At 38.6% G+C, this 288,358-nt stretch overlaps 1 protein-coding gene across 3 annotated transcripts; it reads left to right on the plus strand.

The window, feature by feature from the left end:
* The first annotated feature begins 16,576 nt into the window (after window positions 1-16,576).
* LOC308536156 (synaptotagmin-like protein 5) lies at window positions 16,577-170,590 on the plus strand. 3 transcript variants are annotated; one of them, XM_081115219.1, is made up of 12 exons: window positions 16,577-17,642; window positions 21,325-21,431; window positions 23,442-23,534; window positions 24,133-24,198; window positions 28,375-28,553; window positions 62,251-62,350; window positions 69,329-69,490; window positions 81,655-81,763; window positions 84,319-84,460; window positions 103,801-104,009; window positions 105,068-105,212; window positions 169,655-170,590. In XM_081115219.1, exons 5-11 carry the CDS (start codon window positions 28,390-28,392, stop codon window positions 105,208-105,210), a joined length of 1,029 nt encoding a protein of 342 aa, XP_080971345.1. In that variant the 5' UTR covers window positions 16,577-17,642; window positions 21,325-21,431; window positions 23,442-23,534; window positions 24,133-24,198; window positions 28,375-28,389; the 3' UTR covers window positions 105,211-105,212; window positions 169,655-170,590. The 3 variants fall into 3 exon arrangements, with proteins under 3 accessions (XP_080971345.1, XP_080971346.1, XP_080971344.1); XM_081115220.1 differs by lacking the exon at window positions 169,655-170,590 and adding an exon at window positions 133,815-135,219; XM_081115218.1 differs by lacking the exon at window positions 169,655-170,590 and adding an exon at window positions 25,606-25,760 and having other exon boundaries at window positions 16,865-17,642; window positions 105,068-106,842.
* Window positions 170,591-288,358: the final 117,768 nt, after the last annotated feature.

Here is a 288,358-nt window from a genome sequence, read left to right on the forward strand (position 1 = left end):
TGTGTTCATCAGGGATATTGTCCTGTAATTTTCTTTCTCTGCAGTATCTTCATCTTGTTTTGGAATTAGGATTATGGTGGCTTCATAAAAAGAGCTTAGAAGTGTTCCTTCCTGTTGAATTTTTTGGAATAGTTAGAAGAGTGTATGTTTTAGTTCTTCTTCAAATGTTTGTTAAAATCACCTTCGAATTGATCTGATCCAGGACTTTGTTTGGTGGATGTTTTTTAATTACTGCTTAAATTTCATCAGTTGTTATTGGACTACTCAGGTTTTCTGATTTTTACTGATTGAGTTTAGAAGATTGTATGTTTCTAAGAATATGTTCATTTTGCCCAGATTGTCCAGTTTTTTGGCATATAGTATTTGCTTACAATCCTTTGTATTTCTGTGGTGACTGTCTATTGTTATATTGACTCTTTTATTTATGATTTTATTTCTTTGGATCTTCTTTCTTTGTTTCTGGTTGAGTCTGGCTAGAGTTTCATCAATCTCGTTTATCTTTACAAAGAATCAGCTCTTGTATTTATTGATCTTTTCTACTGTTCATTTTTTTTGCCTCTATATCATTTATTCCCACTTAGATCTTTATTTTTTTCCTTTATTCTACTTCCTCTGGGCGTTTCTTCCTATTCTCTTTATAGTTTGTTGAGTTGTAGGATTAGATAGTGTATTTGTCCCTTTCTTGCTTTTTGGGGGTAGGCCTGTAATGCTATAACTTGCATCTCAGGATTGCCTTCGCCATATCCCATATGTTTTGGGTCATTGTATGTTCTTTTCATTTGTTTCCAGGAATTTTTTTTTCTTGCTTTATCTCATTGGTAACCCATACATTGTTTAATAGTATGCTATTTAGCCTCCATGTATTTGAGTGTTTGGTTTTTTTAGTGTTTTTTTTTTTTTTTTTTTTTTTTGCAGTTGATTTCTAGCTTCATGCTATTTTGATCTGAGAAGATGCTTGGTATTATATTGATTTTGTATAGACTTGTTTTGTGGCGTAACATGTGGTCTATCTTTGAGAATGTTCCGTGTTAATTTGTTAATAATGTATATTCTGTTGCTTTGGGGTGAAATGTTCTGTAAATATCAGTTAGATCCATTTCATCTAGTGTGTCATTTAAGGCCTTTGTTTCATTGTTCATTTTTTGTCTGGAAGATGAATTGAGTGATGTCAGTGGGGTCTTAATATCCTTTACCATGACTGTATTACTGTCAATCTCTCATTTAAAGTCCATCAATTGTGGGAAGAGCTCAGGAGATTTCTCTCAGTGCAGTGGCAGATGCAATGGCATGATCACACTCCGCCTATACAAGCTTCCTTGGCACACTGGGAAGTGGCAGCGCCCGCCTGAGCAGACCTCCTAGAGCCCCTACATAGTACCCTGATCTTTCCTACTATTGGCTGCCCTAAGGATAGTGTAAACTTCTGATTGGTCTAGAATGTTATATATGTTGCTGCACTTACACAATAAACTTAGATCTGCGTCACTGAACCTGGTCTCCTGAGTAGGGCATACTTCATTAGGGCTCCCTCGGCCTCACCCCTGCGGGACCCCCTGTTTCATTCTGGTGCCTTGAACAGGGACCCCGGCAAGCTTCAGGTTGGGTGAGTGCCCCTCTGTGACCATGGGGAACCTTCCCACCTCAGCCCTAGCCCCTCAGGCTCCGACACTCAATGCGTTGTTACAGAGCAGGCGAGTAAAAGTAACAGAAAAGGAGCTACAAAAGCTCTGGGATATCCTAATAGCATTTAACCCCTGGCTCTCCACCACAAGCAGTGCGGACGGGGGAACAGAAGACCCTTTACCTCCCTATTCCCCTCCAGAGCCCTCTGCCCCCTCAGATTCCTGGGCTGTTTTCAACAAGCCAAAAGTAGTTTCTCAAAGCTCAAGGAAGGCTGATACTGAGACAGGAAAAACCTCAAGCGAGGTGAAAGCAGGGGAGTCTCACCAGGAGGCTTCCTGCCAGAGTCATTTCCTCCTTCCCCTTGCAGAGCGAACAAAAAGTTTAACTGCCCAGTGGCCCCCAAGTAATCCTTTCGTGGGGGACATGGATGATAATCCATGGACGGGGATATATCAATCCTTGTGTAGCCAGAGGGATAGAGCAAAGAAGTCCTTAGGGCTAGAGACCCCTGGACTCTTTCCTGTGATTGTTAACCCCACAGCTGCAGCAAATGCCACCGGATCTGCAACAATATTCCTGATATCCAAATGGTTAATGCAGAGAAAAAAGAAAGAAAGAAAGAAAGAAAGAAAGAAAGAAAGAAAGAAAGAAAGAAAGAAAGAAAAAGAGGCCGTTTCCATGGAGAACAGGGAGAGAGAGTTATTTGTTGGTTTTTGCTTATCTAAGGTATGCAGGTCTCAAGGACAAGCTGCTAGCAAGCAAACTTATCTCTGTCCAGGTTTCTTCTCTTTAACCCTTCCAATACTAAATTAGATTAATACAATATACTTAAGATTACACAAGAAAGGAAGCACCTCCTCTTATTAATCTAAAGAAGTCCTGAATGTTTAACTTGCCAGCTAAGAGTTTAAAGTTCTAGTTAAATTAAATTGGGAAAAATTATAATTGTGATAACTAAATGCCTAAAGTATAAAAAAAAAATCTTGTCAGTTTTAATTTAATTGATATCTCTTAATAATTATAAACAGTACTATAACCAAGGAATGACTTTGAGACATTTCATAGACCCTGAAATGTTTTCAAATTTTATTCTCTCTTCTTAAAGGATTTTTTAATAAAGCCAATTTAATGTGCTTGAAATCACATGGAAAGCTTTATCAAATAAATATTAATAAATATATATCTTGAGTTTTTGCCTCTAAGAAAGGGCAAAACAAGTTATTTTATATAATATTTCTTAAAATACAGCAGTAGAATTTTAAGATATAATTTAAAATAACAAAAGCTCATTAATAATTTTTAATATTTTACAACAGCATATTATACATTTATTCCAAACAAGCTTACAAACTAATTGTTTGCCAGCAATTTAATAAGAAGATGAAAGGATTTAATCCCTTCCACTGTGTGGAAGGCCCCCTGGGAAGGCACTTAAGCATTCTATATTGACCTCTCTTGCCCCTTTTTGCCAAGGGGGTCCCACTTCCAATTGCCCACAGCTGTTGCCTGAGCTCTCTGTTCATGCTGAGGTTGAAGCCTCATAGTGGCTAGTACCATAAATCTATCTCTCGCCCAATGGTGTGAGCTGGACCCTCTCTGGAGAAGAAACCTGGGTTCCCCAAGATATGTGATCAATGCTGGGGCCCCGCCAGCAAGTGCGGGGATCCAAAGGCAGATGCTGAGCATGGAGGCCAGAGGGATATAGAATACCAAGGAGACAGAACTAAACCTCACATCACCCTACTTGGCCCAGAGGATGGCTAGTAGTCAATGACGGGTAAGACACCCTCAGGGAGGGGTGACCTAAGACAGGCACAGCCAGGGGCCAGTAGGAGAGAACTTGGGGTTCAACAGAGGTGTGGCACAGATCCTCACCCCCCCCCAATTGTGCAGGGACTTGAACACTCACCCCTTTTGAGGGAGGTCTCCTGCCCCCATGGCTGCTGCACTTCCCATGCCCAGCTCAGATCGGGACCCAGATAACAGAAAGAGGCTTGGTCCAGCTGAAATCGGTACCCAGATAACAGAGACTTGGCTAACAGCAGCTACCCTATATCTAAATCCAGCCTAAAACCAGGAATGCTCAGGGCCTTCTCAAAGGATGCAAAATAATCCTTTCCATTAATATTTACAGTGTAAACTAAGATTGTTGTTAGAGTATTAAATTTGACAGTAAAATAGTAGTCAAGTTTTCAGATTAATTAAAATTTGCTCAAGAAGTATTAACCAAAATTTTCATTTCATGGAAAAATTGCTTAACATGCAATGAACCTAAAGCAGTCATATTTTTGTGCAAAAAATTAAAATTTAAAGTTCTCTAGACTGCATTATATATTTTCCAAAAAGTCTCCTAATAATTAAATCAAAAAAGAGAGGATAGTGGAAAAAATACCATGTAAAGAAAAATATCCTGTAACTAATTTACATCTAGAAAATTTTTTTTCATTTATAATGCTAACAGCAAGACACCCATGAAAAACCTATGTGGTATCAAAATAAGCCAAAGGAAATTCATTTAAGCAAAAATAAATAGAACCCCAAGTAAAGTTTCCTTTATTAACCTTTGGTCAAGAATACGTTTATATATTTTCAGAAAACAACTCCAAGACCATGTGGATTCCTGCAACAGAGAGAAATTATCAGGAATATTCCAGCCATGAAGACAAGAGAAAAAACAATCCAGAGATAGAGGCAACTAGCTTGCACAAGCTATTTCCTCATTTAACCCTCTCTAGCTGTAAGCATCTCATATGGGCATGCAAAACCTGCAGCCCCCTATTGCCTTTAGGCCCCCTCCAGCCACAAGGGGTCAACCCCCTGAGGCTCCAACCCAATGCCTTATGGCAAGCAGATGTGACCCATATTCTGAGCTTCGGTAGGCTCAAATATGTACATGTAATCATTGACACTTGCTCTGGGGCCATGTATGTTCAGGCTCACACAGGTGAAAAGACTCACCACGCAATAGCAACCCTCAAGGGAGCATTTTTAACATTAGGCTTCCCTTGGGAAATTAAAAGAGATAATGGTCCCTGCTACACTAGCGAGGCTTTTCAGCAATTCCTCACAAAACATAACATCAAACACATTACTGGCATACCCTACAACCCACAGGGACAAGCCATAGTAGAACGACAGAACAAAGAATTAAAAACCCAGATTCAAAAAGAAAAAGAAGGGGGAAATACAGGCATGCCTCAACAACTATTACAACAGGCCTTATTAACTCTCAATTATTTTCATTTTGCCCCTGACGGTGTTCCTCCCATTTTTAAACATTGGGGAGGTCTCAGAGACATACCAACACCTCTCCCCTTGGTCCGGTGGAGAGATCCACTAACTGGGGCTTGGAAGGGCACCGACCCACTCTTAACCCAAGAGAGAGGGTTTGCTTGTATTTTCCAGAAGGTGAAAAAAATCCCGCATGGATTCCTGCCCGCAACATCAAACCCTGCACCACCAACGATGAGCCATAGAACACCACCATCATCACCCCCTGTAGAGGAAATGGAGGACCTGACCATAGAGGACAGCCAACCCCAGCAGCGGAGATGACCAAGACATCGACGAGCCCACAACATTACCGGGGGGGGACATCAAGAACTTACAGGACCAAGCTGCACGCATGGCACCAGAAGGCAATCTGTCAGTAGGGACATTATTCCTATTAATGTGTGCCATCATAATAGCAAACTCTCAGGCGCGAGCACAACATGTATGGGCGGCCATACCTCATCCAGGGGTGCTCATTGCCTGTCAGCGCTGACAGCCCACAATTCCCCACTGTCCAAGTGTCTAACTGTACTGTGGGCTTACCCTGTGACGGAGCGGAACCGGTCTCATTGCCATAGAATGGGATGGTATGGGCTGAGAGCAGTAGCCCTAACCTCCTTAAGTGGACTCTAGATAAGGGGACTGCCCCGGGACAAGGGTGGATATTCCTAGCACCTCATGCAATAATACCCAAGTGAAACCCGTTAAGTCTGGTTTCTTAAGTGATGCCCTCAGCCATCTAACTTCCTGGTTAAACCCAGCCAACCTCCTCATTTGGGGAGTCATGATAGTAGGATTCTTCATAGGAATAGTATTATTTTGCTGTTTATACATGTTCCTTAAGCTAAGTGCCCAGCAAGCCATGATCATACACCTCCAGCAGGCGCTAATAAGAAAAGAAGGGGGAGATGTGGGAAGAGCTCAGGAGATTTATCTCAGTGCAGTGGCAGATGCAATGGCGTGAGCACACTCCACCTATACAAGCTTCCTCGGCACACTGGGAAGTGGCAGCGCCCACCTGAGCAGACCTCCTAGAGCCCTTACATACTACCCTGATCTTTCCTACTATTGGCTGCCCTAAGGATAGTGTAAATTTCTGATTGGTCTAGAATGTTATATATGTTGCTGCACTTACACAATAAACTTAGATCTGCGTCACTGAACCTGGTCTCCTCAGTAGGGCATGCTTCGTTAGGGCTCTGTCGGCCTCACCCCCGCAGTACCCCCTGCTTCAATCAATAGTTTTTTTATGTATGTGGGTGCTTCTATTTTGGATGCACATATGTTTAAAAGGGTTATGCTTTCTTTTTTAGTCATTCCCTTTATTATCATGAAATGGCTTTCTTTGTCTCATATTATGGCCTTTGTTTTGAAGTCTATTTTTTCTGATATGAGTATTGCTACAACAGCTTATTTTTCCTTTCATTTGAATGGAATATATTTTTCCATCCCTTCACTCCCAGTCTGTGTGTAGCTTTGGTTCTGAGGTGGGTCTTTCATATTTGGCATATATATGGGTCATGTTTCCTTATCTATTAAGAAACCATATGTCTTTTGACTGGATCATTTAATCCATTTACATTTAAGTTTATTATTGACTAGGGGCCCGGTGCATGAAATTCGTGCAGTGGGTGTGTGTGTGGTGGGGGAGTGTCCCTCAGCCCAGCCTGCCCCCTCTCACATACTGGGAGCCCTCAGGCGTTGACCCCCATCACCCTCCAATCACTGGATTGGCCCTTTGCCCAGGCCTGACACCTCTGGCCTAGGCGTCCGGCCTGGGCAGCGGGGACCTGCAGTGGCAGCGGGGGGTGGGGGGGGGGCTGTGATTGAGTGGGCTCCGCCCCTGCCTCTGCAGGATGCCTCTGGCTGAGGCGTCCGGCCCAGGCAGCGGGGACCCACAGCTGCAGTGGCCCCGCGATCATGGGCTTCGCTTTAGGCCCAGGCAAAGGGCCCCTAGCTCCTGGGACTGCCAGCTTCGACCGTGCCCAGCTCCCATTGCTGGCTCCAACCCTACTTCCTGCTATCACTGGCCAGGGCTGAAAAGGCACCTGATTCTCCGATCATGGCTGGGGGGCAGGGCAAAGCCGGCCCCAAGGCCGCCTTTGCCCTGCCCCCCAGCTCTTAGCTCCCCCCTGGGTTTCCGATCACTGTCAGTGGCAGGGGGCTTCTTCCTGCTTTCCCTTTCGCCTCCCTGCATTGTGCCTACATATGCAAATTAACCGCCATCTTGTTGGCAGTTAACTGCCAATCTTAGTTGGCAGTTAACTGCCAATCTTAGTTGGCAGTTAATTTGCATATAGCCCTGATTAGCCAATGGAAAGGGTATCATCGTACGCCAATTACCATTTTTCTCTTTTATTAGTGTAGATAGATATTTATTGCCATTGTTATTTTCTTTATTCCTATGATCCCCTTTCTCCTTTTCTTCTCAAAACAGTCCCTGTAACAATTCTTGCATTGCTAATTTGGTGGTAATGTACTCCTTTAACCTTTTTTTTTTTTATAGAAAGCTTTTTATTTCACCTCCAATTTTAAATGATAGCCTTGCTGGATACAGTAGCCTTGGATTTAGGCTGTTACTTTTCATTAATTTGAGTATTTCATGTTACTTCCTCTGGCCTGAAGTCTCTCTATTGAGAAGTCAGCTGACATTCTAATGGGAACTACTTTATAAGTCATAATTTTCTGTCTCTCTCTTGCTGCCTTTAGGATTGTCTTTATTTTTAACATTTGTCATTTTAATTATGATGTGTCTAGGTGTTGTACTCTTTGGGTTCATCTTGATTGGGACTCTCTGTGCCTCCTAAACTTGTGTGACATTTTCCTTCACCAGGTTAGGAAAGTTTTCTGTCATTATTTCTTTAAACTGGTTGTCTGTTCCTTGCTCACCTTCTGCCCCTTCTGGTATGTGGATGTTTCATGTTGTTGCAGAGCTTCCTTAAACTACCTTCCTGCTTTTTAATTTTTTTTTTTCCTATTTGCTCCTCTAATTGGGTATTTATATCTGCCTTGTCTTCCAAATCACTGATTAAATCCTCTGCTTCATCAAATTTACTTTTAATCCCTTCCAGTATATTCTTGATGTCAGATATATCATTCCTCATTTCTTTCAGGTTATTGTTCATGACCTCTGTTACCCTTTACATGATCTTGTAATTTGCACTAAGTTCCTTAAGCATCTTTATAACCATTGCTTTGAACTCTATGTCTGATAGGTTGCTTTCCTTCATTTCATTTAGCCTTTTTCTGGATATTCCTCTTTTCTCTCATCTGGGGGTTGTTGTTTTTTTATTCCCCATTTTAGCTGTCTCTTTGTATTTGTTTCTATGTATTAGATAGAACTGTTATGCCTCCCAGTCTTTGTGGGATAGCCTTATGTAGAAAGTGTTTTGAGTGGTCTTATGGTGCAGTCTTTTTGTTTATCTGAGCTGGATGCTCTAGGAGTGCCGCTTGTGTGTGTTATTTGGGCTCCCCTGTTGTAACTGGGACTTGATTGTTGATGTCCCATTTGTAGGAGGGATCTCCCCTCTTACTTGCTGCCAGGGAGGTTCAACCCCAATTTTGTTTTGCAGATGTTATACAGGTGCTTTGGGTCCACTGTTTGTGGGGCTCACTGGATTTTTTTCTGATGTTACTGAATCTGGTCCCTTGGTGTGTCTATATTGAGCCTCCTGAGAGCTTCTGTATTGCAGGTAAATGTAAGTCACTGTCCCTTTCTGGATCTGGGCGACCTGATTGAGGTCTGAGAGGTTGAATCCCCTAGTACCGTGGTCGGCAATCTGCAGCTCGCAAGCCACATGTGGCTCTTTGGCCCCTTCAGTGTGGCTCTTCCACAAAATACCACATGCGGGTGCGGGCATACAATGCGATTGAAACTTCATGGCCAATGCGCAGAAGTTGGTTTTCAGCCTGGGCGAGTCTATTTTGAAGAAGTACTGTTGATATTTCGCTCTGTTGACTAATGAGTTTGCCGACCACTGCCCTAGTAGTCCAGTGGTTGGGCACTCCTTAGCCCAGAGGCTGGGTTTGCCTTGAGTCTCACACCTTTATTGTCCCTGTTCTGAACTGTATTCCCTTTACCTACAGAGCTGATCCTGCAGATGTCACCTTCAGGTGCTTGCATTCTCTCTGACTTTTGCCTTTCTGTGCAGTCCAGGGTGGTGTCTGCTTGAGGTCCAGCTGGCTGCACCATCTGGGACAGTGGCAGTGGCAGGGACCCAAATGCTATTTCTGAGTAATTAGATCAGGTAAATACTCAAGGCCTCCAGAAACCCACCTCTGCCTGCAGACTGATTGGATTCAGCCTCAAGTAGTCTCAGGTAATTGTCCACACTTGGGGTGAGTGGTTTTCCAACAAGGTGGGGAAATTTCTTTTGCCTGAAGGATAATTGTTATTATCAGTATCTTAATGAGCCTCAGAAACTCCACATGATTAGGCAAGGCCTTTTTCTTTTTTTAATTTAATTTTATTGTTTAAAGTATTACAGATAGTAGTACATATGTCTCCTTTTTTTTTCCTCCCATTGACCTTCCCCCAGGCTCCTTTACCTCCCGGCACATGCCCTCACCCGACCCCCCAGTGTCTTGTGTCCATTGGTTATGCTTATATGCATGCATATAAGTCCTTCGGTTGATCTCTTACCTCCCCCACTAACACTCCCAGCCTTCCCACAGGCCTTTTTCAATAGGGTGGTTCAACTGTCTTCCTTCCAGGCAAAAACTGCCTGGATAGCAAAATTCTGCCTAAGAAAGATGATCTCTGGAGCATGAGGGAATGTCTCAGCACAGGAAGCCAGGGTGTCTGACTTCTGAGCTCTAACCTCTGAGCTCCCAACCCTGGATTATTCTTACACAGCTCCAGTCCACTCTGCCCTCCCTCTGCTTGAGTCCAATGTGAGTGGCTGCACATGAAATTTTGTGTGTTGGCACTTTAAGAGGATGCCTGCATTTCCAGACATCTTCCCCTGACAGCAACACTGATGATTTTTATAGTCATGTGTTTTGTGGGCACCTTTCTCTGTTCTGGGGGGCCCAGCTTTGTGTTTAGACCCCAGAGTTCTCAGTGACAGCCCCCACAGCTGAGGTATCTATCTAGAACTTCAGTGGCTGTGGGAGCTAATTTATAATGGGACTTTTTCAAACCCATTTGGGTTAGAGAGAACCTTCAGCACAGACAAGAGTATAACTATCCACATGTATCCCTTTGGATCATAACTTCTTGGCTCATTTCTGCGAGATTCACTCCTAGCCTTTCTTATTAAAGGAGATTTTACCTAAAATAGTAGGTAGAGAGATTTTTGTGGTAATATTGTTCTGAGAGTACATACCTATAGTCACAACACAGCATTACTAGGTAGGTCTTTAAGTCTCTTTTAAATGGAACTTCTGAGGTGAGTAGAATCGTTTGGAATGGTATGAATATGGTTAACTGTTGTCAAATGTATAAATGTAGCACCTGAGGTAGGAGGGCTCAGGAAAATCACCAACTTATAATTCATTTACTCTATTTAATCACAAAATTTTATTATCTTGTTGTCAGAATCAAAAGACACAATCTTAGACCCCTCCTGAGCAGAGTGCATAGTACTATAATTTATTCAGAGTGCCATATCTAGGAAGACAAAGCCAGAGACTGTTTCTATGTAGTATCAAAGGAATGCCACCAGATAACTTTCATAGTTTTTAAAATCACATTCCAAGACACTAATCCCAGCTTCTGATCTTTCGATTACCTTTTTGTTGATATCTCACTTTATCAGTGTAGAACCTAATTGGTTGTAAAAAGTTGATCCTGGTGAAATGATGAGTAAACAATATGAGAAACTACAAGAGCACAGGCTTAGAGTAAGCAGAAAATTCTCAGTTTTTCTTCTGACTTTGTCATGGACTAACTGTGACAGTGTGGTGGTGGTTGTGGTGTGTGTGTGTGTTGGAGGTGTGTGTGCATGTGTGTGTATGTACTAGTACATTCATACATGCATGCAATAACTGTTCAGCCTCTCCAAGACTTAGTTTCTTCATCTTTAAAATAGGAACATTAATACATTTTTTAAGACAGGGATGCTGCTGAATGGAAAGTGTCTAACATCTAGAAAATACTCAGTAAATGCAGCTGCTATTTGCATAATCATTGAGGGTGGCGGCAGCTGATAGTATCAGTCAGGACATACTTGATTTTGGTGGCTTCTCTGATGCACAGGCTTAAAAAAATTTATCAGCTGTGTTTGACAGCTCTGATGGTCACTGCTAGTTCTTCTGCCAGATTTATCATTTGCTAATGACAAATACACAGTCAGATATTCTTTTGAAAAAAAAATACACTTTCTTTATTCCTATAAATCTCTCCTCTTATTGGCTCAACTATAAGTCCTAATCACTATCACTGCTGCACTTTTACAATAAGAAATTCATTATTATAGGTATACTTATAAATTATTAAAATTTTACTGAAAGATTGAAATACATAAAGCTTATATTTTACCGCAGCATATTTTGTGCTCACTGAGGGTAAATAATAAAGTAAAAACACTCTCTTCTACTCTAATTGTCAAAACTTATATTTACTTATGAATCTCTATCCTATCTAATAATAGACAAACATGGTAATTGACCATACCTTCGCTACACCTACCGTGGGGTAATCAGTGCAATATGCAAATTAACCGCCAACAAAGATGGCGGCTAATTTGCGTACTGCAGGCAGGGCAGAACAGCGCAAGCCACCAGTGTGCCACCATCCAGGGCAGGCCCGCCCCAGAAGCCCCAGCAGCCGCCTGATATGGTAGTAACTCTATCAGTAAGCACTCTGAAAGTCAGTGGCATAAATGCACCAATTAAAAGACAGATTATGAGGGTGAATCAAAAACAAAACTCACTTTAGATATAAAGACACATATAGATGAAAGGTAAATGAATTAAGCTGCAGCCTGTTTTGCTCAGTGGATAGAGCATTAGCCCATGGACTGAAGGGTCCCAGGTTCGATTCCAGTCAAGGGCATGTACCTCAGTTGCTGGCTTGATCCCCAGTCCCTATCAAAGCATGTGCAGGAGGCAACCAATCAATGTGTCTCTCCCTTTCCCTTCACTCTCTCTAAAATTCAATGGAAAAATATCCCTGGGTGAAGATTAACAAAAACAAAGTAAATGGATTAAGTAACATTAAAGAGATTATAAGAAAAATATATTCCAAATTTTGTTAGTTGTATAATGGTTATGTTTAAATTATTAACACCTAAGAAATTGGGTGTAGGGAACATATAATATGCTGTAGTATTTTATAGGTTTTTTACATGTATGAGATTATTTCAAATTAAAATATTAAAAAATTAAAAATTAATAAAATATTAATTGAAATGTATATGCATTACATGAAAAATCTCCTAATTGCTTCTAGCATAATTTATTAAATTGTGCTAAAATTTAAAAGGGTTCAATTAAAAAATATCTTAATTCTAAATGATATAATAGAAAATATATAATAGTCCAGTTATAAGCACTTTTCTGAAAATAAAAATCTAAAGAAGTGAATTTAAAGAAGGGATTAGCCAAAGAAAATATATGCACAACCCATGGACACAGACAACAGTATGGTGATGGCCAGAGAGAAGTGGGGGGCAAGAGCTGGGTAGAGGGGACAAAAGGGGGGAATTACGGACATCCTATATAATAATAATAAAAGGCTAATACGCACATTGACTGAACGGCAGAATGACCAGCTGCTATGATGAGCACTGGCCACCAGGGGGCAGACGCTCAATGCAGGAGCTGCCCCCTGGTGGTCAGTGCACTTACATATGGGGAGTGCCACTCAGTCAGAAGCTGGCTCATGGCTGGCCAGCACAGTGGTGGTGCCAGGAGCCTCTCCCACCTCCGTGGCAGCACTAAGAATGTCCAACTAACAGTTTAGACCTGATCCCTTGGGGGCCTAAGCCTTTAGTCAGACATCCCCCGAGGGCTCCTGGCTGCCAGAAGGATGTCTGACTGCAAGCTTAGGCCTGATCCCCCAGGGAGTGGGCCTAAGTTGACAGGTGGACATTCTCCAAGGGGTCCTGGACTGTGAATGGGCGCAGGCCGGGTTGAGGGATGCCCCCCCCTGAGTGCACAAATTTTTGTGCACTGAGCCTCTAGTTTAATGAGAAAATCTGTGATCACCTTAAGGGCTGTAACTATTTTTTTATTAATCATTATTGAGTGGAATGGAATAACTTAACAAACATGAAATTGAGTCAAGCTTATTTACAGAATGTCATTATTTTCATACCATATTTATTAAATGTGCACCATGAGTCAGTCATTGAATACAGAAAAAAAACATAATTTCCAATCTTTTATTAAATATGTACTGAGGCATTATGAAGGTGCTAGAGGTATTATGGTAAATACATCATGAATTCTGTCCCAAGGCACTCACAGTTGAAAGAGGCACCCAGGCCTATATATGTGGAACAATTAGAAGGCCAAGCAAGGTATTGTGTAGTCAAGTGCTATATAGTTTGGCAAAGACTGTAAGTCACAAGGCCTATGACTGACAGGAAAGTTCTGGTGGGGAAGGCTGGACTTCATATGAGCCTTGAAGAATGGGGAAGATTTGTATGAATGGAGAGGGACAAATAGGGCATTTTCCATCAGGAGAACATGAGCAAAAGCCTTAGAGGTGGAAGAAGCATGATCATGAGCATGGTGAGTTGACAGGATAGTAAGGAACCTAGACTGGCTGAAAGAATGCTGGTGAGCAGTGGAAGATATAGTTGGAAGGGTAGGATGAAACTCAATGACAAAAACTCCAGAGTCAGATAAAGAGGGTTTAACCTAGTGATCCCCTAAAGGTCTTTGAGGAAGAAGGTGCCATGATAGGTGATGATATGGCTCTGGTATATTTCATGTGGTTCCTTATGTCATCATTATTCTTTTAAAAGCTTTTCCATGACTTTGTCTTTGGTTGCTACTCTGTTTCCATGTTAATTCAGAATGTTTGTTCTCATTTAGAAGAAGCACTGGTTCATCAGATCTTAATGACAAGGAAGTTGGTCCTGGGACCCTGAGGAGCAGCCAGAGCAGTGGTATGACCCCAGTCACTCACAGGTCACCAGCCCCAAGCCCATGCAGCATGATCCCAGTCATCAGTAGAGTAAGTACACAAATGTGAAGGGACATCAGTTTTCTGGGAGTTGACCTCACCACCATGACATTACTGGTTCTCAACTCTCTGTATCTCAGTGCATGTTGTTTACAATGATTAATGGTAGAAGCTTCTTTATCAGAACTGAACCTCTTGCATACTTAGCTCCCAACAGAAAGCCTGCAGTAGAAGTAAAGAGAAGGAACAGGTTTAGAGGTGGAATTTGTGTGATGAGGGTTTAAATGGCTATATGGTTTAAACAACATATAAATAATTTTAGAAATCTTTGATTTTGATACTCCGTGCTACTTCTCAAGATGTTGAATGCACTAAAATTTTTGCAAACTGATTTAAATAAGGAAAAGTAGAATCTTGAAATTATTTTCTAGTTTTCTTTTCTATACATCTGTTAAAATAAGGGGTCAATGCATAATGAATGTTTAAATTGCATAATATATGTGTGTATAATATATGTGTGTATATGGAAGCTGCTCTTTTGAATGAATGAACAACACTAGATTTTTTGGATTAAGCAGAAAACCATATATATATACAAACCTTATATAAAAACTATAGCTTTTTTTTAGACAGCCAATATTTAATGAGGGCCTGCTATATGCCAGTCCTGGTCACGCAAATACTTGTAGGATCTGAATGAATTAGCCATGTAGGAGTCTGCAGTAAATAATTCCTCCAGGAAAGAACACCACTTATATTCAGCAGGTACATTACTGGATGGCTGTTCCAATTACTTACGGGCGACCTCCTTGAAAAATCAGTGGCTTTGCTCAACCAATATCTAAAATATGTTTAATGCCCCTGAAGGAACAACCAGTGCATAGATTCTGAGGTGTATGCATGAGTGATATGCACAAGGAAGAGTAAGACAGTCTGTGTGGCTATTGCTGATGAATGAAGGGAGGAGGACAGATGGAACCTTGCAGATCACAGTATGCACTTTGGCATTTACTCTGGATAAGATAGGGATAATTAGATGGTTTGAGCAGAGGAGTGACATGATATGGCTTCTTTTTATGCAGGATCTGGGGAATAAGAGTAGAAGCCAAAATGCCATGTCAGAGACTGGGCTTCAGGAAAGAAAGATAAAAGTGGAGGTTGTGAGTAATCAGATTCTACAGATTTTTTAAAAGGAATAGCCAAAAGGCATTCAGACAGATTTAATAATAATAGATATATTTAAACACTTGTAGTCTAAATTGTACTTGCTGATAATAGAGATGCCATATTTGAAATTTCTTAAATACTTATATTAAGATCAGCAAGCAGTACTATTCAATAGCCAGAAAAATACATGGCTATTTGATAATTATATTCATTTCTTTGGTCACCTAACAAGGAATGAACCTCAAAGTATTTAGGAACTGGTATTGCAGGGAAACTGAACAATCAGAGCAAATACTGGCACAAGTTTAGGGAAATATCTTGGGAGCCCTTATATGCCACACATTACCTGCATTATGGGAAAAACTAGGGTTATGGAGGAGGGAAAGCACAGGGAAGGGAATAGACTGGGAAGGGTGCTATTTATAACTGATACAGAAGTCTTAAAAAATTTAATAGCTGGGCAGCTGTAGCCTTGGGTAGCAGAAGACTATCAGTTTAATGATCAGTAAGCTAGTCAAGTTTGTTCTCAAAACAAGGATTATCTTCTTAAGTACCATTTTTGAGGGGAAAATGTCACCCTTGCCATGTGCTAATACCCTAAAAATTGGCAGCCTCTACATGAATTTTTTTTATTAAACAACATTTAGATTTCCCCAACATAAATTCCCTAGAACTGAGTTGAGTATATGTACATATATTTAGGCAATAGCCTGTGTTGCGCTAACTTTTGCATTCTAGCTGATCTAGCTAGTCTTTTATATGAGACATAAAAAGAAATATTTTCTGTTGAATAAACGTAAGACAGAACAGTACTTTAAGAAGCACACTTCTCTTTCATGATGAATGGAAGAAGTATACAGAATGAGATGATAATCAATATAACTTCTCCCAAATTAGTCCCATTTCTCAACATCTCTTTGTTTTAATATTCTTTTCTTCTTTAGCATGTGAGAAGTAAGTTTTTAAAATGAAAAACTCTTAGAACATCAAAGTCTCTAACCTGACCTCTGCTATAATGTAACTTGTCAACTTTAGGTTTCACAGTCTGAATCTCCAGGGTATGTATTGCATGTTAATGACTGTACAATATTAATGGGGAAATTAGTGTTCAATAGTAATTATCCTCCCAGAGTGACAATTGGAAAATTTCCTGTCAACATAGTTGTTTCTAAGGAAGTTGGTCTTACTTTGTTGGGGGACTCAATGTATGAACAATATTTTGAGGAGTTGGTGAAAACTGACCTAAACTAATTTATCTGTTTGACCGCTGTGACAGTCTTATGATAAATCTAGGTGGTATACAGCAAGTAATTAGGAGCTATATCCTTCCTATTATAGGGAGTATGTGTTAGAAAATAATCAAAGACCAAAAACAGTCTATATTGAAGCTGCAGTGATTAGCATGCTAAGCAAATGAGAGCCACATCTCTCTGGAGTGAGTTCATCAAAATGTCCCTCAGTGTCTAAGGTATGGGCAACAAGGAGGAAATTCCTTCCTGTAGAATTTTTAAAAGCATTTTTTATTGTTATGGAAAAATGAATTTAAAAATTTCTTTTATATTTGATCATTATCACATTGTGGTATCATTTCCATGGACATTTAAACTTGACTCAGTTACTAAAAAGTTCAAAATTATGTTTTTAATGCTCAAGCAATGTTGGAGTGATATAACAGCCAAGCCCTTATGGGCCCAGGGACATTTTGGACAGAGTTTTCTTTTATTATATGTTACAATGAAAGCAAGTCTCAGACTGAATTCTGCAATTTACACAAGCATTTATTAGCAAGACAGTACCCAAAAATCACCGATTCCTCTAAATTAGGGAAGTACCCATTCTTTATCCTTTTATGAACTTTGATAAGCCCCTTTCATGAAAGTTCCATTTCAATAACAATGTAACCAACCAGGTTCTGATCATCTAGCCTGCTAAATGGAAAAGGTGGCATGGTCTTCTGTTAAATGGATGTGGAGTAGGTAAGGGGTGGTTGAGGAGAAAGAATGTTGAAAGGGGAACAAGCATAGGGCCATAGTTTTAAGCCTACTCTGAGGGTATGAAGATTGCCAGATTCTTATACATAATTTATGTAAGTTGGAAGTACCTGTATCACTTACTAACCATATAGTAGAATGCTCCCAGATCTTGTGAATGAAAAATTATTTCCAAAGCCTTCATTAGCATTAATTAGAGAGTAATTATTAATAAGTTTTAGAGTTATATGGACTCCTTATGAGGGTCCTCCAAATATCAACTCTCTTCTAAAGAATACATACTTAAATGTGGCTTTACTGAAGTGTATTTCTGTGGAAGGATTTTAAAGTAAATTATTGTCAGTATAATGTTTTTTTCTGTTAATGTTTACTTTGTGAGAAGGAACATGGTTTTGAAAATTCTTTGGATTTGGCTGCCATTGAAGGCACCTCAGAGGACTTCACAAAGAATCATTGCACAAACACTTCTGGCACACCTTCCATAGCAGTGTCCAGGGCCTCCCTCTCCTCAGGTGGGTATTTACAATATCACTGCTCTGCTGTACAAAATGACTAAATCAGGTGTAGCTTACTCTTTTCATGCCTTAGAAAAAACTTGTCTATTCTTTTGGACCCATGGTGGTAGGCCCACTCCATAAGAACTACTTATAGGTGGTCCCAGGTGATGTTTTGAGCCTCTTACATTTATGCAAAATCTATTTCCTAAGTGTACACTTGGCAGGCATCACTGCCAAGTTTCAGAGCTATCCTATATAATAAAAGGCTACTAGAAATATGCAAATTGGCCGAATGGCAGAGAACTGGTTGCTATGACACGCACTGACCACCTGGGGACAGACATTCAACACAGGAGTTGCCCCCAGGTGGTCAGTGTGTTCCCTCAGGGGGAGGGCCACTCAGCAAGAAGTTGAGCTCATGGCTGATGGGCACAGCAGTGGTGGTGGAAGTCTCTCCTGCCTCCATGGCAGCACTAAGGATGTCCAACTGCTGGCTTAAGCCCTGCGGGGGAATGGGCCTAAGCCATCAATCAGACATCCTCCAAGGCAGCGGTTCTCAACCTGTGGGTCGCGACCCCTTTGGGAGTCGAACAACCCTTTCACAGGGGTCACCTAAGACCATCGGAAAACACATATATAATTACATATTGTTTTTGTGATTAATCACTATCCTTTAATTATGCTCAATTTGTAACAATGAAATTAAGGGTCACCACAACATGAGGAAGTGTATTAAAGAGTCGCAGCATTAGGAAGGTTGAGAACCACTGCTCCAAGGGCTCCTGGACTGTGAGAAGGCACAGGACGCGCTGAGGGAACCCCCTTCCCCCCCTTCCCCCCCCCCCGTGAATGCACAAATTTCATGTACCGGGCCTCTAGTACCAAATATAATTGGCTGATTTGATATGAAAGGCAGGGAGGGACACTTGCCCAGAGCTCAAGGATATTAACTTTAAAAAAATCTTTATTGTTGAAATTATTACACATGTCCCCCTTTTCCCCTATTGACCCTTTCTAGCTTGTACCCACCTTCTGTCCCCATGGAACGGACTATCCAATCTCAGAGGGAAGGCAGGGGTGCATGGGTGGGAAGAATTTAACCCATGGGCATAGACAATAGTGTGATTAAATCAACTTTTTAAAAATTAACCGATTTATTAAAATATAATTTACATACCATAAAATTTATCTGACTTTTGTCAATTTGCATTAATTTTGATTGCCAGTAGGTATGGATTAATTCTACTATCTTACTTTATATATTCCATTCACCTCGCTTTTGTTCTAGGTTTTATTCTTTCTCTACTGCTTTCTTCTAGATCAGTGGTTCTCAACATTCCTAATGCTGCGACCCTTTAATACAGTTCCTCATGTTGTGGTGACCCCCAATTTCATTGTTACAAATTGAACATAATTAAAGCATAGTGATTAACCACAAAAACAATATGTGATTATATATGTGTTTTCCGATGGTCTTAGGTGACCCCTGGTAAAGGGTCGTTCGACCCCCAAAGGGGTTGCGACCCACAGGTTGAGTATTTACAATATGACTGCTCTGTTGTACAAAATGACTAAATCAGGTGTAGCTTACTCTCTTGTGGGCATTAAATGCTGTTCTATATTGATGTCTCCCCACCCTTTCCATTTTTTCCCTTCCTTCTAGTTTAGTATATACACCATTTCTCTTTTAATGATTATCTGAGAGTTTTTAATATGCATGTTTAACTTAAATTCTAATTTCTAACATAAATGTTAATTCTTCTTGATTTGGTGGTCAGCAATGCCCTATATCTAGAAAAAATTAACCATTTTGTGGTTTAAATAAAGAATTATTTGCAAGCAGTATTAAGGTATTAATAATAACCCCTTTCATTTATATGGTACATTCAAATATATAATTTCACTTCATTATCACAATAACCCAGTGTAGCAGATATTATGTTGTAATTTTATTACCTATGAATAAAGAAACTCTTCAGAGAAATTGGTCATAATTATGAAGTTTAGGTCCCATATGTAGAATTAAAATCATGACAAAATTCTCAACATGAAAATGTTACTTGTTACTTAATGATGATATTTGCATAAAGCCTAAATCTGGATTCTGTATGCTGAGTCAGAGTCTCTCCTAGACAGGTAGCTCCCAAAAGGTTTTCTAAATGAGTGTGGTTATTGTTGCATTTTGCTTAGGATTAGAAAATCAGTTCACCTATTAAATGAAACCTTTTAAACTAGGCTAGAAGTGAACTTCCTAAACTAGTGGTTGGCAAACTCATTAGTCAACAGAGCCAAATATCAACAGTACAAGGATTGAAATTTCCTTTGAGAGCCAAATTTTTTAAACTTAAACTATATAGGTAGGTACATTCAACTTTAAATTCACGGTTTTCGTCTTCCGTTTTTCTTGCTTCTTCTTTGTAGCCATCTCAAACAGGGCACCTAAAAAAATGTTTCATTTTATAGTAATATAGCCACCAACACAAAAGAATTATAATTCTTAAATTGATGACAAAAATACCTGTAGGATTTGCAGCTGGTTGGAAAAATACAGGTAACTTTATGCTTCGAGTAGGTACTTTTGTCACCCACGCACGATTTGCAGACGCGACTAGCACTAACCACTGCACAATGAGACTGATGACTGACTGGCTCACTCAACTCGTGCATGAATCGCACGTGCCTCCCTCGCGCTGCGTATCCCTTGGCTCGCCTGCGCCGCATCTCCTGTCGCCCGACCAACCGACACCCCCCCCCCCGCTTCTTCTAACACCACTTCTTCAAAATACACTCGTCCAGGCCGAAAAACGACTTCTGCGCATGGGCCACGAAGTTTCAATAGCACTGTACATGCGCGCCCGCATGTGGTATTTTGTGGAAGAGCCACACTCAAGGGGCCAAAGAGCCACATGTGGCTCACAAGCCGCGGTTTGCCGACCACTGTCCTATAGGCTGCATTTCTACTTCTGAATACTTCCTGTTTATTGAGTATATACTCTGTGTCAGGTGCTATGCTAGATACTTCTACTTTATATCACTTACCATTTCAAACTTATTTACTTGATTGCTCTCTTAAATCTTTCTTATTTCTAAGCAATGATATCTACATCAGCGGGGCTTTGACATAGAACTATTCTGTGGAAATAAACTGTGTCTTGATAAGTTTTCCACAGCATTACTGACTACTGTATAGTTCTTTAACTTATATTTTCAAAAGAAACATATTCTTCTGATTATAAAATGTTCTTGTACCTAAAGAAAATAGAATTTTCTCCCACTTACCTGTAGCCACTCCCTTTTATTTGATTTATAAATTTTAAAATCAAGAATGGTTAATGTTTTATTTTTTCTAAGCTTAAGGGTCCATTCTGAGAGAGTTTTTCAAAATCTATGAGCAAAACAGAAGACTTAAACACCTTAAAATTAGCATTTTGTAATAGAGCATTTAGTTTCCTATGATCAAAGGAGAAATGAATACATCACTGTTGGTAATTCAGTTCAAGGGAATTTCAAAATGTTATTAAAATGAAAGTATGTTAGCATAAACAGCAGGAAGTTACTGAGTCTGACACTTGCTTTCATAACACTATGTCCCATGCCTACAAAGAATTGGAATAAAGATGAAAGATTTACAATGAAAAGTGAAAACTTGTAGAAAATAAGGTGATTCATATTTTTCCTTTTCTCTTCCTTCCCCCAGACCAGAGTCAATCTGAGTTAGATTTGAGTGGGTCATTTAAAGAAGACTTAAAAGATACTGTAAATTTAAGAAGCAAGTATGTCCCTGGGGCTTTAGACAAAGATTTGGTAAGTTGGATACAGAAAAGAGTCCAATGATCATGGGGAAAAGGCATGATATTGTTCAAAACTTGTCCACTTTTACATGAGGATGAGTTGAGGGTAAAGTGAGGATATACAATAATCTCTTCACAACCAGCATACAAAAATAACTAAGGAATGATTTAGTAAAGGTAAGAGGTAATCAGAGGTAATCAGATTAATCTGGAAAGATTATCTTTAAGAAACACCTGTTGGGAATTTCAATTCCTACCTAAAAGCACATTACTGAATGTAAACCTGGGAAATGGGAAATATCAACATTTTCTAAATGAAATAATACTGGATTTAATCTGACTATGTATTTTATATGAACATTTCTACATCTCAAGTTACTCTCAATAAACTACTTTCTTGAATAAGACTAAATTATTGGAAAATTAATTTATAAAATGAGAAAGTTGAATTAGATTATTGGTAATGTTACTTCCATTTCTAATGTTGTGATATTCTGAGTTCTATAATTGCTATAATGCAATTTGAACTCCATGGAAGAAAGATATAACACAAGTATTAAATGACAATAATATAATTTTTCCAAAGCAAAGCAAGAAACTTACAGTTCTAAAACTCAATGTTATTTACTATCTATACTAATTAAAGGGTAATATGCTAATTAGACCGGGAGACCTTCCTGGAGACTGGCCAGGGAGGGCAGTTGGGGGCCATTAGGCCAGCTGGGGAGGGCAGTTGGGGGCCATGAGACCGGCAGGGGAGCACAGTTAGGGGTCATGAGGCCGGCCAGGTAGGGAAGTTTGGGGCCATGAGGCCAGCCGAGGAGGGCTGTTGCGGGCCATGAGGCTGGCCAGGGAGGGCTGTTGAGGGCCATGAGGCCAGCAAGGGAGGGCAGTTGGGGGCAAGAAAGTCAGCAGGGGGGACAGTTGGGGGTGAGCAGGCCAGCAGGCAGAGTCATTAGGGGGGATCAGGCAGGCAAGCAGGCGAGTGATTGGGACCCAGCGGTCTCGGATTGTGAGAGGGATTGGGCATAAACTGGTAATCAGACATCCCTCGAGGGGTTCCAGATTGGAGAGGGTGCAGGCCGGGCTGAGGGACACACCCCCTCGTGCACGAATATTGTGCACTGGGCCACTAGTTGTATAAATAATAACTATCTTAAAATCCACCACCAAAAAAAAAAAAGGAAGCAAACAATGAGATCAAATGGTTTCAAAGTTTACTTGTTCTCAACCTTTACAGAACAGTTAATTCCAATATTATAAAAATGTTTTTGATCTTAAAAACTCTAAAAAATCTTCAAATTCATAGTTTTAAACTATTATAAACTTCACTCACAAACTTGATTTTAAAATAATTTAAAAACTATAAGTAAAACCTAGCAGTGAATGAAAAATATAGCAATAAGGATAACTAAGTTTTATTCTAAGAATGAATGGAAGAATTAATCTATGTAAAAATATGTATTACATAGCTAATATTTCAATATATTAAAGGAGAAAATACAAAACTATTTTTGCTAGATGCTGAAAACTATTGACAAAATTTAACAGTCATACCTAATAAAAATACAAATTTAATAAAACTAATATAAACCATTGAAATATGATTTTAGCCCTGGCTGGTGGCTCAGTTGGTTGGAGTGTCACCTGGAGCACCCATCTTGACAGTATACACACACACACACACACACACACACAAATGCATACATGCACAGATCAAACACTTTTTAATTAAAAAATAATTTAATTGCCCAAAGTAAATCACCTTAGATATCACCTAAGGTCTGTGTGATTCTAAATTTCATTCTCTTTCCATAAAGCTTCCACTAGGAAGGAGGCCCTACTCCTCTGATGATATAATTCAGGTTGAATGGATAGCAAAAGAGAAAAACCTAGAATAGGGTGATTTCTAGATATTTGTATATGATTTTTCAGGTATTTTAAAAAGAAAGTGATTTGGGGAGTGAAATGACTTTCTAGGAAAACAGTAAACCAAACCACTGATATTTTCCCCCTTCCTTAGGACTCCTCGGAAGAAACTGAAGAAAGTATTGATGATGTAGTGTCCTCCAGGTTTTCTGCAAACACCTACAGCCTAGCAAGTGGCCTGTCAAGAGTAAGCAGTTCTCTAATGCACTGGAAGCTTATTCTTTCTTTTGTTGATTTTCTGTTCACTTCCAAAGGGCATATGAATGTTTTTGGGACAATGTCTGTTAGTGAGTTAAGTCATTATAGTCTTCCACTTGTCCTTAGCCCACAGAGTACTTTTTGGTCTAATTTTGTGTAGACTTTTCCTAAGGCTTCTCATTGCTTCCCTCTTCTTCCTTGGTCCTCACATAGGCTTTAAGACCTCTTCAGTCCTTAGTTCAGCTCAAGCCAATAAATTTTCTCAATTCTCTGCTGATACATTTCCCTGCCACCATTCTCTTAACTCCTTAATTGTTCTCCACACTGCTGGCAGACATTCTCCTAAAACAAATATCAAGTCAGGTTTCTCTCCTAGTCAAACAGTGTCCATAGTTTCTCACTGCCAACAGAATGAAAACCCTTCTTACTTTAGTGTTCAGGCTTTCTTTAAGAGGTAGCCTTTAGGAACCCCTGCTACCTTTTACCCATCTATATGTCTGTAACTTTTTTCTTTGCTTCTCTAATTTCTATCTGTTATTTTAATACCTTTTTTTTTTCCTTTTGACCTTCGTGTGACATCCTTAAAGAATTATCAAGCCGGCTCTGACAAGAAATGGACCTACCTAAATGTGCCTGATGTTGACTCAGACACTGTGAGTTTTCAACCTTTCCTTTTCCTTCTTTCCAACCGTACTTCACAAATTTTATGGTACAGGAAATCTAGTTAGGTGGGCAATTTTCCAGCATATAGCTTTTTCTGATTTGTATTCAATTTACCAGAGGTTCTCTTTTAAAAGGTAAATAAAATGATCAGCCCTAACCGGTTTGGCCCAGTGGATAGAGCATCAGCCTGTGGACTCAAGGGTCCCAGGTTCGATTCCGGTCAAGGGCATGTACCTTGGTTGCGGGCACATCCCTAGTAGGGAGTGTGCAGGAGGCAGCTGATGGATGTTTCTCTCTCATCGATGTTGCTAACTCTCTATCCCTCTCCCTTCCTCTCTGTAAAAAATAAATAAAATAAAAAATAAATAAGTAAAAAATTTAAAAATAAATAAATAAATAAATAAATAAATAAAAGGTAAATAAAATTATCAAAATCCAAGTATTCCCCCCCAAAAAACACTCATTAAACATTAGAATATGAGGACTAGTCAAAAGATACATGGTCCAAAATTATTTACCATTGATAAGATACCTTTAGAATAAATACCTATATTTTATTTTTTTAAATTCTTACCCAATGATATTGTTTCATTGCTTTTAGATAGAGTAGAAAGGAGGAAGGGACGGACAGAGGTAGCAAGAGCAAGAGTGAGAGCAAGAGAAAGCTCTATTTTAAATCACAGCATTGGCTTGGTTAAGAGCATAAAGTTTGGTTAGTAGTAAAATTTCCTTAACTGCCTAAATTTCCCCCAAGCTTAAGCATTTGTGAGTTCTTAAATTTTCTTCCATCTATAGGGCCCCTTGCTTACAGAGGAACTTCTTTGAATAGTGGCTACAGAACAATGTGGTGAGCCACGAATTAGTGATACAAGGAACTAGTGTGAGGTATGTTAGGGAAGTCCTCAGACTAAAAATCTGCAGAACGTGTTGTATGTCTTGGCGCTGCCAACAATTTCTGTGAGCCAGAATTTTCTCATATATAACATGAGGAGTTTGGGGCTTATTCTTGAAGGCCTTGAAACTCAAATGATAGTTCATGGACCAGCAACATTGCATTACCTAAAACAGATATTCTAAAACTTTGTCAGTTCAGGGAGCCTACAGTATCTCAGTGGTATGTTCATAGCGCTCCTGGACCAAAAGTAATACCTGAATAGCCAATTTATTAATTATTTGGGTAAAAAATAAATAAAACAATAAGCACTGGTATCCTGACAATTTAGCCCATTGAAAAAATAATATACATAAACTGAGAGAAAAATAATATTTTATACCATTATTAAATAGCCCTTAATATTTACTAATGGGATATGTGTGTCTGTTGGCACTACATGAATTGTTAAATCTTGGAATCTGATTGGACAGCACCACTTTAATTTCATTTTTGTTTTTTTCAGTTCTCACCAGAGGATATTTTTCCATTGGTTTTTAAAGAGAGTAGAAGAGAGAGGGAAAGACAGAGAGAAATATTGATGTGAGAGAAACACATTGATTGGTTGCCTCCTGCATGACCCCTGACAATGGCCCCAGCAGGGAGAAATCTGCAACCGAGGTATGTGCCCTTGATTGGAATTGAACCCTGAACCCTTTGGTCCGCAGGCCAATGCTCTATCCACTGAGCCAAACCAGCTAGGGCTAATTTCTTGTTCTACATTGATTTTTATGCAATATTTGTGTTTTGTGACAGCAACTGCCAAAAACTCAATTTCACACAGATAGGACTTTATAAAGAATAAAATGTAATTTAATGTTGATACTGCAAACTACTGTTTGTAGTTTATATGGTGTCTGATAGATGACACTATGTTTCCCTTGTAAATTTAAAATACCTGTGTGCCCCTGTGAGTTTACTGAGGTGCTGTGGAATTCCTCGACAAACAGTTTGGAAATTGTGGACCTAGTAGAAAAGCAAAATCTCAGACCCAACCTAAGATAGAATAGATCTGAATACTTGTTTTAATAGATCCTCAGGTGATTCATATGCAATTATAGTTTTAAAAGCACTGATAAAAGCCACCCACTATCATGACAATTCTGTTTCTTTATTTTATGAATAGGAAAGACAAATTAGGTCGCTCACTGGCTCTCTTTAAGTTATAATTTCCAAGTATAGTCCTCCCTCGGTATCCACCTGATGTGTAACCTGTGGATATGGCAGGCTGCCTCTAATTCTGGCATCCTTGGTTTTCTCTTGCCCTTGAATTAAGCCTAGAAGAGATACTATCCATATGACCCACATCCTGTTCTTTGAATCATCTTTACTCTTCGTGATTGAAGGAATGTAATGACTTTATATATTTACAGGGTGTAGCTAAAGAAAGTTTACAGTTGTTGTATGGATATTAATACAATAATGAATAAATAATAATACAGGAATAAACTGTTTCCCATACTCATGACTGTAAACCCACTTTTCCCTCACCCTGTGTGTGTGTACATATATACATATAAAAAAGTCAAAAGTGGAACCTCTCTGCATTTACCATGGTCCTTACTTCCCAGTGGTTCACAAACAAGATTTTTGAGACTGTTAAGTCACTCGTGAAAGCCTTTCAGGTGGTATTTTGTGCTAGTCATGTTGCTAAGATAGAGTTTTTGCTTATGGCACTAAAGGATAATTTTGTTAGTTGATTGAAAATATATCTCTCATAATTAGTGACTCATCAGGAACTTCATTCATTCTGGGAGATTTGGACTTTTTAAAACAATTTATGTATTGGTTGATGTGTTACTGTAGTGTTCTATTTTGTGGGTTGATATTTTACAGAGGTTTAGGAAGCCAGGGTCCTACATTACTTAGGTGGCCACACAGCTGCTGAGGGGTGCCTTGTTAATACTGCAGTTATGACTTTCCAGAGGCTAATGAGATGCTCTCTGGGGGTATACCAGGGAGAATTTTGTAGCTCTTACTAGCAAATAGATGAGCTTTTGTTTTTCCTGGTGAACGCATTCTAGATCTTGAAGTATATTGACCTTGAGCCTCCCAATGAGAAAGGAGAAAGCTACAGGGATTTGGAGAGGAGATGGGATTGGAAATGCCTCAATGACTCCATATTCATTAGAAAAGTGAATAAACAAAGGCTATTCACTAATGCAAAAGAGCAATGCTTCGCCTCTCAGCAAGTTGCCTGCCTTCATTACTAATGGTCCTAGATCTTATTATCCTTTCTCAGGCTTGGATTTTATGCAATGAGGAAATTAAGCAAATAAATGATTTTTGCTTTCTTCCATTTCCTTAGATTTCCCTACTGATTATAAAGAACAGGAATTATAATTGAATGAAAGGGGTGGTTTTTGTGAAGAGATCATTAGTATAATACTAGAGGCCCCGTGCATGAATTCATGCATGGATGGGGTCTGGCTGGCTGGCCCAGCCCCAATTGGGGCGGATCGGGACCGGGTCTGTCGGGATGAAGAGGCAGCGGAGGTTAACCAGCCAGCCCGCCCCAATTGGGGCACGATTAGGGCTGGGCTGGCTGGGGGGAAGGGCCATGAGTGATTGGCCAGTAGGACCTGCCCCCGATTGGGGTGGGGGGACTGATTGGGGGCAGGATGAGCCATGGGGAGGGGTTGTGGGTTGTGAGCTAGCTGCCCCCCTTGAATGGGGTGAGGGGGTTGATAGGTGGTAAGCAGCCAGAGGAGGGATCATGGGAGGTTGGCCAGCCAGCTCCACCCTGTTTGGTGTGGTGGGGGCTGATCAGGAATGGAGCTGGCTGGGGAGAGGGGCCGCAGGACCATTGGGGTGGTGGGGGCTGATCAGGGGTGGGGCCAGCTGTGGGAGGGGCTGTGGGTGTTTGGATGGCTGACCCTGCCCCAGAATGGGTTGGGGGGCTGATTGAGGGTGGAGCTGGCTGGGGGGAGGTGCTGTGGGCTGATCGGGGTGGTGGGACCCATCAGGGGTGGGGCCAGCCAGGGGGAAGGGCCACGGGGGGGGGGTGTTGGCTTATCACCCTGTCCTTGATCGGGGTGGGAGTGGCCAATCATGAGTGGGGCCAGCTGGGGAGAGGGGCCGCAGAAGGTTGGTCGGCCAGCGCCACCCCCTGATTGAGCCAGTTCGTTGGCCAAAGTAGGCATCATTGGGACTGGTTGTTCCTGTCATTATGGCATTACGGTCGCTGGCTTTTTATATATATAGATAGGACTCCTTTCTATCTTGTTTATTCTAGGCCAGCCTTAATAGCATGCTGAGTGTTTACAGTGAAACAGGAGACTATGGCAACGTGAAGGTCAGTGGTGAAATCCTTCTCCACATCAGCTACTGCTACAAAACTGGCGGGCTCCATATTTTTGTCAAGAATTGCAAAAATCTGGCCATAGGAGATGAAAAGAAACAGAGGACAGATGCGTAAGCACGTAACATATTCTGCTGTTTATTTCAATTGCTGCATTTTTTTGTCAGTATATGTGTTTCTTTTATAGAATACTAGAGACCTGGTGCATGAAATGCATGCATGGGAGAGGGTCCCTCAGTCCAGCATGCACCCTCTAGCAATCCGGGACACCTCAGGCGATGTCCGACTGTGGGTTTAGGTCCAATTCCATAGGGATCCCTGTGGGATCAGGCCTAAACTGGCAGTCAGACCTCCCTCTTGCAATCGGGCCCACTGGCTCTTAAACTCTTGCCTACCTGCCTGATTACCCCTAACCACCTCTGCCTTGGCCCCTGTCATGGCGGCTTCGTCCAGAAGGACATCGGAATGACATTGGAAGGTTGTTCAGCTGTCCGGTCTAATTAGCATTTTATGCTTTTATTATTATAGATTCTTTTTTAAGCTAATTTATCTTTTTTCAATTAAATTTTTTGGGGTGACATTGGTCAACATGAATTTATAGGTTTAAGATGTGATTTTCTATGTTATAAGATCTGTATATTGCACCATGTGCCCATCACCCAAAGTCAAATCTTCTCCTGTCACCTTATATTAGGATCCTCTTCTCCCCCATACCATTCACCCTGGCAACCACCACACTGCTGTTTGTGTTCACGACTTTCAGTTTTATATCCCATATATGAGTGAAATCATGTAGTTCTTAATGTTTTCTGACTGACTTATTTTACTTAGCATAATATTCTTAAGGACCATCCATGTTGTTGCAAATTTACAAATGGCACTATTTCATCCTTTCTTATGGCTGAGTAGTATTCCATTGTGCATATGCACCACATATTCTTTATCTAGTCCTCTACTGCAAAACACTTTGGTTGTTTCCATCTCTTGGCCACTGTAAATAAAGCTGCAATGAACATAGGGGTACATATATCTTTTTGAACACATGATTTCCAGGTTGTAGAATATGTGATCAGAAGAGGGATTGCTGGCACATATAGTAACTATATTCTTAATTTTTTGAGGTATTGCCAGACTGCTTTCCATAGTGGTTGTCTGCATTTCCACCAGCAGTGAATGAGGATTCTCTTTTTTCCACTTCTCCAATACTTGTTATTGCTTGTCTTGTTGATAAAGGCTGCTCTAAAAGGTGTAAGGTAGTGTCTTATTGTAGTGATTATTTGCATTTCCCTAATTGCCAGTGAGGTTAAACATCTTTTCTTATAACCATTGGCTATTCATATGTCTTCTTGGGATAGCTATATTTTTAGTTCGTCTGCCGACTTTTTTTTTTTATTGCGTTGTTTGTTTGGTGTTGAGTTTTATGAGTTCTTTATATATTTTGGAAATTAAACCTTTTTTAGAGCTACTGTTTGCAAATATCATCTTCTACTTGGTTGGCTGCTTCATTGTTTTGTTGTCACTTTCTGTTGCTCTGCAGAAGCTTTCTAGTTAGATATAGTCCCATTAATTTATTTTTGCTTTTACTTCCCTTGCCTTTGGGGTCAAGTTCATAAAATGTTGTCTATGACCAAGGTCCACAAGATTGGTACCTATATTGTTTTCTGTGTAACTTACTGTTTCAGGTCTTGTATTTAGGTCTTTGATCCATTTTAAATGAATTTTTGTACATGGAGATAAACTGCAATCCAGTTTCATTCATTTGCATGTGACTTTCCAATTTTACCAGCACCATTATGAAGAGACTGTGTTTACTCCATTGTATGTTTCTGGGTCCTTGTCAAAAATTACCTGTCCATATACATGTGGTTTTATAACTGGGATTTCTATTCTGTTCCATTGATCTGTGTGTCTGTTTCTCTGCCAGTACCATGTTATTTTGATTATAACTCTGTAGTATAATTTGAAGTCAAGTTGCTTGATACTTCCAGCTTGGTTCTTTTTTCTCAGGATTGCTTTAGCCATCAGGTATCTTTTGTGGTTCCACACAAATCTGATGATTTCTTGGTCTCTTTATTTTTTAAAAAATGACATTGGGATTTTGATGGGGATTGCATTAAATCTGTATACTGCTTTGGGTAATATGGCTATTTTAACTATGTTGATTATTCCAATCCCTGAACACAGAATATAAATATTTTTTTTCATTTTGATGTGTCTTTTTAAAATCTCTTTTAGTAAGGCTTTATAATTTTCAGTATCTAGGTCTTTTGCATTCTTTGTTAAGTTTATTCCTAGGCATTTTATTCTTTTGTTGCAATTGCAAAAGGAATTTTTTTTTCATTTCTTGTTCTGAGGTTTTTTTGTTAGTATACAGGAAGGCAATGGATTTTTGCACAATAATTTGTATTCTGCAACTTGACTGTATTTGTTTAGTTTTTTAAATAATTTTTATTGTTGAAAGTACTAAATATGTCTCCGTTTCCCCGATTGACTTCCTCCAACCCGCCCCTGTCCCCCCACTCCCCACCCCATGCCTTCAGCACCCTATTGTCTGTGTCTATGGGTTATGAAAATGTGACTACAAGGTCTTTTGTTGATTACCTTTCAACCACCCACCCTCCCCAGCCTTCCCTCTGAGATTCCGCACTCTGTTCCATCCTTCCATGTCTCTGGATCTATACTGTTCATCAGTTTATTTTGTTCATTAGATTCCACATATGAGTGTGATCATGTGATACTTGTCTTTCTCTGACTGACTTATTTCACTTAGCTGATACTCTCCAGGAACCTCCATGCTGTATCAAAGTGTAAGAGATTCTTCTTTTTTTACTGCTGCATAGTATTCCATGGTATAAATGTACCACAGCTTTCTTATCCACCCATCTACTGATGGGCACTTGGGGTGTTTCCCAATCTTAGCTATTGTAAATTGTGCTGCTATGAACATAGGAGTGCATACATTCTTTCTGACTGGTGCTTCAGGTTTCTTAGGATATATTCCTAGAAGTGAGATCACTGGGTCAAATGGCAGTTCCATATATAATTTTTTGAGGAAATGCCATACTGCTTTCCATAATGGTTGCACCAGTCTGCATTCTCCCCAGCAGTGTACTACGGTTCCCTTTTCTCCATATCCTTGTCAGCAGTTGTTATTTATTGATTTGTTGATGATAGACATTCTGGCAGGTGTGAGATGGTACTTCATTGTCTTTTTGATTTGCATCTCTCAGTTGATTAGTGACTTTGAGCATTCTTTCATATGTCTCTTGGCCATCAGTACGTCCTTATTGGAGAAGTGTCTGTTTAGGTCCTTTGCCATTTTTTAATTGGATTGTTTGTCTTCCTTTTGGTAAGTTGTATGAGTTCCTTATATATTTTGGATATTAACCCTTTATCAGATGTATCACTGCCAAATATGGGCTCCAATGCAGTGGGCTCTCTTTTTGTTTTATTGATGGTTTCTTTTACTGTGCGGACGCTTTTCATTTTGATGTAGTTTCATTTGTTTATTTTATCCTTAGTTTCCTTTGCCTTACATATGCCTATACTCCTCAAAATATTTAGGAAAATCCAAGAAGAAGGAATAATTCCAAACTACCTTTATGGGACCTACACTATCTTAATTCCAAAGCCAGAGAAAGACACTACAAAGAAAGAAAATTACAGAACAATATCCCTGATGAACATAGATGCTAAAATCCTCAACAAAATATTAGCAAATCACATTAAGTAATGTATTAAAAAGATCATACACCATGACAAAGTGGGATTTATTCCAGGGATGCAAGACTGGTACAATATCCACTAATCAATAAATGTGATACATCACATAAACAAATTGAAAGACAAAAATCACATGGTCATATCAATAGATGCAGAAAAAGCATTTGACAAAATCCAACACCCAGTTTTCATAAAACTCTCAGCAAAGTGGGAATAGAGGTAGCAGATCTCAAAATGATAAAGGCCATATATGACAAACCTAATGCCAAAATCATACTCAGTGGGTAGAACTAAAACCATTTCCCCTAAGAACAGGAACAAGACAGGGATGTCCACTTTAACCACTCTTATTCAACATAGTACTGGAAGTCCTAGCCACAGTAATCAGACAAGAAGACTGCCTTGGTTTATATGGACATTTTAATGACGTTGATTCTACCAATCCATGAACACGGTATGTTCTTCCATTTCTTTATGTCTTCCTCTATCTCTTTTTAAAATGTCCTGTAGTTTTCTGAGTACATGTCTTTTACTTCTTTAGTTAAATTTATTCCTAGGTATCCTAATTTTTTTTGGTGCAATGGTAAATGGGATTTTTTTCATTTCTCTTTCTGTGAGTTCATTATTGGTGTATAAAGAGTCCATAGATTCCTAGATATTAATTTTGTATCCTGCTACATTGCCGAATTCATTAATTAAGTCTAGTAGTTTTTTGAGGGAGTCCTTGGGTTTTCTATGTATAGTAGCAAGTCATATGCAAATAAGGACAGTTTTACTTCTTCTTTTCCAATTTAGATGCTTTTTATTTCTTCTTCTTGTCTGATCACTATGGCTAGCAATTCCAGTACTATATCGAACAGGAATGTTGAAAGTGGGCATCCCTGTCTTGTTCCTGTTCTTCTTTCTCCAGATTCCTGTGACTACTCAGGGTCTTTTCTTTTTCCAGATGAATTTTTGGAGAGTTCTTTCTAGGTCTGTGAAGTATGCCACTGGTATTTTAATGGGGATTACATTGAATCTAGAAATTGCTTTGTGTAGTATGGACATTTTAATGATGTTGATTCTACCAGTCCATGAACACAGTATGCTGTTTCATCTGTTTATGTCTTTCTCTATCTCTTTTGTAAATGTCCTACAGTTTTCTGAGTACAAGTCTTTTACCTCCTTAGTTAAGTTTATTCCTAGGTATCTTAATTTTTGTGTACAATGGTATATGGAATTGATTTTTCCCCATTGTTATCTGAGAAGATGCTTGGTGTGATTTCTATCTTCCTGAAGTTGAAGAGACTTTGCCTGTTTCTCAATATGTGGTTTATCTTTGAAAATGTCCTATGTGCCCTTGAGAAGAATGTATGTTCTGTGGCTTTGGGGTGAAATGTTCTGAAGATGTCAATTAATTCCATCTAATCTAGTGAGTCATTTGGTATTGATGTTTCTTTGCTGATTTTTTGTTTAGAGGATTTATCCAGTGGTGTCATGGGGTATTAAAGTTCCCTACTCTGATTGTATTGCTGTCTATCTCACCCTTCATATCCTCCAGAAGGTTTTTTATGTATTTTGGTGCTCCTATATTGGGTGCATATATGTTTTCCAGAGTTATATCCCCGTGTTGAATTGCTCTCTTTAGTATTAGGAAGTGTCCTTCCTTATCTCTTGTTCTGGCCTTCACTTTAGGTTCTAGTTTGTCAGATTACTAAGTATTGCTACCCCCAGCTTTTTTTCTCATTTCCATTCACCTGGAAAAAAATATTTCCATTCCTACACTATCAGCTTGTGTGAGTCCTTTGTTCTGAGGTGGGTCTCTTGTAGACAGCAGATATAAGGGTCATGTTTTTTTTTAATATATTTTATTGATTTTTTATAGAGAAGAAGGGAGAGGGATAGAGAGTTAGAAACATTGATGAGAGAGATCGATCAGCTGCCTCCTGCACGCCCCCCACTAGGGATGTGCCCACAACCAGAGTACATGCCCTTGACCGGAATCGAACCCGGGACTCTTGAGTCCGCAGGTCGACACTCTATCCACTGAGCTAAACCGGTTTGGCAAGGGTCATGTTTTTTATCCATTAAGCTACCCTATGTCTTTTGATTGGAACATTTAATCCATTTACACTCAAGGTTATTATTGATAGGTACTTGTTTGTCATATTTTTATTCTTTATGCCTGTGTTCCTTCATCCCTTCCTATTTCTTCTTTTAACAACAGTCCCATTAGCATTTCTTGCATTTCTGGTTTTGTGGTAGTAAACTCTCATAGCCCTTTTTGTCTTTGAAGCTATTGATTTCATCTTCAATTTTGAATGATAACCTTACTGGGTATAGTATTCTTGGATTCTGACCCTTGCTTTGCATTACTTTGTATATTTCATTCCACTCCCTTCTGATCTGATGTGTTTCTGTTGAGAAATCAGTTGATAGTCTAATGGAAGAGCCCTTATAGTTAACTTTCTGTCTCTCTGGCCACCAATTTAATTAGTATGTGTCTTGGTGTCGGTTTTTTTGGTTCATCTTATTTGGGACTCTGAGCTTCTTGGATTTTTGTGATTTTTTTCTTTACAATATCAGGGAAATTTTCTGCCATTATTTCTTCAAACAGGTTTTCTATTCCTTGCTCAGTTTCCTCTTCTTCTGGTACTCCTATTATGTGGAAGTTGTTTCATTTCATCTTGTCACAAAGCTCCCTTAGGCTCTCTTCCTTTTTTAAAAATTTGTTTTCCAGTTGCTGCTTTGCTTGGATGTTTTTTCCTACCTTGTCTTCTAGTTCACTGATGCAGTCCTAAGCTTCTTCTAGTCTGCTGTTAATGTTTTCTATTGTGTTCTTTATTGCAGCTATGTCATTCTTCATTTATTCTTGGATATTCTTCATTTCTTCTTGATTCTTACACGTTATTGAATTTGTCTTTCATCCTTTTGAGCATCCTTATGAAAATTGCTCTGAATTCTTTCTCTGACATATTGCTTGCCTCCATTTTGTTTACTTCTTTTTCCAGTGATTCCTCCTTTTCTTTTGTATGGGGGTTGTTTCTTTGTCTCCCCATATTCACTCCTCTCAGGTTGCCTGCTTATGTGGCTCACTCTCTATTATGTTGACCAAAACACACAAAATACAATTTGATAAGACATGGCACAGAGGGAACAAAACACAAATGTATTCACAACACCAATAACCCCCCCCCAAAAAAAAAAAAATTGACCACCAGATAAGAGAGTATTAGGGGAGAGAAAAGAGTGCAAAAATGATATTGAGAAAAGGATAAAAGGTAAGAGAGAAAAAAAAAGAAGAAAAAAATAAAGGAAAAAGAATTCAATTGTATGAGTAGAAAACTCCACAAAACCAACAACTAATAAAAAATTTCAAACACTCATAAAAAAAGAAGGGGGGGTGAATCTGAAGATGCAGAACTTATTTCCAGAAGGTAAGGTAAAGGAATTGAATGAATGAGGAAATGGCCATGATTCAGTTCAGAGGAAGTAGAAAGAGAATGAGTGTACAAGAAGAAAAGTAAAAAACAAAATACTCAATTAAAAATAATAATAATAATAATGATAATTAAAACTAATAATAATGATGAAAAATATATATTAAATTATATAAATAAAAGAAAATTTATCCTATATAATTAAAGTGAAATATGCAAATTGACCCTAATGGTGGAACAACTGGGAAGGACTGGTCACTGTGATGTGCACTGACCACCAAGGGGAAGATGCTTAATGCAGGAGCTACCTCCTGGTAGTTAGTGAACTTCCACAGGAGGAGGGCCACTCAGCCAGAATCCAACTCAGAGCTGGCCTGCACAGTGGCAGTTGAGGGAGCTTCTCCACTGGAGAGCAGGCCTCAGCTGTCAGTTGGACATCCCCTGAGGGCTCCAAGGCTGCCAGAGGGGTGTCTGACTGCCACCCTAGGCCTGATCCCCCAGGGAGTGGACCTAAGCCAGCAGGTGGACATCCTCCAAGGGCTCTCAGGCCGTCAGAGGAATTTCTTACTGCCAGCTTAGGCTTGATCCACTGTGGAGTGGGCATAAGCCAGCAGGTGGACATCCCCCAAGGGCTCCCTGGCTATGAGAAGGCTTTCTAACTGCCAGCTTAGGCCTGATCCCCTGGGTAGAAGGCCTAAACCATCAGTCAGACATCCCATGAGGGGTCTCACACTGTGAGAGTGTATAGGCTGGGCTGAGCGATGCTCGCCCCCCCCCCCCCCCAAGTGAGTACACACATTTTTGTGCATTGGGCCTCTAATATATATATATATATATATATATTTTTTTTTCCCCTCTCTTTCTCTATATATTCATCTATTTTTGGAAAAGGAGAATAGAGTAGAGAGCAGATAAGCCTGAGTTTGGTAAGTCAAACTAATTGAGCTATTAGTAGAAAAAGAGAACAAATGAGGCGAGGAAAAACAAAGCATAAATTAAAAAAAAAAACAATAAAACAAACAACAACATGAAGAAAGAACAAAATTGGCTAGAGAAGAAAGAGAAAAGAGAAAGTTGCATGGACTTGGAGCAGGGAAGAGGAAATTAGATATAGGAGTAAGCCAACAGAGACTACTATAATAATAATGTGTCGATAAATCAGCTAAAGAAGATCAATTTTTAACAAGGAGTAAAAAGAAAGGAGAGCGAAAACCTAAAGCAGTAACAAGAGAAGACAAACAGGGTGAAAAAAGTAGAAGTGAGAAGGAAAGGGTTGGCATAAAGGAAAAAATGAGATAGAGTAAAATAATGATAAAAAGTAAAAAAAAAACAAACTATTAATGTAGAACACTAATTCAAAAAAAAGAAATAAATGAAAGGATAAATAATAATAACAAATAAAAATAATAAACAAAAAGATAAAATAAAGAGAAAAAATTTAGTTTTTTAAGTAAAAAATAAACAAATAAAATAGTGAAGTAATGAAGTTTGTTCATAGTCAACACTGTGTTGAAGTTCCCAGCAATTCACTGCTCCTCTGTGTCAGACACCACAATCTTGGTTTCAGGCAAGTGGGATCAATTTGCCTACTTTGTTTTTCTGCCTGTTTTCAGTTGTATTTACACAAGCGTCTATTTCTGACATGGACTCTAGATGGCAGTATTTCTGTATTAGTTTCTGGGACCAAATGGCCCCTCAACCCAGTCCCCGAGGGCTCCCTGAGGAAATTTATAATATTTGTTTCCCTGTCGAGCTCAAGATTGGATGCGGCTGCATTGCTAAGAGGGGCCTGGTCTTCAGAACAAAAATGTCTGTTCAGGGTTGGAAGGATTGAACTGTCCCAGAGCTGGCTGCCTGATCATCTCTCTCTATTTTGTTCCCCAACTTCCACCAAAACACCTTCCCCTGCACCGTGGCCTTGGTGAGTGTTTGTAATTAAAAGGTCCTATGCACTGGATTTAGCCAGTAAAAGCAAGGGAATGATAAAGACAGAGAAACCACACCACTGCATGTCTCTCTCCCTGCAGCACTGCATGGCCTGTGCAGAACTTCAGGCTTCCTTTCTGGATGCAGCTTCCCATGTCTGTGGGCTTAGATCTAGAGTCCCCTGCTGCCAGAAGCCCTGTGGACCTGCTCTCATATTCAAGCACTACACTGTCCCCAGGGGACATGGATTTGGTGTAGCACAGTTTCCTTCTGAGACTCTAGTCCCAGCTGCACCTGTTTCTCCCTCCAGCCCAGATCCCTGATCCCACTTCTCTCCAGGTGACCTCTGACCTTTTCATCCATGGATTGTCTCACTAGCTGTATTTAATTCCTCAATTCCAGGTGGATGTTATTCAATTCAGCTGTTTCTTCTATATGCTCCGTGAGAAGGTGCATGGCCCATCTGCCTTTTTGGCCACCATTTTGTCTTCCCCTGGACCAACATTTTAGGAGCCTGCAGCCAGGGAGGCTGGAGTCTTGGTGTTCATGGGTTTTCAACCAAGGCAGCTGGTCCCTGGCCAGTGTGGCCGTAGAGTCCCGGGTGGTGTCTGAGATCTTCCTGGGTGGAGGTGAGGCTGGGCTCCTAATCACAGCCGCTTTCCCCTTCAAGATGGTGTGGTCTCTACAGCAGAGCCAGCTGCCCTGGGACAGATTTCATCAGTTGTAGTCTCCCGGCTAGGGGAGCCTGGTCTGCCAGTCCCCAGCAGTCCTGCAGAATATAACTGCCCCTCACTCACACGTACACACACGCCCCACACATCCACACACTCCTCTTTAGCTCTCTCACTCACTCACACTCTCTTCTTCAATGCTGTCCTGTCAGCTGCCATCATGGATCTCTCTCTTTGCTTCTTGATGACTCTGGATAACGGTTTATCAATTTTGTTTATCCTTCCAAAGAACTGTCGCTTGGTTTCATTTATTTTTTTGTAGTGGTTTTTTTTTAGTCTCTATGTTATTCATTTCTACTCCATCCTTATAATTTCCTTCCTTCTGCTTACTACGGGCTTTTCTTTTTGTTCTATTTCTAGTTCCTTAAGTTGTAGAGTTATATAGTTTATTGCTGATTTTTCTTGATTTTTGAGGTAGGCCTGTAGTGCTAGGAACTTCCCTCTCAGGACTGCTTTTGCTGTGTCCCATAGATTTTGGGTTGTTGGTGTTCATTTTCATTTGTTTCAAGGAATTTTTTTATTTCTTTCTTGACCTCGTTGGTAAACCATTCATTGTTTAATAACATGCTATTTTGCCTCCATGTGTTTAAATATTTTGGGGTGTTTTGCTGTAGTTGCTTTCTAATATTATGTCATTGTGATCTGAGAAGATTCTTGATATGATTTCAATCTTCTTGAACTTGTAGAGACTTGTTTTGTCTCCTAACAAGTGGCCTATCTTTGTGAATGATCCATGTGCACTTGAGAAAAATGTATATTCTGCTGCTTTGGAGTGAAATGTTCAATAAATGTCAATTAAATCCATCTGATCCAGTGTGTCCTTTAGAGTCTCTGTTTCCTTGTTAAGTTTTTGTCTGGAAGATATATCCAGTGAAGTCAGTGGGGTGTTAAAGTTCCCTACTATAACTATATTGTTGTCAATCTCTTCCTTAAATTTCTCCAGAAGTTTTTTATATATTTTGGTGCTCCTATATTGGGTGCATATATGTTTATCAGGGTTATATCCTCTTGTTGGATTGATCACTTTAATATTATGTGGTGACCATTCTTGTCTCTTGTGATAGCCTTCATTTTGTATTCTATTTTGTGGGATATGAGTATTGGTACTCCAGCTTCCCCCCCCCCCCCCATTTCCATGGATATATTTTTCCCATCCATTCACTCTCATCCTGTGTGTCTTTTGCTTTGAGTTGGGTCTCATAGACAGCATGTAGTTTGGTCATGTTTTTTATCCATTCAGCTACCTTATGCCTTTTGATTGGAGCATTTAATTCATTCACATAGGGCTATTATTGATAGGTACTTATTTATTGACATTTTAATTCGGTATGCCTAGGTTTCTATCTCTCTTTCTTCTTCTCATTACAGCAGTCACCTCAGCAATTCTTATAATGTACTCCTTTAGTTTTTTTTTTTCTTTTTTCTGTGAAGCTCTTTATTTGACTATTTACTATGATAGCCTTGGTGGATATAGTAATCTTGGTTTCAGACTCTTGCTTTTCATTACCTTGAGTACTTCATGCCATTCTTTTCTGTCTTATAGAGTTTCTGATGAGAAATTATGTGTCATCCTTATGGAAACACCTTTGTAGATAACAGTATGCTTTTATCTTGTTGCCTTTAAGACTCTATCTTTGTCTTTAATTTTTGGCATTTAAATTATGATGTGCCTGGGCATGGGCCTGTTTGGGTTCTTCTTGCTTGGTTTTCTCTGTGCCTCCCCAACTTGTGTGACTTTTTCCTTTACCAGCTTAGTGGAGTTTTCTGCCATTATTTCTTCAAATATGTTTTCTATCCTTTTCTCCCCTTCTGCCTCTTCTGGCAATCCTGCTATGCTTATATTGTTACTTTTCACATTGTCCTACAGCTTCCATAAGCTGTCCTCTTGTTTTGTAATTGTTTTTTTTGTTGTTGTTTTTTTTTTCTTTTTTCTTTTTGGTTCTCTGATTGTCGTGTGATTTTTTTCAATCCTGACTTCTAAATCACTGATTCAGGTTCAGCTTCCTCTAATATGCTGTATATTCCTTGCAATGTGTTCTTCAGTTGTGTTATGTCATTCTTTATTTCTGACTGTTCTTTTTACATAGTTACTATATCTTTTTTTATGCTGTTTTACATCTTTACCATCATTACTCTGAACTCTGTTTGAGATAAATTTCTTATCTCTGCTTCATTTATCTCTTCTTCTGGATAAATCTCTAATTTTTTCATTTGAGTTTTTTTTTTTCTTTATCTCCTCATTTTGGATGTCTGTTTGAATTTGTGACTATGTTTTAGGTAGATCCTCTACACCTCTCAATTTCTAGTGCAGGACAGTGTCAAAGGATGTGTTTGACTAATTAGATCAGGCAAAGACTCAAAGCCTCCAGAGTCCACCTCTGCCTACAGGCTGATAGGATTCCGATTTGAATTGCCCCCCCAGGCAATGCTCCTCAGTTGTGAGGAGAGATTTTTTTTAACAAAGTAATGCAGTTGCTATTGCCTGGAGGATAATTATTATTTTTAGTCTTTCAAGTGGCTTCAGGGCAAGGTGTTTTCCAATAGGTTGGGTCTTCTGTCTTCCCCCCTAGGCAAGGCAAATGTCTGTGTGGGAAAGATGTCCTCTGTTGTGAGGGGGAATGACTCAGCCCAGGAATCTGGGAGTATCTGCCTTCTGATCTCTAATCCCTGGGTCCCCAATCCTGCCTTCTGCTCACACAGTTCCAGTCCACTCTTCCCTCCTTCTGCTGGAACACCATGTGGGTGGCTCCACAAGGAATTTTGTGCATTGGCTGTTTACAAAGGTGCCTGAATTTTTCAGCCATCACTTCCTGGCAGAGAGCAACCCCGCTACTTTTCACAGTCAGATGTTTTGTGGGTCTCCTTCTCAGTTCTGGTGCTCTCTTCTGGGGGGCCCAACTTGGGGATTAGATCCAAGATCTCTCAGTGGCAAACCCCCACAGCTGAGATATCTCTATGGAACTTCAGTTGCTGTCTGTGGGGCCCTGGCCAGCCCTTTGGCACCTGCACCCCTCCTACCAATCTCTATGTGGTCTCCACCTTTGGTCCTCAGATATCAGGGTTCTCTCCAGCCAATCTTACCTTAAGTATTCAGGAAGTGTTTCTGTATTTTAGTTATAATTCCTGTTTGTTCCTGGGAGCATGTCCATGCAGCATCCACTTAATCTTCTGCCATTTTTAATCTCTTGTATTTGTTTATTGTTTCTAATAATTTTTTAGTGGAGTGTTTAGGGTTCTCTATATACAGTATCTGGTTGTTTGCAAAAGTGACAGTTTAACTTTTTCATTACCTATTTAGATGTCTTCTATTTCTTTCTCTTGCCTTGTTGCTCTGCTAGGACTTCCAGCACTAAGTTGAATGAGAGAGATGAGAATGGACATCCTTGTCTTGTTCCTGATCTTAGAGGAAAAGCTTTCAGTTTTTCACCATTGAGAATGATTTTAGCTGAGGGTTTATCATATATGGCCTTTATTATGTTGAGGTTCTTTCCTTCTATTCCTATTTTACTGATTGTTTTAATCATAAATGGATGTTGTACCTTATCAAATGCTTTTTCTGCATCTACTGATAAGATCATATGATTTTTATCCTTTCTTTTGTTAATGTGATGTATTACATTGATTGATTTGAGAATGTTGAACCATCTTGTGCCCCTGGAATAAACTCCATTTGATCATGATGTGTCATTTTTTGGATGTACTATTGTATTCAATTTGCTAGTATTTTGTTTAGGATATTTGCGTCTGTATTCATCAGGGATATTTGTCTATAGTTTTCTTTTTTGTATTATTTTTGCCAAGTTTTGCTGTCTGGGTTATAGTAGCCTCATAGAATGTGTTAGAGAGTATTGCCTCTTCTAAATTTTTTGGAAGATTTTGAGAAAGATAGGTTTTAAATTTTCTTTGAACATCTTGTAGAATCCACTGATGAAGCCATCTGGTCCTGGAATTTTGGTTTTTGGGAGGATTTTGATTGCTGTTTCAATTTCCTAACTGCTGATCAGCCCATTTAGATTTCCAATTCTTCATTATTTAGCTTAGGAAGGTTATATATTCCTAGGAACTTATCCATTTCTTCTAGGTTATTGAATTTGGTGGCATAAAGTCTTTCATAATATATCTTTGACGTCTGTGGTGACTTCTCTCTCATTTCTGATTTTGTTTATATGGGTCTTTTCCACTTTTTTATTAGTGAGTCTTACCATGGGCTTGTCAATATTATTAATCCTTTCAAAATACCAGCTCTTTGATTTAATAGGTTTTTTGTATAGTCTTTTTGTTCTCTATTTCATTTTATTCTGCTCTAAACTTCTTTCTTCTGTTGACTTTGTGTTGCTTTTGTTCTTCTTTTACAAGTTCTTTAAGATGTACTGTTATGTTGTTTACTTGGGAATTCTCCTGTTTCTTGAGATCAACCTAACAGTGATGGCGAACCTATGACACGCTTGTCAGAGGTGACACCTGAACTCATTTTTTTGGTTGATTTTTCTTTGTTAAATGGCATTTAAATATATAAAATAAACATCAAAATATAAATATTTGTTTTACTATGGTTGCAAATATCAAAAAATTTCTATATGTGACACGGCACCAGAGTTAAGTTAGGGTTTCTCAAAATGCTGACACGCCGAGCTCAAAAGGTTCGCCATCACTGGCCTATAATGATATAGACTTCCCTGTTACTGCTTTCACTGCATCCCAGATTTTTTTTTAAATATTTATTGTTCACATTATTACAGATGTTCCTCTTTTTCCCCCCATAGCTCTTCTCCCCCTGGTTCCCACCCCACTCCATGCCTTCACCCCTCACTGTACTCGTCCATAGGTGTGATTTTTGTCCAATCTCTTCCCACACCCTCCACATCCTCTTCTCACACCCCCCCACCATCTTCCCCCCCCAAGAATTGTCAGCCCACTCCCTTTCCATGCCCCTGATGCTATTACATTCATCACTTTATTCTGTTCATCAGGTATTTTTTATTCATTTGATTTTTAGATTCACTTGTTGATATTTATGTATTTGTTGTCACTTTGTTGTTCATAATTTTTTATCTTTACCTTTTTCTTCTTCTTCTTCTTCTTAAAGAATACCCTTCAGCATTTCATATAATACTGGTTTGATGGTGATGAACTCCTTTAGCTTTTTCTTCTCTGTGAATCTCTTTATGAGGCCTTCAATTCTAAATGATAGCTTTGCTGGGTAGAGTAATCTTGGTTGTAGGTTCTTGCTATTCATCACTCTGAATACTTCTTTCCACTCCCTTCTGGCCTGCATAGTTTCTGTTGAGAAATCAGCTCACAGTCATATGGGTACTCCCTTGTAAGTAACTAACTGTTTTTCTCTTGCTGCTTTTAAGATTCTCTCTCTTTGTCTTTTGCTCTTGGCATTTTAATTATGATGTGTCTTGGTGTGGTCCTCTTTGGATTCCTCTTGTTTGGGGTTCTCTGCATTTCCCAGACTTGTAAGTCTATTTCTTTGACCAGGTAGGGGAAGTTTTCTGTCATTTCTTCAAATAGGTTTTCAATATCTTGCTCTCTCTCTTCTTCTGGAACCCCCATAATTTGGATGTTGATATGCTTGAACTTGTCCCAGAGGCTCCTTACACTATTTTCATGTTTTTGGATTCTTTTTTCTTTTTGCTCTTCTGGCTGGGTATTTTTTGCTTCTTCGTATTTCAAATCTCCGATTTGATTTTTGGGATCCTCTAGTCTACTGTTGAATACCTGTATATTATTCTTTATTTCAGTCAGTGTATGCTTAATTTCTGACTGGTCCTTTTCCATCTTTTTAGCATTCTCACTAATATATTTTAACGTCTCACTAAGTTCCTCAGAGGTTTTTAGAAGCTTCTTGAGTAACTTTATAATTGTGGTTTTGAACTCTATATCCAGTAGTTTGCTTTCCCCCATTTCTGTCATTTGTGACATGTTTCTTTGTCTCCACATTTTGGCTGCTTCCCTGTGTTGATAGAGTGGCCTTGTGTGGTACGTGTCCTATAGGCCCAGTTGCTCAGCCTCCCCAATCACCTGAGATGGATATTCTTAGTGCACCCCTTTGTGGGCTGTGTGCACAGTCTTGTTGTAGTTAAGCCTTGATTGCTGTTGGTGTCACTGGGAGGAATTGACCTCCAGACCAATTGGCTATGAGGACCAGCTATGTCTACAATGGAAGGACTGCTGTACATGAGACACCCTTATGGGGCAGGGCTTGCTTTGACTGGGCTTTGGTGCTCACTGAGTCTGCCCCTTGAGTGCTTATGAATGTGAAGAGTTGTAATCTGGTATGCTCTTACACTGACCACTGGGTACACTGGCTCTTGGATCTCCAAGGAGATGCAAAGTCAGCCACTGCCTGAGGCCACCCAGCAGGAGCTACAGAAAGATACAAACCTCCTTTGTGTATGGGGTTTGGAAGTGCCCAAATGAGGCCCAGCTGTGAAACAAGGCAGGCTGCTGCTGCCTGGCCTTTGGCATTCTTTTGGAAGCTTTGAGGATCTCTGACCCAGCTGCAGTTTGAAAGGCTTTAAGCTGAGAAATGACAGGCCATTCATATGCAAAAGCTGCCCTGCACAGCTTGGGTAGGGTTGTAAATTGGGTGGGGCGGGGTCTCAGGGAATCACCAGGGTGGAGCAAACAGCAATGGCTGCCGGTCAGCCCTGTACTGGAGTTGTCCCCACGTCTCCACGTCCAGCGCCCCTATACAGGAACAATGATCGCTGTAAGCGCCTCTGAGAGAAAGCTGCCCTCACATTCTGGCCTGATGCCAGACAGTCCAGTTTCTCTCCGTATGAGTCTGGTTCCTCAGAGTCTCGCCTGGAACTGGAGTTCAGCACAATCAGGAGCTTGTATCTCCCTCCTGATTGAAGAAAAAACAACAGTGCACCCGGTTGCCAGCCTTTTCCGTGTGCGCCTTCGCATCTCCACACCTCCTACCCATCTCAATGCACTTTTTTCTTTCCTTTTAGTTGTAGAACTTCCACTCAGACAGCTTTCCCACAGTTCTAGATGGTAGTCGTCTTTTCTTTTAGTTGTAGTTTTGATGTGGTTGTGAGAGGCAGCAAGTACAGGTGTTTACCTATGCCGCCATCTTGGTTCTCTCACCCAGATGTTTTTATGTGTTGTATTGTCATTCTCAATTTTTTCTATATATCATCTTATCTATCTTTTATTTATTCTTTGACCCAGTTATTTTTTAGTAGTATGCTGTTTAATATTCACATATTTGTGTGTTTCCTTAATGCATTTGTCTGCATTTTTGCAGTGTACTTCTAATTTCAAGGCATCATGGTCAGAGAATATGCTTTGTATAATTTCAATCTTCATGAATTTGTTGATGTTAGTTTTGTGATACAACATATGGTCTATCCTTGCGAATGTTCCATGTGCACAGGAGAAGAATGTATTATCTGATGTTCTGGGATGATAAGTTCTGTAATATCTGGAGAGAACCAGAATGACAGCCTAGGTAAATGCCGGTACTTGCCGCCTCCCACAGCCACATCAAAATTACAACTAAAAATACTTACCTGGCAGGGGAGATACCATGATCACAAAATTACAACTAAAATACAGAACAACCATCATTCAGAACCGCTGTAAAGCTAGCAGAATGGAATTCCTACAACTAGAGAAGTAAAGAAAAAACACACAGAGAGTGGTAGGAGGGGCAGAAGCATGGAACTGGCTAGTCTGACAGCCACATGTGGCATTATCTTCAACCAGAGGGATATCTTGTCTGCTTAGGTGTTCCATGAGGATCAATGGGTCCCAGACCCACACCAGAGCCCCAGCCCAGCTTTTAAGAGCTAGAAAGAGAAGTCCCCATAACTTTGGACTATAAAAACCAGGAGAGATTGTGGCTGAATAACATGGAGGCTGCTGGAGACCCAGGCAGTTTCTCTCAAAGGCCTGGTACATGAACTTACATGGACTTGCTCCCTCTAAACTCTCAAGTGCAGGGGAAATGGCTTAGGGGAGGCAAGGACATATGAAGAGGAACTGGATTGTCTGCCTTCAGATAAAGAACCCAGGGATGGCTTTCTCCCAGACAGGGGTGCTTGCAGATGTCCTTGTTCCTGTGCTGAGACCTCCCACACTGCAGAGCTGACAGGCAGCCATATATAAGTTTCCATCTTCCTGGCTCACACTGTTCACTCCACTCTGGTGATTCCCTGAAACACTGCCCTATCCAATTTTCAACCCCACTCAATCTGTATGCAGTGGCTTTTCCCTATGAATGGATTGTCCTGACTTAGGCTTTAGACTTTCCTAAAATCTCTCAAGCAAGCAACAACTGGCTCCACTATGCCCCATACCTATCAATAGAGGTCCAAGACAGCTTGGCCTCACCTGGGTACTTCAAGGCCCAACACAAGTGGCTGCAATCTGCAGATCATACTGTGGTTCCTGCGGGGTGGATACAGGCAGTAGCTGACTTTGCACCTCCTGGGAGGCATCAGAGCCAGTGCACCCAGTGGACAACTTCAGACTATACCATGTTACAACTTCACACATCCATGAGTGGCACACCCAAGGGACAGACTCATTAAGCACCTAAGCCCCACTGAAGCTAGTCTTACTCCATAGGGGTGTCTCCTGCACAGCACCTCTGTAGTTATAGCTGGTCCTCACAACCAATCGGCCTGGATGTCAGTTCCTCATAGTGACATCAACAGCAATCAAGCCTCAAATACAATAATACTGGGCACACATCCCACACAGGAGTGCACCTAAAGTGCCCAACTCAGGTGACTGTGGAGGCTGATCCACTGGGCCTTAGAGGACATCTTTTACAGAAAGTCACTCTATCAATTCCAGGTGACACAGCAACTCTATCTAATACATAGAAACAAACTCAGGTTAGCAGTCAAAATGAGGAGACAAAGAAACACATCACAAATGAAAGAACAGAAGAAATTTCCAGAAAAAAAGAACTAAATTATATGGAAGCAAACAAACTACTAGATACAGAGCTCAAAACAATAGTTATTAGGTTGCTCAAGGATCTTAATGAGAGCTTCAAGGGACTTGTGAGACTTTCAAGTATCTTAGTGAGAAGTTCAAAGACATGAAAAAGGACCAGTCAGAAAGTAACCATACACTAAATGAAATAAATATTGATTTACAGGGATTCACCAGTAGGGTATTCCAAGAACCAAGTTAATAATTCATAATATGAGGAAGGAAAACACACCCTATCATAAGAGTGAAACATAAAAAAGAACCCCCATAATATGAAGCCAGTTTTAGGAGCTTCTGGGACAACTTCAAGCTTACCAGCATTCACATTATGGGGATGCCAAAAAGAGAAGAGAGAGCAAGATATTGAAAATCCATTTGAAGAAATAATAACAGAAAACTTCTCCTAACTGATGAAATAAACAGATTTCTAAGTCCAGGGAGTACAGAGTTTTCCAAACAAGAAGTACCCTAAGAGACCCACATCACGATACATCAGAATTAAAATGCCAAAGGTTAAAGACAAAAAGAGAATCTTAAAAGCATCAGGAGAAAAGAAGTTAGTAAGTAGAAGAAGGGGGAAAAGATTAAAAAAAAATAGGAGCACTAAAATGGCAATAAATACATATCTATCAACAATTGAATCTAAAAATCAAAATAAATGAACAAAGAATCTAATGAACAAAATAAACTAATGAATAATATAGAAATAGAAGCATGGGAACATGGATCAGACTGAGGAATCTCAGATGGAAGTGGGGAGGGGTGGAGCAGGAAGAGATTCACCAAAGAACTTAAATATACATTTGCATTATGTATAAATACAGACAATAGGCTGGTGAAGCCTTGGGGAGGAGAGGGAACCAGGAAGAGGGGGGCAATGGGGAGAAAAAGGGACATCTGTATTATTATCAACAATAAACATTTTTTTTTTAAAAAAGGTTCTGTAAATGTCAAAATTATGTCCATTTGGTCTAGTGTTTCATTTGAGACCAATATTTATTTATTGATTTTCTGTTTGGTTGAACTGTCTAGAGCTGTTAATGAAATATTATGTACGGTGTGTTTTGATCTGTTTCCCCCTTTAGTTCTGTGATTAGCTGTTTTATTTAGATCAGTGGTCCTTATTTGGGTGTATACATGTCAGGGCTGACCGGTAGACCCTGAGTGACAGGTGAACAGATTGCTCTAACCCACGTTTCTATGAAAGAGCAGCTAAGGGACTACTTGACTATTGTCACCAAGTGGCCCTGTTCACCTGCCTCCTTTGGCTTTTATTGTCATAACAGCTTGAACTAAAATTAACCTCTAGATACAATTAGCAGTGTAAGTATCCTTGAGAAAGTATATGCTTCTACAAGGTCACGTCTTTAAAATCTAAACATAAAAAAAAAAGAGTATGCCGTGGCCGGTTTTGCTCAGTGGATAGAGTGTCGCCTGCGGACTGGAGGGTCCCGGGTTTGATTCCGGTCGGGGGCATGTGCCTTGGTTGCGGGCACACCTCCCTCCGGTGGGGAGTGTGCAGGAGGCAGCTGATCGATGTTTCTCTCTCATCGATGTTTCTGACTCTCTATCTCTCTCCCTTCCTCTCTGTGAAAAATCAATAAAATATATGGTTTTATTTTTTAAAAAAGACTAAACATAGAGATTCTAGCAAAACACCCCGGAGGATCAGACTTGTTTGGAAAAGTCAAAGTAAGGGCTGCTGCCTTCGGCAAGGTCCCCTCAGAGGCCCCCTACCTTTCAGAGAATCCTCCTTACAGATATTTCAACCAAGTTCTGTGCTTCCCCACACATACACATATTAAGAAGTGTTATGTTTTCTTGATATAGTGTTGCCTTTATCATTATATAGTATCCATCTTTGTCTCTTATTATCATTGCAATCTTGAATTCTTTTTTTGTCAGGTATAAGTATAGCTATACCTGCTTTTCTGTGGATGTTATTTGCTTAGAGAATCATTTTTCACCTTTTACATTGAATCTACCGTTGTCTTTGTAACTTAGATGTGTCTCTTTTAGGTAGCAAATGGATAGGTTTTGTTTCTTTATCCACTCTGCTACTCTGTGCCTCTTTATTGGTGAATTCATAACATTTACATTTAAGGTAAATATTAATGTACTAGAGGCCCAGTGCATGAATTCATGCATGGGTGGGGTCTGGCCAGCCCACCCCAATGGCAGGGCTGGCTGGGGGAAGGGCCACGAGTGGCTGGCCAGTTGACCCCACCCCTGATCAGGCCGGTTGACCAACCACAGTAGGCATCATAGTGACCAGTCGTTCCATTCATTCTTGGATTTGAGGATATAGTTCTTTTCTTACGTTTGGGAAGTTCTCATCCACTATTTGTTTTAATAGACTCTCCATTCCAGCCTCCCTCTCTTCCTCTTCTGCAATGCCTATAATTCTAATGTTGCTTTTTAAAAATGAAGCCAGATAGTTCTTACAGAGCTCTTTCATTTTCTTTTAGTCCTTCACCATCTCCCAGGCCCTCACTGCCCCATTGTCTGTGTCCAAAGGCCATGCATGTATGCATACAAGGTCCTTGGTTGATTACCTCCCACCCACTGACTCTCCCCCAACTTCTCTCCGAGATTCCGCACTCTGTTACATACTTCTATATCTCTGGATCTACTCCATTCATCACTTTATTTTATTACTTAGAAGCCCAGTTCACAAAATTCGTGCACTGGTAGGGTCCCTAGTGGCTGCCAGCTGGGTACTCCCTTCCCCTGGCTGCCTGCCCCCCTCCACTGCTGCTCATTGCTGCCTGTGGGGCTTGATCACCCCACCAATCAGTGCTGAGGGAGCAAATCGACAGCCCCGTCCCCTGCTGCCACCACTGGTCACCCTGTGATTGGATTGGCAAGGTATTGTGCCCCCGCATGGTTCCCTCAGCCTTGAGAGCCCAGTGTCAGCAGGGCAATTGGATTGGCGGGGCAATGGGCCCCTGCCTGGCGACCATTGGCTCGCACCTGCCTTGGCCTGGCATCACTCACATGCTCCACCATCCTGTCCCGGTCCCACTCTCATTGGGGCCCATAGGGGCCTGCAGCACCTCCACTGCCACCTGCTGCCAGCACCGCCTGCCGTGTTCTGTGCCTCCCTCTGGTGGTCAGTGTACATCATAGCAAGTGGTCAACTCCCAGCAGAATTCCTGGTTGAGGGGACAATTTGCATATTAGGCTTTTATTATATAGGATTCCAGATATGATGCTATCATGTGATACTTTTCTTACTCTTACTGACTTATTTCACTTAGCATGATACTCTCCAGGTCTCTCCATGTTATCTCAAAAGGTAAGATATTCTTTTTTACTGCTGCATAGTATTCCATGGTATAAATGTACCACAGCTTTCTTATCCACTCATCTACTAATGGGCATTTGGGCTGTTTACAGATCTTAGCTATTGTAAATTGCACTGCTATGAAAATAGGGGTCCATATTTTCTTTCTGATTGGTATTTCAGGTTTCTTAGGATATATCTCTAGAAGTGAGATCACTGGGACAAATGGTGGCTCTATATTTAATTTTTTTGAGGAAACTCTACTGTTTGCCATAATGGTTGCACCAGTCTGCATTCCCAACAGCAGTGTACTAGGGTTCTCTTTACTCCACATCCTCACCAGCGCTTGTCATTTGTTTATGGTAGCTATTTTGACAGGTGTGAAGTGACACCTCATTGTCATTTTAATTAGCATCTCTCTGATTATCAGTGACTGAGCATTTTTTGATATGTTTCTTGGCCATCTGTATGTCCTCTTTGGAGAAGTGTCTATTTAGGTCTTTTGTACATTTTTTAAATTGGATTGTTTGTCTTTCCTGTTAAGTTGTATGAGTTCCTTATATATTTTGGAAATTAACCCCTTATCAGATATATCATTGGCAACTACATGCACTGGGCTCTCTTTTCATTTTGTTGATAGTTTATTTTTCAGTGCAGAACTTGTTATTTTGATGTAGTCCAGTTAGTTTATTTTTCTCATTAGCTTCCTTTACCCTAGGATATATATCAATAAACATATTGCTCTAAGAGATGTCTGAGATTTTGCTGCCAATGGTTTCCTTTAGGATTTTTATGGTTTCATTATTGACATTTGTTTATCCATTTTGAGCTTATTCTTCTGTATGGTGTGAGTTTGTGGTTTATTTTCATTTTTTAAAGGAACCTATCCAAGTATCCAACACCATTTATTGAAGAGACTGTCTTTACTCCACTGTATGCTCTTGCCTTCTTTGTCAAATATTAATTGAGCATGTTGACTTTGGTTGATTTCTGGGTTCTCTGTTCTGTTTCATTGATCTATATGCCTGTTCTTTTGCTAGTACCTGGCTGTTTTGATTACAGTGGCTTTGTAGTATAACTCGATATCTGATATAGTGATTTCTTCAATTTTTTTTGAGAGTTGCATAAAACTTTATTATAAGAGAGAACATAACACATTTACTCTGTCCCCAATCGATGGACATTTTTTGTTGTTTTCTTTTTTTTTTCTTAATTAAATCTTTATTGTTCAGATTATTACATTTGTTCCTCTTTTTTTCCCCCATAACTCTCCTCCTCCCAGTTCCCGCCCCACCATCCGCCCTCACTCCCCACCCACTGTCCTCATCCATAGGTGCACGATTTTTGTCCAGTCTCTTCCCGCATCTCCCACACCCCTTTCTCCCCAAGAATAGTCAGTCCATTCCCTTTTTATGTCCCTGATTCTATTATGATCATCAGATTATTTATTCACTTAATTCTTAGACTCACTTGTTGATAGATGCATGTTTGTTGTTCATAATTTGTATCTTTACCTTTTTCTTCTTCTTCCTCTTCTTAAAGGATACCTTTCAGCATTTCATATAATACTGGTTTGGTGGTGATGAACTCTTTTAACTTTTCCTTATCTGTGAAGCTCTTTATCTGACCTTCAGTTCTGAATGATAGCTTTGCTGGATAAAGTAATCTTGGTTGTAGGTTCTTGGTATTCATCACTTTGAATATTTCTTGCCATTCCCTTCTGGCCTGCAAAGTTTCTGTTGAGAAATCAGCTGACAGTCGTATGGGTACTCCCTTGTAGGTAACTGAGTTTCTTTCTCTTGCTGCTCTTAAGAGTCTCTCTTTGTCTTTTGCTCTTGGCATTTTAATTAGGATGTGTCTTGGTGTGGTCCTCTTTGGATTCCTTTTGTTTGGGGTTCTCCGTGCTTCCGGGACTTGTAAGTCTATTTCTTTCACCAGGTAGGGGAAGTTTTCTGTCATTATTTCTTCAAATAGGTTTTCAATATCTTGCTCTCTCTCATCTTCTGGCACCCCTATAATTCTGATATTGGTACGCTTGAAGCTGTCCCAGAGGCTCCTTACACTATCTTCATATTTTCAGATTCTTTTTTCATTTTGCTTTTCCGGTTGGGTGTTTTTAGCTTCTTCGCATTTCAAATCTTTGCCTTGATTCTTGCGCTCCTCTGGTCTGCTATTGGGAGTCTGTATAATATTCATTATTTCAGTCCGTGTATGCTTAATTTCTAGTTGGTTCTTTATCATAACATCGAGGGTCTCATTAGATTTGTTGAGGATCTCATTAAGTTTATCAGCGACTTCTAGACAGTTCTTGAGAGACCTTAAAAGTGTGGTTCTGAACTGAATATCCTCCATTGACAGTTTTGCCCTGTTTCTTTGTCTCCGCATTTTTTATGCTTTCTTGGTGCACCCCCTAGTGGTCTTTGTATGCAGTCCTCCTATAGTTAAGCCTTGATTGTTGTAGTTAATACTGGGGGGATTTGACCTCCAGGCCAGCTGGCTGTGAGAATCAGCTGTGTCTGCAGTGGGAAAACTTCTGTCCTCTAGGGAGGTGCTAATCTAGCCTTTGCCTGAGGCTATCTGGCAAATGGCTCTGCGCAGGGCTTGGGCAGGGTGGGTCGCACGGGCTCAGGATCAACAGGGTGGGCCGGAGAGAGCAGTTATGGTGGCTCTCAGTTCCGTCCCTAAAGGCTCTGCCTCACAGAGTCCCAGCAACCGCTGCAAACCTCGGAGAGAAAGCTGCCTTTGAGTTCCGACTGAAGCCAGACAGTCCCGCTTCTCCCGTTTGAGTCTGGGTCCCTAGAGACTCGCCCAGATCTGGAGCTCAGAATCTGAGACTCCTTCCCAATTGAAAGCACCAACCGTGTCCTCCGCTGCCAGCCCGGTCGTGTGCACTCTGCACCTGAGTATTTTACTTCAGCACTGCGCCTCCTCTGAGTCTGGGTATGATATTCTCTTTCCTCCTAGTTGTAGAATTTCCACTCAGCCATCCTTCCTGTGGTTCTGGATGATGTCCGTTCCGTCTTTTAGGTGTGTTTTGATTTGTTTGTTCAAGGCAGCAATCTCTGGCGTTAACCTATGCCGTCATCTTGGTTCTCTTTTTCTGATTTCTTCAATTTTGTTCTTCTTTCTCAAGAAAGATATTCAGGCTACTTTTTTTGGTTCCATATAAATTTTTGAAGTGTTTGTTCTAGTTCTGTGAAATATGTCATTTATTTCTGCTCTGATCTTAATTATTTCATTCCTTCTCCTTTGGGTTTTTATTGCTGTTCTCTTTCTATTTTTTTAAGTTTTAGTTTTTAAAAATTTATTATTAATTATATTTTGTTCTTGTTTTTTGAGGCTATGAATTTCAACGTCGAAAATGCTTTTCCTGTTTCCCATAAATTTTGTGTTGCTGTGTATTCCTTTTCATTTGTTCCCAGGAACTTTTTTATTTCTCCTTGATCTCTTTTGTAACTCATTCCTTGTTTAATAACATGCTCTTTGGCTTCCATGTGTATGCATGTTTTTTAATGTTTTTATTGTAGTTTATTTTTCATTTCATGTCATTGTGATCTGAGAAGATGGTTGATATGTTTTCAATTTTCTTGAATTTGTAGAGACTTACTTTGTGTCCTAAAATTTGGTCTATCTTTGAAACTGTCCCATGTGCACCTGAGAATAATGTATATTGTATAGCTTTGGTGTGAAATGTTCTGAAGATTTCAATTAAGTCCATCTGATCTAGTGAGTTGTTTTAATATATTTGGATGCACTTATGTTGGGTACATATATGTTTGCCAAGGTTATATCTTCTTGTTGTATTGGTCCCTTTACAATCATAAAGTGGCCTTCATCATCTCTCTTTATGGCTTTCACTTTAAAGTCTATTTTGTCAGATATGAGTATTGCTACCCCAACCATTTTTTTTTCATTTCCATTTGCCTAAAATATTTTTCCTATTCCTTAACTTTCATTCTTTATGAATCTTTTGGTCTGAGGTGGGTCTGGTAGACAGTATATATGTGGGTCATGTTTTCTCATCCATTAATCTACCCTATATCTTTTTATTGGAGCATGCAAACCATTTATATTTAAGAATATTATTGATAGGTACATATTTATCACCATTCTTATGCTTTATGCCTGTGTTCTTCTCTCTCTCTTTCTTCTCCTTTCAATAGTCCCTTTAGCATTTCTTGCAGTGTTGGTTTGGTGATAGTTCACAATTTAAGCCTTTTTTGTCTGAAAAGCTCTTTATTTCAACTTTGATTTTGAATGATAGCCTAGCTGGATCAAGTAGTCTTGGGTTCAGTCCCTTGGTTTTCATTACTTTGTATACTTCATGCCATTCCCTCTGGCTTGAAGTGTTTCTATTGAGAAGTCAGCTGTCAGTATAATGGAAGCTCCCTTGTAGTTAACTTTCTGTCTCTATTGCAGCCTTTAATATTCTTCCTTTGTATTTAATATGTGCCATTTTAATTACTATGTGCTTAGGTTTGTGTCTTTTGGAGTTCATATTGATTGGGACTCTCTGTGTTTCCTGAAATTAAGTGACTTATTTCTTCACCATGTTAGGGAAATTTTCTGCCATTAATCTTCAATCTGGTTCTCTATTCCTTTCAGATTCTTCTCCTTCTGGTACCCCTATCATATGAATGTTGTTATGTTTCATGTTGTCCCAAAGCTCCTGCTTTTTAATTTTTTTTTCTATTTGATGCTCTGAATGGGTGTTCTTTCCTGCCTCGTCTTCTAATTAGCTAATTTGGCCCCTGGTTTCTTCTAGTCTATTGTTGAATCCTTCCAGGGTGTTCTTTATTTACCTATGTCATTCCTCATTTGCAATTGATTCTTATTTCTTATTTCAACATTTATTTTCATATTGGTGGAGTTCTCATTAAGTCCTTTATAATTCTCATTAAGTCTTTTGTTGTTCTCACTGATTGCTTGAGCACCCTTATTACCATTACTCTTAAATCTTTATGTGAAAAGTAACTTGTCTCCATTTCATTTCATTCCTTTTCTGGTGATTCTTCCTTTTCTTTCATTTCAGGGGTGTTTTTTTGTTTGTTTGTTTGTTTCCCCATTTTTACTGTCCCTTTGTTTTGTTTTTCTATGTATTAGATCAAACTTCTATGTCTTCCGGACTTTGTGGGGTGCTCTTATGTAGTAGCTCTCTTGTAGGCCCCATTGGTGCAGTCTCTTAAATATCCTGAAATGGGTGCTCTAGGAAATCCCCTTACTGATTTATTTGGGTTATCCTGTTGTAGTTAGGTCTTGACTATCATTGTCCCCTTTGTTGATGGAGTCTTCTCTCAGGATGAATATGTGACTTACCCCCAACCACATTGTGCAAGCTATTGTCAAGGTGCTGACAGACCAGAACAAAATATAACACAACAAAACATGAAACAGAAGAAACAAAACAAAAATATACACAAGACCCACACAGTAACAACAAAAACAACCTCCTGAGAAGAGAAAATTAAGAAAGAGAATATAGAGCAAGAATGATGAAAAAATAAAGAAAATGTATGAGAAGAAAACAAAACAAATCACAAACAAAAAAAACAAAATGCTTTTCCCATGTTTCTCAGTGGTTGAGCATTGACCCAAGAACTAAGAGGCCACTTGTTCGATTCCCAGTCAGAGCACATGCCAGGGTTGTGGGCTTGATCCCCTTTGGGGGTGTTCAGGAGGCAACCAATCGATGATGTTTCTCTCTCATTGATGTTTATATCTCTCTATCCCTCTTGCTTCTTCTCTCTCTAAAAAATCAGTAAAGAGGAGAAACCAAGGTGGCAGCATAGGTAAACACCGGAAATTGCTGCCTCGCACAACCACACCAAAAATACAACTAAAAGACAAAACGGACATCATCCAGAACCACAGGAAGGCTGGCTGAGTGGACATTCTACAACTAGAAGGAAAGAGAAAAGCACGCTGAGACTTAGAGGAGGTACAGAAGTAAAGTGCAGAGTTACGGAGGCACAGGCAGAAAGGGCTGGCAACTGAGGATGCAGTTGTTGTTTTTTTTCAATTGGGCAGGAGTCTCAAGTTCCCAACTGCTCTGAACTCCAGTTCCAGGCGAGTCTCTGGGGACCCAGACACATACGGGGAGAAACTGAACTACCTGGCATCTGGCAGAACTCGAGGGCGGCTTTCTCTCAGAGGTGCTTCCTGTGATCACCAGGACACTGAGACCAGAGGCCTCTTAAGGCAGGGCTGAGGATCAGCCATAGCTGTTTGCTCCAACTTGTTGATTCCCTGAGACCCTGCCCCATCCAAGTTGTGTGCAGAGGCTTTTGCATATGAAAGGGCCTGGCCCTTTGCATTCTAAAATTACCTAACAAACTGCAGCTGGGTCAGAGAGACCCAGAACATCCAAAAGAAGGCCCAAGACCCCACAGCAGCTTGCATTGCTTCACAGCTGAGCCTCATCTGGGCACCTCCAAACCCCAAACAAAGAAGAGAAATCTGCAGATCTCTCCATAGCTCCTGCTGGGTAGTCTCAGGCAGAGGCTAAATTAGCACCTCCTTAGAGATCCAAGAGCCAGTGTACCCAGTAGTCAGAGTGGGACCATCCAGATTACAACTCCTCAGATCCATAAGGGACACACTCAGGGGGCAGACTCAGTGAGCATCAAAGCCCCACTGAAGCAAGTCTTGCCACAGAAGGATATCTCCAGCACAGAAGCTCTCTCACTGAAGACACAGCTGATTCTCACAGCCAATTGTCCTGGAGGTCAATTCCTCCCAGTGATACCTACAACAATCAAGACTTAACTACAACAAGACTGTGAACAAAGCCCATAAAGGGGTGCACCAAGAGTGTCAGCTTATTTCTCAACAGAAACTTTGCAGGCCAGAAGGGAATGGCAAGAAATATTCAAAGTGATGAATAGCAAGAACCTACAACCAAGATTACTTTACCCAGAAAAGCTATCCTTCAGAATTGAAGGTTAGATAAAGAGCTTCACAGACAAGAAAAAGCTAAAGGAGTTCATCACCACCAAACCAGGATTATATGAAATGCTGAAAGGTATCCTTTTAGAAGAGGAAGAAGAAGAAAAAGGTAAAGATACAAATTATGAACAACAAATACACATCTATCAACAAGTGAATCTAAAAATCAAGTGAATAAATAATCTGATGAGCAGAATAAACTGGTGATTATAATAGAATCAGGGGCATAGAAAGGGAGTGGACTGACTATTCTCAGGGGGGAAAGGGGTGTGGAGGATGCGGGAAGAGACTGGACAAAAATTGTACACCTATGGATGAGGACAATGAGGGGATTAGAGCAGAGGGTAGGGTGGGAACCAGGTGGAGGGTAGTTATGGGGGGAAATAAAGAACAACTGTAATAATCTGAACAATAAAGATTTAATTAAAAAATAATAATAAATCAGTAAAGAAATATTTTTTTAAAAAAAAGTGGGGAGGAAGGAATATGTAGATTCAGATCTGAACTAAATAAAATAATATAAAGTATTAGGGGATTCAGGGAAGGAAAATGGTTTAAAATAAAGGAGGAAGGAGAGGTCAAAAAAGAGAGAAAATGGAAAAGGAAAATAGAGGAGAAAGTAGATAGTCCTAAAATAAGAAAAGGGGGTTGGGGAATGAAAAAACTCAAGACAAGAAATGAGAGAAAGAAAAGAAAAAAAAATGAGTAGTGAAGAAAAGAGAAAAAAAATGAGTAAGAAAATGGAAAAAGAAAATTAGATATATGAACAAAACAACAGAGACTAGAATAATAACAAATCAGTAAAGCAGATACATAAAGATTAATTTTAAAAGGGACAAAAAGAAATAAAAGAAAAAAGATACAACAATGCAGGGATCCTGAGGATGGGACAGGCTGAATCATCTAGGATAGTTTTTTTTTTCCTTCCCTGAGGCTACTGGAAGCAGCTAGCTCCTCTCAGGAAAACTGGCTGTTTTGGTTTGAAGGCTTATGACCAAATACTCCTGGCTGCTGCTTTTCCACATCTCCCCACAATGCTTCCCATACTTAGGCACCTTGAGTCTCCATCTCCCTCCCTGCACCAAAGCCTTGGGTGAGTATATGCAAATAAAAACTCCTTTGCTCTGAGTTTAAAAAAACAAAACAACAATAATAAAAACTGCATCTTTCTCTCCAACTGGTTCTGGTTTACTGCCTCCAGACTCACCACAACCAGCAACCCTGTGGCCTTTCAACATAAGCTGCTGGTCTCGATTCTGGTGCTCCATCCTGTGGATCTCAGCCTGTGTTCCAGGCCTCTATCCTCTGAGGGAACTGACCCTCCCATAGCTGGGAGCTCCCTCCTCACTCTTGGCCCATTGGCCTGCCACCTGTGAAAGCTGAGTCAGCTACCCTCATGACCTCACCCTTCCTACCAATCTCCAGGTATTTTCTGTCCTTCCTTGATATGTCTCCTCCTCAGCTGGACCTCAGTTAGTAATTCCAGGTGAATATTGTCCAATTTAGTTGTATTTACAGTCTGGCCCTAGGACGAGGTGCACAATAGTCTGACTATTCAGCCACCATTTTTTCTCCCCCAAGTAGTTCACTCTTAATCTCCTTAATTGCATGCTTCATTTCCAGGATTTCTGATTGGTTCTTTTTTTCTAATATATTTTTATTGATTTCGGAGAGGAAAGAAGAGGGACAGAGATAGAAATATCAATGATACCTCCTGCATGCCCCCTACTGGGGATCAAGCCTGTAACCCGGGCATGTGCCCTTGACTGGAATCTAACCTGGGACACTTCAGTCCACAGGTCAATGCTCGGCCACTGAGCCACTCCAGCTGAACCTGATTGGTTCTTTTTAAAGTTTCAATCTCTTTAATAAAGTACTCATTTTGTTCATTGATTTGTTTTCTGAGTGCACTGAATTGCCCATCTGTATTTTTTTGCATCTCATTGAATATTTTCGGAGCTTCAATCTTGAAATCTTTGTCATTTATATAACATACTTCCATGTGTTCTAACTTGCTTTCTGAGGATTTTTCATTTTCTTTCTGATCATCCTCATTACTGTGGTTATTCATAGTATTTGCTATTCTCCTTTGCCTAGGCATGAATATCTGTCTATATTAATGACCTTCTGTATAGCAGCTTTCTTTGAAGAGGTCTTTCTGCTATTTTCCAGTGGATGGCACTGAATCACAAGATTTTATCTCTGTGATCTTCCAGTCTTGACCTCCACAGCTTCTGTGAAACAGTACAGCCACTCTGATTCGGGGTGGGCTTTGTTTTGCCCTCACTGCAATGGGGATCCATCACAGAGGGAAACAGCAGTTCTACTGCAACAGCTCTTGGTTTACAGATAATATGCTCCTGGACTTGACTCCAAGGTCAATGGGAGGCAAGTTTTGGGAGTCCAAGTGACAGAGGGGCTCTGTGGTTCCATTTCTTTGTCTGAAACACCAGCAACCAGCTCAACATTAGAAACTGCATGGCAGAACCTCATGTTCTGTCAGAAGTCTGCTGACTCAGACACTGTTTGCTTCCTCACTGCTCACTGTACTGGGCTGCTCCCTGCAGCTCTCTGTTCCTCCTAGTTGAAGGAAGTGCCTGCTGTTGCCATATTTCTCCTATTCCCAGCCAGGCCACAAGCTTCTGGCTGCAGGGCTGCATCTATGGGCCATCTGTGCTTTCCTCCCTTTTCCTCTCCCCACTTATTCCAGGTTACCCACCTTTAAATGTTTCAATGCCCAGATTTCTCAGGCATGTGTCAGTGTTGAGCAGGGATTTGTTTGTTGAATTATAGTTGGCTAACTTGTTTAAATTTCAGGAGGAGAAGACAAGGTGCACTATCATGCTGCCATTCCTCTGATGTCACTTTTCAGGAGATTCTTAGCATTCTTCTGAAGGTTGATTGTCACTTTCCTCCAATGTCACACTTCTAAATGTTCAAAGTTCATCTGTAATGCTTTTGTCTATAGTTACCTGATTGTTAAGAAGCTATTACTCAACATGATTTAGGACTGACATATTTATTGTTTAGGCAGAGGCAGCTCTTTGAAATAGTAGGCTGACACATTGGCATACCCCAGGATGCATGAGAGTTAATTTTTGTTCTGGGGCATACTTCAGAGAAAATTACCAAACTGTTAGCCCATTTGAACAAATCAAAGGGGCAATTTTGAAGCTCATGGGATTCCAGGAATCAGTCTTCAAGGGTAGGTGTGGACCACGACACTTTGGAGGGGAGCTGGATATAAAAATGTATCAGGTATTGCAAAGACCACTGCTGTGTTTGATGATTCATTAGGAGGACCCATAGCACTCCATATGTAGTTATAATCAGCAAAGAAAAGAGGTATATGTGATGCAGTTTTGAAGAAACCAGGCTTAAGCTTACAAGTGTTCTCATCCAGTGACTACACAGGATACATTTAATTCCTCTAGCAACAGGTTGTGACATTGGGCAATGTTGTCCGCCAGGGAAGCCCATTTAGAGACTCAACTGGTCACATACCAAAATTGCCAGTTTCCCAGAATAAAAGCAGATGTTCAGCATCAGTCATTGTTTTTATAGCTTAGTCACAGTAACAAAACTATATCTGTTCTGGGACTGATAAGAATCTTTCTGAAATCCAAGTTCCCAGATTCCAGCCAAGCACCAACCTTATAAGCAGGCATTTCTAAGGATAGCACACTCTCAGGCTAGCTATGTGACCCCCCTTTTTATATATTAGGTGACCTAGGTTCAATAAACAATGCAACCAAGCTGTTTCCAAGTATTTTAAGACAGACAAGTCAATGGAAACTGAGTACAAATTGTCCACCTACTTCCTCAGTTCAATATCAGAAGGCTTCAGGACAAATATAATCATTTAGACTAACATGGAAAGGGGTCATCTAAAGCCCCAGTTCATGTGCTTCAGAACTCTGGTAGAATGTTGTACATCTTATACATTTCTGTGTCTGTCATGATGCCCCTGCTTCAGGAGGTTGCTGAGATAGTTCAACACAAGTTGTTGGGTGAATTGCTATTCTGACCTAGGTTGTTATTTTTTATTTCTTCCTTTTCACCATTTTTCTTTATTCACCCATTACCATTGAGAGCACTAATCAGAACTCCTGACATATGAATAGAGGAATATAACCCCATACTATTTTGTGAGACTACTAATCATAATAATAGATTATATTTCTTCTTGAGTTATATAATATGTCAGGTCTTTAAATGTATCAACTGACTTAATCCTCACAAATAATAATATCATAAATTAGATATTGTTATTGTCCCAGTTTTACAGATGAGAAAACTGAGGCACAGAGAGCATTAGTATAATCTTGAGTTCACCAAAACTAATGAGGCAGGGAATGATTTAAACCCAACTGGCATGACTCCAGAGCCCATACTCTTTACCACTTCTCTTTTATTGAAGGCCCAGAGTTGTCTTTACGATAATCTGTTATGTGGACTATATTCTCTTTGGTTCTGTCTCTTATGTTTATTTTCTATATTTTTATTGATTTCGTAGAGAGGAAGGGAGAGGGAGAAAGAGAGAAACATCAATGATGAGAGAGAATCATTGATTGGCTGCCTCCTGCATGCCCCCTACTGGAGATTAAGCCTGAATTCAGGGTATATGCCCTAACCAGGGGTTGAACCACAAACTCCTGGTTCATGGGTCAGCACTCAACCACTGAGCCACAGAGGCCAGGCTGACTCTTATAATTACTGGCCAATTCTCTTTACTTCTTTTATTCACTGAAGTCTCTGAGTATTTTTTTTGCAAAGTAGATTTTTCCCAATAATTACTTTCATCTTTTATCATTTACAGTTATGTCAAGTCATACCTTCTTCCTGACAAGTCTAGAAATAATAAGCGCAAGACTAAAATCAGAACTGGCATCAATCCGGAATTCAATGAAACACTAAAAGTAAGTAAATAGTCTCTCATGGTAACCCTAGTGATACTGTTCACAACCTCATTGGTTTAGAAGTAACTACAGAGAATTTGCATGTATATTTTATAAAAGTAAAATTTGAATAAATTAATATAATATTCTTTGCTTTCCTGACAGCTTTTTGGAAAAGAAACAATGTAAACCACTCTTACTTTATTTCTCTGCTGATGCTAAAGTTGAAGCTTAAGTAGAGAAGATCCAGTAAAATTATATCTTAGCTGGCACAAAAAATCTTGTCCAAAAGATATATTTTACCCTTGGGAAAACTGTTTTTTTCTAGCTCCCCACAAAAAGAAGTTTGTCATTGACTTAGCAGGTCATTTTGAACACACTCATTGTTCTGGTAACATGAATATGTGCTGTTTCTTGTTAAGATTTCAAAATTTGGCTAAATACTAGTACAGGCATGTGGTTAATGAATAATGGAAATACAGAGTTAGATTTGCGGTGTATGAGAGAAAGTGACCTAGATAAGATATGACGCAGGCCTCAATCCTAGAAAAATTACTTTTCCCCATTGGCTTCCATGTAATAACACTGTTTCTCATCCTGGATCAATCTAGACTGGTAAGAAAAATCATGGAGACTAGAATGTAGAGATTATTGTCAGTAACAGGGAAACTTATGCATCTTGTGGATAGAATGATGGATCCAATGTCCAGCATAGCAGGAAGTTGGTAAGCGAGGGCATGTGTCAGTGGGGTCATGTGCAGAAACAGGAAGCAATATCAAGATAAAAATGAGAATGAATAAATATAGGTTGAGGGTTAATACAGTGACCATAATAAGATAGCAGAGCTGAGAGTATAGAGAATAGATAAACAGAGTGATATGGCAAATTCAGGAAGCAGGGAGCCAAGGTTAATCATGTCAGGAACAGCAAGGAATCAGTATAGATGCAAATCCAAGATCAGGAATCAGTTAGTCTGAAGCAAGTCCTAGGTGGTAGTTGAATAAAACAAGCAGAAAGCTTGAGGGTGTATGGACATGCGGCCTTGGATAAATTCTACTGGAAAAGGAAAATCTACCTGAGCAATATTTTCTTTCTGTTCTTTCTATATTTACATTTACATTTTCATCTCTTCACTTAGGCTTGACTTTATGAAGTTTGGTGGTCATAAATGTCTCACTGTCAGTACTTTTCTGGATATGTGAGTTCTCATTATGAATAAAATAAGACAGAGAAGTTGAAGAATTGATATATTAAATTTTAAGCTTATAAAATACATGTCAAAAATAATTAGGCAAATAAAAACCAGGTAAAACTGGAAATGGGACAAACTTCATCCCCTAACACTTTTTTCCCCTTTATTGAATAAGATATTACAAATGTGTCCTTATCCCCCCAATGTCCCCTCATCCCCCCAATCCTGCCCTCACCCTCATGTCCTGTTGTCCACATCCATCACTTATGCTTATATGCATGCATACAAGTCCTTTGGTTGATCTTTCCCCCTCACCCCCACCCTCCCCTGCTTTCCCTCTGAGTTTTCAGCATCTGATCAATGCTTCTCTGTCTCTACATCTGTTTTTGTTCATCGGTTTACATTGTTCATTATAATCCACAAATGAGTGAGAGCATGTGATATTTATCTTTCTCTGACTGACTTATTTCACTTAGCATAATGCTCTCCAGCTCCATCCATGCTGTTGCAAATGGTAGGAGTTCCTTCTTTTTTACAGCAGCGTAGTATTCCATTGTGTAGATGTGCCAAAAGTTTTTTAATCCACTCATCTTCTGATGGGCACTTAGGCTGATTCCAAATCTTAGCGATTGTAAATTGTGCTGCTATGAACATAAGAGTCCATATTTTCTTTCTGATTGGTGTTTCTGGTTTCTTGGGATATATTCCTGGAAGTGGGATCACTAGGTCAAATGGAAGTTCCATTTTTAGTTTTTTGAGGAAACTCCATACTGTTCTGCACAGTGGCTGCATCAGTTTGCATTCCCACCAGCAGTGAACGAGGGTTCCTTTTTCTCTGCATCCTCGCCAGCATTTTTCATTTGTTGATTTGTTGATGACAGCCATTCTGACAGGTGTGAGATGGTACCTCATTGTCGTTTTGATTTACATCTCTCAGATGATTAGTGATTTTGAGCATGTTTTCATAAGTCTCTCAGCCTTATGTATGTCCTCTTTCAAAAAGTGTCTATTTAGGTCCGTTGCCCATTTTTTGATTGGGTTGTTTATCTTCCTTTTGTTAAGTTGTATGAGTTCCCTATAAATGTTGGAGATTAAACCTTTATCGGAGATATCATTGGCAAATATGTTCTCCCATGCAGTAGGTTTTCTTGTTGCTTTGTTGATGGTTTCTTTTGCTGTGCAGAAGCTTTTTATTTTGGTATAGTCCCATTTGTTTATTTTCCCTTTAGTTTCCATTGCCCTGGGAGCTGTGTCAGTGAAGAAATTCCTTTGGCATATATCTGAGATTTTGCTACCTGTGGATTCCTCTAATAATCTTATGGTTTCCTGTCGTACATTTAAATCCTTTATCCATTTTGAGTTTATTTTTGTGTATGGTGTAAGTTGGTGGTCTAGTTTCATTTTTTGCATGTGTCTGACCAAATTTCCCAGGACTATTTATTGAAGAGACTGTCTTGACTCCATTGTATGTTCTTGCCTCCTTTGTCAAATATTAATTGAGCATAGTGGTTTGGGTCAATTTCTGGGTTCTCTATTCTATTCGATTGGTCTATATGTCTGTTCTTGTGCCAGTACAAGGAAGTTTTGAGAACAGTGGCTTTGTAATACATTTTGATATCTGGTATTGAGATCCCTCCTACTTTGTTCTTCTTTCTCAGAATCACAGCAGCTACTCGGTTTTGTTTTTTGTTTTATTCCAGATGAATTTTTGGAGAGTTCTTTCTAGATCTGTGAAATACGCTGTTGGTATTTTAATGGGGAGTGCATTGATTGCTTTGGGTAGTATGGACATTTTGATGATGTTTATTCTACCAATCCATGAACATGATGTGTTCTTTGATCTGTTTGTCTTCCTCTAACTCTTTTCTCAATGTCCTGTCGTTTTCTGGGTAGAGGTCTTTTACCTCCTTGGTTAAGTTTATTCCTAGGTACCTTAATTTTTTTGGTGGAACGGTAAGTGGGTTTGTTTTTTTTAATTTCTCTTTCTGTAAGTTCACTATTGGGGTATAAAAATGCCATAGATTTCTTGGCGTTAATTTTGTATGCTGCTACATTGCCAAATTCATTTATTACATCTAATAAATGAATTTTAATGGAGTCTTTAGGGTTTTCTAAGTACAGTGTCATGTCATTAGCGAATAATAGCAATTTTACTTCTTCCTTTCCAATTTGGATGCCTTTTATTTCTTCTTCTTGTCTGATTGATTTGGCTAGCACTTCCAGTACTATGTCAAACAGGAGTGGTGAGAGGGGGCATCCCTGTCTTTTCCTGTTCTTAAGGGGAATGGTTTCAGTTTTTGCCCATTGAGTATGATGTTGGCTGTAGGTTTTTCATATAAGGCTTTTATTATGTTGAGGTATGATCCCTCTATTCCCACTTTGATGAGTGTTTTTATCAGAAATGGGCTTTGGACTTTGTCAAATGCCTTTTCTGCATCAATCGATATGTGATTTTTGTCTCTCAACTTGTTTATGTGATATATCACGTTTATTGATTTGCGGATATTGTACCAACCTTGCATTCCTGGAATGAATCCCAGTTGGTCATGGTGTATGATCTTTCTAATGTAATGCTGGATCCAGTTTGCTAGAATTTTGTTGAGAATTTTAGCATCTATGTTCATCAGGGATATTGGCCTGTAATTCTCTTTTTTGTGGTGTCTTTATCTGGTTTTGGGATTAGGGTACTGCTGGCTTCATAGAAAGAGCTTGGAAGTGTGCCTTCCTCTTGAATTTTTTGGAATAGTCTGAAAAGGATTGGCTTTAGTTCTTCTTTGAATGTTCGGTAAAACTTCCCTGTGAAGCCATCTGGTCCAGGGCTTTTGTTTGCTGGAAGCTTTTTGATTACTTTTTCAGTTTCATCAGTAGTTGTTGACCTATTCAGGTTTTTTTTATTCTTCCCGGTTGAGTTTTGGAAGCTTGTATTTTTCTAGGAATGTGCCCATTTCGTTGAGGTTGTCCAGTTTGTTGCAGTAGAGTTGTTGTTCGTAGTATTTTTTGATAATCCTTTGTATATCAGTAGGGTCAGTTGTTACTTCACCTCTTACATTTCTGATTTTGTTTACTCGGGTCCTCTCTCTTTGTTTCTTTGTATATTTCATTCCATTCCCTTCTTGCCTGGTGTGTTTCTGTGGAGAAGTCAGCTGATATTCTAATAGGAGATCCCTCGTAGGTAAATTTCTGTCTCTCTCTGGCAGCCTATAAGATTCTTACTTTGTTGTTGGTGTTTGCCAGTTTAATTATGATGTGTCTTGGTGTTGGTCTTTTGGAGTTCACCTTGTTTGGCACTCTATGTGCTTCTTGGACTTGTGTAGTTTTTTTCTTGCCAATATCAGGGAAGTTTTCTGTCATTACTTCTTCAAACAGGTTGTCTATTCCTTGTTTCTACTCCTCTCCTTCTGGCACCCCTATTAAGCGAATGTTGTTCCGTTTTTGCATTGTCCCAAAGCTCCCTTAGGCTCTCCTCTTGCTTTTTAAATTGTTTTTCCAGTTGCTCCTGTGTTTGTTTGTTTTTCCTACCTTGTCTTCTAATTCGCTGATGTGGTCCTCAGCCTCTTCTAGTCTGATGTTTAAGCCTTCCATTGTGTTCTTTATTGCAGCTCTGTCATTCTTCATTTCCTCTTGGTTCCTTTTCATGTTGGTGACATTCTCATTCAGCTCCTTATAATTCTCATTCAGTTGTGTGTGTTTATCATCCAGCTGTTTGACCATCCTTATAACCATTACTCTGAATTCTTTCTCTGATAAGTTAGTAGTCTCAATTTCATTTAACTTCCTTTCTGGTGATTTCTCTTTTTCTTTCCTTTGTGGGTTGCTTTATTGTCTTCCCATGCTTTGCTGTAATGTTTTAACTGTTGCTCAGATTGCTCTGCTACCCAGTTTCTTTAGGGTGTGGTGCTACTGGTGTGACCTCTCAGGTCTCCTGGGCTTGGTAGTCTACTGTAGCTCCTTCCTTGGGCTATTTGGGTCCTCTAGATGTAGGCCTGTGAGCTGGAAAGGCACAACTGAGGTGTTTAGAAGTCAGCAGCCATGGAGGGGGGTGTTCTAATTTTTGCTGTCTTATGCCCTTGGTTGAAATCACGCGTGCCCCACAGGGACTCACAGTGGCGTGCAGGAACCGTCTATTGAGGTGGTGGGGCTCAGGAAGCCTACATTCTGGCAAAGCGTGACTGTGGTGTCCAGAGTTCTGTAGTTGTGGGGTGGGTAGACTCAACTTTTGCTGCTGCCTCCATGGTTGAATACATGAGATTCCAGCGGCTGCTCACAGAGGCACCTGTGGTGTATTTGCCAGAAAGGTGTACTAACACACTCTGAAGGACCTTGGCACTGAAGCCACTGGATTGTAGTGTCTGTGGGCAGGTATCCCAGAAGAGGGAATTCAGCGTTTCTACAGCCCAGAAGTGCACCCGTGTTTGTTTAAGTGCATGACCAGCAGGGCTTGCAATGGGGCCCTAGGGCTGCCTGTGGAGCGGTGGTCTTAGGAGACCTGCACACTGCAAAAGCATGCAACTGTAGTGTCCAGATTTCTGCAGCTGTGGGTTGGGGAAACTCAGATTTTCCTGATGCACCTGTGGTGGATAGGCTTGCATTCCCCGTGGCGGCACACAGGAGCACTCGCAGTGAGTTTGCTAGTGCAGGTGCACTGAAGCACTCTGAAGGGCCCTGGCACGCTTTGGGCAGGTATCCAGGATTGGTGAGTTCAGAATTTCTACTGCCCAGGGGAGTGTGTCCCTATTAGTCCAAGATCAGACCCAGCAGAGACTCACCGCTCCTTCCCCAAAGTGCCCTGTGGATAGATGGGCTCAGGGGGAGTGAGCAACTGTGGCAGTGCAGTTTGCTGGCGCTGAGCTCTGATGCACTCTGAGGGGCCCTGGCGCTGAGGGGCCCTGGCGCTTAAGTTGCGCAGCTGGGTGTGTGTAGGCAGTTATTGAGGCAGAGGGAATTCAGAATTTCTACTGGGGGGCAGTGAGCTTGTGTCTGTACAAAATCACTCCCAGCTGAGGCTCACAGTGACTGCTAAGAGAAGTGTATGCAGTGGTGTGCCTGGGAGACCTGCATGCGGGAGACCTGCTTGCTGGAGATGCACAAAAGTGATGTTGGAGGTCTGCAGATGGGGAGGGGGTGGCTACACTTACTGCTGCAGGCGTGGTGGAGGTCCCAGGGTCTGCGAGTCTGCGGGTGTGGCTGCAGGATTTTGGCTGGAGTGGCTGCCGGGTCTCGGGCAATGTCCAAGGCCTGTCTGGGTGGTGGTGCTGCTGAGTTCCTAGAAGAGGCCGCTCTCCCCTTCAAGATGGCGGGGGCTCCATGCCAGAGTCCAGCAGTCTGGGAGTGCCGCAGAGGTGGTAGTCTCTCTGTGTCCCAGAGAGCCTGGTCTGTCAGCCTCTGCTGCCCCTGCCGGATTTAACTGTCCCTCACTCACTCACTCGCTCACACACACACCACACACATCCACACACTCTCCTTTCATCCCCTCACTCACTCACTTCCTATCCCTCACCTCAGTCCTGCCAGCCGCCATCTTCGATACTCTTTCCCCTAACACTTTTTTATACAATATCTGAAGTTGATTGACTCCCCCCTAAATATTTTGCTGATATATCTTTCAGTGCTAGATCTAACACAAAATGAGCTTATGGAATAGAACCTCAGTTGTAGCGGAAACAAAGAAAAAACTTTTTGCGTTTGTTTGGTTTGTTCATATTACTAATGCATCTGATCTGAAAGATGGTGAAAGTAAATTTCAACCTGTCCTGAAATTGGCCAGAGCCTTTCATATGGAATGTAATGCTGTCAATTTCATTTGCAGTATACTATCAGCCATACCCAACTGGAAACAAGAACACTGCAGCTCTCAGTCTGGCATTATGATCGATTTGGACATAACAGCTTCCTTGGGGAGGTGGAGATTCCTTTTGACTCATGGAACTTTGAAAATTCAAGTGATGAGTGGTTTGTACTTCAGCCCAAGGTAGGAAATGCTTCCAGATTAGTCAAACAATTATACAATGAGTCAAGTTATGAACCACATTGATATCTTCCAATTTTCAAGGGATAATCTGAAAAATTAGTAGTACAACTAATTTTGGAATCATGTAATAAATGTAAATATATTCTTTTGTAAATCTTTATTCAATACAATGCCAACCACATAATCATATATATTATTGCAAACCACATAATCATATATATTATTGCAAACCACATAGTCATATACATTATAATATGCTTTACTAAAAATGTATATCATTTGGAGGTCTCTATTGATAAAATAAATACATGATATGATCCTATTTGAAAGAGAACACATTCATTTTCACATAAACAAAAACAAAGAGAACACATTCATTTTCACATAAACAGAAACAAATCCATAGAGCAAGATCAATGTCAAAACATTCTCTCTATCCCCCATTCTTTATAAGTCAGACATAAGCAGGAGTTGTCTTACCTTGGCTCACATGAGGAAGTGACCAATAGCTAATGTATCTGGTTTTCTACTTTCCTACTTTTGAGATTCATAACCCAGGACTTGAGTTATAGTCACAGAAATAATTTCAAGGCTGGTTCTAGAAATTGATAATATAGTATGTTGTAAACTACCTTGGATTCATTCAATGAAGCTGGAGTCCTTCTACAGGTAGTCAAGAGTAAAGTGGGAAAAAAAAAGATCATGTTTACATAACCAAACATTTTTCTTTATATAGAAAGACAAAAGAAGAAGAAAAAGCATGATAGTAAAGATAATGGACTCAAATGAAAATTCCTGAGTTTAATCCTGGTAGCTTCATGATTGTCTGTGTGAACTTGGGCAAATTCCTTAACTTCCCAGGCTTTGGCATTCTCATTTGTGATATAATAATTTGACATAGCTTATAGGGATGCTGCAAGGTTTGAATATGCATTTTATGTGATGCTCACAGTATTGTGTTGGGCACATTGTAAACTCTCAATAAAGGCTAGGTAATATCTATATTATATCACAGTCCCCTTATTGCAATTGACAGAAATCCCAACCCATACTGCTCAAAAAGGAAAAGGAAATTATTGGTCAGTGATTATCAAGCAGGGCTTGATCTACTTCTCTGTGTTGACCTAATTTTCAAACTTCATACAGTATTTGCCTTCTTCACAAGCTCCAGGTATGTTTCTTTTGGACACTACACAATTTCAAGCCTCCCATCCTAGCACCACACTGTCTAAGAGAAGAGGGAGTTCCTCCTCCTCCAATAGTCTAACCAATACCCTGGGCCTGGTTATCTTAATCCTAGATTATTTGCCCATCCTGAGATGACACTGTGGCCATAGAAGTGAGCTATGTTGACTTGTTTAAGACAATCAGAACACATCCTGGTCCTAAAGGTAGTATTGCCCCAGAGGAAATTCAGGTATAGTAGTACTAAAGGAACGGTGAGTGGATGCTAGACAGGAAAAAGCAACGGGTATCAACAATAACAAATGTTTGGGTATCAACAATAACAAATGTTGATCATCATCAGTAGCAACATTGTTCACATCTAATGGTTACAACAACCATTGTGAGCTAAGTATCATTATCCTCATTTTATATAAGGAGACTGAGACCCAGAAATTAAATACAACTTTCTAGTGGGATTTTATAAATTTTGGTCTCAAACATGGTGGAAATAACTAATAAAAAAAAATATTTAGGAGGTATAATTTGGCTGTGAGTAAAATCGACAACAATATAATAAAAATATTTAAACATAAAATAACTGCAAGCCCATGACTAACATAAATGTGATAGAGATACAAAGTACAATAATAACAACAAATGATTCCACAATAGTATAACAGTCTTCTGACAATATTTATGGAAAATATTTGGTCATTACAGCTTTACATTTCTTGGAATTGAATGAGATGACTCACCATAATGGATGGCACTTAATGTGACCTAACAATCTCCTATCACTTCATTCCTTATGTGTATGGGTGAGCATCATAGAATCATAGATAGAAAATGTCTAAGGCATCATATGATGCATGACATAGATGAAGGATGATTAACATGCATTTTAGTACATAAAATCAACTTCTTTACCATAAATTTAACTTTAAAGCATATTTGGGGTTCTTTGGAAATCAGCTTAGAGTATCCTCTGTGCTCAGGTAACAACTTTTCCAGGTAATTACTTTCACATTGCCATTGAGTGGTTTCACTTTCTAATACCATAAGGAGAAGCATCTCTCTGAGCCTGCTCAAGGTAGAAAAGTTCCGATTGTGTTTAATATCTGTTGAACTCAGTTGGTTCTCTGCCAAATGACTTTGGATTCCTTTCACCAAGTTTGTTAGAATTTTTTCCTCCAACCACCTCCACCTGAAACTCTCTTTAGAAAACTATCCTCGGGTTACTGTGGCTTTTTCCACATGGGCAAAGAGCCAGAAATTCTTTGGAGTTTATGGATCTCCTGCAACAAGGCAACTCTTAACCAACACCTGATAGGTGGGGTGGAGGAAGGGATCTGAAAACTCAATTCCCTTACTTAGTGTTGGAAAAATTTGAAGGTGTTACTTATATTCCAGAGCACTTCTGCTGGATCAGTCTCTGTCTTTGCCTGGATCCCTCTCTTCCCTGACCTGTTTCTCCCACCCTATCACTGGATTATCCTGAGAATACTTCCTTAGTCTCTTGTATAAGAATCCTCATCTCTGAGTTCATTTCTGGGGAACCCAATATTAAGTTAGTGTCACTAATCCATGTCATCTTCCTCTGCCAAGCTTCTTCTTAAACATATGGAGGAAAGGCTGCAGGTTTGCATTACATCCAAAAATGAAGGTGGGGAAAAAAAATGAAGGTGGGTATCCTGCTTGGTATGCTGCGTCTCACTTCATTAGTGGCTCATCCTCAGGCTGAGCTGCGCTCTGTGTGATGATTAATTATCAGAAGTTTCACTTAATTCTCAATCTCTTGGATCAGTCATTTTGATGCAGTAGTCACTTCATTAGCTGCTACTTGAGCAGCCCCAGAGACTTGATATTTCTTGTAGATTATCCAGCTGAGGAGGTGTAATGTGAGCTACTGGAACTAATTTACTTAGTAATAGAGGATCAGAATTGATAGTCCCCAAGCTTTTGGAAAGACAGATATGTTTTCACAGTGGGGAATACTGGAAAGACATAGTCTCTTACTTCTTATTGAGTCTGTGCTAGTGGAAGCCCCTTAACACTTACCTTTGTTTTAGTTAGGTCTTACAGCACTAAGCCAGTCAAGAAGCTATTTCAGACCCAGAAATAATTCAAGATACCAAACATACTATAAAGTAGTTTCACTGTATAATTTCCATTTTACTGCATGATATGGAATTGCTTAGTAGCTATAATTCATTATGTTACTGAAAGACATGTTAGGTAGTTAAACAAGAAGGGCTTGTTAGTATGAATTACCATTCATGTGTTCCCAGAGGCGCTATTATAAATACAAGTACCTTTGAAAATCAACAGCCAGTTTAAGTGGTTTTCCAAGGAAAATTTCTCTGTTCTGCCTTCAGGTAGAGAGTAAATGTAAATTCCTGTGGAATTGATACCTAGCTAAAAGGCTGTTTCTTTATTGGGCAGTTTAGTAAGACATTGGTTTTTAATTTATTATCCCATCTTAGACCTGTAAATGCACTGAGAACTCTGCTTTCTACTCTGATGAAAAGTGGCTCCCTCTTAAAAAACAAACAAACAAACAAAAAAACAACCCAGAAGATAATGGGTATTACTAATTATACTGCACCCCTGCTCAGAGACCCGACCACTTTTAATGTACTTTGAATAAATCCTAACCCTCACCTTGGCACTCAATGCTCTCTTGATATAGGCCAGTCTTTTGAAACAAAGAAGGATGTCGGTGCTCTTCCCATATCCCCATTTCCATGCATACATGGCTGTCCATGGCTTCCACTCCCACCAGCCAACACCTCTCAGTCTTTGTAGGCTGCTGGAGTGGGTTTGATCTGTGGGCATGGGAAACCAGAATAGCCTGGGTATTTAAGTCTCCTGGGGATTGAGGGCAGAAGGAACAATCACTCTCACTCCCTTGCCTCCTATGGGGCCAGCTCTGAGGTGCTCTGTCTTATTTATAGATCTCCCTGTGGGACTGAGCAAAAGTTACTCTTCATGAATTTTTGCCTGATATCACAACCTTGTGAGTCTCACTTCACTTTCTGATCCCACTTCTCCACTACACTTCCTAGTAAAACACTCTAACATAAGTTCATGTCTTAGGGTCTTCTGGGGAACCCAGAGTAGACACTTTGCTTGCATCTTCCTTGCTACCATTTTCCTGTACACACACCTCTAACCACACCTGACGTTATTTTACTTCTTATACACGTTCTACTCAGTTCCCACTGTATTTTGCTCATACTGCTTTCTTGACCTGGACTAACCTTCTTTCCACTCTATCTTCATCTGACATCATCTCTCCTAATCCAATCTAGATTACTCTTTTTCTTCCCACAGTGGTTTATTTGTACTTAATTGGAGCAACTGTCATCATTTGTATGACATTGAGCTTGCTATGTAGTAGAAGCCTAGGAGAAGACTCCCAGAAATCAGAACTAATAGTAGGTTTATTAATAAAGTCACATAACATACACATACAAACACATTTCTAAGGCATTTCTTAAATGTTTATTTTAACTTAAGTAAATGTGCATTTGTTTTCAAGTCTTTTAATATAGGAACAATTCATGTTATTTGAGCATGGTTTCAGTTATTAAAATTCTGTCATATCTTTCTGGAATAAATTCTACAGGTTATAAATCATCATCAACAGCTTCAAGTTTTAATTTCTCCACAGGGAAACAAGAATTTAAGAATACTTTCAAAGCAAAACAAATATAAAATCTTTCTAAATAGTCATATTTTTTCTAATCTTTTATAGCTTTGAGCCCAATAGCTAATTTATTTTAAAATCTTTAGCTTTTCTAAACTATTCAATTTAATTTTCATAGTAACAGTTAACTTTTTGTACTCTTTGGTTTATTAAATTATACAATTAGAACCACAAAGATACCCTCCTGGCATAAAGAGCTTGGGAGACTAATGCAGCTGATACTTTTTTTTTTTTCAATGATAAAGAGAATTTTATTTTTTTAATATATATTTTTTTAATTGCTTAAAGTATTACAAAAAGTATTACATATGTCTCCTTTCCCCCCCCCCCCGCCCTTGACAATCCCCTGGCCTCCCCTACCCCCCAGTGTCTTATGTCCATTGGTTATGCTTATATGCATGCATAAAAGTCCTTTGGTTGATCTCTTACCCACCCTCCTCCTGCCCTCCCACCCTCCCCAGCCTTCCTGCTGTAGTTTGACAGTCTGTTCGAGGCAGCTCTGCCTCTGTATCTATTTTTGTTCATAAGTTTATAATGGTCTTTATTATCCAGAAATGAGTGACATCATGTGGTATTTTTCCTTCATTGACTGGCTTATTTCACTTAGCATAATGCTCTCCAGTTCCATCCATGCTGTTGCAAATGGTAAGAGTTCCTTCTTTTTTATAGCAGCATAGTATTCCATCAAGTAGATGTACCACAGTTTTCTAATCCATTCATCTACAGATGGGCACTTAGGCTGTTTCCAGATCTTAGCTATGGTGAACTGTGCTGCTATGAACATAGGGGTGCATATATCCTTTCTGATTGGTGTTTCTGGTTTCCTGGGATATATTCCTAGAAGTGGGATCACAGGGTCAAATGGGAGTTTCATTTGTAGTTTTTTGAGGAAACTCCATACTGTTCTCCATAGTGGCTGCACCAGTCTGCATTCCCACCAGCAGTGCACAAGTGTTCCTTTTTCTCCACATCCTCTCCAGCACTTGTTGTTTGTTGATTTGTTGATGATAGCCAGTCTGACAGGTGTGAGATGGTACCTCATTGTTGTTTTGATTTGCATCTCTCTGATGATTAGTGACTTTGAGCATGTTTTCATATGTCTCTTGGCTTTCTGAATGTCCTCTTTTGAAAGGTGTCTATTTAGATCCTTTGCCCATTTTCTGATTGGATTTTTTATCTTCCTTTTGTTAAGTTGTATGAGTTCCCTATAAATTTTGGAGATTAGGCCCTTATCAGATATGACATTGGCAAATATGTTTTCTCACACAGTGGGTTTTCTTGTTGTTTTGTTGATGGTTTCTTTTGCTGTGCGGAAGCTTTTTATTTTGATGTAGTCCCATTTGTTTATTTTGTCTTTAGTTTCCAATGCCCTAGGAGCTGTATCGGTGAAGAAATTGCTTCGGCATATGTCTGAGATTTTGTTGCCTTTGGATTCTTCTAGTATTTGTATGGTTTCCCGTCGTATATTTAAGTCCTTTATCCATTTTGAGTTTATTTTTGTGTATGGTGTAAGTTGGTGGTCTAGTTTCATTTTCTTGCATGTATCTGTCCAATTTTCCCAACACCATTTATTGAAGAGACCATCTTGACTCCATTGTATGTTCTTGCCTCCTTTGTCAAATATTAATTGAGCGTATTGGTTGGGGCTGATTTCTGGGCTCTCTATTCTATTCCATTGATCTATATGTCTGTTCTTGTGCCAGTACCAGGCAGTTTTGAGAACAGTGGCTTTGTAATACAGCTTGATATCTGGTATTGAGATCCCACCTACTTTGTTCTTTCTCAGGATCGTGCAGCTGATTCTTGATGAGCATGCAGTTCAACTGATAAGCGCAGACATGCATGGTCTTTGTAGAGAGAAGCCTGCTCTTCATTGGGAATGGAGAGCATTAAATAATCTAATAAATCAGTTAAAAGACAGGATGCCCAGCCAGAGTGGCTCAATGGTTGAACATCGACCTATGAACCAGGAGGTCACAATTCAATTCATGGTCAGGGCACATGCCCAGGTTGTGGGCTCTATCCCCAGTAGGGGTTGTGCAGGAGGCAGCTGATCAATTATTCTCTCTCATCATTGATGTTTCTATCTCACTCTCCCTCTCCCTTCCTCTCTAAAGTAAATAAAAATATGTTTTAAAAAATAAGGACAATGATAGAGCTTCTTCCTGTATGTGTCCTGGATAGAATGAAAACTCATTGAAAGTAGGGTCTGTGTCTTGGTATCCCTCCACCATTTGACAAAATGCCTTAAAAGAATTACTACAAGAAGGCATTTCATATGTGCTGGTTGAATGTAATTCTGCTACTTTTGTCTGAGAATGAATTGTCTGAGAAGGAGAGCATGGTGCCTTAGAATTCCCTTGCAATAATAAAAAAAATAATGCCCCTAAGCATTAGATATGTGCAGAATGCAAGGTGACTCCCCCATCTTGGCTTTCTTTTGTATGTGATTATGAAGCTACAGGACTTCGTATTTCTTGTTCCCTAATTTTACAAGATTTGAAGACTTTATTTATATAAAGTCACCAGTATATTTTAAGCTAAAAACCAATGAAACATTAATAAATCCCAATAATACACATTTTTTAAAAATACATTTGTTTTTATTGATTTGAGAGAGGAAAGGAGAGAGAGTGAGAGATAGAAATATTGATCGAGTGCCTCCTGCACTCCCCTTACTGAGGATCGAGCCCACAATCTAAGCATGTTCCCTGACCAACATTCAAACTAGTGACCTTTTGGTTCGCTGTTGAGCCATACTGTCCAGGCACCAATAAGCAAGTTTTTATCTCTACTAATACATTATATATTAGTATGTGACACTTGCACATATCACTGATTTCTACCAACATATTTTCCCACCCGAAGGTCTCAGCCAAAAGCAAATAGAGCCTGTTCCCACATGTACAAAAATACTACACTAAACCTTAGTGGTGTAAATAATAATTTATTATTATCATTCATCATTCTGTGAGGTAGCTGGGCTCACCTAGGTGGTTCTCATTTAAGGTCTCTCATGTGGTTACAGCCAGATGGGAGAGTAAGACTGAAGTTATCTTAAAGATTGACCAAGTTGGTCAAGTGGCTGTCTCAAACTTGATGTTGGCTGCCAGCTAGGAATTCAGCCCTGACAGTAGGTGCACCTACATGTGGCATGGCCTCTATCATGGGTTTTCAGGGGGAATATCCCAAGAATATCTATTCTAGGAGATAAAGTAGAAGCTGTTAATCTTAAGGCTCAGACCCTAAAATTGGCACATTGTCACTTCTGCTATCTTCTACCAGTCAAAGCAATCACAGAGCCCATTCAGATCCAAAAATAAAGGACAAACACCCGACTTCTCATTAGCTATAGTATCAAAAAAGTAGTGACCTTTTGAATCTGCCATAATATCCATTATAATTTTTCATTTATGACATTCTCATGAACCAAAATTTATTGAAACTTCAAAACAATAAGAAAAGTCCTTTACAAAGCACTCGTTCTAAAATAATCAGATTAAATATTAGATGAAGAGTGTTTCACCATGTAATCTCATTTTTGCCCCTGGTAAGATGGATGAATAAAATACTTAAATGATTTCCCACACTTACTAATAAGTTTTACCACAATCAAGATGAAAGAAAGCCCTAACCGGTTTGGCTCAACAGGTAGAGCATTGGCCTGCAGACTGAAGGGTCCCAGGTTCAATTCCAGTCAAGGGCATGTACCTTGGTTATGGGCACATTCCCAGTAGGGGGTGTGCAGTAGGAAGCTAATTTATGTTTCTCTCTCACTGATGTTCCTTCCTCTCTGTAAAAAAATCAATAATATATATATATATATTAAAAAGGAAAGACAGTCAGACAAGGATTCCTTTTGGTCTTTCTTTCTTTCTTTCTTTCTTTCTTTCTTTCTTTCTTTCTTTCTTCCTTTCTTTCTTTCTTTCTTTCTTTCTTTTTTTTCCTGAGGCTTGAACAGCTTCTGGCTTTGCTGTGAATTTTTAGGTTTCTGAATTTTTTCAGTCTGTCTTCTCTCAGAAGAGAGTAGTTCTCACATTCTTGGCTCAGTACTAAGGAGTCCGATTTCTTAATGAAGATTCTTAGAAAGTACATTACTTTTCTTACCCTAATTATGAAGAATTAAAGTTCAGTTGACTCAGTGGCAAGGGGGAGGCCTACAGAACATATGTTTTTGATTTGCATTTTTTTCATTTAAACTTTTGATTTTAGGATGACTATAGTTCAACATAAAGTTATAATAAGTAATACAGAGAGATCTTATATAGCCATTACCCAGTTTCCCTCAACATCACAGTCACGATACGACATTGATATAACCTATCAATTTTATTCAGATTTCCTCAATTTTCATTTGTGTGTGTGCTTATATATTTATTTCTATGCCAGTTTACCACATGTGTAGCTTTGTGTATCTACCAAACATCCAAGTTACAGAACAGTTCCATCATCACAAAATCCCTAATGTTCTTTTATAATGATACCCACTTCCCTCCTGCCATGCCCACCCCTAACTTCTAGCAACCACTAATCTGTTCTCCATACCTATTATTTTATCATTTTAAGAATGTCATATAAATGAAATTGTATAGTGTGTATCTTTTGAGACTGTCTTTTTGTAACTCAGCATGCTTTTCTAGAGATCTAAGTTGTTGTGTATATCGATAGTCATTCCTTTTTACTGCTGAGTAGTATTCTATGGTATAGATATATCACAGTTAATTTAATCATCCACTTCTTGAAGGACATCTAAGTAGTTTCCAGTGGGTTACTATCTATTTATATAAAAACCCTGGGTGTAACAGCATGACCGAGGCTTGACCAAATGGAAGGAAGTCAGTCCTGCAGGGGTTGTCTTGGAAACAGCTGCACCCTCCCTGAGCTGTTTCCCATGAGGGTGGTGAGGTTTCAGGCAGGAACCCACCCTCAGAGTGTGGACACACTAAGTCCTGGGTTCTCTTAGCCACAGCTGCGCCCTCCCTGAGCTGTTTCTGGTAAGGGAAAGGTTTAAGGCAGGAACCGGCCCTTGGAGCATGGATGCGTACCTTTATAAAGTTTTAATACATTATATTAGAGGTTGTGGTAGTACTGTTTTACCCACAACATCTACAGGAATTGCTGCAAATTTACTTCTCGATGGAAGCACCTTTCATTCCCAATGTAAATTACTCATTCCACTAAATGAAACTTCTATTTCTAGACTCATTATAAACAGTGAAGTTGCTAAAACTATTAAAAAGGCCCAACTTCTCATTATTGATGAATGCACCATGGCACCCAGTCATGCTATAAACACCATAGACAGATTACTAAGAGAAATTTGAATGTTGAATTTGGTGGGAAAGTTCTCCTTCTTGGAGGGGATTTTTGACAATGTCTCAGTATTGTACCACATGCTATATGATCGGCCATAGTACAAACGAGTTTAAAGTACTGCAATGTTTGGGGATGTTTCAGAAAGTTGTCTCTTACAACAAATATGAGATCAGAGGATTCTGCTTATAGTGAATGGTTAGTAAAACTTGGAGATGGCAAATGATAGCAGTTTTCATTTAGGAATGGATATTATTGAAATCTCCTGTGAAATGATTTGTAATGGATCTATTATTGAAGCTATCTTTGGAAGTACTATATCTATAGATAATATTAAAAATATTTCTTAATGTGCAATTCTTTGTCCAAAAAATGAGCATGTTCAAAAAGTAAATGAAGAAATTTTGGATATACTCGATGGAGATTTTCACATATATTTGAGTGATGATTCTTTTGATTCCACAGATGATGCTGAAAAGGAAAATTTTCCCATCGAGTTTCTTAATAGTATTACTCCTTTGGGAATGCTGTGTCATAAATTAAAATTGATAGTGGGTGCAACCATCATACTATTGAGAAATCTTAATAGTAAATGGGGTCTTTGTAATGGTACCAGTTTTATTATCAAAAGATTACAACCTAACATTATCAAAGCTGAAGTATTAACAGGATCTGCAGAGGGAGAGGTTGTTCTGATTCCAATAATTGATTTGGCCCCATCTGACACTGGCCTTCCGTTTAAATTGATTCAAAAACAGTTTTCCGTGATGCCAGCATTTGTGATGACTATTAATAAATCACAAGGACAAACTCTAGACAGAGCAGGCATATTCCTACCTGAACCCGTTTTCGCACATGGTCAGTTATATGCTGCTTTCTCTCGAGTTCAAAGAGCATGTGATGTTAAAGTTAAAGTTCTAAATACTTCAGCACAAGGGAAATTAGTCAAGTACTCTGAAAGTGTTTTCACTCTTATTTTGATGTACAGGGAGATATTAGAATAAGTTTAATCACTTTATCAGTCATTGTTTGCATCACTGTTGTTTTTATATCACGTGTTTTCTTTTTTATATTATACCTCTGTTGTTATATCCTTTTGCTACTGCTTATTTATTAATAAAAATATATATCATTTTCATATACATTTTACCAATTTCCTTTCATCTCTCACACTTCTATTATAGAGAAAGAGCAAACAGCAATATTAATATATTTCTGTTAATTAATTCCCTTTTAATGTGCATGAATTTCATGCACCGGGCTACTAGTTATAAATAAAGATGATACAAATATTTGTGGAGTGGTTTTTATGTGCATATAATCTTTTATTTCTCTAATATAAATGCCCACAAGTGCAATTGCTAGGTTGTATGGCAGTTACATATTTAGTCTTTTAAGAAACTGCCAAACTATTTTCCAGATTGACTACACCATTTTACATTTCCACCAGCAATGTTTTAGTGAATTAGTTTTTCCACATTGAATTTTAGTGATGTGAATTATAAATGGTGGCTGGTAGCCCAGTGTGAATCAAGCATTACTGTTTACTTTCCCCTTCTTAGTCACTTATGAAAGCCTTAGGACATCTAGGACAGACAGGAAGAAGTACCTTATGAGGCTATCTTCAGTGACATCTTTATCCCTGCCTCATACCCCAAACTATATGAATGTTCAGTGATGGTCCAGTCCTCAATGCATCACAGGCACTCAGTATCTATTAACTGACCAAATGTGTGTTACACATCTCCTCTCAAATTCTTTTTAATTTAATGTTAAAAGTTATATGTAAATGCCTTCTTAGAGTTTCCAGCCTCTCTTTTCTCATACATAAGGCATTTCTTAAACCAGTAAGTGATAACATAGTTGAATGGGAATGTATTCTCACATTTAAATCACCAAGTAAATGTTGTACAAACATGGGCTACAAAATAACAAAACAAGCATTTTCACTTTTTATATGTCTTCTCTTGGCCAGATGGAATTATCTACTGATATTGGCCTTCAATACAAAGGAGAGCTGACAGTTGTTCTACGATATATTCCCCCAGATGAATACCTGATGTTCCCACCAGGACAACTTCAAGGTAAAGTAAAAGTAAATGCCTTTAATCAAGAACATTTTGTTCTAGAAGTGTGAGAATAGGGATCAGAGATTCTTTGGACTATGTTACTTTTGCATTACACACATGAAATGTAAAGGGTTAGGTGTCACTGGCTTTTGAGGAGAGTTGAGATGTACTATATATGGAGAATGGTATGGGATTCTAAGTTCATACATAGAAACCAGTCTTAATGGCAACATTTGTTTCTGTGAAGTCCCAGAGATATAGGATCTTCCCGGGGGGGGGGGGGGGTTGTCTGCAGAGAGGGGAGGTATTAGATAGCTGTTGTATGGCTTAATGACATTCACAGCTACCCAGCAAGTCTTGAGGAAGTGCTGATCTAGAACACAGAATGTAAAGGAAAAATCCAGATGGAATCAACTTTTAAATCCCTCTTGCTTTTCTTCCATCAACTCCTATAGGCAGTCTCCTCTATTCTTCCATTCATTATCACCCTCTTCCTTGTGACCCTGTGTAAGTAACTTACTATATCTCGGCCTCAGTTTCCTTACTTTATAAGGACATTGCAAGGATTAAATACAGTGGGGCCTTGACTTATGAGTTTAATTCGTTCCGTGACGGAGCTCATAACTCAAATTACTCATATGTCAAATCAAAAAGTGAACGAGTGAGACACGTGATGCTGGGCTGATGTTGTGGCATTCACTGTGACGTTCGCTGCGCCAACTAGCGGTGGGGTATCTGAAGCTGGCTCATAACCCAAATTTTAGCTCACAACTCCAAGCAAAAAATCGGCCAAGAGACGGCTCCTATCTTGAAAAACTCGTTAGTTGGGACACTCGTAAGTCAAGGCCCCACTGTAGGTTCATTTATGAAACTGCTTAAGACTGTACTAAATAAAGGTGGTGGTGGTTATTATTCATGTTGAGCACATTTCATTATAATAGAAACTAGAGGCCTAGTGCATGAATTCTTGCACCGGTGCGATCCCTTGGTCTGGCTGGTGATTGAGGCCTATTGGGGGGCCGGCCAGGGTGAGGGGCCATGGGAGGTTGGCCAGCTGGGGGGAAGGGCCACAGGAGGTTGGACAGCAAGGGGGAAGGGCCACAGGAGGGGCTGCAAGAGTTTGGCTGGCCAGGAGGAAGGGTCAATAGAGGTTGGCTGACCAGCCCCCAATTCGGGTTCAATCGGAGGGTCAGCCAGCCAGGGGGCTGGGCCATGGGAGGTTGGCTGGCTGGGGGCAGGGGCCATGGGAGGTTGAATGTGGGAGTTCACTGACCACCAGGGGGCAGCTCCTTCATTGAGTGTCTTCCCCCTGGTGGTCAGTACACGTCATAGTGACTGGTCGACCAGTCGTTCCAGTCATTCTGGTCGTTTGGTCTTAACGGTCACTTAGGCTTTAATATATATAGATGGGATGTAGAAAGAGTGTTCTTTCACTCAAAAATATAATTGTGCCTGGGCTATATCCCTTATAAAGAACTGGCCCCGCATGGAGATGACAATTTACAAGACTAAAGTTTCAAAGAAGAGAGTTATGGACTTTTCTCTTTTAGAGTCTTGATGCTTGTGTGTGGTTTTCATTGTAGTTATTTTACAATGAGAGCAGGAATGTGGCTCAGGCAACTCTCAGGATCATTTTCATTTTATTCTTTTATAGTCTGTGAAAAGATACTTTGCAGGGTAGTACTTAAAGTTTTAAATTTATTTGTTTATTTTTCCCAACAAACACAAATGAAAGACCTATCTAGAAGAAATCCAACAGAGTAAAAATAAATTAAATCAATACATGGAAAAATATACATAATATTAAGATATCTGTTCCATACTTAAGTCTGCAATCTGAAATATTATTATTATTAATGTGAAACTGTAGTTTTGGAAAATTCAATATTTGTGGTCACTGTGTCAAAATACAATCCACCTTAGCTTAAATTCATATATAGTTGGAAAGTGATACAGAACCTCAAATGAAGTTTGCCCCCAAAGAAGATCATGTATCTTTCTGGGGGATTTCCTCGCAAACCCTGGAAGGCCTTAGAATCATAGCATAAAATTTATTTCCCCTCCCCAGCATTATGGAGATGTAATTGATAAAAATACTGTCTGACCTCCCTTATATGTGAAATCTAAAAAAAGTCAAACTCATAGGAGCAGAGTGTAAACCAGTGGTAACCCGAGGCTTGGGCAAGGGGAGAATGGGGAGAAGTTGCTCAAAGGGAACACACTTTCACTTTAGGGCAGAATAAGTTCTGGAGATCTAATGTACAGCATGGTATCTATACCTAATGGTATTATATTGTATATTTGAAATTGGCTAAAAGAGTAAATCTTAAGTGTTCTCACCAAACCTAATAAAAAGGTAACTATGTGTTAAGGCCTGATTCAATTAGTAAATGAAATAAATCTTAATATTTTTTAGTAAATTTTTAAATGGAACTCATGATCTATCTCCCCCCTCCTCCTCCCCTTCTTCTTCTTCTTCTTCTTCTTCTTCTTCTTCTTCTTCTTCTTCTTCTTCTTCTTCTTCTTTTCTTCTCCCTCCTTCTCTCTCTCTCTCCCTTTCATTTTGATAGCTCACACAGGAAAGAAGACCTTTAAAAGGGGAAAGAAGAAACCACCTGTACTGTCTGGAGGAATACTAGAAGTGCTCATCAAAGAGGCAAAGAATTTGACAGTGGTGAAGTCAGGAGGCACTTCAGATAGCTTTGTGAAGGGGTAATTTTGTTTTAGGTCATTTTAGATGATACCTCATGGGAAATGAAATTATCTGTGATACATGAGACAGCGATATGTTCTTATTTGAAATGTACTAGGAAAAAGCTACCCTGAAATGCTGACTCTTCTATATAAAACTATATGAGTATAGAGGGAATTACTTTTTCTAGCTTTCAGCCTGCTTCCAGAATATTTCAGGAATTCCCATCACTTTCACTCTCATGACTGGTAAATTTTCATGGGCAATTTATTTTTTGAAGGAGGGGAAAGTATGATTTTCTATGTTTAATATAATTTTATTGTGATTTATTATCATTTTGAGCTGGAAATATGCAACAACAACAAAAATATTAGATGCTTGAGGTGTTGCTCCCTTGGGTAAAATAGTAAAAAGTGGATTTCTCAGAGCATCCTCTCCAGAGATACCCACTGCACAGTGCTTTGGAGAAGATCTGTGATGCCTGCTAGAAATTTGTGCTCGCTTTATGGAGCACAGGGAAGTTTCTTGAGGGAATACAAGCCATGTAAATGGACAGTTTTGCCAATTCTAGGCAACCCAAACAATAAATATCTCTTGATTTTTATATGAGCATTTTTTTCCATATTTAGAGGAACTAGAATCAGAAGGCTAACTTTTATTCATTCAAGCAAGCACTTATATGCACATGTACCAAGAAGTAAGTACTGCAGTATCAGAAATAAGATATGGTCCTTGTATTCATGGAGTGCCATAAAAGACATGAGGCCAAACAGGTTCCCATGAGGTTAATTTTTAAATCATATGGTAGTATTATTCCTCTCCTCAATTCTTCTTTGAAAAGTATAATTTTTCCTACAAGAAAACGAGGCAAACCTTTACCCTCACACCTTCTAACTTTGATGAAACCAATAAAAAGTAAAGTAATAGAACATGATGGCTGGCAGGATGGGAGTGAGGGTGAGAGTGTGAATGAGTAAGGGAGTGAGAGGGGAATGTGTGAATGTACATGGTTTTTGTGTTTGTCTATGAGGGACAGTTAGATTTCACAGGAGTCTCAGGGGCTGGCAGATCGGACTCTCCTGGATAAAGAGCCCCTGTTATTGCCACAGGCACTTCCTGGAAGGCCATGGCGATGGCATGGAAACCATGCCATCTTAAAGGGGGAGAGCAGTGGTGGCTAGGATTACAGCTCCACCACCAACCAGACTGGCATTGGACACTACCCTAGACCCACTGCACCTGTGCAGTGAGCAGCATACCAGCGGGACCTAGAAAGAGACCCTCTCCGTGGGTTCTAGGATCCCCACAGTGAGGCATAGAGTCACTGGCCACCCTGGTGCAGGCTCCAGGACTGTGCAGTGAGTTGCATGCCAGTGGGACCATGCAGGTAACTCTTGCTTTGGGAGCTAGAAACCTGAGCACATACACAACAGCTTGCATGGCAAGGTTGGGGTGAGCCACATAGTCAGACAACCTGTTAGGAGACTCCATCCACAAATGGGACAATAACATTCAAGTCCCAACTGCATCAGGAGAACCCAAATTACTCAAGTAGGGGGATTTCCTAGAACACCCAGCTCAGGAGATAGAGACTGTACCACTGGGTCCCACAAAACACCTACTACATAAGCGTACCTCCAAAAAAGCTGGGTGACATAGCAATTTGATCTAAGACATGGAAACAAATACAAAGGGATAGCAAAAAAAGGGGAGACAAAGAAACAATCCACAAAGGAAAGACATAAGGAGGAATCATAAGAAAAGGAACTAAATGAAATGTAGGCAAATAATTTGTGAGGTAAAGAATTCAAAGTAATGGTTATAAAGATGCTAAAATATCTTTCTGAGAATTACAAGCAACTGAATGAAAATTATAAGGAGCTGAGTGGGAAATACACCAAAATGGATAAGAATCAAGGAGAAATGAAGAATGACATAACTGTAATAAAGGACACCCTGGAACGTTTCATCAGTAGACTATATGAAGCTGAGGAAAAAATCAGTGAGTTAGAAGACAGGGTAGGAAAAAAAACACTCAGAGCAGCAATTGGAAAAAAATTAAAGCAGGAGGAATATAAAAAACTTATACAACCTAACAAATGGAAGACAAACAATCCAATTAAAAAATGGTCAAAGGACCTAAATAGACACTTTTACAAAGTGAACATATAGAGAGCCAAGAGACATATGAAAAAATACTCAAAGTCACTGATCGCCAGAGAAATGCAAATTAAAATGACAATGAGGCATAACCTCACACCTTTCAGGATGGCTACCATCAACAAATGACAAGTGCTAGCAAGAATGTTGGGAAAAGAAGACCCTAGTACACTGCTGGTGGGAAAGCAGACTGGTGCAACCATTATGGAAAACAATGTGGAGTTTCCTCAAAAAATTAAATACAGAACTGTCATCTGACCCAGTGATCCCACTTCTAGAAATATATTCTAAGAAACCCAAAACACCAATCAGAAAGATGTATGCACCCCTATGTATCAAGTATCACACGATCTCACTCACATGTGGAATCTAATGAACAAAATAAACTGATGAATGGAGTGGACCCAAAGACATGCAAACATGGAACAGAGTGCAGAATCTCGAAGGGAAGGTGTGTTGGGGGGGGAGGGGGGAGATTGGTGGTTGGGAGGCAATCAACCAAAGACCTTGTATGCATATATCCATAACCCATGGACACAGACAGTAGGGTGGTGAAAGCCTGGGGCCAGGGGTGGGGGCGGGCTAGAGGGCATCAATGGGGGAAAATAGGACATACATAATACTTTCAACAAAAAGACTTTAAAAAGTAAAAAGAAAAAGGAAGAGGAGAGTTTAAGGAAGCTTCCAGACAACATCAAAGCAACATCTGCATAATAGGGGTCTCAGAAGGAGAAGAAGCTGAGCAAGGAATAGAAAACCTGCTTTAAGAAATAATGACAGAAAATTTTCCTGACTTTGGGAAGAAAAAATTCACACAAGACCAGGAAGCACAGAGTCTCAAACAAGATGAACCCCAAAAGACCCATGGCAAGACACATCATAATTAAATTGGCAAATGTTAAAGACAAAGAAAGAATCTTAAAGGCTGCAAAAGAGAAACAGTAAGTTGCCTACAAGGGATATCCCAGTAGACTATCAACTGATTTCTCAATAGAAATGTATCAGGCCAGAGGGAGTGGCATAAAGTATACAAAGTAATGAGAAGCAAGGGACTGAATCCAAGATTACTTTATCCAACAAGGCTATCATTCAAAATTGAAGGTAAAATCAGGAGCTTCACAGACAAAAAAAGGTTAAAGGAATTTATTATAACCAAGCCAGCAATGCAAGAAATCTTAAAGGCACTATTGTACGAAGAAGAAATAGAGAGGGAGGGACACAGGCATAAAGAATAAAAATGGCTACAAACAAGTACCTACCAATAATAACCTTAAACATAAATGAATTAAGTGTTCCAATCAAAAGACATAGGATAGCTAAATGGATAAGAAAACATGACTCTTGCTGTCTACAAGAGACCCACCTCAGAACAAAGGATTCACACAAATTGAAAGTGAAGGAATGGAAAAGGTTTTTCAGGTGAATGGAAAAAAAAAAAAAGCTGGGGTAGCAATACTTATATATGACAAAATAGACCTCAAAGTGAAGGCTATAATGAGATAATTAAGGCCACTTCATAATACTAAAGGGATCAATACAAGAAAAGGATATAACTCTGATAAACATATGCACCCAATACAGGAGCATCAAAATAAATAAAAAAAAAACTTTTGGAAAATATCAAGGGATTGATTGATGGCAACACAAAATCATAACAGGGGACTTTAATACCTCATTGACATCATTGGATAAATCTAGACAAAATCATCAAGGAAACAGCAATCCTAAATGACTCACTAGATCAGATGAAACTGACAACTTCAGAACATTTCACCTCAAAGCCATGGAATATACATTCTTCTCAAGTGCATATGGGACATTTTCAAAGACAGACTACATGTTAAGACACAGGACAAGTCTGTACAAATTCAAGAAGATTTAAATCGTATCAAGCATCTTCTCAGATCACAATGACATAAAATTAGAATCAACTACAATAAAAAACAATCAAACATATGGAGGCTAAATAGAATGCTATTAAACAATGAATGGGTTGCAAATGAGAACAGAGAAGAAAAAAAAACCTCCTGGGAACAAATAACAATGAAAACACAACAATCCAAAATCTATGAGACACAGTGAAAGCATTGCTGAGATGAAGGTAGGCACTACCTCAAGAAACAAGAAAAACTTGTAGTAAGTTATCTAACCCTACAACATAAAGAATAAGAAAGAGAGTAACAAGAAAAGCCCAGAGTAAGTACAAGGAATAAATTAGAAAGATCATTTTCCTGGCCTGTTTGGCTCAGTGGATAGAGCATTGGACTGTGGACCGAACGGTCCCAGGTTCGATTCTGGTCAAGGGCATGTGCCTCTGTTGCAGGCTCCTCCCTGGCCCAGTCCCTGATCAGGTCTCATGCAGGAGGCAACTAATCATTGTGTTTCTCTCAAATCATTATTTCTCTCTGTCTTTATCTCTTCCACTCTCTCTAAAAATCAATGAAAAAATATGCTTGAGTGAGAATTTAAAATAAGAAATAATAAAGATCAGAGTGGAAATAAATAACATAGAAATAAAAAATGCAAAAGATCAATAAAACCAAGAGGTGGTTCTTCAAAAAGATAAACAAGATTGATGAACCTCTAGCCAGACTCACCAAGAAACAGAGAGGACCCAAATTAACAAAATCAGAAATAAAAGAGGTGAAGTAATAACTGATCCCACAGAAATACAAAGGATTGTAAAAACAAACAAACAAACAAACAAACAACAACAACAAAAAAAACTATGAACAACTCTTCTCCAATAAACTGGACAACCTTGATGAAATGGCCATATTCCTAGAAAAATAAAATCTTCCAAAATTCAATCAAGAAGAATCTGAAAACTTATTCGGCTGATAACTATTGATGACATTGAAGGAGTAATACAAAAATTTCCAGCAAACGAAAGCTCTGGTCTGGACAGCTTCACAGGGGCATTTTACCAAACATGCAAAGAAAAACTAACACCTATCCTCCTCAAACTATTACTAAAATTCAAGAGGAAGGAAGACTTCCAAGCTCGTTCTCTGAGGCCAGCATTATCCTAGCCCCCAAACCAGATAAAGACACGTCAAAGAGCGGGAATTACAGGCCAATATCCCTGATGAACATAGATGCTAAAATCAACAAAATTTTAGCAAATTGCATCCAGCAATACATTAAAAAAGATCATACAACCATGACCAAGTGTGATTTATTCCTGAGAAGCAAGGTTGGTACAATATCTGCAAATCAATAAATTTTTTAAAATATATTTTATTGATTTTTTACAGAGAGGAAGGGAGAGAGATAGAGAGTTAGAAACATCGATGAGAGAGAAACATCGATCAGCTGCCTCCTGCACATCTCCCACTGGGGATATGCCTGCAACCCAGGTACATGCCCTTGACCGGAATCGAACCTGGGACCTTTCAGTCCGCAGGCCGATGCTCTATCCACTGAGCCAAACCAGTTTCGGCTGCAAATCAATAAATTTGATACAGCACATTAAATGCTTGCAGGAAAAAAATCACATGATCACATCATTGATGCTTAAAAAAGCATTTGAGAAAATCTAACACCCTTTCTTTTTCTATTTTTTAAATTAATCTTTATTGTTGAGATTATTACAGATGTCCCTCTTTTGTCCCCCCATAGCTCCCCTCCACCCAGTTTCCACCCCATCCCAGGCCCTTGCCACCCTATTTTCTGTGTCCATAGGTAATGCATACATGCATACAAGATCTTTGTCTAATCTATTCCCACACCCCACCACACACACTCCCTTTCCTTTGAGAATTGTCAGTGTGTTCCATTTCCATGCCCCCGATTCTATTCCATTCACCAGTTTATTCTGTTAATCAGATTTTTTTATTCATTTGATTTTTAGATTCACTTGTTGATAGATATGTAATTGTTGTCACTTTGTTGTTAATAAATTTTTATCTTTATCTTTTTCTTCTTCTTCCTCTTAAAGAATACCCTTCAGCATTTCCTATTATACTGATTTGGTGGTGATGAACGCCTTTAGCTTTTTCTTGTCTGTGAATCTCTTTATGAGACCTTCAATTTTAAATGATAGCTTTGCTGGGTATTCTTGATTGTAGGTTTTTGCTATTCATCACTTTGAATATTTCTTGCCACTCTCTCTGGCCTGCATAGTTTCTGTTGAGAAATCAGCTGACAATCTTATAGGCACTCTCTTGTAGGTAATTAACTTTTTCTCTTGCTGCTTCTAATATTCTCTCCTTGTCTTTTGCCCTTGGCATTTTAATTATGATGTGTCTTGGTGTTGTCCTCTTGGATTCCTCTTGTTTGGAGTTGTCTGTGCTTTCTGGACTTGTAAGTCTATTTCTTTCACCAGGTAGGGGAAGTTTTCAGTCATTATTTCTTCAAATAGGTTTTCAATATCTTGCTCTCTCTCTTCTTCTGGCAACCCCATGATTCCGATGTTGGCATGCTTAAAGTTGTCCCAGCACTCCTTACACTATCTTCATATTTTTGGTTTCTTCTTTTCTTTTTGCTCTTCTGGGTGTTTTATTTCTTTTCTCTTCCTGTATTTCAAATCATTGATTTGATTCTCTGGATCTTCTACTCTGCTCTTGAAGCCCTATAAATTATTCTTTATTTCAGTCAGTGTATGCTTAATTTATGACTGGTCCTTTTCCATTTTTTTTTTTTTTGCATTCTCACTAAGATCCTTGAAAGTCTCACTAAGTTCCTCAGAGGTTTCTAGAAGATTCCTGAGTAACCTTTAAACCATGATTTTGAACTCTATATCCAGTAGTTTGCTTTCTTCCATTTCTTTCATTTGTGACATGTTTCTTTGTCTTCACATTTTGGCTGCTTCCCTATGTTTGTTTTTATGTATTGGGTAGCTGTTAAGTATCCTTGAATTGATAGAGTGGCCTTGTGTAGTAGGTGTCCAATAGGACCCAGGGGATCAGCTTCCCCAATCACCTGAGGTGGACACTCTTGATAACCCCTTTGTGAACTGTGTGCAGTTTTGTTGTAGTTGAGCCTTGATTGCTGTTGGTGTCACTGGGAGGAATTGACCTCCAGGCCAATGGCTGTGAGGACCAGCTGCGACTACAGTGGGAGAGCTGCTGTTCAGGAGATACCCTTATGGGGCAGGACTTGCTTCAGTGGGGCTTTGGTGCTCACTGAGTCTGCTCCTTGAGTGTGTCGCTTATGGATGGGAAGAGTTGTAATTCGGTATGATCCCACACTGACCACTGGTACACTGGCTCATGGGTCTCCAGGGAGGTGCAAAGTCAGCCACTGCCTTGGGCCATCCAGCATGTGCTACAGAGAAATCTGCAGATTCCTCCTCTTTGTATCACATTTGGAAGTGTTCAGACGAGGCCCAGCTGTGAAGCAAGGCAGGCTTGTGCTGGTGCCAGTTTGGGGGTCTTTTATTGATATGTTTGGGGCTCCCTGACCCAGCTGCAGCTTGTTTAACAAAGTTTTAGTCAGAGAAAGGACAGACCATTCATTTGCAAAAGCCCCTGCACACAACTTGGGGGGGGCGGTTATAAATTGGGTAAGGCGGAGTCTCAGGGAATCACCAGGGCAGAGCAAACAGAAATGGCTGCCAGTCAGCACTGCACCAAAGAGGTCTCAGCAGGGAAACAATGACTACTGTGAGTACCTCCATCAGGAAGAAAGCCACCCGGTATTCCTCCCACATTGTCAGACTGTCCAGTTTCTCCTCATATATGTCTGGGTCCCCAAAAGCCTCGCCTGGCACTGGACCTCAAAGGAAGTGGGAGCTTATAAATTCAGTTCATGTTTCTGGCCTTTTAAGAGGAGCAGCTGGGTCTCCAGGAGCCTGTGTCACTCAGCCCCAATCTGCACTGGTTTTTATAGTCCATAGATCTTACTGCACTTAGGGACTTAATTCTCCAGCTCTGGGACCCTGGACTGGGGGTCTATTTGGGGCTGGGATTCCTTGCTCCTCCAGACAGCCTCTGCTAAGGCAATCCCCTTCCTGATTAAAAAAGCAGCACATACAAGTGCTGGGTAGTCCATTCTGCACCTCCACACCACTTATTTGTCTAAATGTGATTTCTTCTTTACCTCTCTAGTTGTAGTACTTCCACTCAGCCAGCTTTCCTGTGGTTCTGGGTGATAGTTGTTCTGTATTTTAGTTGTAATTTTGATGTGGTTGTGGGAGGCAGCAAGTACAGGCATTTACCGCCAACTTGGTCCCTGTCATTACAACTCTCTTTCTTGATAAAAACTCTCAGCAAAGTGGAAATAGAGGGATCATACCTCAACATAATAAAAGCCTCATATGACAAATCTGCATCAAACATCATACTCAATGGGCAAAAAGTAAAACCATTTCCTCTAAAAACAGGAACAAGATAGGTATGCCCATTTTCATCACTCTTGTTTGACATAGTACTGGAAATGCTAGCCATAGCAATCAGACAAGAGGAAGAAATAAAGGGCATCTAAATAGGAAAGGGGGAAGTAAAACTGTTATTATTTGCAGATGACATGATACTGTACATAGAAAACCCTAAAGACTCTATCAAAAAACTACTAGATTTAAAAATGAATTATGTAACAAAGCAGGATACCAAATTAATACCCAGAGATCTATGACATTTTTATACCAATAATGTACTCTCAGAAATAGAAACCAAAACAAACAAATAAACAAAAAACACACACACAACAACAACAATCCCATTTAGCATTGCAACAAAAAAATTAAGAGATTTAGGAATAAACTTAACCAAGGTAACACACCTGTACTTGGAAAACTATGGGACATTGGAAAAAGAGATAAAGGAAGATATGCACAAGTGGAAGAATATATCATGCTCATGTGTTGAGTGTGTTTCCTTCCATGACCCGCGTGGAGTAGAGTTCGGTACCTGAAAGAGGAGCCGCACAACAAATGAGAGAAAAAGACACGAGATAATTTTGCAATATTGGAGGTCCAGGCGGGCAAGTCCAACTCAAGGAGAGGGACTTCCACCCATGCTCAGGCTGCTCCAATCTTTTATTGATCCGGAGTAGCCCTTAGGCAGGCGACCCGCCATTAACAGGCAGACTAGCCCATCAGCAAGGATTTACATAATAACAAATGGGGGAGTAGTTTCAGCTACCACTGTCTGGACAAACAGAGGTGGTGCCTAGCTCCGAGCTTTGCTAGGGCTTCAAAGGCACCCAGCCTTCAGGGGGTTTTGGGGAGTTCTCTGTCTATGCTTATCAGACAGTGAAGGCAATAAACAGTTTCCCACACTCATGTATTGGTAGAATGAACATCAACATGTCCATACTACCCAAAGCAATCTATAGATTCAATGCAATCCTTATTAAAATGCCAACAGCATATTTCACAGACCTAAAACAAACTCTCCAAAAATTTATAAGGAATTTTAAAAGACTCTGAATCATCACAGCAATCTTGAAAAAGAAGAACAAAGTTTAAATGATCACAATACAAGATATCAAGTTATATTACAAATCCACTGTACCCAAAACAGCCTGGTACTGGCACAAGAACTGGCATATAGACCAATGGAAGAGAACAGAGACCCCAGAAATCGACCCAAGCTATTTTGCTAAATTAATATTTGACAAAAGAGGCAAGGTCATACAATAGGATCAAGACAGTCTCTTTAAGAAATGTTTCTGGGAAAATTGGACAGATAACATGCAAAAAAAAATTAAATGAAACCAGCAAGTTACACCATACACAAGAATAAACACAAAATGGAAAGAAGATTTAAATGTAAGACTTGAACCCATAAAATTCCTAGAAGGATCCATAGGCACCAAAATCTCAGATATCCTTCATAGCAATATATTTACAGATACATCCCCTAGGTCCTAGGAAAATGGAAACTAAGGATAAAAAACAAATGGGACTACATCAAAATAAAAAGCTTCTGCACTACAAAAGAAACCATCAACAAAATAACAAGAGAGCCCACTACATGGGAGAACATATTTGCCAATGTTATCTGTGAGAAGGGGTCAATCTCCAAAATATATAGGGAACTCATACAACTTAACAAAAGAAAGACAAAGAATCCAATTAAAAAATGGTCAAAGGTTTTAAATAGACTTCTCCAAAGTGGACATAGAGAAGGCCAAGAGACATATGGAAAATGCTCAAAGTCACTAATCATCCAAGATATGCAAATCAAAATGAAAATGAATGGTTATCATCAACAAATCAATAAACAAGTGCTGGCCAGGATGTGGAGAAAAGGGAACCTTAGTACACTGATGGTGGGAATGCAGACTGGTGCAGCCTCTGTGGAAAACAGTATGGAGTTTTCTCAAAAAATTAAAAATGGAACTTCCATTTGACCCAGTGATCCCACTTCTAGGAATATATCCCAAGAAACCAGAAACACCAATCAGAAAGGAAATATGGACTCTTATGTTCATAGCAGGGAAATTTACAATAGCTAATATTTGGAAACAGCCTAAGTGCCCATCAGCAGATGAGTGGATTAAAAAACTGTGGCACATCTTCACAAGAGAATACTATACAGCTGTAAAAAAGAAAGAACTCTTACCATTGGCAATAGCATGGATGGACCTGGAGAGCATTGTGCTAAGCGAAATAAGCCAATCAGAGAATGATAAGTATCACATGATCTCACTCATAAGTAGAATATAATGAACAACATAAACTGATGAACAAAAATAGATCCAGAGACATAGAAGAATTGAACAGACTGTCAAACCTTAGAGGGAAAGCAGGGGAGGGTGGGTGGGTGGAGATCAACCAATTAACTTGTATGCATATATGCATAACCCATGGACACAGACAATAGGATGGTGAAGGCCTGGTGTGGGGGGCAGGGGAGGGCTAGGAGAGGTTAATGGGGGGGAAACGAGACATAATACTTTCAACAATAAATATTTTTAAAGTAAACTTTTTAAAAGACAAATAATAAGAAGAAGCAGATGTCTGATAAGTGTTCGTGCTTGAATCCTGGTCATACACTCTTTCTCATATTAGTGAGATACTTTATTTGGATCCTGATATTTGCAATTTGCCTCACCAGCACCACCATCCAATTCAGGGTACTTTCTTCTAACTGCCAGATGGGATGTGGGGGATGAGGGGATGGCTCCCTGCCTATGCCTCATTGTGGCCTTGAAGGGGTGACTTAACATCACCTATAATTGTTTTCACTTTATTATGTTGAACATTTATTAAGCAGAGATAACAAAGAACATATATAATTTTTTAAAAGATAGTAACTTTCTAGTAAATTCTTTCCCTAGTTGCACTTCAACATTGAAATGATTTTAAAGCAGGGTTGGGGAATGTCCAGCCGCCACAATCATTTGGTCTGGTCCTGCCAAGGCATTAGGGGTGAGTTAATTAAATGTTTGACCAAATATAGCATGCTAATGTTTAAGTTGATAATTTTGTGTGGCCTGCAAATGATGTTATACATATTCAAATGGTCCTCGGCAGAACAAATGTTCCCCACCCCTGTTTCAAAGGGACCTCAGATTTTTTAAAAAGAGCCTGAAAGAGCAAGAATAGACCCTTCTGTAAAATTAATCATTATAAAACATATTAGTTAATATTATCTCTGTCTGTGAGCCATCATAATAGTGGCTTAAACAAGACATGTTTTTTCTCTTGCATGTAAACAAAGATTAAAGGTAAGGTACCTAGGGCAGGTGTGGAAGCAAAATGATAATCAAGGACCTAGGTTTCTTCTTTGTTGTTATGGTGTCTAACTTATGTAACAAGATAACCAAATTCTATCTGGCAAAACACTTCCCAAAAGTTTCATACAAAACAACTTCTTATATCCTATTAGCCAGAACTTAGTCACATAACTGTATTAGCTGCATAGGAGACTGGGAAATGTAGTGTTTCACTGGGTAATCTTGGGTCTAACTAAAAAAAAAAAAAAAAGACATTCTAAAGAGAAGAATAAGGAAAGAATTAATATTGAGAGATAGGTAGACTCTGCTTGATATGTAAAATGAAATCTTAAGTATAGCAATGTATCTTCTTTTTGTAAGGTCATTTGTTTTGTGGAATTTTTCATGTTTGTTTGATGTACTAATTCCATACCCATAAGCCTTTTTCCCTAAAGCCTGCTCCCTGATTCATTAGGTACCTAGACCCTCATTTTCCATTATGGTCAAACAGTGTTTTCGCCATAGTAGAGAAGGCCTGAGGTACAAGTGTTTATTTGAGAAGGGATTCCAGGAAGTGCGAGTGAGAGGAGAGAAAATGACACAGGGAAGCTAGTAAAAATATGTTAGTAGGCAGTTTACTAATATGGGCAATTTGGGCTCAATTCCACTTGGGAAAGCAACAAGGAACTCTGAATGTACCTTAAGATTGTGCCTTCAAGAGAAAGGTAAGCTGTTGGGACTTGTTCACCAATTTCCAAAACTTATTGAGGGTTGTTCCCAGAGACACTAAATCCTTAATAATCTCAGAATTCCCTGCACATAAGCTGAGCCAGCTCACACCAGAGAAAGTCCTTACTTGGAAAAGCCATGAGACACCGGCTCCTGACGTGGGAACTGCTCATCCTGACTTCAAGTCAACTCAGAAGTGGGCCAAAGAGATAGGAGACAGGACATTAAACAGTGTCTACTACAGGAGGTATTTTCATTTCAAGATGAAGGAAGGACCAAAATAGGATTAGAATAGTGAGTAGCAGGAACCAAGATGGCGGCATAGGTAAATACCAGTACATGCATTCTCCCATAAACACATAAAAATTACATTCTAAAATCTGGCTGAATGGAAGTCCTACAACTAGTGAATTAAAGAAGAAAACACATTGTGACTGGTAGGAGGTGTGGAGGCATGGAAAGGGCTTGTCCAATAACCACAGCTGGCGTGTTTTTTAATTGGGTGGGATATCTTGGCTGGGCAGCAAATGATTCCAACCTACACCAGGTCCCCAGCCCAGGGTTCCAGTGTTGGGAAGAGAAATCTCCATAACTGCAAGCTATAAAAACCAGTGGGAATTGTGGCTGAGTGGCATGGAAGCTGCTGGAGTCCCAGGAGGCTGTAGTTCCTCTTAAAGGGCCTGTGCATAGAATACTCAGCCTCACTCCCATTGAGCTCTAGCACTTGAGTAGCAGCATTAAAGAATCCAGGAACATATGAAGAGGAATTAAATTGTCTGGCATCAGGGAAAGAACTCAGGGATAGTTTTCTCTCAGACAAAAGAGCTAGGACCTCCTCCCTACAGAGCTGAAAGGCTGGTGCCATATCTGAGACTCCATAAACCTGAACCACACTGTTCACCCCACCTGGTGATTTCCTGAGATCCAGCACTACCCAATATGAAGCCTCATCCAAGTTGTTTGCAGTCTCTTTTTTTATGGTCTAAAGTTTTGCATATGTCTCCTTTTTCCCCAATAGATGCCCCCCACCCAAGCCATTCCCATGCTAGGCAAGCCCCCACCATCCCAGTGGCAGAGTCCATTGGTTATGCTCATATGCATGCATACAAGTCCCTTCGTTGCTCTCCAACCTCCCCTACCATTTGTTCCTGGATCTATTCTAGTTCATCAAATTATGTTGATCATTATACCCCACATATGAGTGAGATCGTGTGATATTTATCTTTCTCCAACTGGCTTATTTCGCTTAGCATAATGCTTTCCAGTTCTATCCATGCTGTGGCAAATGGCAAAAGTTCCTTATTTTTTATAGTAGCATAGTATTCCATTGTGTAGATATACCACAGTTTTTTAATCCACTAATCTGCTGATGGACACTTGGGCTATTTCCAAATCTTAGCTATTATAAATTGTGCTGCTATAAACATAGGGGTGCATATATCCTTTCTGATTGCTGTTTCTGGTTTCTTGGGACATAGTCCTAGAAGTGGGATTACTGGGTCAAATGGAAGTTCCATTTTTAATTTTTGAGGAAACTCCATACTGCCTCCCACAGTGGCTTCACCTGTCTGCATTCCCACCAGCAGTGCAGGAGGGTTCCTTTTTCTCCGCATCCTCGCCAGCACTTGTCCATTGTTGATTTGTTGATGATAGCCATTCTGACAGCTATGAGATGGTTCCTCATTGTTGTTTTGGTTTGCATCTCTAGGATGATTAGTAACTTTGAGCATGTTTTCATGTCTCTGGACCTTCTGTATGTCCTCTTTCAAAAAGTGTCTCTTTAGATCTTTTGCCCATTTTTTATTGGATTGTTCATCTTAATTTTGTTAAGTTGTATGAGTTCTTTGTAAATTTTGAAGATTACACTCTTACCTGAAATAGCATTGGCAAATATGTTCTCCCATGCAGTGGGATTTTTTTTTTTTTGCTGTTTTGTTGATGGTTTCTTTGGCTGTACAGAAGCTTTTTATTTTGATGTAGTCCCATTTGTTTATTTTCTCCTTAGTCTCCATTGCACTGGGAGCTATGTCTGTAAAGATATTGCTACAACATATGTCTGCTATTTTGCTATCTATTGAGTCTTGTAGGATTTTTATGGTTTCCCAACTTACATTCAAGTCCTTTAGCCATTTTGAGTTTATTTTTTGTGTATGGTGTACATTGGTGATCTAGTTTCATTTTTTTTGCATGTATCTGTCCAAATTTCCCAGCACCATTTATTAAAGAGACCGTTTTGACTCCATTGTATGCTCTTGCCTCCTTTGTCAAATATTAATTGAGCATAATGGCTTGGGTCAATTTCTTGGTTCTCTGTTTGGTTCCATTGGTCTATATGTCTGTTCTTGTGCCAGTACCAGGCAATTTTGAGAACTGTGGCTTTGTAATATAAATTGATATCTGGTAATGTGATCACTCCAACTTTGTTCTTCTTTTTCAGGATTGCTGTGGCTATTCGGCGTCTTTTTTTTATTCCAGATGAATTTTTGGAGAGTTTGTTTTAGATCTTTGAAATATGTCATTGGTATTTTAATGGAGATTGCATTGAATCTGTAGATTGCTTTGGGTAGTATGGACATTTTAATGATGTTGATTCTACCAATCCATGAACATGCTAAGTTCTCCCATTTGTTTATGTCTTCCTTTATCTCTTTTTCAATGTCCTGTAGTTTTCTGAGTACTGGTCTTTTACTTCCTTAGTTAAGTTTATTCCTAGGTATCTTAATTTTTTTTGGTGCAATGGTAAATGGGATTTTTTTTTTGTTTCTCTTTCCGTGAGGTAATTATTGGTGTATAAAAAGGCCATAGATTTTTTGGGTGGTAATTTTGTATCCTGCTACATTGCCAAATTCATTTACTAAGTCTATTAGTTTCTTGATGGAGTCTTTGGGGTTTTCTATGTATAGTATCATGTCATCTGTGATTAAGGACAGTTTTACATCTTCTTGTCCAATTTGGATGTCCTTTTTATTTCTTCTTCTTGTCTGATGACAATGGCTAGCACTTCCAGTACTATATTGAACAGGAGTGGTGAAAATGGGCATCGCTGTCTTGTTCCTGTTCTTAGGGGAAATGAGTTTAGTTTTTGCCTATTGAGTATGATATTGGCTTGTAGGTTTGTCAAATAAAGCTTTTATTATGTTGAGGTATGACCCCTCTATTCCCATTTTCCTGAGGGTTTTTATCAAGAAAGGATGTTGGATTTTGTCAAATGCTATTTCTGCATCAATTGATATGACTATGTGATTTTTATCTCTCAATTTGTTTATGTGATGTATTACATTTATTGATTTGCAGATATTGTACCATCCTGCATCCCTGGAATAAATCCCACTTGGTCATGGTGTATGATCTTTCTAATGTAATGCTGAAACCTATTTGCTAGAATTTTGTTGAGATTTTAGCATCTATGTTTATCAAGGATATTGGTCTGTAGTTCTTTTTTGTTGTGATGTATTTATCTGGTTTGAGATTAAGGAAATGCTGGCTGCATAGAAAGAACTTGGAAGTGTACCTTCCTATTGAATTTTTTGGGATAATCTGAGGAGGATAGGTTTTAGTTCTTGTTTGAATGCTTGGTAGAATTCCCCTGTAAAGCCGTTCTGACCAGGGCTTTTGTTTGCTGGAAGATTTTTTTATCACTGCTTCAATTTCTTTGGTAGTTATTAGCCTATTCAGGTTTTTTTATTCTTCTTGATTGAGTTTTGGGAGCTTGCATTTTTCTAACAATATGTCCATTTTGTCTAGGTTGTCCATTTTGTTGGAATAGAGCTGTTCATAGTGTTTTTCATAAACATTTGTATTTCTGTGGGATTTGTTGTTACTTCACCTCATTCATTTCTGATTTTGCTTATTTGGGTTCTCTCTATTTGCTTCTTGGTGATCCTGGCTAGAGGTTCATCAATCTTGTTTATCCTTTCAAAGAACCAGCTCTTGGTTTTGTTGATTTTTTGTATTGCTTTTTTGGACTCTATCGTTTATCTCTGCTCTGATCTTTATAATTTCCTTCCTTCTACTTATGCTGGGCTTTACTTGTTGCTCTCTTTCTAACTCTTTGAGTTGTAGGGTTAGATAATTTATTACTATTTTTTTCTTGTTTTTTGAGATAGGCCTGTAGAGCTATGATCTTCCCTCTCAAGATTACTTTCACTGTGTGTGTCCCATAGATTTTTGATTGTTGTGTTTTCATTGCCATTTGTTGCAAGGATGCTTTTTATTTCCTCTTTGATCTAGTTGGCAAACCAATCATTGTTTAATAGCATGCTATTTATCGTCCAGGTGTTTGATTTTGTTTGTTTTTATTGTAGTTGATTTCTAGCTTTATGCCATTGTGATCTGAGAAGATGCTTGATCTAGTGAGTCATTTAGGATTGATGTTTCTTTGCTTCTTTTATGTTTAGAGGATTTGTCCAGTGGTTTTAGTGGGATACTAAAGTCCCCTACAATTATTGTATTACTGTAAACCTCTCCCTTGATATCCTTCAGAAGTTTTTTTATGCATTTTGTTGCTCCTATATTGGGTGCATATATATTTACTAGAGTTATTTCTTCTTGTTGGACTGCTCCCTTTAGTATTATGAAGTGGCCTTCCTTAACTCTTCTTATGGCCTTCATTTTGAGGTCTACTTTGTCAGATATAAGTATTGTTACCCCAGCTTTTTTTTTGCATTTTCATTTGCCTGAAAACCCTTTTTCCACCCTTTCACCATCAGTCTGTGTGAATCCTTTGTTCTGAGATGGGTGTCCTCTAGACAGAAGTTATATGGATAATGTTTTCTTATCCACTCAGCTACCCTATGTCTTTTGATTGGGGCATTTACTCCATTTACATTTAAAGTTATTATTGACAGGTACTTCTTTGTCACCATTTTTATTCTTTACTCCTGTGTTCCTTCTTCCCTTCCTATTTCTTTTTACAGAAGACCCTTTAGCATTTCTTGCATTGTAGGTTTGGTTGTAATAAACTCCATTAGTCCTTTTTTGTCTGTGGAGCTCCTGATTTCACCCTCAATTTTGATTGATAGCCTTGCTGGGTACAGTATTCTTGGATTCAGACCCTCCTTTACAGGAGTTTGTATATTTTATTCCATTCCCTTCTGACCTGTGTTTCTGTTGAGAAATCAGTTGCTAGTCTGATGAGGGATCCTTTGTAGGTAACTTTCTGTCTCTCTCTCTGGCAGTCTTTAAGATTTTTACTTTGTCATTAGTGTTTGCCAATTTAATTATAATGTGTCTTGGTGTCGGTCTTTTGGAGTTCATCTTGTTTGGGACTCTGTGAGTTTCTTGGACTTGTGTGAGTTTTTTCTTCCCTATATCAGGGATGTTTTCTGTCATTATTTCTTCAAACAGGTTTTTTAGTCCTTGCTCAGGTTCCTCTCCTTTTGGTATCCCTATAATGCAGATGTTGTTTCATTTCACTTTGTTCCAAAGTTCCCTTATGCTCTCCTCCTATTTTTTAAAGTTTTTTTCTAGATGCTGCTCTGCTTGCGTATTTTCTCCTACCTGGTCTTCTTGCTCACTGATGCAGTCCTCTACTTCTTCTAGTGTACTGTTGATGCTTTCTATTGAGTTCTTTATTGCATCTATGTCATTTTTTTTTTCATTTCTTCTTGGTTCTTCTTAATTTCCTCTTGGTTCTTACACATATTGTTGAATTTGTCTTCCATCCCTTTCAGTGACCTTATGACTATTGCTCTGAATTCTTTTTCTGACATATTGCTTGCCTCCATTTCATTTACTTCCTCTTCTGGTGATTTTTTTTCCCTTTTTTTTTGTATGCGGGTTGCTTCTTGGTCTCCCCCTGATTAACTCATCTCTGGGTGTCTGGTTATGTAGCTCTCTCTCTCCTTTCTCTAGGTCATATCTGACCTTTCCATCCATGGTTTGCCTCAGCAGCTGTGTTTAATTCACCAATTCCAGTTGGATGTTATTTGATTTAGCTGTTCTTTCTATCTGCTCTGTGAGAAGGTGTACGGCTCATCCGCATATTTGCACCACTTTGTCTGCCTCTTGATAGGCTTTTTAGGTGCCTTCAGTTGGGGATGATGTAGTCCAGGTGTTCATGGGTTTGTAGCTGAGGCAACTGGTCCCTGGTCATTGTGGTTGTAGGGTCCCATGAGGTATCCAAGGTCTCCCCAGTTGAAAGTAAGGCTGGGCTTCAGATCACAGCCACTATACCCTTCAAGATGGTGCAGTCTCTGTGGCAGAGACGGCTTTTCTGGGAGAGATTTCAGCAGCAGTAGAGGCTGCCCAGCCAGGGGAGCCCAGTACGACAGTCCTTTGGAATATAGCTGTCCCTCACTCACAAATACATATACTCCCCAGAAGTCCATACACTTTCCTTTTGTTCTCTCACTCACACACTATCTTGCAGCCTGCCATCTCGTTGGCAGCCATCTTGGATCTCTGCTGTGTCTTTTTTGTATGAATGGCTCAGCCTTCAGAATTTCCTAAAATCTTTCATGCAAGTAGCAGGTGGACTCAGTGTGCCCCATACCTCTGATAAGTGGGCCCACGCCTGGCACTAGCAGCAGCTTGCCAAGATTCACAGCTTGGTCTCTCCTGGGAAACTCTAAGCCCAACACAAGTAGCAGTCATCTGCAGATGACTCTGTAGCTCATGCTTGGTGGCCCCAAGTATCCTAATAAAAAGAAAAAGAGAGTGTGGGAATTTCAATATTGCTCCACCTAAAAGAAATAATAAACCATCCCACTAAGTAAATCCAAATTTAGACATATAAGAATCTGGAAGAGAATATCCAATACACATATCACAAATACACACAGCAGGAATTATGGGAAATATTTCAAGGATGCCATTTTCCGACTACTGTCTCACTGATGGCTTGATTGCATTTTTTTTCCTGCAGCTACCTGCTCCCTGATGATAGAAAAGTCACCAAGCACAAAACTCTGGTAATAAAAAGGAGTGTTAACCCTCAGTGGAATCATACTTTCATGTTCTGTGGCCTGCATCCCCAGGATATAAAGAATGTTTGCCTAGAACTTACCATCTGGGACAAGGAGACCTTTTCTAGCAACATCTTTCTGGGAGGAGTTCGTTTGAATTCTGGAAGTGGTGAGGGACTCGGGGACCCTGATTTGGTCTGTGACTCTGCATGGGGTTTAGGAGTGGTTCCTGAAGGTGTGATATGTAGTAGGTATATATTTAACTTCAGCACAGCTGACTCCTTAATTTCCACAGATGTCCCATGCCTTTAACCAATGATATGTTCATTTTTAAAATAAATATACTACTTCACAACTTTACAGATATGTCCTTCAACTAGAAGTTTGGGATGCATAATTTTTATTTTCATTCTTTTCACAAAGTATAATTTACACTTTAGTCTAAGTGAATTTCAACTGCTTTTGTGGGCCTTACTTCAGGTTTTGCCCAGGAGAGGATCACCAGACAACACAGACTCTGATAGGAGAGAGGATGTCCAAGACCAACTTTATTTCATCCTCTTCTCATCCCTGTCCATAATTTGCAGCCATTACTCACACTAGTTAAAACAAATAATTTTCCCTGAAAACTAACATCTGATGTTTTGCAAACAGACCATGGAAACACACCACAAGACACAAGTATAGGGGGAAAATTATAGTAGTGGAGCACATGCAGACCCCAAACTCAGTATTCTGTAGCTTGGTCCAGACATATGTGTTCTGCATGCACCATGGTCAACATTCCTGTTAAGAATAAACCCACCCCTATGATGATACACTTATTATAGATTAAGGAGAGCCTAGAATATCTATACCAGTAAAGTGAAAACTCCCCAGATCAAAGAACTGGAGTTGTTAGAAAAAAAGAGCACCAGAGCCTTGTTCAGTCTTTTTTTCTGTCATGTAAACTCAATCTAGATGAACTAGCTCTCTGCAAACTACCAAAGTGGGGAAGAAAGGAGCTACAAGTACCCTTTCTATTGTTTCTCATCATCTATGCAGAAGAGAGTAGTGCAGGCTGTAAAAGCTATATTTCACTCAACACCATTCACTAGATATGGTTAGTGAGAACAAGTCAGTGAAGGGCTCTGTAATCAAAAGGCCCCCTCAGAGGCTACTAAATATCTTCCAGAAGACCAAAACATTTAATATGTGAAGAGTAATATTTCTATTTTCCTTTTTAAGGTGTGAGCCATGGGAAGACTGTGGATTGGATGGATTCACAGGGGGAAGAACAACACCTTTGGCAGAAGATGGCCGACAATCCTGGGACTCCTGTAGAGGGTATACTCATGCTTCGTTCCAGCATGGGGAAGCGTCAGCTCTGAAGGTACCATTCTCCAAAATGAGACATCCTGAGACTGTTTGGCTGTCATTTTCTAGCAGTAGCAGGCTTGGGTCCTGAACTTATTCTTCCCTGGCATTTCTCACTTGAGGGCATTAGGACATGAGGGGAGAGATGTCAGAGTGATGAACATGTAGGGTCTTGCTGAAAGTCTAAAAAAGCATGTACCATTATATGTCCGTGGCCCATGGACATATTGATTGGATGATAGAAAGTGTACCACATTGTTCTGTCAACAAGCACATTTTGTAATGATTATAGGCTTTATACCATAAGGGAAATGGTTGGTGCAAGCTTATTTGACACTATAGTTCTCTTGGGAATCCCACACTTTTTCTAGTTATTAGTTACTTTAGGTTTCCTCAAATGGTTTGAGGGAAAATGGGGCTACTCAGAATGTAGATCACTTGAAGAGTAAGAAGAAGGAATACTGACTACCCTTTCCTCATCCTGGGAATCCCCATGATTCAAAGAAGGTGTGTGGGGATGGTTGCTGAGGCCAGGGAGTTGCCCTGTTATTTTAGCAATTATGTGGCTCACCCAGGTAAGTTTTCAAGTTTTTCTGTCGTGACTATATAATTTATAATCTAAATAAACCCACCTTTGATAGTGAAGGAAGCTAAATTAATATACCAGAATGACAGATAAACCAAGATTGACCCGAGGAAATTTGGATATAGGGTCACCCTAGTTATGACCTACCTACAGAGTTCTGTTGCAAACATATATTTTATAAAATGTTCTAAGCCATTATTTGAAAAGGAATAAGAAATAATGTATACTGTGAGCAATGTTTTCATCATATCTATTGATACTCCATTGGTCAAAGGAAGTCACATGGCCCAGCCCAAAATCAAGAGGCAGGGAAATACATTCTGCTCATAATGAAACCTTGGGGAGAGTGAGGATGCAGGAAGGAATGAAGAATCATGGCCAATAGTTCAATCTACCATACTTTCTGTCACCTGGAATTCCAGATGCTTAACCAACCAAACTTAGATGCAAAGGTTGTTAAAGCTGAAAGGTGCCTCAGACCTGATTCCACATTTTGCAGATTCCAAGTCTGAACCCAGAAAACTGAAATGACATGCCCACAATCATATAGAAGCTGTGACTCCTATAGAGGATTAGGACTTAAATCCAGCATGTAACTCCTAGGCCAGTGTTCTTTCCACTGAAGTCCTTGGCATCATCCTATGCTTATCATGGTGGACAGGAACACATAGATGAAGGAAAGTGGAGCAAATTCTGATTATTTGCCTATGAACATACTCCACCTAGTCTTTTTCTGGAGTCATATTTTAGCCCCTCAGCTTATTTTTTCATTTGAATTCATATAAAATCCCTAAGAAGATTGTAACTGATTTTTAGTAATAGGGAAACTAGAATCATCTTCTGGTTTATTCTAGCTCAATTCTCCATATTCTAAATTTTTTCTTGAATATGGAAAGCAGATTCAATAATATATTTAGTATTGTTCTTAGAGAATAAGCAATCCATTTTAAATATTATTTAAAATAGACTATTTCTAAAAAATTGAAGTTAGTGGTCTAGTGAAGCTTAGTACATATAGTATATTTTTTTGAAAAAACTCACACCTATATCTCTGTCACCTTTCTTGAAAACAGAAAACAAAAAATTTAAAATCATCATTTTCTATATTGGAAAAATAGTCATCAAACTTGATGTGATTCATTCTGTCTTCGAAGGCATTTTTAAGGGAGGTGAAAGGGTGATGATGGCAAACTCTGGAGACATCTCTAAAGTAGACAAATAAAGTGGATTTCTTCACTAATAATGAAAGTGGAAAAGTAATATAGTCCACAATTTATATCTTGAACTCAAGACAAGCATGAACATTTTGTTCAAATCTTCACCACATTTAGAGCAATTCACTGTATTTTATAAAAACCAACATCTAACTGGGCATTCCCATGATGCAAAACTCAGGTATACATCAGAAATCTGTTGGTGTTGCTCTCAGAAATAAAAGGTAAGTTAATCTTTAAGTCACACCTTTTTTTTTTTTTTTTTACTAAGTATGGTGTAGAAGTACAAAGAACATTTTTAAATAATGGTAATACATGTGAATGAAAACAAATTCAAATAATTCAAAATTGTGAAAAGTAAGTCGTCCTTTCTCCCCTTGCATATCAGAATATATTGACAGCCTCATTCTTTTTATGGCTACATGGTAGTACATTATAGGGATACATCAGATTTATTTAACCAATCCTATCAAATGTCATTTTAAATATGGTTAGCTAAATTGTCTATGTTTAGTGGCTTTTCTTAGCAGTCTTTTCTTTTCAAAAATAAATACTTTGAAATTAAAATGAGGGGTGTGTGTGTGTACGTGTGTGTGCACAAAATGTAGCAATTTCACTTTGGGTTAGTTATCCTACAGAGATAGATACATATGTGAGAAATTAATATGCATAGGGAATTTATTGCAAAAGACTGGAAGCAACTCCAAAGCCTTTTGTCATACATGTGCCTAATTTTTGTTTTATTAGTTACTCCCTCTCCTTGTCTCTTAAAAATTGTTAAATGTTAAACATTCGATTCTTTGCTGCTTGTTCTTTCTTTTCTCATCACTTTCTATACCCTTTCAGGCATTATTATGTATTGCGCTGTCATGGTTTGATGACCATTTATATGCTTATGACTTCAAACTCACTTCTCCAATCCAGATCTTTTCTCTCAGACCCAGACCCAGATCCAAGATCCAACTGCATGTATGGCATCTCCACCGAGATAATTTATGTTTCCAACATATTCAAAACTGAACAATCTACCCTCTCCCTTGCATCCAGGTTTTTCTGCTCCAGTATATCCTGATTCAGTACCTGGTACCATCATCCACTCAGTTATATTAACTTGGCACTGGGTAGTGATCTTTAATTTATGCCTTGCCATGAGGCAAACTCAATCAGGAAACCAAATTGATTCTACTTCCTAAATATCTCAAAGTCTTGCCCAGTTCTTGCCATCTCTACGCCAGCACACTAGTCCAAGCTACCATCCCCCTTTTCTATGATTATTAAAAGTCTCCTAGCTGCTATCTATGTAGCCACTCTTATTCTCCAGCAATTCATTCTTTGTACTATAGCCAGATTTAACCAACATGTTATTTTTAAAATGTTTAAACATGCAGAAAAGTTGAAATGATTTTACAGTAAACATTCTTATACCTACCAGCTAAATTCAGCTACTACCATTAATTGTATTTGCTTATCATTATCTATCTGTCCATCCACTGAGTGTTCTTTTAAAAATGCAAATTGGATCATGCATAAAACGCCTTCATGACTTTTCATTCCCCTGAGAATAAAATCCAAATTCTTGCCCATGGCCTGCCAGTCCATGCATATGATGGTTGCTGCCTTCTCTCCAACTTGTTGCAAGCCATGCCTCCCTCCCCTTCCCCTTAGTCACACAGTGCACTTATCTGCTTCTCAAATGTGGCAGGTTCTATCCCATCTCATGGCCTTTGCAAAGAATCTTCTTCTCTTTTTTTTGAATAAATAAAATCTACTTTATTGTTAAATAACTTCAGGTAAATGATGTCCTGTCTTCTAAGCCCATTAACTTCAGAAAGTTTAGTCATAACACAAAAATGACAAATAGTGCTGACCACATCTTTGAACTTCCAGTGTGTCAATAACAGCAATATCCCGGCATTTTTTAGGTCAATGGAGTGAATTAAATTTACAAGAGATAAACATTTGCTTCATTGCTGAACTGTCATAATTCTGGATACCTTGACCTAGAAGATGAGGTAATAGAATAAGGAACTGAGCAGGGAGTAGACTATTTTTAAAACCTTGTTCAAAAACATAGTCATATTTCAGACTCACGATACGTGTAATGTGCATGGATATTTCTTGCTGTAATGTGGTCTGATTGGGCATTTCTAGAGAGGGAACACTCAAATAACAGTAGAAGGGCCCAGTACGTTTCAAATTGTTCTCATCATGGACATGTCTTCCTTGCAGTGAGTCGAATTCTGCTTCCTGTAACTATACTCACTGATCCTCATTCTTTCCTCTGACGCTAATTCTAACTATTCATGTGTTTATTTTCACACATGATGTTTACAGATGTATTTAGTGAAAAAAAAGATCTATTGGGATATTATTGAGATCATGACAAGATGATAAGGTTACTTTAGGCACAATGTAGTTATAATGTACCTGTTCTCTTTTTTTAAATTGTTTTATTGCTTAAAGTATTACAAAGAGTATTACATGTCTCCTTTTTTTCCCCGCCCTTGACAATCCCCTGGCCTCCCCTACCCCCAAGTATCTTATGTCCATTGGGTATGCTTATATGCATGCATACAAGTCCTTCGGTTGATCTCTTACCGTGCCCTCCTGTCCCCCAACCCTCCCCGGCCTTCCCGCTGTAGTTTGACAGTCGGTTCGACGCTGCTCTGCCTCTGTATCTATTTTTTTTCCCGTAAGTTTATAATCGTCTTTATTATCCATAAATGAGTGAGATCATGTGGTATTTTTCCTTCATGGACTGTCTTATTTCACTTAGCATAATGCTCTCCAGTTCCATCCATGCCATTGCAAATGGTAAGAATTCCTTCTTTTTTACAGCAGCATAGTATTCCATCAAGTAGATGTTCCACAGTTTTCTAATCCATTCATCTACTGATGGGCACTTAGGCTGTTTCCAGATCTTAGCTATGGTGAACTGTGCTGCTATGAACATATAGGGTGCATATATCCTTTCTGATTGGTGCTTCTGTTTTCTTGGGATCTATTCCTAGAAGTGGGATCACGGGGTCAAATGGGAGTTCCATTTTTAGTTTTTTGAGGACACTCCATACTGTCTTCCATAGTGGCGGCACCAGTCTGCATTCCCACCAGCAATGCAGAGGGGTTCCTTTACTTCACATCCTCTCCAGCACTTGTTGTTTGTTTATTTGCTGATGATAGCCATTCTGACAGGTGTGAGATGGTGATTCACTGTTGTTTTGATTTGCATTTCTGGGATGATTAGTGACTTTGAGCATGTTTTCATATGTCTCTTGGCTTTCTGAATGTCCTCTTTTGAAAAGTGTCTATTTAGGTCCTTTGCCCATTTTTTTTATTGGATTGTTTATCTTCCTTTTGTTAAGTTGTATGAGTTCCCTATAAATTTTGGAGATTAGGCCCTTATCAGATATGACATTGGCAAATATGTTTTCCCACACAGTGGGTTTTCTCATTGTTTTGTTGATGGTTTCTTTTGCTGTGCAGAAGCTTTCTATTTTGGTGTAGTCCCATTTGTTTATTTTCTCTTTAGTTTCCAATGCCCTAGGAGCTGCATTGGTGAAGATATTGCTTCGGCATATGTCTGAGATTTTGTTGCCTTTGGATTCTTCCAGTATTTTTATGGTTTCCTGTCTTTCGTTTAAGTCCTTTATCCATTTTGATTTTATTTTTGTGTATGGTGTAAGTTGGTGGTCTAGTTTCATATTTTTGCATGTATCTGCCCAATTTTCCCAACACCATTTATTGAAGAGACTATCTTGACTCCATTGTATGTTCTTGCCTCCTTTGTCAAATATTAATTGAGCATATTGGTTCAGGTTGATTTCTGGGCTCTCTATTCTATTCCATTGACTATATGTCTGTTCTTGTGCCAGTACCAGGCAGTTTTGAGAACAGTGGCTTTGTAATACAGCTTGATATCTGGTATTGAGATCCCACCTACTTTGTTCTTTCTCAGGAGCACTGCAGCTATGCAGAGTCTTTTTTACTCCAGATGAATTTTTGGAGAGTTCGTTCTAGGTCTGTGAAATATGCCGTTGGTATTTTAATGGGAAGTGCGTTGAATTTATACATTGCTTTGGGTAGTATGGACATTTTAATGATGTTGATTCTACCAATCCAAGAACATGGTATGTTCTTCCATCTGTTTATGTCTTCCTCTATCTCATTTTTCAACGTCCTGTAGTTTTCTGAGTAGAGGTCTTTTACCTCTTTAGTTAAGTTTATTCCTACGTAGCTTAATTTCTTTGGTGTGATTGTAAATGGGATTGTTTTTTCAGTCTCTCTTTCTGTAAGTTCACTATTGGTGTATAGAAATGCCATAGATTTCTTGGCGTTAATTTTGTATCCTGCTTCATTTCCAAATTCATTTATTAAGTCTAATAGTTTTTTGATGGTGTCGTTAAGGTTTTTTATGTATAATATCATCTCATCTGCTAATAAGGACAGTTTTACTTCTTATTTTCCAATTTTGATGCCTTTTATTTCTTCTTCCTGTCTAATTGCAATGGCTAATACTTCCAGTACTATGTTGAGCAGGAGTGGTGAGAGTGGGCATCCCTGTCTTGTTCCTGTTCTTAGGGGAAATGGTGTTAGGTTTTACCCATTGAGTATGATTTTGGCTGAGGGTTTGTCATATATGGCTTTTATTATGTTGAGGTACGATCCTTCTGTTCCACCCTTGCTGAGAGTTTTTATCAAAAATGGGCGTTGGATTTTGTCAAACGCTTTTTCTGCATCAATTGATATGACCTTGTGGTTTTTTTCTTTCAATTTGTTTATGTGATATATCACGTTTATTGATTTGCGGATATTGTACCATCATTGCATCCCTGGGATAAATCCTACTTGGTCATGGTGTATGATCTTTCTGATGTACTGCTGGATCCGATTTACTAAGATTTTGTTGAGGATTTTGGCATCTATGTTCATGAGGGATATTGGCCTGTAATTCTCTTTCATTGTGTTATCTTTACCTGGTTTTGGTATTAGGGTGATGCTGGCTTCATAGAATGAGCTTGGAAATGTTCCTTCCTCTCGAATTTTTTGTAGTAGTCTGAGGAGGATAGGTTTTAGTTCTTCCTTGAATGTTTGGTAAAACTCCCCTGTGAAGCCATCTGGTCCTGGGCTTTTCTTTGCTGGAAGCTTTTTTATATATATAATTTTTAAAAAATATATATTTTATTGATTTTTTACAGAGAGGAAGGGAGAGAGATAGAGAGTCAGAAACATCGATGAGAGCGAAACATCGATCAGCCGCCTCATGCACATCCCCCACTGGGGATGTGCCCGCAACCCAGGTACATGGCCTTGACCGGAATCGAACCTCGGATCTTTTAGTGCACAGGCCGACGCTCTATCCACTGAGCCAAACCGGTTTTGCCTTCCTGGAAGCTTTTTGATGACTGCTTCAATTTCTTCCATAGTTATTGGCCTATTGAGATTTTTAGATTTTTCCTGATTGAGTTTTGGAATGTTGTATTTTTCTAAGAATATGTCCATTTCCTCCAGGTGGTCTAGTTTGTTGGAGTAGAGTTGTCCATAGTATTTTTTAAAAATCATTTGTATTTCTGTGGGATCTGTTGTTATTTCACCGCTATCATTTCTGACTTTGTTTATTTGGGTCCTCTCTCTTTGCTTCTTGGTGAGCCTGGCTAGAGGTTCATCAATCTTGTTTATCCTTTCAAAGAACCACGTCTTGGTTTCATTAATTTTATGTATTGTTTTTTGGTCTCTATGTCATTTATTCTGCTCTAATTTTTATTATCTCCATCCTTATGCTCACTCTGGGCTTTTCTTGTTGCTCTGTTTCTAGTTCTTTGAGATGTAGATTTAGATGATTTACTACCATTTTTTCTTTTTTTTTTTTTTTTGAGATAGGCCTGTAGAGCTATAAACTTCCCTCTCAGGACTGCTTTCATTGTGTCCCATAGGTTTTGGATATTGTGTTTTCATTGTCATTAGTTTCCAGGATGTTTTTAATTTCTTCTTTGATCTCATTGGTAACCCAATCATTATTTAATAACATGCTATTCAGCTTCCAGGGGTTTAGTATTTTGGGTTGCTTTTACTATAGTTTGTTTCTAATATTATGCCATTGGGGTCTGAGAAGATGTTTGGTATAATTTCAATCTTCTTGAATTTGGGGAGACTTTGCTTGTAACCCAATATATGGTCTGTTTTTGAAAATGTCCCATGTGCACTTGAGAAGAACGTATATTCCGTGGCTTTGGGGTGAAATGTTCTGAAGTTATCAATTAACTCCATCAGATCTAGTGAGTCATTTAGGATTGCTGTTTCTTTGCCAATATTTTTTTTCTAAAGGATTTATCCAGTGAAGTTAGTGGTATATTAAAGTCCCCTACTACGATTGTATTGTTGTCGATCTCTCCCTTGATATCTTCCAGGAGTTTTTTTTTTTATGTATTTGGGTGCTCCTGCATTGGGTGCATATATGTATATCAGGGTTATATCCTCATGCTGTATTGTTCCCTTTAGTATTATGAAGTGGACTTCCTTATCTCTTGCTATGGCCTTCACTTTGAGGTCTATTTTGTCCCATATAAGTATTGCTACTCCAGTTTTTGTTTGTTTGTTTTTTTTCATTTCCATTTGCCTGAAAGATATTTTTCCATCCCTTCACTTTCAGCCTGTGTGAGTCCCTTCTTCTGAGGTGGGTCTCTTGTAGACAGTAAATGTATGGGTCATAGTTTTTTATCCATTCAGCCACTTGATGTCTTTTGATTGGAGCATTTAGTCCATTACGTTTAAAGTTATTATTGAAAGGTACTTGTTTGTAGCCATTTCTATTTTTTTTTGCCTGTTTTCTTTCTGAGCTTTTTATTTCTTCTTTTTACACCAGTCCCTTTAGCATTTCTTGCATGATAAACTCCCTTAGCCTTTTTTTGTCTGTGAAGCTTCTTATTTCCCCTTCAAGTTTGAATGATAGTCTTGATGGATAGAGTATTCTTGGATTCATTCCTTTGCTTTGCATCACTTTTTAAATTTCCGTCCATTCTTTTCTGGCCTGATGTGTTTCTGTTGAGAAATCATTTAATAATCTAATGGGAGATCCCTTGTATGTAACTTTCCGTCTCTCTCTTTCAGCCTTTAAGTTTCTCTCTTTGTCCTGAACATTTGCCATGGTAATTATGATGTGTCTTGGTTTAGGTCTTTTGGGGTTCACCTTGTTTGGGATTCTTTGTGCTTGTGTGACTTTTTTCTTCCCCACCTCAGGGAAGTTTTCTGATATTATTTCTTCGAATAGGTTTTCTATCCCTTGTTCCTCTTTCTGTTGTTCTGGCACCCCTATTATTCGTATGTTTTCCCATACCTCCCTTAGGTTCTCCTCCTGTCTTTTAATTTTTTTCTCCAATTGCAGTTCAGTTTGGGTGTGTTTTGCTTCCCTGTCTTCTAATTCGCTAATTCGGTCCTCCGCTTCTCCTAGTCTACTGTTGGAACTTTCAATGGTGTTTTTTATTGCAGCTATATCACTCTTCATTTCTTCTTAGTTCTTACATAATTTATTGATTTTTTCATCCGTTTCTTTTTGATTCATAGATAAGTTGCTGATTTTTTCATCCGTTTCTTCTTGATTCTTGCATAAGTTTTTGATTTTTTCCTCCATCCGGTTTATGCATTCTAGGACCCTTAATCTGAATTCTTTTTCTGTCATGCTGAAGGCCTCTGTTTCACTTAGCTGTTTTTCTGGCGAGTCCTCCTTTTTTTTTCCTTTGGGGTTTCTTTGTCTACCCATGTTTGGTCTCACCAACATACCTATTTGTTGAGTCATTCAGGGGCTGCTCCTTGGGTGGCAGTGGCTTCTTGTGCGGTTGTGGTAGCAGCTGCTCCTTAGTTGGCAGCAGCTCCTCTGGTGGGTGCTTTTCACAGCTGTGATGGCTGCTCTGGCTGACGCAGGGAGGCTTCTCACACAGCTGCTGTTTCTCTGACAGAGGGTGTGCTGATCACGAGGCTGCTGTTCCTTGGATGGGGGCGGGCTACACACGCAGCTGTTACTCCTTGAACTGGGGCGGACTGCTCACTTGGCTGCTGATCCTTGGATGGGGGCTTGCTGCATGCTTCTGTTGTTCCTCTGATGTGGTGGGCTGCTTGTGAGGCTACTGCTCCTAGGACTTGGTCAGTTTGATTGCAAGTCTGCTGCTCCTCGGACGGGGACATGCCACTCATCCAGCTGCTGCTCATCGGACAGGTGCAGGCTGTTGTGGCTCTGCTCTTCAGACCAGTGTGTGCTGTGCAGGGCTGCCGTTCCTCGGACGTGGGTGGTCTGCTCGTGTGGCTGCTGCTCCTCAGACCGGGGTGGGCTGCTGCTGCTCCTCGAATGGGGCCAGGCCGCTCACAGAACTGCTGCTCCTCGGATTGGGCAGGCTACTTGTGCAGCTGCTGCTCCTCAGACTAGTGCAGGGTGTGCGCAGCTGCTGCTTCTCAGATGGGAGCAGGCTGTGCAGGGCTACTGCTCCTCAGAAGTAGGAAGACTGCTCGTGCAGCTGCTGCTCCTCAGACAGTTCGGACTGCTTGCGTGGTTGCTCCTCCTCGGACGGGGAAGCAGGCAGCTCACACAGCTGCTGCTCCTTGGACAGGGGCAGGCCACATGAGGCTCTTAGGTTCGAGGCAGGCTGCTCATGGGGCTGATGCTCCCTGGACAAGAGCACGCCATTCACATGTCTGCTGCTCACGTGGTTGAAAAAATAATGCAAATAGAAGTAGGAAATAAAGGAACAAACAAAAAAAGAGGAGAACAAAGAAAAAAGCAAAAAAAAAGCTAACAAAATAATAATAAAAAAATAAAAATGAAAAATTGAAATGTCATTCCTTTGGCTGGCTTAAGATCCTATTTTTATGGAATGTCTGTGATTTGTTGTTGTTGTTGTTGTCGTTGCTGGGACTGACAGCCCCTCTATAGGTCAGACCCTGTTAACTCCCAGGGACTAATCAGATTATTTTAATCCTTCATCTCATTCAGGGTGGAATCTGGGTGTGGCTGTATTCCTTGCCTGGGGGCTAGAGGGAGGGGTGGGGTTATAATCTTAGGAGAAAATGGCTGCCCAGGTCGTGGGCTCAGGGGTGACTCAGCACTCAATTTGCTGCCACTTCTCCTGGCCTCCTTCTCTCCCTAGCCTCTCTCCAGATTCCACTCATCCGCACCGTCTCCCGCTCTTCAGCACAAGTGAGTGTCTGTATCTGGAATGTCCTATAAACAGGGTTCAGTGAAAACAAACAAACAAACAAACGCCAGCTGCAGAAACGGGGAAGGCTGAGTCTCTGTAAGCTCCTCTCTTACCGGCACTGCATGGTCTGGTCAGCGCTTCAGGCTGCCCCTTTTAGTCTCAGTCCTCCGTAATTACGGAACCCAGATCTCAAATTCCCAGGCACCAACAGTCCCTCGGATCTCTTTTCCACAGTCAGGGGCTGTGCCTGTCCCAAGAGACACGGCTGTGTGCCACTCAGTCTCCCTCTGATCCTCTGGGCTCAGTGGTCTGGCAAACTTTCCTGCCCAGATCCTTGGTTTTTACCTTTCCAGGGGAACTCTGCCCTTCCCGGCTGCAAACTGTCTCACCAGCTGAGTATACTTCGCCAATTCGTGGTGGGTGTTATTAGTTTCAGCTGCTCACTCCATTTGCTCCGGGACAAGCCTGGGGACGAGTCTGATTATTCCGCCGCCATCTTGTCTCCTGCAAAGAATCTTCTCGCTCCTTCTCATCATCCTGCTTTCCATTAATCATCCAGGTCTTAAGTGTTACCTGCTCAGGGAGACTGCCCCTGATCATCCTTTATGTGACTAGGTCACAACAGACTCCCTGTATTGCTCCTTTATGGCACACATCACAATTATAATAAATTATTTGTGTAATGTCATTTAATGCCTCTATTTTTCCCTTGCCACCACGCATTTATTTATGTTTTTTCACAGCTATATTCCCTATGCTTACTACACAGTTGGTAATTTTAAAAAATATTGATGGAATAGTGAAAACCAAAAATAAATAAATAAATAAAAAGATAACAACAGAGAATGTTAGACCAGTAAGCATCTTTAGAGAACAGATCACTGTTTCTAACTTCCAATTAACAGATAAGGAAACTGGAGCCTACACACAGGTCAAGAAAAATCTCTTAATATGCTTACTGATAGGTCTTTTAAAAGAAAGCTTTCTACAGGTACTGTAGTAACAATCCTATACACTTCTCAGAAGAGACCACAACCTTGCCTGGAGATCTCAGTCCTTAATTTCCCCCCAGTTGAATCAGATAAGATGTAACAGAACATGGCCAAGCTTAAAAGCCTGACTTTATCAATTCATTGTGTAAATAATGCCTGTAGGACATGTGGAAGATTCAGTTTATAAGTTCTCATTTCATTTGTTGTTACTATTCCTGGAGTCATCAGAATGTAGACTTTCCAGGTCACAAAAACAAATATATTTTGACTAGAGGCCCGATGCACAAAATTTGTGCAAAAAAAAAAAAAAATTTGCAGCCCTGGCTGCCTTGGCCTCACGGCCCCACCCACTGGTCATTCCAGAAGGTTGTTCTGCCATCTAGTCTAATTAGCATATTAGCTCTTTATTATATAGGATAGGACTTCATATTCTTGGCTTCCTTTTCCTTAAGAAACTTATACTAATATATGCTCTATGATCATCAAGTAATTAAGTAACTAGCAGATGAATTGAGCCCATCTGATTCCTGGTGATATTAGTCTCATTATCACCTGCTCCTTCAAGGTTTATATCTGGTGGGGAAGGAGAAAACAGTGGAATAAATAAAGGGAAACCCCACTTTTAGAAGCAAAGTGGATTGAAATACCTCAGTGTGAAAGCCTATGGTATTTTGGGCTGTGATCAATGTTTTTTTCATCTATGTAGATGTTTCCATTAAACTGAGCATAGCCTTTAGAAGTTGGCAGAAGTGTTTTCCTCCTACAACGGTGTCATTTATGGCTTCTGAAATTAGGAAAAGAAATAGGAAGAGGAAATCTACACAGGCAAAACTATAACAAAAATTGGATCTACAAGATTTAAATAATAATCATGGAAATTAAGCCACCACAAGAATTCCAAAGGAGTATTTGAATCATCTGGAGTGTGAATTTAATACATTGATTCCAGAGCATTGCTCCAAACCTACTAACTAAAATCTTCAGGAATCTCCATGTTTATCGAACATCTCAGGTGATTCTAATTTAAGCGGATCACAGTTTGAGAAACACTGCATTGGAGGACAAATTATATTAACTATATTATTTGGACTAACTCTGTGTCATGATGGCAGATTGGGTTTGACTGACCCGGACATTATTGATTGCAAGGCAACCATGATAAGGTAAAAGGAAGCCTAACCCTGGACTCAGATAACGTTACTAAGTCTTGACTACCAACCATGTGACCTCAGTCAAGTAAATTATCCAATCTAGGCCTTCATCTATTTGCATGTAAAATAAGAATATTTAGGCTTCCTTGAAGTAATTGAAGATATCAAATGAGGTAGTATATGTAAATGTGCTTTGTAAATTTTAAGCCACTATGGAGAAAATGGTCATTATTAATGAGCTAGTTATAGCACTCTGTGGTTAATAATATCTCAGGCCTCTCTTTTCCTGGATGTTTGGTTAGTTGTTAAGCATTCTATGCATAATGGATTGGTCTCTAGTATCCAGCAAAAATACAAAAAAATTTTGTGCTATGTTACCCACTGTGGGTGTTAGTCATTTACTTGTTTTTAGGGTGTAGATCATTTATTTATTTTATTATCTGATTATATAATAAATATTACAAAAAGTAATTAATTTTATGGAAAGAAAAAATATGATCAGTTTTCATTAGCAGGTTGTGGAACCTCCTTCCAGTGTAATGTCCATTTCTTTCTATGACCTATGTCAGGGAGATTAATCTGCTTCCACAAGGGAATGTTGTGCAGAATCATGCTTTTTATCTGCAGAAAGAAATTTAGCAATCTGTCAAATCAGATTCCATAGAAATACAATCTACTGTTGTCATTATGAGGAGTGCAGTGTTTCAGATATTATCAGTTGTACTTTACTTAGCTCACTGGAATCCATCAAAATATTCTGGTAGAGGGTTCCTTTCATACTTGGAAAAGGGGAGTAGAATATATGTGAGTATTGACTATAAATGACAAAACACTCATATAGAGTAGGAAATCCTACTCTTCTCTCCACTTTTTCTGTACAAGAAGATACTTGTCTCTATTTTGCTTTCTTTTTTCTCTTAATGAGGCAGCAATTAATACAGAAAGCAAATAAAATATTATAATAGCTAAAGCAAATGTCTAAATCACTGGCATTTGCATAGGGAAAAATGTCTCCTGAAAGATGGGCTGAAACTAGATATGTTTGACCCCAAATATTTTATTTTTACCCATTTATTACCCATTTATTATTCAATCCACTTACTTTGGGGAAGGAATCTGATTGCTCCTTGCAAGGGTTTTTTTTTTTTCTTTTTTCTTTTTATTTCGGCTTAGCCAATGGTTTATTTGTCTTCAGAAAGTTGAAACTTCTTTGTGCAAATCCATGGAAATTGAGGGGTCCCCACAGTAAAGCTTATTTTTAAATCTTTCTAATTTGGAGACAAGGGAAGTATCTATTCCATTACAAAACATTTTCTGTCAATCATTTATGGTTGAACTACTTTTAGAGTGCTTGATGGGTGGGGATATATTTTATTTTCTATCCTTTCCTAATATTCATTATTCATAAATGGACATTTTTGAAGAGATATCATTAGCTTTCAGATGCTGTGAAGAAAGAAAAATGAAGACTCTCCTGAATCTTCTTGCTTTTGACCTTCCTCACCACTTTCAATTACAGTGAGGCCTTGACTTACTAGTGTCCCGACTAACGAGTTTTTCGAGATAGGAGCCATCTCTAGGCCGATTTTTTTACTTTGAGTTGCGAGCTAAAATTTGGGTTATGAGCCAGCTTCAGATACCCCACCGCTAGTTGGCGCAGCGAACGTCACAGTGAACGCCACAACATCAGCCTAGCATCACGTGTCTCACTCGTTCACTTTTGATTTGACATATGAGTAATTTGAGTTATGAGCTCCATCACGGAATGAATTAAACTCGTAAGTCAAGGCCCCACTGTATTTTGTCATCCTTAATTCCTGACAGATGGGGTGTACACCAGAAACATAAGGTATGCCTTTAATGCTTTTTTCCCACATGGATTAATGGAACTATTACTAATTTTCACTTTTTTCCTATCATCTTCAAAGCCAGCTCTGTTAGAATTATTTGCTTGCAAAGAATCTGAATGCACAGAGCCAGGTTGCAGTTAGGTTTAGGGGGTGCCAAATTATAAAGGGTACTAAACATTCCTGAAAAGTTAAAGAGGTGGATAAGTCCTCCCAAGAAGAGCCTGGTATTAGCATGAATAAATAATGACCACTTGAATAGATAAGTGAGGAGGAGACCCTATGCCTGAAGAGCAATTCATGGTTGATAAATTCTGAGGCATACAGGTCTGGTTAGCAGCAGGCCTGTTTTGTTGAAGAGGTATACAATTTGGGCCAGATGTGAATTGCTAAGTACATAGGAAAAAATGTGGTTTGTCTTCATTGGGGATTTCCTTTGTATCCCTTTTAGCAGGCAGGTGTTTCTCAAAATAAATGTACAGATAAATATTTCAAGGACCTGTGTGAGGCATCACATCATCAGAATAAGAATTGGCCCAATGCTGAATGCACTCTATCTCCATTCCTGGATTGAAAGTAGTTGTCATGAGCAGGCTGTTTATCTCTAGGCCTGAAGATGAGTCCAAGAGTGTAGTGGGCTAAAGAAGAAAAAAACACTTTCAATATCCAAAAAACAGTTAAGAATCACTGATTTCCTAGGACATTAGAATGGGGCTCTCCTGAGAAGAAATAAGAGTAATTTTCCAAACTCTGCCACAGGCTGAGTCACCTACACATCAGTATGTTATTTCTGCTTTGTCCCTGATACCCACCTGCTTTGGATGCCAATTTATTCTTCTGAACTCCTGCTCTGATAGGAAGGTGGTCTCTGTGTTAGATTATTTTTAAATTAATAGACTTTATTTCTTAGAGAAGCATTAGGTTTATGGAAAATTTGAGCAGAAAGTACAGAGTTCCCATATACTACTGCTCTCTCCCCCCACAAGTTTCTCTTATTATTGATATCTTGCTTTGGTGTGCCACATTTATTACAATTGATGAAACAATATTGGCATGTTATTATAAATTAAAGTTCATAGCTTATATCAGTGGTTCTCAACCTTCCTAATGCTGCAACACTTTAATACAATTCCTCATGTTGCGGTGACCCCCAATTTCATTGTTACAAATTGAACATAATTAAAGCATAGTGATTAACCACAAAAACAATATGTAATTATATATGTGTTTTCCGATGGTCTTAGGCGACCCCTGTGAAAGGGTCGTTCGACCCCCAAAGAGATCGCGACCCTCAGGTTGAGAACCGCTGGCTTATATTATGGTTCATTCTTTGTATTTTACAGTTCTATGGCTAATATATAATATCATCTCCACAATTACATTATCATACAGAGTGGTTTCACTGGCAACCATTGATCTTGTGTCTCTATAGTTTTGACTTTCCTCAGAATATCATATTGTTGGAATCATACAGTATGTAGACTTTTCCTACTTGCTTTTTTAAATTATCAATATGCATTTAGTTTCCTCTAATGTCTTTTTGTGACTTGATAGCTCTCTTTATTTTGTTGCTGAGGTAAGAGAAATTAACATAAGATTTACCCTCTTACCAATTTTTTATTAAATTGACATTTTAAGTGTATGATACAGTATCTTTATTTTTAAGCAAAGAGAGAGAAAAGGATGAAAGAACTCTAAAAGACAGTAAGACTATATTTAAACTTCTCTGGAGATGAAGGAAAGTCTGCATTCATTTTGCTAGTTTTCTTGGTTTTATTTTTGGGTGCAAAGGACTGTTTCTATTTAGTTGTCTTATCATGTTTAGTGCAAAAGTAGTAGTGATACTTAAAGTTACCATGCCTACTTCTAAGCTTCTGTATGGAATATATACTCCAGACCAAAACTTGGTGTCACACTGTACTTGCTGCAAAGTGTGATATCTTTTTCATTAAATTCATTTTCCTAATATCTCTAATGTGTTCCAAGTTATTTCTGACTACTTGAAGATTGATTGTATGTCACCTATTCCTCCTGTTTTCATACCTATTTGTCTTTGGAGAAAAGCATATCTGCTAAATTGACATTCAGATTGGATGATTGTCTGGATTCTATTTCCAAGGCTAGAATGATATTGAGCAACTCTTTTTGATACTCAGCTACTGAATGTAACCTCATTTGGGGTTTTTGGTCACTTAATCTTCCTGTAAATGTGAATCCTGATACCATCACTCTCTTTGCCGTCCTCTCAATAAATCATGGGTAGGGACTGGGGAAGGGACCAAAAGTGACATTTATTGAGTACATACTATGCATCAGGTGCTTTGCAAATTGTGACTTAATTTGTTAGCTGAGTTTAAAAAAGACAAAAGCACAAAAAAGACATGAGTCTCAGAGAGGTTAAGTAATTTGCCTAAATTTACCCAACTATTGTGTATTAGAGCCTCACATTTAGCTCCCCAATTCAGATCCCAAAGCCCATGCTTTCTGTACTTCAACAAACTGAACCCCAGATAAAAATTCGGTGTTTTTCATGAGCTAGAGACTTGCTTCTCAAAATGTGATTCATGAACTACCAGCATTATCATTACCTGGAGCTTGTTGAAAATGAATGTTGGGCCACAACCTATATCCACTGAATCTGAGTATTTGTTATAACAAGACCTTAGTTGATCTGCAAGTGCAATAAACTTTAAGAAGCATTGGTGTAGAGAATATTTTAGAATGGGCCTTTAGATTTAAAGTATTTTATCCTTAAGAATTGCCGAAACTGGTTTGGCTCAGTGGATAGAGTGTCGGCCTGCAGACTGAAAGGTCCCAGGTTCGATTCTGGTCAAGGGCATGTACCTTGGTTGCGGGCACATCCCCAGTAGGAGATGTGCAGGAGGCAGCTGATCGATGTTTCTTTCTCTCTCATCGATGTTTCTAACTCTCTATCTCTCTCCCTTCCTCTCTGTAAAAGATCAATAAAATATATTAAAAAAAAAAAAAGAATTGGTACTTGTTAGTTAATGTGACTATTGGCCTAAGACACCCCATTTACCAGTCTCTTCATTTTTTTTCTTTATTTTTTTTTCCATCAACAAGTCTCTTTTTTGGCCACTTTATTCCCTTCACTTTTTATTTCTTCTCTTAAATGCATGTCTGATGACTATCATTCTTTATTTCCTCTGTTCTCCTGTTAGTATCCTAAAGACATTCCCTGGACATGTAGTCTGACCTTGTTTCAGATTACATGCAATGAAGAACTGGATATTTTTGATTCTAGATGAGTTTTCAAACCTTAATCCAATGAGGACCAACTAAATCTAGAAGCAGTCTCCTCTAAACTTGAGAAAATAGAGCCCCTCAAAGCTTTATTATATTATATTAATCAGACATCTTCTATATGATATCTCTTCTATTATTTCCAACCAACTTCACACCATTTATTGCAATTTAGAAGTGAATTCCAAGTGGGGTCAAACACTGTTTTTACAGTGTACTGCAGTGATTTTCAAGTTTTGTCAAACATTGTTCTACAGATTTCTGATGTTGATCAGTGAGTTCCTAGCGTTTCCAAACACCTTAACACCATTTCTTGCCATTTAGAAGCGAAATCCAAGTGGTTTCAAGCACTATTATATAGTGAACTGTTCTATGGCAGTGAGTCCCAAGTTTTGTCAAACACTGTTCTACACTGTTTCCTGATGTTGATCAGTGATTTCCAAGAGTTTTCAAACTCTTTTACACCGTTTCCTGCCATTTAGATATGACTTCCAAGTGGTTTCAAACACTGTTCCACTGTGTACTGCTCTTTAGCAATGATCCCCAAGTTTCATCAAACACTGTTCTACACTGTTTCCTGATATTGATCTGTGATTTCAAAGTGTTTTCTAACATTTTTATACACTTCCTAGTCATGTAGAAGTGAATTCTAAGTGGTTTCAAACACTGTTCTATAGTGTACTGCTCTATAGCTGTGATTTCCAAGATTTGTTTGTTTCTTGATGTTTAACAGTGATTTGCATGAATTTTAAAACACTTGTGTTCCTGCTGATAATCATATAGAGAGAAAATCATTTAGATACCAGCTTGGCTTATACTAGTGAAAAATATGGGACCTGAATCAGGAATACAAAATCAAGTTTTGAAAGAGGGTGATTTGTGATGAAGAATATTTGGTTTGATGGCTTAGAGGCATAGCTTCTACTCCTAGTTCAGCTATTTGCTGTGGATTTTATAAGGGTCTTGAAGTGATATCCAACATCTCCTCATGCTCTAAAGTTCTTGAGAGCTTTGACACCTGACACATGATAGAATCCTTTTACTCTAAGATGCTATTACTTGTAAGATGCAGTATTATTTTATATTAGACTAAAAAAACGCTGCCAATTCTACCTATAAGATAGGTTCTGGATAGTCTACATCTGTACCTGCATATTTTCTCTTTGCACTTCTTCATTCTGTTCTCTGCCCCAAAAGCCAAATATTAATGAACTGCTTCAATGGACCTCTCTTTCCCTGTGGATTTTGGTTGGGTTTGACCAAAGGAAGGTACCAGTAGGAAATTGAATGGTGGGAGAATAGTGAGATTGATAGAGTTATTCCATTGTCTCTTTACTGCTGGGTCACAAAATGACTCTTCTTATGGCTGGCTACAGATCCAGTCAGGTGGCCTTCTCCTGCAGATATAGCTTCAGTAATCACTCCCTCCCTTTCCCCCTTCAGACCTATCAGTATAAAATCTCCCAGCTGTTGTGAGCTTCATTATTCCTTGTTAGTTTCCCTTAATCCTGACCACACCTTTATAAATGTGGAGTCCTTTTATTAATCTTTCCTCAATGCCACAGTCACAGTTTCAGTGTTCAGTTTGTTTCCTACTGAGACCTTAATTGATATAGTAATTTAGAATCAGGAGTTTTCTGAGGAAGTAAGTTCTCAAAATAGAAGTTTAGGTCTGTGTTGCTCACATATTTGAGGAGAATTATCAGCACTTGACAAAGTAATAGATGCTTAGTTTGTTTGAATAAATAGACAAAAATTATCTCCCAATCTGAGTGCCTTTCCTCCCCAGAAAAGAAAAAATCATGTAGCCAGAAATCTAGAGGGATTTTCTTTATAAGTTTCCCAGAATGTGAAAATTTTGTTATTTAAAGATATATGCTGTTACAAAAAGATTCCCTTTGCTCTCAACAGCATGTACCAGTGGTTCTCAACCTTGGCTGTACATTAGAATCACCTGGGAATCTTTTTAATATCCTGATTTCTGGGCCTCATCCTCTGGAAATTCTGTTTCTTTGTTATGGGGTGGGGCCACAACATTAGTAACAAAGAAACAAAATTTCTGGAGGATGAGGCCCAGAAATCAAGATTTTAAAAAGATTCCCAGGTGATTCTAATGTGCAGCCAAGGTTGAGAACCACTGGCATACACTCTTGCTTTTGATTATCTTTGCTGACAGGAATTAAAAAGAAAGTATTTTCCTAGTTAATATCTGAGTCCCAGGTCCTAGGGACTTTATTGCATTTCTCTAGTAAAGATAGCACATCTGGAATAGCAAAATGCCATCAATATGATGAATCAACATGCTATTCCATATATAAAGACAATAAAGCTCTCCCTCTAGAGTACATTATAACAAAGAGCATGACAGATGATGATATTTCTTAGGTAAGAAAGTAAAGAAATTATTCTCTAAAAAAATTAAACTAGACCACCAATTTACATCATACACAAAAATAAACTCAAAATGGATAAAGGATTTAAACGTAAGATGGAAAAACATAAAAATCTTAGAAGAGTCCATAGGCAGCAAAATATCAGACATATATTGTAGCAATATCTTTACTGATACAGCTCCTAGAGTAATGGAAACTAAGGAGAAAATAAACAAATGGAGCTACATCAAAATAAAAAGCTTCTGCACAGCAAAGAAACCATCAACAAAACAACAAGAAAGCCTACTGCTCTCCCCTTGGTGGCCTGATTGCCCCTAACTGCCTCTGCCTGCCTGATCACCCCTAACTGCCCTCCCCTGCCAGCCAATTTGGTTCTGATTGGTCAGTTTTTATGCCAGTCAGCATCTCTGGGCCTATCAACAGGGCCTGATCAGAAAGGTGGGGGTGATCAGCAGCCCTGGTGGAGGCCTGGAGAGAAATGGAGGTTCGGCTGTTGGCCAGGCGGGGAGAGAAAGGGAGGCAAGTTCTGATCAACCGCTGACACAGAGGCTATGGACCAGACCTTGCCTCTCTCTCTGCAAGCCTCTCTCCGGGCCTGATCCGCAGCCCCCTAGGCAGTCAGTGCTGGGTCAAGGTACCCGCAGTGGCCATACTCAGTGCTGGGTCACCAAGGCAACCCAGCACTGACTTCCAGTCTGATCAAGCCTTGGGTCCTTAGGACTCTGGCTCTTTATTATATAGATGAGAGTATTTCTTCCGGTTCCAATTTTCCAAGAAAGAGGTTACTCCTCTCCAAGCCTTTGAGTCCATGCTTAGTCACAGAAGGGATCAGAAGTCTTCTTAGTATCCAGCCCAATAATCACATGCAATTCCACAAAAGTAAGAGATACATTGGAAGATATCATAGAAGCTGGAGGCAGCCTCCTGGAACACCAAGAACCCTAGCCTGACCTCCAGCCCCCCAGCCCTGGGCTCCATGCTGAGCTGGTGTTCCTCCCACCCACACCCACCCAGGCACTGGGACCAGATCTCTAGCTGAGATTTTTAGCTCACCCTAGCCCACCTTCTGAAGTTCCCAAGGGTTCAGGAGGGCACCTCTGTTGGGAATGGGATTTTTCTGGGTAGTGTGGAAAGAGGTGCCCTGCACAACAGGGAAGCCCCTTGAGATGGTGGAAGGGGAAGGGTGGCACCTGTCATCGGTCAGAGGTGTGGGGTTCCCTTAGCATCTTGGGGGCTAACTCCCTCCATAACACTGAGGGTTCATTGACTTCCCCCTGTTTAGGGTTCACCAGGTCCCCAAAGGAGTGCTTCAGACTTCCATCTAGGCACGCAGGGGTAGGAGACAACCCCCTCCTATGGAGGGTACCTTTTGAAAGTCAGGAGACACCTTTCTTTGATTGGGGGCAGCAGACAGGGGACGCCCCACCTGGGTTGGTTCCCAGAATAGCCCTGGGGTTCCCTCAACACACCAAAGGGCAGAGGGGAGATGCAGAGCCATTCCATTTTGCGAGCTTGGGGGATTTGGGACAGTGGGAGTTACTCAGAATGGCAAAAAGGGAGCAAGTGTGTTTGCCAGCTGCAGAGTGGAGCATTTCCAGAGGGACGGCCCCATAAGAGCGGAGGAGTTGGGGGGAGTGTGAAGGAGATAATGGAGAAATCTCATAGGAAAAAGAGACACAGGCACCCTTGATCTGTCCTCTAGGTATGTGGGCTTGTGTAACTGGCAGGCGAGCGGGCGTCCAGAAGCAAAAAAGCTTAGAACACCTGGTATTCCCAGGTGGTTACTGTTAGGTTAGGTGGCTCAGGAGGTGGCGCAAGAAATAGAGTCCAGTGAATCAGAAAAGAAAGGAAAGGAAAAGGTTTATTCTGCGTCCCCGGGAGACCCACGTACCCCAAGGACAGGGCACGTGGATTCACGCCAACAGGGAGGGGGGCGCTTTTTTTATACTGCAGTTGGGTGAGGGGCGGGGACATGAGCTGAGGAATTCTCTGCTGCAGGGAATGGGTAGGGGTATGTGGATTAAGGGAGAAGAAGCCTGTATCTGTGTCTGGCACCTTGATCTGTGAGAAATTCCAGGGGAAGTCCATTATCTCATCACATGTCTGCATGCATCCGAACCTGGGCTCTCTCCAACCTAACATCCCGGCCTTTTGGTGATAACGGACTGCGACTCGTTCTGGTTACTTCCAGCTGGCTAAGGGCGATGGAGGGGGGGGCGTTTAAAGGCCAGGGTTAGGCAGAGGCAGGTCGGAGGGCAGCTGAGCGTAGGGATGGAGCAGGAGCTGATTCACAGTCACCCAGGACATCTCCGTGATCCGGGAGTGGATGAACTTGAGGAGGCAGGGGGCTAGGAGAAAAAAGAACACAGATGAGAATCAGGGGCCCTATCATGGGTAGGACCCAGGTGGCTAAGGGGCTTTGGAAACAGCCGGAAGGAGAGTTGTCTTGGAAGTGTCCTGCATGTAGTTCTTCAGTCAGCTTAATCAGGGTCTGTACGTTTACGTTTTGCTACTCCGGACTCATTGATGTAATAACAGCATTCTTCCCGAAGGAATATACAGGTTCCTCCTTTTTCTGCAGTCAGAAGGTCTGAGGCGAGCTGATTCTGCAGGGCTACTTGGGCTACTGATGTCACTTGTCAATGTAGGGAGGCTAAAAAGAGGCGGTAGTAGACTCCAGGGCTAACCGGAGCTTGTCATTAAAGTCCTGAGCAGTGACCAGACTGTTCCCGAGGGCCCCCCAGTGAGGCCTACCGAGGTGACGATACTCACCTCTAACATGACAGGGAGGAAGGCAGCCCGGCGGGTCCAGGGATGGGATGGAGGGAGCAACCAGTGAGCTCCGACTCTCCATACAAGGTTAGTTGGGGAACTACTGTGACCACGAAGCAAGGCCCGGGGTCAGAGGAGTTCATGCAGTTCCTTAAGGTGCCGTTGCACCAAAAGAAGGTACCTGGGCTGGCCTTGGTGAGACTGGCTGCGGTGTGGTATGACAGTCTCTCCCATGGTAACCCCATAGGTGTTGACATCTTGATTACACCTGTCTGGGTTCCGCTGGTCATAAGCAAAAGAGACATAGGGTCAGCCAATATTGGACACTGACTGGATGTTGACAGCCATCTGGATCTTTGTCTGACATCCGAACTGAGGGCAGTCCTGAAATCCTACCTGCCAGGTGACTTGTTTGCCGTTCTGGTAGTAGGTTTCACGGACCTTGAACCTCCACACATAAGCGGGTGGGGGTGGGTGTAGGTTGCTCAGGGCCGGGAGGAGAAGAAGGAGGAGGGGAGGGCGGCTAAGGCAGACCTTAGTGGGGCCCAACATCTCACATTTATAGATGTCATGCTGCTCCGGGGTCCTCTTGAGTCTGGAGAGGCGGTGCCAGGACAGGTCGTCAAGCTGGAGTCGCCAAGCAGCTTGGCCACAGTGGGGGCTGTGAGGATTACAGTGTGAAGTCCTGTCCACCTAGGCTCCAAGGCTTGTGGTTGTAGGTTCTTAAGGAGGACCGAGTCGCCAGTGTGAAGGGCTGGACTTGGGAGTCCTGGTTGGTCGGCTCTGGCTTGGGCAGAAACCTGTTCTCGTGTTCTTGGAGCAATTGCCTGGTTAAAGACAGATATGGGAGATACGTACCCAGGGGAGGGGGATCAGTAAGAAGATGGTGGTTGAGCAAGAAGAGCCAAAAGGGCTCAAGAAAGTGGGGCTCCTTGGTGTAGCTGGAGTTTGGTCAGGGCCACGGGCAGGAGGTCTAGCCAGGAGCTGCGAATTTCTAGAGAGAGTTTAGTTAGATGGTTCAATAGGTTGGAATTGAGTGGCTATGATGAGGGTTTGACCCAGTGACAGAAATCCAGCAGGATGTAGAGGAGGAGGGACTGATGTCAGAGAGTAGATGGAAAGTTATGTTGATGAGGGTGGGCATAGGAGTAGGTCCAGGGATCGTAAATAGAGAGTGGCATTAGAGGATTTCCCATCCAGACAGTAGAATTGATGATTCCCTCATCATTCCGTGTCCATTTCACCTGAAAATATGAAAAACCTGAGCAAAATTGGAGGGTCCCTTGCCAGGTAAGAGCCTGTAAGGAATGATGGGTCATCTAGTCCTGGATGGTGTCGCCGAATCTTCTTCGGGGATAGTGGGAGGCACTCGGTGAGCCTGAGAGAGGTAGGTATTGCTGTGAAAGTGGGAGAAAATGTTAGAATGCGCTGTTATCCAAGGGAAAATGGAAGGAGCAGTGGAAGCCAGGGACCTGGAGGCTGGAGAAAAGGCGGGGAGGGAGGGAGCAGGTCGCGCAGCCTGTTCCCAGACCTCTAGCCGCTTGGATTTAAAACTGCCGCATTTTTTCCTTTGGGGAGGGTGGAGGGGGATGGGGCGAAGTCAGAGCAGTTTTCAGTTCAGAGGAGGGGACAGTTGTGGCGGAGAGAAGGAGAAAAGGCGTTCATGGTGAAGATTGAGCTCGGCGAAGACTGAGCTAGGCGAAGACTGAGCTAGGCTACTGTGGTCTGGGACAACTGGGCCCCATGACGGGACGCATGGCAGTGGAGGATCGATCGATCGGTGTCCCTGTAAAGGGAGGGGGCCAGGAGTGGAAGGAGCAGGGAAGCTGAAGGGCTCAGAGTGAGCTGCAGAGTGGCCACTAGGATGGTGAGGATGTCTCGTCCTAACAGGGGCATGGGGCATGCTATCATCAAGGAGGCAGGGAAGGGGTCCAGTGGCCAGAGGGCAGGTGGATTTGCCGTCAATACCCATGTCCGAGATCTTGGAAGGATAAAGGGGCCCTAAAAAGGAGGGCAGGACAGAGAAGGCAGCCCCCGTGTCAACCTGGAAGGTGACTTACTACCTTCATTGTGACCCAAGGCTCAGCAAGGGGATTGGAGTCATCCAGGCTGGGCTTCTTCAGTCTTCAGCCAGTTCCAACATGGCCAGCGGATGGGTCCTGGACTGGAAGGGTGGTCTCCCTACACTGAGGCGTAAAGGGCCCGCCACTTTTCCAGGGACAGTCACTCTTCCAGTGACCATTTTGACCTCACGCTGGGCAGGGCTTGGTCGGAGCCCGGGGCTGGGGGCACTGCATTGCCCAGTGGCCTTCATTTCCGCATTTGAAGCATTCTCCGGTGGCTTTCCTTTCGTTGCACCCCCACCGCGCACAGCCCCCTTGGGGCCATGGCGGCTGCCGTCAACCACAGGGCCACAACTAAGGCGTGTCTGCAGGTCTACCTCCTGTGGAAGGCAGGCCTCCCATTCTGACTGTGCCTGCTCCTCCAGGACATTAAGAACCTTCAAGGCCATTTTTCACTCGATCTCGGACCTGGGTCTGAGGACCAATAAAGACCTTAAAGGTCGGGTTAGAGAGTGGGGGGCATAGATTCAGACTATGCCCTCAGTTCCTGACGGGACTATGGCAGGGGTAGAATGGGTGCAGAAATGGAAGAGGCTGTTTTGGAGCTGACGTTCTTAGGATTTGGGCTCTAGGGGAGAAGGAAGCTTCTCGTTAAGAGGGTCTGAAGAGAGCACAGCTGCAACCTCTCGCAAAGGGAACTGGCCGGCCACCTGTGAACTAAAGTGCTGGCAGTCATGGGGGTGGAGCGCACAGAGGAAGGCGGGAGGTTAGACCTTATAGAGGGCACTGCGTGGGGTACGGGTTACTAAGGCAGGCTGTAAGGAGAGGGGAGAGCGTGGGAGACGTGGCCTGGGTGGGCTTGGGAGAGGTATCGGCAGTTGAGTTTAAAAGCCGCAACCTCCCAGGGGCAGAACGGAGGAGGAAGGACAGAAGGAAGGTAGAGCCTACGGACCGTGTGTGCACAGACTGGGAAAGCAGGCATGGGCGGCAGGGGACTTGAGTTTCCCGGTCCAGCAGCGGCTACAGACTACAGCGTTAGCGGCTGGGGCGGTGCGCGGACGGACAGACTGCGACCGACTGGGTAACTGAGACCGACTGCGCAGCGGCGGAGGCGTGCAGGGATGTGGGGTTGTGAAAGGCGGTTTGAGTTTTCGGCAGCGGTGGGGCGGGGGGGGGGGGGAAGAGGGGAGGCGGGGTCAGTGGGTCGACGGAAGGCATGGCTGGAGGAGAGTCTAGCAGGGAGGGAGGAGGGGAGAGTGTGGACGGACAGGGGCACAAGGTCCACGGGAGAGTGGGCGGCTTTCGCTAGGGGAATTCGGGGGAGTTCTCCGGTGGAGGGGGTGAGGGGACGAGGAGACGATGGCAGTGCCGTCGCTGTGTCCCACACCCAGCACATGAACTCACCCCCACATGCACCGCACACATCTGGGGCTCGGCGGTGCAGGGACAGCCCGGAGGGAGGAGGAAGGGCGGAGTGAGGAGAGATGGCATGGCGGAAGGAACTTTGGGGGAGGGAAGGGGAACGCAGAGAGATTGAGAGAGGCTGAGAGAGAGACTGAGAGAGAGACTGAGAGAGAGAGAGAGACTGAGAGAGAGAGACTTGGGCAAATTTCCCAGTTCACTGGCAGAAATTACTGAGGTCAGTGTGATGGTAAAGTCAGGGTCCCGTTTTCATTAGCCAGATCGGCGAGCCGGCACCCTAGAGGTGTGCTCAGGTGGTTGGGAATTTGGATTCCACGTGCGCAATACCCATGGCCTGTAGCGGGGCTAAAGGCTGGCGTCCCAGCGGTTTAACCCACGCTACGGAGGGAAGGGACGGAGGGACCGTGGGCGGAGTAGAGGCATCCCTGCTACCCTCCCAGGTCCAGAGGAGCCTTCCTGGAAGGGTCTGGAGAGGCAATCTCTGACGTGGCCACGTTTTACGGACAGAGATGCCGGCGGGCGGGTGGCCACCTGGGACCGGCACGGGGCGGGGCGGGACTCACCGCTGATGCTGCCAAACTGGGAAAAGTTGCTGAGCTGAAGAGATGAGGTCCTGATGGGTCCAGAGCCACGAGGAGGGAGAGGCGGGCACCCAGAGCCGTGGAGGGACGGCCAAAGGGAGTGCTCGCGCCACCCGGGTTTCAAGGCACCAAATGTTAAGTTAGGTGGCTCAGGATGTGGCGCAAGAAATAGAGTCCAGTGAATCAGAAAAGAAAGGAAAGGAAAAGGTTTATTCTGCGTCCCCGGGAGACCCACGTACCCCAAGGACAGGGCACGTGGATTCACGCCAACAGTGGGGGGGGGGGGCTTTTTTTATACTGCAGTTGGGTGAGGGGCGGGGACATGAGCTGAGGAATTCTCTGCTGCAGGGAATGGGCAGGGGTATGTGGATTAAGGGAGAAGAAGCCTGTATCTGTGTCTGGCACCTTGACCTGTGAGAAATTCCAGGGGAAGTCCATTGTCTCATCACATCTCTGCATGCATCCGAACCTGGGCTCTCTCCGACCTAACAGTTACTAACCAGGCATGACCCTGCTTACCTTGGAGATCAGGCCTGGTTGATATAACCATAGACTCTGGAGGCAGCCTCCTGAACCCTAACAGCCTGAGATTGACCTCCAGATCTGTAAGCCCTTGGCCCCCACAGAGAGCTGGTGCTTCTCCCCTCCCCTGTCCCCTCGCTGGGACCAGATTTCTAGCTGAGACCTTTAGCTACCCCTCACCCACCTTCTGAGTTTCAAAAGGGTGCAGGAGGGCACTTCCTTTGGTGGTGGGATTCCCTGGGTAGCATGGGAGAGGGGCCTTTCCCAACTGGGAGGATGGAGCACCCTAGGGATGGCGGAGGCGAGGGGCACCTGCATTTTGGTCCAGACGGGATTCTCTTCGTAGGAAGGGGGCTACCTCCCTCTGCAGCACCTGGGCTTAATTCAGTTCCCCTTACTTTGGGGTGCCGGGTCTCCAGAGGAGCTCTAGGGGCTTCCACCGGAGTGTGCCAGGGTAAAAGACATGCCCAGCCAACCGAGGGGTACCCTCTGTAAAGGGGGCAACACCTTTTCTGATTGGGGTGACAGTGGAGGGGTGGCTCACTAGACCCAACTTCCAAGAGTAGCCCTGGGGTTCCTTCCACACCCCAAGGGGCAGAGTGGAGATGTGGACCCATTCCTTTTTGCAGGTGGTGTGGAGTTGGTGGGCTGTGGGAGTTTCTCAGAATGGCAGCATTGGAGCGGACATGGTGGCCTGCTACAGCCTGCCTCAGTTCCTGATGAACAGCTTCATGGGAGCAGGGGTCCTTGGAGAAATCCACCTGGAAAGAGACAGGCACCCTGGATCTGCACTCTAGGCATCTGGGCTTGTATTCATGTGGGCTTGTGTGCCTTTGGTGGGTGGCAGGCATCTGGTGGGCAAAAAAGCCTCCAGCACCTGATATTCCCAGGCAGTCCCCCATCCAAGTACTAACCAGGAAGGAACCTGCTTACCAGTAGCTTCAGAGATCAGAGGATACCAGGTATTTTCAGGGTGGTATGGCAGAAGACCCTGGAGGCAGTCTCCTGGAGTCCCAAGAGCCTGAGCCCTTAGCCCCCATGCTAAGACAGTACTCCCCCCACCCCCACTCTCTCACTGAACCCTTTAGCTACCCCTTGCCCAACTTCTGAGCTTCCAAAGAGTGCAGGAGGGCACCTCCTTTGGGGGTGTGGTTCCCTGGATAGTGCAAAAAGGATTGCCCAAGCCATCTGGATAGGACAGAGCCCCAGAGGGATGGCAGAAGACTAGAGGCGGCACTAGCCTTCTGTCTGAGGCACTGGATTCCCTTAGCAGGCCCGTCAGCACTTGGCCTCCATGCTGAGCTGGTTCCAGCACCACTCCCTGCCCCCGCTCTGGGTCCAGATCTCTAGCTGAGCCCTATAGCTGCCCTCAACAACCTTCTGAGCTTCCAAAGGGTTGTGGACAAAAGGGGCTAACCTGACAAGCTCAGGGAAGGCCTGCATGGCAGTCTTGCAAACTCTGAGACCTAAAGTAACCACAAGAGATGGTCTGAAATTAAACTTCAACTAAAAGTAATTATGGTGGGTAGTCACCTCCTAGGCAGGTATCTTCCCTGACAAGGTCAATCTTTACCTTAACTGAGCTTATTGTTTTTTTGCATCTACTATAACATATCATTGAAATGTCTGGGTAACTTGTAACTTCCCTTTCTCCTCCCGCCCCTCCCACCCCTCAACCTCTCAGGGCCCGACCAAATGCCCTGGGGGCCAGGACAGATACCACAAATTCCTTCATTGTTATTGTTATCAGGTTGTTGACTGTTAACTATCCTGTACTCACCTAAATTAAAGAAGTATGTGTGTATCCTTTTATTTTTTATCTAATCCCAGAGGTTTCCCCACTTTGCTTCCTCCTGCCTCTCTAAGGTAGCACCAGTGGATTTCATGTAACCCACCTATGCCTCCTCCTTTGATTGAAATGTATAAAAATAGGTTTAAAAAAACTGCCATTCTCAGGAGCATTATCCCAATCCACTCAGATTTTGCTTCCTGGCAATTGTCAACAGTTTGGCTCAAATAAACTCACAAAAATTATTTACAGGTTTGAATGTTTTTACATTAACAGGGTGCAGGAGAGCACTTCCTTTGTGTGCGTGGGGGGGGGGGGGGATTCCCTGGGTATTGTGCGAAAGAAGCCTGCAGGGATGGTGGAAGGTGAGGGGCGTCACTGGCTTTTGGTCCAGGGGGTTGGGTTCCCTTAGCAGGTTTGAGGCTACCTCCCTGTGCAGCATTGGGGGCTCATTCAGTTCCCCATGTTTTAGGGCACTGGGTCCCCAGAGGAGTGCTGAGCACTTTCACCCAGGTGTGCCAATGTAAGACACAACCCCTCTAATCAAGGGGTGGCCTCTGTTATGCAGGTGACACATTTTTTGATTGGAGGTGGTGATCAGGAACCCATTAAGGCCTGGTTCCCAGAGTAACCCTGGGTTCACTACACAAATCCAAGGGGAGGAGGGCAGAGGCAGGACCACTCATCAGGGTGGGAGTGGGGGGCGGGGGGGCAGGGGAAGTTTCACAGAATGGCAGAACAGGGGCAGGCATGGTGGCCTGCAACAGCCCATCACAGTTTCTGAGGGACAGCCCCATGGGCCAGGGGGCTGGGAGGTGTGGAAATATTCCACGGGAACAAGAGACACAGAAACCCTGGATCCTGCTGATAGCCAGAACGGTGAGCCAAGGTGTTGTTTTCCCTGGGTTGTGTCTTGCAACGCCGAAGAATGAGCTCCAAGGACCAGAAGCTTTAAGCAAAAGTGTGAAAAATGTATTACAAGCATATTTAGATTCCCCACAAGGGGAGGGGGACCCAATAGTGGGCTGCCCTTTAAAGCCTTGTAGTTCAGGGTTATATATTTGCCACAAGCCTGCTCTATGTCTGCCTGTGTCATCATCTGATTGAGTCCCTCAATTGTTTTTGCAAAGCAACGGACCTGAACTTTCCCCATTTCTATGTGTTCTTTCTCTGTCTCTATGCTGAACTTTCTCTGTTTCTATGGGTTCCTACACCTTGTGACTGCAGGCCCTCCCTTGTTTTCCCATGCCTCCTCCTTTGAGTCCAGACACATTTGATTATTTCTGCTTGGATGGTTTCTGTGATTAGGCTTGCTCAAACTGCCATGTCTGCCCCTGCCTATGTTCCACCTGCCTTTGTTTTCCACTGGACCCCTGCCCTATCTGCCTGCGTTTCAAGTTAACCCTCTCATTGCTACCAGTTGTGCTGGCTCATGTGCCTGTGGAGGGCTGGTGGGGGGCCTCTGGGGCAAAAAAGCCTGCAGTGCCGGGTCATAACTCAGTGGTTGAGTGTCGACCTATGAACAAGGAGGTTAGGGCTGGATCCCCATTGTGGGGTGTGCAGGAGGCAACTGATCAATGATTCTCTCTCATCACTGATGATTCTACTTCTCTCTCTCCCTCTCCCTTCCTCTCTGTAATCAATAAAAATATATTTTGTTAAAAAGCCTACAGCACCTGGTATTCCTGGCAATCTTTCATTTCAAGTACTAACTGTTAGCGTCACTGAGGGAGGAAAGCACATGGCCAGAAGGGTGAGGGATTATGAATTTGTTCGGTCATCCGCACACCAGGTGGCTGAGCCCCAAATGGCTCCAGCACCCAGTAACGGGAGTCAGAAGTTTTTAAAGGACTTTTGGTGGGCTTTCTCTGGGTGGAGAATTCTCTGTGTTGGTCTGGAGGGGAGAGATAATGGTCTTAGCAAGTGGAATGTGGTCTCAGCAAGTAAAATATGGTCTCAGCAAAAGGGAATGTCCATTGTGAAATGGCCTGAAAGTCGGCTCCCAGGGGAGGTATACCAATTCAATTGTTCAATCAAACCTAACACTAACCAGGGCTGACCCTGTTTAGCTTCTCAGATCAGAGAATATCCACTTTCTGGGTGGTATGGCCAGAGACTGGAAGCAGCCTCCGGGAGTCCCAAGAGTGTGTACCTGGCCTCTAGGACCCTCAGCCCTTGGCCTCCACACTGAGTTTGATGTTGGGCCAGAACCCTGCCCACTTCCTGGGCCCAGATTTCTAGCTGAGCCCTTTAGCTTCCCCTCACCCACTTTCTGAGCTTCCAAAGAGTGCAGAAGGGCACCTCCTTTGGGATGGAATTCCCAGGGTAGCTAGGGAGGGGTTTCACTCCCCAACTGGCAGGACAGAGCCTCCTGTAGCTATGGTGAAAGGCCAGGGGCAGCAACAGCCTTTGGTAGGGAGCTTGGGATTTCCTTAGCAAGTTGGGAACTACCTCCTTCCATAGCACTGGGGTTTTTTTATGTCCCCCCTCTTTAGGGGTGCCAGGTCCTCTGAAGAGTGCTGGCGGCTTGTACCTGGGAATGCAAGGGTAAGATACACCCCCTCCAATCACAGGCTGTTATCAGTAAAGAGGACAAAACGTTTTCCTAATTGAGGGCAGTGGTTGGGGGGGGGGTGCAGCCCACCAGGCCAGCTTACCAGAGTAGCCCTCAACACCTCCAAGGGGAGGAGGGGAGAGGCTGGGCCACTCACCTGGTTTCAGGTGAGGGTGGGGAGTCAGAGGGTGTTTCACAGAATGGCAGGAAGGGGGCAGTCATGGTGGCCTGCAACAGCACAGCACAGTTCCTGAGAGAGGCTCCCAAAGACCAGGGGAGTGGGAGGCATGGAATAATTCCTTGGGAATAAAAGACACAGGCACCCTGGATCCTGCCGCCAAGCCTGTGGGCTTGTGTACCTGTGGTGGGTGGCCAGCTTTCTCTGGGGCAAAAAAAGCCTACACACTCTGTATTCCCAGGCTGTTTTCCATCTAAGTATTAACCAGACCTGAGCCTGATTAGCTTCCCAGATCAGAGATCTGGTGCATTCATGGTGGTATGGCCAAAGATGCTGGAGGTGGTCTCCGGGAGCCCCAAGAGCCTGCCCCTGGCCTCCAGTCCTCTCAGCCATTGGCCCCCATGCTGAGCTTGTACCCCTCTGATGCCTGCCCACTAGCTGAGCCCTTTAGCTGACTCTGGCCCAACTTTTGAGCTTCTAAAGGGTTCAGGATGGCACCACCTTTGGAGTTGGAATTCTTTGGATAGCACGGGAGGGATTGCCATGCCCAACTGGGCAGGACAGAGCCCCCTAATAATGGTGGAAGGCTAGGGCCAACACTGGCCTTCCATCAGAGGTGTGGTGTTCACTTAGCAGGTTGGAGAATACATTCCTCCACAGCACCTGGGATTCATTCAGTTACCACCGTTTCGAGGCACCTGGTCTGCAAAGGAGTGCTGGGACTTCCACATGGGCATGCCCGGATAAGAGTCAACACCTTTAATCGAGTCATACCCTCAGTAAGGAGTGAGACACATTTTTCTGATTGGGAGCAGTGGGCAGGTGGTGGGCCACCAGGGCCTGGTTACCAGAGTAGGCCTGGGGTTCCCTCCACACCTCCAAAAGGAGGAGGTGAGAAGGCAGGGGTGGGGGGTTAGAGGGGGTTTCACAGAATGGCAGGAGAGGGGAAGGTATGGGCCTGCAACATTGCATCACAGTTCCCCAGGGATAGCCCCACAGGCCAGGGGTGTGAGAGGCATGGAAAAATACCATGGGAACAAGAGAAACAGTCACCCTGGATCCAGCCACCATGCGTATGGGCTTGCATTCCTGTGGTGCGTGGCCAGCCTTCCATGGGGCAAAAAAGCCTATAGCACCAAGTATTCCCAGGTGATCTCCCATTCAAGTATTAACCAGGCCTGTACCTGCTTAGCTTCTCAGATCAGAGGAGATCCAGTGCATTCAGAGTGGTATGGCTGAAGATATTGGAGGTGGCCTCCGGAAGCCCCAAGAGACCATGTCTGGCCTCCAGGCCCCTCAGCCCTTGGCCCCCAGCTCAGCTAGTGCTCCCTGGGTCCCTGCCCTCTCTCTGGGACCAGATCTCTCACTGAGACCTTTAGCTGCACCTCGCCCACCTTATGAGCTTCCAAAGAGTGCAGGAGGGCACCTCCTTTGGGATGGGATTCCATGGTTAGCACAGGAGGGGCCCCCTAGGGATGGTGGAAGGCAATGGTTGGCATAGGTGGTGGTTTGGGCGTGGGTGTGCAGGGTTTTCCTAGCAGGTTGAGGGCTACCTCCCTCCTCAGCACCCAGCATTCATTCAGTTCCCACTGTCTCCAAGCACCGGGTCCCAAGAGGCTCAGTGTGGGCTTCCACCCAGGGGTGCTGGATAAGGGACACCTCCCTCTAATCAAGGAGTGCACTCTGTAAGGTGGGTGACACCTTTCCCTGATTGGGGCCAGGGTTCGGGGGGGGGGTGGCCCACCAGGTCCTAGTTCCAAGAGTAGCCCTGGGGTTCCCTCCATACCTCCAAGGGAAGGAGGGTAGTGGTGGGACCACTCCCCTGGGGGGTGTTGGGTGGGGTGGGGTGGAGTGGGTGGGGAGCAGTGGGAGTTTCACAGATTGGTAGGAAGGGGGCGGGCATGATGGCTGGCCTCAGAGCACCACATTTCTGGAGAGACAGCCCCAAGAGCTTCAGGGTGGTGTGGAAAAATTCCACAAGAACTAGAGGCAGGCACACTGGATCTGGCCGCCAAGCATGTGGGCTTGTGTGCCTATTATGGGCATGTGGACATCTCTGTTGGAAACAGTCTATAGTGCCCAGTATTACCAACAGGTCTCCCATCCAAGTAATTACCAGGCCTGACCCTGCTGAGTTTCCCAGATCAGAGGAGATTGGGTGTGTTTAGTTTGGTATGGCTAAAGATGCTGGAGGCGGCCTCCAGGAGTCCCAAAAACCCATGCTTGGCCTCCAGGATCATCAGCCCTTGGCACTCATGCTGAGCTGGTGCTCCCCCCACACCCCACTCCCTTGCTGGGACATGATCTCTAGCAGAGCACTTGAGCTATACTTTGCCCAAATTCTGAATTTCCAAAGGGTGCAGTAGGGCATCTCCTTTGGAGGTTGGATTCTCTGGGTAGCGCAAGAGGGGGTGCCCTCCCCAAGTGGTCAGGACAGAGCCCTTTGGGATGGTGGAGGGAGAGGGGAAGCACCAGCGTGAGGTCAGTGGCACCAGGTTCCCTTAGCAGGTTGGGAGCTACCTCTCTCCTCAGCCCTGGGAGTTCATTCACCTCTCCCTGTTTCAAAGCACTGCTTCCCAGAAGAGTTCTGGGGACTTCCACCAGGGAGTGCCAGTGAGAGGAGTTAGAGGCAGGTAGGCAGAGGGTGAGGGGAAATAAGAAAGAAGGAAGTTCTAGCAGGTGGCCAAGTCACCAGGGCATAACAGAACACTTAGTTACAATGTTGCTGATGGATGGAACAAGGAGGAATGCTTGGTTACAATGTTGCTGAAGAGAGGGAGGAGGGAGACATAACTAAGACTGTTACTAAGCCAAAGAAGGATAGGAAGACAAATCAGGAGGTAACAGGAAGGAGGAAATGAAGAAGAGGTGACAAATATAAACCCCTAGATAAGAGCTTTTGTGGCATCCCTTTCTTGGGCCCCCTCCCCATGTGGGGAGTCTGTATCTACTTCCAATAAATCCTATGCTTTTTGCTTAAATCTTCTGGTCTGCAATTTTTATTCTTCAACTTCGTGAGACACAATCCTGGGAAGAACCTTGGCTTGCTATTACAGTATCAGCTTTGAGTATCAGCTGTTGAGTATCAGCTTTGGAGGCTTGTCCAGGATCTGAACTATTCGCATCAGATGGTGAGCATACTGATTCTATCACTTCTGTTGTTTCCTTTATAGTTTTGGAGGCATTGCCAGGTGCCCATCAGCCACTTAATTCAGCTGTCATCTCTAATGAGTAATTTTCTTCCACTTTCCCTTTCCCAGATGCAATCTCTGGCCCTTGGACCCTCTGAAGTGGGCATGGGTCAGCCAGTTAAATGCCATTGGGGTGGCTGCCACAAGAAGATCCCCATGCTAGGGTTAACTGGTTGTCAGATCAGGTTAAAAAGCAGTAGGCTTTCCGCCAGTTGCAAGACAAAGTCCAACCAATGAAAGGCACACTATGAAAAAGCACACATAGCCCAACCCTGGCCCATTCCCTTGTTAGGATTTCTACTGCCAGAGATGCACTCAGTCTTTCCTGCCTCTTTCCTCCTCCCACCCAAGGTTGGGGATAGAGGGACGCTGAGTTCTTCAGGTCCAGGTTTTGGTTAGTTGATCTGCTGTTCTTGGTGTCCCCTACCACATAGTAACCCAACCATGCATGAACAGAGGATTCCCTCATCCCCTCAATCTCTCCTTGGACCTAGCCCACAGAGGCCTGACTTCTTCCAACTCCTTGCAGTGACTTTATGGGGATCAGAGGGAATTCAAGTCTTCAATAGAATGTTAGGAGAGCCAAGAGAGGCGTGCCCTTGCCTGAAGGGCACCACTTGCCCCTGGTATTCACACCACGCCATGTGTGGGTGGGTTTTGAAGTCCAATGGAGAGGTAGGGCAGGAGTTTTTCCCTATGTGAAATTTAAGGAGCAACAACCAGGCTGGAGAGTTAGGGGATTTGTATTTGGGGCAGTAGTAGAGGCGCTCCAGCACTTCTTGTACTGCTCTCCTGAGGTCCTTTAAGTTCCATTCCGTAAGCATCTTTTCCACCTGACCAAGCAAATCACCAATGGACATAGGAGCTTGGTCCTGGTTAAAAAGGGATACCATCTTTTTTACATTTTTCCCTCCCTTGTGGTGGATATAGAAAGCCCTATGAGGGAACTGCGAGTTTATGATAAGTTTGAGGCCAAAACGAGGGCCACCACTATTGAGTCCTGATCCTGGACACAATGAAAGTGTTCATCTTTGCAAGAAACTTGCTATTGGTCCCTCCTCTCTATACTGCTCAAAGAGGCCCAGTGGATACTTCAGAAACATTTTAATTTCCTCAGGCACTTCCAAGAAGGTACTCGGGTTACCATAGGCATTCCCAGATGAGGATGAAGGTGCACCCAACCACAGGGCAGGACACACCAGGCCTGGCGAGTAAGCACAACTAAGTCTGGCAGATGCTCATTTGTGGTTGCATGCAACGAGGCACTCATCTCATATCCCTTGTCTAGGAGATGCCCCAGACAGAGAAGGAAGATCACAAAGGGTGCTGGACATGTGTGTTTTCTTACAGATAATACGCACTTCATCCACACCCCCTGCAGATAGCCCTTTGGGCTATATTCTTAAATATTGGGGCACATTCTACCCTCAAACCCTTAAGAAGAAACACCTGATTTTCTTTTGCTCCCAGGCTTGGTCCCAGTACTAGCTAGCAAGGGGGAGACATGGTCCTCTGAGGGAAGCCTGAATTATAACACCATCTTAGAGGGAAAGTGGTCAGAAATCCCTGATGTCCCGGCCTTTTTTGGTTTAAGGGATAAACCAAATCTTTGCAAATACTATTAGACCCCTCTCTACTGGCCATAATAACTCAGAATCCACCAGAGAAAAAGGCTTAGGCCACCCCACAGCCAGTGCTTCCATGTGAGCCTTACTGTCCACAGTACCAGGGACCCCCAGGGGAGGTATCTCCCCGAGCCAGGGGGGCCCACACCCAGTGGAATGCCAAATCCAGCCTCTCCCATGGGTTTGTTCCCCTTAGTTGAGCAAACCAATGGGGAGTTTGGCCCCACCATAGTACAATTTCCCTTCTCATTATAAGATCTGAGATAAATCAAGAGTGATTGCCCTAACTGGTTTGGCTCAGTGAATAGAGCGTTGGCCTGCGGACTGAAAGGTCTCAGGTTCAATTCTGATCAAGGGCATGTACCTGGGTTGTGGGCACATCCCTAGTGGGGGTTGTGTAGGAGTCAGCTGATCAATGTTTCTCTCTCATCGATGTTTCTAACTCTCTATCCCTCTCCCTTCCTCTCTGTAAAAAATTAATAAAATGTATTTTTTTTTTAAAAAAAAGAGTGATATAGGGAAATTTTCCAATGACCCTGATAAATATATTGAGGTCTTCTAAAGCCTTACTCAAATGTTTGATCTCTCCTATGGAGACATCATGTTACTTTTAGGACAGACTGAACACAGACAGACTGTCACACAGACAGACTGTCACACAGACAGACTATTAGAAAATACAAGGGAATTCAGGTACAAGGTCTATCTCACTATAGCTCAAGGAGTACAATATCCTGAGGAAAGAAGAAAGAATTACTTAATGGGATAGGAGGCAGTTCCCCCTATGGATCCCAAATGGAATGCTGACACTAAGGCACTGTCAAGTCTGTGTTATTGAGGGCCTGCTGCATAGCAAAACAAAGCCTGTCAATTACTCTAGGCTGGCCACAATTAATCAAGGGGCTGATGAGAACCCCTCAGCATTTTTAGAAAGGCTCAGGAGGCACTGGCATACCAATATGATCAGATACAACAGAGGGACAACTGATTTTAAAGGACAAATTTATCACCTAGTGGGCTACGGACATCAGGAGAAAGTTATAGAAATTGGCTATCAGTCCCAAAAGTACCTTAGAGAATCTCCTGAAATTTGCTACCTCTGTATTTTATAACAGGGACCAGTAGGAGGAAGAGGGGGAAAACAAGAGAGATCAAGCCAAGGCTACTAAAATGGAGAAGGTCATAGAAGCCCTGCTCCAAGAGGCCAATAAGGGTCTCAAGTCAGGACCCGGAGGTGGACAGTCAGTCCCAGTCACCTTTTAAAACTATGATGGCCAAGCTGGAATATGTGGTGGAGTTGCTCCAAGGGGTGAAGGAAATGACCCCCTAAGCCCTGTCCTATTTGTAAAGGAGACCACTGGAAGTCAGACTGTCCTCAGGGATAGAGATCCCAGGGAGCAGATCCAATAACCCAGCTGGTCAGCAGGACTGATGGGCCCCAGGGCCTCCCAACCCTGCTCCCCATAGGACTGTTATCTCCTCCCAGGAGCCCTGGGTAATCCTGGTGGTCAGGGGCAAGGAAATTAATTTCCTTCTCGACACAGGAGCCACTTTCTCAGTACTTCTCTTGAACCCCAGTCAGCTATCAGAGGCTGTGACTGTTACTGGTGTGTCTGGAAAACTGATAAAAATATCTTTTTCTCAACCTTTAGGGTGTAGCTGGGGTAAGCTGTTCTTTTCCCATGCCTTCCTGATCATGCCTTCCTGGGGCGAAATATCCTAACCCCCTGGGGACAACTATTCATATGTACCCAGAGAAAATTCTGTGTCTTCCACTGATAGAGCCTGAAATTAACCCTGACATTTGGGCCACTCAGGGCAAGATAAGATGAGCCATTACTACTCTCCTGGCTCACATACGCCTTAAGGAGTCTTCCTCTTATCCACAGCAGAGGAAGTATCCCCTTAAATCTGACGCCCTTGTGGGACTCAGGGTCATAATTAACAATCTAAGGGCACAGGACCTTTTGAAGCCATGTGATAGCCCCTGTTATACCCTCATGTTAGGGGTACAGAAGCCCAAAAGAGACTGGAGGCTAGTACAAGATTTGATATTAGTAAATGAGGCACCCAGTAGTTCCTAATCCCTATACTTTACTGGCCCAGACCCCTGAGGACCCCGAATGGTTTACAGTACTAGACCTTCAGGATGCTTTCTTCTGTATACCTCTACACCCAGATTCCCAGATTCTGTTCACCTTTGAGAACCCTAGTTACCAGGGCTCCCAATTAACTTAGACAGTTCTGCCCCAGGGCTTTCGAGATAACCTCATTTATTTGGGCAGGCCTTATCCTGAGACCTTAGCCCAGTGGTTCTCAACCTTCTGGCCCTTTAAATACAGTTCCTCATGTTGTGACCCAACCATAAAATTATTTTCATTGCTACTTCATAACTGTAATGTTGCTACTGTAATGAATTGTAATGTAAATATCTGATATGCAGGATGGTCTTAGGTGACCCCTGTGAAAGGGTCGTTCGACAACCAAAGGGGTCGAACAACCAAAGGGGTCGCGACCCACAGATTAAGAACCGCTGCCTTAGCCAGTTTGAACATCCCCAAACAAAGGTCATCCAATATGTGGATGACATCCTGTTGTTTGCTCCTTTGGAGGACAACTCACAAGAAGGAACTAAGGCTCTAATGAACTTTCTACCTACCCAGCTGGTCTTGAAAGCCAAGACTCAATTGTGCCTGAGGTCCATTAGATATATAGGCCTAAACTTTTCGGAAGGAATTCAGGCCTTAGGAGAAGAAAGAATAAAACCTATCCCCACTTTCCCCTTGCCATGGACCTTGAAACAACTAAGGGATTTCCTGGTCATTACAGGATACCACAGACTGTGGATTCCCAGCTATAGGGAGATAGCTCATCCACTTTACCAACTAATTTAAGGAAGACCAAAAAGATTGTCTCATCACCTTGGTGTGGGAACCTGAAGCAAAATAGGACTTTGTTTTTTTGTTTGTTTGTTTTAGTTTGTTTTTTTTATTATTTAAAGTAACATATATCTCCTTTTTTTCCCCATTGAGCTTCCCCCAGCCTCCCCTACCCCCTGCCGCATGCCCTCATCCAACCCTCCAAGTGTCTTGTGTCCATTGGTTGTGCTTATATGCATGCATACAAGTCCTTTGGTTGATCTCTTTCCTCCTCTCCCCAACATTCCCCAGCCTTCCCGCTGTAATTTGGCAGTCTGTTCGATGCTTTACTGCCTCTGTATCTCTCTTTTTGTTCATCAGGTTATAATGTACTTTATTTTCCATAAATGTGTGAGATCATGTGGTATTTTTCCTTCATTGCCTGGCTTATTTCACTTAGCATAATGCTCTCCAGTTCAATCCATGCTGCTGCAAATGGTAAGAATCCCTTCTTTTTTATAGCAGCAAAGTATTCCATTGTGTAGATGTACCACAGTTTTTTAATCCACTCATCTGCTGATGGGCACTTAGGCTGATTCCAAATCTTAGCTATGGTGAATTGTGCTGCTAAGAACATAGGAGTGCATAAATCCTTTCTGATTGGCATTTCTAGTTTCTTAGTATATATTCCTAGAAGTGGGATTACTGGGTCAAATGGGAGTTCCATTTTTAGTTTTTTGAGGAAACTCCATACTGTTCTCCACAGTGGCTGCACCAGTCTGCATTCCCACCAGCAGTGCACGAGAGTTCCTTTTTCTCCACATCCTCTCCAGCATTTGTTGATGATTGCCATTCTGACAGGTGTGAGATGGTACCTCATTGTCATTTTGATTTGCAACTCTCAGATGATTAGTGGCTTTGAGCATGTCTTCATATGTCTCTTGGCCTTCCTTCTGTCTTCTTTCAAAAAGTATCTATTAATTCCGTTGCCCATTTTTTCAGTGGATCATTTATCTTCCTTTTATTAAGTTGTGTGAGTTCCCTGTCAATGTTGGAGATTAAACCTTTATCAATGATAACATTTGCAAACATGTTCTCCCATACAGTGGACTTTCTTGTTGATTTGTTGATGGTTTCTTTTGCTGTGCAAAAGCTTTTTATTTTGATGTAGTCCCATTTGTTTATTTTCTCTTTAGTTTTCACTGCCCTAGGAGTGGTATCAGTGAAGAAATTGCTTTGGCATATGTCTGAGATTTTACTGCCTGTGGATTCCTCTAGTATTTTTATGGTTTCCCATCTTATGTTTAAGTCTTTTATCCATTTTGAGTTTATTTTTGTGTATGGTGTAAATTGGTAGTCTAGTTTCATTTTTTTTTGCATGAATCTGTCCAATTTTCCCAACACCATTTATTGAAGAGTCTGTCTTGACTCCATTGTATGTTCTTGCCTCCTTTGTCAAATATTAATTGAGCATAGTGGTTTGGGTCAATATTTGGGTTCTCTATTCTATTCCATTGGTCTATATGTCTGTTCTTGTGCCAGTACCAGTCAGTTTTGAGAACAGTGGCTTTGTAATACAGCTTGAAATCTGGTATTGAGATCCCACCTACTTTGTTCTTCTTTCTCAGGATTGCTGTGGCTACTGGGGGCCTTTTTTTATACCAGATAAATTTTTGGAGAGTTCTTTCTAGGTCTGTGAAATATGCCCTTGGTATTTTAATAGGGAGTGCATTGAATATGTAGATTGCTTTGGGTAGTATGGACGTTTTAATGATGTTGATTCTAACAAACCATGAACACAGTATGTTCTTCCATCTGTTTATGTCTTCCTCTATCTCTTTTTTCAGTGTCATGTAGTTTTCCGCATATAGGTATTTTACCTCCTTAGTTAAGTTTATTCCTAGGTATCTTAATTTTTTTGGTGTGATGGTAAGTGGGATTGCTTTTTTAGTCTCTCTTTCTATAAGTTCACTATTGCTGTATAGAAATGCCAAAAATTTCTTGACGTTAATTTTGTATCCTGCTACATTGCCAAATTCATTTATTAAGTCTAATAGTTTTTTGATGGAGTCTTTAGGGTTTTTTTATGTACAATATCATGTCATCTAAAAATAAGGACAGTTTTACTTCTTCTTTTCCAATTTTGATGCCTTTTATTTCTTCTTCTTGTCTAATTGCAATGGCTAATACTTCCAGTACTATGTCGACCAGGAGTGGTGAGAGTGGGCATCCCTGTCTTGTTCCTTTTCTTAGGGGGAATGGTTTTAGTTTTTGTCCATTGAGTATGTAGTTGGTTTTAGGTTTGTTAGATAAAGCTTTTATTATGTTGCAGTATGATACCTCTATTCCCACTTTGTAGAGAGTTTTTATCAGAAAAAGTTGTTGGGCTTTATCAAATGCCTTTTCTGCATCAGTTGATATGATTATTTGATTTTTGTCTCTCAATTTGTTTATGTGATGTATCACACTTATGGATTTGCAGATATTGTACCAGCCTGCATCCCTGGAATAAATCTCACTTGGTCATGGTCTATGATCTTTCTAATGTAATGCTGGATCCAGTTTGCTAGAATTTTGTTGAGGATTTTAGCATCTATGTTCATCAGGGATATTGGCCTGTAATTCTCTTTCATTGTAGTGTCTTTATCTGTTTTTGGGATTAGGGTACTGCTGACTTCATAGACAGAGGTTGGATGTGTGCCTTTCTCTTGAATTTTTTGGAATAGTTGCAGAAGAATTGGTTTTAGTACTTCTTTGAATGTTTGGTAAAGCTTCCCTGTGAAGTCACCTGGTCCAGGGCTTTTGTTTGCTGGAAGCTTTTTAATTACTGTTTCAATTTCATCAGTAGTTATTGGCCTATTCAGGTTTTTTTGATTCTTCCTGATTGTGTTTTGGAAGCTTGTATTTTTCCAGTAATATGTCCATTTCATGGAAGTTGTCCAGTTTGTTGGAGTAGAGTTGTTTGTAGTTTTGTCTTGTTTTTTTTATAACCCTTTGTATATCTGTGGGGTCAGTAGTTACTTCACCTCTTTCATTTCTGCTTTTGTTTATTTGGGTCTTCTCTCTTTGTTTCCTGGTGAGCCTGGATAGATGTTCATCAGTCTAGTTTATCCTTTCAAAGAACCAGCTCTTGGTTTCATTGATCTTTTGTATTGTATTTTATTTTTGTCTCTATATCATTTATTTCTGCTATGATGTTTATTACTTCCTTCTATATGGTTACTCTGGGCTTTTCTTGTTGCTCTCTTTCTAATTTATTAAGTTGTAAGGTTAGATAATTTATTACCATTTTTTCTTGTGGTTTTTTGTTTGTTTGTTTGTTTGTTTTGAGGTAGGCTGTAGACTTATGAACTTCCCTCTTAGGACTGCTTTCATTGTGTCCCATAGATATTGGATTGTTGTGTTTTCATTGTCATTTGTTTCCAGAATGCTTTTTATTTCTTCTTTGATCTCTTTGGTAAGTCAATCATTGTTCAATAGCATGCTATTTAGCCTCCAAGTGTTTGATTTTTTTCATTGTTTTAATTGTAGTTGATTTCTAATTTTATGCCATTATGATCTGAGAAGATGCATGTTATGATTTCTATCAGTGGTTCTCAACCTTCTGGCCCTTTGAATACAGTTCCTCATGTTGTGACCCAACCATAAAATTATTTTTGTTGCTACTTCATAACTGTAATGTTGCTACTGTTATGAAGCAGAATGTAAATATCTGATATGCAGGATGGTCTTAGGTGACCCGTCTGTGAAAGGGTCGTTCAACCTCCAAAGGGGTCGCGAACCACAGGTTGAGAACTGCTGATTTCTATCCTCTTTAATTTGAAGATACTTTGCCTGTATCCTAATATGTGGTCTATCTTTGAAAATGTCCCTTGTGCACTTGAAAAGAATGTATATTCTGTAGCTTTGGGGTGAAATATTCTGAATATGTCAATTAATTCCATTTGATCTAATGAGTCACTTAGGATTGATGTTTATTTGTTGATTTTTTGTTTAGAGTATTTATCCATGGTGCCAATGGAGTATTAAAGTCCCCTACTATGATTTTATTGCTATCAATCTCTCTCTTGATATCTTCCAGAAGTTGTTTATGTATTGTATTGCTCATGTGTTGGGTTAATATATGTTTACCAGAGTTACATCTTCTTGTTGAATTTCTCCCTTTAGTATTATGAAGTGGCCCTCCTTATCTATCATTCTGGCCTTTACTTTGAGGTCCATTTTGTCAGATATAAGTATTGCAACCCCAGCTTTATTTTCATTTCCATTTGCGTGAATAATTTTTCTCCATCCCTTCACTATATGTCTCTGTGAATCCTTCATACTGAAGTGAGTCTCTGGCAGACAGCAAATATATGGGTCATGCTTTCTTATCCATTCAGCTACCCTATGTCTTTTGATTGGAACATTTAATCCTTTTACGTTTAATATTATTATTGGTGAGTACTTGTTTGTCCCCATTTTTATTCCTTACTAGTAGCCCTGCACACGAATTTGTGCACCAGTAAGTCTGCCACACTCCTGTAGCACTCCGCCTGCTGTCCCCTGCTACTATAGCTCCTCCCCATAGCTTGTTGCCCTGCTGTCTCCTGTAGCTCTCTGCCTCCTGCTTGTTTGCTGCCCTGTCCCATCCTGTAGCTCTCTGCCGCCCACTTGTAGCCAGTAGGTCACTTCCACCCTCCTGTAGCTTCCCTGACCCTTTGACCTTCCCTCCCCCCCTCATAGTTTGCTGCCCTGCACCCTCCTATAGCTCTTCACAGCCTGCTTGCACCTCGCTGGCCCGCCCTCCTGCTGATCCATGATCAGGGTGTAATGGCTAATTAGCATATTCCTCTCTTATTATATAGGATTATTATAGAAAATCTGTGCCAATGCCTAGGCACTTTATTTTTTATATATACTTTATTGATTTTAGAGAGAATGTGAAGGAGAGAGACAGAAACATCAGTGATGAGAGAGAATCATTGATTGGCTGCCTCCTGCACGCCCCCTACTGGGGATCAAGCCACAACTCAGGCATGTGCCCTTGGCTGGAATCAAACCTGGGACCCTTCAGTCCACAGGCTGATGCTCTATCCACTAGGCCAAACCAGCTAGGGCTGCCTAGACACTTAAAAAAACTATTTGCTGGTGGACGGGGTTTGTGGGGGAGGGATGATGGAGATACCTTCTTCTTTAATATAAGAGAGATATAGACACAGTAGCGGCCCGGTGCATGACATTCATGCACTCGGTGTGGGGGGTCCCTCAGCCTGGCATGCACCATTTTGCAGTCTGGGAGCCCTCAGGGGATGTCCAACTGATGCGGGGAGCAGGCCTAAGCCACAGTTGGACATCCTAGCACTGCTGCGGAGACAGGCCACTGTGCTTGCCAGCAGTCAGCCTGGCTTTTGCCTGAGTGGTGCTCAAACTGACCACCAGGGGGCAGTTCCTGCATTGAAAATCTTCCCCCTGGTGGTCAGTGCATATGATAGTGAATGGTTGTTCTGCTGTTCACTCAATTTGCATATTACCCTTTTATTATATAGGATGTTTGTGTGCCTTCTTACCTTTCTGTTTCTTCTTTTTACAGCAGTTCCTTTAGCATTTCTTGCATTGCTGGCTTGGTGGTAATAAATTCAGCCCTTTTTTGTCTGTGAAGCTCCTGATTCCACCTTCAATTTTGAATGATAGCCTTGTTCGGTATAGTATTCTTGGATACAGTCCCTTGCTTTGCATCACTTTGTATATTTGATTCTATTCCTTTCTGGACTGGTATGTTTCTGTTTGAGAAATCAGTTGATACTCTAATGGGAGATCCCTTGTAGGTAACTTTCTGTCTCTCTGGAAACCTTTAAGATTCCTCCTTTGTCATTGATGTTTGCCAATTTCATTATGATGTGTCTTGGCGTTGGTCTTTTGGGTTCATCTTGTTAGGGTTTCTCTGTGATTCCTGGACTTGTGTGGATTTTTCTTGCCAACATCAAGGAAGTTTGTTGACATTATTTCTTCAAACAGGTTTTCTGTTCCTTGTTCTTCTTCCTCCCCTTCTGGTATCCCTATTATGTGAATTTTGCTTCTTTTCATGTTGTCCCAAAGCTCCCTTAGGCTCTCCTCCTGCTTTTTAAGTTTTCTTTCCAGTTGCTGCTGGGTTTGTGTGTTTTTTCCTACCTTCTATTCTATTTCATTGATGCAGTTCTCAGCCTCTTCTGGTCTAGTGTTTAATCCTTCCGTTGTGTTCTTTATTGCAGCTAGGTCATTCTTCATTTCTTCTTGATTCCTTTTCTTGTTGGTGACATTCTCATTCAGCTCCTTATAATTTTCATTGAGTTGTGTTTATTTGTTATCCAGACATGTGAGCATCCTTATAACCGTTACTCTGAATTCTTTCTCTGACATGTTACTTGCCTCCATTTCATTTAATTCCCTTTCTGGTGATTATTCTTTTTCTTTTTTAGGGGGGGATTGTTTTTTTTTGTCTCCCCATTTTTTGCTCTAGCATTCTAATTGTTTTTGTCTCTTAGATCCAACTGCTTTGCTATCCAGTTTCTTTTGGGGGTGGTGCTACTGGTGCAGTCTCTCAGGTCTCCTGGGCTTGGTGATCTAGGGGAGCTCCCTACTTGAGCTATTTCAGTTATCTTGATGGAGTTGGATCCTGAATGTTAGTTTATTATTTGTGGATAAAGTCTCATCACAGATTGGCAATGTGACTCACCCCGACTTTGTTGTGTAAGCTGTTTTGAATGAAATCATGGTTCTGGCTCTTATGGAAAAGGTTGCCTGAGGTAGCACTGGTATGTTCTCACTCTGGGTTCCCAGAGTCCATGGCCTGGGGGGAAGGAGTCTTGGGCCTGAGGCTCAGGTACTGTGACTTTGACCAGTGTGGTGTGACTCTTGCTGGATTAGCATCACTCTTTTTTAAAAAAATATATTTTATTGATTTTTTACAGAGGGGAAGGGAGAGAAATAGAGAGTCAGAAACATCGATGAGAGAGAAACATCAATCAGCTGCCTCCTGCAAATCTCCTACTGGGGATGTGCCCGCAACCCAGGTACATGCCCTTGACTGGAATCTAACCCGGGACCTTTCAGTCCATAGGCCGACGCTCTATCCACTGAGCCAAACTGGCTTCAGCTAGCATCACTCTTTATATCACTATGAGGGTGTCGGAACCAAGAACATTGGGGGGGGCGGGTTTCTTGTAGTCTGTGGTTGAGGCAGTGGGACTCTGGCCAAAGCGATTTCCCTCTCTGAATCACAAGGGTGTTTAGGATCCCGCAGCTGGGGATGTGGGCATCTCAGAGACTGTGGCTGAAACAATGTGACTTTGTCCAGGGAGGCAAGTCCTCAGCAATGCACCAAGCTGTCCAGAGGTAGGTAGCCCAGAGAGGGATGTTGTGGATCCTCCTGAGGGAGCTGTGTGCCATTGGTTGGAGAGGCACACGCCCAGTGGCAGCTCACAGAGAGGCCCAGGATCTTTTTGCAAGGTATGTGTGCTTGTGGGGCCCATATGCTGGATCAGAGCGATTGTGTTGTACCACCGGCCCCGTGGAGGGAGAAGTTCCAGTTCCTGCTTCAGGGGATGTGCACCCTAATTTGGATATGCATGCCCAAGGGCTGCTTACATTGGTGCCCAGGAGCTGTCTGCTGGGGCAGTGGGCTCAGGGGACCCATGTACTGGAGTGGCAATACTGCAGGGACTGGATGCCAGCAGTCGGGGTTGTGCCTTGAGGCAGCTCAGAGAAGCACCCAGGGGCCACCCGCTGGGGAAGCGGGCTCAGAGGGCTTACACGCTGGATCGTTGTGACTGCAGAGACCAGAGGTCAGCAGCCAAGGAGAGGGGAAGTCTGAGTTTCTGCTGCTGGGGCCTTGTTCCCTTGGTTGGATATGAGTGCACCTAGTGGCAGCTCACAGATGGACCCATGAGTTGCCTGCTGGGGCAGTGGCCTCAGGAGGCCTATGTGCTGAAATCATGTGACCACAGTGTCTGTGGGTAGGCAGCCCAGAAGGGGGAAGTCCGAATTTCTACTGCTGGGACCGTGTACCCTTGTTTGGAATCGAGCGTGCTCAGTGGGAGCTCAAGGAAGCATCCAGGAGCAGCCTGCAGGGGCAGCGGGCTCAGTAGGCCTGCTTTCTGGAATGGCGCAACTGTGGTGTCCGGAAGTCAGCAGCTGGGGAGGGGGAAGTCCCAACTTTTGCTGCCTTGTACCCTTGCTTGGATATGCACGTGCCCAGCAGGGCCTCACAGAGGCACCTGGCAGCCGCCTATTGGGGTGGTGGGGCTCAGGAGGCCTGCACACTGGAAAGGTGTGACTGCAGTGTCTGGCAGTTGGCAGCTGTGGTGGAGGAAGACTCAGTTTTGTTGCTGAGGCCTTGAGGCCTTGGTTGGATTCATTCAGAGTGCAGCTGCAATGATCAGAGAATTGGGATGGAATGGCTTTCAGACCTATTTTTAAATACTCCCTTCTAAGCAGTTTGGAATTCTGGCACAGCTAACACTTTCAAATTTAAAGTTTGATCTGCAAACCTCATGCAGTTTAAGGCATATCATCTGTTATATGTGGGACATGATGTGTTCTGTGTAATATATTATAAAATACAGAAATTTATTTATTTGTGCCAATGCTTTGAAGTTGATGTTGTGTCTGAACTGCATACTTAGTTTTCCACAATGTGGAATGGTACAGGGTTATTTAAGAAAATTACTTTTTTTTACTTGAAATTTTCTTTTTAATTTGAAATTTTCTACTACTCCAGGTGAATTTCTGTAAATAAAGTGTGAATTTGCCCCCCTTGAAATTGGAGCAAAAAGGTCTGATCTATTTCTGATATACAGTTGCCACACATCCCAAGTTGGAAAGATGGATGTTTCCAGTTATCCTTTATTTGAAAAGATCAGACCCTAAGAAATCAACCAGAACATTGTAAGGCCTAAAAAGAAATATTACACGTGCCCTTATTTTGAATCCTGGGAAGCCAGACTAGTTTTGTCAGCTTTTGCCTCATGTGGGGTTACTGTTCCTATGAACTTTTCCATAGATAAAACTCTTATTTGGCAAACTAATAAATCAAGCTCAGTCTGGATTATAGAAATGTTTAAAATGTAGTTCCTGATTAGTTTTATAACTGTGAGTTATAATTTTAATAAAATCTTCAGAATGTCACATATTAGACCCTATACATTGTGTTTACAATTCAGACAGCCATTTTTATTTTACATACTGAAACTGCCTTTTCCTAGTTTTCTCATTAAAGTACCACAATGTTGGTCTTTCTTAAAAAAAAAAAGTGGCTCACAGAGGCCCCCAGGAGCCTTTTGCCAGGGTGGTGCATTCAGAGAGGCCCTTGCGCTGAAGCCACGTGACTGAGGTGTCTGTGGGCAGGCAGCTGGGATTGGGGGAAGTCCGAATTTCTACTGCTGGGTGTTGTGCCCTTGGTTGGATTTGCGGGTCCCCAGTGGTGGCTGACAGTCACCAGGGGTCCATTTGCCTGGATGGTGCACTCATGCACTCAGAGAAGCCCTGGTGCTGATGCTGCACAACCACAGTGTCTGTGGGCAGGCAGCCGGGAAGGGGGAATTCAGAATGTCTACTGCCAGGGCTGTGTGCTCTTGTTTAGACAAAAGCACACCCAGCAGACACTCATAGCGGCACCCAAGAGCAGCCTGTGGGGCTGTGGGCTCAGGACGTGCCACTGAGTTTTCCAGAGGTGGGCAGCTAGGGAGGGGGAAAGTCACAGTTATTGTTTCGGGTGCCGTGCACCATTTGAGGTGGACTTCAGGTGTGGCAACAGGTCTGCTGGTGGGGCAGAAGGATTTTGGTTATAGTGGTTGCAGGATCACATGCAGTATCCAAGGCCAGTCTGGGTAGTGGTGCTGATGAGTTCCTAGAAAAGGCAGCTCTCCCCTTCAAGATGGCATGGGCTCTGTGCCATAGACCCAAAGCCTGGGGAGTGCCCGCAGCAGTGATAAGTGCTCCCTGTCCAGAAGAGCCTGGTCTTCCAGACCTTGCTACCCCTGCCTGATTTTACTGTCCCTCACTCACTCACATGCCACACACATTCACACACTCTCCTTTCACCCCCTCACTCACTCACAACCTCTCCCTTGCCTCCATCTTGTCAGCTGCCATTTTCTCCCCCCGGATCTGTTCATCAAATTATGTTGATCATTATATACCACATATGAATGAGATCATGTAATATTTATCTTTCACCAAATGGCTTAATTTGCTTAGCATAATGCTCTCCAGTTCAATCCATGCTGTTGCAAATGGCAAAAGTTCTTTCTTTTATAGCTGAGTAGTATTTCATTGTGTAGATGTATCACAGTTTTTTAATCTACTCATCTGCTGATGGGCACTTAGGTTGTTTCCAAATCTGAGTTATTGTAAATTGTGTTGCTATGAACATAGGGGTGCATATATCCTTTCTGATTGGTGTTTCTGGTTTCTTGGGATATAGTCCTAGAAGTGGGATTACTAGGTCAAATGGGAGTTCCATTTTTAACTTTTTGAGGAAACTCCATACTGTCTTCACAGTTGCTGCACCAGTCTGCATTCCCACAAGCAATGCACAAGCATTCCTTTTTCTCCACATCCTCGCCAGAACTTGTTGTTTGTTCATTTGTTGATGATAGCCATTCTGACAGGTGTGAGATGGTACCTCACTGTTGTTTTGATTTGCATCTCTCAGATGATTAGTGACTTTGAGCATGTCTTCATATGTCTCTTGGCCTTCTGTATGTCCTCTTTCAAAAAGTATCTATTTAGGTCCTTTGCCTATTTTTTTATTGGATCATTTATCTTCCTTTTGTTAAGTTGTATGAGTTCTCTGTAAATTTTGGAGATTAAACCCTTATCTAAAATATCATTGGCAAATATGTTCCCCCATGCAGTGGGTTTTCTTGTTGTTTTGTTGCTGGTTTCTTTTGCTGTGCAGAAGATTTATATTTTCATGTATTCCATTTGTTAATTTTCTCCTTAGTCTCCATTGGCCTAGGAGCTATGTCAGTAAAGATATTGCTAAGCCATATGTCTGCTATTTTGCTGCCTATGGAGTCTTGTAGGATTTCTATGGTTTCATGTCTTACATTTAAGTCCTTTAGCCATTTTGAGTTTGTTTTTGTGTATGGTGTAAGTTGGTGATATAGTTTAATTTTTTTTGCATCTATCTGACCAATTTTCTCAGCACCATTGTTTGAAGAGACTGTCTTAACTCCATTGCATGCTCTTGCCTCCTTTGTCAAATATTAATTGAGCATAATGGCTTGGCTCAATTTTTGGGTTGTTTGTTCTGTTCCATTGGTCTATATGTCTGTTCTTGTGCTAGTACCAGACAGTTTTGAGAACCATAGCTTAGTAATATAGCTTGATACCTGGTTTTGTAATCTCTCCAACTTTGTTCTTCTTTCTGAGGATTGCTGTAGCTATTTAGGGTCTTTTTTTAATTTTTTTTTATTCCAGATGCTTTTTTAGAGAGTTTGTTCTAGATCTTTGAAGAATGCCGTTGGTATTTTAATGGGGATTGCATTGAATCTGTAGATTGCTTTGGGTAGTATGGACATTTTAATGATGTTGATTCTACCAATCCATGAACATGTTATGTTCTTCCATTTGTTTATGTCTTCTTCTATCTCTTTTTTCAATGTCCATTAGTTTTCCGAGTACAGGCCTTTTACCTTCTTAGTTAAATTTATTCCTAGGTATCTTAATTTTTTTTTGGTACAATGGTAATTGGGATTTTTTGCTTGTGTTTCTCTTTCTGTGAGTTCACTATTGGTGTATAAAAAAGCCATAGATTTCTGGGTGGTAATTTTGTATCCTGCTACATTGCCGAATTCATTTATTAGTTCTAGTAGTTTTTCGATGGAGTCTTTGGCATTTTCTATGTATACTATCATGTCATCTGCGAATAAGGACAGCTTTACTTCTTTTCCAATTTGGATGCCTTTTATTTCTTATTCTTCTCTGATGGCGATGGCTAGCACTTCCAGTACTATATCAAACAGGAGTGGACAAATTGGGCATCTCTGTCTTTTTCTCATTCTCAGGGGAAATGAGTTTAGTTTTTGCCCATTGAGTATGATGTTGGATATAGGTTTGTCATATAAGGCTTTTATTACATTGAGATATGTTCCTTCTATTCCTACTTTGTTGAGAGTTTATATCAAAAAAGGGTGTTGGGCCCTAGCCGGCTTGGCTCAGTGGATAAAGCGTCAGCCTGTGGACTGAAGAGTCCCAGGTTCGATTCCGGTTAAGGACACATGCCTGGGTTGCGATTCGATCCCCAGTAGGAGGTGTACAGGAAGCAGCTGATCAATGATTCGCTCTCATCACTGATGTTTCTATTTCTCTCTCCTTCTCCCTCTCTGAAATTAATAAGGATATATATATATTTTTTAAAAAAAGGATGTTGGATTTTGTCACATACTTTTTCTGCATCAATTGACATGATTATGTAATTTTTGTCTCTCAATTTGTTTATGTGATGTGTCACACTTATTGATTTGTGAATATTGTACCATCCTTACATCTGCCAAATAAATCCCACTTGGCCATGGTGTATGATCTTTCTAATGTAATGCTAAATCTGATTTGCTAGAATTTTGTTGAGGATTAACATCCATGTTCATCAATGATATTGGCCAGTAGTTTTTTTCTTTTTCTTTTTTTTCTGGTGTCTTTATCTGGTTTTAGAATTAGGGTAATGTTGGTTTCATACGAAGAGCTTGGAATTGTGCCTCTCTATTGAATTTTTGGAAGGATAAGTTTGGAAGGATAATTGTTTGAGAAGGATAAGTTTTAGTTTTTCTTTGAATTATTTGTAGAACTCCCCATAAAGCCATTCAGACCAGGGCTTTTTTTTTTTTTTTCTGGAAGCTTTTTTATTACTGTTTCAATTTCATAATTAGTTATCAGCCCATTCAGGTTTTTTATTCTTCCTGATTGAGTTTTGGAAGCTTGTACTGTTCTAGAAATATGTCCATTTTGTCAAGATTGTCCAGCTTGTTGGAGTAAAGCTGTTTGCAGTATTTTTCTACAATCCTTTGTATGTCTGTGGGGTTGGTTGTTACTTTACGTTTTTCATTTCTCAATTAGTTTATTTGGGTCCTCTCTCTGTTCCTTGATGACCCTGGCTAGAGGTTCATCAATCTTGTTTATCCTTTAAAAGAACCAGCTCTTGGTTTCATTGATTATTTTTTGTTATTATTTTTTGGTCTTATGTCATTTATTTTTGCTCTGATCTTTATTACTTCCTTCCTTCTGCTTACTCTGGGCTTTTATTGTTGCTCTCTTTCTAATTCATTAAGTTGCAAGGTTAGATAATTTGTTAACATTTTTTCTTATTTTTTGAGGTAGACCTGTAGAGCTATGAACTTCTCTTTTAGGACTGCTTTTATTGTGTCCCACAGATTTTGATTGTTGTGTTTTCATTGTCATTTGTTTCCAGGATGCTTTTTATTACTTCTTTGATCTCTCTGGCAACCGAATCATTGTTTATAGCATGCTATTCAGCCTCCAACTGTCTGATCATTTTCATTATTTTTACTGTAGTTGATTTCTAATTTTATGCTATTGTGATATGAGAAGATACTTGTTGTGATTTCTATCTTCTTGAATTTGAAGAGATTTCCCTGTGTCCTAATATGTGGTCTATCTTTGAAAATGTCCCGTGTGCACTTGAGAAGAATGTATATTCTGTAGCTTTGGGGTGAAATGTTCTGAAGATGTCCATTAAGTCCATCTGATCTAGTAAGTCCTTTAGGATTGCTATGTCTTTGATGATTTTTTGTTTAGAGGATTTATCCATGGTTAAAATGGAGCATTAAAGTCCCCTAATATGATTTTATTGTTGCTGATCTCTTCCATAAGTTTTTGATGTATTTGATTGCTCTTTAATGTGTGCGTATATGTCTCCCAGAGTTATGCCCTCTTGTTGAATTTCTCCCTTTAGTATTATGAAGTTGCCCTCCTTATCTCTTGTTATGGCCTTTATTTTGAAGTCTATTTTGTCAGATATAAGTATTGCTACCACAGCTTTTTTCTTATTTTTATTTGCCTTAAAAATATTTTCCATCCCTTTACTATCTGTTTGTGTTAATTCTTTGCTATGAGGTGGGTCTCTTGTAGAAAGAAAATATATTTGTCATGCTTTCTTAGCCATTCAGCTACCCTATGTCTTTTGATTGAAGCATTTAATCCATTTATGTTTAATGTTATTACTGATAAGTAATTGTGTTTTGCCATTTTTATTCTTTATGCCTGTGTTCCATTTACCCTTTGTATTTCTTCTTTTTACAGCAGTCCCTTTAGCATTTCTTGCATTGCTAGTTGATGGTAATAAACTCTCTTATCCCTTTTTTGTTTGTGAAGCTCCTGATTTTACCTTTAGTTTTGAATGGTAGCCTTGCTGGGTATAGTATTCTTGGATTCAGTCCCTTGCTTTGCATCACTTTGTATATTTCATTCCATTCCCTTATGGCCTTATGTGTTCCTGTTGAGAAATAAGTTGATATTCTAATGGGAGATCCCTGTAGGTAACTTTTAGTCTCTCTCTGGCTGCCTTAAAATTCTTTCTTTGTTGTTGATGTTTGCCAATTTCATTATGATGTGTCTTGGTTTCAGTTCTTTGGCTTCATCTTGTTTGGGACTCTATGTGCTTCTTTGACTTACGTGTTTTTATCCTTCCCAACATCAGGGAAGTTTATTGTCATTATTTCTTCAAACAGGTTTTCTGTTCCTTGTTCTTCTTCCTCCCCTTCTGGTATCCCTATTATGTGAATGTTCCTTCTTTTCATGTTATCCCAAAGCTCCCTTAGGCTCTCCTCCTGCGTTTTTATTTTTCTGTCCAGTTGCTGCTGGGTTTGTGTGTTTTTTCCTACTTTCTCTTCTAAGTCACTGATGCAGTTCTCAGCCTCTTCTATTCTACTGTTTAATCCTTCCATTGTGTTCTTTATTGCAGCTAGTTTTTTCTTCATTTCCTCTTGATTCTTTTTCATGTTGATGATATTCTCATTCAGCTCCTTATAATTTTCATTGAGTTGTGTTTATTTGTTATCCAGACATTTGAGCATCCTTATAACCATTACTCTGAATTCTTTCTCTGACATGTTACTTGCCTCCATTTCATTTAATTCCCTTTCTGGTGATTACTCTTTTTTTTGGGGGTGGGGATTGTTTTTTTTTTTGTCTCTCCATTTTTTGCTGTAACATTTTATTGTTTCTACTATGGGCCTGGTGCACAAAATTCGTGCACTGGGTGTGTGTGTGGGGGGGGGGAGTGTGTTCCTCAGCCCAGCCTGTCCCCTCTCACATACTGGGAGCCCTCAGGCGTTGACCCCCATGACCCTCCAATCGCGGGATCTGCCCCTTGCCCAGGCCTGATGCCTCTGAAAGAGGCATCAGGCCTGGGCAGGGGACCCTCATTTCCTCCCATCACTGGTTCTGCCCCCAGACCAGGCCTGATGCCTCTGGCGCAGGCATCAGGCCTGGGCAGGGGACCCCCAGACCCCTCCGATTGCTGGCTCTGCCCCTTGCCCAGGCCTGATGCCTCGGCCAGAGGTGTACACCCCCATCACCCTCCGATCGCCTGATCGGCCCCTTGCCCAGGCCTGACGCCTCCACCAGAGGTGTCAGGCATGGACAGGGGACCACCATCTCCCCCGGATCACTGGCTCTGACCCCCGCCCAGCCCTGAGGCCTCTGGCTCAGAAATCATGCCTGGGCAGGGGAGCCCCATCTCCCTCTGATAGCTTGCTCCACCCCCCGCCCAAGCCTGACGCCTCTGACCCAGGCTTCAGGCCTGGGAAAGGGTACCATCATATCCCTCCAATCCCTGGCTCCGCCCCCCACCCAGGCCTGATGCCTCTGGCCCAGGCATTAGACCTGGGCAGGGGACTACCAGCCCCCTGCCCACACTTATTCCTCAGCCAGAGGAGTTGACCCTCATCACCCTCCGATCACCAATCACTGGATCGGCCCCTTGCCCAGGCCTGAGGCCTCCGGCAGAGGCGTCAGGCCTGGGCAGGGGATCCCCAGCTCCCCGCAGTTGCAGGCTCTGCCCCTGCCCAGGCCAAACACCTCTGGCCGAGGCATCTGGCCCGGGCAGCGGGGACCCACAGCGGCAGCAGCTCCACGATCTCCCGCTCTGCCCCTGCCCAGGCCTAACACCTCTGGCCAAAGCATTAGGCCTGGGCAGGGGACCCCCAACTCCCTACGGTTGCAGGCTCCGCCTCTGCCCAGGCCTAACGCCTCTGGCCTAGGTGTCTGGCCTGGGCAGCGGGGACCTGCAGTGGCAGCAGCCCCGCGATCGTGGGATCCGCTTTAGGCCCAGGCAAGGGACCCCTAGCTTCCGGGACTGCCAGCTTCCACTGTGCCCAGCTCCCATCGCTGGCTCCACCCCTACTTCCTGCTATCACTGGCCAGGGCGGCAAAGGCGCCTTATTCTCCGATCATGGCTGGGGCGCAGGGCAAAGGCGGCCCCAGGGCCGCCTTTGCCCTGTCCCCCCACCTCTTAGCTCCCCCCTGCATTTCTGATCACTGTCAGTGGCAGGGGGCTTCTTCCTGCTTTCCCTTTCGCCTCCCTGCATTGTGCCTACATATGCAAATTAGCCGCCATCTTTGTTGGCAGTTAACTGCCAATCTTAGTTGGCAGTTAATTTGCATATAGCTCTGATTAGCCAATGAAAAGGGTAGCACCATACGCCAATTACCATTTTTCTCTTTTATTAGTGTAGATGTCTTAGATCCAACTGTTTTGCTACTCACGTTCTTTTGGGGGTGGCACTATGTAGTTGGTAATTTTTGGGACCCAGTGGTGTGGTCTTTGAGATCCCCTGGGCATGTTTATCTAGTGGAGCCCCTTACTTGTGCCATTTGGGTTCTCTTTATGCAGTTGGGTGTAGAGGGCCACCTGGGAGGCACCTAGGCATTTTCTTATAATTATTGTCAGATGAACTCAGAGCATAGGCAGAGCCATGCCCTGGGAACATGCTTCCCCAATAAGGTTGTACATGTTAATCAGGGTGGGGCGGAACTAGATATGTAAATCTAGGTCTTTAAAATAAACCTGCTGTGTGGCTCAGCCCATTTTGCTGCCTCTCCATCAGAGAGGATGGTGCCCACCTGGCCCCAGCTTAAAATCTATTTCTGCATCTTGGTCTTTCTTTAATTTCTTAATCCCCAGCTCCTCCACTCAGCTAATGGACTGTTTCCTTTTCCATGCATGACATGGAAAAGAGAGAAACAGCCCCCCACATTTGGTGGCCCAAACAGTGACTGAGTACGGAGGCAAGAGAAGAAAGCGAGGGGGTCACTCCCAGAAGCGTGTGCACACAGATTTAAAGGAATAAGGTAAGGGGAGTGTATTGTTGTGAATTTATATGAAATAGCCAGGTGTAAAACATGGGTAATCCTCAAAAAATGCTTTAAACTATGCTCTGTTAATTGTAGTCAATTTCTCGATTTCTTTCTTAAGCTTTGTTGATGAAACCTGGGAAAAGGTTAGAAAGCAGTTGTGTGACCAATTCTCAGCAAAAAGTCCAGAGAAAATTCCTATCTTAATTGGTGATGGCCTTGATTCAGCACAGGAGAATTTAAGAATGTCTAAGTGGGGTGCAGCCACAGCCTTACAGCCTGGAGTGGAAGTGTGCGAGTCTCTAAGAATACCATCTGCACCTCCTCTGCCTCCACGTGTAAACTACTTGTAACCAAATAGAAAAGGATTAAAGAAATTTCTCAGCAACTGCCAATGATTCTTTATCTTAAAAAATCTTTTCTTTCGTTAAAAAAATAAAAATAAATAAAAATTGAAAAATAAATAAAATAAAAAGAGTAAATGCCAGACCATTACTGAATCTTCCCCCTAAGAAAAAAGGAGGTGGGGGAAGCTCAGGTGGCCATCCAATATGGACGTCACTTCCCAAGAAGGCCACTTCTTCACCTCATCTTCCCATTTTATCCTTTTTTTCCAGCTAATGACTTAAAGTTTTTACAAATTCATAAATGCGTCTAGGATTTCTGTGCACATGTACAGGGAAAAGGCCAGTTTAAAAACGAGTGCACATAGTTTTGAGCTGAACTTGACATTTTTCTGTGTACAGAATAAAAACCTGAGACTGTTTTGGCCTTAAAAATGGCGGAGATAAACATGAGAAAGAAATACAGGCTGGTTTCTCAAGGCAATTTAAAGTAGCTCTTTTGAAATTTCTTGACTTCCCCAGCAGGAAAATTGTGACCGTTTTGAAATTTAGCAGCTATGCCAGGCTTATTGGCTGGAAACTTAAAACTTTTATGTTCAAATCATCTAAAATTATTGAGATTTATAATACTGAAATGTTGATCTGAGTATGCCTAGTATGAAGTCTAGATGAGAGAAGTTAATCTATTAATTGAAAATGCCTTATATTTTATTTGAAATGTATCCTTAAATGTAAAAGTATTGATTTGAAAAATGCTAAGTATTTAATTTGCTACCTAAGATTTAAAGCTCTGAAAGTTTAAGGTCTCTTTTCTTGCCATTAAAAAAGTTTAAACCTACACCCTTTTTTAATGGAGGGAGGGGTATACACGCCCTTCCCCTAGCATGCAGGTAATCCAATTCCCACCAGCAGCCATCTTTAGGAATGTTAATTTGAATTTCAATGGCTACACCTTTTGCTAGCTGACCTTCCCAGAAAAGGTCAAGTGGCCAAAAGGTGGCTCCTTTGAAATCAGCTTTCCACCAGTAGTCATTTTTTAATACCTACAAGTTTGCTTCTCAGTTTCCCCAGGCAGAAAAAACGTGGTTTAAAGTTAATTATTAGATTTTAAAATTTATTCTTAAAAATATAAAAGTGTAGTTAATCAAAGAACTGCTAATATTTGACTGGTAAGCTCTGAAAGTTTAAAGTGCAAATTGAGTTGGGAGAAATTAATTAAATATCTAAATTATAACTTGATTTTGAAAAAATAAAATGTGTTTTCTCTTTTTTTTTAATATTTTTTATTGATTAAGATATTACATATGTGTACCCTCTACCCCCCCTCTCCCCGCTCACCCCCTCACCCCCCCGTTGTCCGTGTCCATTGGTTAGGCCTATATGCTTGCATATAAGTCCTTTGGTTGATCTTTCCCCCTTGCCCCCACCCTCCCCTACCTTCCCTCCAAGGCCCGACAGTCCAATCAATGCCTCTCCGTCTCTGGATCAGTCCTTGTTCATCAGTTTATGTTGTTCATTATATTCCACAAATAAGTGAGATCTTGTGGTATTTATCCGCTCTCCAGTTCCATCCATGCTGTGGCAAATGGTAAGAGTTCCTTTTTCTTCTTCCTCTTCTTAAAGAATACCTTTCAGCTTTTCATATAATGCTGGTTTGGTGGTGATGAACTCCTTTAGCTTATTCTTATCCGTGGAGCTCTTTATCTGACCTTCCATTCTGAATGATAGCTTTGCTGGATAAAGTAATCTTGGTTGCAGGTTCTTGCTATTCATCTCTTTGAATATTTCTTGCCACTCTCTTCTGGCCTGCATGGTTTCTGTTGAGAAATCAGCTGACAGTCGGATGGGTACTCCCTTGTAGGTAACTGAGTTTCTTTCTCTTGCTGCTTTTAAGATTCTCTCTTTATCTTTTGCTCTTGGCATTTTAATTATGATGTGTCTTGGTGTGGTCCTCTTTGGATTCCTTTTGTTTGGGGTTCTCTGCGCTTCCTGGACTTGTAAGTCCATTTCTTTCACCAGGTGCGGGAAGTTTTCTGTCATTATTTCTTCAAAAAGGTTTTCAATATCTTGCCCTCTCTCTCCTTCTGGTACCCCTATAATTCTGATGTTGGTACGCTTGAAGTTGTCCCAGAGGTTCCTTACACTATCTTCATATTTTTTGAATCTCTTTTCTTTTTTCTTTTTCGGTTGGGTATTTTTTGTTTCTTTGCATTTCAAATCTTTGACTTGATTCTTGGGATCCTCTTGTCTGCTGTTGGAGCTCTGTAAAGTATTCTTTATTTCAGTCAGTGTATGCATAATTTCTAATTGGTCCTTTTTCATGACCTCCATGGTCTCACCATACTCCTTGAGGGATTCATTAAATTTATCGGCGGTTTCCATAAAATTCTTGACAAACCTTATAAACGTGGCCTTGAACTCTATATCCAGTCGTCTGTCCTCCTCCGTTTCTGCCAATTGTGACCTGTTTCTTTGTCTCCGCATTTTGGCTGCTTCCCTGTGTTGATAGAGTGGCCTGCGTGCCAGGTGTCCTGTAGGGCCCAGTGGCTCAGCCTCCCCAGTTACCTGGGGTGGACACTCTTGGTGCACTCTTGGTGCCTCGCTTGTTGTAGGATCACTGGGAGGAATTGACCTCCAGGCCAATTGGCTGTGGGAAGCAGCTGTGTCTGAAGTGGGAGAATGGACCCCCTCTGACCACTGGGTACAGTGGCTCCTGGATCTAAGGAGGTGCTAATTCAGCCCCTGCCTGAGGCCACACAGCAGGAACTACGAAGAGGCTCAGCTGTGAAGCAATGCAAGCCGCTGCGGGGCCTTGGGCCTTCTCTTGGAAGTTCCGGGTCTGGCTGGCCCGGCTGCAGTTAGGTAATTATCAGGTTGCAAAGTTCTGGGGCATTCACATGCAAAAGCCTCTGCCCCAGCCCGGGTGGGGCGGGGTCTCAGGGAGTCAAAGGGCTAGAAAGAAGCTATGGCTGATTCTCCACGCCCAGAGTCGCGCGTCTCAGTGTCCCGGCAATGGCTGCAAGCACCTCCAAGGGAAATCTGCCCCCAAGTTCGCCCGCTGCTACCTGAGAGAGCAGCCTCTCCCCGTATGAGACCTGGGTCCCCAGAGACTTCCCGGAACCGGAGATCAGAGCAATTGGGAGCTTGTGATTCAAAAAGACAGCCACGTCCTCAGGTGCCACCCCCTTTTCGCGCGCGCGTGCGCGAGCCGCCACGTACCTCTGCACTCAGCCTCCGCAGCTCCTCTGGCTCTCAGCGTGCTTTTCTTTTCTTCTAGTTGTAGAAATTACACTCAGCCAGCCTTCCTGTTGTTTTGGACGATGTTTGCTCCGTCCTTTGGGCTAATTTTCAATTGTTGTGGGAGGCGACTATTTCCCGGTGTTTATCTATGCCGCCATCTTAGGTTCTCCGTGTTTTCTCTTAATTAATTAGAAATTCAAAATATGTTACTTCTTGGTCTGTTTTTAAAAAGAGGATTAATTTTATGATCTCAACTGAAAATTTTTTAATACAAAAACCAGTTTAAATTTGATTGATATTCTTTAAGATCATTATAAAGGGTATAAACAGCTAATGAGATTTCTGTTTGTCTAAAATATAATGTTGGTCATCTATCTTTTAGGGATTTTGGTTTGCTCTGTCAAAGAACAGTGTAGACAGCCACCATTTTGGGCTGCGTGACTTGGCAGCCGCCATGTCAGCCACATGGCTTGCTGCTCCCCTTGGGGGCTACCATCTAGAAACAGCAAAGACCCCTCCCTCTGATTTAGTCAATCACAGAAGGAATGTCTGCTCACCGAGGCAGGATGGAATTTCAGGGGTAGAGTTTTAAGGTGGAGTTTTACTACAGAAATGCAGATGGGGCAGAAAGTGTGCTTGCCTCTTGGATTTATTTAGTACTATTTTTAAGAAAATATTTTTAATGCTTAATAAAGTTAGCAATCACGGTCTTAATATAATTTAAGTGATATGATAGACCAATGTTTTGAGCAGTTGGCTTTATAAGGGCCAACAATAGAGCTCGTATTCCTTTAAAAGGCTTTCATTTTTCTAATCTCTTAAATCTAGAAAACCCTACTTTCCTTAAACTAAGGACAATTAAAGGTTATATGTTCCCTCCCTAAACAAAAGTTAAATAGCTTATGTCAAAGTATTTAAAAGGGACTGATAGAAGTAATCCAATTTCTGTGATCGCAACCGAAATTTTAAAACCAGTTTAAATTTAATTGATATCTCTTAATAATTATAAGAAATATATAATTTTTAAATCATATATATATATATATATATATATATATATATATATATGAAGTCTTTCAAGTTGGATTTCAAAACTATAACAAAGGAATGACTTTGAGAAATTTCACAGGCCCTGAAATGTTTTCAAAAGTTTATTCTCTCTTTTTAAAGTATTTTTTAATTTAACCAAATTTAATATACTTGAAATCACATGGAAAGCTTTATCAAATAAAAATTAATATATATTTTAAGTTTTTGCCTCTTAAAGGGCAAAACAAGTTATTTTGTTTAATATTTCTTAAAATACAGCAGTGGAATTTTAAGATGTAATTTGAAATAACAAGAGCTCCTTGCTGCTGCATTTTAAAATTAGGCTGGAGGTGGGGCAGTGTTTGCCTCTTGTGAATCAGAAGTTTACTAAATACTAAATTTACTTGGTTTGCTTTGCTTTTTCAAAAATACTTATTTAAATTACTATCTTTGTAAGCAATTGAATCCTAGTAAAAGGAAGATTTTTCCTTTACCTGGGAGGGATGGCATGGCTATCCCAAGGTCAGAGGGCTCCAGTTAACATGTCGGCTCAGTATTCTGGAGACCCAAAATTGTAATCTAGATAAAGTGCCTAAGTTTAACCTAGGTCACCCAAAGATTCGAGACCCAAAGCTGTAATTTAGATAACATGCCTAAGTTTAACCTGGGTTACCCAAGGACTCTAGATAATGTGTTTACCCAAACTAGGTTCCTCATTCCAAACTTCGAGACAGCCAATTTAAAATTGAATTGTCATGACCTAGAGCAGGGGTGGGCAAACTTTTTGACTCAAGGGCCACAATGGGTTCTTAAACTGGACCGGAGGGCCGGAACAAAAGCATGGATGGAGTGTTTGTGTGAACTAATATAAATTCAATGTAAACATCATTACATAAAAGGGTACGATCTTTTCTTTTTTAGTTTTATTCATTTCAAATGGGCCGGATCCAGCCCGCGGGCCGTAGTTTGCCCACGGCTGACCTAGAGCAAAGAATATTCTTACATGGTATTATTCTACAAGTTTCTTTAATAATTGTGATGCTTTAAAACAGTATATTGTACATTTATCCTAAACAAACTTACAAATTAATTCTTTGAATGTTTGGCAGCAATTTAATATTTAAGGACATGAAAGGATTTATTCCCTTCCACTGTGTGGAAGGCCCCCTGGGAAGGCACTTAAGCATTCTGTGTTGACCTCTCTTGACCTTTTTGCCAAGAGGATTTCCTCTTCTCACAATTTAATTGCCTACAGCTGTTGCCTGAGTTCTCTGTTCTTGCTGAAGCCTCATGGTGGCTAGTACCATGGATCTGTCTCTTGCCCAATGGCATAAGTTGGGCCCTCTCTGGAGAAGAAACCTGGGTTCCCTATGATCAGTGCCGGGGCCCCGCCAGCAGGGGAGGGGATCTAAAGGCAGTTGCTGGGCATGGAGGCCAGAGGGACATAGGTTAACAAGGAGACAGAACTGAACCTAACATCACACTACTTGGCCCAGAGGATGGCTGGTAGTCAATGACAGGTAAGATCCCTCAGGGAGGGACGACCTAAGACAGGCACAGTCGGGGGGGCAGTAGGAGAGAACTTAGGGTTCAACTAGGATGGGGTATAGATCCTCACCCTCCCAATTATGCAAGGGCTTGAACACTGGCCCCTTCTAAGGAAGGTCTCCTGCCCCAATGGCTGCTTCTCGCTTCCCATGCCAGGCTCAAATCGGGACCCAGATAAAAAGAGACTTGGCCCAGGTGAGATCGGGAACAGAAAGAGACTTGGTCCAGCTGAAATCAGTACTCAGATAGCGAAGATTTGGCTAACAGCAGCTACCCTATATCTAACTGCAGCCTAACAGAAATGATCAGGGCCTTCCCAAGGATGCAAAATAATCCTTTCCATTAATGTTTACAATGCAAACTAAAATTGATGTTAGAGTATTAAAGTTTTCAGATTAATTAAAATTGGCCTAAGAAGTATTAACCAAAATTTTCATTTCATGGTAAAATTGCTTAACATGCTATGAACCTAAAGCAGTCATATTTTTATGCAAAAAGATGGAATTTAAAGTTATCTAGACTGCATTGTAAGTTTTCCAAAAAGTCTCCTAATAATTAAATCAAAAAGGGGGGATAGTGAAAAAATACCATGTAAAGAAAAATATCCTATAACTAAATTATATTTAGATAAAATTTTTCATTTAATGTTAACAGGAAGACACCCAGGAAAAACACATGATGTCAGGGAAAGCCAGGAGATGATCATTTCAAAGAAAAAAAAACCCAAGTAAAGTTTTCTTTATTAACCTTTGGTCAAGAATACGTTTGTATATTTTCAGAAGAACAGCTCCCAGACCATGTGGATTCCTGCAACAAAAGATCCCAACTGACCAGATTGCTCCAGCCACAAAGACAAGAGAGACAGTTCAGAGATGAAGATAGTGAAGACACCTTGTCATGATAGCAGTCAGAACCTGTGCATTGCTGCAGGTTACCCAGGACAAGAGCAAGGAAGAAGGAGCAATGCAACCAATTCAGGTGCCAGAGCGTTACATCCGTCAGCACAATGGACTCAGACAAGCTCCTGTGTCCATGCACTCAAAAGGACTAAGTACTGCCCTAATGACAGCAAAAAGGTCTTTCTACACAAATTCTGAGCTGTATGAACATGAATTCCTAATATTTGAAAGCAACTTCAAGTGAAAACGCTCCCTAACCTGGCCGGAGTTGTAAATATTGTCTTTTTCTGGTATTTTCCCACTTTTCCACTGCTAATCTCCATGATTGAAAACGGCAGGAAATGTAGTAAGAATCTATTTACTATTATTTCAAGTGTTCCTTACAAGTTTTTAATCATTTCTGGAAACTGTAATAGCGAATTTTAAGAGTTTTACGACAATTAGAGAGTTTTCTTACAAGTATGTACTGGAACCTTCAGGATATTAACTGATTCACATAAAGACGCGAGAGAAATTCGGCCTCAATTGTAAACATAAGTAGTGTAGTCCTCACTTACTGTCTTTCTACACAAATTTGGGCTGTATAAACATGAATTCCTAATATTTGAAAGCAAATTCAAGTGAAAACGCTCCCTAAAGTGGCCGGAGTTGTAAATGTTATCAGTTTTTAGGTCATTTCCCAGCTTTCCACTGGTATTCTCCCTCATTGAAAACGGCAGGAAATTTAGTAAGAATATATGTACTTTTATTTCAAGTGTTTCCTACAAGTTTTTAATCATTTCTGGAAACTAAAATTGCGTATTTTAAGAGTTTTACAACAATTAGAGTGTTTTCTCACAAGTATGTACTCAAACCGTAAGGATATTAACTGATTCACACAAAAGACACCAGAGAAATTGGTCCTCACTTGTAAACATAAGCAGTATAGTCCTCACTTACAGTCTTTCTACACAAATTTGGAGCTGTATAAACATGAATTCCTAATATTTGAAAGCAAATTCAAGTGAAAACGCTCCCTAAATGGCCGGCATTGTAAATATTATCAGTTTTCTCGACATTTCCCAACTTTCCACTGGGAATCACCGTGATGTAAAACGGCAGGAAATCTAGTAAGAATCAATTCACTTCTATTTCAAGAGTTACCTACAAGTTTTTAATTATTTCTCAAAACTCTAATTGCGTATTTTATGAGTGTTACCACAATTAGAGAGTTTTCTCACAAGTATGTACTGAAACCATCAGGATATTTACTGCTTCACACAAAAGAGGCCTGAGAAATTAGTCCTCACTTGTAAAAATAAGCAGTATAGTCCTCACTTACAGTCTTTCTACACAAATTTGGAGCTGTGTAAACATGAATTCCTAATATTTGAAAGCAAATTCAAGTGAAAAAACTCCCTAAAGTGGCCGGAGTTGTCAATGTTATCAGTTTTCTGGTCATTTCCCCACTTCCACTGGTACTCTCTGTGATTTAAATGGGCACGAAATGTAGTTAGAATTTATTTACTTTTATTGGAAGAGGTTCCTATAAGTTTTTAATCATTTCTGGAAACTCTAATTGCGCATATTAAGAGTTTTACCACAATTAGAGAGTTTTCTCACAAATATGTACTGGAACCGTCAGGATATTTAGTGATTCACACAAAAGAGGCCTGAGAAATTAGTCCTCACTTGTAAACATAAGCAGTATAGTCCTCACTTACAGTCTTTCTACACGAATTTGGAGCTGTATAAACATGAATTCCTAATATTTGAAATCAAATTCAAGCGAAAAAGCTCCCTAAAGTGGCCCGAGTTGTAAATGTTATTAGTTTTCTGGTCATTTCCCAGCTTTCCACTGGTAATCTCTCTGATTGACAACGGCAGGAAATGTAGTAAGAATCTATTTACCTGTATTGGAAATGTTTCTTACAAGTTTTTAATCATTTATGGAAACTAAAATTGCGTATTTTATGAGATTCACCACTATTAGAGGCTTTTCTCACAAGTATATACAGGAACTGTGAGGATATTAACTGATTCACACAAAAGACGCCAGAGAAATTAGTCCTCACTTGTAAACATAAGCAGTATAGTCCTCACTTACAGTCTTTCTACACAAATTTGGAGCTGTATAAACATGAATTCCTAATATTTGAAAGCAAATTCAAGTGAAAACGCTCCCTAAAGTGGCCGAAGTTGTAAATGTTATCAGTTTTCTGGTCATTTCCCAGCTTTCCACTGGTATTCTCCCTCATTGAATACGGCTGGAAATTTAGTAAGAATATATGTACTTTTATTTCAAGTGTTTCCTACAAGTTTTTAATCATTTCTGGAAACTAAAATTGCGTATTTTAAGAGTTTTACAACAATTAGAGTGTTTTCTCACAAGTATGTACTCAAACCGTAAGGATATTAAATGATTCACACAAAAGACACCAGAGAAATTAGTCCTCACTTGTAAACATAAGCAGTATAGTCCTCATTTACAGTCTTTCTACACAAATTTGGAGCTGTATAAACATGAATTCCTAATATTTGAAAGCAAATTCAAGTGAAAACGCTCCTTAAATGGCCGGCATTGTAAATATTATCAGTTTTCTCGACATTTCCCAACTTTCCACTGGGAATCACCGTGATGTAAAACGGCAGGAAATCTAGTAAGAATCAATTCACTTCTATTTCAAGAGTTACCTACAAGTTTTTAATTATTTCTCAAAACTCTAATTGCGTATTTTAAGAGTGTTACCACAATTAGAGAGTTTTCTCACAAGTATGTACTAAAACCGTCAGGATATTTACTGATTCACACAAAAGAGGCCTGAGAAATTAGTCCTCACTTGTAAACATAAGCAGTATAGTCCTCACTTACAGTCTTTCTACACGAATTTGGAGCTGTATAAACATGAATTCCTAATATTTGAAAGCAAATTCAAGTGAAAACGCTCCCTAAAGTGGCGGGAGTTGTCAATGTTATCAGTTTTCTGGTCATTTCCCCACTTCCACTGGAACTCTCGGTGATTTAAATTGGCACGAAATGTAGGAAGAATTTATTTATTTTTATTGGAAGAGGTTCCTACAAGTTTTTAATCATTTCTGGAAACTCTAATTGCGCATATTAAGAGTTTTACCACAATTAGAGAGTTTTCTCACAAGTATGTACTGAAACCGTCAGGATATTTACTGATTCACACAAAGACGCCAGAGAAATTAGACCTCAATTGTAAACATAAGCAGTATAATCCTCACTTACAGTCTTTCTACACGAATTTGGAGCTGTATAAACATGAATTCCTAATATTTGAAAGCAAATTCAAGTGAAAACGCTCCCTAAAGTGGCCGGAGTTGTCAATGTTATCAGTTTTCTGGTCATTTCCCCACTTCCACTGGAACTCTCGGTGATTTAAATTGGCACGAAATGTAGTAAGAATTTATTTATTTTTATTGGAAGAGGTTCCTACAAGTTTTTAATCATTTCTGGAAACTCTAATTGCGCATATTAAGAGTTTTACCACAATTAGAGAGTTTTCTCACAAATATGTACTGGAACCGTCAGGATATTAACTGATTCACACAAAAGACGCCAGAGAAATTAGGCCTCAATTATAAACATAAGCAGTATAGTCCTCACTTACAGGCTTTCTACACAAATTTGGGCTGTATAAACACGAATTCCTAATATTTGAAAGCAAATTAATGCGAAAAAGCTCCCTAAAGTGGCCCGAGTTGTAAATGTTATCAGTTTTCTGGTCATTTCCCAGCTTTGCACTGGTAATCTCCCTGATTGACAACTGCAGGAAATGTAGTAAGAATCTATTTACTTTTATTTCAAGTGTTTCTTACATGTTTTTAATCATTTCTGGAAAGTCGAATTGTGTATTTTAAAAGATTCACCACTATTAGAGGGTTTTCTCACAAGTATTTACTGGAACCCTCAGGATATTTACTGATTCACACAAAGAAGACATAGAAATTAGGCCTCAATTGTAAACATAAGCAGTATAGTCCTCACATACAGCCTTTCTACACAAATTTGGAGCTGTATAAACATGAATTCCTAAAATTTGAAAGCAAATTAAGGTGAAAATGCTCCCTAAAGTAGCCGGAGTTGTCAATGTTACCAGTTTTCTGGTCATTTCCGCGCTTCCACTGGTAATCTCCGTGATTTAAAACGGCAGGAAATGTAGTAAGAATTTATTGCAAATGTTTCTTACAAGTTTTTAATCATTTCTGGAAACTAAAATTGCGTATTTTATGAGATTCACCACTATTAGAGGATTTTCTCACAATTATGTACATGAACCCTCAGGATATTAACTAATTCACACAAAAGACACCAGAGAAATTAGTCCTCACTTGTAAACATAAGCAGTATAGTCCTCACTTACAGGCTTTCTACACAAATTTGGGCTGTATAAACATGAATTCCTAATATTTGAAAGCAAATGCAAGTGAAAACGCTCTCTAAAGTGGCCGGAGTTGTCAATGTTATCAGTTTTCTGGTCATTTCCCCACTTCCACTGGTACTCTCCGTGATTTAAATCGGCACGAAATGTAATTAGAATTTATTTACTTTTATTGGAAGAGGTTCCTACACGTTTTTAATCATTTCTGGAAACTCTAATTGCGTATTTTAAGAGTTTTACCACAATTAGAGTGTTTTCTCACAAGTATGTACTCGAACCGTAAGGATATTAACTGATTCACACAAAAGACGCCAGAGGAATTAGTCCTCACTTGTAAACATAAGCAGTATAGTCCTCACTTACAGTCTTTCTACACAAATTTGGAGCTGTGTAAACATGAATTCCTAATATTTGAAAGCAAATTCAAGTGAAAACGCTCCCTAAAGTGGCCAGCATTGTAAATATTATCAGTGTTCTGGACATTTCCCAACTTTCCACTGGGAATCACCATGATGTCAAACGGCAGGAAATCTAGTAAGAATAAATTCACTTCTATTTCAAGAGTTTCCTACAAGTTTTTAATCATTTCTCGAAACTCTAATTGCGTATTTTAAGAGTGTTACCACAATTAGAGAGTTTTCTCACAAGTATGTACTGAAACCGTTAGGATATTTACTGATTCACACAAAAGAGGCCTGAGAAATTAGTCCTCACTTGTAAACATAAGCAGTATAGTCCTCACTTACAGTCTTTCTACACGAATTTGGAGCTGTATAAACATGAATTCCTAATATTTGAAAGCAAATTCAAGTGAAAAAACTCCCTAAAGTGGCCGGAGTTGTCAATGTTATCAGTTTTCTGGTCATTTCCCCACTTCCACTGGTACTCTCCGTGATTTAAATGGGCACGAAATGTAGTTAGAATTTATTTACTTTTATTGGAAGAGGTTCCTACAAGTTTTTAATCATTTCTGGAAACTCTAATTGCGCATATTAAGAGTTTTACCACAATTAGAGAGTTTTCTCACAAATATGTACTGGAACCGTCAGGATATTTAGTGATTCACACAAAAGAGGCCTGAGAAATTAGTCCTCACTTGTAAACATAAGCAGTATAGTCCTCACTTACAGTCTTTCTACACGAATTTGGAGCTGTATAAACATGAATTCCTAATATTTGAAAGCAAATTCAAGTGAAAACACTCCCTAAAGAGGCCCGAGTTGTAAATGTTTTCAGTTTTCTGGTCATTTCCCAGCTTTCCACTGGTAATCTCTCTGATTGACAACGGCAGGAAATGTAGTAAGAATCTATTTACCTGTATTGGAAATGTTTCTTACAAGTTTTTAATCATTTCTGGAAACTAAAATTGCGTATTTTATGGGATTCACCACTATTAGAGGCTTTTCTCACAAGTATGTAGCGGAACTGTGAGGATATTAACTGATTCACACAAAAGACGCCAGAGAAATTAGTCCTCACTTGTAAACATAAGCAGTATAGTCCTCACTTACAGTCTTTCTACACAAATTTGGAGCTGTATAAACATGAATTCCTAATATTTGAAAGCAAATTCAAGTGAAAACACTCCCGAAAGTGGCCGAAGTTGTAAATGTTATCAGTTTTCTGGTCATTTCCCAGCTTTCCACTGGTATTCTCCCTCATTGAATACTGCTGGAAATTTAGTAAGAATATATGTACTTTTATTTCAAGTGTTTCCTACAAGTTTTTAATCATTTCTGGAAACTAAAATTGCGTATTTTAAGAGTTTTACCACAATTGGTGAGTTTTCTCACAAGTATGTACTCAAACCATAAGGATATTAAATGATTCACACAAAAGAGGCCAGAGAAATTAGTCCTCACTTGTAAACATAAGCAGTATAGTCCTCACTTACAGTCTTTCTACACGAATTTGGAGCTGTATAAACATGAATTCCTAATATTTGAAAGCAAATTCAAGTGAAAACGCTCCCTAAAGTGGCGGGAGTTGTCAATGTTATCAGTTTTCTGGTCATTTCCCCACTTCCACTGGAACTCTCGGTGATTTAAATTGGCACGAAATGTAGGAAGAATTTATTTATTTTTATTGGAAGAGGTTCCTACAAGTTTTTAATCATTTCTGGAAACTCTAATTGCGCATATTAAGAGTTTTACCACAATTAGAGAGTTTTCTCACAAATATGTACTGGAACCGTCAGGATATTAACTGATTCACACAAAAGACGCCAGAGAAATTAGGCCTCAATTATAAACATAAGCAGTATAGTTCTCACTTACAGGCTTTCTACACAAATTTGGGCTGTATAAACACGAATTCCTAATATTTGAAAGCAAATTCATGCGAAAAAGCTCCCTAAAGTGGCCCGAGTTATAAATGTTATCAGTTTTCTGGTCATTTCCCAGCTTTCCACCGGTAATCTCCCTGATTGACAACTGCAGGAAATGTAGTAAGAATCTATTTACTTTTATTTCAAGTGTTTCTTACATGTTTTTAATCATTTCTGGAAAGTCGAATTGTGTATTTTAAAAGATTCACCACTATTAGAGGGTTTTCTCACAAGTATGTACTGGAACCCTCAGGATATTTACTGATTCACACAAAGAAGACAGAGAAATTAGGCCTCAATTGTAAACATAAGCAGTATAGTCCTCACATACAGCCTTTCTACACAAATTTGGAGCTGTATAAACATGAATTCCTAAAATTTGAAAGCAAATTAAGGTCAAAACGCTCCCTAAAGTGGCCGGCATTGTAAATATTATCAGTTTTCTGGACATTTCCCAACTTTCCACTGGGAATCACCGTGATGTAAAACGGCAGGAAATCTAGTAAGAATCAATTCACTACTATTTCAAGAGTTTCCTACAAGTTTTTAATTATTTCTCAGAACTCTAATTGCGTATTTTAAGAGTTTTACCACAATTGGTGAGTTTTCTCACAAGTATGTACTGGAACCATCAGGATATTAACTGATTCACACAAAAGAGGCCAGAGAAATTAGTCCTCACTTGTAAACATAAGCAGTATAGTCCTCACTTACAGTCGTTCTACACGAATTTGGAGCTGTATAAACATGAATTCCTAAAATTTGAAAGCAAATTAAGGTGAAAATGCTCCCTAAAGTAGCCGGAGTTGTCAATGTTACCAGTTTTCTGGTCATTTCCGCGCTTCCACTGGTACTCTCCGTGATTTAAATAGGCAGGAAATGTAGTAAGAATTTATTTACTTTTATTGCAAATGTTTCTTACAAGTTTTTAATCATTTCTGGAAACTAAAATTTCGTATTTTATGAGATTCACCACTATTAGAGGGTTTTCTCACAATTATGTACCGGAACCCTCAGGAGATTAACTAATTCACACAAAAGACGCCAGAGAAATTAGTCCTCAATTGTAAACATAAGCAGTATAGTCCTCACTTACAGGCTTTCTACACAAATTTGGAGCTGTATAAACATAAATTCCTAATATTTGAAAGCAAATTCAAGTGAAAACGCTCCCTAAAGTAGCCGGAGTTGTCAATGTTACCAGTTTTCTGGTCATTTCCGCGCTTCCACTGGTAATCTCCGTGATTTAAAACAGCAGGAAATGTAGTAAGAATTTATTTACTTTTACTGCAAATATTTCGTACAAGTTTTTAATCATTTCTGGAAACTAAAATTGCGTATTTTATGAGTTTCACCACTATTAGAGGGTTTTCTCACAAGTATGTACTGGAACCCTCAGGATATTAACTGATTCACACAAAATACGCCAGAGAAATCAGGCCTCAATTATTAACATAAGCAGTATAGTCCTCACTTACAGTCTTTCTACACAAATTTGGAGCTGTGTAAAAATGAATTCCTAAAATTTGAAAGCAAATTAAGGTGAAAATGCTCCCTAAAGTAGCCGGAGTTGTCAATGTTACCAGTTTTCTGGTCATTTCCGCGCTTCCACTGGTAATCTCCGTGATTTAAAACGGCTGGAAATGTAGTAAGAATTTTATATTCTTTTATTGCAAATGTTTCTTACAAGTTTTTAATCATTTCTGGAAACTAAAATTGCGTATTTTATGCGATTCACCACTATTAGAGGGTTTTCTCACAATTATGTACCGGAACCCTCAGGATATTAACTAATTCACACAAAAGACACCAGAGAAATTAGTCCTCACTTGTAAACATAAGCAGTATAGTCCTCACTTACAGGCTTTCTACAAAAATTTGGGCTGTATAAACACGAATTCCTAATATTTGAAAGCAAATTCATGCGAAAAAGCTCCCTAAAGTGGCCCGAGTTGTAAATGTTATCAGTTTTCTGGTCATTTCCCAGCTTTCCACTGGTAATCTCCCTGATTGACAACTGCAGGAAATGTAGTAAGAATCTATTTACTTTTATTTCAAGTGTTTCTTACATGTTTTTAATCATTTCTGGAAAGTCGAATTGTGTATTTTAAAAGATTCACCACTATTAGAGGGTTTTCTCACAAGTATGTACTGGAACCCTCAGGATATTTACTGATTCACACAAAGAAGACAGAGAAATTAGGCCTCAATTGTAAACATAAGCAGTATAGTCCTCACATACAGCCTTTCTACACAAATTTGGAGCTGTATAAACATGAATTCCTAAAATTTGAAAGCAAATTAAGGTGAAAATGCTCCCTAAAGTAGCCGGAGTTGTCAATGTTACCAGTTTTCTGGTCATTTCCGCGCTTCCACTGGTAATCTCCGTGATTTAAAACGGCAGGAAATGTAGTAAGAATTTATTTACTTTTATTGCAAATGTTTCTTACAAGTTTTTAATCATTTCTGGAAACTAAAATTGCGTATTTTATGAGATTCACCACTATTAGAGGATTTTCTCACAATTATGTACCGGAACCCTCAGGATATTAACTAATTCACACAAAAGACACCAGAGAAATTATTCCTCACTTGTAAACATAAGCAGTATAGTCCTCACTTACAGGCTTTCTACACAAATTTGGGCTGTATAAACATGAATTCCTAATATTTGAAAGCAAATGCAAGTGAAAACGCTCCCTAAAGTGGCCGGAGTTGTCAATATTATCAGTTTTCTGGTCATTTCCCCACTTCCACTGGAACTCTCCGTGATTTAAATCGGAACGAAATGTAATTAGAATTTATTTACTTTTATTGGAAGAGGTTCCTACACGTTTTTAATCATTTCTGGAAACTCTAATTGCGCATTTTAAGAGTTTAACCACAATTAGAGAGTTTTCTCACAAGTATGTACCGGAACTGTGAGGATATTAACTGATTCACACAAAAGACGCCAAAGAAATTAGTCCTCACTTGTAAACATAAGCAGTATAGTCCTCACTTACAGTCTTTCTACACAAATTTGGAGCTGTGTAAACATGAATTCCTAATATTTGAAAGCAAATTCAAGTGAAAACGCTCCCTAAAGTGGCCGGCATTATAAATATTATCAGTTTTCTGGACATTTCCCTACTTTCCACTGGGAATCACCGTGATGTCAAACTGCAGGAAATCTAGTAAGAATCAATTCACTTCTATTTCAAGAGTTCCCTACAAGTTTTTAATCATTTCTCGAAACTCTAATTGCGTATTTTAAGAGTTTTACCACAATTAAAGAGTTTTCTCACAAGTATGTACTGGAACCGTTCAGATATTAACTGATTCACACAAAAGACGCCGGAGAAATTAGGCCTCAATTATAAACATAAGCAGTATAGTCCTCACTTACAGGCTTTCTACACAAATTTGGGCTGTATAAACATAAATTCCTAATATTTGAAAGCAAATTCAAGTGAAAAAGCTCCATAACGTGGCCCGAGTTGTAAATATTATCAGTTTTCTGGTCATATCCCAGCTTTCCACTGGTTTTCTCCCTCATTGAAAATGGCAGGAAATTTAGTAAGAATATATTTTCTTTTATTTAGAGTGCTTCCTACAAGTTTTTAATCATTTCTGGAAACTAAAATTGCGTATTTTAAGAGTTTTACCACAATTAGAGAGTTTTCTCACAAGTATGAACTGGAACCGTCAGTGTATTAACTGATTCACACAAAAGACGCCAGAGAAATTAGTTCTCACTTGTAAACATAAGCAGTATAGTCCTCACTTACAGTCTTTCTACACGAATTTGGAGCTGTATAAACATGAATTCCTAATATTTGAATGCAAATTCAAGTGAAAACGCTCCCAAATGTTGCCGAAGTTGTCAATGTTATCAGTTTTCTGGTCATTTTCCCACTTCCACTGGTACTCCACGTGATTTAAATCCGCACGACATGTAGTAAGAATTTATTTACTTTTATTTAAAGAGGTTCCTACAAGTTTTTAATCATTACTGGAAACTCTAATTGCACATTTTAAGAGTTTTACCACAATTAGAGAGTTTTCTCACAAGTATGTACCAGAACTGTGAGGATATTAACTGATTCACTCAAAAGACGCCAGAGAAATAAGTCCTCACTTGTAAACATAAGCAGTATAGTCCTCACTTACAGGCTTTCTACACAAATTTGGGCTGTATAAACATGAATTCCTAATATTTGAAAGCAAATTCAAGTAAAAACGCTCCCTAAAGTGGCCGGAGTTGTAAATGTTATCAGTTTTCTGGACATTTCCCAACTTTCCACTGGGAATCACCGTGATGTAAAATGGCAGGAAATCTAGTAAGAATCAATTCACTACTATTTCAAGAGTTTCCTACAAGTTTTTAATTATTTCTCGAAACTCTAATTGAGTATTTTAAGAGTTTTACCACAATTAGAGTGTTTTCTCACAAGTATGTACTCGAACCGTAAGGATATTAACTGATTTACACAAAAGACGCCAGAGAAATTAGTCCTCACTTGTAAACATAAGCAGTATAGTCCTCACTTACAGTCTTTCTACACAAATTTGGAGCTGTGTAAACATGAATTCCTAATATTTGAAAGCAAATTCAAGTGAAAACGCTCCCTAAAGTGGCCGGCATTGTAAATATTATCAGTTTTCTGGACATTTCCCAACTTTCCGCTGGGAATCACCGTGATGTCAAATGGCAGGAAATCTAGTAAGAATCAATTCACTTCTATTTCAAGAGTTTCCTACAAGTTTTTAATCATTTCTCGAAACTCTAATTGCGTATTTTAAGAGTTTTACCACAATTAGAGAGTTTTCTCACAAGTATGTACTGGAACCGTTAGGATATTAACTGATTCACACAAAAGACGCCGGAGAAATTAGGCCTCAATTATAAACATAAGCAGTATAGTCCTCACTTACAGGCTTTCTACACAAATTTGGGCTGTATAAACATAAATTCCTAATATTTGAAAACAAATTCAAGCGAAAAAGCTCCATAACGTGGCCCGAGTTTTAAATATTATCAGTTTTCTGGTCATTTCCCAACTTTCCACTGGGAATCACCGTGATGTAAAATGGCAGGAAATCTAGTAAGAATCAATTCACTACTATTTCAAGAGTTTCCTACAAGTTTTTAATTATTTCTCGAAACTCTAATTGCGTATTTTAAGAGTTTTACCACAATTAGAGTGTTTTCTCACAAGTATGTCCTCGAACCGTAAGGATATTAACTGATTTACACAAAAGACGCCAGAGAAATTAGTCCTCACTTGTAAACATAAGCAGTATAGTCCTCACTTACAGTCTTTCTACACAAATTTGGAGCTGTGTAAACATGAATTCCTAATATTTGAAAGCAAATTCAAGTGAAAACGCTCCCTAAAGTGGCCGGCAGTGTAAATATTATCAGTTTTCTGGACATTTCCCAACTTTCCGCTGGGAATCACCGTGATGTCAAATGGCAGGAAATCTAGTAAGAATCAATTCACTTCTATTTCAAGAGTTTCCTACAAGTTTTTAATCATTTCTCGAAACTCTAATTGCGTATTTTAAGAGTTTTACCACAATTAGAGAGTTTTCTCACAAGTATGTACTGGAACCGTTAGGATATTAACTGATTCACACAAAAGACGCCGGAGAAATTAGGCATCAATTATAAACATAAGCAGTATAGTCCTCACTTACAGGCTTTCTACACAAATTTGGGCTGTATAAACATAAATTCCTAATATTTGAAAACAAATTCAAGCGAAAAAGCTCCATAACGTGGCCCGAGTTGTAAATATTATCAGTTTTCTGGTCATTTCCCAGCTTTCCACTGGAATTCTCCCTCATTGAAAATGGCAGGAAATTTAGTAAGAATATATTGTCTTTTATTTAGAGTGCTTCCTACAAGTTTTTAATCATTTCTGGAAACTAAAATTGCGTATTTTAAGAGTTTTACCACAATTAGAGAGTTTTCTCACAAGTATGAACTGGAACCGTCAGGATATTAACTGATTCACACAAAAGACGCCAGAGAAATTAGTTCTCACTTGTAAAGATAAGCAGTATAGTCCTCATTTACAGTCTTTCTACACGAATTTGGAGCTGTATAAACATGAATTCCTAATATTTGAATGCAAATTCAAGTGAAAACGCTCCCAAATGTTGCCGAAGTTGTCAATGTTATCAGTTTTCTGGTCATTTTCCCACTTCCACTGGTACTCTCCGTGATTTAAATCCGCACGACATGTAGTAAGAATTTATTTACTTTTATTTAAAGAGGTTCCTACAAGTTTTTAATCATTTCTGGAAACTCTAATTGCACATTTTAAGAGTTTTACCACAATTAGAGTGTTTTCTCACAAGTATGTACCGGAACTGTGAGGATATTAACTGATTCACACAAAAGACGCCAGAGAAATAAGTCCTCACTTGTAAACATAAGCAGTATAGTCCTCACTTACAGGCTTTCTACACAAATTTGGGCTGTATAAACATGAATTCCTAATATTTGAAAGCAAATTCAAGTAAAAACGCTCCCTAAAGTGGCCGGAGTTGTAAATGTTATCAGTTTTCTGGACATTTTCCAACTTTCCAGTGGGAATCACCGTGATGTAAAATGGCAGGAAATCTAGTAAGAATCAATTCACTACTATTTCAAGAGTTTCCTACAAGTTTTTAATTATTTCTCGAAACTCTAATTGCGTATTTTAAGAGTTTTACCACAATTAGAGTGTTTTCTCACAAGTATGTACTCGAACCGTAAGGATATTAAATGATTCACACAAAAGACGCCAGAGAAATTAGTCCTCACTTGTAAACATAAGCAGTATAGTCCTCACTAACAGTCTTTCTACACAAATTTGGAGCTGTGTAAACATGAATTCCTAATATTTGAAAGCAAATTCAAGTGAAAACGCTCCCTAAAGTGGCCGGCAGTGTAAATATTATCAGTTTTCTGGACATTTCCCAACTTTCCGCTGGGAATCACCGTGATGTCAAACGGCAGGAAATCCAGTAAGAATCAATTCACTTCTATTTCAAGAGTTTCCTACAAGTTTTTAATCATTTCTCGAAACTCTAATTGCGTATTTTAAGAGTTTTACCACAATTAGAGAGTTTTCTCACAAGTATGTACTGGAACCGTTAGGATATTAACTGATTCACACAAAAGACGCCGGAGAAATTAGGCCTCAATTATAAACATAAGCAGTATAGTCCTCACTTACAGGCTTTCTACACAAATTTGGGCTGTATAAACATAAATTCCTAATATTTGAAAACAAATTCAAGCGAAAAAGCTCCATAACGTGGCCCGAGTTGTAAATATTATCAGTTTTCTGGTCATTTCCCAGCTTTCCACTGGTAATCTCTCTGATTGACAACGGCAGGAAATGTAGTAAGAATCTATTTACCTGTATTGGAAATGTTTCTTACAAGTTTTTAATCATTTATGGAAACTAAAATTGCGTATTTTATGAGATTCACCACTATTAGAGGCTTTTCTCACAAGTATATACAACTGCAGGAAATGTAGTAAGAATCTATTTACTTTTATTTCAAGTGTTTCTTACATGTTTTTAATCATTTCTGGAAAGTCGAATTGTGTATTTTAAAAGATTCACCACTATTAGAGGGTTTTCTCACAAGTATGTACTGGAACCCTCAGGATATTTACTGATTCACACAAAGAAGACAGAGAAATTAGGCCTCAATTGTAAACATAAGCAGTATAGTCCTCACATACAGCCTTTCTACACAAATTTGGAGCTGTATAAACATGAATTCCTAAAATTTGAAAGCAAATTAAGGTGAAAATGCTCCCTAAAGTAGCCGGAGTTGTCAATGTTACCAGTTTTCTGGTCATTTCCGCGCTTCCACTGGTAATCTCCGTGATTTAAAACGGCAGGAAATGTAGTAAGAATTTATTTACTTTTATTGCAAATGTTTCTTACAAGTTTTTAATCATTTCTGGAAACTAAAATTGCGTATTTTATGAGATTCACCACTATTACAGGATTTTCTCACAATTATGTACTGGAACCCTCAGGATATTAACTAATTCACACAAAAGACACCAGAGAAATTAGTCCTCACTTGTAAACATAAGCAGTATAGTCCTCACTTACAGGCTTTCTACACAAATTTGGGCTGTATAAACATAAATTCCTAATATTTGAAAACAAATTCAAGCGAAAAAGCTCCATAACGTGGCCTGAGTTGTAAGTATTATCAGTTTTCTGGTCATTTCCCAGCTTTCCACTGGTATTCTCCCTCATTGAATATGGCCCGAAATTTAGTAAGAATATATTTTCTTTTATTTAGAGTGTTTCCTACAAGTTTTTAATCATTTCTGGAAACTAAAATTGCGTATTTTAAGAGTTTTACCACAATTAGAGAGTTTTCTCACAAGTATGAACTGGAACCGTCAGGATATTAACTGTGTCACACAAAAGACGCCAGAGAAATTAGTTCTCACTTGTAAACATAAGCAGTATAGTCCTCACTTTCAGTCTTTCTACACGAATTTGGAGCTGTATAAACATGAATTCCTAATATTTGAAAGCAAATTCAAGTGACAACGCTCCCTAATGTGGCCGAAGCTGTCAATGTTATCAGTTTTCTGGTTCTTTCCCCACTTCCACTGGTACTCTCCGTGATTTAAATCCGCACGAAATGTAGTAAGAATTTATTTACTTTTATTTAAAGAGGTTCCTACAAGTTTTTAATCATTTCTGGAAACTCTAATTGCACCTTTTAAGAGTTTTACCACAATTAGAGAATTTTCTCACAAGTATGTACCGGAACTGTGAGGATATTAACTGATTCACACAAAAGACGCCAGAGAAATTAGTCCTCACTTGTAAAGATAAGCAGTAGAGTCCTCACTTACAGGCTTTCTACACAATTTTGGAGCTGTATAAACATGAATTCCTAATATTTGAAAGCAAATTCAAGTGAAAACGCTCCCTAAAGTGGCTGGCATTGTAAATATTATCAGTTTTCTGGACATTTCCCAACTTTCCACTGGGAATAACCGTGATGTCAAACGGCAGGAAATCTAGTAAGAATCAATTCACTTCTATTTCAAGAGATTCTTACAAGTTTTTAATTATTTCTCGAAACTCTAATTGCGTATTTTAAGAGTTTTACCACAATTAGAGTGTTTTCTCACAAGTATGTACTCTAACCGTAAGGATATTAACTGATTCAAACAAAAGACACCAGAGAAATTAGTCCTCACTTGTAAACATAAGCAGTATAGTACTCACTTACAGTCTTTCTACACAAACTTTGAGCTGGGTAAACATGAATTCCTAGTATTTGAAAGCAAATTCAAGTGAAAACGCTCCCTAAAGTGGCCGGAGTTGTCAATGTTATCAGTTTTCTGGTCATTTCCCCACTTCCACTGGAACTCTCGGTGATTTAAATTGGCACGAAATGTAGTAAGAATTTATTTATTTTTATTGGAAGAGGTTCCTACAAGTTTTTAATCATTTCTGGAAACTCTAATTGCGCATATTAAGAGTTTTACCACAATTAGAGAGTTTTCTCACAAGTATGTACCGGAACTGTGAGGATATTAACTGATTCACACAAAAGACGCCAGAGAAATAAGTCCTCACTTGTAAACATAAGCAGTATAGTCCTCACTTACAGGCTTTCTACACAAATTTGGGCTGTATAAACATGAATTCCTAATATTTGAAAGCAAATTCAAGTAAAAACGCTCCCTAAAGTGGCCGGAGTTGTAAATGTTATCAGTTTTCTGGACATTTTCCAACTTTCCAGTGGGAATCACCGTGATGTAAAATGGCAGGAAATCTAGTAAGAATCAATTCACTACTATTTCAAGAGTTTCCGACAAGTTTTTAATTATTTCTCGAAACTCTAATTGCGTATTTTAAGAGTTTTACCACAATTAGAGTGTTTTCTCACAAGTATGTACTCGAACCGTAAGGATATTAAATGATTCACACAAAAGACGCCAGAGAAATTAGTCCTCACTTGTAAACATAAGCAGTATAGTCCTCACTAACAGTCTTTCTACACAAATTTGGAGCTGTGTAAACATGAATTCCTAATATTTGAAAGCAAATTCAAGTGAAAACGCTCCCTAAATTGGCCGGCAGTGTAAATATTATCAGTTTTCTGGACATTTCCCAACTTTCCGCTGGGAATCACCGTGATGTCAAACGGCAGGAAATCCAGTAAGAATCAATTCACTTCTATTTCAAGAGTTTCCTACAAGTTTTTAATCATTTCTCGAAACTCTAATTGCGTATTTTAAGAGTTTTACCACAATTAGAGAGTTTTCTCACAAGTATGTACTGGAACCGTTAGGATATTAACTGATTCACACAAAAGACGCCGGAGAAATTAGGCCTCAATTATAAACATAAGCAGTATAGTCCTCACTTACAGGCTTTCTACACAAATTTGGGCTGTATAAACATAAATTCCTAATATTTGAAAACAAATTCAAGCGAAAAAGCTCCATAACGTGGCCCGAGTTGTAAATATTATCAGTTTTCTGGTCATTTCCCAGCTTTCCACTGGTAATCTCTCTGATTGACAACGGCAGGAAATGTAGTAAGAATCTATTTACCTGTATTGGAAATGTTTCTTACAAGTTTTTAATCATTTATGGAAACTAAAATTGCGTATTTTATGAGATTCACCACTATTAGAGGCTTTTCTCACAAGTATATACAACTGCAGGAAATGTAGTAAGAATCTATTTACTTTTATTTCAAGTGTTTCTTACATGTTTTTAATCATTTCTGGAAAGTCGAATTGTGTATTTTAAAAGATTCACCACTATTAGAGGGTTTTCTCACAAGTATGTACTGGAACCCTCAGGATATTTACTGATTCACACAAAGAAGACAGAGAAATTAGGCCTCAATTGTAAACATAAGCAGTATAGTCCTCACATACAGCCTTTCTACACAAATTTGGAGCTGTATAAACATGAATTCCTAAAATTTGAAAGCAAATTAAGGTGAAAATGCTCCCTAAAGTAGCCGGAGTTGTCAATGTTACCAGTTTTCTGGTCATTTCCGCGCTTCCACTGGTAATCTCCGTGATTTAAAACGGCAGGAAATGTAGTAAGAATTTATTTACTTTTATTGCAAATGTTTCTTACAAGTTTTTAATCATTTCTGGAAACTAAAATTGCGTATTTTATGAGATTCACCACTATTAGAGGATTTTCTCACAATTATGTACTGGAACCCTCAGGATATTAACTAATTCACACAAAAGACACCAGAGAAATTAGTCCTCACTTGTAAACATAAGCAGTATAGTCCTCACTTACAGGCTTTCTACACAAATTTGGGCTGTATAAACATAAATTCCTAATATTTGAAAACAAATTCAAGCGAAAAAGCTCCATAACGTGGCCTGAGTTGTAAGTATTATCAGTTTTCTGGTCATTTCCCAGCTTTCCACTGGTATTCTCCCTCATTGAATATGGCCCGAAATTTAGTAAGAATATATTTTCTTTTATTTAGAGTGTTTCCTACAAGTTTTTAATCATTTCTGGAAACTAAAATTGCGTATTTTAAGAGTTTTACCACAATTAGAGAGTTTTCTCACAAGTATGAACTGGAACCGTCAGGATATTAACTGTTTCACACAAAAGACGCCAGAGAAATTAGTTCTCACTTGTAAACATAAGCAGTATAGTCCTCACTTTCAGTCTTTCTACACGAATTTGGAGCTGTATAAACATGAATTCCTAATATTTGAAAGCAAATTCAAGTGAAAACGCTCCCTAATGTGGCCGAAGTTGTCAATGTTATCAGTTTTCTGGTTCTTTCCCCACTTCCACTGGTACTCTCCGTGATTTAAATCCGCACGAAATGTAGTAAGAATTTATTTACTTTTATTTAAAGAGGTTCCTACAAGTTTTTAATCATTTCTGGAAACTCTAATTGCACCTTTTAAGAGTTTTACCACAATTAGAGAATTTTCTCACAAGTATGTACCGGAACTGTGAGGATATTAACTGATTCACACAAAAGACGCCAGAGAAATTAGTCCTCACTTGTAAAGATAAGCAGTAGTTTCCTCACTTACAGGCTTTCTACACAATTTTGGAGCTGTATAAACATGAATTCCTAATATTTGAAAGCAAATTCAAGTGAAAACGCTCCCTAAAGTGGCTGGCATTGTAAATATTATCAGTTTTCTGGACATTTCCCAACTTTCCACTGGGAATCACCGTGATGTCAAACGGCAGGAAATCTAGTAAGAATCAATTCACTTCTATTTCAAGAGTTTCTTACAAGTTTTTAATTATTTCTCGAAACTCTAATTGCGTATTTTAAGAGTTTTACCACAATTAGAGTGTTTTCTCACAAGTATGTACTCGAACCGTAAGGATATTAACTGATTCAAACAAAAGACACCAGAGAAATTAGTCCTCACTTGTAAACATAAGCAGTATAGTACTCACTTACAGTCTTTCTACACAAACTTTGAGCTGGGTAAACATGAATTCCTAGTATTTGAAAGCAAATTCAAGTGAAAACGCTCCCTAAAGTGGCCGGAGTTGTCAATGTTATCAGTTTTCTGGTCATTTCCCCACTTCCACTGGAACTCTCGGTGATTTAAATTGGCACGAAATGTAGTAAGAATTTATTTATTTTTATTGGAAGAGGTTCCTACAAGTTTTTAATCATTTCTGGAAACTCTAATTGCGCATATTAAGAGTTTTACCACAATTAGAGAGTTTTCTCACAAGTATGTACCGGAACTGTGAGGATATTAACTGATTCACACAAAAGACGCCAGAGAAATAAGTCCTCACTTGTAAACATAAGCAGTATAGTCCTCACTTACAGGCTTTCTACACAAATTTGGGCTGTATAAACATGAATTCCTAATATTTGAAAGCAAATTCAAGTAAAAACGCTCCCTAAAGTGGCCGGAGTTGTAAATGTTATCAGTTTTCTGGACATTTTCCAACTTTCCAGTGGGAATCACCGTGATGTAAAATGGCAGGAAATCTAGTAAGAATCAATTCACTACTATTTCAAGAGTTTCCTACAAGTTTTTAATTATTTCTCGAAACTCTAATTGCGTATTTTAAGAGTTTTACCACAATTAGAGTGTTTTCTCACAAGTATGTACTCGAACCGTAAGGATATTAAATGATTCACACAAAAGACGCCAGAGAAATTAGTCCTCACTTGTAAACATAAGCAGTATAGTCCTCACTAACAGTCTTTCTACACAAATTTGGAGCTGTGTAAACATGAATTCCTAATATTTGAAAGCAAATTCAAGTGAAAACGCTCCCTAAAGTGGCCGGCAGTGTAAATATTATCAGTTTTCTGGACATTTCCCAACTTTCCGCTGGGAATCACCGTGATGTCAAACGGCAGGAAATCCAGTAAGAATCAATTCACTTCTATTTCAAGAGTTTCCTACAAGTTTTTAATCATTTCTCGAAACTCTAATTGCGTATTTTAAGAGTTTTACCACAATTAGAGAGTTTTCTCACAAGTATGTACTGGAACCGTTAGGATATTAACTGATTCACACAAAAGACGCCGGAGAAATTAGGCCTCAATTATAAACATAAGCAGTATAGTCCTCACTTACAGGCTTTCTACACAAATTTGGGCTGTATAAACATAAATTCCTAATATTTGAAAACAAATTCAAGCGAAAAAGCTCCATAACGTGGCCCGAGTTGTAAATATTATCAGTTTTCTGGTCATTTCCCAGCTTTCCACTGGTATTTTCCCTCATTGAAAATGGCAGGAAATTTAGTAAGAATATATTTTCTTTTATTTAGAGTGTTTCCTACAAGTTTTTAATCATTTCTGGAAACTAAAATTGCGTATTTTAAGAGTTTTACCACAATTAGAGAGTTTTCTCACAAGTATGAACTGGAACCTTCAGGATATTAACTGATTCACACAAAAGACGCCAGAGAAATTAGTTCTCACTTGTAAACATAAGCAGTATAGTCCTCACTTTCAGTCTTTCTACACGAATTTGGAGCTGTATAAACATGAGTTCCTAATATTTGAAAGCAAATTCAAGTGAAAACGCTCCCTAATGTGGCCGAAGTTGTCAATGTTATCAGTTTTCTGGTCATTTCCCCACTTCCACTGGTACTCTCCGTGATTTAAATCCGCACGAAATGTAGTAAGAATTTATTTACTTTTATTTAAAGAGTTTCCTACAAGTTTTTAATCATTTCTGGAAACTCTAATTGCACATTTTAAGAGTTTTACCACAATTAGAGAGTTTTCTCACAAGTATGTACCGGAACTGTGAGGATATTAACTGATTCACACAAAAGACGCCAGAGAAATTAGTCCTCACTTGTAAACATAAGCAGTATAGTCCTCACTTACAGGCTTTCTACACAAATTTGGGCTGTATAAACATAAATTCCTAATATTTGAAAACAAATTCAAGCGAAAAAGCTCCATAACGTGGCCCGAGTTGTAAATATTATCAGTTTTCTGGTCATTTCCCAGCTTTCCACTGGTAATCTCTCTGATTGACAACGGCAGGAAATGTAGTAAGAATCTATTTACCTGTATTGGAAATGTTTCTTACAAGTTTTTAATCATTTATGGAAACTAAAATTGCGTATTTTATGAGATTCACCACTATTAGAGGCTTTTCTCACAAGTATATACAACTGCAGGAAATGTAGTAAGAATCTATTTACTTTTATTTCAAGTGTTTCTTACATGTTTTTAATCATTTCTGGAAAGTCGAATTGTGTATTTTAAAAGATTCACCACTATTAGAGGGTTTTCTCACAAGTATGTACTGGAACCCTCAGGATATTTACTGATTCACAAAAAGAAGACAGAGAAATTAGGCCTCAATTGTAAACATAAGCAGTATAGTCCTCACATACAGCCTTTCTACACAAATTTGGAGCTGTATAAACATGAATTCCTAAAATTTGAAAGCAAATTAAGGTGAAAATGCTCCCTAAAGTAGCCGGAGTTGTCAATGTTACCAGTTTTCTGGTCATTTCCGCGCTTCCACTGGTAATCTCCGTGATTTAAAACGGCAGGAAATGTAGTAAGAATTTATTTACTTTTATTGCAAATGTTTCTTACAAGTTTTTAATCATTTCTGGAAACTAAAATTGCGTATTTTATGAGATTCACCACTATTAGAGGATTTTCTCACAATTATGTACTGGAACCCTCAGGATATTAACTAATTCACACAAAAGACACCAGAGAAATTAGTCCTCACTTGTAAACATAAGCAGTATAGTCCTCACTTACAGGCTTTCTACACAAATTTGGGCTGTATAAACATAAATTCCTAATATTTGAAAACAAATTCAAGCGAAAAAGCTCCATAACGTGGCCTGAGTTGTAAGTATTATCAGTTTTCTGGTCATTTCCCAGCTTTCCACTGGTATTCTCCCTCATTGAATATGGCCCGAAATTTAGTAAGAATATATTTTCTTTTATTTAGAGTGTTTCCTACAAGTTTTTAATCATTTCTGGAAACTAAAATTGCGTATTTTAAGAGTTTTACCACAATTAGAGAGTTTTCTCACAAGTATGAACTGGAACCGTCAGGATATTAACTGTTTCACACAAAAGACGCCAGAGAAATTAGTTCTCACTTGTAAACATAAGCAGTATAGTCCTCACTTTCAGTCTTTCTACACGAATTTGGAGCTGTATAAACATGAATTCCTAATATTTGAAAGCAAATTCAAGTGAAAACGCTCCCTAAAGTGGCTGGCATTGTAAATATTATCAGTTTTCTGGACATTTCCCAACTTTCCACTGGGAATCACCGTGATGTCAAACGGCAGGAAATCTAGTAAGAATCAATTCACTTCTATTTCAAGAGTTTCTTACAAGTTTTTAATTATTTCTCGAAACTCTAATTGCGTATTTTAAGAGTTTTACCACAATTAGAGTGTTTTCTCACAAGTATGTACTCGAACCGTAAGGATATTAACTGATTCAAACAAAAGACACCAGAGAAATTAGTCCTCACTTGTAAACATAAGCAGTATAGTACTCACTTACAGTCTTTCTACACAAACTTTGAGCTGGGTAAACATGAATTCCTAGTATTTGAAAGCAAATTCAAGTGAAAACGCTCCCTAAAGTGGCCGGAGTTGTCAATGTTATCAGTTTTCTGGTCATTTCCCCACTTCCACTGGAACTCTCGGTGATTTAAATTGGCACGAAATGTAGTAAGAATTTATTTATTTTTATTGGAAGAGGTTCCTACAAGTTTTTAATCATTTCTGGAAACTCTAATTGCGCATATTAAGAGTTTTACCACAATTAGAGAGTTTTCTCACAAGTATGTACCGGAACTGTGAGGATATTAACTGATTCACACAAAAGACGCCAGAGAAATAAGTCCTCACTTGTAAACATAAGCAGTATAGTCCTCACTTACAGGCTTTCTACACAAATTTGGGCTGTATAAACATGAATTCCTAATATTTGAAAGCAAATTCAAGTAAAAACGCTCCCTAAAGTGGCCGGAGTTGTAAATGTTATCAGTTTTCTGGACATTTTCCAACTTTCCAGTGGGAATCACCGTGATGTAAAATGGCAGGAAATCTAGTAAGAATCAATTCACTACTATTTCAAGAGTTTCCTACAAGTTTTTAATTATTTCTCGAAACTCTAATTGCGTATTTTAAGAGTTTTACCACAATTAGAGTGTTTTCTCACAAGTATGTACTCGAACCGTAAGGATATTAAATGATTCACACAAAAGACGCCAGAGAAATTAGTCCTCACTTGTAAACATAAGCAGTATAGTCCTCACTAACAGTCTTTCTACACAAATTTGGAGCTGTGTAAACATGAATTCCTAATATTTGAAAGCAAATTCAAGTGAAAACGCTCCCTAAAGTGGCCGGCAGTGTAAATATTATCAGTTTTCTGGACATTTCCCAACTTTCCGCTGGGAATCACCGTGATGTCAAACGGCAGGAAATCCAGTAAGAATCAATTCACTTCTATTTCAAGAGTTTCCTACAAGTTTTTAATCATTTCTCGAAACTCTAATTGCGTATTTTAAGAGTTTTACCACAATTAGAGAGTTTTCTCACAAGTATGTACTGGAACCGTTAGGATATTAACTGATTCACACAAAAGACGCCGGAGAAATTAGGCCTCAATTATGAACATAAGCAGTATAGTCCTCACTTACAGGCTTTCTACACAAATTTGGGCTGTATAAACATAAATTCCTAATATTTGAAAACAAATTCAAGCGAAAAAGCTCCATAACGTGGCCCGAGTTGTAAATATTATCAGTTTTCTGGTCATTTCCCAGCTTTCCACTGGTATTTTCCCTCATTGAAAATGGCAGGAAATTTAGTAAGAATATATTTTCTTTTATTTAGAGTGTTTCCTACAAGTTTTTAATCATTTCTGGAAACTAAAATTGCGTATTTTAAGAGTTTTACCACAATTAGAGAGTTTTCTCACAAGTATGAACTGGAACCTTCAGGATATTAACTGATTCACACAAAAGACGCCAGAGAAATTAGTTCTCACTTGTAAACATAAGCAGTATAGTCCTCACTTTCAGTCTTTCTACACGAATTTGGAGCTGTATAAACATGAGTTCCTAATATTTGAAAGCAAATTCAAGTGAAAACGCTCCCTAATGTGGCCGAAGTTGTCAATGTTATCAGTTTTCTGGTCATTTCCCCACTTCCACTGGTACTCTCCGTGATTTAAATCCGCACGAAATGTAGTAAGAATTTATTTACTTTTATTTAAAGAGTTTCCTACAAGTTTTTAATCATTTCTGGAAACTCTAATTGCACATTTTAAGAGTTTTACCACAATTAGAGAGTTTTCTCACAAGTATGTACCGGAACTGTGAGGATATTAACTGATTCACACAAAAGACGCCAGAGAAATTAGTCCTCACTTGTAAACATAAGCAGTATAGTCCTCACTTACAGGCTTTCTACACAAATTTGGGCTGTATAAACATAAATTCCTAATATTTGAAAACAAATTCAAGCGAAAAAGCTCCATAACGTGGCCCGAGTTGTAAATATTATCAGTTTTCTGGTCATTTCCCAGCTTTCCACTGGTAATCTCTCTGATTGACAACGGCAGGAAATGTAGTAAGAATCTATTTACCTGTATTGGAAATGTTTCTTACAAGTTTTTAATCATTTATGGAAACTAAAATTGCGTATTTTATGAGATTCACCACTATTAGAGGCTTTTCTCACAAGTATATACAACTGCAGGAAATGTAGTAAGAATCTATTTACTTTTATTTCAAGTGTTTCTTACATGTTTTTAATCATTTCTGGAAAGTCGAATTGTGTATTTTAAAAGATTCACCACTATTAGAGGGTTTTCTCACAAGTATGTACTGGAACCCTCAGGATATTTACTGATTCACAAAAAGAAGACAGAGAAATTAGGCCTCAATTGTAAACATAAGCAGTATAGTCCTCACATACAGCCTTTCTACACAAATTTGGAGCTGTATAAACATGAATTCCTAAAATTTGAAAGCAAATTAAGGTGAAAATGCTCCCTAAAGTAGCCGGAGTTGTCAATGTTACCAGTTTTCTGGTCATTTCCGCGCTTCCACTGGTAATCTCCGTGATTTAAAACGGCAGGAAATGTAGTAAGAATTTATTTACTTTTATTGCAAATGTTTCTTACAAGTTTTTAATCATTTCTGGAAACTAAAATTGCGTATTTTATGAGATTCACCACTATTAGAGGATTTTCTCACAATTATGTACTGGAACCCTCAGGATATTAACTAATTCACACAAAAGACACCAGAGAAATTAGTCCTCACTTGTAAACATAAGCAGTATAGTCCTCACTTACAGGCTTTCTACACAAATTTGGGCTGTATAAACATAAATTCCTAATATTTGAAAACAAATTCAAGCGAAAAAGCTCCATAACGTGGCCTGAGTTGTAAGTATTATCAGTTTTCTGGTCATTTCCCAGCTTTCCACTGGTATTCTCCCTCATTGAATATGGCCCGAAATTTAGTAAGAATATATTTTCTTTTATTTAGAGTGTTTCCTACAAGTTTTTAATCATTTCTGGAAACTAAAATTGCGTATTTTAAGAGTTTTACCACAATTAGAGAGTTTTCTCACAAGTATGAACTGGAACCGTCAGGATATTAACTGTGTCACACAAAAGACGCCAGAGAAATTAGCTCTCACTTGTAAACATAAGCAGTATAGTCCTCACTTTCAGTCTTTCTACACGAATTTGGAGCTGTATAAACATGAATTCCTAATATTTGAAAGCAAATTCAAGTGAAAACGCTCCCTAATGTGGCCGAAGCTGTCAATGTTATCAGTTTTCTGGTTCTTTCCCCACTTCCACTGGTACTCTCCGTGATTTAAATCCGCACGAAATGTAGTAAGAATTTATTTACTTTTATTTAAAGAGGTTCCTACAAGTTTTTAATCATTTCTGGAAACTCTAATTGCACCTTTTAAGAGTTTTACCACAATTAGAGAATTTTCTCACAAGTATGTACCGGAACTGTGAGGATATTAACTGATTCACACAAAAGACGCCAGAGAAATTAGTCCTCACTTGTAAAGATAAGCAGTAGAGTCCTCACTTACAGGCTTTCTACACAATTTTGGAGCTGTATAAACATGAATTCCTAATATTTGAAAGCAAATTCAAGTGAAAACGCTCCCTAAAGTGGCTGGCATTGTAAATATTATCAGTTTTCTGGACATTTCCCAACTTTCCACTGGGAATCACCGTGATGTCAAACGGCAGGAAATCTAGTAAGAATCAATTCACTTCTATTTCAAGAGTTTCTTACAAGTTTTTAATTATTTCTCGAAACTCTAATTGCGTATTTTAAGAGTTTTACCACAATTAGAGTGTTTTCTCACAAGTATGTACTCGAACCGTAAGGATATTAACTGATTCAAACAAAAGACACCAGAGAAATTAGTCCTCACTTGTAAACATAAGCAGTATAGTACTCACTTACAGTCTTTCTACACAAACTTTGAGCTGGGTAAACATGAATTCCTAGTATTTGAAAGCAAATTCAAGTGAAAACGCTCCCTAAAGTGGCCGGAGTTGTCAATGTTATCAGTTTTCTGGTCATTTCCCCACTTCCACTGGAACTCTCGGTGATTTAAATTGGCACGAAATGTAGTAAGAATTTATTTATTTTTATTGGAAGAGGTTCCTACAAGTTTTTAATCATTTCTGGAAACTCTAATTGCGCATATTAAGAGTTTTACCACAATTAGAGAGTTTTCTCACAAGTATGTACCGGAACTGTGAGGATATTAACTGATTCACACAAAAGACGCCAGAGAAATAAGTCCTCACTTGTAAACATAAGCAGTATAGTCCTCACTTACAGGCTTTCTACACAAATTTGGGCTGTATAAACATGAATTCCTAATATTTGAAAGCAAATTCAAGTAAAAACGCTCCCTAAAGTGGCCGGAGTTGTAAATGTTATCAGTTTTCTGGACATTTTCCAACTTTCCAGTGGGAATCACCGTGATGTAAAATGGCAGGAAATCTAGTAAGAATCAATTCACTACTATTTCAAGAGTTTCCTACAAGTTTTTAATTATTTCTCGAAACTCTAATTGCGTATTTTAAGAGTTTTACCACAATTAGAGTGTTTTCTCACAAGTATGTACTCGAACCGTAAGGATATTAAATGATTCACACAAAAGACGCCAGAGAAATTAGTCCTCACTTGTAAACATAAGCAGTATAGTCCTCACTAACAGTCTTTCTACACAAATTTGGAGCTGTGTAAACATGAATTCCTAATATTTGAAAGCAAATTCAAGTGAAAACGCTCCCTAAAGTGGCCGGCAGTGTAAATATTATCAGTTTTCTGGACATTTCCCAACTTTCCGCTGGGAATCACCGTGATGTCAAACGGCAGGAAATCCAGTAAGAATCAATTCACTTCTATTTCAAGAGTTTCCTACAAGTTTTTAATCATTTCTCGAAACTCTAATTGCGTATTTTAAGAGTTTTACCACAATTAGAGAGTTTTCTCACAAGTATGTACTGGAACCGTTAGGATATTAACTGATTCACACAAAAGACGCCGGAGAAATTAGGCCTCAATTATAAACATAAGCAGTATAGTCCTCACTTACAGGCTTTCTACACAAATTTGGGCTGTATAAACATAAATTCCTAATATTTGAAAACAAATTCAAGCGAAAAAGCTCCATAACGTGGCCCGAGTTGTAAATATTATCAGTTTTCTGGTCATTTCCCAGCTTTCCACTGGTATTTTCCCTCATTGAAAATGGCAGGAAATTTAGTAAGAATATATTTTCTTTTATTTAGAGTGTTTCCTACAAGTTTTTAATCATTTCTGGAAACTAAAATTGCGTATTTTAAGAGTTTTACCACAATTAGAGAGTTTTCTCACAAGTATGAACTGGAACCTTCAGGATATTAACTGATTCACACAAAAGACGCCAGAGAAATTAGTTCTCACTTGTAAACATAAGCAGTATAGTCCTCACTTTCAGTCTTTCTACACGAATTTGGAGCTGTATAAACATGAGTTCCTAATATTTGAAAGCAAATTCAAGTGAAAACGCTCCCTAATGTGGCCGAAGTTGTCAATGTTATCAGTTTTCTGGTCATTTCCCCACTTCCACTGGTACTCTCCGTGATTTAAATCCGCACGAAATGTAGTAAGAATTTATTTACTTTTATTTAAAGAGTTTCCTACAAGTTTTTAATCATTTCTGGAAACTCTAATTGCACATTTTAAGAGTTTTACCACAATTAGAGAGTTTTCTCACAAGTATGTACCGGAACTGTGAGGATATTAACTGATTCACACAAAAGACGCCAGAGAAATTAGTCCTCACTTGTAAACATAAGCAGTATAGTCCTCACTTACAGGCTTTCTACACAAATTTGGGCTGTATAAACATAAATTCCTAATATTTGAAAACAAATTCAAGCGAAAAAGCTCCATAACGTGGCCCGAGTTGTAAATATTATCAGTTTTCTGGTCATTTCCCAGCTTTCCACTGGTAATCTCTCTGATTGACAACGGCAGGAAATGTAGTAAGAATCTATTTACCTGTATTGGAAATGTTTCTTACAAGTTTTTAATCATTTATGGAAACTAAAATTGCGTATTTTATGAGATTCACCACTATTAGAGGCTTTTCTCACAAGTATATACAACTGCAGGAAATGTAGTAAGAATCTATTTACTTTTATTTCAAGTGTTTCTTACATGTTTTTAATCATTTCTGGAAAGTCGAATTGTGTATTTTAAAAGATTCACCACTATTAGAGGGTTTTCTCACAAGTATGTACTGGAACCCTCAGGATATTTACTGATTCACACAAAGAAGACAGAGAAATTAGGCCTCAATTGTAAACATAAGCAGTATAGTCCTCACATACAGCCTTTCTACACAAATTTGGAGCTGTATAAACATGAATTCCTAAAATTTGAAAGCAAATTAAGGTGAAAATGCTCCCTAAAGTAGCCGGAGTTGTCAATGTTACCAGTTTTCTGGTCATTTCCGCGCTTCCACTGGTAATCTCCGTGATTTAAAACGGCAGGAAATGTAGTAAGAATTTATTTACTTTTATTGCAAATGTTTCTTACAAGTTTTTAATCATTTCTGGAAACTAAAATTGCGTATTTTATGAGATTCACCACTATTAGAGGATTTTCTCACAATTATGTACTGGAACCCTCAGGATATTAACTAATTCACACAAAAGACACCAGAGAAATTAGTCCTCACTTGTAAACATAAGCAGTATAGTCCTCACTTACAGGCTTTCTACACAAATTTGGGCTGTATAAACATAAATTCCTAATATTTGAAAACAAATTCAAGCGAAAAAGCTCCATAACGTGGCCTGAGTTGTAAGTATTATCAGTTTTCTGGTCATTTCCCAGCTTTCCACTGGTATTCTCCCTCATTGAATATGGCCCGAAATTTAGTAAGAATATATTTTCTTTTATTTAGAGTGTTTCCTACAAGTTTTTAATCATTTCTGGAAACTAAAATTGCGTATTTTAAGAGTTTTACCACAATTAGAGAGTTTTCTCACAAGTATGAACTGGAACCGTCAGGATATTAACTGTTTCACACAAAAGACGCCAGAGAAATTAGTTCTCACTTGTAAACATAAGCAGTATAGTCCTCACTTTCAGTCTTTCTACACGAATTTGGAGCTGTATAAACATGAATTCCTAATATTTGAAAGCAAATTCAAGTGAAAACGCTCCCTAATGTGGCCGAAGTTGTCAATGTTATCAGTTTTCTGGTCATTTCCCCACTTCCACTGGTACTCTCCGTGATTTAAATCCGCACGAAATGTAGTAAGAATTTATTTACTTTTATTTAAAGAGGTTCCTACAAGTTTTTAATCATTTCTGGAAACTCTAATTGCACCTTTTAAGAGTTTTACCACAATTAGAGAATTTTCTCACAAGTATGTACCGGAACTGTGAGGATATTAACTGATTCACACAAAAGACGCCAGAGAAATTAGTCCTCACTTGTAAAGATAAGCAGTAGAGTCCTCACTTACAGGCTTTCTACACAATTTTGGAGCTGTATAAACATGAATTCCTAATATTTGAAAGCAAATTCAAGTGAAAACGCTCCCTAAAGTGGCTGGCATTGTAAATATTATCAGTTTTCTGGACATTTCCCAACTTTCCACTGGGAATCACCGTGATGTCAAACGGCAGGAAATCTAGTAAGAATCAATTCACTTCTATTTCAAGAGTTTCTTACAAGTTTTTAATTATTTCTCGAAACTCTAATTGCGTATTTTAAGAGTTTTACCACAATTAGAGTGTTTTCTCACAAGTATGTACTCGAACCGTAAGGATATTAACTGATTCAAACAAAAGACACCAGAGAAATTAGTCCTCACTTGTAAACATAAGCAGTATAGTACTCACTTACAGTCTTTCTACACAAACTTTGAGCTGGGTAAACATGAATTCCTAGTATTTGAAAGCAAATTCAAGTGAAAACGCTCCCTAAAGTGGCCGGAGTTGTCAATGTTATCAGTTTTCTGGTCATTTCCCCACTTCCACTGGAACTCTCGGTGATTTAAATTGGCACGAAATGTAGTAAGAATTTATTTATTTTTATTGGAAGAGGTTCCTACAAGTTTTTAATCATTTCTGGAAACTCTAATTGCGCATATTAAGAGTTTTACCACAATTAGAGAGTTTTCTCACAAGTATGTACCGGAACTGTGAGGATATTAACTGATTCACACAAAAGACGCCAGAGAAATAAGTCCTCACTTGTAAACATAAGCAGTATAGTCCTCACTTACAGGCTTTCTACACAAATTTGGGCTGTATAAACATGAATTCCTAATATTTGAAAGCAAATTCAAGTAAAAACGCTCCCTAAAGTGGCCGGAGTTGTAAATGTTATCAGTTTTCTGGACATTTTCCAACTTTCCAGTGGGAATCACCGTGATGTAAAATGGCAGGAAATCTAGTAAGAATCAATTCACTACTATTTCAAGAGTTTCCTACAAGTTTTTAATTATTTCTCGAAACTCTAATTGCGTATTTTAAGAGTTTTACCACAATTAGAGTGTTTTCTCACAAGTATGTACTCGAACCGTAAGGATATTAAATGATTCACACAAAAGACGCCAGAGAAATTAGTCCTCACTTGTAAACATAAGCAGTATAGTCCTCACTAACAGTCTATCTACACAAATTTGGAGCTGTGTAAACATGAATTCCTAATATTTGAAAGCAAATTCAAGTGAAAACGCTCCCTAAAGTGGCCGGCAGTGTAAATATTATCAGTTTTCTGGACATTTCCCAACTTTCCGCTGGGAATCACCGTGATGTCAAACGGCAGGAAATCCAGTAAGAATCAATTCACTTCTATTTCAAGAGTTTCCTACAAGTTTTTAATCATTTCTCGAAACTCTAATTGCGTATTTTAAGAGTTTTACCACAATTAGAGAGTTTTCTCACAAGTATGTACTGGAACCGTTAGGATATTAACTGATTCACACAAAAGACGCCGGAGAAATTAGGCCTCAATTATAAACATAAGCAGTATAGTCCTCACTTACAGGCTTTCTACACAAATTTGGGCTGTATAAACATAAATTCCTAATATTTGAAAACAAATTCAAGCGAAAAAGCTCCATAACGTGGCCCGAGTTGTAAATATTATCAGTTTTCTGGTCATTTCCCAGCTTTCCACTGGTATTTTCCCTCATTGAAAATGGCAGGAAATTTAGTAAGAATATATTTTCTTTTATTTAGAGTGTTTCCTACAAGTTTTTAATCATTTCTGGAAACTAAAATTGCGTATTTTAAGAGTTTTACCACAATTAGAGAGTTTTCTCACAAGTATGAACTGGAACCTTCAGGATATTAACTGATTCACACAAAAGACGCCAGAGAAATTAGTTCTCACTTGTAAACATAAGCAGTATAGTCCTCACTTTCAGTCTTTCTACACGAATTTGGAGCTGTATAAACATGAGTTCCTAATATTTGAAAGCAAATTCAAGTGAAAACGCTCCCTAATGTGGCCGAAGTTGTCAATGTTATCAGTTTTCTGGTCATTTCCCCACTTCCACTGGTACTCTCCGTGATTTAAATCCGCACGAAATGTAGTAAGAATTTATTTACTTTTATTTAAAGAGTTTCCTACAAGTTTTTAATCATTTCTGGAAACTCTAATTGCACATTTTAAGAGTTTTACCACAATTAGAGAGTTTTCTCACAAGTATGTACCGGAACTGTGAGGATATTAACTGATTCACACAAAAGACGCCAGAGAAATTAGTCCTCACTTGTAAACATAAGCAGTATAGTCCTCACTTACAGGCTTTCTACACAAATTTGGGCTGTATAAACATAAATTCCTAATATTTGAAAACAAATTCAAGCGAAAAAGCTCCATAACGTGGCCCGAGTTGTAAATATTATCAGTTTTCTGGTCATTTCCCAGCTTTCCACTGGTAATCTCTCTGATTGACAACGGCAGGAAATGTAGTAAGAATCTATTTACCTGTATTGGAAATGTTTCTTACAAGTTTTTAATCATTTATGGAAACTAAAATTGCGTATTTTATGAGATTCACCACTATTAGAGGCTTTTCTCACAAGTATATACAACTGCAGGAAATGTAGTAAGAATCTATTTACTTTTATTTCAAGTGTTTCTTACATGTTTTTAATCATTTCTGGAAAGTCGAATTGTGTATTTTAAAAGATTCACCACTATTAGAGGGTTTTCTCACAAGTATGTACTGGAACCCTCAGGATATTTACTGATTCACAAAAAGAAGACAGAGAAATTAGGCCTCAATTGTAAACATAAGCAGTATAGTCCTCACATACAGCCTTTCTACACAAATTTGGAGCTGTATAAACATGAATTCCTAAAATTTGAAAGCAAATTAAGGTGAAAATGCTCCCTAAAGTAGCCGGAGTTGTCAATGTTACCAGTTTTCTGGTCATTTCCGCGCTTCCACTGGTAATCTCCGTGATTTAAAACGGCAGGAAATGTAGTAAGAATTTATTTACTTTTATTGCAAATGTTTCTTACAAGTTTTTAATCATTTCTGGAAACTAAAATTGCGTATTTTATGAGATTCACCACTATTAGAGGATTTTCTCACAATTATGTACTGGAACCCTCAGGATATTAACTAATTCACACAAAAGACACCAGAGAAATTAGTCCTCACTTGTAAACATAAGCAGTATAGTCCTCACTTACAGGCTTTCTACACAAATTTGGGCTGTATAAACATAAATTCCTAATATTTGAAAACAAATTCAAGCGAAAAAGCTCCATAACGTGGACTGAGTTGTAAGTATTATCAGTTTTCTGGTCATTTCCCAGCTTTCCACTGGTATTCTCCCTCATTGAATATGGCCCGAAATTTAGTAAGAATATATTTTCTTTTATTTAGAGTGTTTCCTACAAGTTTTTAATCATTTCTGGAAACTAAAATTGCGTATTTTAAGAGTTTTACCACAATTAGAGAGTTTTCTCACAAGTATGAACTGGAACCGTCAGGATATTAACTGTTTCACACAAAAGACGCCAGAGAAATTAGTTCTCACTTGTAAACATAAGCAGTATAGTCCTCACTTTCAGTCTTTCTACACGAATTTGGAGCTGTATAAACATGAATTCCTAATATTTGAAAGCAAATTCAAGTGAAAACGCTCCCTAATGTGGCCGAAGCTGTCAATGTTATCAGTTTTCTGGTTCTTTCCCCACTTCCACTGGTACTCTCCGTGATTTAAATCCGCACGAAATGTAGTAAGAATTTATTTACTTTTATTTAAAGAGGTTCCTACAAGTTTTTAATCATTTCTGGAAACTCTAATTGCACCTTTTAAGAGTTTTACCACAATTAGAGAATTTTCTCACAAGTATGTACCGGAACTGTGAGGATATTAACTGATTCACACAAAAGACGCCAGAGAAATTAGTCCTCACTTGTAAAGATAAGCAGTAGAGTCCTCACTTACAGGCTTTCTACACAATTTTGGAGCTGTATAAACATGAATTCCTAATATTTGAAAGCAAATTCAAGTGAAAACGCTCCCTAAAGTGGCTGGCATTGTAAATATTATCAGTTTTCTGGACATTTCCCAACTTTCCACTGGGAATCACCGTGATGTCAAACGGCAGGAAATCTAGTAAGAATCAATTCACTTCTATTTCAAGAGTTTCTTACAAGTTTTTAATTATTTCTCGAAACTCTAATTGCGTATTTTAAGAGTTTTACCACAATTAGAGTGTTTTCTCACAAGTATGTACTCGAACCGTAAGGATATTAACTGATTCAAACAAAAGACACCAGAGAAATTAGTCCTCACTTGTAAACATAAGCAGTATAGTACTCACTTACAGTCTTTCTACACAAACTTTGAGCTGGGTAAACATGAATTCCTAGTATTTGAAAGCAAATTCAAGTGAAAACGCTCCCTAAAGTGGCCGGAGTTGTCAATGTTATCAGTTTTCTGGTCATTTCCCCACTTCCACTGGAACTCTCGGTGATTTAAATTGGCACGAAATGTAGTAAGAATTTATTTATTTTTATTGGAAGAGGTTCCTACAAGTTTTTAATCATTTCTGGAAACTCTAATTGCGCATATTAAGAGTTTTACCACAATTAGAGAGTTTTCTCACAAGTATGTACCGGAACTGTGAGGATATTAACTGATTCACACAAAAGACGCCAGAGAAATAAGTCCTCACTTGTAAACATAAGCAGTATAGTCCTCACTTACAGGCTTTCTACACAAATTTGGGCTGTATAAACATGAATTCCTAATATTTGAAAGCAAATTCAAGTAAAAACGCTCCCTAAAGTGGCCGGAGTTGTAAATGTTATCAGTTTTCTGGACATTTTCCAACTTTCCAGTGGGAATCACCGTGATGTAAAATGGCAGGAAATCTAGTAAGAATCAATTCACTACTATTTCAAGAGTTTCCTACAAGTTTTTAATTATTTCTCGAAACTCTAATTGCGTATTTTAAGAGTTTTACCACAATTAGAGTGTTTTCTCACAAGTATGTACTCGAACCGTAAGGATATTAAATGATTCACACAAAAGACGCCAGAGAAATTAGTCCTCACTTGTAAACATAAGCAGTATAGTCCTCACTAACAGTCTTTCTACACAAATTTGGAGCTGTGTAAACATGAATTCCTAATATTTGAAAGCAAATTCAAGTGAAAACGCTCCCTAAAGTGGCCGGCAGTGTAAATATTATCAGTTTTCTGGACATTTCCCAACTTTCCGCTGGGAATCACCGTGATGTCAAACGGCAGGAAATCCAGTAAGAATCAATTCACTTCTATTTCAAGAGTTTCCTACAAGTTTTTAATCATTTCTCGAAACTCTAATTGCGTATTTTAAGAGTTTTACCACAATTAGAGAGTTTTCTCACAAGTATGTACTGGAACCGTTAGGATATTAACTGATTCACACAAAAGACGCCGGAGAAATTAGGCCTCAATTATAAACATAAGCAGTATAGTCCTCACTTACAGGCTTTCTACACAAATTTGGGCTGTATAAACATAAATTCCTAATATTTGAAAACAAATTCAAGCGAAAAAGCTCCATAATGTGGCCCGAGTTGTAAATATTATCAGTTTTCTGGTCATTTCCCAGCTTTCCACTGGTATTCTCCCTCATTGAAAATGGCAGGAAATTTAGTAAGAATATATTTTCTTTTATTTAGAGTGTTTCCTACAAGTTTTTAATCATTTCTGGAAACTAAAATTGCGTATTTTAAGAGTTTTACCACAATTAGAGAGTTTTCTCACAAGTATGAACTGGAACCGTCAGGATATTAACTGTTTCACACAAAAGACGCCAGAGAAATTAGTTCTCACTTGTAAACATAAGCAGTATAGTCCTCACTTTCAGTCTTTCTACACGAATTTGGAGCTGTATAAACATGAATTCCTAATATTTGAAAGCAAATTCAAGTGAAAACGCTCCCTAATGTGGCCGAAGTTGTCAATGTTATCAGTTTTCTGGACATTTCCCAACTTTCCACTGGGAATCACCGTGATGTCAAACGGCAGGAAATCTAGTAAGAATCAATTCACTTCTATTTCAAGAGTTTCTTACAAGTTTTTAATTATTTCTCGAAACTCTAATTGCGTATTTTAAGAGTTTTACCACAATTAGAGTGTTTTCTCACAAGTATGTACTCGAACCGTAAGGATATTAACTGATTCAAACAAAAGACGCCAGAGAAATTAGTCCTCACTTGTAAACATAAGCAGTATAGTACTCACTTACAGTCTTTCTACACAAACTTTGAGCTGGGTAAACATGAATTCCTAGTATTTGAAAGCAAATTCAAGTGAAAACGCACCCTAAAGTAGCCGGAGTTGTCAATGTTACCAGTTTTCTGGTCATTTCCGTGCTTCCACTGGTAATCTCCGTGATTTAAAACGGCAGGAAATGCAGTAAGAATTTATTTACTTTTACTGCAAATGTTTCTTACAAGTTTTTAGTCATTTCTGGAAACTAAAATTGCGTATTTTATGAGTTTCACCACTATTAGAGGGTTTTCTCAGAAGTATGTACTGGAACCCTCAGGATATTAACTGATGCACACAAAAGACGCAAGAGAAATTAGTCCTCACTTGTAAACATAAGCAGTATAGTCCTCACTTACAGTTTTTCAACACAAATTTGGAGCTGTGTAAATATGAATTCCTAGTATTTGAAAGCAAATTCAAGTGAAAACGCTCCCTAAATGGCCAGCATTGTAAATATTATCAGTTTTCTGGACATTTCCCAACTTTCCACTGGGAATCACCGTGATGTAAAACGGCAGGAAATCTAGTAAGAATCAATTCACTTCTATTTCAAGAGTTACCTACAAGTTTGTAATTATTTCTCGAAACTCTAATTGCGTATTTTAAGAGTTTTACCACTATTAGAGTGTTTTCTCACAAGTATGTACTCGAACCATAAGGATATTAACTGATTCACACAAAAGACGCCAGAGAAATTAGGCCTCAATTGTAAACATAAGCAGTATAGTCCTCACTTACAGGCTTTCTACACAAATTTGGGCTGTATAAACATGAATTCCTAATATTCGAAAGCAAATGCAAGTGAAAACGCTCCCTAAAGTGGCCGGACTTGTCAATGTTATCAGTTTTCTGGTCATTTCCCAGCTTTCCACTGGTAGTGTCCCTCATTGAAAACGGCAGGAAATTTAGTAAGAATATATTTACTTTTATTTCAAGTGTTTCCTACAAGTTTTTAATCATTTCTGGAAACTAAAATTGTGTATTTTAAGAGTTTTACCACAATTAGAGAGTTTTCTCACAAGTATGTACAGGAACCCTCAGGATATTAACTGATTCACACAAAGACGCCAAAGAAATTAGACCTCAATTGTAACCATAAGCAGTATAATCCTCACTTACAGTCTTTCTACACGAATTTGGAGCTGTATAAACATGAATTCCTAATATTTGAAAGCAAATTCAAGTGAAAACGCTCCCTAAAGTGGCGGGAGTTGTCAATGTTATCAGTTTTCTGGTCATTTCCCCACTTCCACTGGAACTCTCGGTGATTTAAATTGGCACGAAATGTAGGAAGAATTTATTTATTTTTATTGGAAGAGGTTCCTACAAGTTTTTAATCATTTCTGGAAACTCTAATTGCGCATATTAAGAGTTTTACCACAATTAGAGAGTTTTCTCACAAATATGTACTGGAACCGTCAGGATATTAACTGATTCACACAAAAGACGCCAGAGAAATTAGGCCTCAATTATAAACATAAGCAGTATAGTCCTCACTTACAGGCTTTCTACACAAATTTGGGCTGTATAAACACGAATTCCTAATATTTGAAAGCAAATTCATGCGAAAAAGCTCCCTAAAGTGGCCCGAGTTGTAAATGTTATCAGTTTTCTGGTCATTTCCCAGCTTTCCACTGGTAATCTCCCTGATTGACAACTGCAGGAAATGTAGTAAGAATCTATTTACTTTTATTTCAAGTGTTTCTTACATGTTTTTAATCATTTCTGGAAAGTCGAATTGTGTATTTTAAAAGATTCACCACTATTAGAGGGTTTTCTCACAAGTATGTACTGGAACCCTCAGGATATTTACTGATTCACAAAAAGAAGACAGAGAAATTAGGCCTCAATTGTAAACATAAGCAGTATAGTCCTCACATACAGCCTTTCTACACAAATTTGGAGCTGTATAAACATGAATTCCTAAAATTTGAAAGCAAATTAAGGTGAAAATGCTCCCTAAAGTAGCCGGAGTTGTCAATGTTACCAGTTTTCTGGTCATTTCCGCGCTTCCACTGGTAATCTCCGTGATTTAAAACGGCAGGAAATGTAGTAAGAATTTATTTACTTTTATTGCAAATGTTTCTTACAAGTTTTTAATCATTTCTGGAAACTAAAATTGCGTATTTTATGAGATTCACCACTATTAGAGGATTTTCTCACAATTATGTACCGGAACCCTCAGGATATTAACTAATTCACACAAAAGACACCAGAGAAATTAGTCCTCACTTGTAAACATAAGCAGTATAGTCCTCACTTACAGGCTTTCTACACAAATTTGGGCTGTATAAACATGAATTCCTAATATTTGAAAGCAAATGCAAGTGAAAACGCTCCCTAAAGTGGCCGGAGTTGTCAATGTTATCAGTTTTCTGGTCATTTCCCCACTTCCACTGGAACTCTCCGTGATTTAAATCGGCAGGAAATGTAATTAGAATTTATTTACTTTTATTGGAAGAGGTTCCTACACGTTTTTAATCATTTATCGAAACTCTAATTGCACATTTTAAGAGTTTTACCACAATTAGAGAGTTTTCTCACAAGTATGTACCGGAACTGTGAGGATATTAACTGATTCACACAAAAGACGCCAGAGAAATTAGTCCTCACTTGGAAACATAAGCAGTATAGTCCTCACTTACAGTCTTTCTACACAAATTTGGAGCTGTGTAAACATGAATTCCTAATATTTGAAAGCAAATTCAAGTGAAAACGTTCCCTAAAGTGGCCGGCATTATAAATATTATCAGTTTTCTGGACATTTCCCTACTTTCCACTGGGAATCACCGTGATGTCAAACTGCAGGAAATCTAGTAAGAATCAATTCACTTCTATTTCAAGAGTTTCCTACAAGTTTTTAATCATTTCTCGAAACTCTAATTGCGTATTTTAAGAGTTTTACCACAATTAGAGAGTTTTCTCACAAGTATGTACTGGAACCGTTCAGATATTAACTGATTCACACAAAAGACGCCGGAGAAATTAGGCCTCAATTATAAACATAAGCAGTATAGTCCTCACTTACAGGCTTTCTACACAAATTTGGGCTGTATAAACATAAATTCCTAATATTTGAAAGCAAATTCAAGCGAAAAAGCTCCATAACGTGGCCCGAGTTGTAAATATTATCAGTTTTCTGGTCATATCCCGGCTTTCCACTGGTATTCTCCCTCATTGAAAATGGCAGGAAATTTAGTAAGAATATATTTTCTTTTATTTAGAGTGCTTCCTACAAGTTTTTAATCATTTCTGGAAACTAAAATTGCGTATTTTAAGAGTTTTACCACAATTAGAGAGTTTTCTCACAAGTATGAACTGGAACCGTCAGTATATTAACTGATTCACACAAAAGACGCCAGAGAAATTAGTTCTCACTTGTAAACATAAGCAGTATAGTCCTCACTTACAGTCTTTCTACACGAATTTGGAGCTGTATAAACATGAATTCCTAATATTTGAATGCAAATTCAAGTGAAAACGCTCCCAAATGTTGCCGAAGTTGTCAATGTTATCAGTTTTCTGGTCATTTTCCCACTTCCACTGGTACTGTCCGTGATTTAAATCCGCACGACATGTAGTAAGAATTTATTTACTTTTATTTAAAGAGGTTCCTACAAGTTTTTAATCATTTCTGGAAACTCTAATTGCACATTTTAAGAGTTTTACCACAATTAGAGAGTTTTCTCACAAGTATGTACCGGAACTGTGAGGATATTTACTGATTCACACAAAAAACGCCAGAGAAATAAGTCCTCACTTGTAAACATAAGCAGTATAGTCCTCACTTACAGGCTTTCTACACAAATTTGGGCTGTATAAACATGAATTCCTAATATTTGAAAGCAAATTCAAGTAAAAACGCTCCCTAAAGTGGCCGGAGTTGTAAATGTTATCAGTTTTCTGGACATTTCCCAACTTTCCACTGGGAATCACCGTGATGTAAAATGGCAGGAAATCTAGTAAGAATCAATTCACTACTATTTCAAGAGTTTCCTACAAGTTTTTAATTATTTCTCGAAACTCTAATTGCGTATTTTAAGAGTTTTACCAAAATTAGAGTGTTTTCTCACAAGTATGTACTCGAACCGTAAGGATATTAACTGAATCACACAAAAGACGCCAGAGAAATTAGTCCTCACTTGTAAACATAAGCAGTATAGTCCTCACTTACAGTTTTCTACACAAATTTCGAGCTGTGTAAACATGAATTCCTAATATTTGAAAGCAAATTCAAGTGAAAACGCTCCCTAAAGTGGCCGGCATTGTAAATATTATCAGTTTTCTGGACATTTCCCAACTTTCCGCTGGGAATCACCGTGATGTAAAACGGCAGGAAATCTAGTAAGAATCAATTCACTTCTATTTCAAGAGTTACCTACAAGTTTGTAATTATTTCTCGAAACTCTAATTGCGTATTTTAAGAGTTTTACCACTATTAGAGTGTTTTCTCACAAGTATGTACTCGAACCATAAGGATATTAACTGATTCACACAAAAGACGCCAGAGAAATTAGGCCTCAATTGTAAACATAAGCAGTATAGTCCTCACTTACAGGCTTTCTACACAAATTTGGGCTGTATAAACATGAATTCCTAATATTTGAAAGCAAATGCAAGTGAAAACGCTCCCTAAAGTGGCCGGAGTTGTAAATGTAATCAGTTTTCTGGTCATTTCCCAGCTTTCCACTTGTATTGTCCCTCATTGAAAACGGCAGGAAATTTAGTAAGAATATATTTTCTTTTATTTCAAGTGTTTCCTACAAGTTTTTAATCATTTCTGGAAACTAAAATTGTGTATTTTAAGAGTTTTACCACAATTAGAGAGTTTTCTCACAAGTATGTACCGGAACCCTCAGGATATTAACTGATTCACACAAAGACGCCAAAGAAATTAGACCTCAATTGTAACCATAAGCAGTATAATCCTCACTTACAGTCTTTCTACACGAATTTGGAGCTGTATAAACATGAATTCCTAATATTTGAAAGCAAATTCAAGTGAAAACGCTCCCTAAAGTGGCGGGAGTTGTCAATGTTATCAGTTTTCTGGTCATTTCCCCACTTCCACTGGAACTCTCGGTGATTTAAATTGGCACGAAATGTAGGAAGAATTTATTTATTTTTATTGGAAGAGGTTCCTACAAGTTTTTAATCATTTCTGGAAACTCTAATTGCGCATATTAAGAGTTTTACCACAATTAGAGAGTTTTCTCACAAATATGTACTGGAACCGTCAGGATATTAACTGATTCACACAAAAGACGCCAGAGAAATTAGGCCTCAATTATAAATATAAGCAGTATAGTCCTCACTTACAGGCTTTCTACACAAATTTGGGCTGTATAAACACGAATTCCTAATATTTGAAAGCAAATTCATGCGAAAAAGCTCCCTAAAGTGGCCCGAGTTGTAAATGTTATCAGTTTTCTGGTCATTTCCCAGCTTTCCACTGGTAATCTCCCTGATTGACAACTGCAGGAAATGTAGTAAGAATCTATTTACTTTTATTTCAAGTGTTTCTTACATGTTTTTAATCATTTCTGGAAAGTCGAATTGTGTATTTTAAAAGATTCACCACTATTAGAGGGTTTTCTCACAAGTATGTACTGGAACCCTCAGGATATTTACTGATTCACAAAAAGAAGACAGAGAAATTAGGCCTCAATTGTAAACATAAGCAGTATAGTCCTCACATACAGCCTTTCTACACAAATTTGGAGCTGTATAAACATGAATTCCTAAAATTTGAAAGCAAATTAAGGTGAAAATGCTCCCTAAAGTAGCTGGAGTTGTCAATGTTACCAGTTTTCTGGTCATTTCCGCGCTTCCACTGGTAATCTCCGTGATTTAAAACGGCAGGAAATGTAGTAAGAATTTATTTACTTTTATTGCAAATGTTTCTTACAAGTTTTTAATCATTTCTGGAAACTAAAATTGCGTATTTTATGAGATTCACCACTATTAGAGGATTTTCTCACAATTATGTACCGGAACCCTCAGGATATTAACTAATTCACACAAAAGACACCAGAGAAATTAGTCCTCACTTGTAAACATAAGTAGTATAGTCCTCACTTACAGGCTTTCTACACAAATTTGGGCTGTATAAACATGAATTCCTAATATTTGAAAGCAAATGCAAGTGAAAACGCTCCCTAAAGTGGCCGGAGTTGTCAATGTTATCAGTTTTCTGGTCATTTCCCCACTTCCACTGGAACTCTCCGTGATTTAAATCGGCAGGAAATGTAATTAGAATTTATTTACTTTTATTGGAAGAGGTTCCTACACGTTTTTAATCATTTATCGAAACTCTAATTGCACATTTTAAGAGTTTTACCACAATTAGAGAGTTTTCTCACAAGTATGTACCGGAACTGTGAGGATATTAACTGATTCACACAAAAGACGCCAGAGAAATTAGTCCTCACTTGGAAACATAAGCAGTATAGTCCTCACTTACAGTCTTTCTACACAAATTTGGAGCTGTGTAAACATGAATTCCTAATATTTGAAAGCAAATTCAAGTGAAAACGTTCCCTAAAGTGGCCGGCATTATAAATATTATCAGTTTTCTGGACATTTCCCTACTTTCCACTGGGAATCACCGTGATGTCAAACTGCAGGAAATCTAGTAAGAATCAATTCACTTCTATTTCAAGAGTTTCCTACAAGTTTTTAATCATTTCTCGAAACTCTAATTGCGTATTTTAAGAGTTTTACCACAATTAGAGAGTTTTCTCACAAGTATGTACTGGAACCGTTCAGATATTAACTGATTCACACAAAAGACGCCGGAAAAATTAGGCCTCAATTATAAACATAAGCAGTATAGTCCTCACTTACAGGCTTTCTACACAAATTTGGGCTGTATAAACATAAATTCCTAATATTTGAAAGCAAATTCAAGCGAAAAAGCTCCATAACGTGGCCCGAGTTGTAAATATTATCAGTTTTCTGGTCATATCCCGGCTTTCCACTGGTATTCTCCCTCATTGAAAATGGCAGGAAATTTAGTAAGAATATATTTTCTTTTATTTAGAGTGCTTCCTACAAGTTTTTAATCATTTCTGGAAACTAAAATTGCGTATTTTAAGAGTTTTACCACAATTAGAGAGTTTTCTCACAAGTATGAACTGGAACCGTCAGTATATTAACTGATTCACACAAAAGACGCCAGAGAAATTAGTTCTCACTTGTAAACATAAGCAGTATAGTCCTCACTTACAGTCTTTCTACACGAATTTGGAGCTGTATAAACATGAATTCCTAATATTTGAAAGCAAATTCAAGTAAAAACGCTCCCTAAAGTGGCCGGAGTTGTAAATGTTATCAGTTTTCTGGACATTTCCCAACTTTCCACTGGGAATCACCGTGATGTAAAATGGCAGGAAATCTAGTAAGAATCAATTCACTACTATTTCAAGAGTTTCCTACAAGTTTTTAATTATTTCTCGAAACTCTAATTGCGTATTTTAAGAGTTTTACCAAAATTAGAGTGTTTTCTCACAAGTATGTACTCGAACCGTAAGGATATTAACTGAATCACACAAAAGACGCCAGAGAAATTAGTCCTCACTTGTAAACATAAGCAGTATAGTCCTCACTTACAGTTTTCTACACAAATTTCGAGCTGTGTAAACATGAATTCCTAATATTTGAAAGCAAATTCAAGTGAAAACGCTCCCTAAAGTGGCCGGCATTGTAAATATTATCAGTTTTCTGGACATTTCCCAACTTTCCGCTGGGAATCACCGTGATGTAAAACGGCAGGAAATCTAGTAAGAATCAATTCACTTCTATTTCAAGAGTTACCTACAAGTTTGTAATTATTTCTCGAAACTCTAATTGCGTATTTTAAGAGTTTTACCACTATTAGAGTGTTTTCTCACAAGTATGTACTCGAACCATAAGGATATTAACTGATTCACACAAAAGACGCCAGAGAAATTAGGCCTCAATTGTAAACATAAGCAGTATAGTCCTCACTTACAGGCTTTCTACACAAATTTGGGCTGTATAAACATGAATTCCTAATATTTGAAAGCAAATGCAAGTGAAAACGCTCCCTAAAGTGGCCGGAGTTGTAAATGTAATCAGTTTTCTGGTCATTTCCCAGCTTTCCACTTGTATTGTCCCTCATTGAAAACGGCAGGAAATTTAGTAAGAATATATTTTCTTTTATTTCAAGTGTTTCCTACAAGTTTTTAATCATTTCTGGAAACTAAAATTGTGTATTTTAAGAGTTTTACCACAATTAGAGAGTTTTCTCACAAGTATGTACCGGAACCCTCAGGATATTAACTGATTCACACAAAGACGCCAAAGAAATTAGACCTCAATTGTAACCATAAGCAGTATAATCCTCACTTACAGTCTTTCTACACGAATTTGGAGCTGTATAAACATGAATTCCTAATATTTGAAAGCAAATTCAAGTGAAAACGCTCCCTAAAGTGGCGGGAGTTGTCAATGTTATCAGTTTTCTGGTCATTTCCCCACTTCCACTGGAACTCTCGGTGATTTAAATTGGCACGAAATGTAGGAAGAATTTATTTATTTTTATTGGAAGAGGTTCCTACAAGTTTTTAATCATTTCTGGAAACTCTAATTGCGCATATTAAGAGTTTTACCACAATTAGAGAGTTTTCTCACAAATATGTACTGGAACCGTCAGGATATTAACTGATTCACACAAAAGACGCCAGAGAAATTAGGCCTCAATTATAAATATAAGCAGTATAGTCCTCACTTACAGGCTTTCTACACAAATTTGGGCTGTATAAACACGAATTCCTAATATTTGAAAGCAAATTCATGCGAAAAAGCTCCCTAAAGTGGCCCGAGTTGTAAATGTTATCAGTTTTCTGGTCATTTCCCAGCTTTCCACTGGTAATCTCCCTGATTGACAACTGCAGGAAATGTAGTAAGAATCTATTTACTTTTATTTCAAGTGTTTCTTACATGTTTTTAATCATTTCTGGAAAGTCGAATTGTGTATTTTAAAAGATTCACCACTATTAGAGGGTTTTCTCACAAGTATGTACTGGAACCCTCAGGATATTTACTGATTCACAAAAAGAAGACAGAGAAATTAGGCCTCAATTGTAAACATAAGCAGTATAGTCCTCACATACAGCCTTTCTACACAAATTTGGAGCTGTATAAACATGAATTCCTAAAATTTGAAAGCAAATTAAGGTGAAAATGCTCCCTAAAGTAGCTGGAGTTGTCAATGTTACCAGTTTTCTGGTCATTTCCGCGCTTCCACTGGTAATCTCCGTGATTTAAAACGGCAGGAAATGTAGTAAGAATTTATTTACTTTTATTGCAAATGTTTCTTACAAGTTTTTAATCATTTCTGGAAACTAAAATTGCGTATTTTATGAGATTCACCACTATTAGAGGATTTTCTCACAATTATGTACCGGAACCCTCAGGATATTAACTAATTCACACAAAAGACACCAGAGAAATTAGTCCTCACTTGTAAACATAAGTAGTATAGTCCTCACTTACAGGCTTTCTACACAAATTTGGGCTGTATAAACATGAATTCCTAATATTTGAAAGCAAATGCAAGTGAAAACGCTCCCTAAAGTGGCCGGAGTTGTCAATGTTATCAGTTTTCTGGTCATTTCCCCACTTCCACTGGAACTCTCCGTGATTTAAATCGGCAGGAAATGTAATTAGAATTTATTTACTTTTATTGGAAGAGGTTCCTACACGTTTTTAATCATTTATCGAAACTCTAATTGCACATTTTAAGAGTTTTACCACAATTAGAGAGTTTTCTCACAAGTATGTACCGGAACTGTGAGGATATTAACTGATTCACACAAAAGACGCCAGAGAAATTAGTCCTCACTTGGAAACATAAGCAGTATAGTCCTCACTTACAGTCTTTCTACACAAATTTGGAGCTGTGTAAACATGAATTCCTAATATTTGAAAGCAAATTCAAGTGAAAACGTTCCCTAAAGTGGCCGGCATTATAAATATTATCAGTTTTCTGGACATTTCCCTACTTTCCACTGGGAATCACCGTGATGTCAAACTGCAGGAAATCTAGTAAGAATCAATTCACTTCTATTTCAAGAGTTTCCTACAAGTTTTTAATCATTTCTCGAAACTCTAATTGCGTATTTTAAGAGTTTTACCACAATTAGAGAGTTTTCTCACAAGTATGTACTGGAACCGTTCAGATATTAACTGATTCACACAAAAGACGCCGGAAAAATTAGGCCTCAATTATAAACATAAGCAGTATAGTCCTCACTTACAGGCTTTCTACACAAATTTGGGCTGTATAAACATAAATTCCTAATATTTGAAAGCAAATTCAAGCGAAAAAGCTCCATAACGTGGCCCGAGTTGTAAATATTATCAGTTTTCTGGTCATATCCCGGCTTTCCACTGGTATTCTCCCTCATTGAAAATGGCAGGAAATTTAGTAAGAATATATTTTCTTTTATTTAGAGTGCTTCCTACAAGTTTTTAATCATTTCTGGAAACTAAAATTGCGTATTTTAAGAGTTTTACCACAATTAGAGAGTTTTCTCACAAGTATGAACTGGAACCGTCAGTATATTAACTGATTCACACAAAAGACGCCAGAGAAATTAGTTCTCACTTGTAAACATAAGCAGTATAGTCCTCACTTACAGTCTTTCTACACGAATTTGGAGCTGTATAAACATGAATTCCTAATATTTGAATGCAAATTCAAGTGAAAACGCTCCCAAATGTTGCCGAAGTTGTCAATGTTATCAGTTTTCTGGTCATTTTCCCACTTCCACTGGTACTGTCCGTGATTTAAATCCGCACGACATGTAGTAAGAATTTATTTACTTTTATTTAAAGAGGTTCCTACAAGTTTTTAATCATTTCTGGAAACTCTAATTGCACATTTTAAGAGTTTTACCACAATTAGAGAGTTTTCTCACAAGTATGTACCGGAACTGTGAGGATATTTACTGATTCACACAAAAGACGCCAGAGAAATAAGTCCTCACTTGTAAACATAAGCAGTATAGTCCTCACTTACAGGCTTTCTACACAAATTTGGGCTGTATAAACATGAATTCCTAATATTTGAAAGCAAATTCAAGTAAAAACGCTCCCTAAAGTGGCCGGAGTTGTAAATGTTATCAGTTTTCTGGACATTTCCCAACTTTCCACTGGGAATCACCGTGATGTAAAATGGCAGGAAATCTAGTAAGAATCAATTCACTACTATTTCAAGAGTTTCCTACAAGTTTTTAATTATTTCTCGAAACTCTAATTGCGTATTTTAAGAGTTTTACCAAAATTGGAGTGTTTTCTCACAAGTATGTACTCGAACCGTAAGGATATTAACTGAATCACACAAAAGACGCCAGAGAAATTAGTCCTCACTTGTAAACATAAGCAGTATAGTCCTCACTTACAGTTTTCTACACAAATTTCGAGCTGTGTAAACATGAATTCCTAATATTTGAAAGCAAATTCAAGTGAAAACGCTCCCTAAAGTGGCGGGAGTTGTCAATGTTATCAGTTTTCTGGTCATTTCCCCACTTCCACTGGAACTCTCGGTGATTTAAATTGGCACGAAATGTAGGAAGAATTTATTTATTTTTATTGGAAGAGGTTCCTACAAGTTTTTAATCATTTCTGGAAACTCTAATTGCGCATATTAAGAGTTTTACCACAATTAGAGAGTTTTCTCACAAATATGTACTGGAACCGTCAGGATATTAACTGATTCACACAAAAGACGCCAGAGAAATTAGGCCTCAATTATAAATATAAGCAGTATAGTCCTCACTTACAGGATTTCTACACAAATTTGGGCTGTATAAACACGAATTCCTAATATTTGAAAGCAAATTCATGCGAAAAAGCTCCCTAAAGTGGCCCGAGTTGTAAATGTTATCAGTTTTCTGGTCATTTCCCAGCTTTCCACTGGTAATCTCCCTGATTGACAACTGCAGGAAATGTAGTAAGAATCTATTTACTTTTATTTCAAGTGTTTCTTACATGTTTTTAATCATTTCTGGAAAGTCGAATTGTGTATTTTAAAAGATTCACCACTATTAGAGGGTTTTCTCACAAGTATGTACTGGAACCCTCAGGATATTTACTGATTCACAAAAAGAAGACAGAGAAATTAGGCCTCAATTGTAAACATAAGCAGTATAGTCCTCACATACAGCCTTTCTACACAAATTTGGAGCTGTATAAACATGAATTCCTAAAATTTGAAAGCAAATTAAGGTGAAAATGCTCCCTAAAGTAGCCGGAGTTGTCAATGTTACCAGTTTTCTGGTCATTTCTGCGCTTCCACTGGTAATCTCCGTGATTTAAAACGGCAGGAAATGTAGTAAGAATTTATTTACTTTTATTGCAAATGTTTCTTACAAGTTTTTAATCATTTCTGGAAACTAAAATTGCGTATTTTATGAGATTCACCACTATTAGAGGATTTTCTCACAATTATGTACCGGAACCCTCAGGATATTAACTAATTCACACAAAAGACACCAGAGAAATTAGTCCTCACTTGTAAACATAAGTAGTATAGTCCTCACTTACAGGCTTTCTACACAAATTTGGGCTGTATAAACATGAATTCCTAATATTTGAAAGCAAATGCAAGTGAAAACGCTCCCTAAAGTGGCCGGAGTTGTCAATGTTATCAGTTTTCTGGTCATTTCCCCACTTCCACTGGAACTCTCCGTGATTTAAATCGGCAGGAAATGTAATTAGAATTTATTTACTTTTATTGGAAGAGGTTCCTACACGTTTTTAATCATTTATCGAAACTCTAATTGCACATTTTAAGAGTTTTACCACAATTAGAGAGTTTTCTCACAAGTATGTACCGGAACTGTGAGGATATTAACTGATTCACACAAAAGACGCCAGAGAAATTAGTCCTCACTTGGAAACATAAGCAGTATAGTCCTCACTTACAGTCTTTCTACACAAATTTGGAGCTGTGTAAACATGAATTCCTAATATTTGAAAGCAAATTCAAGTGAAAACGTTCCCTAAAGTGGCCGGCATTATAAATATTATCAGTTTTCTGGACATTTCCCTACTTTCCACTGGGAATCACCGTGATGTCAAACTGCAGGAAATCTAGTAAGAATCAATTCACTTCTATTTCAAGAGTTTCCTACAAGTTTTTAATCATTTCTTGAAACTCTAATTGCGTATTTTAAGAGTTTTACCACAATTAGAGAGTTTTCTCACAAGTATGTACTGGAACCGTTCAGATATTAACTGATTCACACAAAAGACGCCGGAAAAATTAGGCCTCAATTATAAACATAAGCAGTATAGTCCTCACTTACAGGCTTTCTACACAAATTTGGGCTGTATAAACATAAATTCCTAATATTTGAAAGCAAATTCAAGCGAAAAAGCTCCATAACGTGGCCCGAGTTGTAAATATTATCAGTTTTCTGGTCATATCCCGGCTTTCCACTGGTATTCTCCCTCATTGAAAATGGCAGGAAATTTAGTAAGAATATATTTTCTTTTATTTAGAGTGCTTCCTACAAGTTTTTAATCATTTCTGGAAACTAAAATTGCGTATTTTAAGAGTTTTACCACAATTAGAGAGTTTTCTCACAAGTATGAACTGGAACCGTCAGTATATTAACTGATTCACACAAAAGACGCCAGAGAAATTAGTTCTCACTTGTAAACATAAGCAGTATAGTCCTCACTTACAGTCTTTCTACACGAATTTGGAGCTGTATAAACATGAATTCCTAATATTTGAATGCAAATTCAAGTGAAAACGCTCCCAAATGTTGCCGAAGTTGTCAATGTTATCAGTTTTCTGGTCATTTTCCCACTTCCACTGGTACTGTCCGTGATTTAAATCCGCACGACATGTAGTAAGAATTTATTTACTTTTATTTAAAGAGGTTCCTACAAGTTTTTAATCATTTCTGGAAACTCTAATTGCACATTTTAAGAGTTTTACCACAATTAGAGAGTTTTCTCACAAGTATGTACCGGAACTGTGAGGATATTTACTGATTCACACAAAAGACGCCAGAGAAATAAGTCCTCACTTGTAAACATAAGCAGTATAGTCCTCACTTACAGGCTTTCTACACAAATTTGGGCTGTATAAACATGAATTCCTAATATTTGAAAGCAAATTCAAGTAAAAACGCTCCCTAAAGTGGCCGGAGTTGTAAATGTTATCAGTTTTCTGGACATTTCCCAACTTTCCACTGGGAATCACCGTGATGTAAAATGGCAGGAAATCTAGTAAGAATCAATTCACTACTATTTCAAGAGTTTCCTACAAGTTTTTAATTATTTCTCGAAACTCTAATTGCGTATTTTAAGAGTTTTACCAAAATTAGAGTGTTTTCTCACAAGTATGTACTCGAACCGTAAGGATATTAACTGAATCACACAAAAGACGCCAGAGAAATTAGTCCTCACTTGTAAACATAAGCAGTATAGTCCTCACTTACAGTTTTCTACACAAATTTCGAGCTGTGTAAACATGAATTCCTAATATTTGAAAGCAAATTCAAGTGAAAACGCTCCCTAAAGTGGCCGGCATTGTAAATATTATCAGTTTTCTGGACATTTCCCAACTTTCCGCTGGGAATCACCGTGATGTAAAACGGCAGGAAATCTAGTAAGAATCAATTCACTTCTATTTCAAGAGTTACCTACAAGTTTGTAATTATTTCTCGAAACTCTAATTGCGTATTTTAAGAGTTTTACCACTATTAGAGTGTTTTCTCACAAGTATGTACTCGAACCATAAGGATATTAACTGATTCACACAAAAGACGCCAGAGAAATTAGGCCTCAATTGTAAACATAAGCAGTATAGTCCTCACTTACAGGCTTTCTACACAAATTTGGGCTGTATAAACATGAATTCCTAATATTTGAAAGCAAATGCAAGTGAAAACGCTCCCTAAAGTGGCCGGAGCTGTAAATGTAATCAGTTTTCTGGTCATTTCCCAGCTTTCCACTTGTATTGTCCCTCATTGAAAACGGCAGGAAATTTAGTAAGAATATATTTACTTTTATTTCAAGTGTTTCCTACAAGTTTTTAATCATTTCTGGAAACTAAAATTGTGTATTTTAAGAGTTTTACCACAATTAGAGAGTTTTCTCACAAGTATGTACCGGAACCCTCAGGATATTAACTGATTCACACAAAGACGCCAAAGAAATTAGACCTCAATTGTAACCATAAGCAGTATAATCCTCACTTACAGTCTTTCTACACGAATTTGGAGCTGTATAAACATGAATTCCTAATATTTGAAAGCAAATTCAAGTGAAAACGCTCCCTAAAGTGGCGGGAGTTGTCAATGTTATCAGTTTTCTGGTCATTTCCCCACTTCCACTGGAACTCTCGGTGATTTAAATTGGCACGAAATGTAGTAAGAATTTATTTATTTTTATTGGAAGAAGTTCCTACAAGTTTTTAATCATTTCTGGAAACTCTAATTGCGCATATTAAGAGTTTTACCACAATTAGAGAGTTTTCTCACAAATATGTACTGGAACCGTCAGGATATTAACTGATTCACACAAAAGATGCCAGAGAAATTAGGCCTCAATTATAAACATAAGCAGTATAGTCCTCACTTACAGGCTTTCTACACAAATTTGGGCTGTATAAACACGAATTCCTAATATTTGAAAGCAAATTCATGCGAAAAAGCTCCCTAAAGTGGCCCGAGTTGTAAATGTTATCAGTTTTCTGGTCATTTCCCAGCTTTCCACTGGTAATCTCCCTGATTGACAACTGCAGGAAATGTAGTAAGAATCTATTTACTTTTATTTCAAGTGTTTCTTACATGTTTTTAATCATTTCTGGAAAGTCGAATTGTGTATTTTAAAAGATTCACCACTATTAGAGGGTTTTCTCACAAGTATGTACTGGAACCCTCAGGATATTTACTGATTCACACAAAGAAGACAGAGAAATTAGGCCTCAATTGTAAACATAAGCAGTATAGTCCTCACATACAGCCTTTCTACACAAATTTGGAGCTGTATAAACATGAATGACTAAAATTTGAAAGCAAATTAAGGTCAAAACGCTCCCTAAAGTGGCCGGCATTGTAAATATTATCAGTTTTCTGGTCATTTCCCAGCTTTCCACTGGTATTCTCCCTCATTGAAAATGGCAGGAAATTTAGTAAGAATATATTTTCTTTTATTTAGAGTGTTTCCTACAAGTTTTTAATCATTTCTGGAAACTAAAATTGCGTATTTTAAGAGTTTTACCACAATTAGAGAGTTTTCTCACAATTATGAACTGGAACCGTCAGGATATTTACTGATTCACACAAAAGACGCCAGAGAAATTAGTCCTCACTTGTAAACATAAGCAGTATAGTCCTCACTTACAGGCTTTCTGCACAAATTTTAAGCCGTATAAAGAAGAATTCCTAATATTTGAAAGCAAATTCAACTGAAAACGCTCCCTAAAGTGCCCGGAGTTGTAAATATTATCAGTTTTCTGGTCATTTCACGGCTTTCCACGGGTAATGTCTGTGATTTAAAAGGGCAGGAAATGTAGTAAGAATCTATTTACTTTTATTTCAAGTGTATCTTCCAAGTTTTTAATCATTTCTAGAAACTCTAATTGCGCATTTTAAGAGTTTTACCACAATTAGAGAGTGTACTTACAAGTCTGTACTAGAACCGTAAGGATTTCACCTGAGTCATACAGAAGACGCCAGAATAATTTGGCCTCAATTGTAAACATAAGCAGTATAGTCCTCACTTACAGGCTAACTACACAACTTTTAAGCCGTATAAACAAGAATTCCTAATATTTGAAAGCAAATTCAAGGTAAAACGCTCCCTAAAGTGCCCGGCGTTGTAAATATTATCAGTTTTCTGGTTATTTCACGGCTTCCCACTGGTAATGTCTGTGATTAAAAACGGCAGGAAATGTAGTAAGAATCTATTTACTTTTATTTCAAGTGTATCTTCCAAGTTTCTAATCGTTTCTGGAAACTCTAATTGCGTATTTTAAGAGTTTTACCACAAGTAGAGAGTGTTCTTACAAGTATGTACTGGAACCATACGTATTTCACCTGAGACATAGGAAAGAAGCCAGAATAATTGGGCCTCAATTGTAAACATAAGCAGTATAGTCCTCACTTACAGGCTTTCTACACAAATTTTAAGCTGTATAAACAAGAATTCCTAATATTTGAAAGCAAATTCAACTGAAAACGCTCCCTAAAGTGCCCGGAGTTGTAAATATTATCAGTTTTCTGGTCATTTTCGGCTTTCCACGTGTAATGTCTGTGATTAAAAACGGCAGGAAATGTAGTAAGAATCTATTTACTTTTATTTCAAGTGTATCTTCCAAGTTTTTAATCATTTCTGGAAACTCAAATTGTGCATTTTAAGAGATTTACCACAATTAGAGAGTGTTCTTACAAGTCTGTTCTAGAACCGTAAGGATTTCACCTGAGTCATACAGAAGACGCCAGAATAATTTGGCCTCAATTGTAAACATAAGCAGTATATTCCTCACTTACAGGCTTTCTACACAAATTTTGAGCTGTATAATCAAGAATTCCTAATATTTGAATTAAATTCAAGTAAAAACGCTTCCTAAAGTGCCCAGAGTTGTAAATATTATCAGTTTAATGGTCATTCCACGGCTTTCCACTGGTAATGTCTGTGATTAAAAACGGCAGGAAATGTAGTAAGAATCTATTTACTTTTATTTCAAGTGTATCTTCCAAGTTAATAATCGTTTCTTGAAACTATAATTGCGTATTTTAAGAGTTTTACCACAAGTAGAGAGTGTTCTTACAAATATGTACTGGAACCGTAAGTATTTCACCTGAGTCATACCAAAGACGCCAGAATAATTCGGCATCAATTGTAAACATAAGCAGTATAGTCCTCACTTACAGGTTTTCTACACAAATTTTAAGCTGTTTAAACCAGAATTCCCAATATTTGAAAGCAAATTCAACTGAAAACGCTCCCTAAAGTGCCCGGAGTTGTAAATATTATCAGTTTTCTGGTGATTCCACGGCTTTCCACTGGTAATGTCTGTGATTAAAAACGGCAGGAAATGTAGTAAGAATCTATTTACTTTTATTTCAAGTGTATCTTCCAAGTTTCTAATCGTTTCTGGAAACTCTAATTGCGTATTTTAAGAGTTTTACCACAAGTAGAGAGTGTTCTTACAAGTATGTACTGGAACCATACGTATTTCACCTGAGACATAGGAAAGAAGCCAGAATAATTTGGCCTCAATTGTAAACATAAGCAGTATAGTCCTCACTTACAGGCTTTCTACACAAATTTTAAGCTGTATAAACAAGAATTCCTAATATTTGAAAGCAAATTCAACTGAAAACGCTCCCTAAAGTGCCCGGAGTTGTAAATATTATCAGTTTTCTGGTCATTTTCGGCTTTCCACGTGTAATGTCTGTGATTAAAAACGGCAGGAAATGTAGTAAGAATCTATTTACTTTTATTTCAAGTGTATCTTCCAAGTTTTTAATCATTTCTGGAAACTCAAATTGCGCATTTTAAGAGATTTACCACAATTAGAGAGTGTTCTTACAAGTCTGTTCTAGAACCGTAAGGATTTCACCTGAGTCATACAGAAGACGCCAGAATAATTTGGCCTCAATTGTAAACATAAGCAGTATATTCCTCACTTACAGGCTTTCTACACAAATTTTGAGCTGTATAATCAAGAATTCCTAATATTTGAAAGGAAATTCAAGTGAAAACGCTCCCTAAAGTGCCTGGCGTTGTAAATATTATCAGTTTTCTGGTTATTTCACGGCTTCCCACTGGTAATGTCTGTGATTAAAAACGGCAGGAAATGTAGTAAGAATCTATTTACTTTTATTTCAAGTGTATCTTCCAAGTTTCTAATCGTTTCTGGAAACTCTAATTGCGTATATTAAGAGTTTTACCACAAGTAGAGAGTGTTCTTACAAGTATGTACTGGAACCATACGCATTTCACCTGAGACATAGGAAAGAAGCCAGAATAATTGGGCCTCAATTGTAAACATAAGCAGTATAGTCCTCACTTACAGGCTTTCTACACAAATTTTAAGCCGTATAAACAAGAATTCCTAATATTTGAAAGCAAATTCAACTGAAAACGCTCCCTAAAGTGCCCGGAGTTGTAAATATTATCAGTTTTCTGATCATTTTCGGCTTTCCACGGGTAATGTCTGTGATTAAAAACGGCAGGAAATGTAGTAAGAATCTATTTACTTTTATTTCAAGTGTATCTTCCAAGTTTTTAATCATTTCTGGAAACTCAAATTGCGCATTTTAAGAGATTTACCACAATTAGAGAGTGTTCTTACAAGTCTGTTCTAGAACCGTAAGGATTTCACCTGAGTCACACAGAAGACGCCAGAATAATTTGGCCTCAATTGTAAACATAAGCAGTATAGTCCTCACTTACAGGCTAACTACACAACTTTTAAGCCGTATAAACAAGAATTTATAATATTTGAAAGCAAATTCAAGTGAAAACGCTCCCTAAAGTGCCTGGCGTTGTAAATATTATCAGTTTTCTGGTTATTTCACGGCTTCCCACTGGTAATGTCTGTGATTAAAAACGGCAGGAAATGTAGTAAGAATCTATTTACTTTTATTTCAAGTGTATCTTCCAAGTTTCTAATCGTTTCTGGAAACTCTAATTGCGTATTTTAAGAGTTTTACCACAAGTAGAGAGTGTTCTTACAAGTATGTACTGGAACCGTAATTATTTCACCTGAGTCATATGATAGACGCCAGAATAATTCGGCCTCAATTGTAAACATAAGCAGAATAGTCCTCACTTACAGGCTTTCTGCACAAATTTTAAGCCATATAAACAAGAATTCCTAATATTTGAAAGAAAATTCAAGTGAAAACGCTCCCTAAAGTGCGCAGACTTTTAAATATTATCAGTTTTCTGGTCATTTTCGGCTTTCCACGGGTAATGTCTGTGATTAAAAACGGCAGGAAATGTAGTAAGAATCTATTTACTTTTATTTCAAGTGTATCTTCCAAGTTTCTAATCATTTCTGGAAACTCTAATTGCGTATTTTAAGTGTTTTACCACAATTAGAGAGTGTTCTTACAAGTAAGTACTAGAACCGTAAGGATTTCACCTGAGTCATACAGAAGACGCCAGAATAATTTGGCCTCAATTGTAAACATAAGCAGTATAGTCCTCACTTACAGGCTTTCTACACAAATTTTGAGCTGTATAATCAAGAATTCCTAATATTTGAAAGGAAATTCAAGTGAAAACGCTCCCTAAAGTGCCAGGCGTTGTAAATATTATCAGTTTTCTGGTTATTTCACGGCTTCCCACTGGTAATGTCTGTGATTAAAAACGGCAGGAAATGTAGTAAGAATCTATTTACTTTTATTTCAAGTGTATCTTCCAAGTTTCTAATCGTTTCTGGAAACTCTAATTGCGTATATTAAGAGTTTTACCACAAGTAGAGAGTGTTCTTACAAGTATGTACTGGAACCATACGTATTTCACCTGAGACATAGGAAAGAAGCCAGAATAATTGGGCCTCAATTGTAAACATAAGCAGTATAGTCCTCACTTACAGGCTTTCTACACAAATTTTAAGCTGTATAAACAAGAATTCCTAATATTTGAAAGCAAATTCAACTGAAAACGCTCCCTAAAGTGCCCGGAGTTGTAAATATTATCAGTTTTCTGGTCATTTTCGGCTTTCCACGGGTAATGTCTGTCATTAAAAACGGCAGGAAATGTAGTAAGAATCTATTTACTTTTATTTCAAGTGTATCTTCCAAGTTTTTAATCATTTCTGGAAACTCAAATTGCGCATTTTAAGAGATTTACGACAATTAGAGAGTGTTCTTACAAGTCTGTTCTAGAACCGTAAGGACTTCACCTGAGTCATACAGAAGACGCCAGAATAATTTGGCCTCAATTGTAAACATAAGCAGTATATTCCTCACTTACAGGCTTTCTACACAAATTTTGAGCTGTATAATCAAGAATTCCTAATATTGGAAAAAAATTCAAGTAAAAACGCTTCCTAAAGTGCCCAGAGTTGTAAATATTATCAGTTTACTGGTCATTCCACGGCTTTCCACTGGTAATGTCTGTGATTAAAAACGGCAGGAAATGTAGTAAGAATCTATTTACTTTTATTTCAAGTGTATCTTCCAAGTTAATAATCGTTTCTTGAAACTATAATTGCGTATTTTAAGAGTTTTACCACAAGTAGAGAGTGTTCTTACAAATATGTACTGGAACCATAAGTATTTCACCTGTGTCAGACCAAAGACGCAAGAATAATTCGGCATCAATTGTAAACATAAGCAGTATAGTCCTCACTTACAGGTTTTCTACACAAATTTTAAGCTGTTTAAACCAGAATTCCCAATATTTGAAAGCAAATTCAACTGAAAACGCTCCCTAAAGTGCCCGGAGTTGTAAATATTATCAGTTATCTGGTGATTCCACGGCTTTCCACTGGTAATGTCTGTGATTAAAAACGGCAGGAAATGTAGTAAGAATTTATTTACTTTTATTTCAAGTGCATCTTCCAAGTTTTGAATCGTTTCTGGAAACTCTAATTGCGTATTTTAAGAGTTTTACCACAAGTAGAGAGTGTTCTTACAAGTATGTACTGGAACCGTAATTATTTCACCTGAGTCATACGATAGACGCCAGAATAATTCGGCCTCAATTATAAACATAAGCAGTATAGTCCTCACTTACAGGCTTTCGACACAAATTTTGAGCTGTATAATCAAGAATTCCTAATATTTGAAAGCAAATTCAAGTGAAAACGCTCCCTAAAGTGCCCGGCGTTGTAAATATTATCAGTTTTCTGGTTATTTCACGGCTTCCCACTGGTAATGTCTGTGATTAAAAACGGCAGGAAATGTAGTAAGAATCTATTTACTTTTATTTCAAGTGTATCTTCCAAGTTTCTAATCATTTCTGGAAACTCTAATTGCGCATTTTAAGAGTTTTACCACAATTAGAGAGTGTTCTTACAAGTAAGTACTAGAACCGTAAGGATTTCACCTGAGTCATACAGAAGACGCCAGAATAATTTGGCCTCAATTGTAAACATAAGCAGTATAGTCCTCACTTACAGGCTTTCGACACAAATTTTGAGCTGTATAATCAAGAATTCCTAATATTTGAAAGCAAATTCAAGTGAAAACGCTCCCTAAAGTGCCCGGCGTTGTAAATATTATCAGTTTTCTGGTTATTTCACGGCTTCCCACTGGTAATGTCTGTGATTAAAAACGGCAGGAAATGTAGTAAGAATCTATTTACTTTTATTTCAAGTGTATCTTCCAAGTTTCTAATCGTTTCTGGAAACTCTAATTGCGTATTTTAAGAGTTTTACCACAAGTAGAGAGAGTTCTTACAAGTATGTACTGGAACCGTACGTATTTCACCTGAGACATAGGAAAGAAGCCAGAATAATTGGGCCTCAATTGTAAACATAAGCAGTATAGTCCTCACTTACAGGGTTTCTACACAAATTTTAAGCTGTTTAAACCAGAATTCCCAATATTTGAAAGCAAATTCAACTGAAAACGCTCCCTAAAGTGCCCGGAGTTGTAAATATTATCAGTTTTCTGGTCATTCCACGGCTTTCCACTGGTAATGTCTGTGATTAAAAACGGCAGGAAATGTAGTAAGAATCTATTTACTTTTATTTCAAGTGCATCTTCCAAGTTTCTAATCGTTTCTGGAAACTCTAATTGCGTATTTTAAGAGTTTTACCACAAGTAGAGAGTGTTCTTACAAGTATGTACTGGAACCTTACGAATTTCACCTGAGACATAGGAAAGAAGCCAGAATAATTGGGCCTCAATTGTAAACATAAGCAGTATAGTCCTCACTTACAGGCTTTCTAAACAAATTTTAAGCTGTATAAACAAGAATTCCTAATATTTGAAAGCAAATTCAACTGAAAACCCTCCCTAAAGTGCCCGGAGTTGTAAATATTATCAGTTTTCTGGTCATTTTCGGCTTTCCACGGGTAATGTCTGTGATTAAAAACGGCAGGAAATGTAGTAAGAATCTATTTACTTTTATTTCAAGTGCATCTTCCAAGTTTCTAATCGTTTCTGGAAACTCTAATTGCGTATTTTAAGAGTTTTACCACAATTAGAGAGTGTTCTTACAAGTAAGTACTCTAACCGTAAGGATTTCACTTGAGTCATACAGAAGACGCCAGAATAATTTGGCCTCAATTGTAAACATAAGCAGTATAGTCCTCACTTACAGGCTTTCTACACAAATTTTGAGCTGTATAATCAAGAATTCCTAATATTTGAAAGGAAATTCAAGTGAAAACGCTCCCTAAAGTGCCCGGCGTTGTAAATATTATCAGTTTTCTGGTTATTTCACGGCTTCCCACTGGTAATGTCTGTGATTAAAAACGGCAGGAAATGTAGTAAGAATCTATTTACTTTTATTTCAAGTGTATCTTCCAAGTTTCTAATCGTTTCTGGAAACTCTAATTGCGTATATTAAGAGTTTTACCACAAGTAGAGAGTGTTCTTACAAGTATGTACTGGAACCATACGCATTTCACCTGAGACATAGGAAAGAAGCCAGAATAATTGGGCCTCAATTGTAAACATAAGCAGTATAGTCCTCACTTACAGGCTTTCTACACAAATTTTAAGCTGTATAAACAAGAATTCCTAATATTTGAAAGCAAATTCAACTGAAAACGCTCCCTAAAGTGCCCGGAGTTGTAAATATTATCAGTTTTCTGATCATTTTCGGCTTTCCACGGGTAATGTCTGTGATTAAAAACGGCAGGAAATGTAGTAAGAATCTATTTACTTTTATTTCAAGTGTATCTTCCAAGTTTTTAATCATTTCTGGAAACTCAAATTGCGCATTTTAAGAGATTTACCACAATTAGAGAGTGTTCTTACAAGTCTGTTCTAGAACCGTAAGGATTTCACCTGAGTCACACAGAAGACGCCAGAATAATTTGGCCTCAATTGTAAACATAAGCAGTATATTCCTCACTTACAGGCTTTCTACACAAATTTTGAGCTGTATAATCAAGAATTCCTAATATTTGAATAAAATTCAAGTAAAAACGCTTCCTAAAGTGCCCAGAGTTGTAAATATTATCAGTTTACTGGTCATTCCACGGCTTTCCACTGGTAATGTCTGTGATTAAAAACGGCAGGAAATGTAGTAAGAATCTATTTACTTTTATTTCAAGTGTATCTTCCAAGTTAATAATCGTTTCTTGAAACTATAATTGCGTATTTTAAGAGTTTTACCACAAGTAGAGAGTGTTCTTACAAATATGTACTGGAACCGTAAGTATTTCACCTGAGTCATACCAAAGACGCCAGAATAATTCGGCATCAATTGTAAACATAAGCAGTATAGTCCTCACTTACAGGTTTTCTACACAAATTTTAAGCTGTTTAAACAAGAATTCCCAATATTTGAAAGCAAATTCAACTGAAAACGCTCCCTAAAGTGCCCGGAGTTGTAAATATTATCAGTTTTCTGGTGATTCCACGGCTTTCCACTGGTAATGTCTGTGATTAAAAACGGCAGGAAATGTAGTAAGAATCTATTTACTTTTATTTCAAGTGCATCTTCCAAGTTTTTAATCGTTTCTGGAAACTCTAATTGCGTATTTTAAGAGTTTTACCACAAGTAGAGAGTGTTCTTACAAGTATGTACTGGAACCGTAATTATTTCACCTGAGTCATACGATAGACGCCAGAATAATTCGGCCTCAATTGTAAACATAAGCAGTATATTCCTCACTTACAGGCTTTCTGCACAAATTTTAAGCCGTATAAAGAAGAATTCCTAATATTTGAAAGCAAATTCAACTGAAAACGCTCCCTAAAGTGCCCGGCGTTGTAAATATTATCAGTTTTCTGGTTATTTCACGGCTTCCCACTGGTAATGTCTGTGATTAAAAACGGCAGGAAATGTAGTAAGAATCTATTTACTTTTATTTCAAGTGTATCTTCCAAGTTTCTAATCGTTTCTGGAAACTCTAATTGCGTATATTAAGAGTTTTACCACAAGTAGAGAGTGTTCTTACAAGTATGTACTGGAACCATACGTATTTCACCTGAGACATAGGAAAGAAGCCAGAATAATTGGGCCTCAATTGTAAACATAAGCAGTATAGTCCTCACTTACAGGCTTTCTACACAAATTTTAAGCTGTATAAACAAGAATTCCTAATATTTGAAAGCAAATTCAACTGAAAACGCTCCCTAAAGTGCCCGGAGTTGTAAATATTATCAGTTTTCTGGTCATTTTCGGCTTTCCACGTGTAATGTCTGTGATTAAAAACGGCAGGAAATGTAGTAAGAATCTATTTACTTTTATTTCAAGTGTATCTTCCAAGTTTTTAATCATTTCTGGAAACTCAAATTGCGCATTTTAAGAGATTTACGACAATTAGAGAGTGTTCTTACAAGTCTGTTCTAGAACCGTAAGGATTTCACCTGAGTCATACAGAAGACGCCAGAATAATTTGGCCTCAATTGTAAACATAAGCAGTATATTCCTCACTTACAGGCTTTCTACACAAATTTTGAGCTGTATAATCAAGAATTCCTAATATTTGAATAAAATTCAAGTAAAAACGCTTCCTAAAGTGCCCAGAGTTGTAAATATTATCAGTTTACTGGTCATTCCACGGCTTTCCACTGGTAATGTCTGTGATTAAAAACGGCAGGAAATGTAGTAAGAATCTATTTACTTTTATTTCAAGTGTATCTTCCAAGTTAATAATCGTTTCTTGAAACTATAATTGCGTATTTTAAGAGTTTTACCACAAGTAGAGAGTGTTCTTACAAGTACGTACTGGAACCGTAATTATTTCACCTGAGTCATACGATAGACGCCAGAATAATTCGGCCTCAATTGAAAACATAAGCAGTATAGTCCTCACTTACAGGCTTTCTGCACAAATTTTAAGCCATATAAACAAGAATTCCTAATATTTGAAAGAAAATTCAAGTGAAAACGCTCCCTAAAGTGCCCAGACTTTTAAATATTATCAGTTTTCTGGTCATTTCACGGCTTTCCACGGGTAATGTCTGTGATTAAAAACGGCAGGAAATGTAGTAAGAATCTATTTACTTTTATTTCAAGTGTATCTTCCAAGTTTCTAATCATTTCTGGAAACTCTAATTGCGTATTTTAAGAGTTTTACCACAATTAGAGAGTGTTCTTACAAGTAAGTACTCTAACCGTAAGGATTTCACTTGAGTCATACAGAAGACGCCAGAATAATTTGGCCTCAATTGTAAACATAAGCAGTATAGTCCTCACTTACAGGCTTTCTACACAAATTTTGAGCTGTATAATCAAGAATTCCTAATATTTGAAAGGAAATTCAAGTGAAAACGCTCCCTAAAGTGCCCGGCGTTGTAAATATTATCAGTTTTCTGGTTATTTCACGGCTTCCCACTGGTAATGTCTGTGATTAAAAACGGCAGGAAATGTAGTAAGAATCTATTTACTTTTATTTCAAGTGTATCTTCCAAGTTTCTAATCGTTTCTGGAAACTCTAATTGCGTATATTAAGAGTTTTACCACAAGTAGAGAGTGTTCTTACAAGTATGTACTGGAACCATACGCATTTCACCTGAGACATAGGAAAGAAGCCAGAATAATTGGGCCTCAATTGTAAACATAAGCAGTATAGTCCTCACTTACAGGCTTTCTACACAAATTTTAAGCTGTATAAACAAGAATTCCTAATATTTGAAAGCAAATTCAACTGAAAACGCTCCCTAAAGTGCCCGGAGTTGTAAATATTATCAGTTTTCTGATCATTTTCGGCTTTCCACGGGTAATGTCTGTGATTAAAAACGGCAGGAAATGTAGTAAGAATCTATTTACTTTTATTTCAAGTGTATCTTCCAAGTTTTTAATCATTTCTGGAAACTCAAATTGCGCATTTTAAGAGATTTACCACAATTAGAGAGTGTTCTTACAAGTCTGTTCTAGAACCGTAAGGATTTCACCTGAGTCACACAGAAGACGCCAGAATAATTTGGCCTCAATTGTAAACATAAGCAGTATATTCCTCACTTACAGGCTTTCTACACAAATTTTGAGCTGTATAATCAAGAATTCCTAATATTTGAATAAAATTCAAGTAAAAACGCTTCCTAAAGTGCCCAGAGTTGTAAATATTATCAGTTTACTGGTCATTCCACGGCTTTCCACTGGTAATGTCTGTGATTAAAAACGGCAGGAAATGTAGTAAGAATCTATTGACTTTTATTTCAAGTGTATCTTCCAAGTTAATAATCGTTTCTTGAAACTATAATTGCGTATTTTAAGAGTTTTACCACAAGTAGAGAGTGTTCTTACAAATATGTACTGGAACCGTAAGTATTTCACCTGAGTCATACCAAAGACGCCAGAATAATTCGGCATCAATTGTAAACATAAGCAGTATAGTCCTCACTTACAGGTTTTCTACACAAATTTTAAGCTGTTTAAACAAGAATTCCCAATATTTGAAAGCAAATTCAACTGAAAACGCTCCCTAAAGTGCCCGGAGTTGTAAATATTATCAGTTTTCTGGTGATTCCACGGCTTTCCACTGGTAATGTCTGTGATTAAAAACGGCAGGAAATGTAGTAAGAATCTATTTACTTTTATTTCAAGTGCATCTTCCAAGTTTTTAATCGTTTCTGGAAACTCTAATTGCGTATTTTAAGAGTTTTACCACAAGTAGAGAGTGTTCTTACAAGTATGTACTGGAACCGTAATTATTTCACCTGAGTCATACGATAGACGCCAGAATAATTCGGCCTCAATTGTAAACATAAGCAGTATATTCCTCACTTACAGGCTTTCTGCACAAATTTTAAGCCGTATAAAGAAGAATTCCTAATATTTGAAAGCAAATTCAACTGAAAACGCTCCCTAAAGTGCCCGGCGTTGTAAATATTATCAGTTTTCTGGTTATTTCACGGCTTCCCACTGGTAATGTCTGTGATTAAAAACGGCAGGAAATGTAGTAAGAATCTATTTACTTTTATTTCAAGTGTATCTTCCAAGTTTCTAATCGTTTCTGGAAACTCTAATTGCGTATATTAAGAGTTTTACCACAAGTAGAGAGTGTTCTTACAAGTATGTACTGGAACCATACGTATTTCACCTGAGACATAGGAAAGAAGCCAGAATAATTGGGCCTCAATTGTAAACATAAGCAGTATAGTCCTCACTTACAGGCTTTCTACACAAATTTTAAGCTGTATAAACAAGAATTCCTAATATTTGAAAGCAAATTCAACTGAAAACGCTCCCTAAAGTGCCCGGAGTTGTAAATATTATCAGTTTTCTGGTCATTTTCGGCTTTCCACGTGTAATGTCTGTGATTAAAAACGGCAGGAAATGTAGTAAGAATCTATTTACTTTTATTTCAAGTGTATCTTCCAAGTTTTTAATCATTTCTGGAAACTCAAATTGCGCATTTTAAGAGATTTACGACAATTAGAGAGTGTTCTTACAAGTCTGTTCTAGAACCGTAAGGATTTCACCTGAGTCATACAGAAGACGCCAGAATAATTTGGCCTCAATTGTAAACATAAGCAGTATATTCCTCACTTACAGGCTTTCTACACAAATTTTGAGCTGTATAATCAAGAATTCCTAATATTTGAATAAAATTCAAGTAAAAACGCTTCCTAAAGTGCCCAGAGTTGTAAATATTATCAGTTTACTGGTCATTCCACGGCTTTCCACTGGTAATGTCTGTGATTAAAAACGGCAGGAAATGTAGTAAGAATCTATTTACTTTTATTTCAAGTGTATCTTCCAAGTTAATAATCGTTTCTTGAAACTATAATTGCGTATTTTAAGAGTTTTACCACAAGTAGAGAGTGTTCTTACAAATATGTACTGGAACCATAAGTATTTCACCTGAGTCAGACCAAAGACGCAAGAATAATTCGGCATCAATTGTAAACATAAGCAGTATAGTCCTCACTTACCGGCTTTCTACACAAATTTTAAGCTGTTTAAACCAGAATTCCCAATATTTGAAAGCAAATTCAACTGAAAACGCTCCCTAAAGTGCCCGGAGTTGTAAATATTATCAGTTTTCTGGTGATTCCACGGCTTTCCACTGGTAATGTCTGTGATTAAAAACGGCAGGAAATGTAGTAAGAATCTATTTACTTTTATTTCAAGTGCATCTTCCAAGTTTTTAATCGTTTCTGGAAACTCTAATTGCGTATTTTAAGAGTTTTACCACAAGTAGAGAGTGTTCTTACAAGTACGTACTGGAACCGTAATTATTTCACCTGAGTCATACGATAGACGCCAGAATAATTCGGCCTCAATTGAAAACATAAGCAGTATAGTCCTCACTTACAGGCTTTCTGCACAAATTTTAAGCCATATAAACAAGAATTCCTAATATTTGAAAGAAAATTCAAGTGAAAACGCTCCCTAAAGTGCCCAGACTTTTAAATATTATCAGTTTTCTGGTCATTTCACGGCTTTCCACGGGTAATGTCTGTGATTAAAAACGGCAGGAAATGTAGTAAGAATCTATTTACTTTTATTTCAAGTGTATCTTCCAAGTTTCTAATCATTTCTGGAAACTCTAATTGCGTATTTTAAGAGTTTTACCACAATTAGAGAGTGTTCTTACAAGTAAGTACTAGAACCGTAAGGATTTCACCTGAGTCATACAGAAGACGCCAGAATAATTTGGACTCAATTGTAAACATAAGCAGTATAGTCCTCACTTACAGGCTTTCTACACAAATTTTGAGCTGTATAATCAAGAATTCCTAATATTTGAAAGGAAATTCAAGTGAAAACGCTCCCTAAAGTGCCCGGCGTTGTAAATATTATCAGTTTTCTGGTTATTTCACGGCTTCCCACTGGTAATGTCTGTGATTAAAAACGGCAGGAAATGTAGTAAGAATCTATTTACTTTTATTTCAAGTGTATCTTCCAAGTTTCTAATCGTTTCTGGAAACTCTAATTGCGTATATTAAGAGTTTTACCACAAGTAGAGAGTGTTCTTACAAGTATGTACTGGAACCATACGCATTTCACCTGAGACATAGGAAAGAAGCCAGAATAATTGGGCCTCAATTGTAAACATAAGCAGTATAGTCCTCACTTACAGGCTTTCTACACAAATTTTAAGCTGTATAAACAAGAATTCCTAATATTTGAAAGCAAATTCAACTGAAAACGCTCCCTAAAGTGCCCGGAGTTGTAAATATTATCAGTTTTCTGATCATTTTCGGCTTTCCACGGGTAATGTCTGTGATTAAAAACGGCAGGAAATGTAGTAAGAATCTATTTACTTTTATTTCAAGTGTATCTTCCAAGTTTTTAATCATTTCTGGAAACTCAAATTGCGCATTTTAAGAGATTTACCACAATTAGAGAGTGTTCTTACAAGTCTGTTCTAGAACCGTAAGGATTTCACCTGAGTCACACAGAAGACGCCAGAATAATTTGGCCTCAATTGTAAACATAAGCAGTATATTCCTCACTTACAGGCTTTCTACACAAATTTTGAGCTGTATAATCAAGAATTCCTAATATTTGAATAAAATTCAAGTAAAAACGCTTCCTAAAGTGCCCAGAGTTGTAAATATTATCAGTTTACTGGTCATTCCACGGCTTTCCACTGGTAATGTCTGTGATTAAAAACGGCAGGAAATGTAGTAAGAATCTATTGACTTTTATTTCAAGTGTATCTTCCAAGTTAATAATCGTTTCTTGAAACTATAATTGCGTATTTTAAGAGTTTTACCACAAGTAGAGAGTGTTCTTACAAATATGTACTGGAACCGTAAGTATTTCACCTGAGTCATACCAAAGACGCCAGAATAATTCGGCATCAATTGTAAACATAAGCAGTATAGTCCTCACTTACAGGTTTTCTACACAAATTTTAAGCTGTTTAAACAAGAATTCCCAATATTTGAAAGCAAATTCAACTGAAAACGCTCCCTAAAGTGCCCGGAGTTGTAAATATTATCAGTTTTCTGGTGATTCCACGGCTTTCCACTGGTAATGTCTGTGATTAAAAACGGCAGGAAATGTAGTAAGAATCTATTTACTTTTATTTCAAGTGCATCTTCCAAGTTTTTAATCGTTTCTGGAAACTCTAATTGCGTATTTTAAGAGTTTTACCACAAGTAGAGAGTGTTCTTACAAGTATGTACTGGAACCGTAATTATTTCACCTGAGTCATACGATAGACGCCAGAATAATTCGGCCTCAATTGTAAACATAAGCAGTATATTCCTCACTTACAGGCTTTCTGCACAAATTTTAAGCCGTATAAAGAAGAATTCCTAATATTTGAAAGCAAATTCAACTGAAAACGCTCCCTAAAGTGCCCGGCGTTGTAAATATTATCAGTTTTCTGGTTATTTCACGGCTTCCCACTGGTAATGTCTGTGATTAAAAACGGCAGGAAATGTAGTAAGAATCTATTTACTTTTATTTCAAGTGTATCTTCCAAGTTTCTAATCGTTTCTGGAAACTCTAATTGCGTATATTAAGAGTTTTACCACAAGTAGAGAGTGTTCTTACAAGTATGTACTGGAACCATACGTATTTCACCTGAGACATAGGAAAGAAGCCAGAATAATTTGGCCTCAATTGTAAACATAAGCAGTATAGTCCTCACTTACAGGCTTTCTACACAAATTTTAAGCTGTATAAACAAGAATTCCTAATATTTGAAAGCAAATTCAACTGAAAACGCTCCCTAAAGTGCCCGGAGTTGTAAATATTATCAGTTTTCTGGTCATTTTCGGCTTTCCACGTGTAATGTCTGTGATTAAAAACGGCAGGAAATGTAGTAAGAATCTATTTACTTTTATTTCAAGTGTATCTTCCAAGTTTTTAATCATTTCTGGAAACTCAAATTGCGCATTTTAAGAGATTTACCACAATTAGAGAGTGTTCTTACAAGTCTGTTCTAGAACCGTAAGGATTTCACCTGAGTCATACAGAAGACGCCAGAATAATTTGGCCTCAATTGTAAACATAAGCAGTATATTCCTCACTTACAGGCTTTCTACACAAATTTTGAGCTGTATAATCAAGAATTCCTAATATTTGAATAAAATTCAAGTAAAAACGCTTCCTAAAGTGCCCAGAGTTGTAAATATTATCAGTTTACTGGTCATTCCACGGCTTTCCACTGGTAATGTCTGTGATTAAAAACGGCAGGAAATGTAGTAAGAATCTACTTACTTTTATTTCAAGTGTATCTTCCAAGTTAATAATCGTTTCTTGAAACTATAATTGCGTATTTTAAGAGTTTTACCACAAGTAGAGAGTGTTCTTACAAATATGTACTGGAACCGTAAGTATTTCACCTGAGTCATACCAAAGACGCCAGAATAATTCGGCATCAATTGTAAACAGAAGCAGTATAGTCCTCACTTACAGGCTTTCTGCACAAATTTAAGCCGTATAAACAGGAATTCCTAATATTTGAAAGCAAATTCAACTGAAAACGCTCCCTAAAGTGCCCGGAGTTGTAAATATTATCAGTTTTCTGGTCATTTCACGGCTTTCCACGGGAAATGTCTGTGATTTAAAACGGCAGGAAATGTAGTAAGAATCTATTTACTTTTATTTCAAGTGTATCTTCCAAGTTTTTAATCATTTCTAGAAACTCTAATTGCGCATTTTAATAGTTTTACCACAATTAGAGAGTGTACTTACAAGTCTGTACTAGAACCTTAAGGATTTCACCTGAGTCATACAGAAGACGCGAGAATAATTTGGCCTCAATTGTAAACATAAGCAGTATAGTCCTCACTTACAGGCTAACTACACAACTTTTAAGCCGTATAAACAAGAATTTATAATATTTGAAAGCAAATTCAAGTGAAAACGCTCCCTAAAGTGCCTGGCGTTGTAAATATTATCAGTTTTCTGGTTATTTCACGGCTTCCCACTGGTAATGTCTGTGATTAAAAACGGCAGGAAATGTAGTAAGAATCTATTTACTTTTATTTCAAGTGTATCTTCCAAGTTTCTAATCGTTTCTGGAAACTCTAATTGCGTATTTTTAGAGTTTTACCACAAGTAGAGAGTGTTCTTACAAGTATGTACTGGAACCGTAATTATTTCACCTGAGTCATATGATAGACGCCAGAATAATTCGGCCTCAATTGTAAACATAAGCAGTATAGTCCTCACTTACAGGCTTTCTGCACAAATTTTAAGCCATATAAACAAGAATTCCTAATATTTGAAAGAAAATTCAAGTGAAAACGCTCCCTAAAGTGCCCAGACTTTTAAATATTATCAGTTTTCTGGTCATTTTCGGCTTTCCACGGGTAATGTCTGTGATTAAAAACGGCAGGAAATGTAGTAAGAATCTATTTACTTTTATTTCAAGTGTATCTTCCAAGTTTCTAATCATTTCTGGAAACTCTAATTGCGTATTTTAAGTGTTTTACCACAATTAGAGAGTGTTCTTACAAGTAAGTACTAGAACCGTAAGGATTTCACCTGAGTCATACAGAAGACGCCAGAATAATTTGGCCTCAATTGTAAACATAAGCAGTATAGTCCTCACTTACAGGCTTTCTACACAAATTTTGAGCTGTATAATCAAGAATTCCTAATATTTGAAAGGAAATTCAAGTGAAAACGCTCCCTAAATGCCAGGCGTTGTAAATATTATCAGTTTTCTGGTTATTTCACGGCTTCCCACTGGTAATGTCTGTGATTAAAAACGGCAGGAAATGTAGTAAGAATCTATTTACTTTTATTTCAAGTGTATCTTCCAAGTTTCTAATCGTTTCTGGAAACTCTAATTGCGTATATTAAGAGTTTTACCACAAGTAGAGAGTGTTCTTACAAGTATGTACTGGAACCATACGTATTTCACCTGAGACATAGGAAAGAAGCCAGAATAATTGGGCCTCAATTGTAAACATAAGCAGTATAGTCCTCACTTACAGGCTTTCTACACAAATTTTAAGCTGTATAAACAAGAATTCCTAATATTTGAAAGCAAATTCAACTGAAAACGCTCCCGAAAGTGCCCGGAGTTGTAAATATTATCAGTTTTCTGGTCATTTTCGGCTTTCCACGGGTAATGTCTGTCATTAAAAACGGCAGGAAATGTAGTAAGAATCTATTTACTTTTATTTCAAGTGTATCTTCCAAGTTTTTAATCATTTCTGGAAACTCAAATTGCGCATTTTAAGAGATTTACGACAATTAGAGAGTGTTCTTACAAGTCTGTTCTAGAACCGTAAGGATTTCACCTGAGTCATACAGAAGACGCCAGAATAATTTGGCCTCAATTGTAAACATAAGCAGTATATTCCTCACTTACAGGCTTTCTACACAAATTTTGAGCTGTATAATCAAGAATTCCTAATATTTGAATAAAATTCAAGTAAAAACGCTTCCTAAAGTGCCCAGAGTTGTAAATATTATCAGTTTACTGGTCATTCCACGGCTTTCCACTGGTAATGTCTGTGATTAAAAACGGCAGGAAATGTAGTAAGAATCTATTTACTTTTATTTCAAGTGTATCTTCCAAGTTAATAATCGTTTCTTGAAACTATAATTGCGTATTTTAAGAGTTTTACCACAAGTAGAGAGTGTTCTTACAAATATGTACTGGAACCATAAGTATTTCACCTGAGTCAGACCAAAGACGCAAGAATAATTCGGCATCAATTGTAAACATAAGCAGTATAGTCCTCACTTACAGGTTTTCTACACAAATTTTAAGCTGTTTAAACCAGAATTCCCAATATTTGAAAGCAAATTCAACTGAAAACGCTCCCTAAAGTGCCCGGAGTTGTAAATATTATCAGTTTTCTGGTGATTCCACGGCTTTCCACTGGTAATGTCTGTGATTAAAAACGGCAGGAAATGTAGTAAGAATCTATTTACTTTTATTTCAAGTGCATCTTCCAAGTTTTTAATCGTTTCTGGAAACTCTAATTGCGTATTTTAAGAGTTTTACCACAAGTAGAGAGTGTTCTTACAAGTACGTACTGGAACCGTAATTATTTCACCTGAGTCATACGATAGACGCCAGAATAATTCGGCCTCAATTGTAAACATAAGCAGTATAGTCCTCACTTACAGGCTTTCTGCACAAATTTTAAGCCATATAAACAAGAATTCCTAATATTTGAAAGAAAATTCAAGTGAAAACGCTCCCTAAAGTGCCCAGACTTTTAAATATTATCAGTTTTCTGGTCATTTCACGACTTTCCACGGGTAATGTCTGTGATTAAAAACGGCAGGAAATGTAGTAAGAATCTATTTACTTTTATTTCAAGTGTATCTTCCAAGTTTCTAATCATTTCTGGAAACTCTAATTGCGTATTTTAAGAGTTTTACCACAATTAGAGAGTGTTCTTACAAGTAAGTACTAGAACCGTAAGGATTTCACCTGAGTCATACAGAAGACGCCAGAATAATTTGGCCTCAATTGTAAACATAAGCAGTATAGTCCTCACTTACAGGCTTTCTACACAAATTTTGAGCTGTATAATCAAGAATTCCTAATATTTGAAAGGAAATTCAAGTGAAAACGCTCCCTAAAGTGCCCGGCGTTGTAAATATTATCAGTTTTCTGGTTATTTCACGGCTTCCCACTGGTAATGTCTGTGATTAAAAACGGCAGGAAATGTAGTAAGAATCTATTTACTTTTATTTCAAGTGTATCTTCCAAGTTTCTAATCATTTCTGGAAACTCTAATTGCGTATATTAAGAGTTTTACCACAAGTAGAGAGTGTTCTTACAAGTATGTACTGGAACCATATGTATTTCACCTGAGACATAGGAAAAAAGCCAGAATAATTGGGCCTCAATTGTAAACATAAGCAGTATAGTCCTCACTTACAGGCTTTCTACAGAAATTTTAAGCTGTATAAACAAGAATTCCTAATATTTGAAAGCAAATTCAACTGAAAACGCTCCCTAAAGTGCCCGGAGTTGTAAATATTATCAGTTTTCTGATCATTTTCGGCTTTCCACGGGTAATGTCTGTGATTAAAAACGGCAGGAAATGTAGTAAGAATCTATTTACTTTTATTTCAAGTGTATCTTCCAAGTTTTTAATCATTTCTGGAAACTCAAATTGCGCATTTGAAGAGATTTACCACAATTAGAGAGTGTTCTTACAAGTCTGTTCTAGAACCTTAAGGATTTCACCTGAGTCATACAGAAGACGCCAGAATAATTTGGCCTCAATTGTAAACATAAGCAGTATATTCCTCACTTACAGGCTTTCTACACAAATTTTGAGCTGTATAATCAAGAATTCCTAATATTTGAATAAAATTCAAGTAAAAACGCTTCCTAAAGTGCCCAGAGTTGTAAATATTATCAGTTTACTGGTCATTCCACGGCTTTCCACTGGTAATGTCTGTGATTAAAAACGGCAGGAAATGTAGTAAGAATCTATTTACTTTTATTTCAAGTGTATCTTCCAAGTTAATAATCGTTTCTTGAAACTATAATTGCGTATTTTAAGAGTTTTACCACAAGTAGAGAGTGTTCTTACAAATATGTACTGGAACCGTAAGTATTTCACCTGAGTCATACCAAAGACGCCAGAATAATTCGGCATCAATTGTAAACATAAGCAGTATAGTCCTCACTTACAGGTTTTCTACACAAATTTTAAGCTGTTTAAACCAGAATTCCCAATATTTGAAAGCAAATTCAACTGAAAACGCTCCCTAAAGTGCCCGGAGTTGTAAATATTATCAGTTTTCTGGTGATTCCACGGCTTTCCACTGGTAATGTCTGTGATTAAAAACGGCAGGAAATGTAGTAAGAATCTATTTACTTTTATTTCAAGTGCATCTTCCAAGTTTTTAATCGTTTCTGGAAACTCTAATTGCGTATTTTAAGAGTTTTACCACAAGTAGAGAGTGTTCTTACAAGTATGTACTGGAACCGTAATTATTTCACCTGAGTCATACGATAGACGCCAGAATAATTCGGCCTCAATTGTAAACATAAGCAGTATAGTCCTCACTTACAGGCTTTCTGCACAAATTTTAAGCCGTATAAAGAAGAATTCCTAATATTTGAAAGCAAATTCAACTGAAAACGCTCCCTAAAGTGCCCGGCGTTGTAAATATTATCAGTTTTCTGGTTATTTCACGGCTTCCCACTGGTAATGTCTGTGATTAAAAACGGCAGGAAATGTAGTAAGAATCTATTTACTTTTATTTCAAGTGTATCTTCCAAGTTTTTAATCATTTCTGGAAACTCTAATTGCGCATTTTAATAGTTTTACCACAATTAGAGAGTGTACTTACAAGTCTGTACTAGAACCTTAAGGATTTCACCTGAGTCATACAGAAGACGCGAGAATAATTTGGCCTCAATTGTAAACATAAGCAGTATAGTCCTCACTTACAGGCTAACTACACAACTTTTAAGCCGTATAAACAAGAATTTATAATATTTGAAAGCAAATTCAAGTGAAAACGCTTCCTAAAGTGCCCGGCGTTGTAAATATTATCAGTTTTCTGGTTATTTCACGGCTTCCCACTGGTAATGTCTGTGATTAAAAACGGCAGGAAATGTAGTAAGAATCTATTTACTTTTATTTCAAGTGTATCTTCCAAGTTTCGAATCGTTTCTGGAAACTCTAATTGCGTATTTTAAGAGTTTTACCACAAGTAGAGAGTGTTCTTACAAGTATGTACTGGAACCGTAATTATTTCACCTGAGTCATATGATAGACGCCAGAATAATTCGGCCTCAATTGTAAACATAAGCAGTATAGTCCTCACTTACAGGCTTTCTGCACAAATTTTAAGCCATATAAACAAGAATTCCTAATATTTGAAAGAAAATTCGAGTGAAAACGCTCCCTAAAGTGCCCAGACTTTTAAATATTATCAGTTTTCTGGTCATTTTCGGCTTTCCACGGGTAATGTCTGTGATTAAAAACGGCAGGAAATGTAGTAAGAATCTATTTACTTTTATTTCAAGTGTATCTTCCAAGTTTCTAATCATTTCTGGAAACTGTAATTGCGTATTTTAAGTGTTTTACCACAATTAGAGAGTGTTCTTACAAGTAAGTACTAGAACCGTAAGGATTTCACCTGAGTCATACAGAAGACGCCAGAATAATTTGGCCTCAATTGTAAACATAAGCATATAGTCCTCACTTACAGGCTTTCTACACAAATTTTGAGCTGTATAATCAAGAATTCCTAATATTTGAAAGGAAATTCAAGTGAAAACGCTCCCTAAAGTGCCAGGCGTTGTAAATATTATCAGTTTTCTGGTTATTTCACGGCTTCCCACTGGTAATGTCTGTGATTAAAAACGGCAGGAAATGTAGTAAGAATCTATTTACTTTTATTTCAAGTGTATCTTCCAAGTTTCTAATCGTTTCTGGAAACGCTAATTGCGTATATTAAGAGTTTTACCACAAGTAGAGAGTGTTCTTACAAGTATGTACTGGAACCATACGTATTTCACCTGAGACATAGGAAAGAAGCCAGAATAATTGGGCCTCAATTGTAAACATAAGCAGTATAGTCCTCACTTACAGGCTTTCTACACAAATTTTAAGCTGTATAAACAAGAATTCCTAATATTTGAAAGCAAATTCAACTGAAAACGCTCCCTAAAGTGCCCGGAGTTGTAAATATTATCAGTTTTCTGGTCATTTTCGGCTTTCCACGGGTAATGTCTGTCATTAAAAACGGCAGGAAATGTAGTAAGAATCTATTTACTTTTATTTCAAGTGTATCTTCCAAGTTTTTAATCATTTCTGGAAACTCAAATTGCGCATTTTAAGAGATTTACGACAATTAGAGAGTGTTCTTACAAGTCTGTTCTAGAACCGTAAGGATTTCACCTGAGTCATACAGAAGACGCCAGAATAATTTGGCCTCAATTGTAAACATAAGCAGTATATTCCTCACTTACAGGCTTTCTACACAAATTTTGAGCTGTATAATCAAGAATTCCTAATATTTGAATAAAATTCAAGTAAAAACGCTCCCTAAAGTGCCCAGAGTTGTAAATATTATCAGTTTACTGGTCATTCCACGGCTTTCCACTGGTAATGTCTGTGATTAAAAACGGCAAGAAATGTAGTAAGAATCTATTTACTTTTATTTCAAGTGCATCTTCCAAGTTTTTAATCGTTTCTGGAAACTCTAATTGCGTATTTTAAGAGTTTTACCACAAGTAGAGAGTGTTCTTACAAATATGTACTGGAACCGTAAGTATTTCACCTGAGTCATACCAAAGACGCCAGAATAATTCGGCATCAATTGTAAACATAAGCAGTATAGTCCTCACTTACAGGTTTTCTACACAAATTTTAAGCTGTTTAAACCAGAATTCCCAATACTTGAAAGCAAATTCAACTGAAAACGCTCCCTAAAGTGCCCGGAGTTGTAAATATTATCAGTTTTCTGGTGATTCCACGGCTTTCCACTGGTAATGTCTGTGATTAAAAACGGCAGGAAATGTAGTAAGAATCTATTTACTTTTATTTCAAGTGCATCTTCCAAGTTTTTAATCGTTTCTGGAAACTCTAATTGCGTATTTTAAGAGTTTTACCACAAGTAGAGAGTGTTCTTACAAGTATGTACTGGAACCGTAATTATTTCACCTGAGTCATACGATAGACGCCAGAATAATTCGGCCTCAATTGTAAACATAAGCAGTATAGTCCTCACTTACAGGCTTTCTGCACAAATTTTAAGCCGTATAAAGAAGAATTCCTAATATTTGAAAGCAAATTCAACTGAAAACGCTCCCTAAAGTGCCTGGCGTTGTAAATATTATCAGTTTTCTGGTTATTTCACGGCTTCCCACTGGTAATGTCTGTGATTAAAAACGGCAGGAAATGTAGTAAGAATCTATTTACTTTTATTTCAAGTGTATCTTCCAAGTTTTTAATCATTTCTGGAAACTCTAATTGCGCATTTTAATAGTTTTACCACAATTAGAGAGTGTACTTACAAGTCTGTACTAGAACCTTAAGGATTTCACCTGAGTCATACAGAAGACGCGAGAATAATTTGGCCTCAATTGTAAACATAAGCAGTATAGTCCTCACTTACAGGCTAACTACACAACTTTTAAGCCGTATAAACAAGAATTTATAATATTTGAAAGCAAATTCAAGTGAAAACGCTCCCTAAAGTGCCCGGCGTTGTAAATATTATCAGTTTTCTGGTTATTTCACGGCTTCCCACTGGTAATGTCTGTGATTAAAAACGGCAGGAAATGTAGTAAGAATCTATTTACTTTTATTTCAAGTGTATCTTCCAAGTTTCTAATCGTTTCTGGAAACTCTAATTGCGTATTTTAGAGTTTTACCACAAGTAGAGAGTGTTCTTACAAGTATGTACTGGAACCGTAATTATTTCACCTGAGTCATATGATAGACGCCAGAATAATTCGGCCTCAATTGTAAACATAAGCAGTATAGTCCTCACTTACAGGCTTTCTGCACAAATTTTAAGCCATATAAACAAGAATTCCTAATATTTGAAAGAAAATTCAAGTGAAAACGCTCCCTAAAGTGCCCAGACTTTTAAATATTATCAGTTTTCTGGTCATTTTCGGCTATCCACGGGTAATGTCTGTGATTAAAAACGGCAGGAAATGTAGTAAGAATCTATTTACTTTTATTTCAAGTGCATCTTCCAAGTTTCTAATCATTTCTGGAAACTCTAATTGCGTATTTTAAGTGTTTTACCACAATTAGAGAGTGTTCTTACAAGTAAGTACTAGAACCGTAAGGATTTCACCTGAGTCATACAGAAGACGCCAGAATAATTTGGCCTCAATTGTAAACATAAGCAGTATAGTACTCACTTACAGGCTTTCTACACAAATTTTGAGCTGTATAATCAAGAATTCCTAATATTTGAAAGGAAATTCAAGTGAAAACGCTCCCTAAAGTGCCAGGCATTGTAAATATTATCAGTTTTCTGGTTATTTCACGGCTTCCCACTGGTAATGTCTGTGATTAAAAACGGCAGGAAATGTAGTAAGAATCTATTTACTTTTATTTCAAGTGTATCTTCCAAGTTTCTAATCGTTTCTGTAAACTCTAATTGCGTATATTAAGAGTTTTACCACAAGTAGAGAGTGTTCTTACAAGTATGTACTGGAACCATACGTATTTCACCTGAGACATAGGAAAGAAGCCAGAATAATTGGGCCTCAATTGTAAACATAAGCAGTATAGTCCTCACTTACAGGCTTTCTACACAAATTTTAAGCTGTATAAACAAGAATTCCTAATATTTGAAAGCAAATTCAACTGAAAACGCTCCCTAAAGTGCCCGGAGTTGTAAATATTATCAGTTTTCTGGTCATTTTCGGCTTTCCACGGGTAATGTCTGTCATTAAAAACGGCAGGAAATGTAGTAAGAATCTATTTACTTTTATTTCAAGTGTATCTTCCAAGTTTTTAATCATTTCTGGAAACTCAAATTGCGCATTTTAAGAGATTTACGACAATTAGAGAGTGTTCTTACAAGTCTGTTCTAGAACCGTAAGGATTTCACCTGAGTCATACAGAAGACGCCAGAATAATTTGGCCTCAATTGTAAACATAAGCAGTATATTCCTCACTTACAGGCTTTCTACACAAATTTTGAGCTGTATAATCAAGAATTCCTAATATTTGAATAAAATTCAAGTAAAAACGCTTCCTAAAGTGCCCAGAGTTGTAAATATTATCAGTTTACTGGTCATTCCACGGCTTTCCACTGGTAATGTCTGTGATTAAAAACGGCAGGAAATGTAGTAAGAATCTATTTACTTTTATTTCAAGTGTATCTTCCAAGTTAATAATCGTTTCTTGAAACTATAATTGCGTATTTTAAGAGTTTTACCACAAGTAGAGAGTGTTCTTACAAATATGTACTGGAACCATAAGTATTTCACCTGAGTCAGACCAAAGACGCAAGAATAATTCGGCATCAATTGTAAACATAAGCAGTATAGTCCTCACTTACAGGTTTTCTACACAAATTTTAAGCTGTTTAAACCAGAATTCCCAATATTTGAAAGCAAATTCAACTGAAAACGCTCCCTAAAGTGCCCGGAGTTGTAAATATTATCAGTTTCTGGTGATTCCACGGCTTTCCACTGGTAATGTCTGTGATTAAAAACGGCAGGAAATGTAGTAAGAATCTATTTACTTTTATTTCAAGTGTATCTTCCAAGTTTCTAATCGTTTCTGGAAACTCTAATTGCGTATATTAAGAGTTTTACCACAAGTAGAGAGTGTTCTTACAAGTATGTACTGGAACCATACGTATTTCACCTGAGACATAGGAAAGAAGCCAGAATAATTGGGCCTCAATTGTAAACATAAGCAGTATAGTCCTCACTTACAGGCTTTCTACAGAAATTTTAAGCTGTATAAACAAGAATTCCTAATATTTGAAAGCAAATTCAACTGAAAACGCTCCCTAAAGTGCCCGGAGTTGTAAATATTATCAGTTTTCTGATCATTTTCGGCTTTCCACGGGTAATGTCTGTGATTAAAAACGGCAGGAAATGTAGTAAGAATCTATTTACTTTTATTTCAAGTGTATCTTCCAAGTTTTTAATCATTTCTGGAAACTCAAATTGCGCATTTGAAGAGATTTACCACAATTAGAGAGTGTTCTGACAAGTCTGTTCTAGAACCTTAAGGATTTCACCTGAGTCATACAGAAGACGCCAGAATAATTTGGCCTCAATTGTAAACATAAGCAGTATATTCCTCACTTACAGGCTTTCTACACAAATTTTGAGCTGTATAATCAAGAATTCCTAATATTTGAATAAAATTCAAGTAAAAACGCTTCCTAAAGTGCCCAGAGTTGTAAATATTATCAGTTTACTGGTCATTCCACGGCTTTCCACTGGTAATGTCTGTGATTAAAAACGGCAGGAAATGTAGTAAGAATCTATTTACTTTTATTTCAAGTGTATCTTCCAAGTTAATAATCGTTTCTTGAAACTATAATTGCGTATTTTAAGAGTTTTACCACAAGTAGAGAGTGTTCTTACAAATATGTACTGGAACCGTAAGTATTTCACCTGAGTCATACCAAAGACGCCAGAATAATTCGGCATCAATTGTAAACATAAGCAGTATAGTCCTCACTTACAGGTTTTCTACACAAATTTTAAGCTGTTTAAACCAGAATTCCCAATATTTGAAAGCAAATTCAACTGAAAACGCTCCCTAAAGTGCCCGGAGTTGTAAATATTATCAGTTTTCTGGTGATTCCACGGCTTTCCACTGGTAATGTCTGTGATTAAAAACGGCAGGAAATGTAGTAAGAATCTATTTACTTTTATTTCAAGTGCATCTTCCAAGTTTTTAATCGTTTCTGGAAACTCTAATTGCGTATTTTAAGAGTTTTACCACAAGTAGAGAGTGTTCTTACAAGTATGTACTGGAACCGTAATTACTTCACCTGAGTCATACGATAGACGCCAGAATAATTCGGCCTCAATTGTAAACATAAGCAGTATAGTCCTCACTTACAGGCTTTCTGCACAAATTTTAAGCCGTATAAAGAAGAATTCCTAATATTTGAAAGCAAATTCAACTGAAAACGCTCCCTAAAGTGCCCGGCGTTGTAAATATTATCAGTTTTCTGGTTATTTCACGGCTTCCCACTGGTAATGTCTGTGATTAAAAACGGCAGGAAATGTAGTAAGAATCTATTTACTTTTATTTCAAGTGTATCTTCCAAGTTTTTAATCATTTCTGGAAACTCTAATTGCGCATTTTAATAGTTTTACCACAATTAGAGAGTGTACTTACAAGTCTGTACTAGAACCTTAAGGATTTCACCTGAGTCATACAGAAGACGCGAGAATAATTTGGCCTCAATTGTAAACATAAGCAGTATAGTCCTCACTTACAGGCTAACTACACAACTTTTAAGCCGTATAAACAAGAATTTATAATATTTGAAAGCAAATTCAAGTGAAAACGCTTCCTAAAGTGCCCGGCGTTGTAAATATTATCAGTTTTCTGGTTATTTCACGGCTTCCCACTGGTAATGTCTGTGATTAAAAACGGCAGGAAATGTAGTAAGAATCTATTTACTTTTATTTCAAGTGTATCTTCCAAGTTTCGAATCGTTTCTGGAAACTCTAATTGCGTATTTTAAGAGTTTTACCACAAGTAGAGAGTGTTCTTACAAGTATGTACTGGAACCGTAATTATTTCACCTGAGTCATATGATAGACGCCAGAATAATTCGGCCTCAATTGTAAACATAAGCAGTATAGTCCTCACTTACAGGCTTTCTGCACAAATTTTAAGCCATATAAACAAGAATTCCTAATATTTGAAAGAAAATTCGAGTGAAAACGCTCCCTAAAGTGCCCAGACTTTTAAATATTATCAGTTTTCTGGTCATTTTCGGCTTTCCACGGGTAATGTCTGTGATTAAAAACGGCAGGAAATGTAGTAAGAATCTATTTACTTTTATTTCAAGTGTATCTTCCAAGTTTCTAATCATTTCTGGAAACTCTAATTGCGTATTTTAAGTGTTTTACCACAATTAGAGAGTGTTCTTACAAGTAAGTACTAGAACCGTAAGGATTTCACCTGAGTCATACAGAAGACGCCAGAATAATTTGGCCTCAATTGTAAACATAAGCATATAGTCCTCACTTACAGGCTTTCTACACAAATTTTGAGCTGTATAATCAAGAATTCCTAATATTTGAAAGGAAATTCAAGTGAAAACGCTCCCTAAAGTGCCAGGCGTTGTAAATATTATCAGTTTTCTGGTTATTTCACGGCTTCCCACTGGTAATGTCTGTGATTGAAAACGGCAGGAAATGTAGTAAGAATCTATTTACTTTTATTTCAAGTGTATCTTCCAAGTTTCTAATCGTTTCTGGAAACGCTAATTGCGTATATTAAGAGTTTTACCACAAGTAGAGAGTGTTCTTACAAGTATGTACTGGAACCATACGTATTTCACCTGAGACATAGGAAAGAAGCCAGAATAATTGGGCCTCAATTGTAAACATAAGCAGTATAGTCCTCACTTACAGGCTTTCTACACAAATTTTAAGCTGTATAAACAAGAATTCCTAATATTTGAAAGCAAATTCAACTGAAAACGCTCCCTAAAGTGCCCGGAGTTGTAAATATTATCAGTTTTCTGGTCATTTTCGGCTTTCCACGGGTAATGTCTGTCATTAAAAACGGCAGGAAATGTAGTAAGAATCTATTTACTTTTATTTCAAGTGTATCTTCCAAGTTTTTAATCATTTCTGGAAACTCAAATTGCGCATTTTAAGAGATTTACGACAATTAGAGAGTGTTCTTACAAGTCTGTTCTAGAACCGTAAGGATTTCACCTGAGTCATACAGAAGACGCCAGAATAATTTGGCCTCAATTGTAAACATAAGCAGTATATTCCTCACTTACAGGCTTTCTACACAAATTTTGAGCTGTATAATCAAGAATTCCTAATATTTGAATAAAATTCAAGTAAAAACGCTCCCTAAAGTGCCCAGAGTTGTAAATATTATCAGTTTACTGGTCATTCCACGGCTTTCCACTGGTAATGTCTGTGATTAAAAACGGCAGGAAATGTAGTAAGAATCTATTTACTTTTATTTCAAGTGTATCTTCCAAGTTAATAATCGTTTCTTGAAACTATAATTGCGTATTTTAAGAGTTTTACCACAAGTAGAGAGTGTTCTTACAAATATGTACTGGAACCATAAGTATTTCACCTGAGTCATACCAAAGACGCAAGAATAATTCGGCATCAATTGTAAACATAAGCAGTATAGTCCTCACTTACAGGTTTTCTACACAAATTTTAAGCTGTTTAAACCAGAATTCCCAATATTTGAAAGCAAATTCAACTGAAAACGCTCCCTAAAGTGCCCGGAGTTGTAAATATTATCAGTTTTCTGGTGATTCCACGGCTTTCCACTGGTAATGTCTGTGATTAAAAATGGCAGGAAATGTAGTAAGAATCTATTTACTTTTATTTCAAGTGCATCTTCAAAGTTTTTAATCGTTTCTGGAAACTCTAATTGCGTATTTTAAGAGTTTTACCACAAGTAGAGAGTGTTCTTACAAGTACGTACTGGAACCGTAATTATTTCACCTGAGTCATAGGATAGACGCCAGAATAATTCGGCCTCAATTGTAAACATAAGCAGTATAGTCCTCACTTACAGGCTTTCTGCACAAATTTTAAGCCATATAAACAAGAATTCCTAATATTTGAAAGAAAATTCAAGTGAAAACGCTCCCTAAAGTGCCCAGACTTTTAAATATTATCAGTTTTCTGGTCATTTCACGGCTTTCCACGGGTAATGTCTGTGATTAAAAACGGCAGGAAATGTAGTAAGAATCTATTTACTTTTATTTCAAGTGTATCTTCCAAGTTTCTAATCATTTCTGGAAACTCTAATTGCGTATTTTAAGAGTTTTACCACAATTAGAGAGTGTTCTTACAAGTAAGTACTAGAACCGTAAGGATTTCACCTGAGTCATACAGAAGACGCCAGAATAATTTGGCCTCAATTGTAAACATAAGCAGTATAGTCCTCACTTACAGGCTTTCTACACAAATTTTGAGCTGTATAATCAAGAATTCCAAATATATGAAAGGAAATTCAAGTGAAAACGCTCCCTAAAGTGCCAGGCGTTGTAAATATTATCAGTTTTCTGGTTATTTCACGGCTTCCCACTGGTAATGTCTGTGATTAAAAACGGCAGGAAATGTAGTAAGAATCTATTTACTTTTATTTCAAGTGTATCTTCCAAGTTTCTAATCGTTTCTGGAAACGCTAATTGCGTATATTAAGAGTTTTACCACAAGTAGAGAGTGTTCTTACAAGTATGTACTGGAACCATACGTATTTCACCTGAGACATAGGAAAGAAGCCAGAATAATTGGGCCTCAATTGTAAACATAAGCAGTATAGTCCTCACTTACAGGCTTTCTACACAAATTTTAAGCTGTATAAACAAGAATTCCTAATATTTGAAAGCAAATTCAACTGAAAACGCTCCCTAAAGTGCCCGGAGTTGTAAATATTATCAGTTTTCTGGTCATTTTCGGCTTTCCACGGGTAATGTCTGTCATTAAAAACGGCAGGAAATGTAGTAAGAATCTATTTACTTTTATTTCAAGTGTATCTTCCAAGTTTTTAATCATTTCTGGAAACTCAAATTGCGCATTTTAAGAGATTTACGACAATTAGAGAGTGTTCTTACAAGTCTCTTCTAGAACCATAAGGATTTCACCTGAGTCATACAGAAGACGCCAGAATAATTTGGCCTCAATTGTAAACATAAGCAGTATATTCCTCACTTACAGGCTTTCTACACAAATTTTGAGCTGTATAATCAAGAATTCCTAATATTTGAATAAAATTCAAGTAAAAACGCTTCCTAAAGTGCCCAGAGTTGTAAATATTATCAGTTTACTGGTCATTCCACGGCTTTCCACTGGTAATGTCTGTGATTAAAAACGGCAGGAAATGTAGTAAGAATCTATTTACTTTTATTTCAAGTGTATCTTCCAAGTTAATAATCGTTTCTTGAAACTATAATTGCGTATTTTAAGAGTTTTACCACAAGTAGAGAGTGTTCTTACAAATATGTACTGGAACCGTAAGTATTTCACCTGAGTCATACCAAAGACGCCAGAATAATTCGGCATCAATTGTAAACATAAGCAGTATAGTCCTCACTTACAGGTTTTCTACACAAATTTTAAGCTGTTTAAACCAGAATTCCCAATATTTGAAAGCAAATTCAACTGAAAACGCTCCCTAAAGTGCCCGGAGTTGTAAATATTATCATTTTTCTGGTCATTTCACGGCTTTCCACGGGTAACGTCTGTGATTAAAAACGGCAGGAAATGTAGTAAGAATCTATTTACTTTTATTTCAAGTGTATCTTCCAAGTTTTTAATCATTTCTGGAAACTCTAATTGCGCATTTTAAGAGTTTTACCACAATTAGAGAGTGTACTTACAAGTCTGTACTAGAACCTTAAGGATTTCACCTGAGTCATAAAAAAGACGCCAGAATAATTTGGCCTCAATTGTAAACATAAGCAGTATAGTCCTCACTTACAGGCTAACTGCACAACTTTTAAGCCCTATAAACAAGAATTTATAATATTTGAAAGCAAATTCAAGTGAAAACGCTCCCTAAAGTGCCCGGATTTGTAAATATTATCAGTTTTCTGGTTATTTCACGGCTTCCCACTGGTAATGTCTGTGATTAAAAACGGCAGGAAATGTAGTAAGAATCTATTTACTTTTATTTCAAGTGTATCTTCCAAGTTTCTAATCGTTTCTGGACACTCTAATTGCGTATTTTAAGAGTTTTACCACAAGTAGAGAGTGTTCTTACAAGCATGTACTGGAACCGTAATTATTTCACCTGAGTCAAAGGATATACGACAGAAAAATTCGGCCTCAATTGTAAACATAAGCAGTATAGTCCTCACTTACAGGCTTTCTGCACAAATTTTAAGCCATATAAACAAGAATTCCTAATATTTGAATAAAATTCAAGTAAAAACGCTTCCTAAAGTGCCCAGAGTTGTAAATATTATCAGTTTACTGGTCATTCCACGGCTTTCCACTGGTAATGTCTGTGATTAAAAACGGCAGGAAATGTAGTAAGAATCTATTTACTTTTATTTCAAGTGTATCTTCCAAGTTTTTAATCATTTCTGGACAATCTAATTGCGTATTTTAAGAGTTTTACCACAAGTAGAGAGTTTTCTTACAAGTATGTAATGGAACCGTAAGTATTTCACCTGAGTCATATGATAGATGCCAGAATAATTCGGCCTCAATTGTAAACATAAGCAGTATAGTCCTCACTTACAGGCTTTCTGCACAAATTTTAAGCCGTATAAACAGGAATTCCTAATATTTGAAAGCAAATTCAACTGAAAACGCTCCCTAAAGTGCCCGGAGTTTTAAATATTATCAGTTTTCTGGTTATTTCACGGCTTCCCACTGGTAATGTCTGTGATTAAAAACGGCATGAAATGTAGTAATTATCTGTTTACTTTTATTTCAAGTGTATCTTCCAAGTTTCTAATCGTTTCTGGAAACTCTAATTGCGTATTTTAAGAGTTTTTCCACAAGTAGAGAGTGTTCTTACAAGCCTGTACTGGAACCGTAATTATTTCACCTGAGTCCAAGGATAGACGCCAGAATAATTCGGCATCAATTGTAAACATAAGCAGTATAGTCCTCACTTACAGGCTTTCTGCACAAATTTTAAGCTGTATAAACAAGAATTCCTAATATTTGAATGCAAATTCAACTGAAAACGATCCCTAAAGTGCCCGGAGTTGTAAATATTATCAGTTTTCTGGTCATTTCACGGCTTTCCACGGGTAATGTCTGTGATTAAAAACGGCAGGAAATGTAGTAAGAATCTATTTACTTTTATTTCAAGTGTATCTTCCAAGTTTTTAATCATTTCTGGAAACTCTAATTGCGCATTTTAAGAGTTTTACCACAATTAGAGAGTGTTCTTACAAGTCTGTTCTAGAACCGTAAGGATTTCACCCGAGTCATACAGAAGACGCCAGAATAATTTGGCCTCAATTGTAAACATAAGCAGTGTAGTCCTCACTTAAAGGCTTTCTACACAAATTTTGAGCTGTATAATCAAGAATTCCTAATATTTGAATAAAATTCAAGTAAAAACGCTTCCTAAAGTGCCCGGAGTTGCAAATATTATCTGTTTAGGGTCATTCCACGGCTTTCCACTGGTAATGTCTGTGATTAAAAACGGCAGGAAATGTAGTAAGAATCTATTTACTTTTATTTCAAGTGTATCTTCCAAGTTTTTAATCATTTCTGGAAACTCTAATTGCGTATTTTAAGAGTTTTAACACAAGTAGAGAGTGTTCTTACAAGTATGTACTGGAACCGTAAGTATTTCACCTGAGTCATACCAAAGACGCCAGAATAATTCGGCATCAATTGTAAACATAAGCAGTATAGTCCTCACTTACAGGTTTTCTACACAAATTTTAAGCTGTTTAAACCAGAATTCCCAATTTTTGAAAGCAAATTCAACTGAAAACGCTCCCTAAAGTGCCCGGAGTTGTAAATATTATCAGTTTTCTGGTTATTTCACGGCTTCCCACTGGTAATGTCTGTGATTAAAAACGGCAGGAAATGTAGTAAAAATCTATTTACTTTTATTTCAAGTGTATCTTCCAAGTTTCTAATCATTTCTGGAAACTCTAATTGCGTATTTTAAGAGTTTTACCACAAGTAGGGAGTGTTCTTACAAGCATGTACTGGAACCGTAATTATTTCACCTGAGTCAAAGGATAGACGCCAGAATAATTTGGCCTCAATTGTAAACATAAGCAGTATAGTCCTCACTTACAGGCTTTCTACACAAATTTTGAGCTGTATAATCAAGAATTCCTAATATTTGAATAAAATTCAAGTAAAAACGCTTTCTAAAGTGCCCGGAGTTGTAAATATTATCAGTTTACTGGTCATTCCACGGCTTTCCACTGGTAATGTCTGTGATTAAAAACGGCAGGAAATGTAGTAAGAATCTATTTACTTTTATTTCAAGTGTATCTTCCAAGTTTCTAATCGTTTCTTGAAAGTCTAATTGCGTATTTTAAGAGTTTTACCACAAGTAGAGAGTGTTCTTACAAGTATGTACTGGAACCGTAAGTATTTCACCTGAGTCATACCAAAGACGCCAGAATAATTCGGCATCAATTGTAAACATAAGCAGTATAGTCCTCACTTACAGGTTTTCTACACAAATTTTAAGCTGTTTAAACCAGAATTCCCAATATTTGAAAGCAAATTCAACTGAAAACGCTCCCTAAAGTGCCCGGAATTGTAAATATTATCAGTTTTCTGGTCATTTCACGGCTTTCCACGGGTAATGTCTGTGATTAAAAATGGCAGGAAATGTAGTAAGAATCTATTTACTTTTATTTCAAGTGTATCTTCCAAGTTTCTAATCGTTTCTGGAAACTCTAATTGCGTATTTTAAGAGTTTTACCACAAGTAGGGAGTGTTCTTACAAGCATGTACTGGAACCGTAATAATTTCACCTGAGTCATACGATAGACGCCAGAATAATTCGGCCTCAATTGTAAATATAAGCAGTATAGTCCTCCCTTACAGGCTTTCTGCACAAATTTTAAGCCGTATAAACAGGAATTCCTAATATTTGAAAGCAAATTCAACTGAAAACGCTCCCTAAAGTGCCCGGAGTTGTAAATATTATCAGTTTTCTGATCATTTTCGGCTTTCCACAGGTAATGTCTGTGATTAAAAACGGCAGGAAATGTAGTAAGAATCTATTTACTTTTATTTCAAGTGTATCTTCCAAGTTTCTAATGGTTTCTTGAAAGTCTAATTGCTTATTTTAAGAGTTTTACCACAAGTAGAGAGTGTTCTTACAAGTGTGTACTGGAACCGTAAGTATTTCACCTGAGTCATACCAAAGACGCCAGAATAATTCGGCATCAATTGTAAACATAAGCAGTATAGTCCTCACTTACAGGTTTTCTACATAAATTTTAAGCTGTTTAAACCAGAATTCCCAATATTTGAAAGCAAATTCAACTGAAACCGCTCCCTAAAGTGCCCGGAGTTGTAAATATTATCAGTTTTATGGTCATTTCACGGCTTTCCACGGGTAATGTCTATGATTAAAAACGGCAGGAAATGTAGCAAGAATCTATTTACTTTTATTTCAAGTGTATCTTCCAAGTTTCTAATCGTTTCTGGAAACTCTAATTGCGTATTTTAAGAGTTTTTCCACAAGTAGAGAGTGTTCTTACAAGCCTGTACTGGAACCGTAATTATTTCACCTGAGTCCAAGGATAGACGCCAGAATAATTCGGCATCAATTGTAAACATAAGCAGTATAGTCCTCACTTACAGGCTTTCTGCACAAATTTTAAGCTGTATAAACAAGAATTCCTAATATTTGAATGCAAATTCAACTGAAAACGATCCGTAAAGTGCCCGGAGTTGTAAATATTATCAGTTTTCTGGTCATTTCACGGCTTTCCACGGGTAATGTCTGTGATTAAAAACGGCAGGAAATGTAGTAAGAATCTATTTACTTTTATTTCAAGTGTATCTTCCAAGTTTTTAATCATTTCTGGAAACTCTAATTGCGCATTTTAAGAGTTTTACCACAATTAGAGAGTGTTCTTACAAGTCTGTTCTAGAACCGTAAGGATTTCACCCGAGTCATAAAAAAGACGCCAGAATAATTTGGCCTCAATTGTAAACATAAGCAGTGTAGTCCTCACTTAAAGGCTTTCTACACAAATTTTGAGCTGTATAATCAAGAATTCCTAATATTTGAATAAAATTCAAGTAAAAACGCTTCCTAAAGTGCCCGGAGTTGCAAATATTATCTGTTTAGGGTCATTCCACGGCTTTCCACTGGTAATGTCTGTGATTAAAAACGGCAGGAAATGTAGTAAGACTCTATTTACTTTTATTTCAAGTGTATCTTCCAAGTTTTTAATCATTTCTGGAAACTCTAATTGCGTATTTTAAGAGTTTTAACACAAGTAGAGAGTGTTCTTACAAGTATGTACTGGAACCGTAAGTATTTCACCTGAGTCATACCAAAGACGCCAGAATAATTCGGCATCAATTGTAAACATAAGCAGTATAGTCCTCACTTACAGGTTTTCTACACAAATTTTAAGCTGTTTAAACCAGAATTCCCAATATTTGAAAGCAAATTCAACTGAAAACGCTCCCTAAAGTGCCCGGAGTTGTAAATATTATCAGTTTTCTGGTTATTTCACGGCTTCCCACTGGTAATGTCTGTGATTAAAAACGGCAGGAAATGTAGTAAGAATCTATTTACTTTTATTTCAAGTGTATCTTCCAAGTTTCTAATCATTTCTGGAAACTCTAATTGCGTATTTTAAGAGTTTTACCACAAGTAGGGAGTGTTCTTACAAGCATGTACTGGAACCGTAATTATTTCACCTGAGTCAAAGGATAGACGCCAGAATAATTTGGCCTCAATTGTAAACATAAGCAGTATAGTCCTCACTTACAGGCTTTCTACACAAATTTTGAGCTGTATAATCAAGAATTCCTAATATTTGAATAAAATTCAAGTAAAAACGCTTTCTAAAGTGCCCGGAGTTGTAAATATTATCAGTTTACTGGTCATTCCACGGCTTTCCACTGGTAATGTCTGTGATTAAAAACGGCAGGAAATGTAGTAAGAATCTATTTACTTTTATTTCAAGTGTATCTTCCAAGTTTCTAATCGTTTCTTGAAAGTCTAATTGCGTATTTTAAGAGTTTTACCACAAGTAGAGAGTGTTCTTACAAGTATGTACTGGAACCGTAAGTATTTCACCTGAGTCATACCAAAGACGCCAGAATAATTCGGCATCAATTGTAAACATAAGCAGTATAGTCCTCACTTACAGGTTTTCTACACAAATTTTAAGCTGTTTAAACCAGAATTCCCAATATTTGAAAGCAAATTCAACTGAAAACGCTCCCTAAAGTGCCCGGAATTGTAAATATTATCAGTTTTCTGGTCATTTCACGGCTTTCCACGGGTAATGTCTGTGATTAAAAATGGCAGGAAATGTAGTAAGAATCTATTTACTTTTATTTCAAGTGTATCTTCCAAGTTTCTAATCGTTTCTGGAAACTCTAATTGCGTATTTTAAGAGTTTTACCACAAGTAGGGAGTGTTCTTACAAGCATGTACTGGAACCGTAATAATTTCACCTGAGTCATACGATAGACGCCAGAATAATTCGGCCTCAATTGTAAATGTAAGCAGTATAGTCCTCCCTTACAGGCTTTCTGCACAAATTTTAAGCCGTATAAACAGGAATTCCTAATATTTGAAAGCAAATTCAACTGAAAACGCTCCCTAAAGTGCCCGGAGTTGTAAATATTATCAGTTTTCTGATCATTTTCGGCTTTCCACAGGTAATGTCTGTGATTAAAAACGGCAGGAAATGTAGTAAGAATCTATTTACTTTTATTTCAAGTGTATCTTCCAAGTTTTTAATCATTTCTGGAAACTCAAATTGCGCATTTTAAGAGATTTACCACAATTAGAGAGTGTTCTTACAAGTCTGTTCTAGAACCGTAAGGATTTCACCTGAGTCATACAGAAGACGCCAGAATAATTTGGCCTCAATTGTAAACATAAGCAGTATATTCCTCACTTACAGGCTTTCTACACAAATTTTGAGCTGTATAATCAAGAATTCCTAATATTTGAATAAAATTCAAGTAAAAACGCTTCCTAAAGTGCCCGGAGTTGTAAATATTATCAGTTTACTGGTCATTCCACGGCTTTCCACTGGTAATGTCTGTGATTAAAAACGGCAGGAAATGTAGTAAGAATCTATTTACTTTTATTTCAAGTGTATCTTCCAAGTTTCTAATGGTTTCTTGAAAGTCTAATTGCTTATTTTAAGAGTTTTACCACAAGTAGAGAGTGTTCTTACAAGTATGTACTGGAACCGTAAGTATTTCACCTGAGTCATACCAAAGACGCCAGAATAATTCGGCATCAATTGTAAACATAAGCAGTATAGTCCTCACTTACAGGTTTTCTACACAAATTTTAAGCTGTTTAAACCAGAATTCCCAATATTTGAAAGCAAATTCAACTGAAACCGCTCCCTAAAGTGCCCGGAGTTGTAAATATTATCAGTTTTATGGTCATTTCACGGCTTTCCACGGGTAATGTCTATGATTAAAAACGGCAGGAAATGTAGCAAGAATCTATTTACTTTTATTTCAAGTGTATCTTCCAAGTTTCTAATCGTTTCTGGAAACTCTAATTGCGTATTTTAAGAGTTTTACCACAAGTAGGGAGTGTTCTTACAAGCATGTACTGGAACCGTAAATATGTCACCTGAGTCATATGATAGACGCCAGAATAATTCGGCCTCAATTGTAAATATAAGCAGTATAGTCCTCCCTTACAGGCTTTCTGTACAAATTTTAAGCCGTATAAACAGGAATTCCTAATATTTGAAAGCAAATTCAACTGAAAACGCTCCCTAAAGTGCCCGGAGTTGTAAATATTATCATTTTTCTGGTCATTTCACGGCTTTCCGCGGGTAACGTCTGTGATTAAAAACGGCAGGAAATGTAGTAAGAATCTATTTACTTTTATTTCAAGTGTATCTTCCAAGTTTTTAATCATTTCTGGAAACTCTAATTGCGCATTTTAAGAGTTTTACCACAATTAGAGAGTGTACTTACAAGTCTGTACTAGAACCTTAAGGATTTCACCTGAGTCATAAAAAAGACGCCAGAATAATTTGGCCTCAATTGTAAACATAAGCAGTATAGTCCTCACTTACAGGCTAACTGCACAACTTTTAAGCCCTATAAACAAGAATTTATAATATTTGAAAGCAAATTCAAGTGAAAACGCTCCCTAAAGTGCCCGGAGTTGTAAATATTATCAGTTTTCTGGTTATTTCACGGCTTCCCACTGGTAATGTCTGTGATTAAAAACGGCAGGAAATGTAGTAAGAATCTATTTACTTTTATTTCAAGTGTATCTTCCAAGTTTCTAATCGTTTCTGGCCACTCTAATTGCGTATTTTAAGAGTTTTACCACAAGTAGAGAGTGTTCTTACAAGCATGTACTGGAACCGTAATTATTTCACCTGAGTCAAAGGAAAGACGCCAGAATAATTTGGCCTCAATTGTAAACATAAGCAGTATAGTCCTCACTTACAGGCTTTCTACACAAATTTTGAGCTGTATAATCAAGAATTCCTAATATTTGAATAAAATTCAAGTAAAAACGCTTTCTAAAGTGCCCGGAGTTGTAAATATTATCAGTTTACTGGTCATTCCACGGCTTTCCACTGGTAATGTCTGTGATTAAAAACGGTTGGAAATGTAGTAAGAATCTATTTACTTTTATTTCAAGTGTATCTTCCAAGTTTCTAATCGTTTCTTGAAAGTATAATTGCGTATTTTAAGAGTTTTACCACAAGTAGAGAGTGTTCTTACAAGTATGTACTGGAACCGTAAGTATTGCACCTGAGTCATACCAAAGTCGCCAGAATAATTCGGCATCAATTGTAAACATAAGCAGTATAGTCCTCACTTACAGGTTTTCTACACAAATTTTAAGCTGTTTAAACCAGAATTCCCAATATTTGAAAGCAAATTCAACTGAAAACGCTCCCTAAAGTGCCCGGAATTGTAAATATTATCAGTTTTCTGGTCATTTCACGGCTTTCCACGGGTAATGTCTGTGATTAAAAATGGCAGGAAATGTAGTAAGAATCTATTTACTTTTATTTCAAGTGTATCTTCCAAGTTTCTAATAGTTTCTGGAAACTCGAATTGCGTATTTTAAGAGTTTTACCACAAGTAGGGAGTGTTCTTACAAGCATGTACTGGAACCGTAATAATTTCACCTGAGTCATACGATAGACGCCAGAATAATTCGGCCTCAATTGTACATATAAGCAGTATAGTCCTCCCTTACAGGCTTTCTGCACAAATTTTAAGCCGTATAAACAGGAATTCCTAATATTTGAAAGCAAATTCAACTGAAAACGCTCCCTAAAGTGCCCGGAGTTGTAAATATTATCAGTTTTCTGATCATTTTCGGCTTTCCACAGGTAATGTCTGTGATTAAAAACGGCAGGAAATGTAGTAAGAATCTATTTACTTTTATTTCAAGTGTATCTTCCAAGTTTTTAATCATTTCTGGAAACTTAAATTGCGCATTTTAAGAGATTTACCACAATTAGAGAGTGTTCTTACAAGTCTGTTCTAGAACCGTAAGGATTTCACCTGAGTCATACAGAAGACGCCAGAATAATTTGGCCTCAATTGTAAACATAAGCAGTATATTCCTCACTTACAGGCTTTCTACACAAATTTTGAGCTGTATAATCAAGAATTCCTAATATTTGAATAAAATTCAAGTAAAAACGCCTCCTAAAGTGCCCGGAGTTGTAAATATTATCAGTTTACTGGTCATTCCACGGCTTTCCACTGGTAATGTCTGTGATTAAAAACGGCAGGAAATGTAGTAAGAATCTATTTACTTTTATTTCAAGTGTATCTTCCAAGTTTCTAATGGTTTCTTGAAAGTCTAATTGCTTATTTTAAGAGTTTTACCACAAGTAGAGAGTGTTCTTACAAGTATGTACTGGAACTGTAAGTATTTCACCTGAGTCATACCAAAGACGCCAGAATAATTCGGCATCAATTGTAAACATAAGCAGTATAGTCCTCACTTACAGGTTTTCTACACAAATTTTAAGCTGTTTAAACCAGAATTCCCAATATTTGAAAGCAAATTCAACTGAAACCGCTCCCTAAAGTGCCCGGAGTTGTAAATACTATCAGTTTTATGGTCATTTCACGGCTTTCCACGGGTAACGTCTGTGATTAAAAACGGCAGGAAATGTAGTAAGAATCTATTTACTTTTATTTCAAGTGTATCTTCCAAGTTTTTAATCATTTCTGGAAACTCTAATTGCGCATTTTAAGAGTTTTACCACAATTAGAGAGTGTACTTACAAGTCTGTACTAGAACCTTAAGGATTTCACCTGAGTCATAAAAAAGACGCCAGAATAATTTGGCTTCAATTGTAAACATAAGCAGTATAGTCCTCACTTACAGGCTAACTGCACAACTTTTAAGCCCTATAAACAAGAATTTATAATATTTGAAAGCAAATTCAAGTGAAAACGCTCCCTAAAGTGCCCGGAGTTGTAAATATTATCAGTTTTCTGGTTATTTCACGGCTTCCCACTGGTAATGTCTGTGATTAAAAACGGCAGGAAATGTAGTAAGAATCTATTTACTTTTATTTCAAGTGTATCTTCCAAGTTTCTAATTGTTTCTGGCCACTCTAATTGCGTATTTTAAGAGTTTTACCACAAGTAGAGAGTGTTCTTACAAGCATGTACTGGAACCGTAATTATTTCACCTGAGTCAAAGGATAGACGCCAGAATAATTCGGCCTCAATTGTAAACATAAGCAGTATAGTCCTCACTTACAGGCTTTCTGCACAAATATTAAGCCATATAAACAAGAATTCCTAATATTTGAATAAAATTCAAGTAAAAACGCTTCCTGAAGTGCCCGGAGTTGTAAATATTATCAGTTTACTGGTCATTCCACGGCTTTCCACTGGTAATGTCTGTGATTAAAAACGGCAGGAAATGTAGTAAGAATCTATTTACTTTTATTTCAAGTGTATCTTCCAAGTTTTTAATCATTTCTGGACAATCTAATTGCATATTTTAAGAGTTTTACCACAAGTAGAGAGTTTTCTTAAAAGTATGTACTGGAACGGTAAGTATTTCACCTGAGTCATACGATAGATGCCAGAATAATTCGGCCTCAATTGTAAACATAAGCAGTATAGTCCTCACTTACAGGCTTTCTGCACAAATTTTAAGCCGTATAAACAGGAATTCCTAATATTTGAAAGCAAATTCAACTGAAAACGCTCCCTAAAGTGCCCGGAGTTGTAAATATTATCAGTTTTCTGGTCATTTTCGGCTTTCCACGGGTAATGTCTGTGATTAAAAACGGCAGGAAATGTAGTAAGAATCTATTTACTTTTATTTCAAGTGTATCTTCCAAGTTTTTAATCATTTCTGGAAACTCTAATTGCGCATTTTAAGAGTTTTACCACAATTAGAGAGTGTTCTTACAAGTCTGTTCTAGAACCGTAAGGATTTCACCTGAGTCATACAGAAGACGCCAGAATAATTTGGCCTCAATTGTAAACATAAGCAGTGTAGTCCTCACTTAAAGGCTTTCTACACAAATTTTGAGCTGTATAATCAAGAATTCCTAATATTTGAATAAAATTCAAGTAAAAACGCTTCCTAAAGTGCCCGGAGTTGCAAATATTATCTGTTTAGGGTCATTCCACGGCTTTCCACTGGTAATGTCTGTGATTAAAAACGGCAGGAAATGTAGTAAGAATCTATTTACTTTTATTTCAAGTGTATCTTCCAAGTTTTTAATCATTTCTGGAAACTCTAATTGCGTATTTTAAGAGTTTTAACACAAGTAGAGAGTGTGCTTACAAGTATGTACTGGAACCGTAAGTATTTCACCTGAGTCATACCAAAGACGCCAGAATAATTCGGCATCAATTGTAAACATAAGCAGTATAGTCCTCACTTACAGGTTTTCTACACAAATTTTAAGCTGTTTAAACCAGAATTCCCAATTTTTGAAAGCAAATTCAACTGAAAACGCTCCCTAAAGTGCCCGGAGTTGTAAATATTATCAGTTTTCTGGTTATTTCACGGCTTCCCACTGGTAATGTCTGTGATTAAAAACGGCAGGAAATGTAGTAAGAATCTATTTACTTTTATTTCAAGTGTATCTTCCAAGTTTCTAATCATTTCTGGAAACTCTAATTGCGTATTTTAAGAGTTTTACCACAAGTAGGGAATGTTCTTACAAGCATGTACTGGAACCGTAATTATTTCACCTGAGTCAAAGGATAGACGCCAGAATAATTTGGCCTCAATTGTAAACATAAGCAGTATAGTCCTCACTTACAGGCTTTCTACACAAATTTTGAGCTGTATAATCAAGAATTCCTAATATTTGAATAAAATTCAAGTAAAAACGCTTTCTAAAGTGCCCGGCGTGGTAAATATTATCAGTTTTCTGGTCATTCCACGGCTTTCCACTGGTAATGTCTGTGATTAAAAACGGCAGGAAATGTAGTAAGAATCTATTTACTTTTATTTCAAGTGTATCTTCCAAGTTTTTAATCATTTCTGGAAACTCTAATTGCGCATTTTAAGAGTTTTACCACAATTAGAGAGTGTACTTACAAGTCTGTACTAGAACCTAAAGGATTTCACCTGAGTCATAAAAAAGACGCCAGAATAATTTGGCCTCAATTGTAAACATAAGCAGTATAGTCCTCACTTACAGGCTTACTGCACAACTTTTAAGCCCTATAAACAAGAATTTATAATATTTGAAAGCAAATTCAAGTGAAAACGCTCTCTAAAGTGCCCGGAGTTGTAAATATTATCAGTTTTCTGGTGATTCCACGGCTTCCCAATGGTAATGTCTGTGATTAAAAACGGCAGGAAATGTAGTAAGAATCTAATTACTTTTATTTCAGGTGTATCTTCCAAGTTTCTAATCATTTCTGGAAACTCTAATTGCGTATTTTAAGAGTTTTACCACAAGTAGAGAGTGTTCTTAAAAGCATGTACTGGAACCGTAATTATTTCACCTGAGTCAAATGATAGACACCAGAATAATTCGGCCTAAATTGTCAACATAAGCAGTATAGTCCTCACTTACAGGCTTTCTACACAAATTTTGAGCTGTATAATCAAGAATTCCTAATATTTGAATAAAATTCAAGTAAAAACGCTTCCTAAAGTGCCCGGAGTTGTAAATATTATCAGTTTACTGGTCATTCCACGGCTTTCCACTGGTAATGTCTGTGATTAAAAACGGCAGGAAATGTAGTAAGAATCTATTTACTTTTATTTCAAGTGTATCTTCCAAGTTTCTAATCGTTTCTTGAAAGTCTAATTGCGTATTTTAAGAGTTTTACCACAAGTAGAGAGTGTTCTTACAAGTATGTACTGGAACCGTAAGTATTTCACCTGAGTCATACCAAAGACGCCAGAATAATTCGGCATCAATTGTAAACATAAGCAGTATAGTCCTCACTTACAGGTTTTCTACACAAATTTTAAGCTGTTTAAACCAGAATTCCCAATATTTGAAAGCAAATTCAACTGAAAACGCTCCCTAAAGTGCCCGGAATTGTAAATATTATCAGTTTTGTGGTCATTTCACGGCTTTCCACGGGTAATGTCTGTGATTAAAAAAGGCAGGAAATGTAGTAAGAATCTATTTACTTTTATTTCAAGTGTATCTTCCAAGTTTCTAATCATTTCTGGAAACTCTAATTGCGTATTTTAAGAGTTTTATCACAAGTAGGGAGTGTTCTTACAAGCATGTACTGGAACCGTAATAATTTCACCTGAGTCATACGATAGACGCCAGAATAATTCGGCCTCAATTGTAAATATAAGCAGTATAGTCCTCCCTTACAGGCTTTCTGCACAAATTTTAAGCCGTATAAACAGGAATTCCTAATATTTGAAAGCAAATTCAACTGAAAACGCTCCCTAAAGTGCCCGGAGTTGTAAATATTATCAGTTTTCTGGTCATTTCACGGCTTTCCACGGGTAATGTCTGTGATTAAAAACGGCAGGAAATGTAGTAAGAATCTATTTACTTTTATTTCAAGTGTATCTTCCAAGTTTTTAATCATTTCTGGAAACTCTAATTGCGCATATTAAGAGTTTTACCACAATTAGAGAGTGTACATACAAGTCTGTACTAGAACCTTAAGGATTTCACCTGAGTCATACCAAAGACGCCAGAATAATTTGGCCTCAATTGTAAACATAAGCAGTATAGTCCTCACTCACAGGCTAACTACACAACTTTTAAGCCCTATAAACAAGAATTTATAATATTTGAAAGCAAATTCAAGTGAAAACGCTCCCTAAAGTGCCCAGAGTTGTAAATATTATCAGTTTTCTGGTCATTTCACGGCTTCCCACGGGTAATGTCTGTGATTAAAAACGGCAGGAAATGTAGTAAGAATCTATTTACTTTTATTTCAAGTGTATCTTCCAAGTTTCTAATCGTTTCTGGAAACTCTAATTGCGTATTTTAAGAGTTTTACCACAAGTAGAGAGTGTTCTTACAAGCATGTACTGGATCCGTAATTATTTCACCTGAGTCAAAGGATAGACGCCAGAATAATTCGGCCTCAATTGTAAACATAAGCAGTATAGTCCTCACTTACAGGTTTTCTACACAAATTTTAAGCTGTTTAAACCAGAATTCCCAATTTTTGAAAGCAAATTCAACTGAAAACGCTCCCTAAAGTGCCCGGAGTTGTAAATATTATCAGTTTTCTGGTTATTTCACGGCTTCCCACTGGTAATGTCTGTGATTAAAAACGGCAGGAAATGTAGTAAGAATCTATTTACTTTTATTTCAAGTGTATCTTCCAAGTTTTTAATCATTTCTGGAAACTCTAATTGCGCATTTTAAGAGTTTTACCACAATTAGAGAGTGTTCTTACAAGTCTGTTCTAGAACCGTAAGGATTTCACCTGAGTCATACAGAAGACGCCAGAATAATTTGGCCTCAATTGTAAACATAAGCAGTGTAGTCCTCACTTAAAGGCTTTCTACACAAATTTTGAGCTGTATAATCAAGAATTCCTAATATTTGAATAAAATTCAAGTAAAAACGCTTCCTAAAGTGCCCGGAGTTGCAAATATTATCTGTTTAGGGTCATTCCACGGCTTTCCACTGGTAATGTCTGTGATTAAAAACGGCAGGAAATGTAGTAAGAATCTATTTACTTTTATTTCAAGTGTATCTTCCAAGTTTTTAATCATTTCTGGAAACTCTAATTGCGTATTTTAAGAGTTTTAACACAAGTAGAGAGTGTGCTTACAAGTATGTACTGGAACCGTAAGTATTTCACCTGAGTCATACCAAAGACGCCAGAATAATTCGGCATCAATTGTAAACATAAGCAGTATAGTCCTCACTTACAGGTTTTCTACACAAATTTTAAGCTGTTTAAACCAGAATTCCCAATTTTTGAAAGCAAATTCAACTGCAAACGCTCCCTAAAGTGCCCGGAGTTGTAAATATTATCAGTTTTCTGGTTATTTCACGGCTTCCCACTGGTAATGTCTGTGATTAAAAACGGCAGGAAATGTAGTAAGAATCTATTTACTTTTATTTCAAGTGTATCTTCCAAGTTTCTAATCATTTCTGGAAACTCTAATTGCGTATTTTAAGAGTTTTACCACAAGTAGGGAGTGTTCTTACAAGCATGTACTGGAACCGTAATTATTTCACCTGAGTCAAAGGATAGACGGCAGAATAATTTGGCCTCAATTGTAAACATAAGCAGTATAGTCCTCACTTACAGGCTTTCTACACAAATTTTGAGCTGTATAATCAAGAATTCCTAATATTTGAATAAAATTCAAGTAAAAACGCTTTCTAAAGTGCCCGGCGTTGTAAATATTATCAGTTTTCTGGTCATTCCACGGCTTTCCACTGGTAATGTCTGTGATTAAAAACGGCAGGAAATGTAGTAAGAATCTATTTACTTTTATTTCAAGTGTATCTTCCAAGTTTTTAATCATTTCTGGAAACTCTAATTGCGCATTTTAAGAGTTTTACCACAATTAGAGAGTGTACTTACAAGTCTGTACTAGAACCTAAAGGATTTCACCTGAGTCATAAAAAAGACGCCAGAATAATTTGGCCTCAATTGTAAACATAAGCAGTATAGTCCTCACTTACAGGCTTACTGCACAACTTTTAAGCCCTATAAACAAGAATTTATAATATTTGAAAGCAAATTCAAGTGAAAACGCTCACTAAAGTGCCCGGAGTTGTAAATATTATCAGTGTTCTGGTGATTCCACGGCTTCCCAATGGTAATGTCTGTGATTAAAAACGGCAGGAAATGTAGTAAGAATCTAATTACTTTTATTTCAAGTGTATCTTCCAAGTTTCTAATCATTTCTGTAAACTCTAATTGCGTATTTTAAGAGTTTTACCACAAGTAGAGAGTGTTCTTAAAAGCATGTACTGGAACCGTAATTATTTCACCTGAGTCAAATGATAGACACCAGAATAATTCGGCCTCAATTGTCAACATAAGCAGTATAGTCCTCACTTACAGGCTTTCTACACAAATTTTGAGCTGTATAATCAAGAATTCCTAATATTTGAATAAAATTCAAGTAAAAACGCTTCCTAAAGTGCCCGGAGTTGTAAATATTATCAGTTTACTGGTCATTCCACGGCTTTCCACTGGTAATGTCTGTGATTAAAAACGGCAGGAAATGTAGTAAGAATCTATTTACTTTTATTTCAAGTGTATCTTCCAAGTTTCTAATCGTTTCTTGAAAGTCTAATTGCGTATTTTAAGAGTTTTACCACAAGTAGAGAGTGTTCTTACAAGTATGTACTGGAACCGTAAGTATTTCACCTGAGTCATACCAAAGACGCCAGAATAATTCGGCATCAATTGTAAACATAAGCAGTATAGTCCTCACTTACAGGTTTTCTACACAAATTTTAAGCTGTTTAAACCAGAATTCCCAATATTTGAAAGCAAATTCAACTGAAAACGCTCCCTAAAGTGCCCGGAATTGTAAATATTATCAGTTTTGTGGTCATTTCACGGCTTTCCACGGGTAATGTCTGTGATTAAAAAAGGCAGGAAATGTAGTAAGAATCTATTTACTTTTATTTCAAGTGTATCTTCCAAGTTTCTAATCATTTCTGGAAACTCTAATTGCGTATTTTAAGAGTTTTATCACAAGTAGGGAGTGTTCTTACAAGCATGTACTGGAACCGTAATAATTTCACCTGAGTCATACGATAGACGCCAGAATAATTCGGCCTCAATTGTAAATATAAGCAGTATAGTCCTCCCTTACAGGCTTTCTGCACAAATTTTAAGCCGTATAAACAGGAATTCCTAATATTTGAAAGCAAATTCAACTGAAAACGCTCCCTAAAGTGCCCGGAGTTGTAAATATTATCAGTTTTCTGGTCATTTCACGGCTTTCCACGGGTAATGTCTGTGATTAAAAACGGCAGGAAATGTAGTAAGAATCTATTTACTTTTATTTCAAGTGTATCTTCCAAGTTTTTAATCATTTCTGGAAACTCTAATTGCGCATATTAAGAGTTTTACCACAATTAGAGAGTGTACATACAAGTCTGTACTAGAACCTTAAGGATTTCACCTGAGTCATACCAAAGACGCCAGAATAATTTGGCCTCAATTGTAAACATAAGCAGTATAGTCCTCACTCACAGGCTAACTACACAACTTTTAAGCCCTATAAACAAGAATTTATAATATTTGAAAGCAAATTCAAGTGAAAACGCTCCCTAAAGTGCCCAGAGTTGTAAATATTATCAGTTTTCTGGTCATTTCACGGCTTCCCACGGGTAATGTCTGTGATTAAAAACGGCAGGAAATGTAGTAAGAATCTATTTACTTTTATTTCAAGTGTATCTTCCAAGTTTCTAATCGTTTCTGGAAACTCTAATTGCGTATTTTAAGAGTTTTACCACAAGTAGAGAGTGTTCTTACAAGCATGTACTGGATCCGTAATTATTTCACCTGAGTCAAAGGATAGACGCCAGAATAATTCGGCCTCAATTGTAAACATAAGCAGTATAGTCCTCACTTACAGGTTTTCTACACAAATTTTAAGCTGTTTAAACCAGAATTCCCAATTTTTGAAAGCAAATTCAACTGAAAACGCTCCCTAAAGTGCCCGGAGTTGTAAATATTATCAGTTTTCTGGTTATTTCACGGCTTCCCACTGGTAATGTCTGTGATTAAAAACGGCAGGAAATGTAGTAAGAATCTATTTACTTTTATTTCAAGTGTATCTTCCAAGTTTTTAATCATTTCTGGAAACTCTAATTGCGCATTTTAAGAGTTTTACCACAATTAGAGAGTGTTCTTACAAGTCTGTTCTAGAACCGTAAGGATTTCACCTGAGTCATACAGAAGACGCCAGAATAATTTGGCCTCAATTGTAAACATAAGCAGTGTAGTCCTCACTTAAAGGCTTTCTACACAAATTTTGAGCTGTATAATCAAGAATTCCTAATATTTGAATAAAATTCAAGTAAAAACGCTTCCTAAAGTGCCCGGAGTTGCAAATATTATCTGTTTAGGGTCATTCCACGGCTTTCCACTGGTAATGTCTGTGATTAAAAACGGCAGGAAATGTAGTAAGAATCTATTTACTTTTATTTCAAGTGTATCTTCCAAGTTTTTAATCATTTCTGGAAACTCTAATTGCGTATTTTAAGAGTTTTAACACAAGTAGAGAGTGTGCTTACAAGTATGTACTGGAACCGTAAGTATTTCACCTGAGTCATACCAAAGACGCCAGAATAATTCGGCATCAATTGTAAACATAAGCAGTATAGTCCTCACTTACAGGTTTTCTACACAAATTTTAAGCTGTTTAAACCAGAATTCCCAATTTTTGAAAGCAAATTCAACTGCAAACGCTCCCTAAAGTGCCCGGAGTTGTAAATATTATCAGTTTTCTGGTTATTTCACGGCTTCCCACTGGTAATGTCTGTGATTAAAAACGGCAGGAAATGTAGTAAGAATCTATTTACTTTTATTTCAAGTGTATCTTCCAAGTTTCTAATCATTTCTGGAAACTCTAATTGCGTATTTTAAGAGTTTTACCACAAGTAGGGAGTGTTCTTACAAGCATGTACTGGAACCGTAATTATTTCACCTGAGTCAAAGGATAGACGGCAGAATAATTTGGCCTCAATTGTAAACATAAGCAGTATAGTCCTCACTTACAGGCTTTCTACACAAATTTTGAGCTGTATAATCAAGAATTCCTAATATTTGAATAAAATTCAAGTAAAAACGCTTTCTAAAGTGCCCGGCGTTGTAAATATTATCAGTTTTCTGGTCATTCCACGGCTTTCCACTGGTAATGTCTGTGATTAAAAACGGCAGGAAATGTAGTAAGAATCTATTTACTTTTATTTCAAGTGTATCTTCCAAGTTTTTAATCATTTCTGGAAACTCTAATTGCGCATTTTAAGAGTTTTACCACAATTAGAGAGTGTACTTACAAGTCTGTACTAGAACCTAAAGGATTTCACCTGAGTCATAAAAAAGACGCCAGAATAATTTGGCCTCAATTGTAAACATAAGCAGTATAGTCCTCACTTACAGGCTTACTGCACAACTTTTAAGCCCTATAAACAAGAATTTATAATATTTGAAAGCAAATTCAAGTGAAAACGCTCACTAAAGTGCCCGGAGTTGTAAATATTATCAGTGTTCTGGTGATTCCACGGCTTCCCAATGGTAATGTCTGTGATTAAAAACGGCAGGAAATGTAGTAAGAATCTAATTACTTTTATTTCAAGTGTATCTTCCAAGTTTCTAATCATTTCTGTAAACTCTAATTGCGTATTTTAAGAGTTTTACCACAAGTAGAGAGTGTTCTTAAAAGCATGTACTGGAACCGTAATTATTTCACCTGAGTCAAATGATAGACACCAGAATAATTCGGCCTCAATTGTCAACATAAGCAGTATAGTCCTCACTTACAGGCTTTCTACACAAATTTTGAGCTGTATAATCAAGAATTCCTAATATTTGAATAAAATTCAAGTAAAAACGCTTCCTAAAGTGCCCGGAGTTGTAAATATTATCAGTTTACTGGTCATTCCACGGCTTTCCACTGGTAATGTCTGTGATTAAAAACGGCAGGAAATGTAGTAAGAATCTATTTACTTTTATTTCAAGTGTATCTTCCAAGTTTCTAATCGTTTCTTGAAAGTCTAATTGCGTATTTTAAGAGTTTTACCACAAGTAGAGAGTGTTCTTACAAGTATGTACTGGAACCGTAAGTATTTCACCTGAGTCATACCAAAGACGCCAGAATAATTCGGCATCAATTGTAAACATAAGCAGTATAGTCCTCACTTACAGGTTTTCTACACAAATTTTAAGCTGTTTAAACCAGAATTCCCAATATTTGAAAGCAAATTCAACTGAAAACGCTCCCTAAAGTGCCCGGAATTGTAAATATTATCAGTTTTGTGGTCATTTCACGGCTTTCCACGGGTAATGTCTGTGATTAAAAAAGGCAGGAAATGTAGTAAGAATCTATTTACTTTTATTTCAAGTGTATCTTCCAAGTTTCTAATCATTTCTGGAAACTCTAATTGCGTATTTTAAGAGTTTTATCACAAGTAGGGAGTGTTCTTACAAGCATGTACTGGAACCGTAATAATTTCACCTGAGTCATACGATAGACGCCAGAATAATTCGGCCTCAATTGTAAATATAAGCAGTATAGTCCTCCCTTACAGGCTTTCTGCACAAATTTTAAGCCGTATAAACAGGAATTCCTAATATTTGAAAGCAAATTCAACTGAAAACGCTCCCTAAAGTGCCCGGAGTTGTAAATATTATCAGTTTTCTGGTCATTTCACGGCTTTCCACGGGTAATGTCTGTGATTAAAAACGGCAGGAAATGTAGTAAGAATCTATTTACTTTTATTTCAAGTGTATCTTCCAAGTTTTTAATCATTTCTGGAAACTCTAATTGCGCATATTAAGAGTTTTACCACAATTAGAGAGTGTACATACAAGTCTGTACTAGAACCTTAAGGATTTCACCTGAGTCATACCAAAGACGCCAGAATAATTTGGCCTCAATTGTAAACATAAGCAGTATAGTCCTCACTCACAGGCTAACTACACAACTTTTAAGCCCTATAAACAAGAATTTATAATATTTGAAAGCAAATTCAAGTGAAAACGCTCCCTAAAGTTCCCAGAGTTGTAAATATTATCAGTTTTCTGGTCATTTCACGGCTTCACACGGGTAATGTCTGTGATTAAAAACGGCAGGAAATGTAGTAAGAATCTATTTACTTTTATTTCAAGTGTATCTTCCAAGTTTCTAATCGTTTCTGGAAACTCTAATTGCGTATTTTAAGAGTTTTACCACAAGTAGAGAGTGTTCTTACAAGCATGTACTGGATCCGTAATTATTTCACCTGAGTCAAAGGATAGACGCCAGAATAATTCGGCCTCAATTGTAAACATAAGCAGTATAGTCCTCACTTACAGGCTTTCTGCACAAATTTTAAGCCTTATAAACACGATTTCCTAATATTTGAAAGAAAATTCAAGTGAAAACGCTCCCTAAAGTGCCCAGAGTTGTAAATATTATCAGTTTTCTGGTCATTTCACGGCTTTCCACGGGTAATGTCTGTGATTAAAAACGGCAGGAAATATAGTAAGAATCTATTTACTTTTATTTCAAGTGTATCTTCCAAGTTTCTAATCATTTCTGGAAACTCTAATTGCGTATTTTAAGAGTTTTACCACAAGTAGTGAGTGTTCTTACAAGTATGTACTGGAACCGTACGTATTTCACCTGAGACATAGGAAAGAAGCCAGAATAATTGGGCCTTAATTGTAAACATAAGCAGTATAGTCCTCACTTACAGGTTTTCTACACAAATTTTAAGCTGTTTAAACCAGAATTCCCAATATTTGAAAGCAAATTCAACTGAAAACGCTCCCTAAAGTGCCCGGAATTGTAAATATTATCAGTTTTGTGGTCATTTCACGGCTTTCCACGGGTAATGTCTGTGATTAAAAAAGGCAGGAAATGTAGTAAGAATCTATTTACTTTTATTTCAAGTGTATCTTCCAAGTTTCTAATCATTTCTGGAAACTCTAATTGCGTATTTTAAGAGTTTTACCACAAGTAGGGAGTGTTCTTACAAGCATGTACTGGAACCGTAATAATTTCACCTCAGTCATACGATAGACGCCAGAATAATTCGGCCTCAATTGTAAATATAAGCAGTATAGTCCTCCCTTACAGGCTTTCTGCACAAATTTTAAGCCGTATAAACAGGAATTCCTAATATTTGAAAGCAAATTCAACTGAAAACGCTCCCTAAAGTGCCCGGAGTTGTAAATATTATCATTTTTCTGGTCATTTCACGGCTTTCCACGGGTAATGTCTGTGATTAAAAACGGCAGGAAATGTAGTAAGAATCTATTTACTTTTACTTCAAGTGTATCTTCCAAGTTTTTAATCATTTCTGGAAACTCTAATTGCGCATTTTAAGAGTTTTACCACAATTAGAAAGTGTACATACAAGTCTGTACTAGAACCTTAAGGATTTCACCTGAGTCATACCAAAGACACCAGAATAATTTGGCCTCAATTGTAAACATAAGCAGTATAGTCCTCACTCACAGGCTAACTACACAACTTTTAAGCCCTATAAACAAGAATTTATAATATTTGAAAGCAAATTCAAGTGAAAACGCTCCCTAAAGTGCCCAGAGTTGTAAATATTATCAGTTTTCTGGTCATTTCACGGCTTCACACGGGTAATGTCTGTGATTAAAAACGGCAGGAAATGTAGTAAGAATCTATTTACTTTTATTTCAAGTGTATCTTCCAAGTTTCTAATCGTTTCTGGAAACTCTAATTGCGTATTTTAAGAGTTTTACCACAAGTAGAGAGTGTTCTTACAAGCATGTACTGGATCCGTAATTATTTCACCTGAGTCAAAGGATAGACGCCAGAATAATTCGGCCTCAATTGTAAACATAAGCAGTATAGTCCTCACTTACAGGCTTTCTGCACAAATTTTAAGCCTTATAAACACGATTTCCTAATATTTGAAAGAAAATTCAAGTGAAAACGCTCCCTAAAGTGCCCAGAGTTTTAAATATTATCAGTTTTCTGGTCATTTCACGGCTTTCCACGGGTAATGTCTGTGATTAAAAACGGCAGGAAATATAGTAAGAATCTATTTACTTTTATTTCAAGTGTATCTTCCAAGTTTCTAATCATTTCTGGAAACTCTAATTGCGTATTTTAAGAGTTTTACCACAAGTAGTGAGTGTTCTTACAAGTATGTACTGGAACCGTACGTATTTCACCTGAGACATAGGAAAGAAGCCAGAATAATTGGGCCTTAATTGTAAACATAAGCAGTATAGTCCTCACTTACAGGCTTTCTGCACAAATTTTAAGCTGTATAAACAAGAATTCCTAATATTTGAAAGCAAATTCAACTGAAAACGCTCCCTAAAGTGCGCGGAGTTGTAAATATTATCAGTTTTCTGGTCATTTTCGGCTTTCCAAGGGTAATGTCTGTGATTAAAAACGGCAGGAAATGTAGTAAGAATCTATTTACTTTTATTTCAAGTGTATCTTCCAAGTTTTTAATCATTTCTGGAAACTCTAATTGCGCATTTTAAGAGTTTTACCACAATTAGAGAGTGTTCTTACAAGTCTGTTCTAGAACCGTAAGGATTTCACCTGAGTCATACAGAAGACGCCAGAATAATTTGGCCTCAATTGTAAACATAAGCAGTGTAGTCCTCACTTACAGGCTTTCTACACAAGTTTTGAGCTGTATAATCAAGAATTCCTAATATTTGAATAAAATTCAAGTAAAAACGCTTCCTAAAGTGCCCGGAGTTGTAAATATTATCAGTTTACTGGTCATTCCACGGCTTTCCACTGGTAATGTCTGTGATTAAAAACGCCAGGAAATGTAGTAAGAATCTATTTACTTTTATTTCAAGTGTATCTTCCAAGTTTCTAATCATTTCTGGAAACTCTAATTGCGTATTTTAAGAGTTTTAACACAAGTAGAGAGTGTTCTTACAAGTATGTACTGGAACCGTAAGTATTTCACCTGAGTCATACCAAAGACGCCAGAATAATTCGGCATCAATTGTAAACATAAGCAGTATAGTCCTCACTGACAGGTTTTCTACACAAATTTTAAGCTGTTTAAACCAGAATTCCCAATATTTGAAAGCAAATTCAACTGAAAACGCTCCCTAAAGTGCCCGGAGTTGTAAATATTATCATTTTTCTAGTGATTCCACGGCTTTCCACTGGTAATGTCTGTGATTAAAAACGGCAGGAAATGTAGTAAGAATCTATTTACTTTTATTTCAAGTGCATCTTCCAAGTTTCTAATCGTTTCTGGAAACTCTATTTGCGTATTTTAAGAGTTTTACCACAAGTAGAGAGTGTTCTTACAAGTATGTACTGGAACCGTAATTATTTCACCTGAGTCATATGATAGACGCCAGAATAATTCGGCCTCAATTGTAAACATAAGCAGTATAGTCCTCACTTACAGGCTTTCTACACAAATTTTAAGCCATATAAACAAGAATTCCTAATATTTGAAAGAAAATTCAAGTGAAAACGCTCCCTAAAGTGCCCAGAGTTGTAAATATTATCAGTTTTCTGGTCATTTCACGGCTTTCCACGGGTAATGTCTGTGATTAGAAACGGCAGGAAATGTAGTAAGAATCTATTTACTTTTATTTCAAGTGTATCTTCCAAGTTTCTAATCGTTTCTGGAAAGTCTAATTGCGTATTTTAAGAGTTTTACCACAAGTAGAGAGTGTTCTTACAAGTATGTACTGTAACCGTAAGTATTTCACCTGAGTCATACCAAAGACGCCAGAATAATTCGGCATCAATTGTAAACATAAGCAGTATAGTCCTCACTTACAGGTTTTCTACACAAATTTTAAGCTGTTTAAACCAGAATTCCCAATATTTGAAAGCAAATTCAACTGAAAACGCTCCCTAAAGTGCCCTGAGTTGTAAATATTATCAGTTTTCTGGTGATTCCACGGCTTTCCACTGGTAATGTCTGTGATTAAAAACGGCAGGAAATGTAGTAAGGATCTATTTACTTTTATTTCAAGTGCATCTTCCAAGTTTCTAATCGTTTCTGGAAACTCTAATTGCGTATTTTAAGAGTTTTACCACAAGTAGAGAGTGTTCTTACAAGTATGTACTGGAACCGTAATTATTTCACCTGAGTCATAAGATAGACGCCAGAATAATTCGGCCTCAATTGTAAACATAAGCAGTATAGTCCTCACTTACAGGCTTTCTGCACAAATTTTAAGCCGTATAAACAGGAATTCCTAATATTTGAAAGCAAATTCAACTGAAAACGCTCCCCAAAGTGCCCGGAGTTGTAAATATTATCAGTTTTCTGGTTATTTCACGGCTTCCCACTGGTAATGTCTGTGATTAAAAACGGCAGGAAATGTAGTAAGAATCTATTTACTTTTATTTCAAGTGTATCTTCCAAGTTTCTAATCGTTTCTGGAAACTCTAATTGCGTATTTTAAGAGTTTTACCACAAGTAGAGAGTGTTCTTACAAGGATGTACTGGAACCGTAATTATTTCACCTGAGTCATACGATAGACGCCAGAATAATTTGGCCTCAATTGTAAACATAAGCAGTATAGTCCTCACTTACAGGCTTTCTACACAAATTTTGAGCTGTATAATCAAGAATTCCTAATATTTGAATAAAATTCATGTAAAAACGCTTCGTAAAGTGCCCGGAGTTGTAAATATTATCAGTTTACTGGTCATTCCACGGCTTTCCACTGGTAATGTCTGTGATTAAAAACGGCAGGAAATGTAGTAAGAATCTATTTACTTTTATTTCAAGTGTATCTTCCAAGTTTCTAATCGTTTCTGGAAACTCTAATTGCGTATTTTAAGAGTTTTACCACAAGTAGAGAGTGTTCTTACAAGTATGTACTGGAACCGAAATTATTTCACCTGAGTCATACCAAAGACGCCAGAATAATTCGGCATCAATTGTAAACATAAGCAGTATAGTCCTCACTTACAGGTTTTCTACACAAATTTTAAGCTGTTTAAACCAGAATTCCCAATATTTGAAAGCAAATTCAACTGAAAACGCTCCCTAAAGTGCCCGGAGTTGTAAATATTATCAGTTTTCTGGTGATTCCACGGCTTTCCACTGGTAATGTCTGTGATTAAAAACGGCAGGAAATGTAGTAAGGATCTATTTACTTTTATTTCAAGCGCATCTTCCAAGTTTCTAATCGTTTCTGGAAACTGTAATTGCGTATTTTAAGAGTTTTACCACAAGTAGAGAATGTTCTTACAAGTATGTACTGGAACCGTAATTATTTCACCTGAGTCATAAGATAGACGCCAGAATAATTCGGCCTCAATTGTAAACATAAGCAGTATAGTCCTCACTTACAGGCTTTGTGCACAAATTTTAAGCCGTATAAACAGGAATTCCTAATATTTGAAAGCAAATTCAACTGAAAACGCTCCCCAAAGTGCCCGGAGTTGTAAATATTATCAGTTTTCTGGTTATTTCACGGCTTCCCACTGGTAATGTCTGTGATTAAAAACGGCAGGAAATGTAGTAAGAATCTATTTACTTTTATTTCAAGTGTATCTTCCAAGTTTCTAATCGTTTCTGGAAACTCTAATTGCGTATTTTAAGAGTTTTACCACAAGTAGAGAGTGTTCTTACAAGTCTGTACTGGAACCGTAATTATTTCACCTGAGTCATACGATAGACGCCAGAATAATTTGGCCTCAATTGTAAACATAAGCAGTATAGTCCTCACTTACAGGCTTTCTACACAAATTTTGAGCTGTATAATCAAGAATTCCTAATATTTGAATAAAATTCAAGTAAAAACGCTTCGTAAAGTGCCCGGAGTTGTAAATATTATCAGTTTACTGGTCATTCCACGGCTTTCCACTGGTAATGTCTGTGATTAAAAACGGCAGGAAATGTAGTAAGAATCTATTTACTTTTATTTCAAGTGTATCTTCCAAGTTTCTAATCGTTTCTGGAAACTCTAATTGCGTATTTTAAGAGTTTTACCACAAGTAGAGAGTGTTCTTACAAGTATGTACTGGAACCGAAATTATTTCACCTGAGTCATACCAAAGACGCCAGAATAATTCGGCATCAATTGTAAACATAAGCAGTATAGTCCTCACTTACAGTTTTTCTACACAAATTTTAAGCTGTTTAAACCAGAATTCCCAATATTTGAAAGCAAATTCAACTGAAAACGCTCCCTAAAGTGCCCGGAGTTGTAAATATTATCAGTTTTCTGGTGATTCCACGGCTTTCCACTGGTAATGTCTGTGATTAAAAACGGCAGGAAATGTAGTAAGGATCTATTTACTTTTATTTCAAGCGCATCTTCCAAGTTTCTAATCGTTTCTGGAAACTCTAATTGCGTATTTTAAGAGTTTTACCACAAGTAGAGAATGTTCTTACAAGTATGTACTGGAACCGTAATTATTTCACCTGAGTCATAAGATAGACGCCAGAATAATTCGGCCTCAATTTTAAACATAAGCAGTATAGTCCTCACTTACAGGCTTTCTGCACAAATTTTAAGCCGTATAAACAGGAATTCCTAATATTTGAAAGCAAATTCAACTGAAAACGCTCCCCAAAGTGCCCGGAGTTGAAAATATTATCAGTTTTCTGGTTATTTCACGGCTTCCCACTGGTAATGTCTGTGATTACAAACGGCAGGAAATGTAGTAAGAATCTATTTACTTTTATTTCAAGTGTATCTTCCAAGTTTCTAATCGTTTCTGGAAACTCTAATTGCGTATTTTAAGAGTTTTACCACAAGTAGAGAGTGTTCTTACAAGTATGTACTGGAACCGTAATTATTTCACCTGAGTCATACGATAGACGCCAGAATAATTTGGCCTCAATTGTAAACATAAGCAGTATAGTCCTCACTTACAGGCTTTCTACACAAATTTTGAGCTGTATAATCAAGAATTCCTAATATTTGAATAAAATTCAAGTAAAAACGCTTCCTAAAGTGCCCGGAGTTGTAAATATTATCAGTTTACTGGTCATTCCACGGCTTTCCACTGGTAATGTCTGTGATTAAAAACGGCAGGAAATGTAGTAAGAATCTATTTACTTTTATTTCAAGTGTATCTTCCAAGTTTCTAATCGTTTCTGGAAACTCTAATTGCGTATTTTAAGAGTTTTACCACAAGTAGAGAGTGTTCTTACAAGTATGTACTGGAACCGAAATTATTTCACCTGAGTCATACCAAAGACGCCAGAATAATTCGGCATCAATTGTAAACATAAGCAGTATAGTCCTCACTTACAGGTTTTCTACACAAATTTTAAGCTGTTTAAACCAGAATTCCCAATATTTGAAAGCAAATTCAAGTGAAATCGCTCCCTAAAGTGCCCGGAGTTGTAAATATTATCAGTTTTCTGGTGATTCCACGGCTTTCCACTGGTAATGTCTGTGATTAAAAACGGCAGGAAATGTAGTAGGGATCTATTTACTTTTATTTCAAGTGCATCTTCCAAGTTTCTAATCGTTTCTGGAAACTCTAATTGCGTATTTTAAGAGTTTTACCACAAGTAGAGAGTGTTCTTACAAGTATGTACTGGAACCGTAATTATTTCACCTGAGTCATAAGATAGACGCCAGAATAATTCGGCCTCAATTGTAAACATAAGCAGTATAGTCCTCACTTACAGGCTTTCTGCACAAATTTTAAGCCGTATAAACAGGAATTCCTAATATTTGAAAGCAAATTCAACTGAAAACGCTCCCCAAAGTGCCCGGAGTTGTAAATATTATCAGTTTTCTTGTTATATCACGGCTTCCCACTGGTAATGTCTGTGATTAAAAACGGCAGGAAATGTAGTAAGAATCTATTTACTTTTATTTCAAGTGTATCTTCCAAGTTTCTAATCGTTTCTGGAAACTCTAATTGCGTATTTTAAGAGTTTTACCACAAGTAGAGAGTGTTCTTACAAGTATGTACTGGAACCGAAAGTATTTCACCTGAGTCATACCAAAGACGCCAGAATAATTCGGCATCAATTGTAAACATAAGCAGTATAGTCCTCACTTACAGGTTTTCTACACAAATTTTAAGCTGTTTAAACCAGAATTCCCAATATTTGAAAGCAAATTCAACTGAAAACGCTCCCTAAAGTGCCCGGAGTTGTAAATATTATCAGTTTTCTGGTCATTTCACGGCTTTCCACGGGTAATGTCTGTGATTAAAAACGGCAGGAAATGTAGTAAGAATCTATTTACTTTTATTTCAAGTGTATCTTCCAAGTTTCTAATCGTTTCTGGAAACTCTAATTGCGTATTTTAAGAGTTTTACCACAAGTAGGGAGTGTTCTTACAAGCATGTACTGGAACCGTAATTATTTCACCTGAGTCATATGATAGACGCCAGAATAATTCGACCTCAATTGTAAATATAAGCAGTATAGTGCTCACTTACAGGCTTTCTGCACAAATTTTAAGCCGTATAAACAGGAATTCCTAATATTTGAAAGCAAATTCAACTGAAAACGCTCCCCAAAGTGCCCGGAGTTGTAAATATTATCAGTTTTCCGGTTATTTCACGGCTTCCCACTGGTAATGTCTGTGATTAAAAACGGCAGGAAATGTAGTAAGAATCTATTTACTTTTATTTCAAGTGTATCTTCCAAGTTTCTAATCGTTTCTGGAAACTCTAATTGCGTATTTTAAGAGTTTTACCACAAGTAGAGAGTGTTCTTACAAGGATGTACTGGAACCGTAATTATTTCACCTGAGTCATACGATTGACGCCAGAATAATTTGGCCTCAATTGTAAACATAAGCAGTATAGTCCTCACTTACAGGCTTTCTACACAAATTTTGAGCTGTATAATCAAGAATTCCTAATATTTGAATAAAATTCAAGTAAAAACGCTTCGTAAAGTGCCCGGAGTTGTAAATATTATCAGTTTACTGGTCATTCCACGGCTTTCCACTGGTAATGTCTGTGATTAAAAACGGCAGGAAATGTAGTAAGAATCTATTTACTTTTATTTCAAGTGTATCTTCCAAGTTTCTAATCGTTTCTGGAAACTCTAATTGCGTATTTTAAGAGTTTTACCACAAGTAGAGAGTGTTCTTACAAGTATGTACTGGAACCGAAATTATTTCACCTGAGTCATACCAAAGACGCCAGAATAATTCGGCATCAATTGTAAACATAAGCAGTATAGTCCTCACTTACAGGTTTTCTACACAAATTTTAAGCTGTTTAAACCAGAATTCCCAATATTTGAAAGCAAATTCAAGTGAAAACGCTCCCTAAAGTGCCCGGAGTTGTAAATATTATCAGTTTTCTGGTGATTCCACGGCTTTCCACTGGTAATGTCTGTGATTAAAAACGGCAGGAAATGTAGTAAGGATCTATTTACTTTTATTTCAAGTGCATCTTCCAAGTTTCTAATCGTTTCTGGAAACTCTAATTGCGTATTTTAAGAGTTTTACCACAAGTAGAGAGTGTTCTTACAAGTATGTACTGGAACCGTAATTATTTCACCTGAGTCATAAGATAGACGCCAGAATAATTCGGCCTCAATTGTAAACATAAGCAGTATAGTCCTCACTTACAGGCTTTCTGCACAAATTTTAAGCCGTATAAACAGGAATTCCTAATATTTGAAAGCAAATTCAACTGAAAACGCTCCCCAAAGTGCCCGGAGTTGTAAATATTATCAGTTTTCTGGTTATTTCACGGCTTCCCACTGGTAATGTCTGTGATTAAAAACGGCAGGAAATGTAGTAAGAATCTATTTACTTTTATTTCAAGTGTATCTTCCAAGTTTCTAATCGTTTCTGGAAACTCTAATTGCGTATTTTAAGAGTTTTACCACAAGTAGAGAGTGTTCTTACAAGTATGTACTGGAACCGTAATTATTTCACCAGAGTCATATGATAGATGCCAGAATAATTTGGCCTCAATTGTAAACATAAGCAGTATAGTCCTCACTTACAAGCTTTCTACACAAATTTTGAGCTGTATAATCAAGAATTCCTAATATTTGAATAAAATTCAAGTAAAAACGCTTCGTAAAGTGCCCGGAGTTGTAAATATTATCAGTTTACTGGTGATTCCACGGCTTTCCACTGGTAATGTCTGTGATTAAAAACGGCAGGAAATGTAGTAAGGATCTATTTACTTTTATTTCAAGTGCATCTTCCAAGTATCTAATCGTTTCTGGAAACTCTAATTGCGTATTTTAAGAGTTTTACCACAAGTAGAGAGTGTTCTTACAAGTATGTACTGGAACCGTAATTATTTCACCTGAGTCATAAGATAGACGCCAGAATAATTCGGCCTCAATTGTAAACATAAGCAGTATAGTCCTCACTTACAGGCTTTCTGCACAAATTTTAAGCCGTATAAACAGGAATTCCTAATATTTGAAAGCAAATTCAACTGAAAACGCTCCCCAAAGTGCCCGGAGTTGTAAATATTATCAGTTTTCTGGTTATTTCACGGCTTCCCACTGGTAATGTCTGTGATTAAAAACGGCAGGAAATGTAGTAAGAATCTATTTACTTTTATTTCAAGTGTATCTTCCAAGTTTCTAATCGTTTCTGGAAACTCTAATTGCGTATTTTAAGAGTTTTACCACAAGTAGAGAGTGTTCTTACAAGGATGTACTGGAACCGTAATTATTTCACCTGAGTCATACGATAGACGCCAGAATAATTTGGCCTCAATTGTAAACATAAGCAGTATAGTCCTCACTTACAGGCTTTCTACACAAATTTTGAGCTGTATAATCAAGAATTCCTAATATTTGAATAAAATTCATGTAAAAACGCTTCGTAAAGTGCCCGGAGTTGTAAATATTATCAGTTTACTGGTCATTCCACGGCTTTCCACTGGTAATGTCTGTGATTAAAAACGGCAGGAAATGTAGTAAGAATCTATTTACTTTTATTTCAAGTGTATCTTCCAAGTTTCTAATCGTTTCTGGAAACTCTAATTGCGTATTTTAAGAGTTTTACCACAAGTAGAGAGTGTTCTTACAAGGATGTACTGGAACCGAAATTATTTCACCTGAGTCATACCAAAGACGCCAGAATAATTCGGCATCAATTGTAAACATAAGCAGTATAGTCCTCACTTACAGGTTTTCTACACAAATTTTAAGCTGTTTAAACCAGAATTCCCAATATTTGAAAGCAAATTCAACTGAAAACGCTCCCTAAAGTGCCCGGAGTTGTAAATATTATCAGTTTTCTGGTGATTCCACGGCTTTCCACTGGTAATGTCTGTGATTAAAAACGGCAGGAAATGTAGTAAGGATCTATTTACTTTTATTTCAAGCGCATCTTCCAAGTTTCTAATCGTTTCTGGAAACTGTAATTGCGTATTTTAAGAGTTTTACCACAAGTAGAGAATGTTCTTACAAGTATGTACTGGAACCGTAATTATTTCACCTGAGTCATAAGATAGACGCCAGAATAATTCGGCCTCAATTGTAAACATAAGCAGTATAGTCCTCACTTACAGGCTTTGTGCACAAATTTTAAGCCGTATAAACAGGAATTCCTAATATTTGAAAGCAAATTCAACTGAAAACGCTCCCCAAAGTGCCCGGAGTTGTAAATATTATCAGTTTTCTGGTTATTTCACGGCTTCCCACTGGTAATGTCTGTGATTACAAACGGCAGGAAATGTAGTAAGAATCTATTTACTTTTATTTCAAGTGTATCTTCCAAGTTTCTAATCGTTTCTGGAAACTCTAATTGCGTATTTTAAGAGTTTTACCACAAGTAGAGAGTGTTCTTACAAGTCTGTACTGGAACCGTAATTATTTCACCTGAGTCATACGATAGACGCCAGAATAATTTGGCCTCAATTGTAAACATAAGCAGTATAGTCCTCACTTACAGGCTTTCTACACAAATTTTGAGCTGTATAATCAAGAATTCCTAATATTTGAATAAAATTCAAGTAAAAACGCTTCGTAAAGTGCCCGGAGTTGTAAATATTATCAGTTTACTGGTCATTCCACGGCTTTCCACTGGTAATGTCTGTGATTAAAAACGGCAGGAAATGTAGTAAGAATCTATTTACTTTTATTTCAAGTGTATCTTCCAAGTTTCTAATCGTTTCTGGAAACTCTAATTGCGTATTTTAAGAGTTTTACCACAAGTAGAGAGTGTTCTTACAAGTATGTACTGGAACCGAAATTATTTCACCTGAGTCATACCAAAGACGCCAGAATAATTCGGCATCAATTGTAAACATAAGCAGTATAGTCCTCACTTACAGTTTTTCTACACAAATTTTAAGCTGTTTAAACCAGAATTCCCAATATTTGAAAGCAAATTCAACTGAAAACGCTCCCTAAAGTGCCCGGAGTTGTAAATATTATCAGTTTTCTGGTGATTCCACGGCTTTCCACTGGTAATGTCTGTGATTAAAAACGGCAGGAAATGTAGTAAGGATCTATTTACTTTTATTTCAAGCGCATCTTCCAAGTTTCTAATCGTTTCTGGAAACTCTAATTGCGTATTTTAAGAGTTTTACCACAAGTAGAGAATGTTCTTACAAGTATGTACTGGAACCGTAATTATTTCACCTGAGTCATAAGATAGACGCCAGAATAATTCGGCCTCAATTTTAAACATAAGCAGTATAGTCCTCACTTACAGGCTTTCTGCACAAATTTTAAGCCGTATAAACAGGAATTCCTAATATTTGAAAGCAAATTCAACTGAAAACGCTCCCCAAAGTGCCCGGAGTTGTAAATATTATCAGTTTTCTGGTTATTTCACGGCTTCCCACTGGTAATGTCTGTGATTACAAACGGCAGGAAATGTAGTAAGAATCTATTTACTTTTATTTCAAGTGTATCTTCCAAGTTTCTAATCGTTTCTGGAAACTCTAATTGCGTATTTAAAGAGTTTTACCACAAGTAGAGAGTGTTCTTACAAGTATGTACTGGAACCGTAATTATTTCACCTGAGTCATACGATAGACGCCAGAATAATTTGGCCTCAATTGTAAACATAAGCAGTATAGTCCTCACTTACAGGCTTTCTACACAAATTTTGAGCTGTATAATCAAGAATTCCTAATATTTGAATAAAATTCAAGTAAAAACGCTTCGTAAAGTGCCCGGAGTTGTAAATATTATCAGTTTACTGGTCATTCCACGGCTTTCCACTGGTAATGTCTGTGATTAAAAACGGCAGGAAATGTAGTAAGAATCTATTTACTTTTATTTCAAGTGTATCTTCCAAGTTTCTAATCGTTTCTGGAAACTCTAATTGCGTATTTTAAGAGTTTTACCACAAGTAGAGAGTGTTCTTACAAGTATGTACTGGAACCGTAATTATTTCACCTGAGTCATAAGATAGACGCCAGAATAATTCGGCCTCAATTGTAAACATAAGCAGTATAGTCCTCACTTACAGGCTTTGTGCACAAATTTTAAGCCGTATAAACAGGAATTCCTAATATTTGAAAGCAAATTCAACTGAAAACGCTCCCCAAAGTGCCCGGAGTTGTAAATATTATCAGTTTTCTGGTTATTTCACGGCTTCCCACTGGTAATGTCTGTGATTAAAAACGGCAGGAAATGTAGTAAGAATCTATTTACTTTTATTTCAAGTGTATCTTCCAAGTTTCTAATCGTTTCTGG

This window comes from Myotis nattereri (assembly GCF_964212035.1).
Source record: "Myotis nattereri genome assembly, chromosome: X".
In the NCBI taxonomy this organism is placed as follows: Eukaryota; Metazoa; Chordata; class Mammalia; order Chiroptera; family Vespertilionidae; genus Myotis; species Myotis nattereri.

Coding starts and splice junctions, on each gene's coding strand:
- LOC308536156 (XM_081115218.1), top strand. CDS start 25,716: ATGACCCCTGACAATGGCCCCAGCAGGGAGAAATCTGCAACCGAG. Junction 25,761..28,374: donor GGGAGAAATCTGCAACCGAG/GTATGTGCCCTT, acceptor TGTTTATTCTAG/GCCAGCCTTAATAGCATGCT. Junction 81,764..84,318: donor CCCACCAGGACAACTTCAAG/GTAAAGTAAAAG, acceptor TCATTTTGATAG/CTCACACAGGAAAGAAGACC.